The sequence below is a fragment of the Galleria mellonella genome, unplaced genomic scaffold, assembly GCF_026898425.1.
Source record: "Galleria mellonella isolate WM207_F2 unplaced genomic scaffold, CSIRO_AGI_GalMel_v1 utg54, whole genome shotgun sequence".
Classification (NCBI taxonomy): Eukaryota; Metazoa; Arthropoda; class Insecta; order Lepidoptera; family Pyralidae; genus Galleria; species Galleria mellonella.
The window spans coordinates 514499-802856 of NW_026442114.1; the positions used below are offsets into that span (position 1 = coordinate 514499).

The 288358-nt window shown below is 32.5% G+C and overlaps 5 protein-coding genes across 7 annotated transcripts; 3 read left to right on the plus strand and 2 right to left on the minus strand.

The window, feature by feature from the left end:
• Window positions 1-5884: 5884 nt before the first annotated feature.
• LOC113516602 (serine proteinase stubble) lies at window positions 5885-168775 on the plus strand. Of its 2 annotated transcripts, none has more exons than XM_052898881.1 (10): window positions 5885-6051; window positions 28183-28265; window positions 89267-89365; window positions 159919-160083; window positions 161446-161859; window positions 162927-163184; window positions 164381-164573; window positions 164719-165016; window positions 166105-166254; window positions 167681-168775. In XM_052898881.1, exons 2-10 carry the CDS (start codon window positions 28244-28246, stop codon window positions 167816-167818), a joined length of 1737 nt encoding a protein of 578 aa, XP_052754841.1. In that variant the 5' UTR covers window positions 5885-6051; window positions 28183-28243; the 3' UTR covers window positions 167819-168775. The 2 variants fall into 2 exon arrangements, with proteins under 2 accessions (XP_052754841.1, XP_052754842.1); XM_052898882.1 differs by having other exon boundaries at window positions 89267-89350.
• Window positions 168776-170449: 1674 nt separating this feature from the next.
• LOC113523135 (uncharacterized) lies at window positions 170450-172125 on the minus strand. Of its 2 annotated transcripts, none has more exons than XM_031910815.2 (2): window positions 172004-172125; window positions 170450-171731 (listed from the first exon to the last, which is right to left on the minus strand). In XM_031910815.2, the coding sequence occupies exon 2, from the start codon at window positions 171492-171494 to the stop codon at window positions 170700-170702; it is 795 nt and encodes a 264-aa protein (XP_031766675.2). In that variant the 5' UTR covers window positions 171495-171731; window positions 172004-172125; the 3' UTR covers window positions 170450-170699. The 2 variants fall into 2 exon arrangements, with proteins under 2 accessions (XP_031766675.2, XP_026764802.3); XM_026909001.3 differs by having other exon boundaries at window positions 172000-172125.
• Window positions 172126-191669: 19544 nt separating this feature from the next.
• On the minus strand, window positions 191670-192733 carry LOC113516534 (uncharacterized). Its single transcript, XM_026900952.2, has one exon. It carries the CDS (start codon window positions 192731-192733, stop codon window positions 191867-191869), a length of 867 nt encoding a protein of 288 aa, XP_026756753.2. The 3' UTR covers window positions 191670-191866.
• Window positions 192734-235769: 43036 nt separating this feature from the next.
• LOC113513146 (organic cation transporter protein-like) lies at window positions 235770-242160 on the plus strand. The gene is made up of 6 exons (XM_026897129.3): window positions 235770-236019; window positions 236290-236521; window positions 237699-237954; window positions 238758-239381; window positions 240638-240819; window positions 241764-242160. Exons 1-6 carry the CDS (start codon window positions 235814-235816, stop codon window positions 241920-241922), a joined length of 1659 nt encoding a protein of 552 aa, XP_026752930.2. The 5' UTR covers window positions 235770-235813; the 3' UTR covers window positions 241923-242160.
• Window positions 242161-249170: 7010 nt separating this feature from the next.
• Window positions 249171-255059, plus strand: LOC113513148 (organic cation transporter protein-like). Its single transcript, XM_026897130.3, has 6 exons — window positions 249171-249406; window positions 250361-250592; window positions 251058-251313; window positions 251747-252370; window positions 253843-254024; window positions 254421-255059. The coding sequence occupies exons 1-6, from the start codon at window positions 249207-249209 to the stop codon at window positions 254577-254579; spliced, it is 1653 nt and encodes a 550-aa protein (XP_026752931.2). The 5' UTR covers window positions 249171-249206; the 3' UTR covers window positions 254580-255059.
• The last annotated feature ends 33299 nt before the right edge of the window (window positions 255060-288358 follow it).

A 288358-nucleotide genomic window follows, 5' to 3' on the forward strand; every position in this document is an offset into this window, starting at 1 on the left:
ACAGCAGTGTAACACTCATGCGGGTTGGTAAACATGTTTGTGGTCACTATGTTCTTTTTTTGAAATATTAATTATAGTTATTATAAAAAATATAATTTTTACTTAATAATAAATTTTTAAATAATATAAAAATAATAATTGAATTGCAATGTAGCTAATTATTATATTAAATATTTAATAATAATAAAAAACAAATATATTTAATATTTTTGATAATATAAGTTATAGGTAGGCGATGCTCATTATAATATACAATTTTAAAGTGATCTTGCTTCTTAAAAAAGGTGCAAATATTTGATATATTCCAAATATGTCTACACATAATTGGAAGTTTCCCTGCTATCCTGAGATGGCTACCAGACAATTATCAATGTTCTCTTAAATACGCCTATGTTGACAATGTTTAAAAATAGATGGCGTTTAACAAAAAATATGTAAAAGCTCTGTATAAAATTAATAAACGTAATATTATACCTTTATGAGTACACGCGAAAAAAGTCACACAGCTTGTTATGAAATGTAATATAATGGAAATACGAACAACTGAGTTTCATAAAATATACTTTTGCTCTCACGTGCTCGGTAAAAATGGTACAAGGCGTGTCATTTCGGTGTGACACGGTGACAATGTGACAGGCAAATTTGACAGGCGGCTTTCCCGAACACCAAGCCTGCGGGTTAACGATCGAACGAGAGATGCACCAGCTAATCACTCGCCATCACTTTCACTCACCTGATCCCACTCGCACTTCACCAACTCGAAAGTTGTTATTAGATTATAATAAAATCGTTCGTCATTCGTAATTCGGCAAAAAATCGATTTTACGACAGGTTGTAAAATCGAAATGTCTGCTAGATTTATTATTCCTGTGCCGACGGTGTCGTATAAAAAAACGTAAAAAATACTACTGTAAAAGATGAAATTTTTCTTCCTTGTTCACTAGTTTTTACCCGCGATTTTGTTCGTGTGACCGAGATATATTATTTGACCGCGATAAAAAATAGTCTACGTCGTTCTTTGTTCATGCGAAATACTACATGTATATAAAATTTCATAATAACTAGTCAAACTGTTAAGTCGTTAAAAGGATAATATTTTGAGCGTATTTAGATTGGGGCTAGATGGGTTGCGCCTAACCCAAAATTGTCTGGTACCTATCCTAGGTTACGGATGAAGTTTTGCAGAGCCAGGGAGGCGCCTCTCGCCCTGGAGAATAACCATAAATATGTATATATAATATAGTATGTTAGTATATATAACGATTGGAAGTCACCTAGTGTGTTATTGTAATTGTTGTAAATAGCTTATAAAAACACTACAGTACTCTAACTTGAAGGACATGTAATCGACATATAGGTCTCTCTTTAAAAAAATTTCATTGGAGTAAAAAGGAATTTTTATTATTGATCTTACGGAAAAATTCTTTACAATGTGAACGTGATCCTAGGCTATCTAAGGATCCTACACCGTGCGGGTTTCTTTCTGCACATTGTAGAATTATGTAGAAAACAAAAATAAACTTATATTTAGATATAAGTTTATTTTTATTATAAAATAAATTTATACCTAATTAGTTAGGTATAAATTTATTTTTGTACTTCTTTTTTCTTTAAGTTTATAATTGTTTAAGTTATAATTGTTATTGACATGCGCCAAACAAATATTTTCTTTTTTTTATTATTAATTTATTAAGTTCGTCATTTATACAAATTTTATTGTGCAACAATAAATAAATATGACTTTTACGTGTTAGGACTAAAGTTCGATATAAATATATCTTATGCTATAAATGTACAGATAACTTTTCTTATTTGACTCAGGATCTCTGATTGCTTTACGACATTCATAAAAATATATGATCCGGTGCTATTTTTTCCATCAATTACCATTTAATCACTCTCAATCACTTTCACCCTCTGATTCTACTTGCACAACGATTTGAACTTGAAAGTTGATTGCACATAGAATATTTCTTAGAACGCCCATTTATATGGCGGTGACATTTTCTTGAAATTGATTTCAAATACCTATTATGGTTGTACTCAGATTAATTCAAATCTTCAGACATAACTTTAGTGTTTTGTTTATAAAAATAAAATTGTCTTAAATTATTACTTATTTACTAGCTGTATCCTGTAGCTCCGCATGAATCAGTATATAAAGTATTCTTTGTACTAAGTTAGGATATAGCCTACCCGTGTAGTCAATTTTATTCAAATCCGTTTAGTAGATTTTGTGTGAAAGTGTTACAAACATATATCAATCCATCCATCCATTGTTAGAAACTTTTGCATTTATTATTTTAATAGAATAGTATTTATTTATTTATTTGTTCATTAGTACGTGTATGTGTATAAAGCGAACCTAATACTAAAAGCATTCTCTCCCAGTCCACCTTAGGGAAGTGTCAGAATACTCAAATGTGGTACTAGTAAGTATTGATATACATACATATTAAAATTACATTATATATATATATATATATATATATATATATATATATATATATATATATATATATATAATATATAGTATATTATGAAATATATATATATATATATATATATATATATATATATATAAAAGATATATTGTACTATACATGAAAATGAGAATAATATATAGTATTTATAAAATAGAAATAAAATAGAACAGTATGCTTTGTCACTTTATAAAAATTAATATTTTAATCTTAACGTAAGTAACCTTTTTTTAATTCTAATAAGTTAAATTTTAATTCGACTCGTTTTTATTATTATGCGCCATCTAGATGTGGTCTGTTTTATTTTTATTGATCTTCCTTAATTACAACGACCCATAAATTTAAGGAATAATTTATATAATAGCATCTACAGAGATAAATACGATAATTTCCTTAATTTTATTACGTTAGGTAGTAAATAATCTAGTAGTAAATTTAATGATTATTTTAAATGCAAAAATTATTAGCATGTTTATTAGGTATTTTTAGATAACTGAATTCTTTAAGTGTTCAACAAAAAATTTGTATTTATCGGCAGTAAAAGTAAGATAGATATTTTAGCTAAAATATTAAAAACTATAATTATAGATTTAATTATTTAAGTGCATTGTAGAAGATTTTTGACTATTTTTCAACCATTACTAAAAAGAGAAAGGTCTAAATTCCTATTTTTTTTATTATAGGTTTCGCTATTACACATTCAATTTCGACCTGATTTTATTCACTTTTGCATTTATTTCGCGTATTTTTCTATATTAATTTTGTTACAATCGAAATAGCAACGTTGTTGGAGACAAATTGTTAAATTATTTCATAGAATAAACACTCACGTAACATCTCTAGTGTTGCAGGTATCCATAGACTTTACAATTAAACGGACTGTATGCTTGTTTGTTACCTTCGTGGTATAAAAAAAAAAATATATTTTAATACTTTATTAAAATCAAACATTATATTCTTCCAAAAAGAATGTTTTAATAAAACCAAATAAAAAGGTAATAAATAAATAAATAATTGAATTTAGTAACATAATGTTTTTTTTTTGTATCCAGTTAGCAATTAAATTTAATGTATTAAATGATTTTCTATTCATTTTGCTATTAGATTTAATAAAATTGTGTTTTTTGGATCTATTATTTGTTTGTTTACGTTTTCGTTAAATTCAATTAAATGAGACTATAAATAAATCATTCGTTTTATCTTGCGCACGCGCATGCGCATTCGTTGATGTCTTTGATATGCGCCGACAGTCTCAGCTTTGTATTTACATATACAGATACGTACGTACGTAATAAGTATGATAACTTATGGGATACAATTTGTTTACAATAATATCTTTAAGTTTATTTTATCATTATTATGTTATAACATAAATAAAGGTAGCAAACAATCTTACGGCGAGCCTGATGTTAACAACCAACGTAGTATTTAAGTGACTTGTAAATGGAAAGATTCTCAATTGTTATTCACAACTATGTTATCTATAAAATGAGTTTTTTTTTATCTGAAAAGATATACTTTCAGATTGATACAATAGAAATTTTATTAAAATCGGCTCAGTAGTCCACTGATGTTTTTCTTTGTATTGCTTTGCATTAGTTAGATTTTATTATTAAAACTAGCGGCCCGTCCCGGCGTCGCACGGGTAGACATTTTTACATTTTAAAAAGTGGCCATTAAGGCTGCACACGCGACGGAAGTTTAAAAATGGAGTAACTTCTCCCGTTTTCCCAACATTTCCCTTCACTGCTCTGCTCCTGTTGATCGTAGCGTGATGAAAAGTATAATATAACCTGTCCAGGAGTATGAAGAATTGTACTAAGTTAAGTTAAAATCCGTCTAGTAGTTTTTGTTTTTATAACGAAATTACAGACAGACAGACAAAAAATTTACTGATTGCATTTTTGGCATCAGTATCGATCGCCCCCTGATAGTTATTTTGGAAATATATTTCATGTACAGAATTGACGTCTCTAAAGATTTATTATAAGTATAGATTTAATATGTCTACAAGTCTTCTCGTCGTTTGGTAAGGTTCGAAATATATTTTGACATAGATTTTGTAATGATTGAATTGGTTGATTATTTTGCGGAACAAAATCCATTTGTGATTTACGTAAAAAAAAATTATTAAAATTTTTATAACTAGAAATTTTCTACAAGTATATACATAGTTATTATACAAGTTGAATGTTTGTTAGAAATACGGCGTTAAGAAGCACGATGCGGTTTTTACTCAAAGTACCGATGTATATTTGAATAGACATTATAAATATTTGTTCAGGAGCCGGCAGAGGGCGCAGTGTCTAGAAAGTGAACATTTGATTGCTCGTCAAAATGGTGCTAATGTTTTTAAGCGACTACGAATAGAAGATTATTGACTCCAGTCTGGAAATTTCAGTTTGTAATTTTTTTTGTATTTAGTCTTTTTCTCACAAAAAAAAAAAATTCAATTGTGGCAAAGGCAGATTTTGTTTTAAAAACTAAATATTCTATATGACCACTTTGTATGCATTTCTTTTCAGATAAAAAAATAATATTTCCAGATCGGTTTAAAACCGATGAGGTAACAAATAAAAAAAAATGGATTGAGGATCCGTTTCTTTTTGAAGTCTGTTGAAAATACTTGTAATTAAAGTTTGCTTATTCTTATTCTTAGCTGATCGTTTTTTAATAAGCTGATTGTTACTACTCTGGTAAGGTGGTTCGGTGAAGGGCTTTATTCGAAGTTTATCCCTCGTAGAGTAATATAATTTTTTTAAATCACTGTGGTGACAAACATGCATATGGCCTACCTGATGAGAAGCAATGATCGTAGCCTATGAATGCCTGTAATACCAGTGGTATTATGCGCGCGTTGAAAATTCTGAAGAAATCTTTAATCCCTTTTTTTTAAGACCCCCACGCTGTAGTCTCTTTGATAAACCTCGACAGGGAACTCATTTACACATTGATTCTTTCACATCTGAGGTGGTGATGAAAAAAGGAGTGGTGATGAAAATGGACCTAAGCAATAATAAAATTAATATGTATGAAGTGAAATAAGCACCCACTAACGTATATATATTATTATACGTATGTAGTCCGACTTATGTATGCATCATTATGTATGTATTTACATACCACCACGCAGAAACGTGGATATGCAAATATACTTAGTTCATTATCATGAAAATTCTAAGCGCAATTACGCCTCGTGGCGGGATTGTAATTTTAAATAATTTAAAATCTATTAACTTAGCGACTAATGTATTTTAAATTTCTTCCAACAACTCAGTTATGATTGCTTGCTTGCATATAGTCGGATCCACTTTTCCGTATTACAACTAGTATCGCAAAAGTGCAACAAAACTTACGCGATTTCGTTCCACTCCCGCGCCGGTGTAACTTTTCACCTGAGCCGGCTCAGAGGCTCAGTTGAGTCCGCGCATTTGTAACGCAAGCACGCGCCTCCCACGCAGTCGCGTACAGCTGATCAACACGCGTCGTGCAAGTGCTAGCAAACGCATCTGTGATAGTGACATGGTTCTGTGTATACATTGGATTCACTAATCGTATCATTAGAAAAGTAAGTGTTAACAATGTTCACAGTGTTAATAATTCAACAAACAAATATTTAAATTTAAAATTTGAAAATACATGTGCGTTCAATAATCATTTCACAATTACACACCGACCCAATAACGTCAACATAATTAAAAGATAAAACTCAATTAAAACAAGCGAGCGACATACACGCAAATCGATACACAGAAACCCAATTCTGTGCTGCAATTAATTCGCTATCTGCGTTAATGCGTTGCCAACATCGTGCACGTATTTAAATTATTTAGAAATCCAACTCGTCACTTGCAAAAAATGCACGAAATCGCCGGAGCGGCGCGACGCCGCCGGCGCCGGGGGATACGATGATATTTACACGCCATATGGGATGCGACTAGAAGCGGCGTAAGGTTGAATTAGATAAATTTCACGTGATACACAAGTATTTTGTAACTTCTGTAACTCTTACTACTTTGAAAATATAAGAAAACAAATAAAATCGACTATTCTTTTTTGTTTAAACCTTATGCGAAGTGGCATCAAAAGCACGGTGTTTCTAATTCGATTTTAATCATAATAAATTCTATACTGATAATAATGATTTTATTTCATGATCGATAGGGTTAAAAATCTCGTTGGTATCATATTAATTATGTCCCAAATGAAATAAAAAAAAATCGATGTAAGATTAACAAACATATCTGGAAGCGTGCACATACAAAAATTGACTTGATTTGACAAGCAATTTTTTTTTTAATAATTTGAAAACAATAAACGAGAAGTATTTTAATTGCTCGACTTACGGCTTATCTAGATAAGAGATATCTCCGCGAGTACGAGCCGCCGAGTATGTCAGTGGCTCGCATGTGTAGTGAGAGTTAGAATAGGTAGCAACGACCTGATACCCACCATCTCAAATTAGCACCCGTAAAAGAATTTATATTTATTATATATTTTTTTTTTACGTTTAAAATCATAAGCGTGAGACGTACATCTTGTGTGCTCGAATTATTTTATTTTATTGGGATAGGCCGCTTTACGAGTGAGGCAAACTTTTACTACGAGAAAAATGGTTTTCCATAAATTTGAATATTGGTGATTAGGTTATTTCACGTAGATTGTTTAAAAGATAAGGAACTTGTTATGACAGAAAGATGAGCGTGATATGAAATTTTATGGCATTCGTCGTCTTAATATATTTGTATAAATAAGTTTTTATAATTAATTCAAAATTTTTATAATTATAAATTAACTTCTTTGCGTAAGTGAATTTATTGCTATCAATAGACGAAACTGTAATATTATACAATATAAACTATTTATGTAAATTACGAATTGTAACTTATTTCATATTGATAATTTTTTATAATTTTTACCATGTGGTCCCGGCATAGAATGGACCACCCCTTTCGTTCCCATAGGTGTCGTAAGAGGCGACTAAGGGAACTTAAAGGTTGAGGGATGGATAGCAGTGTATCTTTTATAATATCACAAAAGAATGACTACGGTTGCCAACCCGCCTGCCAAGCATGGCAACTACTGGCAAAACCCCACTTTTGTGGGGTAGGCCTATGTTTAGCAGTGGATAGCTGATATGATGATGATTTTCCCTAAGCGTCAATTCACAATAGATAATCGTCGATAAACAGAAAGAGAATATTTAAAAATTAAAAAAAAAGCTTCACGTGATGAAGGTATATGTAGTACCTAAATACATACAGCAGCATCCCTTATTACTATACACAGCCATACGCACACAAGTAGACACCTCATTATTTCATCCACAATAAGATTTGACATCAATTACCTACACAACAGATCCTATAATGAATTAACGTAGACATGTTATTAATTAGAGGGAATTACCGTTAATATATTGCCGTGCAATTTTCTTATATTGGTCCTTCGAGCCGGACATTTGCTTCGGGGAGTGTTAACTTTCCTCCCTTTACGGTCTCTGATTACTGGTATAACCACATCAGCACTGGTTTCATTATTGATAGACATGCGAGCTATCGATTATACTATGAATCCTATGGCGTATAGTAATAAAGTGCAAATTTTAATAATATCACGCATACACTACTTAAGATTATTGTTAATTTGATTACGGTGATAAATCTTCGCTTAATGATTTGAGTAGGATGTCGATATTTGGTACCAATTAGTTTAGAAGAGTGATAATGACAAATGTTATGTATAAAAATTACTGAGTACAAAACAACTACAAGTAGATGATTTATAATCGTTAATTATTAAATAAATTGAAAGAAGGCGACGCTGTTAAATAATATTTATTGATTTTAATAATTATACCGATTTCAGCTTTAGTTTTTATTCATGTGACCTTAAAAAGTTTTGTATATATGTATATATAAAGACGTATATATAAAGTATGAAATCGTCGATTTTCGAACTCGTCTTTATCCAAGAAAAATGTTTAATCTCTATGTGAAGTTACAAATAATTTCAATTTCAATCTGTAATAGACAGAAAATTTAATTGTTGAAAAAAATGGACAACGTTTGTTTATTATCTACATAAATATGATTTACTCGTGTACCAAGTTACATTCAAATTCGTTCAATCGTTCGAGAGTAATTGAGAAACAGACATCTAGATATTCAAATTGCACATAACAGAGCCATGTGGTCCAGGTATAGAATAGGTCAGCCCTTCCTTTCCCGTGGGTTTCGTAAAAGGCGACTAAGGGAACTTATAGTGGAGGGATGGGCAGCAGCGTCCTTCTTAAAATATCATCAAAAGTCAAACTTTGGTTGCCAACCCTTCTACCAAGCGTGGCAATTACTGGCAAACCTTCTTTTATGAGAGAGGCTGTGTTCAGCACTAGACAGTTTTTTTTTATGGGTGTAAATGGTATGGTAACCCCGCCTGCGCTAACGGGATACGCTGGCGGAGCACCAGTGATGGGTGATCGATGAGAATGAAAACAGGCCAGTTAGCCCATCATGATAAATTCATCAGGAATTGACCATGATAGTTTCCAGGAAGAACCGCGGGGAGGTCGACCTGGTTAGGTATATTGCTAGCAATGGGATTCTCAGTCTCCATTACTAACAATCCCTTTCCCCCCAACAGTAGACAGTTAATGGCTGAATCAACAACAACAATATAACATAATTTTTCAATAATACAAAAATGAGTTTTCCAAATTGGAGTAAAAACTACCATTGATATTAGATTTTCTCTGTCTGTCCCGTAAAGGAAATGGGGTGATACATATGTTATATTATTATATTCACAATGTAATTGTAAATTAATAAAATTAGAAATATCTCACATGAAATGTAATTGTATTACAAGAATATTATTATTAGAGATTAATAAAAAGTGATTACTTTATATCATTAGGCTATTTTTTGCCTCCAAAAGTAGGTTTCCAGAGTTGGATGAGACAAGTAGCGAGTCTATTGATAAATGTTCTTTTTTGTTATCAAACAAGACGACAGTGAAGAATGTACGACAGAAATCCGAGTTCAATTAAACGCCCGAAGTGTTCATAGCGAGCTATTATACGTTAAGTGAAAGAAGTGCTCATTATTTTTTGAAAACTACCAGATGGTCGCGATGTAGTCTGCGTGGATGTTTTTTTAATGAACGACAAAGTATATTATTTAAAGAGGGGTGCTATAAGTTGACTTGTCTATGGTATCATGACTCCTAAACGAACAGACCGATTATGATGCGTTATTTCGTTTGAAAGCTGACATGATCAAAATGATTCTTTGGTAGAATTTATGAACATCTGTTCAGGTGTTTCGGGTGTTTCTTTCATTTTTTTTATTTGTTTATATGATACTTTGATAAACAGTCGATTTGATTGAAAGTGGTAACCGTCGTCTATAGACGTGAACAGCACTATGAGTTAAGGGTGGATATTGTATAGCAACATCTATATATATATATATATATATATATATATATATATATATATATAGATGTTGCTATATATATATATATATTGACTCAATAATAGATAAATTACCTATCGGTTATCAAATATATAATATTGAAAAGAAGAAGCCGCTCGCAATGAATATAGATATCGTACTGGTATGGGCGATATTGCAATGGGTGGTCCTCAGTATCCAGAAGAACTTAATATATAGATATCAGATATTATATCTATCTTTACCATAAAAATTACAGAATATACCGTGATACTCATGGTACTCGCCATGTGTTTCTATTTCTGAACACTTCGAAGTTAAGCCTTCGTGCCCCACAATTTTATTGTCTACACTTTAAATTAAAACACAGCTATGGAAACATAGCTGTTTAATAGAAATACGCACGGGACAAAGGTACCCAAGCACATGACGTTTGTACAAAGTCTCCCTCTGATAAAAATAATGGCAACCTCACCTGTGCTATCAATATATACTGGCGGAGAACCAATGAGGTGCGTTAGGCAATGATGAAAGCAGGTTAGTTGGATCATCATGATAAATTTACCAGGAATTAATTACTTAAATGGAATTAAGCCATCGTGTAGTCTCGGCATAGAATGGAACATCCCTTCCTTGTCCACGGGTATCGCTAGAGGCGACTAAGAGAACTTAATGATTGAGGGATGGGCAGAACCTCCTTAAACATCACCAAAGCCTAACTGCAGTTGTCAACCCGGTTATCAAGCGTGGTAGCTACTGGTAAAATCTCCCAATAGGGGAAAGCCTATATTCATCTGTGGACAGGTAATAGCTGACACGATGACGATGACGATGATAAAATGGAATTATTCACGATATCTTTCCGTGGGGATCGCGTGGAGATCAACCTGATATACATATATTGTTAGTAATACGGCCACCAGTCCTCGTTACCAACAGTCCCTCTTCAATTCAAGTCCAGTTTCATCATTCCATTATCATCTGTAAAAAAACCTTGTAGATACATATTCGTCATGTAGTGTTGTGTAACACGCAACGATTGCGCCATCCACGTCATTTCGCGTTACTCTTTTGTTTCCCGCAGATTTCATCAAAATCTCAACGAGTTTAACTAAGCAAAACAATAGGCGGACGAGGATGTAATTTTATTCAAACCGTAACAAATTATAATACAGTTAGAGATGGGTCTAAATAAAATGTAAGTCATAGGAATTGCTTCAATTACCAACAATTCGATGATGCAGTGCTCGAAGAGGCGCGCTCTTGTGGTACGGGCGATAACCATGTGGTTCTCTTTGGACATTATCATCCTTTTTATTATACAACTTAGAATGGTAATTAAGCTGACGGTCCACCTGATGGAAAGTGGTAACCGTCGCCTATAGACATGAGCAGTACCATGGACATAACAGAGTATACTGTTTCCCCCATGCGTTGTCATTCTTGAGGACTCGGGTGTTATTCCTCTGTATCCTGTAAATTCACGCTATATCCCACCCTTTAAATCGAAACACAGCCATGCAAACACAACTGCTTCACGGTAGAAACACGAATGGAACAGAGGTACCCAAGCAATCGACTTTTGTACAAAGTCTCCCCCTGGTACTATATAGCATTCTCTCCCAGTCAACCTTTGGCAAAACACAAATGTAATTAATTATGCGGTGAATTCGCCACTGAATTTCCGTCATTCGATTGAATGGAGAACTTCCTATTTTATTGGATTGGAAACAATTCAATGTTGCCGAAATATAGTAAATACCAGAGCTACAATAAATAAGGAATATAGTGAAAAATTTTGAATAAATATTTATTTTTAATCCAAACCAATAAATTAAACTGGATTAAAATTAAAAATGTATCATTAAAATTTTTGTAAATCATTATAAATAAAGTCGTGGATTATCGGCAATACCTTTAATTAGGTGAAAATAATAACGAGTCATGTATATTGGGAACAAAGGACAAATTAATTATTTAATATTTAAGTAATTTTTAAACATTATTGACATTAATTTATATATGTGTGTGTGTGTTTGTGTGTATGTGTAAAGATTTGTTTTAATTAAAACAATGGTATTCGTTTCAATGATATTCTAATTATTATGTGTAAGCTTGATTTATTAACATTTTTCTCATATCTAGTTTCTTATCCGCCCTTTATGTTTAAATGATCAGGTAAACATTTTTTTTACTGTGCGGTATATATTCGGTTATCTCATCAAGTGGCTACACGTTTAATTGTATTTTAATTATGCAGTTCAACGACCCCGTCTAGACCACGACCGCAGAGGTCACTGCGCAGTCCGTTGCGACGAAAAAAAATATCATTAGCGTTCTTTTTTTTTTGGTGTGCGAATAATGACATGAGTGTGCTACTATGTTCGGAATCGAGCTCCATTGCGAGATTGTCCAATGTGAGGTGCGTATCTTTTTTTTTGTCGATAATCATCGATGGATTGAATCATCGATTTTAATTGCAAAAAATGTGGTAATTTGTAACATGCATGTTTTACTAATTGATTAATTACAATATTTGACGAAGTGTAACGGTTTAATATGGTGTTTTAAATTCTCCCGTACCAATGGGTAGAGGTTCGGTTCTCAGGAAACATCCAAATATCTAATAATCTCTAAAAATATAACAATTTTCTTTTGTAACAAAATGTATTTAACGATTAATTATATTTTTTTTTTTCATTTTATTTACTTTAATTAGCATGCAAATACGTTCAAGAAACTATGGACTTTTAATACGACTTAAACCTCTTGAGATTATATTTGGTATTTTAATATTTATAGTTTAAATATAGAATTAAATCGATCATGGTCTTCAAACCCTTTTGGGGGCACGGTTGGTGGGGACTCGGGGAACTCGTCTTTACCCCAGCTTTAACTTCGGGCGCAATTATTTCCGGGTCGCTGGGTCTAAGCACACTCTAGTTCTCTTTGTGTGGTGTGGTCTTCTCGTTGCTTCATGGTGATAGTGGGTCGGGGTACTTCTATTTTTTCTTGTGTATATACGCTATAAGTATGGTTTCTTCTTCTTCTCTCGCGTCTCTTTTCGTTAGGCGGGGTCGGCTTTCGTAATGAAGTGAGATGAGTCCAGGTATATTAAAAAAAAAATGATTTATTTTTCTTTCTCTTCTAATAAATTTACCACAAAAAGACATTCAATTGTAGTTCAAATAAATTATGCAACAATAAACGAAGTCCCTGTTTATTTATCTTGTATAAATAATAGCAGTAACTTTATGTTAAATGTATAAAATAACAGGTAGTAAAATTTTGATAATACTGTTTTGTTTTTAAGTGAGTTATTACTCGTAATTTCGAAAATAAGTAAAAAAAAATTTACAATCTGATTGATTGATTACAAATTGATTTGATTGATGAGAATATTATTGATTTTGCAATTAGCTGGCCAGGAGCCTGAGATTATATGTGTATTTTGTGTAATTCATTTTATTTATTTATTTATTTATTCTTTATTGTATACAGAAAAAATTACATTCATTTTATTTAAATGAATTTATTTAAATATAATATAAATTAAATTCATTAATAATTTCTATTTATTTATTTATTCTTTATTGCACCAAAAAACATAAAATATATACAATAACAATTAGAAATTTCAAATGAAATACAATAGCATAAAGTACAGATTAAAATATATACATAAAGGTACAAAAGGCGGTCTTATCGTTAGGGCAATTTATTACTGACAATCTTTGATTAAAGGAGAACAGATAAAAGTGGGTACGTGGTGGTTTATAGAAATCATGTTTCGGGAAAAAAAATATATTCTCTTTCTGATGAAGTTTTTAATGACGTCACATTTTATGTATTTATATTCTTTACTCGATGCGTAATTTCGTCCCAATCTAAATTAATTCTATAGCTCAGGTATAACACGTAAACAAATGAAGGTTTATTTATCATTTAAAGATAGGTACTAAATATAGAAAGTATAATGATAAATCCATAATCTAATGACAGCCAGAGGGAAACTTTGTACAAAAGTCGATTGCTTCGGTACCTCTGTCCCATTCGTGTTTCTACCGTGAAGCAGTTGTGTTTGCATGGCTGTGTTTCAGTTTGAAGGGTGGAATATGGCGTGAATTTACAGGGTACAAAGGAATAACACCTGAGTGCTCAGGAATGACAACGCATGGGAGGTATCATGGGTGAAACAGTATACTCTGTTATGTCCATGGTACTGCTCGTGTCTATAGGCGACGGTTACCACTTTCCATCAGGTGGGCCGTCAGCTTGTTTGCCATTCTAAGTTGTATAAAAAAAAGCTATTATTAGACTTTAGAATAATTTGCTGCAAATTATCTATGTATTAATAATAATGTTTGTTGACTTTCATTTGTTTTTCTTGTTTTTCATTAATGATAAACTTAAATGAATTATACGATATCTCAAAATAATCTGACCCTTGAGAAAAAAACCTGATTTTATTATTTGCTTAAAAAAAGGTGTAACATCAGGTAGATAATATTATTTCGTTAAAGTTGTTTTTATTGTATGTGCCTTTATTTTTGTACATGTTTTGAATCCTGATCCGAAGTTTTATATTCCTACTAATTTCATAAGGTCAACAGTCGACAAATGCCTGTGGCTACTACTTCAGTATTTTTGTATTATGAGGCAAAAATTTACATGTAAATACATGATTACGTGTTCTAATTTCAAATATAACGTAATACGTTCACGAAACATCCCGTCTTTCATCTTTATGGTAATTTATTAATTGTCATTCGCCCAGAGTAAGCAGTAAGAGTGAAAGAGAGAGAGTGAAAGAGAGAAAGAGAAAGAGACATGCGAGCAGTATATTTTATGTAAGAAAAATCGCGAGGAATACGAGGTTGAGTTACAAGATTGCATTATGCCTTAATGAATTTTTAACCAACAACCTCAAGGCAGGAAACCAGTAGGTGCATGCGATTTAATAAAATCTAAATATAATATTTACAGAGTACAAGATTTATGTCGTTATGTATTTTTTCCATATCAAGATTATATTTATTTTTTTATTAGGATAATAACAATCTTTATTTCGCTCTTTTAAATTTAATTTGATTAAGATTTCTAAAATAAATATTAATAACGTCGAATATTACTTAAACAAAAAGTAAATTAACAATTAGTGAAAATAATCTTCATGTTTTGTATCCGATCCAAAGGTCTCCATAATGTTTGCAGCATTTCCACGTTGGATTACCAAAGAAATTAACAAAAATTTTACATAATAAACTCATCATTTATCATCGTGAAATATTTGTTGGACAGATAAAAAAATATTGTATAAGTGCCTAAGATTTAAAGGCTCTTTTTTTGGATATTTCATAGTATTTTTTTTAAAACTTTATTGTGTGAGTTTTACTAAATATTACGACAATGAATATTTTATAATCTTTATAATATTTTAGCTTTATTAAGTCTTTATACAAGTACTATTAGTAATATTTATTTTTAAGAAAATATTCTAATTTATAAATTAAAGCAGCCGTGTGGTCCCGCCACAAAATGTGCCAACCCTTTCTTTCCAGTGGGTGTCGTATGAGGCGACTAAGAGAACTCAATGGTCATGGATGGACAGCAGCGTCCCTCTTAATACATTATTAAAGCTTAACTGCGTTTACTAACCCATCTACCAAGCATGGCAACTACTAGCAAACGCCCACCCCCTGTTCCCCCCTATTCCCGTTGACAGTTTACGGCTGACATGATGATATGATGATTATAATTAATTACAGATTCATCATAATCATTTAACAATTTAGCATTTATCATCTCGATTTCGCGATGACAAGTAGTAAAAAGTAGGTTAAAAGCCGACCGACCACTTAGAAACCTGTGAATACATCCAATCACATATCTGTCATTTTATGCGAAAAACCACATCATTTGCAAGCTTTTTAAAGTATTAATTGGTTTTATCTAAATACAAAATCGATGTTTATTAATGATTTAATTATCTGATAAAGTGGGCAACGCTATTAAATCTTTTATTAATCGAATTTCGTGAACGCTGCATCCATGAATCCGATGGCGTTTATTAATAGAAGTTTAGAACATGGTAAGAAGGTGGTACAGTTAAATAACAATGTGAACTCGACTTGCTTCCGGTCATTTAGATTGTTACCAAATGTTAACACGCTGTTGTTCAAACGGTCGCGTCTAAAATTGAAGATGAGTGTAATTGTTTGATATTGGATTGGTGGTTTTAAGAGGAAACGAAGTTTTTTTTTTATTAACTGTAATGTTTATGAAGAAAATATTGATGTCACGATTTGAATTAATTCATTTGTTTATAGCTACACCAACTGTTTATTGTATTTAGATTATTAAATTATTAATTTTTAATATTAATTTAAATTTACATCTTAGTAACATTGCGGTGAAGAAATATATAGACGGTGATGGTCAAGTTTCAAGCAATGAAAACAAAAACTTTTTTTTACAACACACGGGGCAAACGAGCATGCGGCTAACCTGATGGTAAGTGACTACCGCCGCCCATGATCACACACACAGCGGCATTGCAGGTGTGCTGTCGGCCTTGTAAAAAGGAATATACTCTTTTCTTGAAGATTATGTTGTCGTATCCGTTCGAAAATACTGCTGCTGGAAGTTGATTCCAAAGAATGGTTGTGCGTGGAAGAAAGTGCCTTGAAAAAACGCACGGTAGGAGACCGCAGATATTGGATTACATTTGCACTTTCTATATTTGATTTAGTTCAACTTATATTTGACCGAATTTTATCTATAATAATACCCGTATAATAATAGATCGGAAGGGTTTATGTGTCGAAACACGTTTATCTTTGGAATTGCCAGTTGAATTTGCAATTTTTTTTTTATATTTAATAGTTCATTTCTTGAGGAAGTGTATTCACCATTACAATACCATCATGAGCTGCAGAATATAGGTACTCCTATCATAATTAGTTTTATATGAACTAACTAGGACTAACTATGACAGAAGTACAATTCTATTTATTACATATTTGGCAACACCTACACCTTTGTCGCACCATGAAGAACTATGTTTTCTGTCAAGTGTAACTTGAATTACTTTAAGAGAGGAAAAGTGTTTATAAGGTAGCATAGCGTGGGTTGCAGGTTAGTTGCAATCTTGCGTTGGACCTGCGGTCCAAATAGATTTAATAATCACCTTTAGATAGCTATATATATATATATATATATATATATATATATATATATATATATATATATATATATATATATATTCTATTCTGGCACGATACATAGTCTATGTATCGTGCCAGAATAGAAAAAAAATAGAAATAAGAGTTAATCCGAGAATTAATTCTTCCACTGTATAAAAAGTGGCACGAAATCAATTGTTGAATAAAATGTCTTTCTATATCTGTGCCATTGTTTGTAATCTTATGTCATTTGTCAACGAGAGCTTGTAGGTCAGTCAAGTTAAAAGTTAACCTCGTAGCCGATATAATAATGTAATCGTGCATCCGACCGTCCGTTGTCATAAAGACGTCTCCAGACGAGTCGTGATAACGAACCGGGTCGTCTGATTCACAATATTTTTGTATGAATGCAGTTCTTAAGGTCATGAACAAGGAAAATATTTTAAGGAAAAACTGTTTGACATTATTATTCTATCTTGGATTTGTATATTTTTTACTTCTTTTTTTTTATGAAAATTAGAATGGTAAAGAAGTTGGCTAATGGTGGTGGAGAGCGGTAATAGTCTTCGAAGAGGAAGGAATTTTTAGTAATGAAGACTAAATACTACATTTTATAATGATTAGTAGCTACGGTAACCGCTTATCATCAGGTGGGCCGTATGCTTGTTTGCCACCTGAGTGGTATAAAAAAAAAGTCAAGGGGTATAAAATAATTGAATAAATAAGGTCTCGTACATGTTTGTTTGAAAGGTAGGATATGGCTGTGAATTTACAGGGTACAGCCTAACACCTAAGTCCTCAGGAATAGCAACGCATGGGGGGTATCATGGGCAAAACAGTATACTCTGTTATGTCCATGGTACTGCTCATGTTTATAGGCGACGGTTACCACTTTCCATCAGATGGGCCGTCAGCTTGTTTGCCATTCTACGTTGCATAAAAAACATTAAAAACGACAGACGTACTGAACTATTATAATGCGATGTATTTTTAATGTCACATTTTTGGATTTTAATTATGTTATTCATGTAGTTTCTTTTTATATATTAACTAGTAATCCGCCTCGGTTTATAAACTTATCAATCTTTTATAACAATATCAATGCTGCGAAGATACATACAATAGAAATTGGCATATGGCATTAAGCTCGCCACTTATACAAAGTTTTATTTTGCAATAAAGAATAAATAAAATAAATAAATAAATAGAAATATATTTAATATGCGTATCTCACTTTATAATCACTTATCTAAAAATATGAAATTAGTAAGTGGAAATTATTTCAAATCGATTTTGTTGATATGTTTTTTAGAACATTATGTTGATAGTGTCAAACAATAAATGGAGTTTAAAAAACAGTCTTGATATATTTTTAATTTTTTAATTATATATTGACATTCCAATTAGATTTTTTTTTATTAAAATTATTGATTAATTATTATATAAAAAATATTGTTATTATTATGTATTTTTATTGACTTAATTTTATCAATAATTTAATCATATTTGACAAATAAAATTATATATACTGAATAAATGCAATGTTAAGAACTATGTAATATTATATTTAGTAAATATATTATTTGAGTTGTAAAAAATATTTAAATGACATTGAAACCAGTTTTAAAATCCGTTGCGTAGTTAAGAAGAAATAAGCGGAAAAATAGATTGGTGAGCGACTTTCATTTTATACTCTTTAGAGATGTGCTATCCAAATAAATCAAATAGAAAGATACACAAAAGAGTTATAAATAACTTAATTATTGTACACGTTTAAGTCGATCAATCAACACACGTTCCTGAGCGAGCATAATGGATATTTAACGAGATCTCCTTAACAAATAAGCCTGCACGAAGGCACGAGTGACGACTGGTTATCAACAAAGTAAGCAAGAAGGTAGTTTTTCTTCATGTAGCTGCTAACACCAGTTTCAATTAATATATGAATGCGATGCTTCAGGATGGGGTATTAGAGATTTAGCTAGGAATTAATTTTCGTTTATATACATATACTAGCTGACTCGGCAAACGTTGTTTTATCATATACATTATTTCTAGAACTATACATAAACATTTATCGTACTACAATTATTATATTCGATTGTCATCTTGCAACCCTTTTTCGGAATATAAAAATCGCGATTAAAAAACAGGAGTTGATTGCAAAAGCGTGAAAATTTGAAGCTGTATGTATTTTTCAATGCTTATTTATTTTTTTATTTTTATAATAAAATAAAAATAAAAAAAAAATACAAAATTATAAAAAAAAATATTTTAGGGGTGGGTCACCCTTTTCATTGAGGAGTATGAAAAATAGATGTTGGCCGATTCTCAGACCTACCCGATATGCACATAAAATTTCATAAAAATCTGTAAAGCCGTTTTGGAGGAGTTTGGTAACAAACACCGTTACACGAGAATTTTATATATTAGATGTATATATATACTATTAATTTTAAAGACTTAAAAATTACCAATTCTTACACGTGACTTTGTCTGTTACTTTTCATCACGGTTAATTAACGTATCCATAGATGGAATATATTAATTAACTACGTTAAAGATTCTCATCCATTCCGTATATTATGTAGTACTTGTATACTGAATTTCATAATAATTGAATAAGTAGTTCCGGTGCTAAGAGATAACAAACAAACAAACACATTTTTACACTTACAATATTAGTGAGAATTATATTCACTACACCAACACTGAGAAATAAAGCACATCATCATCATCTTCATCTCTCTGCTCTGCTTCCATTATTTGGAGTCACAGTAATATGTTTTTGTCCATATTACTCAAGGTTACAAGGCTTTTGGTTTTACGATCAGCTGCCTGCCTGATATCAACCCTCCTTGGGAATTCATTTGTTGATGGTATATACCACCTACGGCATAGAGAAAAGCTAGGGGGAGATTGGATTGAATAAAGGAAGTTATATAAAAAGGAAATTAAGGATTTATAGAGATAAGGGAAAGGGATTCCCCCTTTACTGCAGTAAAAATACAAATAAAATAAGTTAAATAAAAACAAAGTGTAAAATGTGGTCTTATCTCTAATGTAATCTCTTTAATTTTGTATGTGTATTTTACGCTATATCTTCATCAATTAAGAACCGATTTTAATGATCCTTTTTTAATTTAAAATGTTTATTTTCGTGATGACCCCTTAACAATGCATGAATATTTCACTGATCATGGGTCTCTTCCCCTGAAAAGGAAGATTCTATAATTACCAATAAATTACCTACGGTACGGTTGCATTTTTTTTTATTTGTTACCACGTAACACCGTCAGTTTTAAATTGATTTACATTCTTAACTTACAGATTGGTCAAAAAAAAATTCATCAATGTCGGTTTAGTAGTTTAGAATTTAAATCGAATTAACTGGTTTGGACAATTTTTATAATTATAAAATAAAAACCCATATACTAAAAAATTAACCCATATACTAAATTATTAAAATTGACTTCTAAATACATATGAACTATAAATTACATGAATAATCATACAATAAAAATTGTCTTTCAAAAAAACCGATTTCAGTTGTTGCAAAACTAGTTATTTTTTTTTGTTTTAAAACTAAAGCACTGAACCGATTTTAATAAAATGTCAATGAAACCGATATGTAAGTTATGTCCTTTCGGATAGACATAGAATTTACCAAATTAGTTTATAATTTATGGAATTATGAGATAACGATTGAATTGAAAATCTCCTTCTCTTTGAAGTCACTATTTGTATTTGCATAAGCTAAGACAGAAGAATTTTATTTAACTGCATTTTTTTTTTATAAATTTTGTATTTATTTATTTATACTTTTGCACTCATTAGAATATGTCTACAGGGCGGACTTAATGCCTGATGGCATTCTCTACCAGTCAACTGTTACACTAAACAGGGAGAGTAAATGGCGGTGCATAGATTTAAAAAAAATATATATATATATAAATGAAATAAATATTTTGAAAGATAACAAACATATAGAATAATATATTTACAAAAAATATACACACATAAATCACATACGATACATATATAAATAATCTCCAGAGCAATCGACTTTGTACAAAAGTCGATTGCTTGGGTACCTCTGTCCCATTCGCGTTTCTACCGTGAAGCAGTTGTGTTTGTATGGCTGTGTTTCGGTTTGAAGGGTGGGATATGGCGTGAATTTACAGGGTACAGAGGCATAACATCTGAGTCCACAGGAATGGCAACGCATGGGGGGTATCATGGGCGAAACAGTATACTCTGTTATGTTCATGGCACTGCTCATGTTTATAGGCGACGGTTACCACTTTCCATCAGCTGACGGCCCAGCTTGTTTGCCATTCTAAGTTGTATAAAAACTATACATAGTATATATTAAATTAATAATGATATATAAATTATATTGTATGTATTAGTTATAGAATATATTTTCCTATTAGGAGTCAAGTTCGATGAGTATTTAAGGATTTTACACACCTTGCTCGCATTCAGTGTTTACCAATTACCTCATTTAATTAATCTTACCAATAATTAACCATTAACGCTATTACAAATATATATTACTACATTAATTCCCTATAAAATGAATTAATAGTCGCGTACCAGCGTAATCTACAACTAAGTATCTACCATCAACTCCGCGTATAAATCAAGAACCAATATCAACGGTTAGGCACCATAGCAATGCAACGCAAAATAAACGTAACCACTCTCCGGATATACTCGTATTACCGTACGCAAACTGCGTCTGGAGATATTACCGTCGTAATATGTGTGCTTATTCCGAAACGAAATCGAATTGTTTTTGTGAATTGGATCAATTTAAACTCGATCAACTGTACTGTTAGGTTATGCATTTTATTCGCCATGTTAACAGATTTACAAGTATAAATTCTCAGAGATTATAGTCACAAGCCTATTAATATTTATTTATTTAGCTATTATTATGAGAAAGTTACCTGATATTTTTAATATATTATTATTAATAAATCAAAAACAAATAATATCTAATATTAATGAAGGTGATTGCTTTTAATATGTATTATTAGTGTTTTTTCTGTACTTCGTCCAAAACGCATTTATAATACGACTAGCTATTACTATCCTGTGGCTTTCTTCATGTAAACTAATATATCGATTTTTGCCGCAAATTTCATTAAAATAATTCGACCTCTTTATTTGTGATAGAGTAACAAACATCTAAATATCTTATTCTTCATATTTATAATTTATTAATATTACAAATATTTGTTAATATTATAAATAGGAAAAATTGGTTTGTTTGTTTGTTTTTAATGGATGAACTCAAAAACAACTCAACTGATTTTGAAAATTCTATATGAAAGGCTATATTAACAGCGAGTAATATAAGCTATATATTAATTTTGAAAATTATATGTATCCGTGCGAAGTCGGGTCCAATCACTAGGTTATATATCAGAATAGTGTTATGGACAAGACACAGGAGCGAGAACCCAGCTTAATGGTTGCGCTGATGCGTTATTGATACACGTTCGATAAAGCAACGGTAACCAGTGCATGTGGTTCGTATCGAAACGTATTATTGAATTAATATACGTATTATTATATTCGTAACTACCATTTGCATCACTTTATTTCGCGTATACCGTTCAGCCGTTGATTTTGCCGATACGGTATTTTGATTTATGGCAGTTACCATGTTATTTGTTTTGCTCGTGTGAGTCACGTTAGAAACTTTCGTTTCGTTTTTAAGCCATTTTCAAAAGGTTGTTCACAATTCGATTGTACGATCCTTTTTGTGTGTTACGAGATTACGTTGGAAATTCTGAATAAATTATATTTTTTTTTTTACAATTTCTTAGATTTAATATGGTGTTGATTCTGAACTATGTAAAGTTTGAGATTATCGGTTTATCTTTGTGGGGTAATCCTGTCATAAATTTTAATATATGCGTAATATTATATTTAGCGTGCCATCCCTATATAGAATGGACCACATTTTCCTTTCTAGTAAGTGTCGTAAAAGGCGACTAAGGAAATTCAATGGTCAAGGAATGGGCAGCAGTGTTTCTCTTAAAACATCACCAAAGCCTAACTGCATTTGCCAACTCCTCTGCCAAGCATGGCAACTACTAGCAAAACTCACTACTAAGGGAGACCTATGTTTAGTAGCGAACAGTTAACGTATAAAAGAAGTAGGTCAGTTAGCTCATCGTGACGAATTCAACAAGAATTAGCCACAATAGTTTCCAAGGAGAACTGCGTGGAGGTCAGTTTGATAGAGTATATTGCTAGCAATGGGGCTGTCAAAATCCATTACTAATAATCCCTTTCCCCCATGTATGCTAAGTTAGGATATATCCTACCTATGTACCAATTTTAATTAAGATCTGTTCAGTAGTTTTTGCGTGAAAGAAAGAAAGAAATAATTTATTGAAAGAATCATATCGTGAAAGAGTAACCATCAACCATCCATTCATCGATATGTTGCAGTCAAAACTCTTAACTAGTCAAAAGTACTATTGACTAGTAAAATCAGTTTAAAGTATTTCTGACTGAACAGGTTGGACAAAAGTGGTTTTGACTGAAAATGATTGGTTATTAGTATTTTTTACTGCAAATTTGCGGTTAGGTTAGGTTAGGTACTTTTAACTGATTTTGCTAGTCAATAGTACTTTTGACTGGTTAAGAGTTTCGACTATAACAGATATATTGTCATTGACATACATGTGTGTATGAGACGAGTCCATACATTCTTCTTTCAGAGTATTCGGTAGTTAATTATAAATCACACTGATTATAAATAAATAACATATTTTATTTAATAAATTAATTATCATCAGGAAATTCTTTTACGAACATTTCTAGCCACGGTTTTATTTCAATGTCTTATGAAAGTAAAAAAAAAAAAATGAAATATTAAAATATTGTGTTAGTGTGTCTGTCAGTTGATGCACCGGCAAAATTGCAAGTTGCGCGCCCCACATCTAAGCTAAGAGCTTCTGGCCACTTGACCGGACTATTATTATTTTACGGACACACGGTCGTACCAAATGGCGAACAAAGACAACGAACGTAAATAAGAAAAACAGAGTATTCTTTCTGCCTAACCTAAGGTATACTTTTTTGAGCATCAATATGTATTTTAGCTTAGTGCTTAATATGGGGTATAATTTTTTTCTAGATTTATCTTTCTGTTTGAATGAGATAATATTATAATTATGAAGATTGTGTTTCACAATAAAAACGACTCCAATTGTGATAAAATTAGTTATTTTTATATAAAAATTAAATTACTGAACCGATTTTGATAACTTTTCTATGTGATCAATCGGTAAATATTTCCTTTCAAATAGTGGATGAGATAACAATAAAAAAAATTTACTGCATTAATAACATTATCTTTTTGAAATTTGTATAAAGTAATCTTAGTAGAAAGGTAAATAGTATAAATATTTATGTTAGATTGTCATATTCTAATATTATAAAGTGGAAACGAAAAATTTTTTGGATGTCTGTTTATTTGTTTGTAATGAATATATTCAAAAATTACTCAACCGATTCTAAATTTTTTCACCTACAAAGCTTTTTCATCTACAGAAATCTAATATAGTGACATAGGCTATTATATAATTTTTCAAAATTCTATCTATGCGTGAGAAGCCGGAGCGGGCCACTAGTATTAAATAAAAACAAGTATTACATGCTTATAACACGTAACAGTTGTACTATTTGATACAAATTATATTCCTTATCTTATTGTTAAATATGCCTTCGTGTTACTGACCTATATTGTTTTATCATAAAGCTAGTACTGTATTGTATATTATTTAATTATTAATAATTTCTAATTATTTATAGTTTGCAAATATAACCATTATAATTACAATTATTGAATTTGCATAAAACAATAAGAGCTGTAATGAAATTTGTTGATAATAACATACAAACTCAATGGTTTCCAAAATTGGTAAGAATTATCCATAATTAATTCAAGAGATTACATTAAAGGAACGAGTAAACTCTTTGGAAAACGGAATAGTCACACGAGATCGTTCCCAGGGCAATATGAAAGTGAAAACTGCAATTTAATATTGCTGCGCGCTCTTTACGACCGTGTGTACGCGTTTATGCGAAAACGAGCATAATTTGCACACCGCAAATAGCACTTATTATTTTAAAGTGGCCACGTATTGTCTCTAAAGTTCTTTCTCTTCGCGCGGCGACAATTTGAACGGAATTGTCGACAAATCGACGGGCATATTTTGCAATTTCATTGATTAGAGTCGATTTTGGCAGCCATTTGTGGGAATTTGTACTTTCTATTGTCAGTTGTGTGAGTAATGAACTTTTTGCGACGAAAATTTGACATTGTCAAGAAGATGTACTTTAAAAGATTTTGTATGGAGAAATGTTTGTTTTAAAGTTTCAATTTCTTGTTTGAATTAAAGCACTTTTTTAAAATTGTTTTGAGGACTTAAATTATACATTAATAAATATGATCATTTATTGTTTAAATAATATTGTAGTTTTATACGAAAGTAAGTTTGTTTGTTTATTACATTTTGTCTTTTTTTTTTTATTTATTTGGTTCAAATCATTATCATCATATCAGCCTTTAATTGTCTACTACTGAACATAACTCTCCCTCTTGGGAGGTTTTGCCAGTAATTGCCAAGCTTGGCAGGCAGATTGGCAACCGCAGTTAGACTTTGGAGATGTTTTAAGAGGAATACTGCTGTCCATCCTTCGCTCTCACTTAGTCGCCTCTTACAACACCCACGGGACAGGTAGAGGTAACCCATTCTATGTCGGGACTGATATGGTGATATGGTTTAAATAATTGCCATAAACATTGTAATTGTGGCGGAGAAGGAAGGAAAAGGAAGGCTACTTTCTATTATAGATAATATATCTCAATTACACAGACGAAGTTGCGGGTATAAACTAGTCATAAATAATATTAATTTTATTAAGTAAAGAACTGTCTATACAATGTCTATGCGAAGTGACGCGGGCGCAGCATTAATGAACGTCACGTACAGTTATCTAAGCGCACGCGCCACTGTTTGTGTGTACGTACGCTGTACCGAATTGAGGATAAAAAACTTATTTACTGTTTATTCGCTTGACTCACCGATGCTTTTATTTTCTCATGGAATGAAATTATTTTCTGAATGCGAGCGTCAATCTTTATTTTGTTAATATTTGGTATAACGGTTGAAACTATATTTTAAAATAAGAACGTAAGTGTTCCACTGACAACAGTGAGGCTATTAAGTAATGAATGAATGAAGAACGTAAGTGACAAATAGAGTACAATGTACTTACTACTCCAATTCTACTCTAACAGGGTATAAAATATGATATACCAGTGCAAGAAAAGGTAATGTGGAAATAAAATAAACAATCTGTCAGGTCTGGTCAGCGTGGTAATAGTTTATTTAGGAATTTCCGCACTAAGTGTCGCAATTGGACCATTGTGCCTAAGAGTATGGTTAATCCAGCAATTCTAACCTGTTCCTAAAGGTTAAAAGGTGGCTTGGATTGTCATTAAAATTTTGGAAGTAACTTTGATGTAGATTTGGAAGTATATTTGATGAAGGTATTGATGGCCTTGCTGCTAACAATATGCCCTGTCAGGTGGTCATCTGCGCAGTTTCCCTTCCCTGGAAATCATCGTAATTGGTTTTTGGTGCATTTGTCATAACGGGCCAATAGGCCTGTTTTAATATTCACCTATCATCCTTCACTTGAGGTTAGAAGTATTGTTAGTAAAAGGGAATGTTAAGTTCCATTGCTAGCAATTTACGCTATCAAGTCGACTTCCACACGGTATCCCCTAGAAACCATAATAATTGATTCTTGTTGAATTCGCCCCAGTGGGTTAACTGACATGCATTCATCCTCACCTATCATCACTCACCGGTGCCCCACCAGCGTATACCGATAGTGAGGATGAAGAAACAATTCCATTATCATCCATTAAGATTATCCTTCACTGGTGCCCAGCTTATATTGACAGCACAGACGGGGATACCATTCTATTATCATTCAAAGAAAGATTATGCTTTAAGATTATTGGTACAAGAGTAGGTGTTTCTGTTGTAAATAGCAGGATGCAGTAATAAAACATATATGTATTAGAGATAAAAAATAATAAGTTTAGTGAAAAAATACGAGATATGACTTATAAAAATCTGACACGGAACAAACTTAAAAATTATAAATTGTTCTAAAAAACCTCAGTGTCAACAGCCAGTATTAAAACTCCAACAGTTTCTTGTGTTCCTTGGAGTATATGGCGAGTTATCCATTTTATCTAGATAAAATAAACGTTTGTTTAGGAAATAGTAGCCCGTTAAAAATATAATAGGATTATTATATTATTTTGTTATAATACTCATGTTTAGCATACTACAATAGTTTTACTAAAAATATTAAAAAAAAATTTAATGAGTAGTTTTGCTTAGATTTTTTTTATAGGTGGCGATTTGTTTATGGCTTTATGCATTGAATATTTTTCGTCAAACTTATATAGTGATTTTTTAAATTTCTAATTGTTAATAGCTAAAGATTCTATGCAAGTTTATGTGAATTAAAAAAAACATTTAGTCCTAATTTCTGTAATTGTGTAGGAGTACTTGTTAGTATAACAAGTAAAATTAATAAATAAATGATGATGCTGATAATTAAAATGCAAAAAAAAAACAAAAGAAACAGCTAAGTTTCTTGCCCGTTCTTTTTAGCTGAAATTATATAATGAACTAATAAGCGGTAGATTCATAAAAAATGAATTTATCTTTTATCATATTATTTGTGACTTATATCAATTATTATTCAAAATGCTTAAAAGTTTATATAATTTTTTTTATACAACTTTTAATGGCAAACAAGCTGACGGCCCACCTGATGGAAAGTGGTAACCGTCGCATATAGACGTGAGCAGTACCATGGACATAACAGAATATACTGTTTCGCCCATGGTATCTCTCCATATATTGCCATTTCTGAGGACTCAGGTTTTTATAATGAAAAATATTTTTATTTATTTATTTATTGTTGAATGTTGTCCGTTTGCAGGTTGTGTGTGTAGCGCATGCTGCACGTGCGGTGATGCGCCGCGAGCGCACGGGATCGACACATGCATGCCGCCCGCGCACCCGGTATGTATTTTATTTATTTATTTATATCTTTTATTTATTTATTTCAACAATTAAGTTTAACTATTTAACTGTGTAGTGTACATACATTTTTAAACTATCAATTACTTGCAATATAGTGTAATTTTGTGTTACTTTGCGTAATTTAATACGAAATGAGGATATCCGCAGAAGAACTAAAGTGACTGACCTATCGCGAAGGATAGGTAAGCTGAAGTGGCAATAGGCTGGTCACATAGCTTGACGAACCGATAACCGATGGGGAAGAAAGATTCTTGAGTGGCGACTCGTTGAGTGTAACTACTATTTAGACATTAGGAGACTTTTCCACACAGTTCCAGTGAAATTGACTAGAATTAGTGTCCTATTTGGACCATTTAACGGTTTTAGTGTTCTAACTACTTAAGGCTTTTGTATTAAATTATATAGATAGACCATCTCTATACAAATGTTTCGAGATAAGCGGGACAACTTTATCATACAATTTTGCGTAATAAACAATTAAGAGCGTTACTTTTAGAACTTCGATATTTATTTTGTTTAATAATTTTAACGCGTATAAACTCATTTAAATAAATAATTGTGTAAACATGGATATGTCTACATATACTATGTGCGTAAGTACGTATAACACTAATGAAAAAACGAGTCAGCTAATTTGACAATTAGCTGACAAAAAGTTGATCTTCTGAGTCTCGATGCTCTATCTATATAATCTAAGGCTTTTGTGCTAATTGATTATTTATTATTATATTTATATTATTATATATATTAGCGAACTAGCCTAATAATATGTAGCTAATCATTGCATCTTTATGAGAAACGTACAAATGCAAATACATACAATATGCTATTACTTTGAATACTCCATCGATGCTGCGGAATGATAAACAGTATTACATGGCTATGTGATCTCGGCTTAGAATAGGTCACCTCTTTCCTTCCCGTAGATATCGTAAGAGGTGACTAAAGGAACTTAATGGTAGAGGGATGGGCAGCAGCGTCCCTATTAAAGCATCTCTAAAAGCCAATCTGCTAACCCGCCTGTCAAGCGTGACAACTACTGGCAAAACCCCCCTTATTGGGGAGGCTATATTCAGCAGTGGACAGTCAAGAGATGATACAACATATAGCTTATGTTACTCGCTGGTAATGCGGCTTTATATAGATAAAACTAATTTTTAAAATCGATTAAATAGTTCTTTAGTTTGTCCATTACAAATAAATAATCAAATATTTTAAAAACAGTACTTAGTGCCCTTTTAATTTGGTCTCACTGTAATTCGATTTTTAAATAATCCGTTTGTTTTTTTATTAATGCTGTGTAATAGGTATATAAATTTATTATTGTTATTCTATTTTTAAAAATAAAAGGAAGCAACAGTAGCGAAGATAAAATACAAGTGCTTCAGTTTGTATTTGTGTTGTTAAATCTTCTTTTTCACGGTATAACGCTTCGAGTGTTTTCCTTATAAGATTTTAAAAGTATGCAGCTAATTTTTCTGTTTTTTTCTTTTGTTTTTATTTGTTTCATGGTTCGAAAGAATCTTAAGCTTTTAAGGATAAGAAATATTTGAGTTGTTTTAAAATGTAATGAGAATCCGCTATTGTTTTCTTTTTACCCGACTGCGGTGAAGTAAAAAAGAGAACCATGATTTTCACCGGTATGTTATGTATGTGGGTATGTATGCATGTACGTTAATCTATTCTCTTGTATCTTCTAAACTAATTAACTAACGCATTTTGATCGTCCGCTAGTAGTAGGATTTATACTATGTGCATTTTTATGTGCATATTGTGTTTATTTTACGATTATAAATAATAAGTTACATCATGTAATGTAAGTTTTTATGTTGTGTACAATTATAGATACTTGTATCTCTATTTTGAATATTTGAAGGAGTGTATATTACTCGTCAAACGATTTGTGGCTGATTGTAAATTCTTTTTTTTTTTTTTAACTTCTGGGAAATGCTTAATGCAGACCCATACACCTTGTGGGAGGTGAATGGGTACTGTGGGAATACCCCCGTAAGGTGGGGGTGTACCCACCAAAAACCAGACGATATACACTCGAGGTGCCATATGTCGGAGACATGGGTTCGCTTTCGCACTCACCACATCTAGATTGTAAATTCTAGGCTTACGTGTACGTAGAGTTAAAAAAGGAAAGTTCTTTATTTATCATACATACATACACTTATGATAAATAAAGGACTTTTCAAAACAAAACAAACTTATGACGTTTATTGAATACATTAATTATTATTAAGTGTAAATTTTTGATATAATCATCATCATCATCATTAACTGCTTAACTGCTGAACATAGGCCTTCTCCCATGAGGGGCGTTTTACCAGTAGTTGCTATATTTGGCAGTCGAGTTGGCAATCACAGTTAGGCTTTGGTGATGTTTTAAGAGGGACACTGCTGCACGTCTTCGACTAATAAGTTCTTTTAGTCGCCATTTACGATACCTACGGAAAACAAAGGGGTGGCCTATTCTAAGCCGAATACATAGCAATGTTTATCTTTTCGCAGCGTCGCTGGATTATTCAAAATAATGGCATATTGCACATATTTGCATATGTGCATTTCTCATATAGATGCAATGGTTATCATTAGATTAACAAAAACATAAAGTACCCTTAAGTTCTTTAGCTGATAAAAACGTCTCAAATTAACAGTATGGAGGGGGGAAAGGGATTGTTAGTAATGGAGACTGAGAATCTCATTGCTAGCAATATACCCAACCAAGTCGACCTCCTCGCGGTTCTCCCTGGAAACTATCATGGTTAATTCCTGATGAATTCATCATGATGGGCTAACTAGTCTGTTTTCTTTCTCATGTATCACCCTTCACTGGTGCTCTGCCAGTGTATCCCGTTAACGCAGGCGGGGTTACCATACCATTTTCACCCATAAAAAAAATTAACAGTATGGCAGTACATTGGAATAACTTAAGATTTTTTTTTAAAACAGATGCCCATCCTGTAGATGCAAGTAGATACTTGTATATTTTTTTTAATGGGTGATAATGGAATGGTTACTCTGTCTGCGGTAGTGGTATATACTAGCGGGGTACCAGTGAGAGATGATAGGCGAAGATGAAACAGGTTAGTTAGTTTGTCGTAATAAATTTTTCAAGAATGAACTAAAATAGTTCTAGGGCCAATCGCGTGTAGGTCGACCTGATAGGATATATTGCTAGCAACGGGGATGTTAGATCCCCATTACTAACAAACCACGACATGATGGTAGATAAACATACACAAAAAAAGAAAAAATATATATATATTTATAAATATATATATGTATAAAAAATATATAAAAGAACGGTAACGGATTATAGTCGTGAGATATATATATATATATATATATATATATATATATATATATATATATATATATATATATATGATCACTTCGAAAGATCTGAACAGTGTAGCTGTCAGTTTACTTTATGAGTTGAAGCCGCCGATGCAATATGCATGCACCCGCCGGCGGTTGTGGTCATGTTGGTAATATTTTTTACATAAATCTATCATTAATCAAGGAAGATAAAGTCAAATACTTTTTAAGTATTTTTTTATATTATTCTTACTATTTTAGGATTAATTGTTTTTTTTTACATAGTATATATATAACATTATGAGTCACGTATTAAAAACTAGTTTTTTTTATATGTGTCTTTCGAGATGGCATATCAAGATTTTAAATTACATTTTTAGGAACGCAACGAAAACCGAGTCTAATTCGGTCCAGTAGTTTTTACGTGACATTAGAACAAACATACATTTAGACAAAATTTCTATTAATGATTTGTTTTAGCTAATAAATAAATTAAATATTTCTTATGTACTACTTTTCCATGTACAAATATTCTGTACTTAAAATTTTAATAAATTACTAATATTTTTTAACGTTATCTTAAGGCAAAAATGAAAGAAAATTTGTTAGTTTGTTACCTCTTGGTGTTTTAACGGTGTTTTAAAATCGCAATGGAGAAAAAAAAGAGGCTGTTTTTTTATTTTACATATTCGATATATGCCGGTTAGATGGACAAAGTTGCAGTTAAAAATTAATACATTATAAAATATGGTAGTTACAGTAATTTCCTTTTCATGTGTCCCAATATTGGACGTTGTTGCAAGCACAATTACTGTTTCTAATTCTTCTAATCCATATGTTTTATTAATAGATGGTATACATCTTAGATTACATAAGAAACAATTATGGTAGGGTCGTAATTTATATGAGGGCTACATCAATACGCTAAGACGTAGCATTTGGAAAAAACATATTTAGTATCAGTTTGTTTAATTTTATATATTAACAGGAATTATTTTCATCTTTCATATTTTTTTATTCACAATATAAATATTTTTTTTAATGGTTGACAATTAAATGGTAACTCTGTTTACGCTAACGGTATAAGCTGGCGGGGCACCAGTGATGATAGGTGACATGAAAAGGCAGGTCAGTTAACCGACCGTGATGAATACGTCAGGAATTCAGCACGATGGTTTCCAGAGGGGACCACGTGGAGGTCGACCTGACCCTATATTGTTAGCAATGGAGTTGGCAGTTTACTAATAATCTCTTTTCCCCTATCTTTATTTATTAGGATTGGTAACTCGCATGTCACGACCCTTATATTATAGGTATTAAGGCACTTCTGTCTACCATCAATTGGGATGTTTGTTTTGCCACTTTAGTGGTATAAAAGAAAAACATTTCACTTTCACTTCATAATCGGGCAATTAACAGGTGACTACCAACAGACGTTGAGCAAATAAAAGAAATCAGTATTTATCCAAACAGCAATTAGCCAGTGCTCAATGGCGACATACTTAGCGAGATGCATTCAAAATGGCTTATTAATATTAATTAAGTGTTAATTAGCGCGCGCGAACGTGCCACTTGACTTTAAGCTGTATACTCACAAAATGTGTGTGAGTCTTTATTTGTTTACATTGTAAAAATTAATTAATTTTAATTTATTTATATGGAAATTATCAGCTTTCAATTATAACCGACTTAAAGAAAATATTTTTATATTAAATGTGATTTTTTCACATTATTACGTGTTTGATAAATACATTATTAATAGTTTTTTTTATACAACTTAGAATGGCAAACAAGCTGACGGCCCACCTGATGGAAAGTGGTAACCGTCGCCTATAGACATGAGCAGTACCATGGACATAACAGAGTATACTGTTTTACAAAACACAGCCATGCAAACACAACTGCTTCACAGTAGAAATACGAATGGGACAGAGGTACCCAAGCAATTGACTTTTGTACAAAGTCTCCCTCTGAAAATATCTAATGTAAAATGTATCTAATAATTGAGCGTTAATTAGCACGCGCGAATGTGCTATTTGACTTCAAGCTATATTTATGCTATTCTTATTTTATTTGAAAGGATATACATGCAAGTTAGTTTCATAGAAATTTTATGAAAATCGATTTAGTAGTTTGGTTTTTAAATCAAATAACTAGTTTTATTTTAATTGTAATCTTTATTATATTATTAAATTCTTTGTTGCATCCTAAGTATAAAAATATAAGCATAATATGAGATATTGTATTTTGTTGAATGTTCAGTCCTGTTTGAAAATATATTTATTAATTTACATCCTTTCTATATCAACATACATAATACTATTTTTGAAAATAATGATTCAATTTATTCTGTTATAATTTATGATTGTGATCCACAAATAAAAATTGACTTCGACTGTGGCAAAATCAGTTTTTTTTTTTTTATTTAAAACCATGTAAACTACAGAACCGATGTTGACAATATATCTATGGGACCAATATGTAAGTATGTACTTTCAGAATAAAAAAGAATTTTCATAAAACAAAAAAAGAAAAACAATACTAAAAAAAATCATAGAACATAAAAATCAAGACATAAAAGCTTTTTAAAGTCGATTGAAAAAATAGCCAATACAAACTAATATGGAATCGACATAGAAATAAACGTTATTGAAAGCAAATAGATTGATCATAATCGATTTAAAATTAGCGAAGCATTATAGTGTAATATACACACAAATTGCCGTGTAATCCTGGCATAGAATAGGCCACCCCTTCCTTTCCCTTGGATGTCGCATGAGGCGACTAAGAGAAGGCGAGAAATGGGCAGCAGCGTCCCTCTTGAAGCGTCTCCGAAGCTTAAGTGCGGTTGCTAATCCATCTGCTAAGCGTGGTAACTATTGACAAAACTAGAGGCTGATATGATGATGATGATGATGTACACACAAAACTATTTGTGAACCTTTTCCTTTTTAAAGTGATATAAAATTGGCAAAGTCACTGTGAATGAGTACCATTAATTCGCTTTACACAATTGTGTCAATGTGTCACAAAATATAAATATTTACACTAAAATGCAAACAGTGAAAGTGTGTTTCATTAATAATAGTGACGTATAAAGACATAAAAGCTTTTTAAATTAGTACCATTGTAATGGTATGATTCATTGTTTGTTTTTGCCTTTCGATGCCTTAACAGCTTTACTAATTATCATGAAAGTATACTGACAGTATTTGGAATTAAGAAGAACATAGGTTACTTTGATCCCGGACAATAAACATGATGCCGGTTTCGCGAACAAAGTCGCAGTTAAAAGTTAGTATAATCATTATATCAGCCGTTAACTGTCCACTGCTAAACAGAGAACCTCCCCCTATTGGGAAGTTTTTGTCAATAGTTGCTACGTTTGGCAACCGCACTTAGGCTTTCTGCTGACTATTCCACTACCATAAAGATCCCTTAGTCGCCTCTTACGACACATATGTGAAAGGAAGGGCGGCTTATTTTATGCCGGTTAAAACTAGTCTAATATATAAAATTCTCGTGTCACAGTGTTTGTTACCAAATTCCTCCGAAACGGATTTACCGATTTCCATGAAATTTTGTGTGCATATTGGGTAGGTCTGAGAATCGGCCAACACATATTTTTTATACCCCTCAATGAAAAGGGTGACCCACCCCATATATTAAAAAAAAAAAAACTATTTTCTAGAAATAATGTATACGGCAAAACAACGTTTGCAGGGTCAGCTAGTATAATATGAAAGAGTAATATGTGCGAGTGTTAAAAAAACATATCACTTTTCGCATGTTAGTAATTATTCAACTATGTCGTAATTATCGTAAAAAATAATAACGGAACGCACTAACATGATACGTGTCGTGATACTTATTGGGGCAGTATTAACGCGACTGGCTCAGATGGACAGTTCGAGAATGTCATGTAATATGTAGGTACTTACGGTTACCACGTGAATGAATTCGGTAACAGATATGTATATAGTGAAGTGACAGCATTGAATATCACGTTCCAATATTTAATGCTGTTACTTCACTATATTAGCTGTTCTTTTTATAATATTTGATATAATTTGCAATGTATGTTTGTTAATTTCGTTTGTTTAGATCTAATCTTGTAGGCTCAATTTGAACTACTTTTTGAGTCTAAATTATCTGAAATTTTGCATACACTTTTAATATTAGTGACTATACGACATATGTAATTATTATTTAAAATTATTTATTATTATTATTATGCAATTCTTAAAAATGGCCGCCACGAATATGTAATGTATATTCTGTCAGTCCTGTTAATATGGTTACCAAATGAATACAAATGCTTGTTTAAAAAAAATGTTTTAAACAGACTTGTTATTAGTTGTCATAATGTTACGCGTCGTACTTATTAAGGTAGAATAAACGTGACAGGTTCAGATAGACAGTTTGAGAATGTCATGTAATATGTAGGTACTTACGGTTACCATGAGAATGAATTCGGTAACAGATATGTATATAGTGACGTGACAGCATTAAATATTATGTTTCGATATTTTGTTGTTATTTTTGTAGTGATATAGACATTTTTACAAAAATAATTTTATAATTGTTATTTTTATTTGTAATAATTATATGTAGATACATATAATTATTACAAATTGTACATATATATCAATGTATAGATATAAATTAGTTAGATCTAAATAGTCGGTAAGCAGTGATATAGTTTACAGTAATAGTAATAAAGTTATGGGATTTCATAATTAATATATTAGTACAAAACAAGCAAGTTGTCTCTCTTCATGAGAGCAAGCAAGTGTAAAATCAGATAAACTATAATTTATTTGACTAAATAATAAGTATTATTGCTAATCGACTGATCTTCAACTTAGGCTACCCTCCTGTATTATGATAAAATATATAACTTAAAATTTACTATCTGTGGTTGCGACTTTGAATGCTCGGAACCTGTTCAATTTATTTCTACGATTTTGGAATCTAATTTAAAATTACTGAGAGAATAAATATGTGCTACAGCACAAAAATCGTTGAAAATATTAATATAATAAATACAAAAGTTGGTAATGATTCGTGTTTGTTACTTACTAACGGATTTATATAAGATTTGGTACATGGGTAAGTTATATTCCAACTTAACACATAGGATACTTTGTGTACTGATTAACGCGGGCGAAGTCACGAGATATAGCTAGTAATTAATATTTTTAAAATATTTAACGTCATCTACTCTAAATCTGCAAGATATTTATTTACCTTTAATATAATGATATTATCAATGGATAAGGGGGCGGAATAAATAATTAGAAAATTATTCAATATCTATAAAGTTGGTATTGCGTTCCGTTTCACAAACGATATCTGCCGACGATCTCGATTTAATTACGTTTCGTGCCAAGTTCAGTGTCTTCACTATCATTAATGTCACAGTCGGTTAAATCATTTCGACGGTGATTAACCGTCTATTGATAAGTCGGTGGTTTAATCAAAGCTAATTAATATTGAAAAGGTGAGAGATATTAAAGCCAGAGCTCACTGATAGTTTATACTTACACGTGCTTATGCTACATGTAATAGATATAAGACGCGGGATTTTTTCCGTCAAAGATATTAAGGTAACATTTTGTGGGTTTATTCCAAGTACTTTTAGTGTGTATATGTTTTTTTTAATGGGTGATGATACAATGGTAACTCTGCTTAAGCTAACTATACGAGGTTTGTCCGGAAAGTACGTATAAAAGTTTTTTAAAAATTTTATTTTATAATTATTCAGGTAAATCAATTTTATCCCCTTCAAAGTACTCCCCCTGTGACATAATGCACTTGTGCCAAAGCCGTTTCCACTGTGAGAAGGCTCCTTGATCTCATTTATGTCCCCCAAATGCCGCCCCCGAAGTACCAATTTGGTTTTTGGGAACAAGAAGAAGTCACACGGGGCCAAATCCGGCGAATAGGGGGTGTTCGGTCACCGTAATGGAATTTTTACTCAAAAACTCACGGACAACAAGAGAGGTGTGGGCAGGGGCATTGTCGTGGTGAAGAATCCAACGCCCCTCTCGCGCCAATTCTGGACGAACTCGTGCCACACGAGCTTTGAGGCGTCTGAGCACATCGACGTAGAATTTTCCATCAACTGTCTGGCCTGGAGGGACGAATTCTTGATGGACAATCCCCCGAACATCGAAAAAAACAATCAACATTGTCTTGACATTTGAGCGGGATTTTCTTGATTTTTTTGTTCGTGGTTCCCCGGATGTCTTCCACTCTTTGCTTTCACGGCCATTCTTGCCGAGTTTCGAGAGAAACTTGATTACGACGCGCTGCTCTTCAACGGAAGCGGGCTCCATGCCGACGGGGTTTCGTTAAGAGGTAACTTCACAGATGGCGTGACAAGCCAGTTCGCACCGCACGGCGGTCAGACCAGAACTGAAGCATTGTTAGGGACATAAGGAAGGGGTCCTGCGCTTACCTGGCCTCCCCACTCCTCTTTCTCGCATTCCAGAACACTTTTATACGAACTTTCCGGACAGACCTCGTACACTGGCGGGGCTCCAGTGAGGGATGACAGGTGAAGATGAAAAGATAGGTCAGTTAGCCCATCATGATGAATACACTTGAAATTCAGCACAATGGTTTTCAGGGGAACCACGTGGAGGTCGACCTGGTTGTGAAATACTGCTGCTGGGATTTGGTCCTATACTTTGATTGTACGTGGAAAAAAATGCCTAGAGAAACGCATGGTGGACAATCGCCAATCATTTATGATGAAAGCTCGTGGCAGATTGTATTATGATGACATTTAGCAGCTATTATTAATCCGAAACAATTCCTCTGAACACTCCTCATGATATATTATCATCATCATTATTTTAGCCACTAACTGTTCACTGCTGAACGTAAGCCTCCCAATATTGGGGGGTTTTACCAGTAGTTGTCTCGCTTGGTAAACAGGTTGGCAGCCACAGTTAGGTTTTTGGTGATGTTTTAAGGGGGACACTGCTGCCCATCCTTCGACCGTTAAATCCCCTTACTCGCCACTTATAACACCCGTGGGAAAGGAAGAGGTGACCCATTCTATGCCGGGACCACACGCCATGATATATGCTTGTACTTGTTTATAATTATTTGTAGATAAATTAAGAACTTTCGCTTTTTAGAAGTCCAAACATTATGTCCATACAACTTCGTTCCTGCTGTGATGCAAAAGATATATTTACTAAAATTATTACCTGTCTCTATTATAGGTATGTCAATAAAACTATTAATGTGTTATAAATTATGATGTTTATATTCATTTCATTATTTAAGATACAGCCATAAAATAAAATTACCTTTTATGAGTACTAAATTAAATAACTATAAACATTTCTTCAATACTTTATGTTTAGTTATTTCTTTTTTAATAATGAATGAATGAATGAATGAATGGTTTATTTTCTCTTCACAAAAGGTAGAATAAAGTGACAACTTGAGGTACAATTTGATATGAAGACCAATTTTGTGAGAGACTGGTGCTTGCGGTAGGTTTTGAAGAACCTGTGTTACAAGTCACCAGTGCCCCATCTCCATGGACTACACAATTACAAGGCAACCAATTAGTGTTATAATACACAGATAACAATAATAAGATATAAAGTGCAAGAATAAACTTAACATTAAAACTTATTTCTAGTATATAACTTAGGCAAAGTTAATTACAAAATTAATTCGTAATGTTATTAAAAATAAACTAAAGTAGTTACATTATTTTTAATAACATGATTAATATAAATAAATTAGTTATTTTGAAACAGTCTGGAGGAATTTTTAGACACGTGGAACTGTTCATTATGATTTTATGGGAATTTTTTAGTTCTCATTTATCTGTACTTATATTATAAATTCTGTCTATATGGTCCTGGAAAAGAACAGGCCACTTCTTCCTTTCCTGTGATTGTCGTAACAGACGACTAAAAAAATTTTATGATCTCTCTTTTAAAACATCTCTAAAAGCCTAACTGAGGTTGCCAACCCGTCTGCCAAGCGTGGCAACTACTGACAAACCTTTCCTTATGGGGAAGACATGTTCAGCAGTAGATAGTTAAGAGCTGAAAGAAAAAAACGATAAATGAATAAAATATTATAAATGTGAAAGTGAGTTTTTTTGCCTGTTACATTATAGCGTCTTAACAGCCTAACCAGTCACTATGAAATTTGGTATATATACACTATACAGGATAAAGAAAGATATACGCTACTTTTATCTGGATCAGTAAATATATCCCGATCACATAGAAGCTCGTGCAAAGCTTCATATTTCCACGTTTAGCAATTTTGTCTGTATATTCTTCATTCCAATAAATTTCCTCGAGATGTCGGTAAGTTAGTCTCCTGTCATGTTGGATTCAAGTGTTATTCATCACAACAACAACTACAAGTAATTAATGCTCCTTTCCACTCAGGATTTGGTGGAAGAGAACTCTTACAGTATTAAGCTCGCCCGTTGTACATCTTTATTCAAAATAAATTATAACAACTTATTTTTTGTGTACAATAAAGTATAAATAAATAAATATTTCTTTACTTTTATATAGATTTAATCTCAAAAATAGAAAGGAGGTCTGAGAGTTAAATAAAACTAGCATAAGCACATGTTACTAGCTTCACAAGAAATTTTCCTGAATATCTCGTTTGACGGAACATGGATCAGCAACCTGATATGCCAGCTCTTCTCGTCAGGCCGTCCGTTGGCTTGTTGGCCTTTCTGTATTAAAAAAAGAAAGAGATGGAACTGAATCAACTGATTTTAGATTGGAACGCGTTGGCCGTTTTGATTCGTCGGCGAATCAGCGAAAAACCCAATTTGTGTTTTTTAACGCTTTAACGAATTTGGGATTATCGCTGATGCTCGCTTGGTTTACATAACTCAATTATTATAAGTATAGTGGTATTTTTTTCGAGAAAAAAAATCATTTTCTTTATTGAATTAATTAGTAAATATTCTATTAAAAAAGTTAATAAAATCACAAATTAAAAAAATATAAAATATATATCTAAAAAATAAAAAAAAAAATAATCAAAATAATACCATTATCTTTCGAAGACGGTTTAAACGAGCGATCTCAAAAGACAAACTGTTATTCTCTCAAATGCGGTACTGTTAAAACTTAAGCTTAGTTCACCGATGAAAGTTATTACTTCATAATAGCAAGCAATTATTTTCAACTGGTTCCCTTAATGACGCTGTTACATTAATAGCTACGCTAAAATAGCCCTAATAAAAAGTGAAAACGAGCTTTGAACGTGTGGGGTTTATGCATGTAAAACAAAATACGCCTGATTGTGCCAGGTCTGTGCAGACGGGCGACTAGTCGTATGAATAGATTTCTTTATCTAAGTATTAGTGTCCTATGTCCTATTATTATTATTAATAGAAATGTTTGTAAAATATTTGGACATTTATTTTCATCCACTACTATATATTCCCGCGTCACTTCTTGCCAAGTATTGTAAAAATATGGATCAAATTACCAACAGCGGTATTTCCTAATAAATACAACACGGGGACCTTTAAGAAGAGAATTTAGATATTTTTTTTAAGGGCGGCAAAGGATACCAATGGTATCCTTTCTGGTGTCTTCAGTGTAACTGTATGGACTGCGGTAATCGCTTGCCATCAGAATCGCATGCTTGTTTGTCACCCTTTGTCATAAAAATATTTATTACTTAAATTGCACGGATTTATGCAAAATTAAAAAATAGTGATTCTCAATCACTATTCACTCAAGAACTATGTGTAAATACTTCTTGAGTGATCCCAATTTTTATGACGATTAGTTGAGCCGTTGAGGTGCTAGGAGTTACCAATTAACAAACACACTTAGTGTGACTATAAAGAGACTTGACCTAATATATTGACAGATCTGTTAATATATCACAGCTTATATTTTTGGGACTAGAAAAGGCTTTTTCAGGCAATTTTTTCATTTTTTCTCTTTATTATTTTCAAGAATCTTCTTGGCATTTCAACTTATATTTGGGGTCGGCAACGCGTACGTGACACTCCTAGTATTGCAGGCGTCTATAGGCTACAGTGATTGTTTACCATCAGACGGGCTGTAAGCATGTTTGCCATCTTTGTGGTATAAGAAAAAAATAATAGTCGAATTGGTCTAGCCATTTCCGAATTTTGTGCTTAGCACCACATTAATTTTTATTCACGTAGATAAAATGTTAATCTATCGTGTTTATTGCAGATTTTATGTTGTGATACTATTTACTTTCAAAAGTATAATTGGATATTTTTTAATTTTATAACCTTATATGTCTTATAAGTCTACGAGAATAGCAGTGAAAGTGAGGCTTTTTTCCAGAAAAAGCATTTCTCTTACAACCAGTTACGTATAGAATTAACAATGAGCCTATTAATTGTCGATGGTAGAACAGCTGCGATTGTGGCGTCACAACGGAATGTTTAATTAGGTACTTAAAATTAAAATAAAAATGTTTATAAATATTATATAAAATTCTATGTCGTGTAGGCCCGGCATAGAATAGACCACACATTCCGTTTCTGCGAGTGTCATAAGAGGTGACTAAGGGAAATTAGCGGTCGAGAGTTAGGTAACAGCGTCCTTTTAAAATATCACTAATTTTTAACTGCGGTTGCCACCCCTCCTGTCGTGAGTTGGTAAGACTCAAAATAGATGGAAACCTGTGTTCAATAGTGGACAGTTTATACTATAAAAAGTTTTTGAGTTTGATTCCTGTTTAGTTTAATATGAAATAATATTGTTAATATAATAAATGCGAAAATTCATAACCATGGATGTTTGTTACTTTTTCATTTAAAAAGTACTGTATGGATTTGAATGAAATTTTAAACACTGCTGGGTTATATCCTAACTTAGTACATAGGATACTTTAAGAATTTATTCACGCGGGCAAAGTCGTGGGATACAGCTAGTGTAAATAAAATAATTATAATTTGATGGGTATCTGATAATAGATAAATACGATAGATAATATTTGATAATTAATAATATTTATAATTGTCAAGATACAGTCAAACATTGTTAGTATTTTGTTAAAAAATTTTGAGAAAATAATTTCTAAAATCGATTTTCGAGTTAATTATGATAATTTAACTCGTTATCATAATAATTTTAGCTATTATCCGCTCACTGCTGAACAAGGGCCTCTCCTATAGACTGCCATAAAGAATAGGTCTGAATAACCTACATCTTTTATAGGATAGGATCAACTCCGACCAAATCAGTGCATAGGATATCCTATCCTATGTACTGATTTGGTCGGAGTTGGATTATTCCTAGCTTAATTTAAAATAGTCGCCCGTTTGCAAAATACCGTAATTACAAAAAGCAATTATTTTCTACTACGACTAAAATACGAGTGAAAGTGAAAAAAAAGTGAATTCTTTTTTGGAAAAAGCATTTGTGTAACAGTCACCCGTTATGCAATTAAGTAACTAGCAATAAATCGATAAATTTCGTGCAACAGTTGAGATCACGAATTTACAACTGAATATGTATTTATATATTTTTTTATTATTTCAGCCGTTAACTGTCCACTGATGTACATAAGCTTTCCCCATAAGAGGAGTTTTGCCAGTAGTTGCCACGCTTGGCAGGTGGGTTAGCAACTGCAGTTAGGCTTTTAGAGATGTTTTGTCGCTGCTGCCCATTTCTCGTTCTTCCTTAGTCGCCTCTTACGACTCCCACGGGAATGGAAGGGGTGGCCCATTCTATGCCGGGGTACAGACGGCGAATTTATATATATATATATATATATATATATATATATTATTTTAAATTAAAACAAAACACGTAAATTATCGTAGTTCATCTCTGATTTATTTTAAAATATAATTAAAATTATATATAAATAAATTAAATAAATAAAAAAAATTCTAACATAATTATTGCATAACTAGTAACACGTCCCGGCTTTGCATTTTTTTTTATAAAATACAGCTTACGTTACTCGGTGATAATGTACTTTTTATAAGCGAAAGAATTTTAAAAATCGAATCGTTTTTCTATAGTTCAGATTTATGGGTAGGCAATAGATATTGTAGATAACAATTGACATTTAAGTTAAAACCAAGACAAAACTGACATGTGGAGTATAATACCTACCTAAAGATCATTGACTAGTTTATTTATGAAATTGATTGCAAAGATGTTTACAAAAACTGTATTGTTTAAAGTTTCGTAAGTACACATTATATTAAAATGTAAGCATATTCCGATAAACTTTGGTTTATTTTCGATCGACTTAAAAAGAAGGTTGTATTTTTTTATATATTTGTTCCATCATAATTCCATCAGTTGTAAACCGATTTCAATTTTTTTTTAATATAGTTTAGTTCTTAAATCAAAATAACAGGATTTACCACAATTGAAGTCAGTTTTTTTTGTGTAACACAATCTTTAATTATAGACTAGAATATTCGACTAGTATCGAGACCATCCGGGACCTTAACCCTCGCACTTGCGTCACGTCTGCTTATGACTAAGGGTCTCAAATAATTCCAAAACTAGTCGAGCATATTCGACTAACTTACGCGTAAATAAATCCGTATATTATTACATTAAAATAAATAGAAACATATATATTGTAAACATGTTTAGCATACTTTGTTTATTTCTAAATTGATTCATCCTAAAAAGTCGCCCGTTTGTAAAATTCCGTAATTACAAAAACCAATTATTTTCTATTAGAACACGAGTGAAAGTGAAAAGAGTTTTTTTCGGAAAAAGCATTTCTGTAACAGTCACCCGTTACGCAATTAAGCAACGCTTAGAATTAGCAATGAGTCGATTAATTTAGTGGAACATTCGAGATCGTGACTTCACTCCAAAATGGCGGTCATAAGTTTTTGCGGACAATTACGTGACTTGCCATTGCAGTGAAATTAAAAGTGTTAATTTGACGTAATGAATAAATTAGGGCTGCTTATCAATTTGTCGCGCCATGTCGCTCGGGCTGTCGATGGTAAAACTTGTTTACGGGACTTATGAAGGTGTCAACTTGAGCGCGTATTGTTGTAGTTACTTATATCTTTGTTATTTTATTTTTATTAAATACGCACGGGTAGATAGAATTTTCGCAAATAATATTTAGCCTAAATTATTTGTAGATTATGTAGTAGTGTAATCTTTTCTACTATTTTTTTTTTTGTATTTGTAATAAGTTTACTAATGTATTTTTTTAAGGAAACAATATAGAGGATCTATCTATCTTCCTGCAGGTAAAAGAATTTTTAAAATTGGTTGAGTAATTTTTTAATTTATCAATTACAAATAATAAGTCAAATTTTTTCACTTTCTTCTTTCAACATTGTTCGTGTGATAGTTATATTGATTGAACCGAATTAAAAGTAGCCTATGTCATTCTCCATATAATTTATTTATTTATTTATATAATCCAAATATTTTATTGATTTATTTATATAATTTATATGTTAAATTTAATAATGATTGAATAGGCCGTTGAAATGTTAAGAGGTGTCTTTTTCATAATGGCTTAGAAATAAATAGTAATTTCTCGTGAGCTATCGGTATGCGCTTGTGGGATTCTCCTAAATGATTATAAGTTAGGATGAGAGCAGGTCAGTTAGCCCATCGTGAAGAATTCCATAAGAACCACTTGAGTTTCCAGGGGGAAAGTGTGGAGGTCTGTCCCTTTCAAATTTCTACCGTACTGTGCTTGCATCGCTGTGTTTCGATTTGAAGTGTGGGATATGGCAGTGACTCGCAGTGACAGCGTGGCACCTACTGGCGTAGTTCTGATATTTTACTGTACTTAAAGGTCTTTTTTATTTACCATAGTATGGCAAACAAGCTGATAGACCTGATGGAAAGTGCTAACCTTGGCCTATAGACATGAGCAGTACCATGGACATAATAGAGTATGCTGTTTTGTCCATGATACCCCGTTACAGGAATTACACCTGAGGACTCAGGTGTAATTCCTGTGTACCCTGTAAATTTACTGCCATATTCCACTCTTGAAACCGAAACAGCCACGCAGACACAATTACTTCACGGTTGAAATATAAATGAGACAGACGATATATGAGTTATAGGCTCCTTTTCATACTGGCCAATTCAATTAACACTAAAATACAATAAAAGATGTATATTTGTTACTCTTTTACACAAAAACTACTGAAACATGTGGTACAGGAATAGATTATAGATAGATAGATACGAGTAGATACTCTTTATTATTTCCTCCAAAAGATTACAATAGTAAACTTATTATAAATATAAACAATTATAAGAAATAATTACAATGAGAAAACAATGGGCGACCTTATCACTTAAAGCGATCTCTTCCAGGCAATCTTTGAATGGAGAGTAGTTATATCCTAACTTAGTACATAGACACTTCATATACTAACTAGCTTTTATTCGCGATTTCATCCGCGTGACCGGGATATATTTACTGACCCGGATAAAAGTAGAATATACCTTCTCTATCCCATATAGTACCAAATTTTATAGTGATTTGTTAAGCAGTTAAGACGCTATAAGGTAACAAACAAACTCATTTCCACATTTATATGCAAATGTTAATGTATCTAAATTTATTAGGGGATCCAATAAACCCGAGTGAATTGTACGGTTAAACAAATTTATCGATTCGCATCACTAAATGTATCGATATTTTTCCCACAGTTTCGTTTTATAGCACGATTCCGAAGATAAAATATAAAGTTTCGTTCTGTTACTTATCGGGTGTTCACTATAAAACACGAAGTTACGTACTCTTATATCGAGCGTGTACTCGTATATGGTAGACACCGTGGAACCGGTCCGTCTGCTCTTCACACCGATACTAACTCGCAATATCTTAATCGATAAAAACTTCACGGTATCGATTTATTTTTTAGTATATTATAAAATCTATTTTATTTATTTATAAGCTTTTGTACATTCATTTTTAATATAGATTATAAAGAAAATGTACACAGGCGAACTTATTCCTTAAAGAGATTTCTTCCAGTCAACTTTGAGATACAAAATAATATGCTAAATAATAAATTACATTATTTTATTACATTATTAGCTATATAATCATATATATATATATATATATATATATATATATATATATATATATATATATATATATATATATATATATATATATATATATATATATATATATATATATATATATATATATATATATATATATATATATATATATATATATATATATATATATATATATATATATATATATATATATATATATATATATATATATATATATATATATATATGATTATATAGCTAATAATGTAATAAAATAATGTAATTTATTATTTACCATATTATTTTGTATCTCAAAGTTGACTGAAGTATATGAGCTTGAACATAACTGAATGGAGTGTCCAGTACTAAAAAACGTAAATATAACTACAAAAGTCTGAACTTTTAGATCAATAGCGTATAGGTATATAGTATTTTTCTATGAATGCTTCACCAAAGGTAGACCAATTTTTTTACATTAGTGTACAGTATTTCTACATTTGCATCATAAATCATACGTAAATTTATACGTTTTGTCATTATTATAATTAAGTATTACTTGTAATACTGAAACGTAGATCGTTTTTATTTTCTTAAAAAAAAGAAACGCATTAGTTACCAGTTGAAATTTTTTATATTAGACGCTCTATTTATAATAAATAAATGATCTAGATCTAAATTGAGGAAGCCTTAATCCATTCTATACCTACTTATAGAAAGCAGGCCCATTGTCTAATGGTATTTTCATTGCATTCTCTCCGGTGTCGGCTATTATCACCCAATTTCCTGGGTGGCAGGCATAATGGAAATTGCTAAAGAAAGAATTATAAGAAAAAAAAAAACGGTCACGTCCGAGCTCAGTTTCTCGTAATAAGTTCCGTAGTGCGAGCAAAAAAAGTCGAGCGCGCGCGGTTATCTTTTTATAAAATAAAGGGACATAAAATATTCTCTGCGCTTACAAAATATTTTAGTACTTTTAGATATACAATTTCGAATATAATAATTTGAGTATAATTTTTAAAGGTTTAAATTGTTATATATATATTTTTAAAAATATGTATAAAACATCAATGAGAATGTCACTGTAATTTCAGTTTTAAATGTATTTAATAATTACAGTTTTAATTGTATTTAATAACTTCCGGGAAAGATGCAGAAAGCGGTGCTCTTAGATTCTGCCCGCATTGTACGCCGGTTTCTCTCCCTGGGGCCGTGAACACCGGCCAACTGTGCCGGGGGTTAGTTGCCATCTCCTCTCCTTAAGAGGGGAGATGAGAATTTTGTAAAATTTAAAAAATAATAATATAATCAATTATGTTTTGTGGTCCCTGCATAGAATGAACCAACTTTTTCTTTCCTGTGGGCGTAGTAATAGGCGATTAAGGAACATAATGATCGAAAGATGGGCAGTATTGTTCCTCTTACAAGCCTAACTGCAGCTGCTAATCGTGGAAACTACTGGCAGCACCCTCCTTAATGGGGGAGGCCTATGTTCAACAGTGAACAGTTAACGGCTGATATGATTACGATAAATAAGTTATAGAGTAGTGACCGCGTATAGAGAGGTACAGTGCGGTCGACTCCGTACAAGATGAAGGGATGACCTTAAAAGTGTTACAGGGATTCGATAGTAGCCGATGACGCGGGATTGTACTTTATGGTGAAAAATAAGCAAGACCTATGTTTCTTAATGGACTATGAATAAATAAATATAATACATGATGATAATGACCGAGTTGAATGTATCAAATCCTATGTGCGACAAAATAAAATAATTATTAAATATATACTTAAAAAAAGGTAAAATAAATTAATTTTATTTTATCTTTTACATCTGTCAAATATAATCAAATTACAAAACTAAGAATAAACATAATGAGTTGCAAAAAGAATTTTATCGAAATCAGTTTAGAATTGCCAATCCTATCGCTTAACATACAAATATAAATAGCTTTATTTTGTTTGAAAAATGGTATAAAGGATGGTATATAATATTTAAATATTGTTCACATTTTTCACCAGAATCTGGCGTACAAAATTTATTTAATTGTGCTATTATACTATGCTAATACTATTTTACTTAAATCGTCATATTATATAAATGTCAATATATTTACGTATTAATAATAAATTATAGAGGTTACAAATTACAATCATTTTACAAATTATAATAGACAAGGTATACAAAAAAAGAAAATTAATTTGAATTCGGAATTTAAAATCTTTTACTTTATAAACGCCAGCATAGGCTATATACCTTATCTTATTGATATTATATATATATTATTGTTATGTTATTGTTATATGGCTATACAATAACCAACTCTTTTTTATTATTATAATTATAAAAGAATATAGCAATATCTATGTATTTTAGTTACTATATATATACTGATCCAATAACGAATGTGTTAAAAGTTTTATTGTCCAAAAAATAAAATTGGACAACAGACTTACCAGAGGGAGACTTTGTACAAAAGTCGATTGCTTGGGTACCTCTGTCCCATTCGTGTTTCAACCGTGAAGCAGTTGTATTTGCATGGCTGTGTTTCGGTTTGAGGGGTGGGATATGGCGTGAATTTACTGGGCACAGAGGAATAACACATGAGTCCTCAGGAATGGCAACGCATGGGGGGTATCATGGGTGAAACAGTATACTCTGTTATGTCCATAGTACTGCTCATATCTATAGGCGACGGTTGCAACTTTCCATCAGGTGGGCCGTCAGCTTGTTTGCCATTCTAAATTGTATAAAAAAAAACAGCGAGTAATCATTATCATCTTTATTATCATCTTAGCCATTCTTTGTCCACTGCTGAATATAGACTTCCACCATAGACTACCCAAAGGAACGGTCCTGAATCACCTGCATCCACTAATTCCATGCAATGCATTTGAGGTCGTGTGTTTCGTGTAGTTTCACAGCCATGCAAACACAACTGCTTCACGGTTGAAACACGAATGGGACAGAGGTACCCAAGCAATCGACTTTTGTACAAAGTCTCCCTCTGGTAATAATGTAGGTTTCAAAAGAATAAAAGAAATCGGTTGAGTAGTTTTCGAATTTGTTCATTACAAACAAATAATCAAATCTTTTCTCTGTATAATATCAATATATAAGTGAAAATGAATTTGTTTGTTTGTTATCTTTCGGCGCCTTTATAGTTCAACCAATTATCATTCAATTGGGTATACATGTAGCATTGTGTATAAGGTTATAGGCAACTTTTTAACTCTGTCAATCAACAAATTCCGATCACGCTTCAGAAGCCGCGGTTAAAAACTATCAATAAATATAAATTAATGGTGTTTTAAAGTGTAATTTAAAGTGGTTTAACTAACAATGCGGTACCCTAAAAAGCGTATCGTTTCGGCCACTTTCTATGGCGCACTCATCTTATTGTGCCGGGACGTGCGTTTATTATTTGTTTTTGTCAACTAAAACCAGATGTTCTACTGTTTGTACACGTTTTAAGGTCATTTTCACTTTCGTCCATATTGTGGACGGGTTGGTACAGTCGCGGGCGACTGGCTATGCTGCTATCGAAAATAAAAAAAAAATAGAGTGTATAAAAAAAGAGACTATAGACGTATTGATTTATTGAATTAATATATAAGAAATATATACTTTTACTGCTATAATAAACTTATAATTGAACCGGTTTTAATCCCCGACATCGTTCACGCGTATAATATTGAGAGTGGTCGAGAAACTCGATTATAAATTTTTAAATTTTTTTTTGAGAATATTGGTGATTTATTTTAGTATTAAATTTAAATGAAATGAAATGAAATGAAATGAATTTATTTTGCTAGAATGTAGGTAGTTTTCGATAAAAGAGGTTTACATTTCCCATATACATTCTGCCTCTATGTCGGCGTGCAAAATATTAATAATATGAAAAAATTACATAATTATACATTATATTTCCCCTTATTAGTCATACTATTTAACACACACATAATTTATTACAGTAAACAGAAAAGAAAACAAGAGCCAAAGCGTCAATCACATCTCCATTATAGACTGTCAAGTACATTTGTTTTTTTTAGTTAAATATTCATTGATGGTATAAAAATTTAAACATAATACATAACATATCGTATTATATATGGTAACCATGTTTATTAATCGATTGCCATTTATTCACATTTCAAATTAAATGAAGAATTGATGTGAGTAACTAAGTAATCAGCGAAAATAAAAAATGTCGTGAGTAATACTGTATTATAGTTATTTAAATATACAATATCAAAAAGAAGCCTTTAATTAAGTTAACAAAGTATCTTTAATAGGTTTTACATCAGTTTCAAGTTTAGAGCTTATTAAAATATTATCATGTAACTTTGTATCTAAATAAAGGTATTTTGTATATTAAATTCAAATATAATATTGTTTTTTGTATTTTAGAATATTTAATTAGTTTTTTCTTAGATAAATATTAAAATAAACAAATGAATTTCATAAGGATAATTAAAATAAGATAATTAAATAGGATATTAAGATTTTTATTACATTAATAATAAACAACAGATAACTGGAGGCTAAATCTAAGCGTGGTCAAATTAAAAAAATAATTACGTGGTCTTAAAAGTATTTTTTTTTTATTAAAATATCTTTTTCAGACGACCTTTAAGTAGTACATATTATTTTCTGTGTAAAATTTTTAATACTTTTATTTAAATTGGTTTTATGTTCATTTTTTTTTAAATAAATACTTAATAATTTTAGTATTATTTCTATCGGTATTATAGATACAGTTTGTATCTAATATTTGTACGTAATGTATAGGTGTTTGTTACGTAGTCAAGCTTAAACAGATGCACATATTTTAATGAAATTTTTTACATAGAAGTTGGACTAACAGTTAGGCCACTATTTTATCATAAATAACTTGGAAAAAGCGGCAAGGTGTAACTGGTATTACATAAATTGAATGCTATATTTTATTGGCAGCAAAACTTTTTTTACGCAAGTGTACCTATTCAAAGAAACCGGGACGAGTGTACGATTATTACATTTTTAATATTTGATTTGCCTTTATTTATTTATAAGCTTTATAAATACGTATTTAAAGAAACAAGAGAAAATATTATTCAGAAACTAATTTGATATTTTTTTTGTTTCGAATATTAAATCATAGGAGTAAATATCTAGATAGAAATGATGCTCCTGAATTCTATAACTATATTGACGAATTGACTGCTCGCGTCCAATTCGCGTCCTATAGAATCAGGGTTCGCAAACAATAGACATGAGAGAATAAGGAATGTGTTTCGTGCACTCATACGTGTGTTGCATGAAGTATATGATGTCATAAAATTATTTATTAAATGAGAATAAATTTGTGACAGCCCTCTCAACCTATGTTTAAGGGTTGTCACAATCACTGAAGAGATAAAGGGTACATTTTTGAGGAATTGACGCATTTAAGAAAGAATATACAAGTATATATCATTTCTCTATAGTATAAGTATATTCTTACGATTTAATTACAATTTAATTAAATGTAATATAACAATGGATTGTAGATAAAGGGATCGATTTAATTCGTATAACAATACTATCGATACATCGTTTCTCAGTAGCGGCTTCGATGAATCGACGATTTAGAGAATCGATAGTGATCGTGGGACGACGTGGTCGTTTGTCAAGATTTTATGCTACGCCATAACCACAACACATGCTTTTGTGTTCCCAGTTTGTTGTGCGTAATTAAAGAATTTACTAGGTACAAAGGAATAACACCTGAGTCCTCAGGAATGGCAACGCATGGCCCCCCATGGCAAACAAGCTGACGGCCAACCTAATGGAAAGTGGTAACCGTCGCTTATAGACATGAGCAGTACCATGGACATAACAGAGCATACTGTTTCGCCCATGATACCCCCCATGCGTTGCCATTCCTGAGGACTCAGGTGTTATTCCTCTGTACCCTGTAAATTCACGTTATATGCCACCCTTTAAACAGAAACACAGCCGTGCAAACACAACTGCTTCACGGTTGAAACACGAATGGGACAGAGGTACCCAAGCAATCGACTTTTGTACAAAGACTCCCTCTGGTGAATTTCAATCGCTTCTATAACAAATACTAATAGTTTCTCTTACGAAACTTCTATAATTTGTTGATATACATTTTATAAGCACAATTAAGCGTGAACACATTACCCTCTTTTCGGCTCCATTGTAGAGTAATATCTAAGTATCTAATGCGACACAAGTTCGCCTAATAACTTAGCTTAAACATGGGTCCGCTATCTCTCTAATGAACTATTGAATTCTGTACGTTCCGCTTTGCGCAAATCTCTGATACTGTTAAATTGCTATTTGCAGTAGGTCGACTAAATTGTATTAGATTTTGGATCTGTGCCCATTAATAGATTATGCTGTGTCATTAGTTTAATATTTAACTGTAAACAAAAATTAATTGATATTTATCGTATTAATTTTATTTATTTACTTTGATTCAGTGATCATTATTAAATTAAACGTAATGTAAGTAAATAATTAACACGACTATTTTAATTGGAAATGTTGGTTTGTTATTATTTGCTATTCGTTTTATTTATTGTTTAATAAAAACATAATAAATAAAAAAAAAATTGACAAATGAAAATGGTGTTTTGTTAATGAAATATCACCCCAACGGTACTGTCGACAAATGTTTTTGACAACCCTTTCACAAATTATGGTCGTAAGTGTATTTTTTTTAATTTTAAGTTTTGATAGTTAGTGTTACATTTTAATAAAGTTTATTTAACTTTATAAGTATTATACTTCTAATATTTATTTATTCTACATTAGTTTTGATATATCTCAGTTATATGTAGATAGTCATGACCCTTCCATTGTTATCTAGAAATACATCCTATTAATATTATATATGCGAAAATTTGTAACGATGAATGGATGTATGTTTGTTACTTTTTCAAGCTAAAACTTCTGAACGAATTTAAATGAAATTTAATACACGGCTAGGTTATATCCTAATTTAACACAAAGCATATTTTATATACTGAATCACGCGGGTGAAGCCGAAGGACATAGCTAGTACAAAATATAAAAGAGATGGAAGTAGCTTAAGTATTACAAGAGACCGTTAATTTTTCACCGCGTTCCATATTCAAATAATTTGTACCTCTATTTATTTATTTATTGTTATATTTTAAAATTAGACTACTGTTTATTTATAGTGTATGATGCTGGCTGTAAGGGCTATAGAATGGCCTACTACCCTCCTCATATTCAGGTAAAGGCCCGCATACCATAAATTTTTCAATGTGAAACCTCAGGAATATTTGACCTTAGTTAATTATAGGAATTCTATACATGGCGCAAATAATTGCCATAATGTAGGTATCTTGATATATCTTGTCTAATATTAGAGAAAGTGCATAGTTGAATTGAGCTATACTTAGAAATTGTCCAATTGATCTTAATTAGATAAGCGTGGAATTTGGTAAAGGTATGTACACGGGGCGGCATGTTACAGACAAGGCAAGTGATGTCTAATAAAGGTTTGAATTTAATGATTAATTATATAATTATAATAATAAGAAAAAATAATATAAATTCACTATCTATATATCTACAAGTATCACCAGAGGGAGACTCTGTACAAAAGTCGATTGCTTGGGTACCTCTGTCCCATTCGTGTTTCAACCGTGAAGCAGTTGTGTTTGCATGGCTGTGTTTCGGTTTGAAGTGTGGAATATGGCGTGAATTTACAGGTTACAGAGGAATAACATCTGAGTCCTCAGGAATGGCAACGCATGGGGGGTTTCATGGGCGAAACAGTACACTCTGTTAAGTCCATAGTACTGCTCATGTCTATAGGCGACTGTTACCATTTTCCATCAGCTTGTTAATTATTAACAATTGTTTATGGTTATTATAAACGCATTTGAAAATAAACCAAAACGTTAAAAAAATATTAAAAATCCTAAGAATTTTACTTATATTTTTAAGTGTTTTAATAAATAAAAATACAACATGGTTTCATTTTATTGATTTTTCTATAAATTTATGAATAATTATAACAATAAAATATAAAACTGTCAACGTCCGAATTCGAAATTTTAATTAATAATCATAAAATATGTTATGATTAAACACTGGCAGGTCACAGACCGTGGAATACGAATATTAAAAATAATATGTTTATAATTTATTCACGCGTCTTCATCTCGAAATTATAAAGGAAAGTTGCTAAATAAATTTGTATCCAATTAGATGATATTAAAACTAATGATGTCAAAGGTGAACTTTCGTTATAAAAATTAATATTGACTGTAATATTGTTAGTTGCATCAATTTAATTATTATAGTGAATTTCACTGCTGATTTTAATTTATATTTTATACTAAATATATAGTTATAATATCAAAACCAAAAAAACACATAGTTGAAGATTTTCTTACAAAAGAATTTTATTTTTTTTAAACTTTTAAACATTTCATTGTGAATTCGCCTTTAGAGTATTAGTCTTCGACAAATAAAAGGGATGCAACCTCTTACTCCGCAGAAATAGCAAAGTGGGGCGCATGGGTGTCACAGTATATCACATGCGCTTATGACTGTGTGTGATGTAGTCGCTCATGTTGAGGTGGGTCGTCAGTTTTCCATTCCCTTTTTAATGTAAATAGGCACTTCGCCTAATGAAAAACTGTTGTACTTTCAGTTGAACTTTCATTCTTATTGTTGTATAACTTAACTGAATAGTTTTTGTATCCCACAAGCATTCATGTCCACACCGTATGTTTATAAGGCAAGCCTATTCTAACACGTTGTTATGGTAAGTCAATCATTGTATGTCTTTTACAAGTGCAATATATATATATATATATATATATATATAGAAACTATCTACTATTCTTGTAAACGATTAATAGGTATATTTTTTTAATACTTGTGATAATTTTTTTTTCAAATAATTGTTAGCAGTGCATAGAATTCCCGTCCAACACATGTACAACGGGAATTTTATAAACTTACCTATATATAACTTAGAATGGCAAACAAGCTGACGGCCCACCTGATGGAAAGTGGTAACCATCGCCTATAAACATGAGCAGTGCCATGGACATAACAACTGTCTACATTTCTTGTAAACAACTAATAGATATTTACAAGAAATGTAGACATATATTTAAAACTTATGTGCATTTTTTTTAAACGATTCTTAGAAACGACAAAAAGAAATCTAAACAATATCATCATTATCACCTCTTTCAATCAATCTTTGTGTTCTCAATTGTACATCGTAGATAAATTTATATTAAAATATTTTACAAAATGCCATTTAAATTGTGATTTATAGTTGTTGTTTTGTAACAATTATGTAAAATGTACATAAATTGTAAGAAACTCCGATAAATTCATCGTTTATTTTGTAATATTTATGTACAATAGTATACACTGTTACGCACAAGGTACTGCTTAATATTTTATTAATTTTATGGATTCAAATATTTTACATAATTATAAATTATAGAAACACGAAATATGTAATCTGTGGATTTATAGAAAAGGCAGACACTCGAAGCGTTCAAATTCTATTAATCTCAACACTCGTCATAAACATTTCAATTCTTTTTTCAAATTATTTCACCGCGTAAAATTATGACGTGATTAGTCAGAATAAACGTTGTTTTTTCGACAGCAAGTGACCGGCGCGAAGTGGTCGCGTTATAGTGAAGCGTAACCCCATTGTGACCGTGTCTAATATAATAGCTTTCGATATGTTAGGTTTACATTCGTTCGGCCCCATAGCTCTTTATGATTACGGCCGCTTTAAATTACTCTGTAACTGTTACGTACTTATTCCGGTGGGCTTGGATTTGCTATGAAATTGTAAATCTACGTACGTATGATAATTTTGCAATTAATGCTTTGATTTTATGGTGTTCTGACGGCATTAGTTTATTCGAGCCGTCAATTCATTTTAGGGCTATTTACCTACGTGGTAGTCTTACCATATTTATTTTATACCTACCAGAGGGAGAATTTGTACAAAAGTCGTTTGCTTGGGCATCTTTGTGCCAATAGTGTTTCTACCGTGAACTATGTTTTTTTACATTGTTGTTTACATGGCTGTGTTTCGGTTAGAGGAATAACACCGGAGTCCTCAGGAATGACAACGTATGGGGGTATCATGGACAAAACAGTATACTCTATTATGTCCATGGTACTGTACATGTTTATAGGCGACATTTACCACTTTCCATCAAGTGGGCCGTCAGCTTGTTTACCATTCTATGCTGTATTTAAAAAAATCATTAAAACAACCAAGTGCAGTCGGTAAGCAATAGAAAAACGAGCGAGACAGATATAAAAACGTAAACGATTCTGTAGTCTAAACAAATTATGCTGCAAACAAGATATATCCATCACTTTCACTGCTATTGGTTAATGTAACTGTTATATAGTTAAGTTTAGTGAGTGCGCACACTAATACTGGTTGACATTTAATACCTTAACGGCACAATAGTTTCAAATTAAGGTCTTAGCGAATGGGACTAATCTATCTGTTGATGTAGGCAACGTGGGTGTCTGCGATAATTAACTCCGGGATACCTTGTTATTGAGAGCTCGTTTTATTGTAAACAGCTTTAGGTGGATTGGTTATTGATTTTTTTTTATACAACTTAGAATGGCAAACAAGCTGACGGCCCACCTGATGGAAAGTGGTAACCGTCGCCTATAGACATGAGCAGTACCATGGACATAACAGAGTATACTGTTTCACCAATGATACCCCCCATGCGTTGCCATTCCTGAGGACTCAGGTGTTATTCCTCTGTACCCTGTAAATTCACGCCATATCACATCCTTTAAACCGAAACACAGCCATGCAAACACAGCTGCTTCACGGTTGAAACACGAATAGGACAGAGGTACCCAAGCAATCGACTTTTGTACAAAGTCTTCCTCTGGTGCTTATTGCCCCTATGGCTGCTTATTTGTATCATTTGTATATGTCGATAGTTTTTTTTTTTAAATGGTATGGTAATCCCGCCTGCGCTAACGGGATACGCTGGCAGGGCACCAGTGAAGGGTGATAGATGAGAATGAAAACAGGTCAGTTAGCCTATCATGATGGATTCATCAGGAATTAACCATGATAGTTTCCAGGGAGAAACGCGAGGAGGTCGACCTGATTGGGTATACTGCTAGCAATGGAATTTTCAGTCTCCATTACTAACAATCCCTTTCTCCCCCTAGTCGACAGTTATCATCATCTTTCTACCGTTATCCTGACTATTATTTGAGGTCGGCGTAATATGTTTTTTATCCATACCATAAAATGGTTTGGTTTATAGTTTGACAAACCGCCTGCTTGACATCAATCCTTTTTGGCAATATATTTGTAAGTGGTTTCCGCAACCTACGGTATGGAGGAAAGGAGTGAGGAAAAATAGAAGGGAACGTTAGAAATGGGTAAAGGAAATTGGGTAAATAAGAGGAATAAAGGACTTATGTGGAGAAGAAAGGGGGGCACTGTAGTTGCGAAAAGGACTGGGTCATTGAAGCAGCTCGGGAGACCGAGGTCGCATACCCGTATGTACTTATTCTAGAATCGAACAGACTTTTAGAGAACGACACCCCTGACGCATTGTATATGTCGATAGTATTTAATTTTAATTATGGCAACACTAAATTACGATGGCGGTTATTGTTTTCTATCAGGTGGGCTGTCATCTTGTCTACCACTCTAAGTAAAAAACCGGCCAAGTGCGAGTCGAACCCGCACACCGAGGGTTCTCTATTTGTAATAAATGCTTGTTACGCTTTCACATTTAAATCACTGAATGGATTATAATGAATTTTGGTGTATAGATAGATAATACCCTGGAGACAGTTATAGGATATATTTTCTCTCGGTCAGTGAACATATTTCGGTCACGCGAACAAAGTCACAGATAAAAGTTAGTAAAAATGACAAGAACACAAGATTGTTATTTTGGTCCGTATGTCACGGGAATATTGAAGATGTATCTCATTCACTAGTCATCCGATAAGATCAAATCTATGAAGTTAGATTGCTATCACGGTGTTTCATTGCTGTGGCTGTCATATCAATAACTCACTTATGTACTCGTATGTACTTTGATATGCTCTTATATATATATATATATATATATATATATATATATATATATATATATATATATAAATAATTAATATAATAATTATTATTTATTATTATATGTACCACATCTCCCATATTTAGAACTAACAGAATTTTTCATCGTGCCTCCCACCAAATTGTTTATAATTACTCCTCCTGTTTATAATTACTGCCTGGAAGAGATCGCTCTTAGCGATAAGGTCGCCCATTGTTTTCCCATTGTGATTATTTCTTGTAATTGTTTATATTTATAATATGTTTACTATTGTAATCTTTTGGAGGAAACAATAAAGAGTATCTATCTATCTATCTATTATTAATGCGAAAATTTGTAAGGATAGATGGATGTCTGTTACTCTTTCGCGTAAAAACTACTGAACGTATTTCAATGATATTTGGTAAACGGGTAGATTATATCTTAACTTAGCATATAGAATACTTTATGTACTGATTCATGTAAGTACAGTTGAGGCATACAGCTAGTAAGTTATATGATCTTGTAATATTGTCTTTATTTTATATCGATTTTAATGTTTAATTTTTTTTAGCTAAATTTGTTTCTGTACTAGATTTTTGGAAAAAAACTTATTTTATTTCGCCCCCTTTTTGAGACTTGTTAATATTTGAACTATTTACTACGTCTACGTCTATGAATATTTTTACCCTTATTCTTTCTACCTTCACTAAAATAATTTTATTTCTTAAACTGCCATCGAGTATCTCTTGCTATTTAGGATACTCTAAAGGTTGACTGGTAGGAAATGCCTCCAGCATTAAGTCCGCCTTTTATACCACATTTTATTGGTCAATAATGTTAAAAAAATAAATAAAATAAATAAATATTTATCAGTGATTGACGACGACGACGATTGAGAGATGACGGAGGACTGAAGTTAATGTTCGGAATCGGTACACATACCTGATACCTGAGACAGTTTATGAAATATGTTTAATTAATAATGTAATATGTTTAATTAATAATGTTATATGTTTAATTAATAATGAAATATGTGTAATTAATAATTAATTAATTTTATGAGCGAATGAATGAATTCTTTATTGTGCATAATGTGCTAATTAATGATTGATAGATAGGTAATATACTGTACAGCACAGTCTAATCGCTACGGTACAATATTACTGAACTACGTGTAATTTTTCGGAAGTCCATATCAATTCTTAGTTGATTAGAATTAAACAAAATAATTTTAATCAACTAACAAGTTATGAATGAGTTTTATGCAAGAGATGTGTGTATGTATAGAGGCTTTCGGTACTTAGTTTTCTCTGTCTAACCCATAAAAGACCAGACGTGAAGATATACAGATTATTACAATAATCCACTGATACATTTTTTGACAGTTCCACACCGGGAGAAAGCCAACCGCGTCACGAATTATTGATGACCGTTGCGAATTTGAATCGATTCAGCCGAATATCGTGTTTGATCAATGAACAATGGTGGATAGTATTCGTACTTGAGGTGAAAATAGATAAATTGTTGTCTATCGTGGCTCGATAGCATCGAGTGGTATTCGAGTTATTCTATCGGTTTCGATAGATAAATTGCGCGCGGCGGTTGCGTGCTGGTCGTCCCGTCCCGACGTAGACATTGTGGGTGGGAATGAAAACAATATTGGACGTGAATAGACCGTATTGTTCCGACTTTGACGCGTGATAACAATACGTATTATCTATTAGTTATTATTAAAAATAGTTATGTTTTATGTAGTAACAACTACTTATAGTTTTATTATATAAATTCAAATACGCTCGGCGAAATGTGGACACGTCAAGTTATAAATTCTTCAAAACTGTCGCAGTCAATAAACGCCTGTGGCTACTTAATCTATTAATTTTTTTTTAATTAAGATATCGACTATAGAAACTTAATCCTTGTGACAGTATTGTCTTTTATAATGTCCAAATAATTTAGCTAATTAAAAATTAGGCTACTTACTAAAGACGTAAAATTGTTGGAAACTATAAACATGATAGGTTGGTTATATTAATGAATAACAGCTACTGAAATGTAATTAATATGTAATAATATTCTCTTTTACAGGTATGGATTATCCACAATTTATTACATATATTGAAACATCCCGATGTGATATTTTATACAATGCACGTATGTATGTAGATATTATATTTATGTATTTAATCACATTATATTTTTATGTAATAAATTTAGTAATAAAACTACCGGTTTAATTTACATGTAATTAGATCGAGAATATTCGACTAGTTTCGGGATCAATTTGTGATCCTTAATAATGAGCGGCTGGGACGCAAGCGCGAGACTGAATGCGCGCCTCTAATTTCTTGATCTAATTACAATTAAGTTAAACCAGTAGTTATTACATTAAAATATTTAATCACACTTAAATGGTATAATGGAATTTAATGAAATTTGGTGAATTTATTAGGTTAGCATATAGAAGACTTTACCATAATTTACGGTAGCAAAACCGTTTGTGATATTTAAACTTGTCATTTATTTAACTCTTTATTGCACCATAAATAAAAATATACAATGACAAGTGAATAATTCAAGTGAAATACAGTAACATAAATACAGATTGAAATATACACATAAAGGTACAAAAGGCGGTCTTATCGCTAGGGCAATCTCTTACAGACAACCTTTGGTTAAAGGAGAACAGATAGAATTATCAGAATTATGTTTAAATTTTCAATTCTACACATCAACTAGTCACATGTAGTGGTGATATTACTAAAATTAATCATAAACTGTTAAATATTCATAACATATTTAAGTTAATGAATATATTTGAAAGGACAATTTGATTTAGCAATTTTTAAACAGAAAAATATTAAGGTTCTATATCATTCGTGACTATAATAAAATGTCCGAATTTTTCTGCGTAATTTAGATAAATACGATTATTAAATTAAATGTATTCTATATGATATAGTTAGTACGTCTTAAGCCGTTAACTGGCCAATGCTGAACATAGGCTTTCTCATAGACTGTCATAAGGTATGTGGCCATTCCTTATGGCAGTTTACCATTGGAGATGTTTTAGTAGTTGCCATGCTTGGCAAACAGATTGGCAACTGCAGTTAGCCTTTGGTGATGCTTTAAAAGGGTACTGCTGCTCATCCTTTGACCGTTAAGTTTTCTTAGTCGCTTCTTACGACATCCACGGAAATGGTACAGATGGCCCATTCTATGTTGAGGCCACGCAACAAATTAAAGATATAGGTGGATAATATTCTTCGTTTTTAAATTAATTATTAAGACATATATTTACAGCTCCACGATAAGGAAATGGACAGATGTGTCGAATTGTTAAAGGATATTTATGTGGCAAAACTCAGCTGAATTATGGTTATGGATCTTTTGTTATTGGCCCACAACCTCAAAACCGATGCTAAAATATTAAACTTGTTCAGTAACAGTACATTTTTACAACACATAAAATGTTGTCGGCCGAAAGGAAGACTTTAAATGAAAACTGATTCGTAAGCCTTTTCGATTTTACTTTATTGCTCCTGTGAGCCAGTTAAATTTAACAATGTTAAAAACCACTACTACTACGAGTACGAGTGTCGAGTAATAATTTTTATTTAATTTAAAACAATTTTTACGATATTTTCGGTATTAAATAAGCGTTTTATGCAATAATTTTGTCAATTGCGAATCGATTAAGACAAATATTTTTTTTAATCTTATGGATTTAGGAGTTTGCCAACTCATCTGTTAAGGGTTACCTTTGAAACATTCTCTAATTAATATCAAATTATTTTTAATATTTGGTTGAATAAGACTAACACATATATATATATATATATATATATATATATATATATATATATATATATATATATATATCTCAGGTTTTTAGTGCCTACATATACATATGTCGTAGACATACTATTTATACGCACAATGCGCTTTGCGTCTTCTTTCATCCTGCGTAAGGCCAAGGAGTGGAACTCGTGGGCCCACAAACTCTATTTTAGACTATATCATCGCTTTCCATCAGATTAGATCGTGATTGATCGTGGGGCAATATTAAAAAAAATATATATTTAAATTTGTAAAATAAAAATTCATAAATTAAAAAATAAAGTTAGTTAATCTTTAGTTCGGTTTGAATGGAGGGAAATAGCAATAGATATCAGATGAATAATGAAAGTAAAATATTTTTAAAATGATTTATAAAATAAAAAAAAACAGACTCAATTGATAATTATCTTAGACGTCATTGGATTAATGAAAAAATTGCACTTTAAATAGTAGGGGTGCTCTTGTAACTTGTAAGAGATTACGATTTACGACGGGAAGCCACGGTTTTCAGAATTTCGTCGTGCAATAATAAACTAAGTGGAATGGTTCGCGGAATCTCATCAATCCGAGATTACAACGTCCCAGCGGTTGTCCCATAAAATTTCGCCTCGAGAACTGGGACACCAATAAAATTGAAGCCCGCTAAAGTGTTATCTGTCCCTACTTATGTGAGAGACGGCAGTAAATTAAACGTTAATATCAGAACTTATATCTTTATCGCAATTATTTATTTATTTTATTTGCAGTTCGAACGTTAAACAAAGTTGGTAGGCAGAGGTTTTCATACATACATATCTGTCACGCCTGTCTCCAATTAGGGTTGGCAGAAACAATAGAACGTCAAATGTTTGGATTCAAACAAGCCTCTTTCTCTTCTTCTTCTTCTCCTCAGGTTTTTAATCAGTTGCTATATTTTGCTGTCCGATTACGTTGTCAATCCTAAACGGATTTTGAACTTCAAGATTCACTTACTCACAACTCAAGATTTACTTCAAGATTTCATACATACATTACATACATCACATACATTTATTTCATACATATTAGTTTCATATTAGTGTTTTGATGGAGGACTGAAAATGATGCTGCTGGTTTTTTACAAAGTAAAAACTACCAATTCCAAAACAAGCCCTACATGTAGACATTAGATTTTATATCTATCTGCGAATATTTTTATACTAATGTGTCTAACAAAATATCCCGTTATATATCGGAATTATTCATCGTTATTATTCGGTCTGCTTTAGAACAGACAAAGTTATCATCTTCTCTATCATTAAATCATGTAACATTAAGAAGTGTTACAGTTTAATGACCATTATAATGGTGTTCTGTTCCGTAAGCAGTCTCTTACCATCATCTAGGACCGAAAAAGATTGGTGATACATTAATACCTTTATTACCACACCATTTATTTACCAGAGGGAGACTTTATACAAAAGTCGTTTGCTAGGGCACCTCTGTCCCATTAGTGTTTCTACTGTGAAGCATTGCATGGCTGTGTTTCGGTTGGGATATGGCAGTGAAATCACAGGGTACAGAGGAATAAGACCTGAGTCCTCTGGAAAGGCAACGCATGGGGGGGTATCATGGGCGAAACAGTATATTCTGTTATGTCCATGGTACTACTTATGTCTATAGGTGATTGTTACCATTTTCCATCAGGTGGGCCATCAGCTTGTTTGCCATTCTAAGTTGCATAAAAAACACGAATTGGGTAAATACTTATTAAACTAATCCACAAATAAAAAACCTATATATTAGGGATCCAAACTATTTCAAACAAATCATTAAATTCAAATAATATAAGTTATTTATATAATATAATAATAGTCTTTTATATAATAATATCTCACTTTAAATGTAAATTCGATCGTAATAACGTATGCTATCATATACATTTATTCAGGAAGTTAACATGATATATTTATATATTTAATGGCACGTTTATTTTAATATGGTCATAAAAGTTATTACAATAGTTCCAATAAATAATAATATAAAACTAATAAGGGAGCAAATCATATTGGCAGCGAAAATAGTTCTCAAAATAAATCCAGTATTTTTGATGTAAGAGCCATTACTGTAGGCACAGAAAAATAAATGACGTATCGAAAAAATATATTTTCTTTTCTATGGATATTTTGGTTTCCACGTCATCTTAAGTCTCATCTGTAAAGTAATAAATATTGTTATGAATAGTATTAACTTAGATTAATAATAAGTTAGATTAAGAATATAGCTAATAACTTCCAAGTAAATTCGTGTTCAAAAAACAAGTCTATACTCACTTTATGAACTTATTACAACAATAGCTAATCATTATCTTTTATATTTTATTTATTTATATATTATTTATATTTTATATATCTATTTAGTTGTTACATTCCATGTAGTACCAAATTTTATAGCGATTGGTTAAGACGTTAAGTTGCTGTAAGGTAATAAACAAACAAACACTTTCAAGTTTATAATATTAGTAATGATTATAAAGAATAAAATTTTTAATAAGGTCACTAGTTTAAGCAATTTATACTTTGTTGAAAATTAACGGTATAGAATATACATTTATAAATTAATTAATGGCGGCGCCGACACGGAATGTCCTCAAATTATAGTTATTAATAAGAATATTCAGAAAATAATAATATAAGCATATTTCAATTATTAGCTATTTAAATATATATAAAATATATAATTTGCATATATTTTAAATAAATTTAAATTCTTTATTTAAAGTTAAGTTATTTGATTTATGAACATTTTTGTAATTTGTAGGTACCTGTTGAAACTTAACTTTTAGTTTTTCTAGACTTAAATACGAGTAATGAATAAACACTATAATTTCAGTTGAGAAAATTTTACTAAAGTAGAACTAAATTAATTTTTAATTACGATACATAGATAATATTAAAGACTATATATGTAGTCTTTAATATTATCTATGTATCGATCGATTGATCGTATAAAGACTACATAATAGATATTTTTATATGTAAATAAATTGTTTATATGTAAATAAAAAAATGCAATTGGGATTGCATCAACTGATTAATTTTTTTTACTAATAAATAAATTTGTTCTAAAAAAAGCTCATTATAAGTGACTTCGAAGGAGCAAATTCTAAACTTTATGATGTGTGTGTGTGTGTGTGTGTGTGTGTGTGTGTGTGCGCTCGTGCGTGTATGTATATTTGAGATGGATAATATCTGATATCTATGTATTGAGTTCTTCTAGATATTGGACTTGGACTCATTATGATATCGCCCATAGTAGTCGGATATCTATATTTGTTACGAGAGGATTTTTCTTTTCTATATTATATATTTGATAACCGATATCTAATATATATGTTATTGGGTCAATATATGTATAGATATTATAACTACAATATACAAATATCACTAGATATTAGTGTATATGTATGCGTGCACGTGCGCTTATGCCAGTGCTAAATAAATTTTTAGCTATGTAAAGTCTTTAATTTATTATCGAATCGTTTAAATTTTTTAATGAATCATTATATATTATACTTAATCATAATATTATTACCAATAATAATGTAATTGAGGAAAAGAAAGTGTCAATATCGGACGAGATTATAGAAATTATTTCACTTTCATCGGAGTATTTTTGGTACATAATTTTATTGCCCATATCCGGTAATATGAGGATATTATTATGTTTATGTAATTAATTTGTTGTATCCGCTTTATCAATATTACATTATATAATTTTAATACACAATTTAATTATATATTTTTCTTTTTAAGAAAGTTACAGTTATATTAACTATTATTCTTTTCCGGTGATTTCGGATACATAACCAGTATAATGTTGATATGCCAATTAGGATATGAGTAGCCTATATCACTGTCCATCATAAATGCTACGTGTTTATTAAATCCCATGATAATAGGTTCAGCTATTAAGGCGTTAAGTGGTATCGAAAAACTCATTTAAAATATTGTATATATTTAAATAGTTGTTTTATTCGACTTTGTTCGCGAGTATTAGTATATAAAGTATCCTATCTGTTAAGTTAGTATATAAACTACCTATGTACTCAATTTTGATCAATTTCATTAAGCGTGATTGAGTTACAAAACCAAAAATCATTTACAACTTACAAATTTTGAATATTGTTAGGATTTAAAATTACAATTAAGCTACATGTTAAAATATTAACTAACAGTATTTATTTATTATTTATTGACCACATTACAAAAAAAATATTAGGTATAAAAGGCGTCTCTCCCAGTCAACGTTTGGCAAAACAGAAATGTAATTATGCAGTAAAAAAAAAAAAATATTGAAAATCCTATTCATCTAAAATTTAGATAAACAGAGTACCTTCTCTAAAGGACTATCAGGTCGAGCATACAAATACAAAAATATTGAGCCTGCCATCACATTTTTGTTTAAAACCATGAATTGGATGATCTATCAATCAATTGAGTCTATTAAACCTGTTTATACATATAAAAAACACCATCCTCTATATTCCGTGAATTTTTGCACGACTCGATCTACGAGTAATTTCTATAATTATCTTCTATCGATTAATCAGTTTATGGTGCTGTCCAGTTTTATTACAAGATAGTTATATGTAACCTGTTTTTCTCGACCAATGCGGTCGTTTGAAAATGGTAGCGATGTAATTCAATAGACGACTGATATTTCTCCGACCACAGTGTACTGAATGGCGATACACTTACAAGACAATTTTTTTTATTTATACATTATTATTAAGTTTATAATAGTTTAACTAGTAAGCAAGGAGATTTAGCTCCGAAAAAATTTCAATCCGAAAGCGATTTTTTTATAGTTTTGTATTTTGATATTTTTTTTTATACATATATTTTATTCGAAAGGTATATTGAGCATTTCGGTTCGGGCAGTTTTCCTTTTGATGAAAACATATTCGTTCTTTGAATAAGTTTTAGTAGTTTTCTTTGAAATGGGACCCTTAGAGCCGTCTAAGAAATTTATTGATAAAATTAATACTATATATATATATATATCCAAAAGGCTTTTTCAGGGTGAGTACGGTGTTTTGTTGGAAGCAACAATTTGGATACGACAAATAGTAATTTCATAAGATTTTCGCTAAAATATCGTTAAACCATTTATCTCATATTTATTATCGTTGACCATTTATCTCTTTATTTTTGTTTTATTTTGAAAAATTAAAACGCATCAATGAATGCCGAGATGTATAGTATTCTTAATTTTTTTATTTTATCATTCCTTCTATACTAAGAATTAACATCTACGTGCTATAAATATCAATTGTGTGTATTTTTAATTTGAATTCTTCTAAATTATAAACGCAATATCTTTTTATAGACATATGATTTTATTTTCAAAGACTCGTGTATTTTGTTCACAAACAGGATATTTCTTCAAAAAAGCTGAATTTATTAGACGAAAATTTATTACAGGCATAAAACGGAAGTTAATCCTATCGGTTGAGTAACAATGAATGGAGATGTTGGTAGGGACCGCCTTAGACGAACGTATGTCGACCAAATAGGCGAAGCGCTGAAGAAGGGCCGAATAAAAAATATTCGTAACCGGCGAGCGTGTATGGAAAGATTGATGAATGTGGAGGAAGCGAAAGAGGCTTGTTTGAATCGAAGCATTTGGTGGGCCATTGTTTCTGTCTACCCTAATGAGAGACAGGCATGACAAATATGCGTGTATGTATGTATATCAATGGATTCCGGTTTGATATACCCGTTTCATTACATCTAGTTTAATCTCACGCCACAGTATATATATATGTCAGTATTAAAACTCTTTTAAGATTCAATAACTCTTCGCTAGATTTCCACAAGCGTTCGAGAGTATCGCATACTTGTTATGTTTTCACTTAATAAGACGACCAGTTGTGAGTGGTAACGCACCCTGGTTCCAATCTAGAAATGTGTATCACTTATATCAATTGACCTGTTTATATTCTGCCCCAGTTTTTCCATTACTCACATAAATTAGACAAAGTATTAAAGGTAAAAACGTTTAGGATTCTTCGGAATACGTAGGAATGAGTGCTATCGTCGAAAAAATCTATAATAAATTTTTGATCGTCAAATGCTAAATGAATTGAAACGAACAAGTTTCATAATGCTATGACTCGACATGATTTAAATGAAACGGCTTTCTGTCATCGGATGATTGAAGATTATGCCCCACAAAAACCGACTTCAATTCTGATAAATCAGTTATTTTGGTCTAAAAATTAAAGTACTCTACCAATTTTGATGAAATTTCTATGATACACATCTGTAAGTATATCCTTTCAGATAAAAAAGAAATTTTTCAAATAAACTTAGAACTCATGAAGTTACAAGTGAGGTAACAAACATAAAAAATACACCTGAATTAAGAACCCCTCTTTTTTAAAGTCGGTTGCTATGGGTAGCGTATAAAGTTAGTTTTATTAGGAAATTGTAAGGCAGTTGACAGGTATTTTGTGAAAGAAGACATACTGCGACGACTCCAAATAAATGGAAAAAGGCAAGGCAATGACGATGAAGTTTGTAGGAATCATTATTCTTTATGTCCACAAACGTAATGATAAGAATAATTAATTTTAAATGTAACGCACAAAGAACGAAGTTTGCAAGATTTATTGCTAAAATTGTTTTTCAACAAATATGAACAACTAACTTTCACCCGTGACTTCTTCCGCGTGATCAACATAATGTTTACGGACCAGGATAACAAGCAGTTTATGACATTTTCCATCCCATAAAATACATGTATATTAAACTTCATGACGATTGAACAAGTCATTAAAACGGTAAGAGGTAATGAATAAATAAACTTATTTTTATATTTATAATATTAGTAACTATAACTATTTAGTAACAATAACTATAAGGGCCACCCCTTCTCTACTCGTGGGTGTCGTAAGAGGCGACTATGGTAACTTAATGGACGAAGGATGGGCAGCAACGTCCTTCTTAAAACGTCGCTAAAGCTTTACTGCAGTTGCTAACCCGCTTGCCAAGCATAGCAACTACTGGCCAAAATCTTCCTTTATCAGAGAGACCTATGTGGGCAGTTAAGGGCTGATATGATAATGACCATGATTATTATTATTCATATTATATTTTTGATATTTACTAAAGATCTTAAAAATACATACATACATAATATATATACAAATATTTTATATCTAAGTACGTACCTGGTACCAGATATAGTACTTCATCTGATCCTATGAGAGCCAAACGTCATTCACTACCGGGAAGTTTCCGGAACCTTCCTTACTAATATTACAGACGTGTCAGTTTCCTTAATAGTTTTCCTCGGTTATTTTTTTTTTCTTAATATACGTACCTACAACATACATATAACATTCCATAACGGCTATAGCACTTATAAGAAGTTAAAATCCAGTAATATACATGAATTTCTTACGAATTATAGTCGTATTATACCAAAGGGAGACTATTGGCGACCGGCCGATGCAAACTCTTTAGACAATATTATACTTTTTTATATACATTTACTTTTAGAATGTTCTTATTATTTGTAATTTCAATTTTATATTTTTTGACACAGATTGTCTGTTCGTTGCTCGCTGTTAATACATTTGTATCGCTACTAAATTCCGTGTCTACATCAATTTATCATCTCATCACAGTCCACCGCTCCGTATTAGAGACTTTGTACAATAGTCGTCTGCTTGGGCATTTCTGTCCTATTCGTGTTTCTATCGGAAAGTATTTGTATTTGCATGATTGTGTTTCGGTTTTAACCTCTGCAGAGAGCTCATTTTACAGCCTGAGTATTCGTGAGGGAAAATTCCTATGTAACCGCTTTGTTCGCGATCATTTAGGTTCAAGCGAATGAAGATGAATTCCCAAATAAATGAGGTATTAACTGAATTCCATGGTGCAGTTCAAGTTTATAGACAGTAATTATCACTTTCCATCAGGCGAGCTTCCAGCTTCTGTGTCGTTGTAAGTTGATAGATAATACAAAAGATTGAAGAAAGTTGGAATCAATTTCAATCGTAATATCTCTTTAAGTACGTTCTTTTTCAATCGACTTCAAAGAGAATGGGATTCTCAATTCGATTGTATTTTTATATGTTTGTTACCTCATAACTCCGTCAGTTTTAAACCGATTTGTAAAGTAAGAACTTACAGATTAGTTCATTACAAGTTTTATCAAATGTAGTTTATTTTTTAAATCAAAATGTCTTGCTACAGTTGACTTCGTTTTTTTCCTGTAAAACATAATTTTATTATAAATAAGCTATTACTTTATATAAATGATTGGAAAGTACAAAACTACCATAAAAACAACATAAAAGCATATCCATTCAAAATGGCAGTCGTTCGCAGAAGCTCGTTAATTGATCGACTGTGTTCGCTACAAGTCAATAAGACAAACAAGCACGGTACACACACAATAGCAATTGTCACTTGATATATAGTGAAAGTGCTTGCAAGCCAGCTGTCTGATACGCGGTGGGAAACGATTTGACTAGTCAATTATGAATAGATCTGATTACAATCGACTGTTGTAATGATTTAGTAGTGGTTGAATTTGCATTTAATTAATGTAATTATTTATTTATTTTGTTCTTACTAGCTATATCATGCGTCTTCACTTGCGTGAAACAGTACATTAAGAATGTACTGCTATGTTAGGATATATTAACCTACCCCTGTATCAACTTTTATAGAAATCTGTTTAGTTAAGAGTAACAAATATCAATCCGTCAATGCTTATAAACTTTCGAATTTACAGTAACAAACAAACAAACTTACTTTTAAATTTATGTCGTAGTTGAGTAGAGAGATAAAGTAGTATATATTAACTTTAACTGGCAAATTCATGATACTTGGATTATATTATTATAATTTTGGTAAGAATGTCTAATTTTCAGAATTTTTTGTAGTATATATATATATATATATATATATATATATATATATATATATATATATATATATATATATATATATATATAGCATTTGTTTTTATTTCCTAATGTAGATTTCTACAGGTCAAAAATATTTTAAGTCAGTCGAGTAATTTTTAAGTTTATTCATCAAATATAAACAAATATACAATAACATAAAATATTTCCTCTTTGTAATATTAGTAAAAGTAGGAAATTTTCTACAATATATAACGTTCTATATAAATTGAACTGGCAATCTCTCCGCGTTCACGAGACAGTTAGCTGAATATGACAACACTGATATATGGCTGTCAATCACCGAATAGAAAGTCTAGTGTCGCGAATTTACATGTCAAATCATATGATGACTCCCAAGAAAGTATCTGCCGTCTCAAGCGTGAACTTGACCTGATAAGATAATATGGTAATTTGAATCACATACAAATTGCACGGATATTTTTTGAAGTGACAGTTCGTGGGGCGTTATTAGTGAAAATAGTCATCAAATGCTATTATTAAGGCGGCCTCTAAAAGAAGATAGTTTTATTTATTTATTTGGCGTGAATTTACTGGGTACAGAGGAATAACACCTGAGTCCTCAGGAATGGCAACGCATGGGGGGGTATCATGGGCGAAACAGTATAGTCTGTTATGTCCATGGTACTGCTTATGTCTATAGGCCACGGTTACCACTTTCCATCAGGTGGGCCTTCAGCTTGTTTGCCATTCTAAGTTGTATAAATAAAAATTTAACTTGAATGCACAGTAAAATTGTGTTACATTTGGCGGACTTAACATCGGACGGTGTTTCCTACCAGTCGAATGGTAATATAGAAATAAGTAGGCGGTGCATTATTGAATAGAGGAATTATAAATAATACTTAATAATATACGTATATTATAATAATAGATTTACACTAATATAAATATATACATAATATGTTCATTAATCAATACATATAATAAATAAATAAAATTAACTGTTTTAGAACAGCAACTATTTTTTTTATACTTCTTAGAATGGCAAACAAGCTGACGGCCTACCTGATGGAAAGTGGTAACCGTCGCCTATAGACATGAGCAGTACCATGGACATAACAGAGTATACTGTTTCGCCCATGATACCCCCCATGCGTTCCCATTTCTGAGGACTCAGGTGTTATTCCTCTGTATTCAGTAAATTCACGCCATATCCCACCATTCAAACCGAAACACAGCCATGCAGACACAACTGCTTTACGGTTGAAACACGAATGGGACAGAGGTACCCAAGCAATCGACTTTTGTATAAAGTCTCCCTCTGGTAAAATAACAATCTATGACTATGTTTGCTTCTGTGTATTTTCTGTCTTTCTTTTTGGAGTCGGTTGTGAAATAAAATGTTTGCTACCTTCATTCAAATTATGTATCATCTAAGGTCCGGCTCCCATTTACGAAACTGTATGAGCAATGAGCTTAACCACATGTCTTATGCAACTCTTTGTATGGTTGTATACTTGGTATATCAGGGTTTTTCCATCTTTCATTAATATTAGTTCAATGTAATGATTGGAATGGAAAATCTATCTAAAAAGAGGTCGTTGACTTTTTTCTTGGTGTGATAGAGAGATAAATAAATATTTGGTAGTAAATAATAGGTACGGAAGTTGTTTTATTTTTGGATCAAAATCTATCGTTTGTAATAAAAACATCTCGAATGTTCTGAGAAGTATTCTTCGTGAAAATTAATTTAAATAAGTATCTAATACCATTCTGCTGGGGGAATTGTTAGTAATGGGAGGTTAGTCCCCGTTGCTATCAATATGGGTATGGGTATATATCAGGTCGACCTCCATGCGGTTCCCCCTGGAAACCATCGTGACAAATTTTTCGTTAAATTTGTCATGATGGGCAACTGACCTGTGTTTTCATCCTCACCAATCATCCCTCACTAGTGCCCAGCCAGTGTATAGCGATAGTGCAGGCAAGGTAACCATTCTATAATCATCCATTAAAAAAAAATACCATTCTGTTTCGCAAAAAGCGACTCAGTTGTAAACAAACATATACATGCTAATAAATGACTAACAGAGAGTAAACGAGCATACGGCTCACCTGATGATATGCGACTAAGGTGTTGCCAGCCTTTTAAAAAGGAATATGCTCTTTCCTTGAAAGTTATAATGTCGTATCGGTTCGTAAATACTGCTGCTGGAAGTTGATTCCAAAGAGGGGCTGTCGGTGTTTCTTAATCATTAAAAAAAAAACAGAAAAGAATGATATTTATGTTAAAAATATTTGAATTTAAAGTGCGGATCGTGTTACTACAATTCGAATTTGCTTCGCAACAAGCAGTTCTTTTACTCTGCTAACTCCAGCATCAAATATCATAAAATTATAATGGGGATATATAGGAATAACTAAGCAAACAACGTTGCCGTGTGGTTTCGGCATAGAACGGGCAACCTCTTCCTTTCCCATGGGTGTTGTAAGAGGCGACTAAGGGGATTTAACGGTTGAGGGATGGGCAGCAGCGTCCCTTTTAAAACATCACCAAAACCTAACTGCGGTTATTAACCTGCCTGCCAAGCAACTACTATCAAAACCCTTAATAGAGGGAGACCTATTCAGCAGTATGAGAGTAGTAGAAAGGTAACGGCTGATATAATGATGAAGGAAACAACATGGGAGTAAATCCAATCGATTGTAGAAATAAATCATAAAGTTGAATTCAGAATTAACGCCTTCGCCTTATTATAGTGAAAAAAAAAAATTAGTCAATTTACGGATTTTCTTATTTTACATGTTTTTGTTTTTATAACACAAGTTAAGTAAAAGGCTTTTTTTTAATGGATGGTAATGTAATCGTAACACCGTCTGCACTATCGGTATACGCTGGCGGGGTCACCAGTGAGGGATGACAGGTGAGAATAAAAAGCCAGGCCAGTTAGCCTATTGTGATGAATACACTTGGAATTCAACAAGAAAGTTTCCAGAGGGGAGCACGTGGAGATCGACCTGATAGTAATTCGACTGTTACTCTGCATTACTAATAATCCCTTTCCCCCAGATATAAGGGTTGACGAGGCCTTTCTTGGTCACAAACTCGTATATGAAAACAATTCCACAGCTCATTCCCTTGATTACACCATTCAATTTAAACGCAGTACGATAACTCATATTATTTCAAAGAACATTTTGAGTTTCTAACTAATCGTAATAGTAGTAAGTCCTACTTTCGCGTGCTGTGTTATTATAATAAAGAAAATTAGCACTACTTTCGTTTTTGAATCATTTAAACATGCATTGAACTGAGTCTAGTGATGGGCGATACTATGTTATATACTGTGACAATATCTATATATTGGCTCCATACTGAATAACTATATAATAAATAAATAATATCTATAGTTGTGTTTGCATGGCTGTGTTTCAGTTTGAAGGGTGGGATATGACGTGAATTTACAGGGTATAGAGGAATAACACCTGAGTCCTCAGGAATGGCAACGCATGGGGGGTATCATGGGCGAAACAGTATACTCTTTATGTCCATGGTACTGCTCATGTCTATAGGCGACGATTACCACTTTCAATTAGGTGGACCGTCAGCTTGTTTGCCATTCTAAGTTGTATAAAAAATATATAAATTGAATACGTATTAAAGAAATAAATACATAGATATCGGATTATATGGAAATGTGCAGGGAATCAATACATGCCCGGCAACATTATGTAAAGAATATAATAAAGAAAATAAGAAATATAACTAAAAATTTGTGATGATGACCTTTTTTTTTTAAGTTAAATATATGTTTTGGATCTGATGGACTACTTGAAACCTGGTATGGGTCGTGTGGATGGGCATCAAAGGTATCATAGATTCCATTCAAATATATAATTATTATGATATCTATATATAGGATTTTAACATCGATATCGTACATATTACCCAAGCCTAACTGAATTAGTGGAACTAAACATTGTATGGAGAGGATAAGTGACGGCCATAGTCTAACAATTTCGCCAACGGTTAATCGCTAATGGCACGCTTAATTTGCCGTCGTACGTCGCTGACGCTGTTTCCGATTTTCCACTTTGTTTTCACGAATGAAAGTATATTTTCACTTGATGAATGAGTAGCAATTAAGTGTAGAAAGATTTATGTAACGCTCGAGATGCTGCATTCCGTTACGTTATGGATATTTGTATTTATGTGCGATGCGATGGACTTTTGGAATTTTTTCTATTACGGTTTGATAACCTTATTTTTTCTTTTGTTTTCTATTCGAAGTTGTTCATGATATAAATTTACATAGATGTAGTAAATATATTATTTTAGCTGAAAAGAGATTATTTGGACTTTAGTTGAATTGTTTCTATAATATAAAATTCCACGAAATTAACTGGATGATATCAAAATTAATAATACGGTATTTATAAAGGTAAGTCTGAAAAGTTCTAAAAGGTTAACAATATGTTAAATTTATTTTTGGTCTATAGGGTTTAGAACTGTGTTAGCCTCATTTCATTTTATGACGAATGTAGCCACCAGTTTTTTTTTTGTGGGCCAAAAAATAACTCTTTTCCGAGTAAAATCTATATGTATATAATTTAGAACAGCCTTTTTGTTCTGCGATCTATAGGTTCTAAATTCAAATATTTTCAATTTAATGTATTTGTGAAACTTATAATACATACGTGAGTGGTATGAGTGTGTGTGTTGTGTGATTATGCGTACGCGTGTGTATGCGAGTGTGTGTGTGTTTTATAGTGCATGTGTTCACGATTGAAATTGCAGTGTGTGTAAAAAATAGGATATACAGTAAAAATAGCCGTTTAATCAAAAAATACTTACAAACTTATATACAGCTATATATAAACGTAAGTAATACGATTTCGTCTCGACATCTCATCATCATCGACTGTAGATTATCGTTAAAACTTTATGATCAATTCGCACGCTTGTCAAACCTGTCACTCGTGTAGCTCTGCCTAGTTGAAATTACCTAGAATGATGGAAACTAGATGAGTTTTTAATTAGCGTTGATTATGTTTACTCGGTGTTTAACATTTATAGAATTACTAGCTGTTTCTTGTTACTTTTCCCGCATGAAATAGAATAATAAATATCAGTTTTGGTCTGTGTATTGAATACAGTGAGTAACAAACATCCAAACTTCCTCATCTATGATATTAGTAAGTTTTTGTATATTATACATATACAGAATTCATGGTAACTTAATATAATTAAAAAAAATAGAATATACATTTTAGATTATATAAAACTTACTTTTAAATATTAATTGATATGTTAATGAGTCGTTCTCTTTTGTTTAAACTAATATTATAAAGATTAGAGTTTTTATTTATAAATAAAAAAAACAAAATTTAAAAACAACTGATTTTAAAAATTCTTTCACAGTTTTCTGGGGTTCCTTTTTACTTAATTTATATTGCTACACATGCAAAATAGGTAGAAATATAAGTCGAAGCAGGTCACTGTGAACGATAAATCTTATTTATATCTTCATTATTTCATTCCATTTCGATCTGTCCTTATAAATATTTCGTTCTCTTTGTATACCTCGTAGAATAGATATATAAGTAGTTGCCAAACATCCAATCATAATAAAAAAGTCACTTTGTCAGTTATAGAATCTAATATTTCTACGAACCACTCAGCCGTCAACTTTTTACTTAGCCACACCCTTAGAAGCGTCTAGCTTTATTAACTCAGGTGTACCGTATTTAATAAGGGTGTTAAACAAGTTTCTCTTCTATATTAAATTTTCACGATAATGTTAGAGAATATAATCATTATCGGTCTTTATCGTTAACAATGTGTATTATTAGTCTATGAAATTTTTTTTTTATATTATAAATTAGTGCTCACAACGACACTGTCACTTTTGATTATGACAAGGTATTTGTAATTCGCTCTTTGAATTTTGTATTTGGAATATGTTCAATTTTAATTTTAAATTTCAGTTTTTTTTTTTTATTTTTATTCAAAATATTAAGTCTCATATCCGAAATGTAAGTATTGACAATCAGCGTGTATGCTCAAATTAAGGGGTTGCCTAAAAACCAGCGCTGTATAGTAGAGGTAAGCAATATATAGCAATACCTGTATATTGTAGTTATAATAAATATATATTTGTCAGTAACGGATATATTAAATATCGATTATCTAATATATATTATATTGAAATGTAGAAACCTGTTTGAAATAAATGTGGATATTTGATTAACATGGGCGCTATTAAAATGGGTGATAGCCTTTTTCTACGCCGTATATATTCAGAAGAACTGAATATATAGATAACGAGGTGTTACCGATACTGCTCATTTCTACTATATATATGGCAACAGCTGAGACATCTCCAATAATAAGCAAAAAATACTGTTGTTGTTTCTGTGAATGTAATAATTATTATTGTTGGTAATAAAGAGGTATCTACCTAAATATAAAACTACTAGCTTTTACCCGCGAATTCGTCTGTGCGATATGTTTACTGACCCAGATAAAAAGTAGCCTATATTCTTCTCTATACACGTAGTATGCATATACCAAATTTCATTGTGATCGGCTAAGCCGTTAAGACGTTAAAAAGTAATAAACAAACTTACTTTTCAACCAACTTAAAAAGAAGGAGCTTCTCAATTCGGTTGTATTTTTTTATGTTTTTTATCCTCATAACTCCGTCAGGACAATTGCTTTACAATTTAAAAAAGTCTTTTCTTAAATTGCTTTAGAACTTTAGGTCTTTAACTAAAAATAGGCATTCTTACAGTTTGGTCCTATAGAAATTTTATCAAAATTGGTTTAGTGGAATTATTTTTAGATATAAATAACTGATTTTGTCATAATTGAAGTTGGTATTTTGTGGGACACGCTTCTTCACAATATTTAATTATACAATTATTATTAGTAAGGATTCTCACAGTAATATGAGACCATAATAACTATTGATCTTTACAATATTGCTTTGTTAACAAGAAGTAATTAATATATTGTTATGTTACTAAGTGTTACTACATCAATTCATTAACGTCATAATACTGCATATGTTGTTCTCTCTTATTACCCCCAATTACTATGCTCGCTAAGCGACTATAGATTTAAATTTCGAACTTTCCTTATTTTGTATCAGTGCTTTGTGGTTTAATTTCTTAGTGAATTACAACATACTGGTGTAAATGATTGTTACTAATGAAGATCTTGACATAATTATAATGAACTTTAAATGAAGAACAGTCCCATTGCCAGCAATATACCATTTCAGTTTATTCCAATCGCCTTCTTTTAAAAGCCTTTTATCAATTCTTGTGGAATTCATCATTATGAGTTAACTAACCTGCTTTCATCCCCATGTATCAATACTCACTCGTGATCCTGCAGTGCATACCGATATTGAAGGGGGGGGGGGGGGTAAAATGATACATACATACTAGTGATAAAATGGCTTTAGATTTCCATTCTGTACATATTATTGTATATGTACGCAATCATCGTATAGAAAATTTTTCAATTTTCTTACCAAATTAACTCGAACTAATCTTTCTTTTTCACCGGTTATCGGTTCTTCGAGTTATGTGACCAGCCCATTGCCACTTCAGCTTGCTTATTATGCCAGTTCTTTTATGGTATAATAATATTATTAATATCTAAATAAGTCACCATATAATGGTATAAAGTAGATATAAAATTTACTTTCCATTTTTGAATGATAAGTAATCGCTTTACAAAAAGCGTTTTTAATAAAAATTCCTGTGAGAGACGAAAATTTATCTACGACGGTGACACGACGGCGGGAGGGCATGATGGGAGGGACACGGTCCGACTCTCTCCCAATAAAAGTTCTATTGACAGATAGATCAGTTTACGATGTAAGTACATACGTATGAGTGAAGGCCCTTAAAATGGCGATAAGGACCACCATAAAGTGTTTTACTCGTTTGATACATTTACAGAGAGATCACGATAGTTATATAAAAATATCAAATCTGATTCACTGAGGGGAAGGGTTGTTAATAACGAGGATTGGTAGCCCATTGCTAGCAATATACACTGTCAGGTCGACCTCCTCGTCGTTACCCCTAGAAATCATTGTGATTGATTTATTGTTAGATTCGTCACGATGGACTAACTGACCTGCTTCATCCTCACTTATCATCCCACACTGGTGCCCCGCCAGTGTATACCGATAGCGCAGGCAGGATTACCATTCCATTATCATGCATGAAAAAACCTGATTGACTGTTCTCTCAAGACTATATAAGAAATATAAAATTTTGATAACGCCTACAGCACTATATGAATGCGTTGCCAATTCTAAAGAAACCTTATAATATTTAGGTAAACCCTCGAAAGAAAGAAAGTTTAAATTTACCAATAGATGCTTTGGACAACATTTTTAAAGCTCTATTCCTATAGTGGTTCAGAAATTTATCTATGAAAGATGCCTCATTGCCTTCAAAAGTGTAATTTTAATATTAATTTACTTGCTAGTATAACATATAGTATAATAATAAATTACGAATAGTAAATCTTTTACCAGCAACTTCTTTCGGATGATCGGGATATATATATATATATATATATATATATATATATATATATATATATATATATATATATATATATATATATATATATATATCCCGATCATATATATATATATATATATATTTAATGGATAATAATGAAATGGTAACCCCACCCGTGCTATCGGTATATACCGGCGGGGCACCAGTGAAGGATGATAGGTGAGGATGAAGTAGGTCAGTTAGCCCATCGTGACGAATTCAACAAGAATTGTTCACGATGGTTTCCAGGGGGAACCACGTGGAGGTCAATCTAATAAGGCATATTGCTAGCAATGGGGCTGTCAAACTCCATTGCTAACAATCCCTTTCCCCCCCCAAATCGGGATATATTCGCTAACAATTCGGGGTACAAAGTAGCCTGTAACTTTCACCATCTCATATAGTTTGTGTACACCAGATTTCTTAGTAATTGGTTAAGCCATTGAGGTGCTAAGAGGCTACAAACACACAAACTCACTTTCACATTTGTAATACTAGTAAGGATTGTCATTTCCAAAAATGTATGATTCAAAAAACGGAATTAATGTATTTAACATTATCTTCCAGTTAACCTTTGACAAAATACATCAGAGGGAGACTTTGTACAAAACCGTGTTTCAACCGTAAAGTAGCTGTGTTTGTATGGCTGAGTTTCGGTTTGAAGGGTGGGATATGGCGTGAATTTACAGGGTACAGGGGAATAACACCTGAGTCCTCAGGAATGGCAACGCATGGGGGGTACCATGGGCGAAACAGTATACTCTGTTATGTCCATAGTACTGTTCATGTCTATAGGCAACGGTTACCACTTTCCATTAGGTTGGCCGTCAGCTTGTTTGTCATTCTAAGTTGTATATAAAAAAAAAATATATAAAATAATTCTGCGTAAAATATTGAAAATAAATATGGGTAAATAGTTAAAAATGTATCTATCTGTATAATCATCATCATCATCACCATCATCATATCAATCATTAAATGCTTATACACACATAATTATATTTGTGTACATTTAGTAGATTTAAATATAAGTAGATACCTTTGTCAAATGTATCTGTTTACATTTATATATAATTATATTTATATATATTAAATATATATAAACAATAAGTATAAATACATATTACAGTCATAAATAATAGCAGGAATTGTCGTTCTGGAGCGTTTAAGACGGGCGTTTTACCACCTCACTATCTTAAAAACCGTCCGCTCTCACGACAAACCACTTTTATGGGCCAACGTTAAGTAGTCATGAATCTTGTTACAAAACAGGGAAATGGATTAAGTGATGTTTTGTTACTCGTAAAAGCAATATCTTTCACTTGGTAACTGATGATATGTCCCCTAACTTTCACCTAACGTCCCATGCGAAGTACGATTTGACTACACTTTAGATTTAACGTATCAATGGTCTGGTTCATGCTCATCATTACCGCATTCCAGGTGGTTTTCTTTTTTTATTGTATATTAAATATTCACTTATGTAGAATAACGTTCTTGATATCTCGGTTACAATTATAATTAAATTAGAAGAAAAAAAAAAGAAATATTTTTATTCAAGCAAACTTGGATTTAAGCGTTTTTGAATAGTCAGATTAGCAGAGGGAGACTTTGTACAAAAGTCGATTGCTTGGGTACCTCTGTCCCATTCGTGTTTCAACCGTGAAGCAGTTGTGTTTGCATAACTGTGTTTCGGTTTGAAGGGTGGGATATGGCGTGAATTTATTGGATACAGAGGAATAACACCTGAGTCCTCAGGAATGGCAACACATAGGGGGTATTATGGGCGAAACAGTATACTCTGTTATGTCCTTGGTACTGCTCATGTCTATAGGCGACGGTTATCACTTTCCATCAGGTGGGCCGTCAGCTTGTTTGCCATTTTAAGTTGTATAAAAAAAAGTCATTTTTTCATTACAACCCATTCGGAACGCAATTTCAGCCAAGAAAAACAGGCAAGAAACTATTATATAACGGCTATTATATGTAATTAAAAGAAATCACTAAAATAAATAGAAAAAAAATAAATCGAGTTTCTTAAGGGTTCTTCTCAACCGATACCAGCATTCCAAACCCAGCGCTCGTAAATGTTGACGTAGAACTGTAAAAATTAACAATTTAGAACCGACTTCGAAAAGAACCCGGATCTGGATCCAGTGTTTTTTTTTTTTATGTTTATATGTACTCTAAATATTAATAGTTGTAGCACTTCAGCTACCCGCTAACAACATGCTTTCCAACTGCATTGGGTTGACTGGAAGAGATCTCTGTCAGAGATACTCATAAGTCCACCCTTGCTCACAATATTTATAAATGCATTAACAATGTAATTTTCAAGTGCAGTAAAGAATATATATAAATAAATATATAAATCAAAAAGAATCCACTCATAATGAATATGAATATTCGACTGGTTTTTTTTTATACAGCTTAGAATGGCAAACAAGCTGACGGCCCACCTGATGGAAAGTGGTAACCGTCGCCTATAGACATGAGCAGAGACATAACAGAGTATACTGTTTTAACCCATGATACCCCCTATGCGTTGCCATTCCTGAGGACTCAGGTGTTATTCCTCTGTACCCTGTAAATTTACGCCATATTCCACCCATACATACATATCCCACATATAACAAATGAGTGGTTATCAATGTCCAGAAGAAATATATAAATATTAGATATTACACATCTCCAGTGGGTTTACTTTCAGAAATACTCGTATCAGATACGGTCAGGGAAATGTGGACATATCGTGTGCTATGTTCAATACAAGGAAAATAGGTAAATACCTCTGACTAACCTATTAGGAATTATATAGTCAGCATGTTTTATCTTTTTTTTCATATATATATTTGATAATTTTATAATGGACTAACAACTCGGCCCTGTATCACACAGGTTACGGGGTACGGGTAGAATTTTTGAAAATAATATATGGTCTGTATTGCTCGTTGGTATAGCTTTCTATAAGTGAAAGAATTATTCAAATCGGTTGTTTTGATTTTAGTTTATAATGATAAACAAACAAAAAATCCTGTTTATAATATTCGAATATATAATTTAAGATTTATCTCGGAAAAATTATTTCAAAATTTTACAAGTAATCAACCGCGCCGGTTTTAATGAATTTTCTATGAAAGTCTATCTTTTCAGATAAGAAAGGAATTTTCCAAATCGGTTTCAAAATGACAGAGTTATGGGGTATTTAAAAAAATACATAAATAAAAATACAAACGAATTGAGAGCCTTCTCGTTTTTTTGAAGTCGGTTGAAAATATACTTGCAAGTGTATTGGTTCGGTTCGGAAAATGTATTGGAAAATATACTAAGCCTCCTTGGAATACGTGCCTATGAATTTTGACGCATATTGAAGCTTTGGGTAAAATCTTTTGATAGATGTTTGATCCACTTTTATTTGATATGAAAAGATATATTGAAACTTTATGTGAAATATTGTTATCCTTCCTAATATTATTAAAGTGAAAGTGTATTTATTTTATTTATTTATATGAGGATTTCCGTAAAAGAACCAAAAGCTCGAAGGATAAACAATGAAAGTTTCAATGAAGTGGCAATAGGCTAGTCACATAGCTTTAAGAACTGACAATTGATGGAAAGGAAATTTTCTTGAGTGGTGATTCCGTATGGGCAAACGCAGTGTAGGACGACCCTCCACCCACTAGATGGAATGACGACCTTAAATGCATTGTAGAGAATCAGTGGATGCAGCTCGTTCACGACTGTTCCTTAAGACAATGTATGGGGGAAGCCTAATTTTAGCAATAGACGTTATACATAGACGAATTTTTAGGTATTTTCTTCTTTTATTATAATAACACTAGCCTTTACCTGTAACTTCACCCGAATATCCAGGTCACTCGGTTCAGTAACCGGGAAAAGAGTAGCCTATATCGTTCTCTATTTTACATAACACCTGCTGTATACCAAATTTCATAGTGATCGTTTAAACCATTATAATACTGAGAGGTAATAAACAAACAAACTCACTAATACATTTACAATATACGTCATAACAATCTATCTATTGTGGAGGGAAAGGGATTGTTAGCAATAGAGTTTGACAGCCCTATTGCTAGCAATATGCCCTATTAGGTCGACCGTGGTTCCCTTTCTTCAAAAATTCGTGAACAATTCTTGTTGAATTCGTCACGAGGCTAACTGGCCTCCTTCATCCTCACCTATCATCCCTCAATGGTGCCCCACCGGTGTATACCGATAGCGCGGGTAAGGTTACCATTCCATTATCATCCAAAAAAAAATACTATCTATTGTCTAATTATATTTATAATGTTAGCACAGTATAAATAACTCTTCTTGTTAGTAAGAATTAATCGTTCATAAAAATTCTGCTACGATTATGCAAAATCGACAAAGTTACTAAAGTTGCAACTAAATCAAAACGATTTTCAAATATAACCGATTATTCGTGCTTTCATGCGCTAGCATTTCCTAGACAAAGTTCGTAGTAATGACGTTTTGATAGTTGTTTCGTGTTTGCAAACTTTATCCATTTCGAAATGAGATTTTATTCCGTCACAGCTAAAATACAATTTCGAGGCAAAGACGTTCGGAAGCAATTTTCAACTTTTATTTCCACTGAAATGTCATTTTATACTGCATGTAAATTGTGATGGCAGATTTTCGCGTTGTAAATAGCGTCACGAAACATTTTTATTGTTTAAGACTGCTCGCTACTGTACGTTATGTATAATGAGAAATCGCTCCGGATATTGAGTTTAGATATCTTTATTTATATGCTTTCACATTCACACACACACACACACACACACACACACACACACACGCACGCACGCACGCACGCACGCACGCACGCACGCACGCACGCACGCACGCACGCACGCACGCACGCACACGCACACACAGGCGCGCGCGCACGCACACACACACACATACGCGCAGACGCGCACACACACACACACATACGCGCAGACGCGCACACACACGCACACGCACACGCACACGCACACGCACACGCACACGCACAAGCATAATATCTTCTTATACATATCCTCTTAGATTATGTAGATAGAGCATTGAGCCTCAAACGATCGGGTCAACTTTTATCAGCTAATTAATAAATAAAATGACTACAGATTAGCTGACTCGTTTTTTTTATTAATGTATTATATACTTACGCACACAATGTATCTTGACGTATCTATATTTTATTACTTAATAAATAAAATTAGTTTATGCGCAATAAAAAGGTGTAGAATTTATAAGACAAAATAATGATAAAAAGGAATCTTGAATGAAAAAATTGTATGGAAAAGTTGACCCGCTTTTCTCGAAACATTTTTATGGGGACGCTCTATCTATATAATCTAATGGGTTATCTTTTGTGGTATTTTATTTAGCAATAGTTTTCTATTTCAATAATATCAAATGCTTTTAATTTTAAGATGTTTGTCGCTTCTTACCATATCAGCTGTTAATGGTCCGTTGCTGAACATAGGCATTCCCCATAAGGGTTACCTCCTTCGAACTTCCAAATTTACAAGTCTTACCTCATTATATTATTAGTGTAGATTAAAATACACCATCATATTATCAGCTATTTACGAGTACTATCTACAGTTGAGTATAGGCTTTTTCAGGGGTTTGGCGATAGCTTCAATACTTGACAGGCAGATTGGCAACCGCAGTTAGTCTTTGGTGATGTTTTAAGAGGGACGCTACTGTCCATCCCTCAACTATTAAGCTCCCTAAGTCGCCTTTTACAACATCCACAGGAAAGGAAGGGGTGCCTCATTCTATGTTGCAACCAGACGGTAATCGCTTATTATATTCTATCTATATTATACAGTTTTGAATACATTTTTAATGTATTAGTTTTGGCTGTAATTTGATAGTCAGAACAAACGATTTTACAAGTATAGATAAGAAATATAAACACGTACAAAAAAATGCCAATTCTTCTATACATTTCTAAAAAAAATTAATTAATATATGTATAAATGATATAATTTATTACGGTCAGTGTACTACAGACATTACGTGAGAGCTTTCTCGCTTATCGGCCACTTAATAGCCTCACGACCTAATACACATCGGAATTGGGCCAGCAAAAGTGTATGCATGGGAATAAATCTTCACCGAACATTTATTGCGATCATATTTAATTTATTTTGCATAAAATAATATTTAGAGGCCTGTAAATTAGTTTAACGATACTTTGGTGCAATTTATCATTTATTTGATACATTTTTAAAATATTGTTTACCATAGAATATTGTAAATGACATGGCCAGAAAGGGAGTGACTAGTCAAGTGACTATAAATAAAGATGAATAGAAGAAAACATTTTACGCTGATTCTAAATAGATATGGGAAAAGGGCAGAAATATATATGTATATATATTTAATCTGTTAGTAAATTAGAAATTTATAATAATTTTATAGATATAAGTAATATATGAAACTTACTATTTTGTGACTTCTTTCTTTGTCAAAGCAAATTATTTAGTCACATTTTACTCTGCAAAATATAACATCGTCAGACGTGACAAAACAATTAGATATGAATTAATATTGATACTGTTGTAAATCATTGAATATATAAAATGCTTATTAAAAAAAAATATGATTAAGAAAAATAATGGTAACATCGAACAGTAACTTTAAAATATATTTATCAAAACATTTCCGGCCATTATTAACATATACTATGAATTTTGACCGCCATGTATTTAGAAGTAGATTTTATTTCGAAACAGTAAATGATTTTGCTTGGCATAAAATGGGTGTGTCAACCGTTACAAAATTACGAGTAATATAAATTACGAGTAGCAGATACTACCTGTTATAAATATATTTATTTACTATATTTACCAATTAAGAGAGAATGACAGTTTCCCAATTCGCTCCCTTAGCGATCACAATATATAAAACATAATAAAATTTAATTACTGGACACTTTCCAAATGATTTATTGTCATTTTACGAAACTCGACAAGTTGACAAGTTAATATATCCAAGTCCGGATACTGGTTCATGACAATGTTGATCAGAGTCAATGCCAGTGGAAGAGGAGCCTGTTTTGTTAGCTGAATTATTCTCAACGTGACATAGAAAAAGTCCCTTCGACGTGCTCGAACTTATATTAAAATCGGTTCGGAATTGATGATGTAATTGAGAAACATAACTAGAGGGAGACTTTGTACAAAAGTCGATTGCTTGGGTATGGCAGGGATGGCAACGCATAGGGGGTATCATGGGCGAAACCGTATACTCTGTTATGTCCATGGTACTGCTCATGTCTATAGGCGACGGTAACCACTTTCCATCAGGTCAGCTTGTTTGTAGTAAGTCGTATAAAAAAATATTTTGCTTCATAATTTTTCAAATACATTTTTGACATCAATGTTCAAGTTTTCAGTGATAGCTTAATAAAAATATTGTCGTATGAATAACGTTTTAAAAATATTGAAAATTTTTCAATTTTGTTTTATACCACCAAAGCGGCAAACAAGTTACTGTAGCTTATGAACACCTGAATAATGAACGCGTTGTCGACCCTGAAAGAACTTTAATATGCCCTTTTTTTAAAAAAAAAACATACTGTCATCTATAGGGGAAATCTGAGTTCATTCAGCCTGTCGCATGCATTCGCATGAGAAAATTTCTATAAAAACCCACTGTTTTTAAAAATTGGCCGATAATTGTCACACTTAGTTATGAACGCACTTTAAACTCCAAATATGCGATAATAAGAATAAGTCATCTGATTAGAATAAAAATGACGATGCCTATAAGAATATGTAGAGATTGCAATATAGGATCCTTCAAAAAGAGTGTAAGGTTTCTTTAAGGTGGGCAATATGCACATGATACCCTTGGTGTATTAGGCACTATAGGCTAGGGTAACTGTTTATCAACAGATAGGCAGCATCTTCATTTACCACCTTAGTAGTATAAAAAATATATGCCAGTTAAATGAATCTAATACAGAGAGTATTTCTAATATTCATACAAAATATTAGCTCTGTACAGTTGTCGCTTAGTCACGTATTACTAAGAGAGAAGTGGTATGAAATTTTAAGATTTTTACTCCGCTAAGTGCGACGTTCTCTAGAGAAAACTATTTGAGACGGTAGATCTGGATATTATTTCTTTATTATTATTTCTAAAGTTGTCAGAAATAATAAGTATTGCATTTCGTATGGTACATGAAATGATCAATTGTAATTCAGTGTTATATATTATATATTTTTTTATACAACTTAGAATGGCAAACAAGCTGACGGCCCACCTGATGGAAAGTGGTAACCGTCGCCTATAGACATGAGCAGTACCATGGACATAACAGAGTACACTGTTTCGCCTATGATTCCCCTCATGCGTTGCCATTCCTGAGGACTCAGGTGTTATTCCTCTGTACCCTGTAAATTCATGTATATATGTTATAAATACAATTATTTATTATATAATTTGTAATTCGTTGTTTTTATTTATTTTTTAAGCGATGGTTATCTGTTTTCATCAAATAGGTCATTAGCTTGCTTGTAATTACTCTTTCTATCTCTCTTTATAATTAATTACTTGTTACAAGTTACATAAAAAAGTCAGTCATCGACTATGTATAAAGTTTTTCATTAGAATTTAAGAGTGAGTAACCAAGTTTTGTTAAAATTATCAGTCAAACATTTTCTTTTTCCATATCTATTTGGGATTGTCGTTATATTCATCTCTATTTGCGGTCATCTCACTAATTACTCCCTTTCTGGCCATGCTATCTTTCACACAGTCCATCCATCTCTTTTTGGGTCATCCTCTGCATTAACAATCATTCATATTTGTATGTAACCTCTTTCTTACTACATGACCTTCTTCCCTACGCATCATATAATGACTATTTTTCATCTCTTCCATCTCTTTTTCTCCTATTTCTTTCATCTATTTCTTTGAAACTTCTTCTTATATACTTATTCTTGATCTTACATATTCTAGTCACACAGATAAAAAATTTAAACACCAATTAATCGTTATTCTGTGTATACTAATACAGGACATCATCAAACTGTCTTTTTAATCAGTCGTGTAAAATTTGATTGTTTACATTTTCATTAAGTTCTATTGAATTAGAATAGAGAAACCTTGTAATAAAAGATGTGTAATTTTGTCCACAGGTGTGGTTGTGATGACATGGTGGTGGGCGATCGCGCTGCTAGCGCTAGCGACGCCCGCCCTCCCCGCGCCCAGGGCGGGCAACGGTGAGCTATTTTACAGTAAGCATCACTTGCGCACTATTTCCCCGCTCGAATCCGCTAAAAACGCAGCGGATACGTAGCAAAAACGCAGTAGGCACGCAGCTAAAACGCAGCGGGCACGCAGCTAAAACGCAGCGGGCACGCAGCTAAAACGCAGTCGACTCTCAGCTAAAACGCAGCGAGCACACAGCGTTTTTGTTACGATTGAGCAGCGATTTTAACGGTTTCGCATCTATTCACTAGCACATTACAATTGGTGAGTAATGTACCTACTGCAGTAATAGAATTACTATATTAAAAATTTCGTATGCGTTAACGTTAACGTATCAGTTATAAATATCTCTCAAATCGAAGTACTGCTAATATATTGTAGAACTATTTCTATGATAATATTAAAGTTAAATTATGAAATAAAAATACACTTCATTTCTGTCTGTTGGCACTTTATGGTGAAGGAATTATTATAAAGCACTGGTTACGCTTATTTAATATTTATAGATAAGTATTTTAATTTGTGAGTAAAAATATAACAAAAATATCGTTTTTTTTTTTAGTAAGCGACTATGAATAAAGAATTTCACGTATTTAATACACTCTAAATTGTATACATGTGTTTTTACATATTTTGCTTCAAAATTTTTAATTATTATAAAGCTAAAGCTAGGGAGATTTATCTCTTTAATCCAACCTGATTGACAGATAAATACACGTTTACGTCTATAATATACGTTTTCAAAATTCTTACCACTTCTTTTTTATCTATAATACACGTTTTCAATATTCTTACCACTTAATTAATGATTTACATAATTAAAAGAAAAAAAAACATAAAATAAAGTACTAAAAAATATACTTTCGCCATGTGTCTCGTAGTGACATAAATAAGTCGCATCTCAATGATAGTTTAACTTAAAATTAGGATACACGGACGCGAACAACTAAACTAGAGTATCAGTATATGTAAAACCGAAGCGAACTTTAAATAAATAATGCCATATATTTGCGATATGACGTATGTTTGTGACATTGTCAACACCGAATGTGACAATACAACAAAGACGGCAGTTTAGAAACCATTCGTTCGCGCCTTCTTATCTTAGATTGAGTCATAAAGCTAGGATAATACCATTTCGGTTTATGACCCTTAGACAGTGTCGAAGTCACTCTATTTACGTAACAAATGCTAATTATTTAATTGGTTAATATTTTTAATTAAACCCAAACTTTAGTAAACGTTTTTTGAAGTATGTTTTCACGTAGAAAATTCAAAATTAAATGAAACTACTAATGAGTGTCATCCTAGATAAATTGTTTAAGAGAGGTTTGATAAACTTTGCTATAGTTGTAAACATAATTTCATCCCAACCATCTGGACGAGTGGCGGTCTTCCACCGTGCGTTTGTTAAGGCACCTTCTTCCACGCACAACCACTCTTTAGCAGCAGTAATTCCAAACCGATATGACATTAGAGCCTTCAAGAAAAGAGCATATTCCTTTTTAAAAGGCCGGCAGTACACCTGCAATGCCGCTGGTGTTGTGGGTGAACATGGGCGGCTGTAGTCACTTACCATCAGGTGAGCCGTATACTCGTTTGCTCCTGTATTGTAAAAAAAAAATCTGTTACATTATTAGTATTAAAATTCAACTAAATATGTAGAAATTTGGTAATTTGGATTCTCCTATTTGTTATTTACTCGTTCGATATATAATGGCTTGATATAAGCTACATATTATAGCTTATTTTAAAAGGATACATTTGGCTATACATTTAACAGCATCAGTTACCGTTTCCTTGAAATATATTTTTTTTTGTAAAATTTATTCGTTCGTATTCACTATTTGGCCGTGTGGTCCCGGAATAGAATACGCCACCTCCTCCTTTCTCGTGGGTATCGCAAGCGCCAACTAAGAGAGGGCGAGGGATGAGCAGATGCGTTCCTTTTAAAGTATTTCTAAAGCCTGACCGTAGTTGCCAATCCGCCTGCTAAGCGTGACAACTATCGGCAAAACCCAACTATTGGCTCCCCAAGGGGGAGGCTTATGTTCAGCAGCGGACAGTTAAAGGCTGATATGATGATGATGATGATTCAATATTTTTTATTGACTATATTCGTCCACTGCTGAACGTAGACCTTCACCCTGGACTGCTATAAAGGACGGTCCAGAGCCACTTGAATTACCCCCCTAATGTTAAAACAATTACTATATATATATATATATATATATATAAAGTTATTAATCTGTAAAACAAACATTAGTAACCACACAACCCATGTTTAATGCTCGGATTGACAGAGTTAACGATATAACTCATAAAACTTTAGGTCGCTCCGCGGTATGTATGTAGACGCTTCAATTTTAAATTAGATGTGTTTGCGACGGCCTTTATTTTATAGCCGATATAAAATATTCACATATGAAAGTTTTATGAACGTTACGATTCAGTAAAATGAAACGGCGAAAGCTTTGTTTAATGAGACTCGGGCAGCGCGTGCGTTTTATGGGCGTATGTATGAGAAATTATTGTAAACGTTCTGTATAATTAATTATTGTAATGTTTACTTTAATGTATTGTAGTATAGATTTTTATCTTGTTTCATGTAATTATGTTTTTTTTTTAAGTACATTATAATTATCGTTATCTTTATCATGTATAAGGAATGTGACGATTCCTTATGGTAGTTCACTATTGGGGGATTTCACCAGTAGTTGCCACGCTTGGCAGGCGGATTGGCATCTGCAGTTTGGCTTTTGGTGATGTTGACGCTGCTGCCCGTCTCTGTACCATTAAAAATACTTAGTCGTCTATTACAATACCCACGGGGAAGGATGGAGTGGCCCATTCTATTCTGGGACCATACGGTAACTTTTGTATATTGTAATGTAATCTGTATATTTTTTTTAAAAGGAACAATAAAGAATTTTCATTAATTATAAAAGAAAAACGATAATTAGCTTTAGTTAATAAAAAATGCATTAAAATTTTAGAAAACTTATATGATAAAGAACAGAAAAGGTACTTTTTTTTTGATGGGTGAAAATGGTGTGGTAACCCCGCCTGCGCTAACGGGATACGCTGACGGAGCACCAGTGAAGGGTGATAGATGAGAATAAAAACAGGCCAGTTAGCCCATCATGACGAAGTCATCAGGAATTAACCATGATAGTTTCCAGGGGGAACCGCGAGGAGGTCGACCTGGTTGGGTATATTGCTAGCAATGGGATTCTCAGTCTTCATTACTAACAATCCCTTTTCCCCCTCCTCGAGAAAAGGTACTTAGGTAATAAAATTTAGTAGGCACTTGACTATTGTAATAATATATTACAACAACGACTGTCTGACTAGTTTCAATCTCAATAGGAGCCCTTATTCATGAGCGCGATTCATGACTGCGTCGCGAGCAGCACTGCGCGATCAGCATGCTGTTTGTCGCACGCGTGTGGTTGGCGGCGGTGGTAAAGGTGGCGTGGTATTGTCGTGTATTTAATACAGAAATTAAATACGTGAATAAATCCAATATCATTATCATCATCATCACCATATCAGCTGTTGACTGGCTTCTCTTATAAAGAGGGTTTTGCCAGTAGTTGCTACGTTTTCCGGATAGGTTAACAACTGCAGTTAGGCTTTGGTGATGTTTTAAAAAGATCGCTGCTATTCATCCTTAGACTATTAAGTTCCCTTAGTCGCCTCTTTCGACACAAACGGGAAGGGAAGGGGTGACCCATTCTATGCCGGAACTACACGGCAAAATCTAATATAAATAATAATAAATCCGTAGATATTTCATTTGGTAAACTTCGTCATACAAAGTGCCCAAATATCAACAAAAGAGAAAACAAATGGTAAACAACAGGGGGAAATCTGAAAGACTTGAAAAGGTCAAATTTCCTATATGGATACAGTGAAAGCCACTTGTTTTTCGTTGCTTTTACTTGTGTAAATATAAGGTGGAATTGAAGTGTTTTCATTTCTTGCTCAGAAAAGATTGTTGGACGCTATACTGGGATCTTAATGGGAAATCCGGCATCTATGTTAGGTAATACTTTATTTAGTTAATTTGTATTGTATTGTATTTTAACAAAAGCTACTAATATTCTTTTTTATCCCATTTATCTGGATAATGTTGATCATTTCGGCGATAGGTTCGAGTAAAGTAGGTCTTTCATAAAAGTTTTTTTTTTATGCAGCTAAGAATTGCAAACGAGCTGATGGCCCACCTGATGGAAGGTGGTAACCGTCGCCTGTAAACATGAATAGTACTATGGGCATAATAAAGTACATTTTTTTAAAGGGTTTAATTTACTATGTTTACTATAAACTTACTATGTTTGTAGTTTCCGACAATTGTTTCAACTTTATTCAATTAATCCATTTAAGAATAAATATCTATTTTGATAGTTAGATTTCATTAATAAAATATTACGTGCATTAGTTATGTATGTAAGATAAAAAAAAATACATTTTTTTTTACATACTTTTACCCGCGACTTTGTTCGTGTAACCAGGATATGGTTACTGGTCAGGATAAAAAGTAGCCTATATCATTCTCCATCCCATAAAGTGTATACCAAATTTTATAGTGATTGGTTAAGTCTTTATGGCGATAAGACAACAAAGTAATGTAAGTACGATTGGTAAGGTATTTAAGTAACGAACTCGCTTTTACATTTGTAATATAAGTAAGTATTCATAAAATTAGATTAGAAACAAAGTGTATGACACAATAAAAATACTAAATTAATGTAAATTTTGTTCATTACAAAAACAATCGTCCATAACTATTCAGATTTGGATATCGCGTAAGAAATTTTTTTAAAAAAATATGCCATTTTCAATTATGACAAAACTAGGAACTATCATACACTCTGACGTTTGCATAAAAATGTTTATAAAATTCAGTTTAAAATTTCTTTTCTACTTTTTTCTAGTTTATAATTGGCAACGTTATCGTATAATATAAAAACAAAAAATACCGTTACGTAAATAAACTCCACCCTTTTGAAATTGCAAATAAATGAATCATAATTTCATATAAAACAATAAACATTATCCTTGTAATATAAAATACAAAATGGCACGATGAAATAATATTTATTGCAAGTACAACTAATCATGGCGCATATTATTCCCTAGGGTAGGGTTCCGTGACGTATTTATTCAACATTACATAACTTTGCATACATTTGTTTGTGTCGTTGAAGCCGTTACAACCTTTCCCGGAGGAATGTATACAGATAAAGCAGAAGCAATCTATCTTCAAGTTACCTTTATTTATTTTTGGGACAACAAATTTATCCCTAAGACTTATGAGGGTCCCGGAATATTTGAATAATAGTGTAATATTTTTGCCTGAGCTACGTTACGTAATTCGGAAACAATATTTTTTAATAAAATACAACTTTTTGAATACAGAATCGACGGGAAATTAAGTAAGAAAATACAAAAATAAAAAATAATTACCATCGAAACGCGATTAGTGAATAAAATAAATTTTCATCATATCAGCCGTTTATTATCTACTGTTCATCATAGGCAAAATTGAGCTTTGCCAGTAGTGGCAACTAGGGTTAGTTAGTAGTTGTCTAGGCTTTGGTGATGAAAGCTAAGAGGAACGTTGTTACCCATCCCTCGACCGTTATGATCCCTTAGTCGCCTCTTACGACACCTACGTGAAAGGAAGAAATGGCCTATTCTATGCTGAAACCCCACAATGTGTTTAAAATACAGCTTATTTTCATTTCTGATACACCTTAAGATTATTACCTATATGGTTACCCATCTGAAACAACCATTGTCAACGTTGCTTACCCTCGATAATTGGTTTCCGGTTGGTCAATTTAGAAAATGTATTTTTCTAAATTGGGTCAGGTCTCGGTGATTTATGTTCGTTGTTTGATTTGCCATAACACATGTTTGAGGGGACATGTTTTTATTAATGGATGATATAATGGAATGGTAACCCCTTCTTCGCTGTTGATACACTCTGGCAGGTACTAATTAACGATGATAGTTGAGGATAAAGTCAAGTCGGTTGGCTCATCATGATGAATTCATCAGGAATTAATTACAGCGGATTCTAGGGCGTACCGCGTGGAGGCCAACCTTGCTTGTCCTGTTTTTTTTTTATATTACTTTGGTGGGAAACAAGCAACTACTATAGTAGTAGTATAAAAACAATATTAATAACAATCAGACACACTTATTTACAATATACCAAAATCAATCAACACAGATAGAAGCAGTAAAAAAACGACCTGCAAACTTCCATTCCAGTCTGTTAAATGATTCAATCAAAGTCACAAACCTCGTAAATGTGACCGCTTATCTAATCCGCGTGTCAGGTCATAAAAGATAAGGTGGGAGCGAGACGGGCGATAGTGAAAAGCGAAGTGGTTTCACTTTCATACAAATTACCACCTGGGCCGACTGACAAAACGTTTAAGTGACGGGTGGCCCTTCGAACCAGGGTCACTATGTTAATAATATTCGGTGGACAGATTTTTTTTAGGATTTTCCATTTTGCGGTTTCATAATAAATGATTATAATAACTCATAACAATATTACGCTTATTTTTAAGTTATTTTTGTATGGTAATATTTAATGGTTATTATTAATTGTTGTTTTTATTTATTTTCATAATTCTTTAAATAAGAAATAAATTATTAATAAAAATTAAAACAAAAAAAATCTTAATTTGATTATATTTTTGTACTATGATTAAGCAATATGTAAAATAACTGAATATTCATCGTGCCTCCGACCAAACTATTTACGACTATGAGAACTCTTCTCCATTCAAAGGTTGCCTGGAAGAGATCGCTTTTAGCGATAAGGCCGCCCATTATTTTCGCATTGTGTACATTTCTTGAAATTGTTTGTATCTATTTATAATAAGTTTACTATTATAATTTTTTGGAGAAAACAAGAAAGAGTATTTATCTATCTATTTTTGTTAATAAAATTGTCAATACATTCATACGATCTTTTTTTATTCAATGAGTTTGCTTCTCGATTAACCTCTGACACATTTTGTCATTATTGATCATGTTTTGTTATTACACAATCTTAAGTAAATTACCATTAATAAATCTACTAGAATAAAACATAAATATAGTACAGTCAGTTAAATTAATAGTCGTATTAATAATGATAAATATACAACAACAGTAATTAATTTAAATATATTCACACAGTGTAAAGTTTAAACGATAAAATTATGATAGTCTCATAATGTATGCAACATTATGCAGACCCTACAAGTACACGTGGAGTCGCCCAACCACTTAGAGGCGTCACTTTCGATATATCTTGTTATCTCTAATTTGTACTTCACTCATAAAACTAATATGATAATAAATTGCAAAACAGTTCGTTATACGGATCTACGAGTACATACAGAGGTTGTATTATTATGTGGGTACTTATTATTCAGTTTGTTATCGAGATAATTATACTAATTAGTGTAAGAGACCATTATCTTATCAGTTCAGGTGTTATGCAATGATCCTTAGAAGATTAAGTTATCAGATCTTTGCCTATACCTGATTTGGAAGAACATGCAGATACCTCGTGTTCAACATTAACTACTAGTTAATATTGCTTTAGTAATTTATTTGAATAGTGAGTAATTTTATTACAATTTTTTCGTCGAGTACTGACTTTTTAACCGACTTCAAAAAGAAAGAGGTTTTCAATTAAGTATTATGTATTGGCCCAATAATGGATATATTAAATATAATTTATTCAATATATAACATCGAAATAAAAAACCCGATTGAGATTAATATAAATATGTAATTAGTATGGGTGACATCGATATGATATGGGATGTTTTTTTCCCGCCATTAGTGATCAGAAAAAGCTGTGTGGTCCCGGCATAGAATAGGCCACCCCTTCCATTTCCGTGGGTGTCGTAAGAGGTGACTAAGGGAAAGCGAGGGATCAGCGTCCCTTTTAAAACATTTCCAAAACCTAAGTGCTATTGCCAATCCGCTTGCTATTGACAAAACCTCAGGGATGGGGCTGGGGGGGGGGGGCTCATGTCCAACAGTGGAGAATGGATGATGATGATGATGATGATGATGAATGTTTAGAAAAATCAATTATATAGATATCGGAGCGGTACCGATATTACTCATGCCTAATATGACTATTAATTATCGGTAAAAAAAAAACAGTTGTAATATTCTTAGGTGTCTTTTGCAATGACCTTTAGTAGAATAAAATATAAATATAAAATAGTAGACTAATATATAGAAACTATATCGTCATAGTCGTAGAATACTGACGGATCTATATATGTAATATTTGTCAGATCCGTCAGTATTCTACGACTATGACGATATGTATATTTCATTTCGAAGCGCAGGCATGGCTACCATGAATCCAGAAATAAACTAGTTCACACGGCTTTAGTAATTAAAATGCAATTAATTTGATAAGTAATTGAGTGTGAACAATAATTGTCTTACCATAGAAATTTTAAACTTGCAATAGACAAGTGTTCAATATACATTTACACATCTTACCACAAAAGCATGTTTAACAACTGTTTATGTCTAAACAAAAGAAAGTATATGTTATTAAAAATAAAATATGTTTAAAAATAATAACAATAATGCATAAACTCTGGCATATAAAATTAGAAATTAGAATTCTTACCTATATCCATTTAATAACTTAGACAGAGTTTTGTTAAAATCTGTTCAGATGGCCTTTTGTACTAAAAATTTTTTGTAATGTAATCAATAAATAAATAAAGTGTTCTACATATCTTTTGTAGTAAAACCGCAAAACTAGTGATCACTTTCTTTAATAAATTACTTACCTTTCGGCTAAATTAATATAACAGTTCCAAATGGATTTTTGAGTGAGATAAATATGCGACGCGATCTTCCATTGATCATCACTTTTTAATCGACTTCAAAAAGAAGGAAATTTCCAATTTGATTGCAATTTATCTCTTAACTTAGAAAATGATAATGACCCTCTTTAAAACATGTCCAAAGCCCAACTATGGTTGCCAGCCCTCTTGCCAAGCGTGGCAACTATTAGCAAAACTCCCTAAGTGAAAGTCTATGTACAGAAATGGGCAGTTAACGGGTGATATGATGTGATGAATGCTTTAATGTAATACTTATTAACGGATAATGTTATATATCCCTAAAGTAATTGAAACTCGAAGGGCTTTCATCAATTTTTTTGCGTAATATGAAAATTCGTGTAACAAGAAAAGTGTAATAAATGGGAACCGGAATTTTCGCATCAGCAATATATTGGAGAAGGGATCGGGATCTCGCAAGCTATTTTGGGAGATTTACTTTTTTTAATAAGTAACGTTGCAGCCAAAATTTGCGTGGAAAATCAAAATTTACTTACTGTATAATCATGTTTTAGTGATCGATGGAGGAAATCTACTTTTACTATATTAGTATTAAATTGTTAGACGACGTACTCCAAAATGATACCACTTTTATAGTTCCACTAGTGTTTTTTTATATTTATTTACATAACAAAATTATAGTTATAAAACATTACACGAAGAGATACAAGAATGGTATGCAAAAATTCAAATCATTCTTTTTCTTTTTTTAAATATACTATATGGCTTTTTTCCAGCCATGACCATTGTATTTCTAAATTTTAAACATGAGACTTATGTACATCTTTATTTAGAATATTAGAAGTGTTATACATAAGTATATAATCTTTTTAGATGGGATTAGGTATTATTTAGATATATTATATTCTCTAGTATATTTAACTTTTTTTTTTTAAATTAGTGATTTTTGTCTTCACTTTGTTCGACTGGAAGAAATCTCTTTTATGGGATAAGTCCGTCATTATACTCACTTTTTTCTTGAGATTCTGTATTTTATTTTAGATATTATTGTACAATAAAGTCTTACAGTTTTTTTTATACAACTTAGAATAGCAAACAAGTTGACGGCCCACCTGATGGAAAGTGTTTAATTAAAAATAACCGTTGCTTATAGACATGAGCAGTACCATGGACATAACAGAGTATACTGTCTCACCCATGATACCCCCCATGCGTTGCCATTCCTGAGGACTCAGGTGTTATTCCTCTGTGCCCAGTAAATTCACGCTAATTCTTACAATACAAACAAACAATATTAGAAATGGGAAAGTTTATAAAAGATGTTTGTTATACAATTACGCTTGTATAGCTGAACATACAAATTACGAATCTATTCTTTCTATTATCATTACTTATTACCAGAAGGAGACTGTGTAAAAGTCATCGGTTTAGATACCTTTATCCCATTCGTGTTTCTGCCGTAAAGTAGTTGTGTTTGCATGACTGTGTTTCGGTTTGAAGAGTGGGATATATGTAGAAGTAAAACTATAAGATACATTGGCATAATACTTTAGTCTTCAGGAATGATAACGCATGAAGGGTATCATAGGCGAAACAGTATACTCTGTTATGTTCATGGCATTATTCATCTCTATTAGTGACGGTTACCACTTTTCACCGAGTAGCCCGTCAGTTTGTCATTCTAATTAGTATAAAAAAAACATTAAATAGTATTATGAGTGTATAAAATACGCGACAATTATATTTTATATGACACTATAAAAGTAATTATAATCCATATTTTCATCATAAAATCTAAAAAACTATTATGTAGTGCAAATTACTGATTCTATTTCCATTTGAGACCACTTCATTTCCTTCAAAACACATCAAATACTATTGCGTTTTCTTATAGCACATTAAAAAGTTTTATACTTGTATAAATGCTATTTACTAAGTTGTAATATGCAGTATCTATGTCAACAGCTATGACGCGTTAAAAAGCCATTAAGATAGTCTCGGTTACTAGTGAAATCTTAGCCAGTGTCGTGAGACTATAGGGCTGCGGCTGTAAGGATATATAATCGCTAGAAGTGACCTTGAAGATAAATTGGAATTATGTTTAGGATATATATATATATATATATATATATATATATATATATATATATATATATATATATATATATATATATGGTATATTAGTCTTAGTTAACTTATAATTCAAAATATTTACAGTGAAATAATGCTGTCAGCATTATGGGGATTTTTTTTAAAATAAGATCTTTCTAAAAAATTTCATAATTTTAATCTATTCAATTTAATATTTTTCTTTATTAAGTCATCATCATCATTATGCCAGTTGTTATCTGAGCTCCTAATAGAGTATTAAGTAATTACTTAAATAATCTATGCAAAAGGGGAATAATGGAGAACAAACAAAATATGACAAATCAAAAGAAAAACTTATTTTTAATATACCTATTTAAAAAAATTAAAAGGGGTGTCGTGCACGGATATTGTAACATATATATAGATAGTGGTACCTATATATTTCTTACTCCTAATTTATAGCAGTTTATACTATAGTTATCTATACCTATAGGTGAGACTGAAATTATAAGCATTCTTTTGCTTCTAATAGTAAAATTGAACATTTTTTTCCAACAAACAATAGTAAAAATACGAAAAAAGACAGTTGAATCTTTATAATTAAATTACAATAATTTGATAGTTAGAAGCGTCACTGTCTTGTATTATAAAATCTTTATAATACATAATTTACATTGGGTACATTAAACGATTTAATATACAATGGCGGACTTATCCCATAGAAGTATCTTTTATAGTCAAATTTTGGGAAGCCGAATGAAAACTATAGAATATTCAAAGGTAAAAACCATACAAGTAAAGATAAAACTCAATAATACCTAGTTAAAATTAATAATACAATATCTAGTTAAAACATGTAATACAATAAAAAAATCGTTTTGGATGTTCAAATTCGTGTGTCAACTGTAAAGCAGTTGTGTTTACATGGCTGTGTTTCGGTTTGAAGGGTGAGATATGGCGTGAATTTACTGGGTACGAAGGAATAACACCTGAGTCCTCAGGAATGGCAACGCAATGGGGGTATCATGGGCGAAACAGTATACTCTGTTATGTCCATGGTACTGGTTATGCCTATAGGCGGCGGTTACTACTTTCCATCAGGTAGGCGGTCGGCTTGTTTGCCATTCTAAGTTGTATAAAAAAAATATTTTGTTGGTTTTCGTCTCATTTCTTTATGGAGAAAAAATTCAATATCACTAATAGAATATTCTCTTAAAAGCATTCCGATTATAGTTATTTAACACTGTATACATATACCTCATTTAAACAACTAGTATATACTATAATGCACTATATAAAACCTTTAATTAACCGCCATATTTAACTTTACGATTAACGTTAAAGAAACGACTGGAAACTTCCATTTATTCTACATCATTACTGCATTGATGGTCAGTGTTGGGCGTAATTGTAGGATTTCCGCGATGTGCAAACAATTTCACCGACCTGTGGAAAGTTGGGGACAAATGGTACACAAGAAAAGCGTATGACGGACACGTAACGAGTTTGAGGTAAATATACTCGTGCTGTCATTATTTACGTATAGGACAGTATTTGCGCTATAAGAATATGCACTTTATTAACTTGTGTTTTCTGTACCTTGGTGATGTAGCGGTTTAATACTGTTTGAATATAACTTCACGCGTTTGATTCCCGTATTCATGAATGTGCTTTATTATGTTTGTAATAATCATCATCATACCAGCTATTGTCTGTCCACTGCTGAACATAGATCTCCCCTTATTGGGGAGTTTTGTTAGTAGTTGCCAAGCTTGGCAGGCGGGTTGGCAACTACAGTTAAGCTTTTGGTGGTGATCCGTAGACCATTAAGTTCCCTTAGTCAGTCTTAGACACCCATGGAAAAGGATGGGGTGGTCCATTCTATGCCGGAATCACACGGCGTTGTGTCCGATCTGATGTGTCCGGATATTTTTTACGTTTAATATATGTATATACTTATAAAAAAATATTTAAATATTTTTTGTTAAAAATATACTACCCATATTACAAGTATTCCTTAGTTTGGGACTAGATTTTGTTTATTTATATATATTCTAATGATCGCAATAATTGGCATCTTGATTGGTCTAAATAAAGTTTTAGGTTTGATTCCTTGTCGGACCAATTTGGCAATAAACAAAAAAAAAAAAGAAATTGCCAACAGATTTTTTGAACTTAAGTGCGTATTATTAATTTAAGACAATCATATTTATCAATCATAGATTTTATAACACATAATAAAAAAAAAATAGGTGAAAAGAAATAATATTATTGAAAATTAAAGCAAACATTATGAGAATATATTTTGAGGAAACTCAACCGTCACTAAAGTCAGAAGATGCCTAAAATAGTATTTGATCGAACGTTATATAAAAATAAGTTATTGAATTTCTACAAAGTATCTTCTTTAAATTATGTGTAAAAATAATTATGGCAAAGCAAAAATTGTCAACTTGACGTGATTCTTAAATTCATTTCTTTTTTGCGTATATTAATGTTTTTATCAGTACAATAATAACATTTATTATTTTCATAAATTATGTAACTATATAATGATTATTAAAACAATTGACATGATGATATTAAAGAGAATATGAAGGAAAGATAGAGACGAGAAGGATCTTTATAATATTTATTTGTATTATCAACAAACGAAGCATTTGATTGATTGAATATTTGGAAGCATAACAAATAACACTCAGTCTCGAGTCAATTTAGACAAGTAATTTCATATTAGAAGAAACAATTTTAATAATTTTATCCTTCTGTTGTAAGGGTCGTCTAATTTATGTGTTTTTAATGTTGTAGATGTTACACGAAAAATTGGATATGACATTCAGTACAGTTTACAAAAATTAAGTATTAAACAAGTAATAATGTAATTGTTCAGTTTATTTGTTATATAAAACAACAACTTGATTGCAATAAACAAAATAATGAATGACGAGAGATTTTGAAACATTACATTGAATATAATGAGAGTTTAGATAACAGATAGTGCTTTTATAAGTAGGCTTTTGATTATTATTTTTAAAATATCTTCATTTTTTAACGAAGACAACGAGAATTTTATGAATTTACTGCGTTTATCGTTTTCGACAATTATTTTAATTTCGGAAGTCTTCATAAGGGGTCGTATGGCACTTTACGTCACAGTGTCTCGCCTCGCACTGCGGGCTGTGTAGCTTGTTGAGAAAAAATCTCGTTCTGAATACATATTGATTTTGATTAGTAATAAACAGACTTTTCCATCGCAAAAAAATGTTTCAATAAATTTCAAATAGAACTAATGCTAGGTACTAATTAAGAATATGAAATAAATCACACGCATTCTAATAATTGTAAAGATCGGTTCTGAAATGGTGACAAATTCGAAACATCGCAAAAAAGAATTTAGATAAATCGTAAACATGTTTATTTTGAAAATTTTTAAAAAAAGATACTTAAATGTTATGAAAAAAGGGTTAGAAGTCCGCATTTTCACTTTAACACGTCTTTGTTTAAATCATAAGCAGGTGTCAAAGGGCCTCGCCCAGCGCACGTGTATGGGAGTCAACGAAAGCAACATTTGACACGCTTTTCAACTAACACGGCAATATTTTGCGGCTATTATCTTAAATAATGTTTATAATTTTCTATGTGCACACTCTGTTGTATGCATATGTTTGTTTTTATGTCTGTTCGTATTTTACTGTGTAATAATTTCTGCAACGTAGGCTTGATATTTAACTTTTTAACAGGAAGACATATTCTTATAAAATTAAAAAATACACAAGTATATATAGATTGTGATTAGGAAACAAAGAAAGAACGTATGTTACCTGAAACTATACATTTTAACTAACAAAAAAAGTGTCAAAAAACAAATATCAAAAAATACATAGTTTGTAAGGTAAAACACCGTAGTGGAAGCGTTTATTAAGGGAAAGATTCTGTCTGTCGAGGAGGTCTAACCTGGCATCGGCTTCGTGAGTTTTTCTGCTGTAGGTGATCGGCAGTTTTTCCTCAAATCCTATATGCACGCACACACAAATTCTTACAGGTTCTTCAAGGCACATATAGTTTAAACCACACAAATACCGTTTATTTTACAGGAGCAAGCGTCCGTGGACACGCCTCCATTCTGTCAGTGCTTTTTTATTCGTTAAACTAAGGTGGGAGAAAAATAATAATGACGGACTCCAATATTGTAAACAATCTGTGTTTTATTACAAAGGGATTAAGGCTTTATTTTGAACATACATGAAAAAGAATAATATAAAAATACAAATCCTTACTAATGTTATAAATGTGAAAGTGAGTTTGTTCGTTTGTTTTCACCTTACAGCGCCTTAACTGCTTGACCAATTACTATGAAATTTGGTATATACGTATTATATTTTTTCCAATCAGTAAATATATCCCGATCACGGGTATGAAGTCGCAGAAATAAGCTAGTACCTATAGAAAATACTAGTACATACAGACTGGTCAAATTGTCAGCAACATAGTTATACCCATGCAGTTAACAGACGTCTTTATACTGCCAAGTATTTGGGCTTGCATAGTTTTGGTTTACATAATTTGTTTGGCTTGTGTTTTAGTAAAGGGAGATTTTGTGCAAATTTTCTGCATGGATACGTCTATCTCATTTATGTTTCTGTCGTGCAGTTTAGCTTGTATCACTGTATTTCCGTTTAAAGCATGGGATCTGGTAGTAAAATTGTAGGATATGGAGGTAAAACATAGGGCGCACTCAAAGTCGGGCGGCTTGAATTATTGATGATCAGCGCCTTACTATCCGACTCGACCCACTGAAAGTGCGTAGAGATGTTGCATCTTTGTGTATCTTTTATCATATATATCTTTTATCATATATATCATGGGGAGTGCTCTGAAGAATTGTTCGGATTGATACTTGCTGCTGATTTTCACCACCTTACAACCTGCTACAAACTAAAGTTTCATTTTAACCGTCTGGACGAGCGGCGGTCCTCCTCCGTGCATTTTTCAATGCACTTTCTACCACGCACAACCATTCTTTGGAATTAACTTCTAGTAGCAGTATTTCCTAATCTATACGATACCTTCAAGAAAAGAAAATATTCCTTTTTAAAAGACCGGCGGTACATTTACAATGCCTTTGGTGTTGCGGGGGAATATGGGCGGCGGTAGTCACTTACCATCAGGTGTGCCACATGCTCGTTTGCCTCCTGTGTTATTACAGAAAAGTCATAAATGTGGTGTACACAAAACATAAGTATACTCGTTCACCGTTTATATTTAGTCGCTTGATAAAGTATGTTTTTTAATGAAATAAAATATACTTGTTATTGTATTTTAATAATCATAATCATTCGATTCTTGCAAATGGCATAACATTATAATAGAATCGATTTAAAAGCTCTTACGAGTATTGCGCAATCCGCCATTATCTCACATTCTGATCACTAATAGATTTCCGATGCTGCAAAATGGCGGAACAAAATTATTAATTACTTTACTTAATGGGTCTGCTAATTCCGTTAGAGATAGGACTTCGGTTATTAGACACGGATTATACCGTGCTTGTGCTTCGGTAATGAAAATTTCAATTACATTCGCTTCAATTTAATCCATAATTGTCTATAATCATAATCTTTATTGTGTTGCCATTAGTAAATAATTTGAGTTAATTTATTAATTTTGTAACGTATATTAATTATAATATTTTTAATTATTTACTATATTATATAAACGATGTATTTTTACATGTGTACGTGTGTTTATATCAGATTAAAGCCTGCTTTATTTTCTGTATGAAATGGTTTCAACTAATGTTTTGGCAAGAGAATAAGTAATAGCTGGAAGATTATTTACCGGCTATTATCAGAAATAAAAGATATTTTTAATCTTGAATACGAATGTTTAATGTGTTCTCTCGGCAAAAATTAAAGCAGGAATGATTGACAGCCAGTCTATTCATTACTGCCCTCTCCAAAAATTATAAAATACAAAAAAATATGTAACGGATACATGATCGAATCAATTACAATACTTAAAATCAAAATTAAAACAATTGACATTCCAATAATCTAATTAACATTTACGTGACAATATTTTATTAACATTGTACTATAAAATATTGTATTGTATTTATTAAAATAATATACTAACATTTAATAATTGAATTATAACAACGTCAACAACAATCAATTGACTATCTATTTATAGTGTTAGTTAATAACAATATGTATTTGAATAAAATATAATCATATAGTCTAACATAAGTAAACACGAATATTTGGAGCTAGCTATGCAGAAAAAAGTTATTTTCTTACTGATATCCAAGGTAAATCGAACATTTACTGCATAACTAGATCCTTTATTCCTATGGGTTTGATTAAATACGTAAAATTTTTAAGAGGTTTTTTAATTTCTCGATATAACTATAAACAGGTAATTTTGGAAACTAGTTCTTTTAAATACTTTTGACAATCTAATAAATATATACCACTAACCATAGCCGTCGTTCTTTAGGCAACATTGCAAGTTTAGCTGAATAATTTTGAATGAAGTGTGAGTCGAGTTTAGCATATTATCATCATAGTCATCACATATCAGCCGTTAACTGTCCATTGCTGAAATTAGGCCTCCCCTTGGAGAATTTTGGCAGTAGTTGCTGCGCTTGGCAGGTGCATTGACAACTGCAGTTAGGCTTTGGTGATGTTTTAAAAAGGATGTTGCTGCCTATTCCTCGGCCATTAGAACATAGTTCCCTTAATTGGCTCTTGCTCTTCCTTTACAGGGGAAAAGAGGGTTGTCCATTCTATGCCAGAACCACGTGACGTTTAGCATATATAGAAGAACAAATGAGAATAAAATGTTTTCAATTTGGAATTCATTTTGTTATATAATAAATATTTATAATAATATAAATTGTTATCAAAGAAAACCCGTTCACTAAACTTTCCAGATTTATTTGGCTTTACCCAATTTAATAAGTCGAATAGCCTATGTTGACGTAAGGAAAATTTAATTTCGTTTGCTCTGAGTTTATCCAATTTAGTTTATATCTAATTAGTTTGTAATTTTCTATGGCTCTCTACGCTCTGTTAAAGATTAAACACCTCATAAATTTTAATAAAGCTGGCTTCAAATATTTAATGTTTTACCGAAAATAACAAATTCAGAAAACGAGGAAATCTTTGACGTTGATCTGTTTAATATTTGTAATTCCTCTGAGTGGTTTCAGAAAATCTGTTAGAGTATTAAATACAAGTCATACTCGTGACTTTGTTCGCATGAATATTATACATAAAAAAAGCTATGTCTTTTTCTATAGCATAAACAATGTGTACATTTATTTATTTTATGCTTTTATTGTAGCATTTATAAAATACTACAGGTAATTTTAATGAGAAGTGATACAAAAAATGGTTTTATCGCTAAGCAATCTCTTTCAGACAAACTTTGAGTAGAGGACATTGAGAAAAATGATAAATATGGCCCACTGTTATATATATACTAATATATACAAACACATATACATACATACATATAAACAGAAATATACATAAACATATAAATACTTAATAAGGCACATACAACGGGAGTGAATGAAAGTGGAAGATGAAGAGACGTGTATATTAAATTTTTATGACATGTGGTTGAGCTGTCAAGCCGCTAGGAGTTGTTACCTCTTAGCGCAACAAATATACAAATTTACTTTTACATTTATAATATTAGTAAGGGTATTTTGAATTAATAAAAAAAAATCTATTTTATAATACTACATGTTTCTTAGTGTTTTGCATAATTTTCCGTGTAGTCCCTGCTCTCTATGCCATCCTTCTATCTTTTCTCGTGAGTATCGTAAGAGGCGGCTAGGGGAACTTAATTGGTCAAAGCTTGGGTAGCAGCCTTTTTCTTTAAATACCACTAAATGATAACTATATCATAATAACATGGGTTTGCAAGTAGCAAACCCACGAATAAAGGGAAGCCTATGTTCAACAGTGGACATTTAACGGCAGATGATTATGTCAAGCGACTAGGATATTAATTCTGTACTGATTTTGATGTTTTTTTTTGCAATTGAAAGATCTTACTTCCATGTAAGTTTCATATTAATATTGTGACGTATGTAGACCGCTTCGATCGTTAGACATGTTTAAATTTGCGTAGCAAAAAAAATATGATGCGTAGGAAAATCTACTTCTCCGTATATAAATATATATCATATATTTACAATTTAATATATCTACAAAATATCGCTCGGCGATGTGATTTTTTATTACTAAAGTTGCTGTTCGTATTTTGCAGAATATAAATAAAAATTGTGTCAGAAAAAACTGACTTCAATTGTGACGAAACTTATTTTAATCTAAAAATAAAACTATTAAACCGAAACAGATAAAATTTCTACGAAATAAATCTGTAAGTATATCCTTTCAGATAAAAAAAAAGAATATCTCAATTAATTTTACAAATGATGGCGTTATGAGATAGCAAAAGTAAAAAAATCTAAAACCGAATCGAGAACCTTTCTTTTTGAAGTTACTTAAAAATATACTTAATTCCTCGCCCGATGTGGCAGCTAATTGTTATGTTTGCTTTAATGAAATAGAGAAAATGAACGATTCGAATAGTGTTTCTCATTTGTAATGGTTTAAACATAGCGTGCTCTGTTCGTCGGGTGGAAGCTTATGAATTAATTATTTATTATAATAGCAAAACTTGGAGATGCTTTATATGCACACATTTATATCTGAATGGTGTGTTGCAAGCATGCTAATTTTCACTGCTATATATATATATATATATATATATATATATATATATATATATATATATATATATATATATATAAAGGAGAGAAAGAGGTATTAATATTTGTATTCTGTAGTTTTACATTTTTTAACTGCAACTTACAACGGCAACTTACAGTAATAAACAAGCATCGTAGAAGAAACAAAGAAATAGTTTAATCAAAGGATATTACGACTCACACAGTGGCACACAAAATAAGAACAAAACAACATGAAAGAAAAAAATAATAATATACAAAATAAAAAGAGTCTACCGTTTTCTATTCAATTGAGGAATTTGGTTAGAATTAGGATCGTTATGCAATAGTTTGTATTAGCTAATTACTCTAATAATCGTATAATCATAGGATACCACACATACTCTGTAACAACTATGAACTGCTAGTCCTGAAAACTGTGTATGTGTATAGTGCCTCTGTACTCTGTAATGTAATTGCGATATTTCACACTGGAAACCAATTACGGCCATGTAAGTACAGCTGCTTCATACACACGAGTGGCACTTAAGCTTGTAAGCAAATTGTATTAATTGGTTTTTAAATGACTATAAAAAGAAAGAGCATCTAGTATTTATTCTCTTTCTGTTTGTTACCTCACAATATCATTAGTTATACTAACGACTAACTAGTTTTGAAAATTATGTATAAAAATAATAAACTCTATTGCGAACAGTAGAGATGTCTACAAGAAGTATTTATACAGAATGTGCATATACAAAAGGCGGCCTTATCGCTAAAAGCAATCTCTTACAGACAACCTGCATAAATAATGGATTAAATTATTTTTTATCTGAAATTTTATCAAAATTAGTTTAGTAGTTTAGTTTTTCATCATCACCATCCATCATCCCTTGGTGGGATTTGTCAGTAGTTGCCACACTTGGCAGGCGGATTGACAGCTACAGTTAGGCTTTGAAGATGTTTTAAGTGAGACTATGCTGCCCATCCCTTGCCCTCCCTTAGTCGTCTTTTACGACACTCAATGACGATTGTTCTCTTTAATTTATAGTTCATTACCTAATATTATTGAAGAATTACGAAATATATCATCGTCATTTCAGCCATCATCTGTCCACTACTGGACATAAGTTTCCTCCATAGACTGTTATAAAGATTGGTTCTGAGTCGCCTAAATCCACTAACTTACTGTAATACATTTGAGATCGTCACTCCATCTAGTGGAGGGGTCGTTCTATACTGCATTTGCCTAAACGAGGTCGCTACTCAAAAACCTTTCTTCCTCATCGGTTGTCAGTTCTTCGAGCAATGTAACATGTATGTGATCAAATATGATTACGACATCTATATAATAATTTCAATTTTAATGCGTTCCGAGTTCTATCAAATTTACGAACGTGAAAGTGATCATAAAGGTCATTAAACTTATTTTTTATGTGTGAAAACTAAACGGCCCTTTTGACTGATGATGGCAGTTTTAAATGTTCTATTGGTTTTATTGCCGTTCCAGCGGCTTTTATGGCGTTTTGTCTTGGCAGGTGTGTACCAGGGACTTTAAACGTTATTGAAACGTGAACTCCATGGTTTTATTGTCTGATATTTTAATTGATTTCTGTAATAAGTGAAATTTTAGTTTTAAAATGTAGTGGAAAAATGGAACAACGCCGCGGTATTTATCTATAGTATATCTATAGTTAGGCATTTCGTTTAGATGCTGATCTAGTCGGCTGGGTCACAACTGAGTGAATTGCTTTAGTTAAGTGCTTACTTTAATTACTTTTTTTACTAATATAGTAAGGAAATTGTTACTAATAAAATGGACCAAATTGTAGTCTGTATAATAAAGTATTATTATTATTATAGTATGATAAAAAAAATTATGGATTATATAATGTTATTTAAAATACTATTATTTACCAGCTCTATCCCATGGCATTACTCGTGTGAATCAGTATCTAAAGTATTCTATATTTTTTTTATACAACTTAGAATGGCAAACAAGCTGACGGCCCACCTGATGGAAAGTGGTAACCGTCGCCTATAGACATGAGCAGTACCATGGGCATAACAGACTATACTGTTTCGCCCATGATACCCCCCATGCGTTGCCATTCCTGAGGACTCAGATGTTATTCCTCTGTATCCAGTAAATTCACGTCATATCCCACCCTTCTAACCGAAACACAGTCATGCAAACACAACTGCTTCACGGTAGAAACACGAATGGGACAGAGGTACCCAAGCAATCGACTTTTGTACAAAGTCTCCCTCTGGTAAATTCTATGTGCTAAACTATTCATGAAACAAAATTAAATAAAATCCGTCCAGTAGTTTTTGTATGAAATAGTAACAAACATCCATAATTACAAATTTTATCATTTATTATATTACCAGGATACATGCGACGATCATGCGGGCGAAGCAGCATGTAAACGCTAGTGTTATATAATGAATAAATTAGGACTGCATTAACTATTAATAAACGAGTCCAGATTATAAATTACTTTTTATAGACTATAATATATCAGATTTGTGAATTTGCATGACGGGAAAGTTAATCAATTAGTTCATTCATGGAAGGCATTAAATTTCTACACCATCTATCTGTCTGTGTGTATCATAAAAAAATAATAAATAAGACATAATATTAATCACTTTCTCCTAAAATGTTGTATAAAATGAAAATTATTAATTGCCTTCACGTCTAATGCTAGATCTATAATATTTGCGTTTTCTAAATACTAATTTGTTAAAGGTCACTCAAAAAAGTAGCTAATTTGTAATGAAAACTTTTGCTGCAATTATCATATCATCTTTTTTTTTTATACAACTTAGAATGGCCAACAAGCTGACGGCCCACCTGATGGAAAGTAGTAACCGTCGTCTATAGACACGAGCAGTACCATGGACATAACAGAGTATACACTACATACTTTTTCGCCCATGGTACTCCCCATGCGTTGCCATTCCTGAGGACTCAGGTATTATTCCTCTGTACCCTGTAAATTCACGCCATATTCCACCCTTCAAACCAAAACACAGCCATGCAAACACAACTGCTTCACTGTAGAAACACGAATGGGACAGAGGGGTACCTCTGCGTTACGCGGTAGACAATGGGCTGGGGCCGACCATTTATCCGTTTTCTTTATGTCAAGGAAATCGGTAGAATATTACGCGATTGGAGGTTATTATGATATTTATAGGAATGTGACTTTCTTAAACACTAAGCATAAGAAGCACAACTTAATAAGTATTATGCACTATACGTTGCCATTCCTGAGGACTCAGGTATTATTCCTCTGTACCCAGTAAATTCACGCCATATCCCACTCTTCAAACCGAAACACAGCCATGCAAACACAATGTCCATAGTACTGCTCATGTCTATAGGCGACGGTTACCACTTTCCATCAGATGGGCCGTCAGTTTGTTTGCCATTCTAAGTTATATAAAAAAAAAATGTATTATAATTTGTTTTATGGCTTGTTAGTAATTAGTTGAAAGTAAGCTTAAAAAATAAAATTGTAAGAATATTCGAGTTTGATGAAATATTTGAAAAAGTACGAGTGGGTACTCGAATACTTGTCCAAGTCCTCAGATCCGAGTTGGGATTCGATACTTTTTGAACGAGTACCAAATTACTCGACTACTCAAAAAGACCGACTCGTTAATGAGATTTTATCCCTGAAGGGCGAGTCAGAAATATGCTCTGAATTTGATTAATTAAATTTGAGGTTATGTGTAATTTCACTCTTGAGCGAATAGGTCAGGGCGTCATTGTGAAGGGAAGATAAGCTTGGTAAAAGGGCTCTTGGGTATACCAGAAGCAATTAATCAATGTCTTAAAGTTAGTATATAAAAAACGTGTTAGATGATAAATACGTAAATAATATTTTTCTAAGTGGACTTAGTGACAAAATTAATATAGGAATAATACTAGAGAGTAAACCTTATTAATTGGAAAAAGAATAATTGAAATAGGCATAGAAGTGATATAGATATCGTCTTATTAATACACAAACAAGTAAGTTTTGCTCCACAAAATACAGCGACTGATTATTTATAACCAACTACTCGACAATTTAGAAATTTTACTTAAAATTGTCTTTAATTACAAAATAATCAATAAAAATCACAAGTCTCGATACCAGCGCCATCTAGTATTTCTTGGCTTTAGTGACCTTAATATATCTACAAAAAGCGGATAAATTGAGAACCTCAACCTTTTGAAAATTAGTTAAATATAAGCTTACATGCGTAAATGTATTTAACATTAGTCACGGTGTGCGCGCATTACTTTCATGAAAGATCTGAAGATTTGCCAAGGGCCCATTTGTTTTGTTACCTTTCATCTGTTTGACAGCCCTTATGTAGATACACGCCCGTACCCTTTTTTGCGGCAACCCTTCCTCGTCCTTTGAAAAAATAGCCTTTGAGTTCGTTAATATAATTCAATGTTACGCCGACATAAGGGTTGCGCATTTTGTACGTAATTTTTGTTAATAAAGTATTCTCTGATGATATTATAATAAAGAAAAGGTGTTCTCCCTGTTTTACTAGTACATTTCAATTTTGCGTTTAAAAAAATCTAAGTTCAGCTTAAAGTTACTACAACTTAATATGTTGTATTATGACAATAAACGGAATGAACTAAATGCCCAAATGTCAATAACTGACCTAGTAATGACGGCAGTGAAGTTACTGAAAATAGTAAAAATTAAATATGTAAATTAAATATAAATATAACCCAAATATGAAAAAATTAATCATTATTATTATAAAAAAAGTTATTTTTTTTACATGGTTTTAAACACACTTATTTTTCATTTGTTTCTCTAATAGGCTCGTAATATATCCTAAAATGATTAAAGACTGTGTTCCACAAAAAAGATATGTTGGAATTACCCTTACATAAATTCAAAACATCTGTTAAATCATATTTACTGAGCAAAGCCTATTACTCACTAAACGATTACTTGAATGACGAGTGTGCATGGCAATAGTTGTTCATGCACTGAATTTTCATTTAATGTTAGACATAGACACCTATATAAATATACATTGTAAATAAACTGGCTTTAAAAAAAAAAGTAATTCAATTGAGTTTCTTGCCAGTTCTTCTCAATTGGATCTATATACCGAACTGGACGGTAGGGTAAATATAAAATTATAATGTAAAAATTTGACGTTCATAAGCGGCTAAAATGTCCTACATGAATAAATGATTTTTGAATTTTGAATTTTGAATTTTTGAAAAGAACCGACTGCAATCGTGATATAAAAAGTTATTTTGAAAACTAACCCACTGACCTGATTTTGACACAATTTCTCTGGGATCAATCTGTAAGTATCCTTTCAGATAAGAATTTTCTAAATCGATTTAGAACATGAAGTTATAAACTAACAAACATTAAAAAAAATGCAGTGGAATTGAATCTTCTTTCTTTCAAGTCGGTTGAAAAATTATCAAATACATTGTATTTCTTAAAAATTTTAAATCTAATTTAGAAGATACAGTTTCTTTTTTGTGTAAGTACACAATTTTAGAATAAATTAGCACGGAAATAACACAATGAGTAAAATTTTCTATAAAAAAATCAAATTGAGTGCCTACTTCTTTTTGACAATGGTAGGCATATTGCTCCATGTAAATAAGGTCCTGAGTTCGATTCCCGATCTAGTTAATTTAGGAAATAACCCATTCTGAATTGACTCGAGTCTGGGTAGCCTGAATTGTGCTCCCAGATGTATACATTGTCTGGTTCCTCGTAATACAGGATATCTAGCTCGAGGGCCCGGCGTTACGTGATATTGTATACTGGAGATATTCTTTAGATATTTGAAATTTATTATTTATAAGATAATAATATGGATTTTTTTATTACATTTATAACATAATAATTACCGTACCGTCCCGGCATAGAATGGGCCACCCTTTTTTCCCGTAGGTGTCGTAAGAGGCAACTAAGGAAACTTAATGATTGAGGAATGAACAGAATTGAATAAAACATGACCAAAATTTAAACTGCGATTTCCAATCTGCCTGCTAAGTATGGCAACTAATGAAAAAACTTCCCAATAGTAAACTGCCATATGGGACGTTTCCGTTCTTTATGGCAGTTTATAAGGGAGACCTATATGAAATGATGATGACGATGACATAAAAGACATAGGAATGAATTATTTTTATTTTAAGTAGCAGCCGTTTAATATGAAGTCCTAAGAAAGTAAACCGCTTTCCTGTTTACGATGGACAATCGTTCCATCTCGCGATCCCACCTGTATTTCGCGCACGCAATGCGTTTAGAAATTTCGATGTAACTCCACTGATTACACTTATCTCGGTAAATGTTCAACACGGCACAGAATTTCTCTTAATAGTTTGGGATCTATAAAATTACAATATGAAATATGTAGAAAGTTATAACAAAGTTGCTTAATAATATTATATGCATACTCGTTTGCACACGATGCACGCGGTACGCTTATCGATTTATATATTAAAAATGTACATTAAAAGGATCGATTTTGAATTAGAAATTAAAATGAATAAAGACAGAGCGATAAAAATTTACTTTTGGGTCTGCATCATGTGCGAGCAACATGGGACAAGATAAAAAAAAAACCAGTAGCTAAAATAATAATTATTATTATTTATTATTATTTCTCACCACAAACAATTTAGGACTTATCAATGACCCGATTTTTAAACGGTCCTGCACTGATTTTTTAGTGTTCTGGTACATAGAAATAATATCTAAGTCCTTAGGAATAGCAACGCATGGGGGGTATTATGGGCGAGACAGTATACTATGTTGTATCCATGATACTGCTCATGTCTATAGGCGACGGTTACCACTTTCCATCAGGTGGGCCGTCAGCTTGTTTGTTATTCTAAGTAGTATAAAAAAAAAGAATTCTGTCAGTTTGTATTTCCATACGAACAAGATTGTCAATACTTTTAATTCCAAAAGAAGACTTTGATACAGATTTTACAGTGATTAATATATTTTTTTCACAGTAGGTTTTTATTTTGTATGCTCTTGTATCAGCCGTTAACTGACCACTGCTGAATATAGCCTCCCCCATAAGTGGCGTTTTGCTAGTAGTTGCCACGCTTGGCAGACAGGTTGGCAACCGCAGTTTAGCTTTTGGTGATGTTTAAAGAAGGATGTTGTTGCCCATCTCTCGCCCTTCCTTAGTCGCCTCTTACAACACTTACGAAAAAGGAAGGGGTGGCCTATACAAGGACTTAGACGGATAGATAGGTTTGTATGTTTAATTTTATTTAAATTTATTTACAAATATATAACTATATCTGTGCGAAGTCGGGGCGATTGCTAGTTTATAATATTTGTAGAATTATAATAATATTATACCTGTAAAGTTATGAACCATGCTATAATTATCGACTATAATGAAGTCATGTGTGAACGGCCTTTGATGTTCTTTTTTTATAGACGCCATCAAAGTTTTCAGTCGTATAAGTCCTCTTTGACTATTCGCTGGTGAATATCCCTCTTTGATTATTTTTTTTTCTAACGAAAATAATAAACTTAGTTGTATTATTTTTTTAGTAAGTTATTTCTTTTATTTATTTAAACTTCAATGCACAATTATATAATATAAGTAAATATATAATAATACATATGGCAGTCTTAACACCTAATAATGTTCTCTATCAATCAACCATGAGGCAAGGAGAAAATTAAGTAGGCGGTGCATTTACTATTAAAATAAGTACATTTATTGTAAAAGTTACATATAGAGGCTATTTTATTTCATAGCACGAAGGTGGCAAACAAGCATACATCCTTTTTTATGGTAAACGGTTACTGTAGCCTATAAACGCCTGCAATACTAATATAATAAGAATGTTACACGCGCGTTGCCAACTCTGAAGAAACCTTAATATATTCGTTTTGAAAAACCAACACATATTGTTAGAGAAAACTTCGAAAGGGAGCTCATTTCACAGCCTGAGTGTTCGCGGGGGAAAATTCCTTTAAAACAGTATTTATTATGTAGTTATTAAGAAAATGGAAAAAGAAGTTAAAAGTAGTATTCTTTGAATAATGGTAAATCATTACTATCTTTACTAAAATGATAAACTTGAAAAAGAGTTAATTTGTTACCTCATAGCGTCTGAACGGCTTAAAGTCATTATGTAATTTAGTATATACGTACTATATGAAATAGAAAAGGATTTACTTTTTATCCCAGTAAATAACATAGTCACGAAAACGAAGTCGCGGATAGAAGCTAGTACTTTATAAGTATTTAAATCTGCTAAAGATTTTTTAGTTTTGAATGAGATTAATTCAGTGATTTAGTAGTGCAGTTTAGCAGATTTATTTTTGCTTTTTACCATTACAAAAGGGTAAAATTTTAGATTTTAAAGATAGAGTGTTTCTATAGACATTTTTCGAGAAAAACGGTTTAACGTTTAAATAGTTATGAGTGATTCCTTTATAACTTCTATATTTATTTTGTCTTATGAATTCTGCATCTTTTTAATTCGTAAACATTCATTTTATTTATTAAATAACACGTAAAGATACAATTTATGCGTAATTATATAGAATACTTATAAAAAATTGAGTCAGCAAATTTGATAATAAGCTGACAAAAGTTGACCCGTCTTTGAGGTTCAATGCTCTATCTATATAACCTAAGAGTAAAATGAATATTACCTTTATAACAACTACTATTATTAGATTACGGTAAACATTTTGATCCAAAACAAAATTTCCCTTATATTTTCCTCATATTTTTCTTGTTTGTTTAGACTTATGTAACAAAAGACAATCTGCGGGATACATTACAGTCTAGTGATAATAAACCCCCTAAAATACAATGTAATTACACTATTTACATGGGATTTTCCGTTTGAATTCAAAATTACCTTTAAATTAAATTGCCTTCACGTGAGTATCGTAAGAGGAAACTAAGGGAACTTAATGGTCGAGAGATTCAGTAAGGCAGCTGCGTCCCTCTTAAACATCACCAAAGCGAAACTGCAGTTCCCAACTTATCTGTCAAGCGTGGCAACATATATATATATATATATATATATATATATATATATATATTAAAACTACAAGCAAATGAAAATACGAAAATATATATGTAAAAGAAACGTAGGCCATTCAGTGGTTAGGAAAAAGATAAGACGAATGTAGCGTAATCTTGATTCGACATTGAAAATAAATATTCACGATTTGTACCCGACCATAGAGCTGAATTTAAATAGATGTCGCAGATGGTCATAAAGTTTAATAATTAAATAAAATAATTATTGTTCCTGGATGAGAATTATGTTAAAAAACCTAGACGATTAAGAAAAAAAAACATTATATGATGATGATGATGGAGTGGATTTGCAATAAAAATTAGCTTAAAAACATGGGTAGAAGTTTTGCGTTTTCTATAATAATATAGAGTGTTTAACTGTCAAATTAATGTTTTTTTTCTTGCAACTTAAAATGACAAATAAGCCGAAAGCTCACTTGATGCAAAATAGTAATCGTCGTCTATAAATTTATTCAGTACCATGGACTTAACATAGAGTACTGTGTCGCCCATAATACCCTCAATGCGTTGCTATTCCTGAGGACTAAGGCTGTTAAGCCCCTGTATCCTTCAATTTCATTGTTATATCCCAGTATTCACGGCAGAAACATAAACGGAATAGAGAAACCCAAGTCGAGGACTTTATTTATTTACTTTATAGGAAGTTAAACCAAAAAATTTTTTTCTGTTTTTCAACTTCTTTGGGGAAAAATACAGTTCCACTGGCAGAAATATTTCTAAAAACTATACTAGTTTTATTATTTAATATATTATGTAATTTTTATTTTTAATTTCACTTCGTATAAAAGAAAATTACATTTTTAGTGTCGGTATAAATTGATAGGTGCATGCGTTGTCTATCTCCACACAGGTCTATGTTCCTAAGCATGATTTATTCCAGTTACGTGACAAGCTCCAGGTATGTGGGGCATGAATTATTTATCCTTCTACCAATACGTAATACGCTCTAAATATATGATAATATTATCTTGTATTCGTTCATATTCTGAATAGAAAATCCAAACGTCAAATACAAAGTGAATATTTTCCATCTTCTTGTCACTTGTTGTTCACACGATGCAGGAATAAAGTGAATAATAATCAGCAAAGAACAGAGATATTTTAAAGAGCGTTCAGATCAAGGGATTTCCAGTATAAGTTAATAGTGTGACCACTATAAAATTACATATATTGTACTACTTTGATTTTTTTTTAATGGGTGACAATGGAATGGTAACTCCGCCTACGCTATGAGTATACGCTGGCGGGGTACCAGTGAAGGATGATAGGTGACGATGAAAGCAGGTCAGTTAGCCTATCAAATTAAACTGAAGTGTTTCCAGTATTAAACGGTGGTTTCCAGTGGGAACCACGTAGAGGTTGACCTGATAGGACGTATTGCTAGCTATGGGCCAGATAGATCCCATTACTAACAACTCCTTTTCCCCCTGCTATTTTGGCTAGAACTGAAGCGCGGATTCGTTGCCGCGAATCAGTACATAAAGTGCTATGTGCTAAGTTAGGATTTAACCTTCCCGTGTAACAAATTTTATTCATATTTGTTCAGTAACAAATATCCGTCTATCCTTTATAACTTAAAAAACAACAAAACCAACTTAAACCAACAAATACTCATAACGATTTTGTTTCTTTTTCTACCCCATATTTACCTCACTGACGAAGAAAAGAGAGGTAAGGTTTCGTAAAATTAACTTAATTTAATGTTCGGATCGTTTTAAAAATTAGCATCATTTGCTTCCTATTTTGGAGGAAACTTCCCTTTAGCTGTTGTCCGCTAAGCTACGTCAAAGCCCGTAGTGAACAACGAAGGTGGCCTAGAAACTTTTGACCAGAGGGCGCCACCCTCGTACGATTAGTAGTTGTATTAGTAAAAATACATTAATTGGCTACAAAGGAAATACAACTGATTGTGGTATAAAATAAGGTGTAAAATTGAGTATCGACAGTGTACTCCGGACACTCGGCTAACTGTAGCCGAACGAAAGTGAAAATCCGCTAGTTTGCACAGTTTGCGCTGGCTTGCTCACCGTCTGTAGTATTTCCATTGTTATTTTAAACGAGTAGGGATATATTATATATTTATGGACAGAATTTTAATACAATATTTTAAATTACCAGCTTTTACCTACGATTTCGTCCGTCTGTCCGGGATATGTTTACTGATCGGGATTAAAAGTAACCTATATCTTTTTCCATCTCACTTGTATACCAAATTTCATAGTGACTGGTTAAACCGTTAAGACACTATAAGCTAATAAAGAAACAAACACACATTCACATTTATTATATTAGTAAGGATGTATTAAAAATAAAATAAAATAAAAAAAACAACGTGTTTTTCGGTACTGCATACACATACATGGTATTAAATATTTTCCGAACATTTATTGTCTTAACTTAGTTTACTATTTATCTTTCTATTTGTCTCAGTAAAGATAGTGTTACCATAATAAATTTAATGTTAATAAAAACCTGTGAAATAATTAAAAACTTAATATAAAAAAAACAAGTTGATTTACTTAACCTACGAGTAGAGCCTATTTGTGACTTTATAAAGTCACAAATGGCCTATCTTACTTTTTCTTCTAAAGATAATATTTTTATATAAATTAAAATATCTAAATTATTGAATGGAACAGTGGAGACAGTCTTGTCTCAGCGTACGGCATACGGCGTGAAATTAAACGATGCTATCCACAGATATCCGCCGATACGCAAACTGGACTGAGCATGGCTGTGTGCCACTTAATATTATTATAATGATCACTCATTTATGAGCTAGGAATTTATACAATTTATATATTTATATCTGTATAATAAAATTAGCTGTGTGGTCCCGGCATAGAATAGGCCACCCCTTCCTTTCCCGTGGGTATTGTAAGAGGCGGTTAAAGGAACTTAATGGTCGAGACAGACAGCAGCGTTCTTCTTAAATTATCCCCATAGCTAAACTGCAGTTGCCAACTTCGCCTGTCAAGTTTGGCAACTACTAACACACTCCCAAGGGGGAAGCCTATATTTAGCAATGGACAAGTAACTGCAGCCATGATGGTGATGATCAATAAAATTGGGACTAGAGGATGTCTGTATTTAAGGGATCATCTTCTCTCTCTTTTCGTATTTACCTCACTGAGTCCGACCCCAAGTTGGTGTAATATTAACAATTATAAATCTTTTTATTTCAGGCATATATCCGTAGTTTACAGTCATTGCTATTGTAATATATACCTATTATTTTCATTCATTCGTCTCTATTTGCATTCATCCCATTATTACTCCCATTCCAGCCATTTTAACTTACACACAGTTTCTTCCATCTCTTTCTGGGCCTTCTTTTACATTTACAACCATCCGCATTCATAGATAATACCTTTCTTACCACATTCTCTTTTTCCCTGCGCTTCATATCTCCGAACTAAAGTAAACGATTACTTCTCAACTTATCTCTTACTAGCGCTACTTTCAATCTTCTTCTTACTATTTTATATCATACCACAAATCTATCTCAACATTCGCATTTCAGTTGTATGAATTTGTCTTTCATTCCTTCACGGTTTCAATCCTTTACGGGCCAAAAATTCAGGTCTATACGAGACATTCTGTACTTAGTATATATTTAAGATGTAAAAATGTATGATCTAACAGCAATAGAACCCAAAATCTTGAGATCAATACATGGCTCGTACTTGCTATTTTTTTCGTTGTTGTTTAGGTAATACTTAATATATTACTAAATAAATAAATGCTTATTGTACCTCTCGTGTTGCAAATGTTCATGCCTAATTGTTAAAGCCAATATATCCGAAACCCGAACACTAATCCAAGTTTAGTCAGAAAAGCAAATGTTCTATCTGGCCATAAAAATCCTATTTAATGAAAGTCTATTTTTAATTTGCTAAATTACCAGCAACTGGATAAAAGTTGCAATTAAAAAATAAGCAATTCTTTATCCTATTGGACCTAACGAGTATTTTAAAATAACAACAGGTACCTTTTACCAGAAAGGTCAAATAAAACAAAGATACGCTACCATAAATAGCTTTAATGCGTTTAATTACTGTGCACACGAGCGTGAGGCGAAAGAAAAAAGGATTTTTAAATGTATAACAATTGGAGCGTGTTCGATTCGATCCCAAAGCGGTCGGGAACGTGGTTATTTCGATCTGCAAAAATTGTACGTTCAAGTCGACCTTATTACAACATGTTTTGTTCTCGACAACAATGAATTGCAAAATCAAATACTGAACAAGTATATTTTGCAAATAAAACAAACGAGTTTAATCGTGAACCGATCAATAACCAAAGGGATGTTTCGTAGTACCGTACTTAGGTACCTTGTGTGCTTTGCAACAAATAGTTTTTCCTCTATAAAAAAAAAACGGTAGTTTCAGTTGCCATAAAATTAATATGAAACCAAAAGAATTATGAAAATTGGTTCAGAAATGGCAATGTAATCGTAAAACAAAAAAGAAATCACATGAACTGAGAACCTTCCATGTTTGTAAGTCGCTTAAAACTTTGTAGGTATTCATGCATGCAATAGTGGTATATGAATATAAAATTGTAGCTATTACACTAATAATTCTAATATATGTATTATTAGTATTTTTTTTCCATTGTCTTTTACTAAAAGTACAAATTATTATATAATAACTTTTGAATAAAAATACATACAATGTTCTTTTGAAATGTGGTTTGTTTTATCGCTGTTTTTCTATGAAAAACTCAACTGCCTTAATTTACCCGAAGCAGGTACAGAAGGACTATAAAAAGGTTGCTACCGTGCTATAAAGGGCCACTCGATAAAACGAATAGGCGCTAAAATGAAAAGGGAGGAAAACAGGGGAGAATAACTAATGGGGGACAAAGTTTTTTAAGCATCTAAGAATCAAATTTGTAAAAGGACACCTGCTTATTTACATTTGCTATTAGACTATTAGAAATCTCATCGTGCTCTGTGTACTTCTTGTGGTTTATTAATTATATTTATTTATTGTTTGGATTTTATCATATTATTATCATTATATATCAGCCATTAACTGACCACTGCTGGACACTGCTGGACACTGCCATGCTTCTACTATGGTTGGGCAACCGCAATTTATTTATTTATTTTAATGAGTCACATATAACAAATTACAACCGTGTTACGAATAGGTTAAGTTAGGCGTTGGCGATGTTTTAAAAAGGCCATTGCTGCCTATCCCTTGATCATGAATATATCATTAATGATTCTCTTATCCGTCTCTTACGACATCCATGAGAAAAGAAGGGATGGACCAACATTCTATGTCGGGATTACACGGCATATTTTACTACTATATACTCACATAATGTTTATAAACTGAATTGCAAATTTAACCTAAATAATGAAATAAATTATACATAGATTTACTCGGGTCTCCTTTATAGATTGCTACTATGAACAATCTCAAATCATTTACGTCCATTAATTTCTATCAATACTTTACTTTGAGGGGTCGTCTTATACTGCATTTGTTTGTACGAGATCGTCACTTGAGAACTCTTCCTCATCAGTTATCGTTTGTTTGAACTATGTATATGGCTGGTTCATTGGTATTTTAATCGTTTGGGTTATATTTGTCACATTAGTTCTTCTGTGGAAATTCTAGATTATTACTAGATATCAGTAAACAACATTAACATTTTATGTACCAAGCAGCATTACATCACCGAAAACAAGACTACGTTCTGAATAAAAGAGTAATGAACCTTTCATTTAACAAAAAAAAAAATAAGTACATTTTAAGAGCTTCCATAAATGTATCCTACAATTTACTTGCCTTCTAAATATAATTGTAATGGTAGAACGTAATTTATCCCGAAGAAACGCGATATTTTTTGTACAATTGTTTTCTTTTACATCTATGTTACATTGCGGATTTTTGTTTTAAATATTACTGTTGTTTTTAATTGTTTTTGTGTAATATTTTATTCTAACTTGTTCTCTAGTTAGAAACAGACTTTAATTTTAACATTTCATTTAAGTAAAGTCTTCAATGCTTTACCTTGTTATGATTATCATCGTATCAGTCATTAACTGTCCACTGCCGAACATAGGCTTCCCACATTTTTTTATACAACTTAGAATAGCAAACAAGCTGACGGACCACCTGATGGCCAGTAGTAACCGTCGCCTATAGACATGAGCAGTACCATGGACATAACAGAGTATACTGTTTCACCCATAATACCCCCCATGTGTTGCCATTCCTAAGGACTCAGATGTTATTCCTCTGTTCCCAGTAAATCACTCAAATCGAAACACAGCCACGCAGATACAACTGCTTTACGGTTAAAACACGAAAGGGACAGAGGTACCCAAGCAATCGACTTTTGTACAAAGTCTCCCTCTGGTAAAGGGGAAACCTTTACCGGTACGTTTTACCGGTAGTTGCTACGCACGCAAGAAGTGCCTTTATTTTAAGTTACTAATTAACCAAAAACAACCTGTATGCCAAGCGTTAATATACAATACACAAATACTTCAATATGGGTTTCCGCTAAATATGGTATTCTCTCAAACAGTAAATTGATAGGAACTTCATAATTAAGCCTTATCCGTACGGCGTCGTAGTCGTAATCCGGATGCCATACATTTGATGGTGGAAAGCCAACCGCTATTAAGGGAAGCTTTGGATTTACCTTAAATGATCATGGTAAAATTTCTAGTGACGATAATAGAACTAAATAGTTTGTCTGGTTAGCATACTTATTTCTTCAGATATCTAAAAATTTTATAACTTTGTGTTTTACGTATACATGTGAGTAGTATTTATATATTTTTATGTATTTGTGTAGGTGTTTGTATGCATGTGTGTGTATGTATGTGTGTATACATAATAGTATATAAGTATATATAATAAGTAGGGATATATATTTACATTATTACATGTATCACATCTCTATACTTTAGAAATAATATAATTTCATCGTGTCTCCGATCAAACTGTTTATAATTACTCCTCTCCATCCAAAGGTTGCATGGAAAAGATCGCTTTTAGCGATAAGGACGCCCATTGTTTTCTCATTGTGATTATTTCTTGTAAATAGAACAATATTAATTTAGTAGCCGATAATTTGAATTCTTTAAATACGTACGAGAATGCAGATGTATGTATTTGTTCGTGTCCTTTTTATAATATAAATATCCATTGAAATAATGTTTAATGTTCTGACAAATTTGCTTGTTCCACAACTTTAACGTATAGAAGAGAAGATTGAAAATCGAATGAACGACCATAAAACAGGGGAACCAACGGTTGTTTGCAGTGAAACTTCATAATTGTTTTGCCGAAGCAATGATTTTAAATGACACCCGTCCTTTTTGAAAGCCTATTTACCGATAAAATTTCGAGGGTTTTGAATTAATGTACTGAAACGATGCGAATGCCGGCAAAGGGCACACACGCTCGACTGGTAGATTGAATTTATAAATTCGTTTTCGTTGCCCGTGAAATCGAATGGCAATGTTTATGTTTTTTATTTTCCTTTCTTTTCACACACACACTTTAAAAAGAAGAAGGCAATAAATTTGACAGCATTTTTTATTTGTACATGTTGCAATGCTTTCTTTATTTCTTCACTATTTGTAAAAATTTAAGACATTGTTTTCGGAGAACAAAATTATAATGAAATCTTAACATTTGTAGTAAAAATATATTATTTTAATAAATAACTTTGATTTTATTTGGTTGCATTAAAATCTACTTGCCAACTTCATTATAAATAAATACTCTTTATTGTTTCCTCCATAAGATTACAATTGTATCTAAAAATAAAAAATAAAATATTTATTTTTCCTCATATCATATAGTAAATATAGCATCTGCCATCTATCGGATATTACGCGAACTATAATAAAATATCTGTAAATTATATGGCCAATCGTACCGTGAATGTTCAGTTTAAACTATTGCAGTGTCGATAAAGTTTTATATTATCCGTGCATTGCTCATATTACTCGCTTTTTATTGGGACAAATTAAACCTGTTGAAATTAAATAGCCTCGGAACCGGTTTCCCACCTTCCTCTTTCTTGCAGCCGTTTCCATACATTACTTAGGTAATGATATTGTAAAAATTACTTTTTGCGTCCGCCCCGGAGGTCGGTGCCGTTAACAAAATTGAAACGTAACCCAGCAGCGTTACGTTACGTTTCGTCCCACTATCCTGACAAATTTAATGATTAGGGACCGAAGAGGCAATGAGATGGAATTGGGGCATGGCGACTTTTATTACAGTCCGACTTTATTGGTTGGCCTAGAAACAAAAGACTTTCCTGAATGGTAATAGATTCAAATTGTTTTAAACTTCATGTAGTTTATGTTAATTAGTTTAGCTTCAAAATATTTATATAATAAGCTCGAATTTCATTAAACTTTCAATTAACATTTTGCTCTGAAAATGTTTTGGATTGTTTAATAAATTTTGCTTTAATTTTTATATACATTTAATTATAAAGGTTTGTTTGCTGAAGAGTTTATAGTTCTACAATTCTCCTTATTGGAGGATCTCGATTAAAGATAAAAGTTATGTATATTATTTTGGTTGGTTTATTATATACATTATTCAAAATACTTCCAGTTCACGCATCTTTATATCTTTTTTCTAACACACATATATATATATATATATATATATATATATATATATATATATATATTATCAAACAGAACATTTGAAATAAAATAAAAATACATTTATTGATTGGTTCATTCTATTCTTATAAACGTAACATAGGACGGCTATTATATATTAGCTATAATAAACGTGTTCCTTAAAAAAACCGACTTCAATTGTAGCAGTTATATTGATTTAAAAACTTAACTATATAACAGATTTTGATAAAATTTCTATGAGATCAATCTGTAATCATATCGTTTAAGATAAAAAAAAAAAGAATTTTCGAATTTGTTTACAACTGATGTTGATACATGATGGGTTATGAGGTAACTAACATTAAAAAAAAATATAACCGAATTGTTACCTTTTTTTTTTTGAATCTTAAAAAGGTGAAAAGACTCAAACTCAGTTTTAGTTGTAGTTAATATATCACAATAGTTGGCTTTCAGCCTGCACTTGTATCTTTTCAAGAATTAGAAGCTTATAAGAGTGTTGGATAGGTTTTTAAAATACAGTTTTCAACATGGTTATTTCACATCATTTCGCGATCAAAAATTGTTGTATATATTTTCTTAATATATAAAAAAAAGTTACGACAAAAAATATTTAGAAGCTCATTTATCAGGATGGCCTTCGCTCAGCATTTTGTTGTAGCAGTTTATCATTTTAATGCTACGCTAGTCTCCTGCGTAAGCAACGTAAGTAGAATTAGGGGGACGCTTACAATTTATTATAAAATAAAAAAAAAAAGAAACCAAAAGAAAACTCATTTTCCTTAAACTATTTTGATTGAAATAATTAGCTGTTTATGTTAATAAGCACAAATTCGTGTAATGGAAGGTAGGTTGAAGGTAAATCAGACCGGACGGTAAAGATAAGACTAATTTAGAATTTATGTAATTCTGTAAGAACCAAGACTTTGTACAAAAGTCATTTAGTTTGGCACCTCTGTCCTATTTGTGTTTCTACCGTGAAGTAGTTGTGTTTGCATGGCTGTGTTACGGTTTGAAGGGTGGAATATGGCACTGAATTTAAAGAGAAATAACACCTGAGTCCTCAGGAATGGCAAAGCATGGGGGTATCATAGGCGAAACAGTATATACTCTGTTATGTCCATGGTACTGCTCATGTTTATAGGTGACGGTTACCACTTTTCATCAGGTAGGCCGTTAGCTTGTTTGTTATAGCTAAGTTGTATAAAAAAAACTTAATTTGACTACAAAATATATATGACTAGCGGCAGTACGTGCTTCGCTACGTATAAAGTGAAATAATAAAAAATAAAAATTAAATGACCGCATGAGTGACATAACAACATGCTTGTACTGTCAACACTGAAAAAAATCTCAAGTTGACCACACAATCCCTATCTTAAAAAAAGTGTGAATTTGACACAAAAATCCCTATTAACAAAATGATCCGCCATTTATTGAATTCATTTGTTACAAAAAATGTGATAAATGAAGAACCGCTCGACCGATTTTGTACAAACTTCACATAAACTATCTACTAAATAGTCCAAAAAAAGCTTAAACATTTGGTTTGGATAGATGAGCCCGTTATTAAGTTATATAATTACAACGAAAAGTGGCATTAATTTTATATACATAGACATGAGGTTGTATGTGATAATGACAGTCGCAATAGAGCTGTCATCTGAACAAAACTAAACAGTTACATGATGTTTTTACACGTCTACATGATAAATTACGTTAACAAGCCAATCAAGATTGCCATATAAGCAAATTTAATTTACATTATAAAAAATACATCCTTTTTATTTCATTATGTGCTGTTATTTTCTGTTTTTCAATATTGTAATATTTGCAAGTCATCGCAATTAATTTAATTGAACGTAAAATCGTAACAAAATATTATTTTTTCATTACTCGATATTTTAAAAATCACTTTTAATACAGTATATTATAAGGTTCATTATACAATGTTTTTTAAGTTTTGCAAATTATTACAATAAAAAGTCTAAGCGCGTGTAACGGATTTAAAATGTTTTTCGTGTTTAACGTAAATTATCTTTTTTGTATCTGTTAATTATTATAATTTAACTCAGCATCTAGAGAGGTTTGTTATAATTATAGTAAATTATTCATCATTTCAGCCATTACTCGTCCACTACTGGATATAAGCCTTCCCTATAGACGGCCATAAAGAACGGTCCTGAGCCACCTGCATCCACTGACTCCCTGCAATGCATTTCAGATCGTCAGTCCATCTAGTGGGGGCTTGTCCTATACAGCATTTGCCCGTACGGGGTCGCCACTTAAGAACCTTTCTTCCCCATCTGTATTTATATGATAATTATATAATTATCATTAGTCTCGATTAATTTCAGTTACTTGTAGAAGAAAATTTCAATGTGTATTAGTATATAAAGTATCTTGTATGTTAAGTTCGAATATAACCTGTCCATGTACCAAATTTCATTCAAATCTGTCCAATTGTTAATAACAATATTAATTTATTCGCCAGAAACATAATTACATAATGAGATGTTACAATTTGTTTTTCTAATGTTCAGTATATTTCGCCATATTCAATAGTATGCAAATCTTTGTACATAGTATTTATTAGTTGACAAAATACATAGTTTATATAAATTGTTACATTAAAATATAATTAGTGTTTTTTTATGCAACTTAGAATGATAAACAAGCTAAAGGCCCACCTGATGGAAAGTGATAACCGTCGCCTATAGACATGAGTAGTACTATGGATATAAGATAGTACAATGTTACGCGCGTGATACCCGCCATGTGTTACCATTCCTGAGGACTCCGGTGTTATTCCTCTGTACCCTGTCAATTTACTGTCATATCCCACCCTTTAAATCGAAACACAACCATGCAAACACAACTACTTCACAGAGGAAGCCCGAATGGGACAGAGGTACCCAAGCAAACGACTTTTGTACAAAATCTCTCTCTGGTGTGTCATACTTCTTATATTAAATTATTTAAATTAATTTTATATAAATATTCGTATCAATATGATAATCTTATGTAAGTACAAATTAAAGTACTAAATATAATAAATTATATATATATATATATATATATATATATATATATATATATATATATATATATATATATATATATATATATATATAAAGTCTGAAAGAGTAACAAATATCCATCCATATACTCGAATCCTCGCAAACTTTCGCGTTAATAATAGTAGCAGGAAGATATACTTGTAGTAGGGGTGCCACCACCTAAATTGCCGATACCAGATAAACATTGCAAAAGTCCCGGACATTTGGGCGAAATATGATTTTTCCCCGGACACTTATGAAAAAATATTTTTTGTAACAAAAATAAAAACATTGTTATATAAAAATAAGGTTATTGTGAATGAATTTGTAACTAAGATTTATTTCAATTAATCATCTACCTATAAAAAACTTGGGTTTCCCCTGACAACAAAAGTGTTCGGGTTACACTCGGACACTTTTCAAAAACCCCTGCCGGACGGCCTCCGGACGCCCTTCAAACTAGGACAAATCCGAGGAATTCCGGATGGATGGCAGCCCTAACTTGGAGTTTCGCTACGTGATAGAATCAAATATGAGGGTATTCGAAAAGAGCCAATATTACCGATACAGCCCAAAGGATCAACAGCCTAAAATTACAAAGGCCCGGTCACATATCTCGAACAACCGCCAACCGATGGGAATGAAAAGTTTTTTATGACGGCTTCGTACAAATAAAATACAATATAGAGTAACTTCCTTTTGCATGAAATGAAATATTATTATAAAATATAACAAAATATCCCTTTCCTTTGCCATGGGTGTCGTAAGAGGCGACTAAGGGAAAGCGATGGATAGCCAGCAGCGTCCCTCTTAAAACATCTACAAAGCCTAACTACGGTTGCCAATCCATCTGCCAAGCATGGCAGCTATTGGCAAAACCTGCCAAGGGGGAGGCTTATATTTAGCAATGGACAGTTAAAGGCTGATATGATATTAACAAAATATATTTTTAATTAAGTCAAAGACTGCTGCAGAATCTATATTCAGCAATGTACAACAAAATCTTGAAATGATAAGAGTATTTTTACAAATATTATTCTGACCTACAAAACATGGCTGTGTAGTTCCGGCATACAATAGGCCACTCCTTCTTATCCGGGGGAAGGGATTGTTAGAAATGGAGTTTGACAGCCCCATTGCTAGCAATATGCCCTATCAGGTCAACCTCCGCATGCTTCCCCCTGGAAACCATCGTGAACAATTCTCGTTGAATTCGTTACGATGGGCTAACTGACCTGTTTCATCCTCGTCTATCATCCTTCACTGGTGTCCTATCAGCATTGGTATATAGCGCGGGTGGGGTTACTATTTCATTATCACCTATAAGAGACGTCGTAAGAGCCGACTAAGGAAGAGCGAGGGATAGGTAGCAGCGTCTCTCGTAACATCTTTAAAGCTTGACTGCCAAGCATGGCATCTACTGGTAAAAGCTGCCTATCCATTGCTTATGTTCAGCAACGGATAGTTAAAGGCTGAAAGGTGAAATCTTCAGAGGGAGACTTTGTACAAAAGTCATTTGCTTGGGTACCTCTTTCCCATTCGTATTTCTACCGTGAAGCAGTTTTATTTGCATGGCTGTGTTTCGGTTTGAAGGGTGGGATATGGCGTGAATTTACAGGGTACAGAGAAATAACACCTGAATCCTCAGGAATGGCAACGCATGGGGGGTACATGGGCGAAACAGTATGTGACTGTACTGTTATGTCCATGGTACTGCTCATATCTATAGGCGACGGTTACCACTTTCCATCAGGTGGGTCGTCAGCTTGCTTGCCATTCTAAGTCGTATAAAAAAAATCTTGAAATGATTGGAGTAATTTTACAAATATGTATTATTCTGACATACCAAACACATATGCTATATACATGTACGAGTGAGTTTAATTCACCTAAAGTTTCGGTAGAAAATGAGGTGTAATTAAGTTGATAATAAGCTGGGACAAAACATAGCAGTTACGGATGTATTTTGGGATGAAAATGCGAGTTAGAGTTGTGTGAATTTGCTGAAGCTTTTACGTCGACACAGCTTTTTTATGTAACGTGCAATGGAAAATTACTTGTTGACTCATTTGATGGAAAGTAATGACCTTTTATAGACATGAACAACACCATGAATATTGCAAAATACCAAACAGTATAAAAAATATCAAGTCCTCGACTGAATACTTCTAGTGGTCCATAGAGTATTTTATAAAATCACGTTAATATTTTGAAAAGTAAGTTTTTTTTTTTATATTATTGTAATAATTAATTTAATAATTTTTATATTGTCAGGATAAGAATACTTTATAAAGTAACATAAATACACTGTGAAGTAACTGTATGTTATAAATTATTGTTGAATAAATAATTAATTAAGTCAGATCAAGAATACCTTATAAGTAACATAAATACACTGTGGTCGATTCTGAAGTGACATTTATCTAAACCTACCCTTAATATAAGCATTACAATTTGCTATCACAGAGAAATCTTTATTGTAAGGACTAATATGAACTAATTTTCTAATAGATATAAGGCATAATTATTATAATTTTAGTTTATGATGGTCTATAAAATAGTAATTTCCCAAAATTATCAAAAAAAAATATTTTAAGACAATTTTAGAGAAAATATATCTCGAAATGGACTCCATTTTAAAGTAAGTTTGATTTATAAATTCTCTATATAACTATATCGCTACAAGACCCTACATGATAATATATATATATATATATATATATATATATATATATATATATATATATATATATATATATATAAGTATATATGTATATATATCTTAATGCTCTCTATATTATAATTATGCATGTACATTATATGTTGTGAAAATGGCATAAACGTATTGAATACAAAATAAGACATTAAAGTCATACATTTTATTGTACTAGTTTCTTTTGTCTTGAGTGCGACTTACAATTAGTTTGATCACTTATACTTAGTTAACCAGGATTGTATATACCAGGGTTGGAAGGTCGTCCACCGCGTGACATAGCGGCTTTCGCCACACTCATTACCTCTCTTATAACTGTCTTTAGTTGGCTAACTTAGAAGGGAAAAAGCTTCTGTATTAAAAAAAGTTGCTTTCTCTAGTTTTTTGGTTTTACAACTTTTGCTATTTTAATATTTTAACCATTTCTGTTAGAATTTGATATATATGTAGTATTTCTAATGGAAAAAGACACCGGCATCTGTGTTCTCCGTTTAATCAATATATCATTTCACAAAGTTGAAAAAGTCGCGAATAAAACTACCACAAGAATGTCTTAGTTTTAAATTTCATGTGGATTAAGTCGACGACTATTTTACCTACTTATAAAATAAACAATAATATAAAGCAATCATTAAAGATTGTGCCCCACTAAAAAACCGACTTCAAATGTGATAAAACCGGTTATTTTGGTCTAAAAACTAAACTACTGAACTGATTTTGATAAAATTTCTATAAAACCGATATATAAATACATCTTTTTGGTTAAAAAAAGAATTTTCCAAATCGGCTTAAAACTAACAGTTACTGGGTAACAAACATAAAAAAGGAGGAGGAGGCTTATTTCCAGCAGTGGACAGATAATGGCTGAAATTATGATGATGATGATGACTTCTATATTTGGAACTAACGGAATTTTTCATCGTGTCTGTTGTTTGTAATTGTTTATAACTACTCCTCTCCAGCCAAAGGTTGCCTGGAAGAGATCGCTCTTAGCGATAAGGTCGCCCATTGTTTTCTCATTGTGATTATTTCTTGTAATTATTTATATTTATAATAAGTTTACTATTGTAATCTTTTGGAGGAAACAATAAAGAGTATCTATCTATCTATTTATGATGATGCAAACATAAAAAAATACAACTGAATTGAAATGTTTCCTCCTTTTGAAGTCGATTGAAAACAAGAGTCCATCTCCATAACACGCGACTGTCGGTTACGTTAATGTCGGGTATATCAAACAAATCCTCTTTTATGTAGTTACGCGGCGGCGGCTCCGGTTAATGTAATAATGATGTCATCATTCAACAATCACAAAAGGTTTCGATGGAAATTACACCTCTGCATTTTTGTGCGGTGAGTCGAGTACGGAGTGTGAATTCGTAACTTTTTTTGCGGTTTGCATTACACACTTTATATAAGTACAGCAATTTGGTTAACTCATGTAACAGTATCATCGTCACAGATTCCAATTGATTCATTACCGTTCAAATATAAAATTTTTTGCTAATATCTGTTTTCATACTGGTGTAGTGTACGTATATAAAAAAAAAAAATTGTTTCATTCACCTTTATAAAGCTCATTTTAAGCATACACACCGATTTTGCAGGCTCTTAATTTCTCACTTAAGATACGATTCACTGGCCTTTTTTTGCGGCTTTACATGCGAGACAGATTGTGTTTTTTTTTATACAACTTAGAATGCCAAACAAGCTGACGGCCCACCTGATGGAAAGTGGTAACCGTCGCCTATAGACATGAGCAGTACCATGGAAATAACAGAGTATACTGTTTCGCCCATGATACCCCCACTGAAACATTGAATCACGAATGGGACAGAGGTACCCAAGCAATCGACTTTTGTACAAAGTCTCCCTCTGGTAAAGTTTATTCTACGTGTAAATTTAGGATATAAGCTACTCATGTATCAAATTTCATTCGAATTCATTCAGTCGTTTTAACAAGATTAAGTAATTCTTTACCAACTTTAAAAATTTATAATACCAGCTCCATCTCTTGGTTTTGCCCGCGTAAATCCAATATATAAAAAATGTTATATTTTAAATAACTTATTCTTGTATCAAATTTAATTTAAATCCGTTCAGTAGCTTTTACGTAACTAACATCCATTTATACATCCTCACAAACTTTTGCGTTTATTATTAGTAGTAAAATTAGTAGGATAGGATTAGGACAACAAGTAGGACTTATTAGGTCAACGTTGATTCCGCCTCTTTGTCCTAATTATCTGCTATTTTCCGTAATTTTTCATCTTTTTCTCGGAGATTCTTTGCACAACCCTAAACCAACGTTTTATGCACCATATTAGAAAAAAAAACAGACTACATTTCGATAAGAGATACCTATCATATAGATTTCGAGCAGTTCTTTTTTGCTTGACCGAGAGAAGGTTGTTTTATATAATCATTATTGTGGTAACCAAAAAATAATTGAATACCCGCACTTGATATTTACCAAAATTAATTACCATCCATTCAAGAAAGACAATGTTATCAATCAATTCAGTGGAATACAATAGGGATGTACCGGTATTTATTTTATTTTAGTCGAGAACGTGTTCTTAGTGTCTGCTCATCGTTCACAGTACAGTCGAGTACATAAATTGTTGAATTGATTTTTTTTTATGATATTTACAGTGACAAAAAAACTGACGCCACACGTGATGGACAGTGTTTTTTTTTTTAATGGATTATAATGGTATAGTAACCCCACCCGCGCTATCGGTATACACCAGCGGGCACCAGTGAAGGATGATAGGTGAGGATGAAGTAGGTCAGTTAGCCCATCGTGACGAATTCAACAGGAATTGTTCACGATGGTTTCCAGGGAGAACCACGTGGAGGTCGACCTAATAAGACATATTGCTAGCAATGGGGCTGTCAAACTCCATTGCTAACAATCCTTTTCCCCTCGATGGACAGTGGTTACTGAGTGGTTTATAGATATGAACAGTAACATGGATATCGCAGAATATACTCTGACGTTTATGGTACCCCTCTTGTTTTACCATTACTGGAGCCCTTCAAATCGAAACATAGTCATGCAAGCACAGTTTTTTTTTTAATGAATGATAATGGAATGGTAACCCCGCCTGCGCTAATGGTATACGCTGACGGGGCACCAGTGAGGGATGATAGATGAGAACGAAAAAGCAGGTCAGTTAGCCCATCGTGATGAATACATTTGGAATTCAGCACGATGGTTTGACCGACACCGACCACGGGGAGGTTGACCTGTTAGGGTATATTGTTAGCAATGGGACTGACAATCCGCATTACTAACAATCCCTGCCCCCCTATGCAAGCACAGTTAGTTCGTGGTAAAATTCTCATATAATCTTTCAAGCAATTTTTCTATATAACCTTTTGGTAAAAAAGAAATAAGGCATTATATTAAAACGATATACGTAATACTTGCGTTCCTGATTGTACCAGATAGCTTTTATTTGATACACCCATGTTCAGTTTTTTGCTGTAGGTAAGTACATTGAAATGATCTCTCTTTTTTTCGTACACAAAAATTAATTGATGCTCAAATATAAATGAAATAGATTTCGCCGTTACCTATTATGTTTCGATTTGCGATACGGATGTTCCTGTTTTTTATTCACATTATTTTGATCTGAGCCTTGGTTTTGTTTTTTAATTTGCAGTCTTGATTTGTTGCATAAAATTTAATATAGTTTTTTGCTGTGTAAAAAAACTACCGACCTTCGCATTTTTTTTTAATCTGTTTTACTGTAGGTGAAAGAAGAAAGGTGTTTTACAGAGGTGCTCAAGCAATCGACTTTTGCACAAAGTCTCCCTCTGGTAATAGAACAGTGTTTACTTATTTGTTTATTTATTATTTGGCACTTTAATGGCTTAAACAATCGTCACAAATGTTTGGTATACATATATCATATAATTTATAAGTTGGATATAGGATATTTTTTTTAATGGATGATAATAGAATGGTAACCCCGCCCGCGCTATCGGTATACACCGGCGGGACACCAGTGAGGGGTTATAAGTGAAAATGAAGAGCAGGTCAGTTAGCCCATCGTGATCAATATACCTGAAATTGAGCACGATGGTTTCCAGGGGGGACCACGTGGAGGACAACCTGACGGGTATATTGCTAGCGATGGGACTGGTGGTTTCCATTACTAACAATCCCATCCCCCGGATATAGGACATAAGCTAGTATTAGTCCCGGTCAATCGACATATTCCGGTCATACAGACAAAGTCAGTGGAGTCAATGGATGCAGATGGCTCAGGATCGTTTGTTATGATAGTCTATGGCGTGGCTTATGTCCAGTAGTGGACGGATAATGGCTCAAATGATAAATTGATAATAAAAACAAAGTCGCGGGTAAATTCTAGTTAATAGATATAGTACGTTGCCTTGTGGACCCCATTATGAATCTTTCTGTAAAATTATATGATGATACTGTGATATACGGATACCCTTCAAGGAATATGAGAAGGAATGAATATATTTTCTAACGGCAAATAGAATAGTTTTTTTCCGACCGATTTAATCTATGTTAGCTGAACTTAAACCAGAAATTTTTGAACATCTCTGTAAATTATTGATGCCCGTTAATTCTTCTCTTTCCGCGTCTAGGAAAAGTAAATAAAGTTTTATTTGAGAAATCAGTTCAAGGTATACCTGAAAAAGGTAAAAGCCCTTAAAATAATAATAATAAAAAAAAGTATATTGAACTATTTTTGTTCGTTCAACGTGAAATATTCGAAGTATATTCGAGATTTATTGTTGATGGGATTTTTCACAACAAACTGTTCTCCTTTGTCATTCAAAGTTTGAGATCCGACCTAAATATTATATTTATGTCATTCCATGAATTTATACTATTTGAGATTTGTTTTATGGTTATAAATCCAGAGTTATAACTCAGAATTTCTATAAATGTTTTATTTTTAGGGCTCGGTTTTTTTTTTTCTATACATTTTACATTATATACTTATATATCTATCGACTTCAAAAAGAAGGAAGTTTTTAGTTTGTTACCACATAACTAAGTTTTTGTAAGCACTGATTTGGATTTTTTTTTATCTAAAAGGATATATTTTATTTATTTTAATTTATTATTGATATGTTAAAGTTATACTTACAGATTAGTCCTAAAGAGTTTTTATCGAAATCGGTTGAGTAATAAAAAAAAAATAAGTTATTAAACATACAGAGCAATATATGAAATGTTACTTCACCAGAGGGAGACTTTGTACAAAAATCGATTGCTTGGGTACCTCTGTCCCATTCGTGTTTCAACCGTGAAGCAGCTATGTTTGCATGGCTGTGTTTCGGTTTGAAGGGTGGGATATGGCGTGAATTTACTGGGTACAGAGGAATAACACCTGAGTCCTCAGGAATGGCAACGCATGGGGGTATCATGAGCGAAACAGTATACTCTGTTATGTCCATGGTACTGCTCATGTCTATAGGCGACGGTTACCACTTTCCATCAGGTGGGCCGTCAGCTTGTTTGCCATTCTATGTTGTATAAAAAAAAACTTTTTTTTATTATCTGGTTGTCTATATAATAAATTGTTAAATATTGATCCTAACCATATGGCTTTTAGAAATTAATATCAAAAATAAAAAATAGTTGGTCAAAAGTGGTTTTCACTGAAAATTATTGGTTATTAGTACTTTTGACTGCAAATTTGCGATAAGGTTAGGTTAGATTAGGTACTTTTAACTGTTATTTTAGTCATAAGTATTATTGACTAAAGCATACGGTCAAAAGTACTTTGACTGATTTTGCTAGTCAAGTACTTTTGATTGGTTAAGAGTTTTGACTGTGACATATACAAGATTTATCTGTCATTACTTGTTGCATAATGAAGTGGCAATAAAAGAAAAATTATAAGATTTTTAATTCTACGCTTACGTAAAAATGCAACAATGTACTTGATTTGTTGGCGATCCTACGAGTGTAAACTTCTATTTTATGAGAACCATTCGCTTTTATGAACTCTCCTTCCTGGTTTTGGCGAAAGTGGGATTTAACACGACATCTGAAGATGGTCTAAAGAAAATCATAAAAAAAATGTGAATCCTAACTCAATACAATGTATAATATAAAACAAAGTCGCTTGCCATCTGTCTGTCCATATGTATGATTAGATCTTCAAAACTACGCAATGGATTTTGATGCGGTTTTTTCTAATAGATATAGTGCTTCAAGAGCAAGATTTTTATGTATAATACATGCATAATATAGTAGTGAAACACTAATAGTTTTGGAGGTTTCTAATGTGATGTAATGTGCACCCGTGCGAAGCAGGGGCGGGTCGCTAGTAGTATTATAAATGTAAAAGTGAGTTTGTCTCTCTGTTTGTTACCTTATAACGCCTAAACTGCTTAAGCAATCACTATCAAATTTGGTGTATGTGTATATGTGTACACGTACTATATGGGGTGAACAAGGACATAGGCCACTTTTTATCCTAGTCAGTAAACATATCCCGTTCACGCGAACGAAGTCGCGGGTAAAGTCGATCGCTTGGGTACCTCTGTCCCATTCGTGTTTCAACCGTAAAGCAGTTGTGTTTGCATGGCTGTGTTTCGGTTTGAAGGGTGGGATATGGCGTGAATTTACTGGGTACAGAGGAATAACATTTGAGTCCTTAGGAATGGCAACGCATGGGGGGTATCATGGGCGAAACAGTATACTCTGTTATGTCCATGGTACTGCTCATGTCTATAGGCGACGGTTACCATTTTCCATCAGGTGGACCGTCAGCTTGTTTGCCATTCTAAGTTGTATAAAAAAAAAATAATAGCTAGGTTATATTCATTTTAATTATCCTGTGAGAGTGAGTTTATTTGTTTGTTACTTTATAGCATGTAAATAGCTTAAACAATCGCTGTGAAATTTGGTATACACATATGGGATTATATGGGGCGCTATATGGGATTGAGAAAGATATGGGTTACTTTTTATTCCAGTCAGTGAACAAATCCCGTTTACGTGGACAAAGCCGCGTGTAAAAGTTACATATAAATATCAATGTTTGTTTTTTGCACAAAAATATAAAATGTAAGTCTTTTTTATAAGTTATTTTTGTACAAAGATATAAAAAGTCTTTTTACAAGTTATTGTACTTTAAAAGGCAAATCAAATCTCATAACAGCGTTTACTTGAAAAATCCCACGGAAAAATACATTGATTTTTATCGCTTTGGAAATAGCACAGTATATAATATCGTTGGGGATACATTCAAATTTCCTTTCAATGTGTATTGATAAGGGTTTACAAGTATTGTGCCGTTAAGAATCCGTATATATCGGTAAGGAATCTTTTAGAAGCAAGAAAGGTTTGACGTATTTTACCTGTGAATAGCTATACATTATTATAGATATATAATTTGTTTATTTATTTTCACTTCATCGCATTAATTTTAAAAGAACAAATACAGTTAATGAGAAGTGATACAAAAGGCGGCCTTATTGTTAAGCAATCTCTTCCAGACAACATTTGGGTAGAGAACATTGAGAAAAAGACAAAGGGTAGGTGGTGCACTATTATATATATATATATATATGTAAGTCTTTAACCTTACATAAGATTAAAAATATGTTCGTGCTATATAGAAAATAGCAGAAATGAAATTAAGCGAATCAAAAATTCAAAAAAGGAACAATAAATTTGAATCTCCCATACTAACTCATATTCTCTCATATCACTATAAATTGGACACATATATGTCATATTTTGACCCTTATTTCTTTTGTGAAAATAATAAGTTTCACTGTCACGTATGGGCACCACAGAATATCAGCGCTGTAGCAATTAAATTGCTGCAGCACATGCTGAGTGGTGACCACGTTGGCAATAATAAATGTGAAGTTTTTTTTTTTTTAATTCATAATGTATGTAACTTTTTGTTGTTGTCAATAAATGTTTTCTTTCTTTCTTTCTTCTTTCTTTCTGATAAAACACGTTTTCAAAATGATGCTAACGATTCGGATTTTACCCCGTTTAAAATATAGCTAAAAGAGTCTATGATTATATTAAGAATTTGAAATACAGAGATAATGTTTTGAAATCAGATTTTATGTGTCTTTTTCATTAACTATCCCATCTTATATCTTGTTGTATAATTAAATTATTTTTAACATAAAAGTAACAGTTTTGAAAGTTTTCATTCGTTTAACTGTTTTATTGATTAAAATAACAGACTGTCATAAATAATAAATTCATTGTATGTTAAGGTTATCGCCAACGTAAAAGTTTCTGAAATTTTCGAATCGAGCCATCGTTTAATTTAACAAAAATAATTGACTGTCATAAATTATTTGTTGTATGTTTAAAACATCATCGATATAAAATGTAGATACGAGATAATTGAACATAATTCGTCCACTTGGGAGCTGGTATTTAAACAAGATTACTCAATAAGTTACACCCTCAGCAGCCAAGCAGACGTCAGGATAACGGGTGTATTATTTATGTATTTGACTGTCCGTCCCCACGCCTCCGAGGTGGGTGAGTAATTGTTGTCCCCAGGGCGCATCCGATGGTAAATGTCCTGCGAGAGGAATTACAATGATTGTGAATGCAAATGTTGCATGGATTTATTAAGTCTTGAATCCCGTAATCTCATGGAATGTGCACTGACAGTTTATGAGAAATCTTAAGAGCATCTATTTCAGATCAATTATATTATACTGTCGTGACCAGGATATGTTTACGAGATTAAAAGTAGCCTATATTTTATCCATTTTATGAGACAGAGAAAGTTTAGACTATTTTTAGACACATATTATATGTATGTAAAAAATCATATTGATAGGTGAAGCCAATAAGGCGTTATAAGGTAACAAATAAATAAACTCACTTTCACATTTATTATATTGGTAAGGATGGACAACTATATGGAAATGTTTTTTTTTCTAAAACAATTTTCTGTATATTTGAATTATAATTATGAAAGTACTTTATAGCGAAATCAAACGTTAAACTAGGAAATAGATTTTTATTTTTATTAAATTGTGGATTCTGGTGATACAAGTAAATTAATAAATTATAAAAGCAAAATATGTAATATTAGAACAATATTTAGTTTTAAAAAATAAGTTCTTTTTATTACTAAAAATATTTAAATACAATAAAATAATAAATAAATGTTATATAATTAACGTTTAGCTTACTATTAAAGCATTTTTTAAATTATTATTTTTTATTACATTACGTAAAAATGTTTTAATGACATGTAATGTAGACGCTGCCGCTATTCGATATAAACACTTTTTATATAGGTTTTTTTTTTTACAAAATCTATTTTAAGGCTAGAAATAAAACAATACTTTATTCTAACTGTTGTTCTTTTTTTAAAAATCATCTTTAATCTTTACTATCTACTGTAACTTCATTACACCATTCCTCGTTACTCATCGTACGAACTTTATTTGTTTGACACAAGATGGCGTTTTTAATACTTCCAAGTAATTACTATTAAAAAAAAATATTATTGCCATTACTAAATTATGGACTTCGCTCGCAATTTATATAATGTGCGCTACCGTTAATAAATTCGTCAGTCAGGAAATATTATTGATTGTTAAAAGATCAGAGGAAGTTTTAATATAAAGAATTTCACACTGATTTGGTAGACAGGAAAAATAACTTTGGCTCAAAAATGTTTTTCCTAAAACTTTTTATTTTGACGAGCAACAGAACAAATAGAGGGTACTGGCTACCGAAATAGGGCTTTTGAAAGTTTGATGAGGTAACATTTAGATCGTAAATTGTTGTCATTTGGGAGTTATTATGTTATCAACGCCTAAAGCGAACTGTATAGATGAAGTTAATGGCAGTTTATTCTATAGCTTCTATAACCTAATTTTGATGTTCTCTGACGATAATATTAATATAAGCTGCTGTTATTTATCTTTAGAAGCTTCTATTTATTTTAAATGTAAATTAGTTGTTAAGAAAAATTTATTAATTATTGCAAGTATTTTTAAGCAAATTTTGTTATCAGTTATAATTTAAATTTGGTACATTATATCTGTACATAATATTACCTATCATTTATACTTTTGTCATTTAACCTAAAATATCTAACTGAACAACATATAATTAAAGATTGTATCCCATAAACAACCGACTTCAATTATGACAAAATCATTTATTTTGCTCTGAAATTAAACTGAATTTTATTTTTAATAAAATTTCTACGAGACTAATCTATAAGTATTTCCTTTAAAATAATGAAAAGAATTTTCTAAATTGGGTTTTAACTGACGGAGTTATGAGGTAACAAACATAAAACATGCAACCAAATTAAGAATCTGCTTCTTTTTGAAGTCGGTGGAAAAGAGTAATAATCAAGCCTTTAAAGCAAGTTCCATTAAAATAGTACTTGTTAATTATATCCGTAACATAGATATAAAGGCATTCTAGATTCACATTCGCATATAAAAGTTACACGCATGAGTGTCCCAAATTAAAACTAAGTTATTTTTAAATGAAACATAAAAAGAGTTGATTATCTACCGTAAGGATAAAATTTTGTATCTTGACATCATATTTTATACAAAATTCCTAACAATATTTCGGTACGTTGATCTATAAATATCACTTATGGTTGGTTAGAAATGAATGCATAATTTGAATAAACATATTCTATTTACAGCATCGTTCTTTAGTTTTCTATTGTACATATTGTTTTTTTTTATATCAATGACCTATTTAAGAAAAGGAAATGATTTAAGTTAATTGCTAGTTAATACCTAAAAGCTATAAAACCAAATCTAAGCATTCTCAGAAAGATCAAAGTGATACGCAGATGTTCTAGAATTTTAGGTCAACCTAACGAGGGTTCATAGCTTCAAGTATACGCGTCCTTGGTATTTAACGGTATCAGGATCTTAATGGCTACTGGTTTTGAAGCATTAAAATTGTGGTCACTAGTTGTACAAGAAATAGCTTGCATGAAAATTACGATGCTCTTTGCATTAATGCTTATAATATTGTAAATTGCTGTTAAAACTATTAACGGGTATTTAATAGTTGATAACAGATTGTGAATGAAGACATAAGATATCTTTAATGTTCACCATTTATATGAATTTCATTTATAGTAGTTTCAGTTCTTTTCTAGAATATAATTTGTAATAATAATAATCATATATATATATATATATATATATATATATATATATATATATATATATATATATATCTGTGTTTTAAATACATTATCGGGACTTAACGCGACGCGTTTGCAGCTAAATAGTACCTACATACTTATTTTTTATTGCCGAAGTTCTATTTAAAATATGTGTCAACAATGCATTTGTTTAAAATTAACTATATACTTATTTGTGACTATTATTATTGTATTTTTAATATTTTTATTACTGTGATTGGTTAGATGGCGCTGTGGGTTATCTCACAGCGCCATCTAGTTCCAGAACTAAAGTGGTTGTACTATGGACATTAAATGAGTAACAGATACACATAATGTATTTATTTAATAAATACATACTATCCTAACAAAATATTCAGCTAAGAAGCGAAAGAGGTTTGTTTGAATCGAAGCATTTGGCGTTCCATTGTATCTGCCTATCTAATGGGACACAAGCGTGACAGATATGTATGTATGTATATCCAGCTAATACAAATTTTAATAAATTTATGATTGTGCCAAGATCGTATTAGCAATCATTTAAAGATGAACCAGATGTTAATATAAAAGAATCGTATATATGTAACTTTAATTTATCTCCGCTTTCATATGAGCCTTGAACTTCGACGTTTTGAAATAGTAATGTTTTTGGTGTGAGTAATTTAAATTTCCACATATAAGCATTCTTCAATTATTAAATCTATTTTGAAGTTATAATGTCATACACATTAAAATACATATGTACATAAACATATATATATATATATATATATATATATATATATATATACATATATATATATATATATATACATACATAGAGCACTTTCTATAAGACAAAAGCTTCAACTTTTTTTCTTTTCACACTGTGTCTCACAGTGATGAAACATCGTCTGTCATCAAGTATTTTGCAAAACAAATAGTACAGTACGTATATAGAATTGGTAAAATAAAAACCTTACCGATTGTTCAGAATCTTTGTAACACAATTACGTAAATATATGGATGGTAGTCATTAGTGGAGACAATAGAAGTACTCGTATATACACTTCCTATCATGCAACAATGTGTGGAAGTTCTAGAACTATGAATCATATAAACGTTTTCCTTGCATCTGTTATGTCATATTATAATTTCACAAAATGTTTGAGGAAATAGCTTGATTATTCTATTTAGTAACATTAATTTTTTTTTTTTATACAACTTAAAATGGCAAACAAGCTGACGGCCCACCTGATGGAAAGTGGTAACCGTCGCCTATAGCCATAACAGAGTATACTGTTTCGCCCATGATACCCCCCATGCTTTGCCATTCCTGAGGACTCAGATGTTATTCCTCTGTACCCAGTAAATTCACGCCATATCCCACCCTTCGAACCGAAACACAGTCATGCAAACACAACTGCTACAGTTACTGTTACTGTTAGAATATATAGATAGTGTGTCTCCATAGAAATGCTTCGAGAAAAACGGGTCAATTTTTTCATATAATTTTGCATGATAAATAGTTATGAGTAGGGGAGAAACGGATTTTTAGTAATGGAGACTGAGAATCCCATTGCTAGCAATATAACCAACCAGGTCGACCTCCACGCGGTTCCCCCTGGAAACTATCATAATTAATTCCTGATGAATTCATCATGATAGCCTAACTGGCCTGTTTTCATTCTCATCGATCACCCTTCACTGGTGCTCCGCCAGCGTATCCCGTTAGCGCGGGCGGGGTTACCAATCCATTTTCATCCAAAAAAAAACTGTCATAACTAAAGTCTTTTTTTTGTGGGAATTCAATATTTATTTATACATTGATCAGTCAATATGTTCTCTATCTATGTAGCCAGTTTGTAATAAATATGAGCCACTTGTTACAAAACAGTAGTTTAAACGTATTACACATTTTTTTATTGTTGTAAAATTTTTAGGCCGTAAACCGATTTACTTTGGCCTTAAAATGGCGAGAATCGTTGACAATTCATTGTTTTTTTTTTTCGCTCGCATCTTCCAATTGGGATGGTGAAACCTGCTTTTGTATGTTCGGATGTCCCAATGGATTTACGTCATATATTAAAGGTCATAACAGTGGAATTAGGTTTTTATTTCTCCGTGGACCATATTTGTGTGTTGTTTTTTGAGTTTTTTCTTTTTGTTCTTTTATTACACCTACGAACCTTTGGGACATGGTTCGTATTAAATTTAATGGAAGTTGTTTGGTTGTTTCCGCACTGGTTTCATTTTGTTTGGATTTAATCTTTCAAACTCGAATTGTCTCTTAATCTTGTATTTTCATTATATAATTTATATTATCATATCAAACTTTAATTGTTGTAAATAGCTGAACATAAGCCTCCACTTTGCAGGGTTTTGTCAGTAGTTGCCACGCTTGGCATGCTGATTGGCAACCGCAGTAAGGTTTTAGTAATAATTTAAGAGAAGCGCTGCTGCCCGTCCCTTGACCATTAAATTTTCTTAGAGGCCTGTTAGACATCCACAGGAAAGGTGGCCCATTCTATATCGGGGCCACATGGCAAATAATTATAATATATATATATATATATATATATATATATATATATATATATATATATATATATATATATATATATATATACTCATATAATCCATTCTCATTACAACACAGTATGTTATTATTGTAATCTAATTTTTTTTAGTAAATAATAACAGTATTAAGTAAAATCCTATGATCTTTTTAACCGACTATAAAAAAGAAGGAGGTTGTCAATTTGGTTGCATTGTTTTATTTATTTGTTACATTATATCTACTGGATGAGCTGTACAGTCTTTCAATACGCTCACCCAGGAAATCATCAGTACAATAACGTATATAAATGTCTCTTAAAATCTTTATATTTGTTACGTCATAACTTCCTAAGTTATAAACCGATTTGGAAAAATATTTTTTTATCTGTAACGATGTACTTACAGATAGACTCCTTAAAAATTTATCAAAATCAATTATGTGGTTTAGTTTATAAATGAAAATAATTGATTTTGCCATAAATGAAGTCGGTTTATTTATGGAACTCAATCTTAATCCATTTCCAATACCATGCATGCATGCATACAGCAAATTTCATGACGAAACAAACAAACAAGCTTATATTTGATTTTTACAATATGTTTTTTTTTCTATTTTTTTTGTACATATGCTTAATATACAAGTATTTATTACAACTATAATACATGATGTATGATTGGTGGAGATACGGTGAAAGGTATAAAAAAGGAACCGATTTTAATGATTCTTATATTAATCAAAATGGTTTCTCTGTGTTGATTATACATTAATTTCGAACCATTTTCTCTAAATTAATAACCTAAAATCCTTACTAATATTGTAAATGTATAGTGAGTTTATTTATTTGTTTTTTTTTGATGGGTATAAATGGTATGGTAACCCCGCCTGCGCTAACTGGATACGCTGGCGGATCACCAGTGAAGGGTGATAGATGAGAATGAAAACAGGCCCGTTAGTCCATCATGATGAATTCATCAGGAATTAACCATGATAGTTTCCAGGGAGAACCGCGAGGAAGTCGACCTGTTTGGGTATATTACTAGCAATGGGATTCTCAGTCTCCATTACTAACAATCCCTTTCCCCTCAACCTATTTATTTGTTACCTTAATACGCTTTAACGGCTTAACCAATCACTGTGAAATAACGTACTACATAAGTTGGTATAGATTACTTTTATCCGGGTCAGTAAACATATCCCGGTCACGCGTGCGAAGTCGCGGGTAAAAGATAGTATACAATAAATTTTATGATTCTCATTTCCCAGCGAAACGGTGTCCCTCATGCGTTAGTCCTATACTAATCACGTATCAATTTCGTAGGAATAGTGATCCAAAAATGTAATAAGAAATAAATAATTTCTTTTCTAATAGCCCTTTGTAATTTCCTATTACAATTAACTCAATTCCCGTCCTTATCCCATTTGATTTATGAATGAACGGAACACGAATAGAATATCGTGCGAAGTCCCTATGGACAAGAAGTTTCCCTTTCACGCAGATCGCTTACAAATGCTACGTGATTCACATGACAATATATTTCCTTACGCGTGATACATTGACTCGTATCAGTATTAAGATGGATGACGGTAAAAAATCCGACCCGCAGTGTATCGCGATCACGTGAGTTTATCAACAAATTAAGCCACTTTTGTCTCACAGGGGAACGGTGTTCATTGAATAATCATGAGATTTCAACATGAATGAAGCGAGCCGTGTGTTTTCATTTTGTGGTTTGAATAATTAGAGCGGCCATATGCAATGAATGTGCTGTGTAGGCATCTGATGTGTATAATATTAATGTTATTGCGGTGGATGAAAGATTAATTGAACCATAAATAAAGCCTATTCATATTGTTTCTAACACGGATTTTAATACGTTTTTTAAAAGAGTGAAAATGGAATGGTACTGTGGCTAGACATGAGGAAGGAATGAAATGTGAAAATGAAAGTAGGTCAGTTGGCTCGTCGTGGTGAATTTACTAAGAATTAACCAGGATAGTTTCCAGTGAGGACCTAGGGGTCGACCTGATAGGGTATTTTTTTATACTGCTTTGCTGGCATACATGCATTTGGCCCGTCTGATGGTAAACGGGGTTACCATAGCCTATGGACGCTTGTAACACCAGGGTAGTCACGCGCTTGTTACCGACCCTTAAGAAACCTTAATACGATCTTTTATAAGAACCCCGTGCTGTAGTTTCTAGAGAAAGCCTGGGCAGGAAGATTATTCCAGAACCTGAGGGTTCGCGGGAAGATTCTCTGAAACCGTACTGTGCGTGATCATTCTGGTTCTAAGGAGTGAAGACGGATCCCCTGCCGATAACGAGTGGTGCGATGGTAAAATCCCTTCCCCCCTTCCATAACTATGATATTGTTAATGCTGATGATTACCGTTTTCCATTTGATCCTCATCTCATCAGCAATTGGATGTTTAAAAACCATTATGGTTAATTACTGTTGTATTTGACATGATAATTCAACTGATCTGAGTCCATCCTCACCTATCATTCCTCACTGGTAACCCGCCAATGTAAATTAATAAGAAAGAAAGAAATATTTACTTTGTGCTTATTTTTACGCAAGAAAAGATCTTATTTCATTTGCATTATTCAAAAATACCTCTGATTCGTATTGAATTCGAAGCGAATTATTATTAACTTTTCTTATTTCATTCCTCAGAAAGCGAAAGGGTAAACACAGGTGTTTCTTATCGTATTACTTATCAAACGAGGGAACTGGGGCAGTTGCCCTTTCTTCACTTCAATTAAGAAGTACGGAAAATTGTGTGCGCTTCGAAGCGTTTATAATTGAAAAATTATTGTTGTAATCAGGAGAATAGACGAAAAGTGTTCGAGCAAGGAAATTGTTAAATTGATATTCAAAATTATCTTATAATCCTATCCTAACAATATTATAGATGTGAAAATTTGTTTAATTATTTGCTTGTTTGGATACTCAAACACGAATGAAATTAAGAGTACAGATAGACTGAATTTTAAATTATACCTGCACGTTGATCTAGGAATTGGCAGAAGCAAATTTGGCAAAGAAAACCCGTTTATTGTGAAGATATGGGGTATTATAATAAAAAATACATTCTAATATGAACTTTGTGATTTTGAAATAGAGTTAAATATTACACTTGACACGTATAAAACTTTACAGAAGACAAAAAATATATTAATTCTGAATTTAATCCAAAAACGATAAAACAAAAAGTAAAGTCATTAGTATTAATATTGTTTCTCAAAATATAGAAGTAAAAGCTATAATTATTTCTTTATATAACACAGAAAAGGCGACGGGTAAGTTAAAATCTCCTTTCTTTTCCGTGAGTGTAAGGTGAAAGAGGCGAATAAGGGCACTTAATGGTACAGGAATAGGCAACAGAGTTCCTTGTAAAACTTAGGCTTTTAACAGCAGTTGTCAATCAGCCTTAAAGCGTGGTTACTATCGGCAAAATCCTCCTTATGGAAAGACCTATGTTTAGCAGTGGACAGTCATATGATGATAACGAAGAAGTTAAAAGAAAAAGCTACAATTAAAAAACATAATAAATGTGATTTAAGAGCTATTGATGGCGAACCGTTGATAATTTCTGCATAATATTGTACGTAAATAATATTTGAAATTAATTTCTAATGTCTCATTAATAATCTTTACGACTCAATAAACCTAATTACCTTTTTGATGGCATTCTAAATATTGAAGAGGAAGTCTGCATCTTAGGCTCGTCGTAAGACACACATTTCAGAGTAGCAGTAATCTCACCTGAAAATGAAGCTTTTCCTCCATCAAAGGGTGTTACATCCTCTACAGATACAGTGCGCGGTCGGAAACCCATCCGCCTTACAGATTGTTTTACAGGAAATGTTTATATTGGTTGAATAGACAATCTTTGTACTCATTTTTGCTTCGTTATTTATTATCTTTAATATTTAAAGAAATTATTTTGGCTCACTGTCGAATTTTGCATAAAAGAATTTAACTATTACTATTAGAATTATACTAACTATTATTTAGAATAGAAATCATTTATTGCCAGTAAACACACAATAACAATATAAAATATAGAAGATACATATAAAAAAGTGTACCATACTAGGCAAAAGGAACCGGCTCAGCTGATGCCGTGAATATCCCAGCGCAATGAGAATCCCACTCTTAACTACATTTACTACTATATTAACTACTAATATATTTGCTATATTAACTATTAATTACTAGAACTTAAAAATTATACTCGAATTCAAATAAGAAGTAAATTACAAAAAAAGAAAAACTTACACATTATCTAGTAACATCTTTGTTCTTATTTTAAAATTAATAAACGACAAAATATTTAGTAAAGAAATTTGATTATAAATATTTGTAATTAGAACGTGCATCAAATATATACAAAAAGGTTTTGCCTCGCAACGAGAAGGTTATTGTTCTAAAAAGGAAAAGGTAGATTCAATCGTCACCAAACTAATATGCATGTAAACCGTATCTATCTAAACACATCACTTTAGATTGGATTTAATTCTTACTTTGTAGTGCTTGTAATTGTCAGGACGAAGTGTGTAGGAAAGAAAATCTTAGTAAACTCGTATGGGAAAATAAACAATTTTGGATTACAAAATCTTCATATAGAAAAGTGAGTGAAAGGGAAGATTTTGAGTCACTGCCTTCGTTACTTCACCCGTACGAAGCCTGAGCCGGTAACTAGGAGTATATAATTATAGTTTGAGATGTTCGACGATAAATTCCTATCTCAGAAACCGGCTGTTAGACCGTTCCTTGTGGTAGACAATAGTAGAGGCTTATGTTCAGCTGTAGACAATGAGTGGTAGACAGAATGACGTTAAAAGCATTTTTGTGTAGTATTAATTAAAGACACAATTCTATATGTACTATATTTACTTGGGTTTGGATTTATCCATGATAATTTTTTTCATAAAATTGCACAAAACTTCGTATCTTGGATATGTACTTAAACATAAGAGATATCACATTCTACGTGTGATAATAATGGGCAAAGAAGGCAAAAGATGGATCGGTCACAGAAAAAAGTCTTGGCATCGCAATGTTTGGGAGTGATCGAGCATCGTGCGTGCAGCCGAATTATTTTATCTTGCAAAGGACAAGAACAGATTCCGCGAGCCAACCTTCACTAGTTGTAAAGATAATAAGAAGAAAATAAAAAGAAAATTTACAATGAAATAATTTGTCTTAAATTGCCAAGCTTTTATCCTGTATTAGGATCAAATACGTTTGTATGTGGGTTGGAATAGGAGGTTTTTTTAGAATTTGGTTAGAATAATACTATAAATTTGATATCAACGAGAGATTTCGAAAAACAACGATTATATTTACTCAATTTTACATTACAACCGTCTTTTTGATTTTACAACCAAGCTACCCAATATGGTATAGTAAACTAATTTTGTCCCTTTTGATTTTTTTTGCAAAACCTTAAATTATGTCATTGACGTTTATAGACAGACAAATATTTTTTTTATATAGATACTTTTGTATTAACCACCATAAAGATGAATGTGTCTATACACTTTCTCGAGGCTTTTGCGTGCATAGATGGCATCAAAGCCTAGAGAGCTCAACAGCAGCCCAAGTCATAAACTCAGCGCGTGACGACCATATCTATACGACGGGATCTCGTATATAATTTGCGCAACATAATAGCGGTTACGCAAGCGTGGAAATTTGGAAAATTGTCGTGAGAGCAGTTACGCGGTGTTGGAAGTTTGCTAATTGTCTTTGTACGTCATTATTATGGCACATTATGAAACTTTCTTGTGCTCTTTAAACATTAATTTAGTGGGTAATGTTTCTATTAAATACTTAAGATCTTTCAAATAAAAACGAATCAAATTGTATTTGATAAAAAATAATTGAGTATAATTTAACAGAGGGAGACTTTGTATAAAAGTCGTTTGCTTACCAGACAGAGGTACCCTGTCCCATTCGTATTTCAACCGTGAAACAGCTGTGTTTGCATGGCTATGGTTCGGTTTGAAGGGTGGGTATGGCGTGAATTTACAGGGTACAGACGAATAACAGTTGAGTCCTTAGAAATAGCATGGCATTTTTTTACAAGACAGGGGGCAAACGAGCGTACTTGATGGTTACCTGATGGTAAGTGACTACCGCCGCTCATGATCACTCAAAACACCAAAGGCATTGCAGGTATGCTGCCGGCCTTTTAAAAAGGAATATGCTCTTTTCTTGAAGGTTATGATGTCGTATTAGTTCGGAAATACTGTTGCTGGAAGTTGATTCCAAAGAGTAGTTATGCGTGAAAAAAATTTCCTAAAACGCACGGTGAAAGACCGCCACTCGTCCAGATGGTTGGGATGAAACTTAAAACATGAAATAATAGAGTATAATTTACCAGAGGGAGATTTTGTACAAAAGTCGTTTGCTTGGGTACCTCTGTCTCATTCGTGTTTCTACTGTGAAGCATAAGCGTGTTTGCATAGCTGTGTTTCGGTTTGAAAGATGGAATACGACAGTGAATAAAGAAATAACACTTGAGTCCTTAGGAATGGCAATGAATGTGGGGTATCATGAGCGATACAGTATACTCTGTTATGTTCATGGGTACTGCTCATGTATGTCTGTAGGCAATGGTTACTTTTTTCCATCAAATGGGCCATCGACTTACTTGCCATTCTAGGTTGCGTAAAAAAATCTATTATATATTTCCTAATGGGTACTAAAAGTATAAATAGAATTTTTATAAAATTTTTTGGGTCTATCTAAACTAATTAAGCTTAAATGGCTGAAGGAATTTGAATAAAAATTCGTACATATAGAGATTGAACGTCTATATAAATACACAAAATAAAATAAAATCCTTAAAATATAAAAAGTGACAATGAAAAAATATGTCAATTTTGTTAAAAATACACCATTCTTTATTTGTTCAGACTCTAGACAAATGATATTACGCTTATAACTTACACCCTATATGAAATAAACCGGTAGCCAGTCTGAGCAGCTCACAATATATTCTGAACAATTTATCGTCATTGGAAATTATGGTTCGATGAAACTCCAAACTATGAAGTGTTGGAGAATTTCTGCGGGCTTATAGGAAACTGGTATGGTATCAGTTCAGAACAGTGCTGGATTAAGTTCTCATTGAATAATGTATGTATTATTAATAAATCGATTTTATTTTTAAGTCTATCCAAAAAAGAAGAGGTTCTTTTTCTTCTATTTTTGTTTATATATCTCTTATATCAGACATTAACTGTCCACCGCTGGATATAGGTCTCCCCCATAAGAAGAGATTTCGTCAGTAGTGGCCGCGCTTGATAAGCGAGTTAGTAACTGCAGTTAGGCCCTGGTGGTGTTTTAAGAGAGACGATGCTGCGCATTTCTTAATATTAAGTTCCCTTAATCACCTTTTACGACACCTATGGGAAAGGAAGGATCGCCTACTCTATGCCGGGACTACACAGCTACTCTTCAATCCGTTACCTTATTTTGTATATCCACAAACATTACCCACAGTTTCAGTCGTAGAGTACGCAGTTTCACTTGTTTGCATTTATTTTTTTTCTTTTGTAAAAACCAGTGACGGTAGACGGATTCACTGGGACTACTTGCAAAACGTATCGTGGCAATACAATCGTCTCGTGACAAACGCATTTGAAATCAATGGAAAATTTGAACTTTAAATCCGAACACATAATTTTGTGTCGTGCTTTATGGAAGCGTGAACTTAGTGCAATCAGCGCCAACTTGGATGGACATGAGCGTATTGCAAGACGAGTGGGCTTTGCTTTTCTCCATTCTTTCTTCACCGATTGTAGTTAATATTATGTTTTGTTTTAGAATCGTCTTTATAAACCTTCTAATTTGCAAGGGACTGTATGTACTCGTATGTACATGTAACAGAATTTTGAAATATGTTCTGTTATGATTTTAATCTAGAAGGTATAAGGCAGGTGACGTCAGGCAGGCTCCCGGTCGTAAAACTTAAAGCCAAATCTTTTTGTAATATATAAAAACATTACGTCGATCCCATATAATAATTGGGATAAGGGTAGGAAGACGATGATGATGATTACATTATTGCTATGTTTTTATCTCATTACTTGGGATATATTCACATTATATTTGAATAGCTTTACCCGTCATTTCGTCCGCTTGACCAAGATATATTTACTAAAGCCTTTAAGGCGCTTACAGATAACAAGTGAACAAACAAACCCATTTTCACATTTATAATATTATAATAAGGATAATTCTGTAACTTATTTAAGTGAAAATATTGTCCCATTCCCATTTGGTGCTGGCAGTAAGTCATATTTATAGATTTAGTATTTTGTTAAACGCCTCTAATTATTCTATCAGTATTTAGTTTAATTATTTTATCATCATCTTTATTTAGCCTATCATTGTACACTGTTAAAATCGTCATAGTCGTAGAATACTGACGGATCTTTATATGTAATCTTTGTCAGATCCGTCAGTATTCTACGACTATGACGAAATGAGACTCTGCTATTAATGTTTCCGAACGATCTTTTTGAATTTATTTTCTATATTGTCAGCCATTAACTGACCATTGCTGAACATAGCCTCCCCCATAAGAGGGGGAGTGGGTTTGCCAGTATATGAGAAGCTTGACAGACGGGGTGGCAATTTGTGAAGCAGTTTGGTTTTAGTGTTGTTTTAATAGAGACGCCGCTGCCCATCCCTCCACCATAAGCTATATTTAAATACATAAAACTCCAAATAGTGAGAAGCTACCCTACCTACATCACAAACTAAATGTATTTTTAATGAGACCCTAAAAGTTTGAAGTCCATAACTGTGTCCTTTCAGTGGTTACTACCTGAGGCACTGCTTCGTTGTTATTCGATAATGCCATGTCGCTTCGAAATCTGATGTGGATTTTGAATATTTATTATGGTACTCATTTTATTTGTGACTTTATCATGAATTAGTGCTATTGTTTATTGTGACACTAGCTTTATTCCGTGGCTCTGTGCGCGTGAAATATTGCATTGGGATTGCTAGTTGCCATTAGTAATAATCCCTCCCTCTTATTAGTAATAAATTAGAGACCGATTTTGATAATTATTTCTTTTATAATCTATAGCCAGGTTTTGGTTTAATATTAATTTTGTCACGTACTCGCTTTTTTATATTTGTTGTAAGCCCATTTTCAATCGACTTGAAAAAAAGGAGGAATTGTATTTTGTTGTATTTTTTTTATGTTTCTTATCTTCTAACTCCGTCAGTTCGAAACCGATTTGAACACTTCAAAAAGGACGAGTTCTCAATTCGTATGTTTTTGTTTTTTGTTGTCCTCCTTTAACCAAAGGTTGTCTATAAGAGGTTGCCCTAGCGATGAGATTGCCTTTTGTATCTTTATGTATATATTTTGATCTTTACTTAATGCTACTGTATTTCACTTCAATTTTCTAATCGTTATTTTATATTTGTTAAGTAAATAAATAAATGTTTTGCAAACACAAATCTGAACCAGCCAAACTATTTATATTACAAACTGCCACTTATATAAATAACAATATAAGTATATATACAAGTTTAAATAATTCATAAACTTCATCTATTCAGAAATTATCATTCAAAAGGTTTTACGTTCAATGTTATGATTGTGTTGAGGTTAATAAAATGCATGTGTGATTATAGTAATAATATTCATATATATATTTATGTATGTATTTAGTTCCTTTGCATTCCAAAGGCTGAAAGGTATAGTTGATGGCATAGTAAATAACAGTTTTGTATTGAAACAGAAAATAGACATTATGTATGTAGATAGAGTCAGGAATGCGCATTATTTGTAAGGTATAAGGGTAAACGATTATTGCACTGTTTCTGGTATGTTAAGAGAATTCATACGTAGCGAAGACTAGCTTTTTGCTCGTTACTTCGTAAGCTTGGATTTCAAAATAGGAAATCTATTTAAATAGATTACTTCTAGATAGAATATCAAGATGCAACATACACCAATTCTTAAGTTAGATCTTTAGATACATAAATGTAGAACTTATAATTAATTTGGTGCAGTAGTTTCTGCGTGATACCGAAAGAAACAGACAGACAGACAGATAGACACAATTTCTAAAAATATTATTTTGTCTCCTATTATTCCTATTAAAACATGTCATATTATTTTTTTTTAAATATCTCCCAAGTACAAATATTGTCGAGGAACAATTTTATTGTATTATTTTATAATAAAATATGTATTACGTTATAAAGTAATCTGTCAGTATTTAATAAAGCTTAATTAGAATGTATTATTATGTATGTAGGTCCCGGCATAGAATAGGCAATCTCTTCCTTTCCCGTGGGTGTCGTAAGAGGCGACTAAGGGAGCTTATGGTGGAGTATTGGGCATTAGCACTCTTCTTAAAACATCACCCAAAGCAGAAATGCAGTTGCCAATTCGCTTGTCAAGCGTGGCAACTACTGGCAAAACAGTGGCAGCAGTGGACAGTGCCTGATACAACAACAACAGCATTATGTATGTGCAAATACATCTTAATTAAAATATTGTATAAACTGATATCACGACGAAGAAATATTTTTTTTTGTTTATAATAAACTCATGAAATAATTTATTTTAAAAATCCTTTCACACATAGAAAGTTACATTATCTGTGTGTGTGTGTCATAGGCTGTATTTTATTTATAAAAAAAAAACCGTGTGAAGTCGGGACCGGTCGTAAGTACATTAATAAATAGTTTTTTTTTTTTTTTTTAATAAATTGCAGGCGTTAATAAAATACTTAATTTATTCATACTAATATTATTAATGTCAAAATTAGTTTTTTTATTGTCTTTTGAGGTCTTTATAGCTTAATCAATCACTATGAAATTTGGTATACACGTGTTATATAGGATGGAGAAGAATATAGGTTGTTTTTTATCCCGGTCACACGAACGAAGTCTCTGGAAAAAAATATTACATTTTTTTTATACGACTTAGAATGGCAAACAAGCTGACGGCCCACTTCATGGAAAGTGGTAACCGTCGCCTATAGACTTGAGCAGTACCATAGACATAACAGAGTATACTGTTTCGCCCATGATAACCCCCATGCGTTGCCATTCCTGAGGACTCAGATGTTATTCCTCTGTACCCAGTAAATTCACGGCATATCCCACCCTTCAAACCGAAACACAGCCATGCAAACACAGCTGCTTCACGGTTGAAACACGAATGGGACAGAGGTACCCAAGCAATCGACTTTTGTACAGTCTCCCTCTGGTATATTGTTTAAAATCTATATGTTCCATACTCTTTCATATAATGATCCATCATATCTCACAGAATGTCTGAAGTAATGAGCATCGTCAACAGAATATATGCCAATGAAATACGTATGAATAATCAATCTTATCATTATTCTCATAAGTCTATCCGTCTGTGCGGAAACGTGTGCATGTTATTGGAGGAATTTGTTCAATTTCGCGGTTGAATAGATCACTGAGACGAGTAATGTAACTTGTTTCCTATCATATATAATATATTATTTGTTGTATCGATGGATTAGTAATAGATGATTTAAGTTCTTGGCACATATTGGCTCTATCGGTCAAGATGGCGCGGTCATATGTCGTGCAATAAAAAAAAAATGCTGCATATTTACAAATAGATTCTGCACCATAGTTTGTATATGTTGCAATCAAAACTCTTAATCAGTCAAAAGTACTATTGATTAGCAAAATCAGTCACAAGTACTTTTTTTTTATGGGTGAAAATGGTATGGTAACCCCGCCTGCGCTAACGGGATACGCTGGCGGAGCACCAGTGAAGGGTGATAGATGAGAATGAAAACAGGCCAGTTAGCCCATCATGATGAATTCATCAGGAATTAACCATGATAGTTTCTAGGGAGAACCGCGAGGAGGTCGACCTAGTTGGGTATATTGCTAGCGATGGGATTGACTCCCTGCAATGTATTTGACGTCATCATTCCGTCTAATGGCGGGTCATCCTATACAGCGTCCAATGCAGTGAAAACAAAATTAAATGTTATGCCTATATACTATATTAAGAACGAGTATATGAATGAATGAATGAGTATACTTTATTTGCATTATACAATATAGGAAATAAGCAAGACAACAAATATAACGATACAATTGTATAAGTACAGTAATGCGATCTTATTGCTGAGAGCAATCTTTTCACTTTATATGTATATCATGTAAATTATGTATGTATATATATTCTTTTTTAGTAAAAATCCGTCAAAACTACTTTATATATAATTATTGATGGTTTTTTTTTATACAGGACTATAGGAGGACTCAGGTGTTATTCCTCTGTACCCAGTAAATTCACGCCATATCCCACCCTTCAAACCGAAAACAAAAATGCAAACACAACTGCTTCACGGTTGAAACACGAATGGGACAGAGGTACCCAAGCAATCGACTTTTGTACAAAGTCTCCCTCTGGTTTATACCATAAAAGTCTTGCTAACCTATCAAATTTTAATTTTAAGTTTAGTGTATAGTATTTGCTCAAAATCAACTTCAATATATTAAAACATTAGCAGTTTCTTTTGTATAAAAGTTGTATTTTATATTTCCATGATAGAATTAAAATTTATACATATATATACATATATATATATATATATATATATATATATATATATATATATATATATATATATATACATACATACATACATATCTGTCACGTCTGTCTCCCATTAGGGTAGGCAGAAACAATAGAACACCAAATGCTTGGATTCAAACAAACCTCTTTTGCTTCTTCTACATTCATCGATGTTTTCATACACGCTCGCCGATTACTGGTACTTTTAATTCTTTTACTTCTTTAGTACGTCGCCTATTTGGTCGACATATGCCCGTCATAAATCTCTTTCGTTCAAATGACCAAACCAACTAAAATTTATAATTAATAAATATTTATTATCAAGCTTTATAATCTTCAATTAATTCAGTCAACGATTCCATATTAATTAATTTAACACGGCATTAATTATAAAATTATGTAGGTACTTATTCAATGATATTTCGCGCTCTCAAATTAGTCGAAACTCGATATTATTGATAAGAACATTCTATAAAATGTTTAAAGTCGTAGCTTTTACAGATTTTAATTAATCCTTGTTGAAGTACGCGCGTATCAGCATTAATTAGCAGTCTAAATATATATTGTAATTTTTTGTATTTATAATTAGATTACTATTGTAATCTTTTGAAGGAAATAATGAAGAGTATGTTTCTATCTATGGAAGTTCTTGAAATTGAATTTAGTTTATTACGTCGTCCTTTGCTCGATTACCGCCTTCTTAAAAAGAAGTTGAAATGGTAACCTTAAAGTCATATAATAGATTCAGTTATAGGAAGTGATTTCATCTTATCCTACTTCTTACTCATGTAATAATAGCAATATAACCTTTTAAGTCTACTTTCACATGGGTTCCCTTTACAAAAATTCGCTACGATGTGATAATTAACTTGATTTTAAAATCACCCATCATCCTTCACTGGTACTCCGCCAGCGTATACTGATACTGCATTAAATTTTTGTCTATTAAAAATAAATTCATTTTAACCTACTTTTTTGTAATACTCGCACTACTGTCACTTCATCTTATAGAATCTTTTAAATATCGAGAATTATAAATAGTCGTTTTTTGCAGGTTATCAAATGTCCCGCAAGTCGTGCGTGGCGGGCGGTGCGCGCGGCGCTTGCATGTGGGTGCAGGAGTGCAACCGTGTGGGAGGCACGCACGCCGGCGTGTGTGTGGACGGCTTTATGTTCGGCTCGTGTTGTCGACTACCGGACACGCCGGTCAGTGTCGGAGGTTGGTATATGATTTTTAAATTTAGAACAAATAATAAAAATACACGTGTCATTGCCAGAGGTCGGTCCATAACTTTTCAGATTTAGAATAAGGAATCAAAAATAAGAAAGTTTATTGCCGTAATTATTTTTTTTTCTAATGAAACTGCGACTGCAAGTAATAAATGACCTGTAGCACAACTGACAAAATGGAGACTTATTTGTAGATATGAACAGTACAATAGACATAACAAAACAAATTTTAACCTCGGGAATGGCAACCCACGTCATGTGTTGCCATTCCTGAGGAGTAAATACAAGTACTATGCCGCTGTAAAACCCATCAATAATAGGTATTATTCCGTCGGTTGGAACTGTCGAAAGGTAAATTTTTCAAACTAGTAAATCTAATATACCTACATCAAAACTTGACGGCAAAAAGTCCGGTTTAGCATATGCCGACAAGATTATTCTGTACAGCGTTTTTCAATCGGACCCTTCTCACTAAAACGTACGTCTGTGTCCGTACAGTATTTAGATAGTAAGTATTTATATATTTTTATTTTAAAAAATAAACTTCAGTATCAACTTAGTTATTGCTAATTTAAAAAAAAAGAAAAAAGGTTTTAAATTTAATTGTATTCTTTTTATATTTGTTAACTTTTAACTTCATTTGTTATAAATCGATTTGGAAAAATTATTTTATATCTTAAAGGATATGCTTACACATTAGTTCCATATAAATTTTATCATCATCATCAGTTAGTTTTTAAATCAAAATATTTTTTGAAGTCGGTTTTTTGTAGAACACAATCTTATGAATTACTCATTCAAAATTAAAATGTTATTGTTCACTAATGTATGTACTATATGAAAATATGTCTTTGTTTGATACTTTTTGACTTTTTTTTATACAACTTAGAATGGCAAACAAGCTAACGGCCCACCTGATGGAAAGTGGTAACCGTCGCCTATAGACATGAGCAGTACCATGGACATAACAGAGTATTCTGTTTTGCCCATGATATGCCCCCCATGCGTTGCCATTCCTGAGGACACAGGTGTTATTCCTCTGTACCCTGTAAATTCACGGCATATCCCACCCTTCAAACCGAAACACAGCCATGCAAACACAACTGCTTCACGGTTGAAATACGAATGGGACAGAGGTACCCAAGCAATCGACTTTAACAATTAATCTTTAACAGCTTTACCAATTTTCATTAAATTTAATATACATTTTTTATATATTCAAATATTTTTTCGATTCGATATATCCCAATTTCGTGGGCAAAGTTACGTGTAAAAGCCAGTCAAATATAAAAATTGTCAATAGATTATTGTTTACAACAATTATTTTAAAGTACATTACTCTTCATTTCAGAAACATCCAGCTCAGTTACAGTCACGGACAAACCATATACGCCATCTAGTAGTACGCAAAGTACATCATCTCAGCCATCCGAAATATCAACACAAAGCACAGCGCGGCCAAATTGGCAAACACAGCGGCCGTCGTTCATGACTAAGCCGATAGATGGCGCGCCGGCCTCCTACAGCTATCGGCCGCCAGAAATCAATTTACCTTCATTAGGCAATTTAGATACAAGTAACGAACAAAATAGTGATATAGTTAATAAAATATCTTATAACAGTGTAAATAAGTACCAAAATGTAAATAGGCCGAGCGAAGTGGAAACTAGTCCCCACAACAAGATTTCGTCTAGTCTTAGCTTAATGCCTGGCGCGCGACCTATGGCCGTCTCTGAACAGCATGCCGAAAATAGTATATCGTCAGGTCAGTATACGGATTTTGTATTATTACTTCTTCTATAGATTAAAAGATGGCACTATTAAGAAATAGTAGTAATCATTGTTATTTTGCTTCTTAACGTGTGCTGAATATTTTCATTAGTACAACAATAATCTAAGAGATGTCGCTATTATTGATTTTTCCATAATATTGTGCGAGTTCCGTAAAAATTATAACTGAAATATTAATATTATACATAATTTTTTTGTGAGGTAATTATAAATTTACGCTTTTCGAATTTCTTCACTTTATTAGTGATCTACGAAATCGCTTCTTGCCTAATTTCATGATTCTAGGCAATGAAAAACGGGGCCCCTTGCAAATACGTTAACTTGGAAGTTTGATTTTTTTTACAACTTCAAGGGTTGAAGACTAAAAGCGTTGATATTAATTTCAGCTTTATACCTCCCCATGTTCATAAAAAAAAAGAATCTTGATAGACGGACAGACAGACGGACAACAAAGTGAGCCTATATATGCTCTTTTAGTTCTTTTAAGTATAATTGTAATTAAGGGGAATCGAATGAGCTTTCTTTTTTATTTAATGAGTGATAATGGAATGGATACCCCACCCGCGCTATCGGTTTACACCGGCGGGGCACCAGTGAAGGATGATAGGTGAGGATGAAGCAGGTCAGTTAGCCCATCGTGACGAATTCAACAAGAATTGTTCACGATGGTTTCCAAGGGGAACCAACTGGAGGTCGACCTAATAGGGCATATTGCTGGCAATGGGGCTGTCAAACTCCATTGCCAACAATCCCTTTACCAATTCAATTCCTTTTAATTCTTAATATCCGACCAATTCTGGGGTGGGCACAGCCCACTCGATCGGCTGTACCCACCCCAGAATTCGTCGGATATTAGTAAAGTTTCACAAAGATATGTCTGAAAGTACTTATTCACCTTTTTTATAAGGCCAGGCCTCTCCTGGATAATAACCTTAAATACGCCAATGCTTTTGATGTATGGAACCTTAAAAATATCTAAAAAGTTCCGAAATATAATGAAGAAAAGACGATATCCAACATTATAAATTTTCTATTTTCTAGCACAATTCATGTCGAGACCAAGTAACCTGAACACGATTCACTGGCAAGCAACAACTGAGCCGTCATTCATAACCAAACCTCGACCGTCCTGGGAGAAGCCAGCCGGGAAGCCGAAACCGACCAAGAAGTTCACCACAACCACTAGTAAACCCCACAAGAACTATGTGAAACCAAAGGACCCAGCTATCAACATGATAAACAAGACAGACGACTCCACATCACCCCCCATACAGACAACAGCAGCGACGAGCAGTGTGGGTTAGTGTATATATTGATTTTCTATTTAATTACTTATATTGTGGCCGTGTGGTTCCGGCATCGAATAGGTCACTTTTTCCCTTTCCCGTGGGTGTCGTAAGAGGCGACTAAGGGAGAGCGAAGGACGGGCAAAGAACGGAAAGCTTCTTAAAACATCTCCAAAGCCTAATGCAATCTGCAATGTGGTAATTTTTGGCAAAATCTCTCAATGGGGAGGCTTATGTTCAAGCTGTGGACAGTTAAAGGCTGATATGATGATGCCGATGATTGTGTGCTGGTCACATAGTTTGATAAACTGAAAACCAATGGGGAAGGAAGGTTCTCGAGTGGCAACCCTATACATGCAATCCTGGTATCGTAGGACACTTTGCTAGATGGAGCGGCGACTTCAAAACAATTACAAGGAGTAAGTGGATGCAGGTGGCTCGGGACCTTTTCTTATGGCACTCTATAGGGGAGGCCTATATTCAGCAGTTGACAGCTAACGTCTGATATGACAATGACTTATATATCTTCAGCTATTATATAGGTAGTTGGAGGATGCGTGACTACAGCCCGGGTATTCCAAAACCCAATTCCAACGTGAAACTTATGAATTTTAAATTTTTTGCTTTGTGCTTCGTAAATCACATAAAATCATCATCCAGTAAGCGACGTACAAAGAAGGTGGCCTGGGAGAAAGATATTGTTAGTTATGGGAATTAATAGACTTATTGCTAGTAACATACCGTATTATATCGACGTCCACTTGTTTCCCCCTGGAAACCTTCGTGATTAATTCTTGTTGAATTCACGATTGGTCAACTGATCTGCTTTTATCCTCATTTATCTTCTCTTTGATGCCCCGCTAGCATATACCGATAGTGCAAGCGGAGTTACTATTTAATTTTCATTAAAAAAAAAAATAGGGTGACTGAATATTTCTAACATTCAGCGATATCTCGAACTGCTGTAATATGCAATTTCCCATTTTTAGTCCATTCAAACTAATTTACTCTCGCACAACTCATTAAATAAGTGATAAAGTTAAATAAATTTATTTTGTCATTTCCCTTTTTAAAACAGTTTTCAATATGCCCCATATCATCATTATTTAAATTCCAATATGGACTAAACTACTATGATATTAGTATATGCCATAATTTTGCACTGCCCATAAATTAAATTAAATTTAAAGTTTAATTTCCAATTTACAGAATGTGGTGTAACCGCCATGTGGCCTCGACCTGAGCAGCGCATCATGGGCGGCAAAGACTCCAGCTTCGGCCGCTGGCCATGGCAAGTCTCAGTGCGGCGGACCTCCTTCTTCGGTTTCTCATCCACCCACCGGTGTGGTGGTGCCATCATCAATGAAGGCTGGATAGCTACAGCCGGTCACTGTGTTGATGAGTAAGTGAACATTCCTGGAAGTCATTTTATCAAATGAACGGCTGAAATAATAATAATAAAAAAAAAATTAAGTTTAAGTGTAATTAATTCATTATGTTTGATTGTCAATCTTTATAATTCATTCATTCATTCAATTTCATTCCAGTCTCCTGACATCACAAATCAGAATACGTGTCGGGGAATATGATTTCTCATCGGTGTCCGAGCAGTATCCGTTCGTAGAGCGCGGAGTGGCTCGCAAAGCGGTCCATCCGAAGTACAATTTCTTCACTTATGAATACGACTTAGCTCTTGTGAAGTTGGAGGCGCCCGTACAATTTGCTCCTCATATCTCGCCGATATGTCTGCCGGCGTCTGATGACCTGTTGGTAGGAGAGAACGCTACTGTTACCGGTTGGGGGAGGCTTTCTGAAGGTGGCATATTGCCGTCGATTTTACAAGAGGTAAGTGAAAGTAATAACAGTAGTCAACCGATTTCAAAAAAGGAACAGAGGTCCTGCCATGAAATGTTTGCCGAAATTTCGGAGCCAAACGAAACAGAAATTTGATGTTAAAATTACATAATACATGCCGTTTGGAAATATTAAAATATTGTTCCTTTTGGCTTTTATGATAGGATGTTTGACGAACGAAATGTTAAACTCCATTTATTGGTCCGGTTTTAGTATAAACAAAAACACGAAATTGAGTCCGAAATTTCGGAATTTCATTTCATGGTAGATCCGCTGGTTCTCAATTCGATTCTATTTTTGTATGCTTGTTATCTCAGAAGACCGATACTTGTACCTAAGTGGATTTAGAAAATTCTTAATTTATAGGGATACACTTTCAGAGAGGTCCATTTTTATAGCTTAGGGCATATAACTGAGTGACATCATTTTAGTGCTTTTATTTTTGTTTATTGTTAAATATTTTTGTAATTAAGCGTGAAATTAAGTACTAAATAAATATTTCTTTCTTTAATTCCATAGAATTTTCAACAAAATCGGTTCAGTAATGAGGTTTTTAAATGAAAATGAAAAGTGTCTTGCCACAATTGAAGTCGGTGTTCTTTTAAATGACTCACATAAAAAGAAGTAAAAAACAAAAGTACTCAGCACAATAACATAAAATCGAAAACGGCAAAAAGGTTGTTGTATAAAAATAAACGATAGAAGACAAAGATACTTCTAAATAAATATTACGTTAATTCACCAAACTACTCGTACATGACAGTTTCTTGGCAATAAGAAAGATACAGTCTTTGAAAGATAGTTAAAAAGTTACAAATTATTACAGTAGGTTAAAATTATGTACCAATATACATATAAATCCTTATACGTATTTATACATATACCAGGTATTCTATTAGCTTGTTTACCATTCCAAATTATATCATTTTTTTTTCACTTTATAATCTTTTTTTACACCACGAATATAGTAAACTAGCATACAGTCCGTCTGATGGTAAACGGTCACTGCAGCCTATGGACAACTGCAGCACAAAGTCATGGTGCATGTTGCCAACCCTAAAAAAACCTTGATATTCCAGGTACAAGTTCCGATTGTGTCCAATGAACGTTGCAAGTCAATGTTCCTCCGAGCTGGTCGACACGAGTTTATTCCGGATATATTTTTGTGCGCGGGACATGAACGGGGTGGACATGACTCTTGCCAGGGAGATTCTGGAGGTCCCTTGCAGGTACGTATGGATATACACGTATACTGTATGAAACATCATATAGGTGGCAGAAAACAAACAGAGATTGTCAATCCAGAACCCATCATGGTGTACTTTTTTAAAAAACAAGACTGAACCTTCTATGTCACTTATTTGTAACAACATGCAAATAAAAAGACCCGAAGACATATGTCGAGTCTTCGTCTGGTAAATACTTTATCATCATTATAAAAAATAAGGACCAGGGCAAAGAGAAAATATGTAACAGTGCAACCCTGTGTTTGTTAACAAAGTTTTTAACTTATTACTATTTATTATATCAACCGTTTATTGTCCACTGCTGAATCTAGGCCTCTCCCAAAAGGGGGTTTTGCTAGTAGTTACTACGCTTGGCAGGCATATTGGCAACCGTAATTAGGCTTTGTTGATGTTTTAAGAGAGACGTTGATGCTCTTCCTTCGAATATTAAATTCTTTTAGTCGCCTCTTACAACATCCACTGGAAAGGAAGGGGTGGCTTCGTCATGGTAGGAGTCATCATCATTCTATCCGCCTTTAACTGTCTACTGCTGACCATAAGCCTCCGCCTTGGGGGGTTTTGCCAGTAGTTGCTACGCTTGGCAGGTGGATTGACAACGGCAATTATGTTTTGGAGATGTTTTACGATGGACGTTGCTGCTCATGCCCAGGCCTCCATTAGTCGCCTCATGTGACACCCACGGGAAAGAAAGGGGTGCCTATACTATGTAGAGTATTTTAATATTAATACGTATGATAACGAAACACCTATCACTGGTTAGTTGAGTAGGTTTATTTTGTTTAATTTCTCTATCATTGAGTATGCGTGCAGCTACCAACATTTGAAGACAATAAATAATGTAGCACATGTTATTGCTTGGCTCTCAATCAGGCAACATCTATTTCAGAACACAACATAGAACAGTCCCTAGATAATTTAGGTTTCTTCCCCTTTAATGGCTTAACTTTAATTATAAATTAAGGAACCTGGTCCTTTAATTCATCTGTTTTATGAACCATGCGTTTTACATTATTTCGAATCCAAATTAATGTAACTTTATTATATTTATTTTTACACAAGCTATTACCCGCAATTCTGTACACGTGAGTTTTGGAAGTACCCACATCTAGATTATCAAGATAAAATATACACCAGGATTTTAAATTGGATCTTCAACAACACAACAGTTAAAACTAGATACAATGTGGTAAAGCAGTTTTCGCGTAATGCGGGAACAAATATACATAAAGCCATACAAAAATTCTAATAAATATTATTTTAGTTTCTCTCGCTCCTGTTAAGACCTTAATATTAATTTTCCTTAACTATATGTATTGTATTGTAAAATCATTCCCACTACCATCTAGTTATATATACCTAAGACTATCATTGAAATCGATTCTTGAATCAATATTTTATACATTTCCAGGTAAAAGGAAAAGATCAAAGGTACTTTTTGGCTGGCATCATCAGTTGGGGAATTGGTTGCGGTGAGGCGAACTTACCAGGGGTCTGTACAAGGATCTCCAAGTTTGTGCCTTGGATATTACAAACAGTGAACTCGTAATTCCTGGACATTATACCAAACGTGATTGTGTTTGTCTACGAAGCGAAAGTGCCTAAACTGTGGACGAGTGATATTCAAAAGCGGTAACGGAAGAGTTATGCGAATAAACGAACTAAAAGGATTTTAAGTGCAAGTTACCTTCAAAAATGTTGATTTAATTCAACGTTTTCTGAGGCGTTTTTATAAAATTGTCCAACCGAGAGCTAAACAGAACTCGCTATTACGCGGAATTCTGTATTCCCAATGTAGCTTCACAACGGTAAATTCACACGGCTTGAACAATAATAAACGCCTTCACAATGACTGCTTATTACCAAGGTTTTATGATTTAATGCAGCGTTATATATTTCTGCCTTAATCGCTTTAAAGTACGTCCAAGACATTTTATGTAAATAAACAGAATTGTCTATAAGATAAGGTCTTTAATAATATTGTTTGTAAACTAAGTTGTTACTATATAGAAATAATTATTTAAGTAGTGCGTTAATTTTTTTTTTTTTCTGTAAATACTATATACGTATTTTCTTGTCTTGCCTTATTTAATTAAGATTTGTATCTTATTTTACAGTATTATTAATATGTTATATAGCTGTTTGATTCATATGTTGTTTTGTATTGTAAATACTTGAGACATTTGTAATTAGGTATTGTAAGTTCCTTTCTTGCAACGCGGTACTTTTGTTATTCGAATTTTTGTAAGCTTTACTTTGCCAACCTCTATGACATTATTGTAAAATTGTAATTTATCGACCGGTGCTGTGACAGTATGTGACAGTAATTACCAAATCATACATCTATATCGTGAATTTAGTAATGATAAAAACAATCTCACTGAAGTGATGTTTGACTGTTGTATATTCTATAGCGATTTTGTTTGAATGAATAGTTTATGATGATGTTGACTTCATATTGTTCGTTTGCACAGAAGTTTGTTAATGATTAAATATTGAAATAACTGACTTGTTTTTATTATTATTTCCTCTTCAAAATTTAATGTTACTATTTCATAAGTTCTAATTTCATGTGAACGAGATTTGATTATACATGCTCTTAAATAAATAAAATAATAATTTTAGCTCATCCAGATGAAATAATTATTAGGAATAATCATTTATATCGGCTTTATTAACGTCGTGTGTCACGACATAGTCGTGAACAAACATATTCATGAATAGGGGCTCCTATCGGGTTCGATACACAGGCATCTTCGAATTTTAAAAAGCGAGGAAAGCCAATACAATTAAATATGTATACATATGAGTCACAATAGTTTTATTTAACAATAACGTATTTATAAGTCTTATTCTTCCACTAAATCCTTTGCAGTAGAATCTACTAGACTTTGGAATTCACTCTTAAATGATACCAGAATGGCGTAGATGGTTCATGTCTCCAAAGCTCAAACCAAAAGATTTTACAATAAAATTGACGGTTGAGTTACTTATATGTATAATAGTTAATTTAATTTTAATTAAAATTTAAATTGAACTTTATTTATCTATACACTGTTACTAAATTACTACTAATTTATTATTTATCATATTATTTTTGCACAATATATGTTATGCTTTATATACAAACCCTGTAGATACTTTCTTCTTTCGGGTACTCAAGTTTGCTGTCTGTGCACATTTTTGTTATAACCTAATATCTATATTAAAAGTGTATATACAAAAGTATAAATTAAAGAAATATTTATAAAAGATGTCAAAACAAAATACTTTTAAATTAAACGTTTTGATTACACCGATTTACGGACTCATTAAATACTATCTATCTCATGAATAATTGCGGTCAATGAATTAGGTCTATAGCCATGAATTAAAGGCCCAACGGGTAGCCAGACCACAAATTCCGGCCAACCCATTAGGGACCCTAAATTTAGGTCAGTAGTGAGGTCTGGGAAAATGAGGTAAATTACCACTAACTGCACCAGATAGATATAATTTAATGGAAATCTATTTCCTAAATGAATGACAAAGATAAAAGAGGTTTTAATGAATAAAATAAAAGTAACAGGTAAAATAAATGTCGGAATTGACTTTGTATGCTTAATAAGAATAAAAAAAAATCTATAACAACGAAAAATAAATCAATTGACCGCAAATGGTAACCATAACCACTAAACGTAAACAGTATAATGGATATCATAGAATATATTATTATTATTATACAACATAGAATGGCAAACAATCTGACAGCCTACCTGATGGAAAGTGGTAACTGTCACCTATAAATAAGAATAGTACCGTAGACATAACAGAGTATAATGTTTCGCCCATAATATCACCCTTGCATTACCATTCTTGAGGACAAAGGTATTATACCGCTGTATCCTGTAAATTCACTGCCATATCCCACTCTTCAAACCAAAACACAGCCATGCAAACACAATATATTGAGACACCATATTACAAAATCTGAAGATACACCTGAAAATTAAGGAATTATTAAGGTACCTTGTAATTTCCAGTGGAGCAGAATTACTCATACAAACAAAGGGTAATATGTAAGTATTTTAAAATACTTTTATTATTTAACTTGTTAAAATAAAATTAAACCTATTATAAAACAATATAATTTATTTATATTAATCATGCAAATTTAATAACAATAAAATATAATCTAGGTATTTACATTATTTCATATATATGTACATAACACTTAAGCAAAAACTATTGTAACTTAATTTGATAAATAACTAACTAAATAATATTATGACTGGTGTATGGCCTATTTATTTTGTATACAAATGCTTGTATTGATTTGGAAAATTTAAATATTATATGTATGTACGAGTATTCACAAAAAATGCTCTCCAGTACTTGTTCAAGCTCTGCTTACTTTGAGACCAGAGAGCGTTATGAGCTATTTTTAAAACTTACGGCCAACACATTCCGAGCACTTGCATCGGCAATAATAACCACGATTGAAAGTTTTCAACAGACTTATCATGTTTCAATTCAACGTATCCTCTATACCAGGCGGATATGACACAATCGTAACAAAATTGTATTATTTTTTTTAATTCTGGACAACACATTTCGAATCCTGGATGTATCGCATCGGGAGTATTCTTACAGTTAATGCTACTAAATTTAACGTTATATAATGGTAATGGACGGGTAATTGGCGCTTTGGGTATACCGAATTCCAAATCTAGCAACCACGGAGCGTGATTGATAATATTTTTCACTTTACAAAAAACATCAATAACAGGATTTGGATCAATCATAATCGTTCTTGCTGGCGGAAATAATTCTCTCGGTAGTGACAAATAGTCCTCCAAGGTATCGGTGACAACATAATTTTTCTTTGTGTTCCTATTAAATATCGATTTATCTATATTAGTATTTTCTTCTGGTCTTATATAATTAATATCATCTTGTAAATAATTCAATATAGTTGTAGGAACAACTTGTTCTTCAGAATGCTCCCTTATCGATTCATTGTAACTGTGAGAGGATAAGTTTAAAACATCTGTGGTTGGATACGGTCTGATCGCATTAGTGTAAGTATATACAGGCATAGCTATAACTTGAGGATCTACAATAACAGGTACAGGAGCTAAACGTAATCCGTAATATGGTGCTGGCATATGACCAGCAGCTATTAATGGATTCCATGGATTCATTTTGTGAGGACAATTAATATTTTGTACATAATACGCTGCCATAGTATTTGAAGGTGTAAATGCAGCAATTTAAATAATAGAATTAAAGAAATACCAATAGACGTGACAGCAGTTTGCTCTTTAATTTTGCTCTTTGTTGCTTTTTCTTTTTCTAATTTTGATTTAATTAGATGATTAAAATAATTGGATATATCTTTATCATTAATCTCATTCGTGTTTGGATTATTTTCATATTTTCCTCTTGAGATACTTCGTAATGACTTTATAGCCATGGTATCCCTGAAAACATATTTGTTATTATATCTATGGCTATGGTATTAATAAAAAATATTAATTTTAGTTATTGTGTAGTCAAATATTGACAACAATATTACTACTAGAGATTTATTCATTTATTTATTTTTGTTTATTTAAACTTTAATGCTCAGTACAATTCTATGTACATTTGGCGGACTTAACACCGTATGATGTTCTTAACCAGTCAACCATTGGGTAAATCGAGAAATAAATAGGCGGTACATTATTGAATAGAGGATTATGTACTTACTTACGGTTTGAGAAACTTCTTATTGCATTATTGTGCTACTTATTATGAAATTACAAATATATTAAACAAAGAAATAAAAGATTAATCAAACATTTGTAACTTTTGTCGTGACATTACAATGATATATTTTAATGTAGGTAGTTTTTCTTTTTAAATATGTGACGGTATCTGTCAATTTACACAGATGAGCATAAATGCGTTACGATGATCTGTATTGATTGATAATTTGAAATTTTTTTTTTAATGTCGCTTAGTCCAGAGTCATATATTTTTATTTACATGAATTATCAACATTTCGAAACATTCATTACAATTATTACGTGTAAATTTTTTTTCTTTGTTTTTATTTAATAAATTTTATAAGTTCAGTGATTAAAGTATTTATTACGTACTTTTATAATAGCGTCTGTAATTATCACAAGTGTTATGGAGTAGGTGCAAATATACGTACTTTTTAGGTTCAGCAAGTAAAAGTAATGTAAAAGGAATTGGAACGCAACCAATTACAGTATGTATGTTCGATAAAGGCAGGTACTATTTGGTTACCGGTGTACCTACTATAAATCCAAGATATATGCCTGATCGGAAAAGACAGACAATCTTTTTTTATGGTTGTTAATGGAATGGTAACCCTACCCGCGCTGTCGGTATACACCGGCGGGGCACCAGTGAAGGATGATAGGTGAGTATGAAGTAGGTCAGTTAGCCCATCGTGACGAATTCAACAAGAATTGTTCACGATGGTTTCCAGAGGAACCACGTGGAGGTCGACCTGATAGGGCATATTGCTAGCAATGAGGCTGTCACATTCCATTGCTAACAACCCCTTTCCCCCCTAAGACAGACAAATTAGACTGATGTATTATGTTAGAGAGGGAATAGTAAATATTCTCTATATGTATAGTTATCTGTAATTTATATTTATCAATATGCTTAGTATAAATCCAAAATATATTATAAGAGGCAGGCAAATCTTTATAAATGAGTAAGAATGGCATGGTAACCTACGTTGTCGGTATACTCTGGCGGGGCAGTAAGAATTGATCGGTAAGCAAGTCACTTGGCCCATCGTGACGAATTCTTATGGAGATCAACCTGATGAGATATTTTGTTAGTTATGAGGCTGTTAAACACCATTGCTAACAACCCCTCTCTCCTCAATTCACAGGACTAGGATACAATTCATACGGTTATACGGTTTCGAGTAGGCCACTCACAAGACTGTTCCACGCCAAATACTAATTCCGTGTTAGAATCAAATAGAACCGATATTCACGAGATCGGCCGATACAAAATGGAATAAGGCTTAGTTCACCCATTGCTCTGGTCGACTGACCGTTAACTATAGACATACTATCATTGACCCGTAGTTCATTTCATTAGTATCGTTACTAATACCAGTGATAACTTCACGAAATAGAGATTGGGGAATTCAATTAAATGTAATTAAATCGTATTAAAAACTAGAGCCTCGCCCGGCTTCGAATGTGTGCGTTAGAAGTAGAAAAACTAATTAAATTGATCACTTCAGAGTCGGCAATGCGTAAGTGACACCCCTAGTTGCAAGCGTCAATAGACTGCATTGATCGTTTACCATCAGATGGGTTGTGTGCTTTTTTTTACTATTGTAAGGGGTATTGTAAGGGGGCGAACGAGCATGCGGTTCACCTGATGGCAAGTGACTACCGCTGCTCATGATCACCCACAACACCAGCGGCATTGCCGGTGTGCTGTGTGTGTGTCACCTTTGTGGTATACGAGTATATAAAAATATACCACAAAGGTGCTTGTTTACCACTTTACCACAAAGTTGGCAAACAAGCATTATCATCATCATATCAGCCTTTAACTGTCCACTGCTGAACGTAAGTATTCAGCTTCAGCAGAACTGAACATATTGGAGACCGCAGTTGGGCTTTAGAGATGTTTTAAGAGGGACGCTATTGCTCATCTCTTGTCCTCTCTTAGTAGAATCTCTTACAATACCCACGTGAATGTAAGGGGTGGCTTATTTTATGGCGGTACCACACGGCCACACACACACATACACACACACATACACACACACACACACACACATATATATATATATATATATATATATATATATATAAACCACTTTTTGATGGCGTATCGAGATAAAACAAGTACCAGATTTCGAGTTCGACCTTTAGGAACACAATTATAAAAACCGTATCCAAGTTGGTGTTGTAATAGTAGTAGTAGATGCGGCGTCATATCAGAACAAAGATACAGACGTACAGACAGACAAAGAAAGAACATCTTCCAGTATAGAATTGTCTAATCACAATTTTATTATACAAGTAAAATTCATAATTATATATAAATTCAGCGCCACTTATCAGTTCCAAATCTACCTTATCTTTTAAGATAAAACCATATTATTTACAAATATGCTGGTTCTTTTCTTTGTGGTGTTATTAATTAATTATATTAATTTTTAATAGAAATTATCCCCTGTTGATGTGATATATTACTAATTGTTTTTTTTTTGTAAAAAACTATCACATTTAATTAAGGTCCATTTTTGAACACCAATTTTATTGTAGAGATATATGCATAAAATTTTGTTGAATTTGATTTTTTTTTTGATGGATAAAAATGTTAGGTAACTCGGCCCGCGCTAACGAGATACGCTGGCGGAGCACCAGTGAAGGGTAACAGATGAGAATGAAAACAGGTCCGTTAGCCCAGCATGATGAATTCATCAGGAATTAACCATGATAGTTTCCAGGGAGAACCGCGAGGAGGTCGACCTAGTTGGGTATATTGCTAGCAATGGGATTCTCAGTCTCCATTACTAACAATCCCTTTCCCCTCATGTTGAAATTGGTTAGACGGTTGGATCGCATCAATTGCTTAATATATTTCTGTTTCTTCTTTAATTTGCTACCTTTGCCATAGTATTTACGTATTGTAACACTCAATAATATTTAATATTATTTAACCAAAAATAAATAAAATTAAGGATACTCCCAAAATACAACAATATAATCTATTAAAGGCAATATAAAATACGAATAATTTATATCAGAGGGAAACTTTGTACAAAAGTCGATTGAAACACGAATGGGACAGAGGAAGCCAAGCGGCTTCCTCTGTCCCATTCGTGTTTCAACCGTGAAGCAGTTGTGTTTGCATGGCTGTGTTTCAGTTTGAAGGGTGGGATATGGCGTGAATTTACTGGGTACAGAGGAATAACACCCGATTCCTCAGGAATGGCAACGCATGGGGGGTATCATGGGCAAAACAGTATACTCTGTTATGTCCATGGTACTGCTCATGTCTATAGGCGACGGTTACCATTTTCCATGAGGTGGACCGTCAGCTTGTTTGCCATTCTAAGTTGTATAAAAATATAAATAAAATAAAAAATATAGATCAATAAAATTATAAATATAAATAAATAATAAGTAACTCACTTATCAATTGTATTGTAAAATCTATTTTTATGTTCACATTTCGCAAAATCCCCATAAATTCTTAACAGATTATGGTGATTATTTTTGTAAACGATACCGTTTCCTCCCGTAGTCGCATATTAATTGACGGATAGTGTCAAATTAATATTAATTTTGTCAAGATAGCTGTTTTATGTTGACCAAATTTCTACTCATATTTCTTACTTGATATTTCCACTTATTTGAATTAGTGTATAAAATATCCTACGTGTTTTAATGGATGATATAATTGTGTGGGGAAAGGGATTGTTAGTAATGGATACTGAGAATCCCATAACTAGTAATATACCCAACCAGGTTGACCTCCTCGCGGTTCTCCCTGGAAACTATCATGCTTAATTCCTGATGAATTCATCATGATGGGCTAACTGACCTGTTTTCATTCTAATCTATCACCCTTCACTGGTGCTCCCGTTAGTGCAGGCGGGGTTACCATACCATTTTCACCCATAAAAAAAAAAAGATAATGGAATTGTATCATCGCCTGCACTAACAGTGTACGCTGGCGGGGCACCAGCGAGGCGTGATAGATAAGAAAGAAAAGGCAGGTCAGTTAGCCTATTTTGATGAAGTCTAATAGAATAGAACATGTTTTTGCGTTATGCCGAAATAAATATCCGTACAAATAGACAGACAAAATTCCTTAAAACTATTGCTTTCTTTAAAACTATTATTTTTAATCAATAAGATTATTATTAAGGAATCTTTTATAATTTTTTCTTAAAAATAAAGCATGTACATACATATTTTAGTTAAAATTTTATTTTATTAGTGAGATAATACAAAATGTGACATCAATCTGATAAAATACTACTAGCCTAGCTGTTGTATACACAATATGCTCCAAATTGCTATTAAAGCTGAGTCAGGCGTTCTGATTCACTGTCACAAGTTTGCCAAAAACGAATGTAATGTTTTAAGGCTCATATATCTCTGTGTAAGTTTCTTTATTTTACCACTAGCGCCACCACTTACCACCTTGGCTTTCTACGGGTAGATAGAAAGATAAATTAATATTTTATGTTAGCTTTACTAGGCAAAATTTTGACACTACGGTGTTATTTTTGCAGAGATATTTATTTTTTCGAAAATGACCGCTTATATTACTCACTGATATTTCAGCACTCTGTAGATGAAAGATATAGATAATAGAAGAGGCAAAATGCTGGGTCTCCTTATACGACATGACGATTTTAAAGAGCATATGACAGTATATGACACTGAAACTATGTTTTTACAGAAGTGAAGGTATGGACAGTAACTTGACCGGGACTTATCTAATATACAAAATTCTCGTGTCGCGGTGTTTGTTACCAAACGCCTCCGAAACGACTTTATCGATTTTTATGAAATTTTGTGTACATATTGAGTAGGTCTGAGAATCGGCCAACATCTATTTTTCATACCCCTCATAAGAGTGACCCACCCCCTAAATTTTTTTTGACAAAATTTTTTATTTTTATTTTATTATGATTTAGTATAGAAAAATACATACAAATTCAAATTATCACGCTTTTACGATCAACCCCTGTTTTTATATGCCGCGATAGGCTTGCAAGATGGCAAGCGAATATAATAATTGTAGTACGAGAAATTATCATGCATACTTCTCGAAATAATGTATATGGTTAAACAACGTTTGCCGAGTCAGCTAGTTTTATTATAAATCATTCAAATATCATTAGAGACTATTGCAAATTGTCATTTCCATTGATATTTCAGTATTCATGTCTATCATACTTTAGGTTGGTCTGATAACGTAGGGCAATTGGGAAGTTGTGACGCTGAAATAAATAATTTACAAAGTAGAAAGAAAGATAAAGAAAGAAAATAATATTTATTTATTGCTGCATTTCACACATAATAATAAAAAACATTTAACAATAAACAAAAATAAACAAAAAAGAAAAATCCCTAAAATAAAACACTTTTTTCCAGTGGCATTAATTAAATAATTTCTGAAATATGTTTATTTCATAGTAGATGTACATCTAAATGTTTGGAATTTTCTTTGATAACATCACCTGTTTCTAGTATAAGTATTTAGTAAATAATACATTTTTTTATTAATACATATATGTATATTATCGATGTGAGACACCCATACCAATACAAACAGTCATACTTATGAATACAAATATTTGTATTTTCGGAGAATTGAACCCGCAATCTTCGGAAGACAAAGTGATATGTTACATACATGACCACAAAGTCGTCATGTATAGTATATACACAATACAGTGGCCACAAACTCTCTATGTCCGATATTATTATTGTATTCATTCAAATATATTTTTAAAGGCCTATTGAGAATTTTAATTAAAATTTCCCAGTATTCCATGATTGTTTTATCGTAAATATTGAAATTTTCATAAATCAGAGGCGACCTTAGAATTGCATAGAATTAATATACAAGTAGAACCGACACTCCAGTGAAGAAAATAATAACTACGGTGGTACGCTAACAGTCCGCGTCCTATTAAGGACTGAATCGATTAGGACTTACAAGTGTGTGTAATAGATACCACAATGAAATCGTGCGATTCGAATCACTTGCGCTGAGTTGCGTCGTGTCGTAAAATTATATGTTATATGCGTTTAAATTGAAAAGCCTCCCAGCATATGCGGGGTCTGAAGTGATAAAGAGTGTCTTTTAGTGGAATTGGCGCATTCACAGAGTAAAATATACCTATGAGGACTGGTGTCCTATCTGCGCAGTTTATCGATTCTTACGACAGTACTTCAATCAATCAAGCCTTTATACTTCAAATCAATTACATCGATGGAATGTCTCTTTACAAACACTTAGACAGAAATAGCGTCACTCATTTTAAAGTGACGCACTTTTAAAGTTATATTAATCTTGTAATTGGTAAGTTTTATAACATGTAAAATATTTTATTTATGTACTAAACACTTAACATAATTCTAAATTTGAACATGAATTAATTCTATATAACTTACATATTTATATAACTGTACATATTGTAATAATACGTATATACGTATTTATATTTTCAAAAGATGTTAACAGAACAGCAATCCCGCCTGTGCTATCGATATACTGACAGAGGGAGACTTTGCACAAAAGTCGATTGCTTGGGTACCTCTGTCCCATTCATGTTTCAACCGTGAAGCAGCTGTGTTTCGGTTTGAAAGGTGGGATATGGCGTGAATTTACTGGATACAGAGGAATAACACCTGAGTCCTTAGGAATGGCAACACATGGGGGGTATCATGGGCGAAACAGTATACTCTGTTATGTCCATGGTACTGCTCATGTCTATAGGCGACGGTTACCACTTTCCATCAGGTGGGCCGTCAGCTTGTTTGCCATTCTAAGTTGTATAAAAAAAAACCCCGTAAGCATACAGTAATGAATTCAGATCAAGTTTTTTATAATAATATAGGAGGCAAACGAACATACGGCTCACCTAATGGTATATTACTACTGCCGCGTATAAGCACCCGTAACACTAGAAGCATTGCCTGCAAGGAAAGGAATATGTTGTTTTTAGGGTTACGATGTGGAATGTCGAATGTGTCGATGCCGAACCAATACGACATTGTAACCTCCAAGAAAAAAATACTGCTACTGGAAGTAGATTCCAAAGCGTGATTTGGCATAGAATAAAGTGCTTTGAAAAACCCACAGTGGAGGACCGCAAATTATCCAGATGGGTTGGTCCATTGTGATAAATTCAACAGGAATTAACTGTAAAAATTGCGTAGAGGACAACTCGTTAGAGACATCTTATGCTTGAAGATCCTGTGCAAATAAAGCCACGATGGAGGAAAACTCTAGTATGTGTTATATAAGTTTAAATTTGAATTTCTCGCAGCTGTTTCTGGAAACAAAGAATATGCTTGCGCGTAGATAGCAAAACACTAGACAATTCATAGCGGTTCGTGTCACTTCCAACACAGAACTCTCGCCTCCACAACTCCAACACGAATCATACAAAAGTTTTACTAACGACGCCATATTATTTGTTATTCATGCAACTACCAGCGCAGTGGACTAATATCGATGTCGAGATATTAATACCTTAGTATAATAACTTATTGCCGTGTGGTCACGGCATAGGATGGGCCACCCCTTCCTTTCCCGTGGGTGTCGTTAGAGGCGACAAAAGGAACTTAATGGTGAAGTGATGGGCAGCAAAATCCCTTTAAAATATCACCAAAAAACTTACTGCTGTTGCCAATCCTGTTTCCAGGCGTCGCAAGTACTTCACTTATGGAATGGCCTATACTCAGGTGTAGACAGTTGATAGCTGATATGATTATAATGATAATCATCTGTGGGTATTAAGACACCATAATGATGTACTATAAAGCACCTGTCTGATAGAAAATGGTAACCTTTGTGGCGGTTACAATTTTCCATCAGGTGGATCACAAATTTCTTTACCACTCCAAGTTATATAAAAAAACTGGTATATTTTTTTAGTCCATAAACGTAGGTTTAGCTAATATAATATAATGTGTCTTTTATATAATGAAGGGAACTAAGGAATAAGATAATATGCTTCTAAACCCTGTAATCTTAATGCTAAACCTATCAAACTTAAGCACAGCCTTCCAAGTACAGGTGCTTGTTAACAGAAAAACCAGAAGTCCATTTATTTCCAAGGAAATGAAGTTTTACAAAGTATTTCTTTTGATACTTGATATGTTCTTGTTTGAAAATTATCATAATATTGCACATTGATTCCACTTTGGAAAGGAGCATCAATGTCAGCGAACAGCGATTTGGAACTCTTTTAGAGTTAAGCTAGCCTTTATACATATACTTATCTTATCTTATTTTTCGCATATGGGGTCACCTAAGCCGATACACGTCGACCCATACGGATCTTTTGTGCTTCCCTCTGCCTTATACCATCATTTCATAGATCATATTATACATATACTTACTTCTGTCATATTTTTTACCTATTATTAGTATGTACAATAAAGTATAAATAAACAACAAAATATCCAATGTAAATAGCAGATTGTGCTAAGCTCTAAGCGCAAATTAATGCTTTTCGAACTGCATACTAAACAGTTACGCTTGTTAATTCAACAACCGTAGATATTTACTTTCCATAACAATATATTTGATTGTCGTTCCCTTCCCCTTTCCTCATTTGATTGCGTTTACATTGAAGTGGTTAGTTGTATGCCCTTATGTACATAGTGTTACCATTCAGTACATTGCCACTTGGTAATGTAAATGATTATACGTACACTAAAATCAATAGTTTCTATACATGCTATGTATTCACCGAGTCTTGTATTAATTACGTCATCAGTTATCAAAGCTCAGTTTAAATTATGTATTGTAATGATGATTATCTCATTAAAATTATTACTAGTGGAATTAAGATGGTTTCATTTACGTTCAAATGTTTTTCAGCCTTCAAAAACTTTCGATTTTTGTGTTGGATGGCTTTACGAGACTTACTTCACCAGAGGGAGACTTTGTATAAAGTCGATTGGATGGGTACCTCTGTCCTTTTCGTGTTTCTACCATGAAGCAGTTGTGTTTGCATGGCTTTGTTTTGGTTTGATATGGCCTGAATTTACTGGGTACAGAGGAATAACACCTGAGTCCTCAGGAGTGGCAACGCATGCGGGTATCATGGGAGAAACATTATACTTTGTTATGTCCATGGTACTGCTCATGTCTATAGGCGACAGTTACCACTTTCCATCAGATGGGCCGTCAGCTTGTTTGCCATTTTAACTTGTATAAAAAAATACTACTAAGCAAGTAATTTTTTTTATTAATTGATAAAATTGAAATTCATATGAATTTGTAAATTTCATAACTTTCGAAGAATCCATTATAGGATTCAGAATCCCATTACCTATTCTCAGTGAAGCAACTAATTTAATTTGCAACGTTAAATCAACAATTAATTATTTGATTTAACAAAATGCTACAAAATTATTAATTTAATCATCGAGTTAATTTGTATTAGAATAATACGGAAATAATCACCAGTATAGTGAACAACATGGTTACCTATTTCCTATCAACACTGATCTTGTTTCAATTTGAACAAATAAAAATAATCTTAAAGTGTAAGGCTTTAAAACTCATAATGGAGTGCAAATATATATAGTCACGTCGAAAAGTGTAAGTCTCGAATACATATAATACATGTTCGGAACATTTAAGGGAAACGAGCAGTTTCCTGGAACAAGAAAAGGGTATGATCAAAATCTCAGCTAAGGTCTTCGAAATTATTCTCACTGTCAAGTTTTAAAATTGTAAATTCTTCAAAGAAACGATCCAAGCAAACTGTTTGGATAGATACGGAGCTGATCACATGTGGAGATTTTCACCCCCTAAACCTCAACATTGGGGAGACAAACGAGAAAAGAACAATCGCTCTTGTATATCAGCTGGTGTAAACGACAAGTTAATAGAGAAAACTTTACATTTAAAATTTATTTCTATAACTAGTTGTAACCCATGGTTACGCTTTTATAAGAATAAAAGTATTGAATTATATTTTAATATAATAATAATATATACTTGGATAAAGTTGTGGGCATAAACTTGCAGCATCTGAATAATTTTTGTAGACAGAAAAAGATGGTAGATAAATAAATAGATTATAGTTTGTATCATGTGTTTTATGTAGTTGATACTTGGCAATTCCGAATAATTATTATAGAAATATCATTAAAATATGGAAATCTTATTACAATATTTATCAAACAAGGTTTTGAGCCCATATCTTTTACGAAATACTTGGGCCAATACTCTTTTCTATACTAACATATATTAACTTCTATACTAGCTATATCTCGCAACTTCAGCCAGATGAAATAGTAAATTGTTTTATACAACTTAGAATGGCAAACAAGCTGACGGCTCACCTGATGGAAAGTGGTATCCGTTGCTTATAGACATGAGCAGTACCATGGACATAACAGAATATTCTCTTTCGCCCATGATACCCCCATGCGTTGCCAATTCTGAGGACTCAGGTGTTATTCCTCTGTACCTAGTAAATTCACGCTATATCCCACCCTTCAAACCGAAACACAGCCATGCAAACACAACTGCTTCACGGTTGAAATACGAATGGGACAGAGGTACCCAAGCAATCGACTTTAACAATTAATCTTTAACAGCTTTACCAATTTTCGTTAAATTTGATATTCATTTTTTATATATTTAAATATTTTTTCGATTCGATATATCCCAATTTCGTGGGCAAAGTTACGTGTAAAAGCCAGTCAGTGTACCTAGTAAATTCACGCCATATCCCACCCTTCAAACCGAAACACAGCCATGCAAACACAACTGCTTCACGGTTGAAACACGAATGGGACAGAGGAACCCAAGCAATCGACTTTTGTACAAAGTCTCCCTCTGGTAATATTTTCATAATTGTAATACAAGTATGAAAAGTTTATAACTTAAACCACACTACATCGACTTCTCCTCGCACGTTCATAGCGGTCAAAGGCGAAGTTCATGCGGGAACAATTTGAACAGGAAATAAAGATTATTCCCTGTTTCTGTTACGAAGAATTTTTTTCTTATGTTCGAACAAAATTCTTGATTGAAGCAGGTTATTAATTTATTTCAGATATATTATTATTTGATACAAATCAAATCGCAAACATGTGCCACAGTAATCTGGATTTTTTATTTAAATGGATGATAATGGAATAATAACCCCGCCTGTGCTAACGGTATATGCCGGGGCACCAGTAAGGGATGATAGGTGAAAAATTTACCAGAGGGAGACTTTATACAAAAGTCGATTGCTTGGGTACCTCTGTCCCATTCGTGTTTCAACCGTGAAGAAGTTGTGTTTGCATGGCTGTGTTTCGGTATGAAGGGTGGGATATGACGTGAATTTACTGGGTACAGAGGAATAACACCTGAGTCCTCAGGAATGGCAACGTATGGGGAGTATCATGGGCGAAACAGTATACTCTGTTATATCCATGGTACTGCTCATGTCTATAGGCGACGGTTATCACTTTCCATCAGGTAGACCATCAGCTTGTTTGCCATTCTAAGTTATATAAAAAAAAAATTAAAATGCAGGTCAGTTAGCCCATCGTGATGAATAAATACACTTGCTAGCAAAGGGACTGGTAGTCTGCATTACTAACAATCCCACTCCTCCCAGTGATCTAAATTAAAACGTTAAAAATTTGAACATTGTACTATAAATTGTAGTCCAACATAGAATAGGCCACTTCTTTCTTTCTCTTGGGTGTCGTAAGAAGCAATTAAGGGAACTTAATAGTCGAGGGATGGGCAGCAGCGCCCCTCTTTAAACATCACCAAAGCCCTGTGGTTACCAATCCGCCTGCCAAGCGTGGCAACTACTGGTAAAGCCTCCCTTATGGGGAAGACCTACGTTCAGCAGTGGACAGATTAAAGTACATGATTTAGTCTCAATTATCTAAATTTATTGAAGGAATGAAATACATTATGTTATATATATTAAAAATGATCAAGAGAATTGAAAAGAAAATTTCATTGGGCAAAGGTTTATTTCTCATAATATAAATGTTACGTGTGAAGGAAATGGGGAGAGGGTTCCGTCAAAGGAACATTATTTCCCCATAATGTTTCTTGATAATTGAATATACTCGTAAGCTGTCAAAATAAAAATAAATAAATGCAAATAAATAGATACTTCTTTATGTAAAACGAAAATATACGACGAAATTTGTAACTGTGTTATGAGAGTTTGTGTTAAGTTTACATTATATGTCGCAATATATTTTTTGAATTATAAAGTTAATAATACATATAGAAGGATAAGTAAGCTGAAGTGGTAATGGGTCACATAGCTTAAAGAACGGACAACCAGTGGGGAGGAAAGGTTCTTGAGTGGAGACCCCATAATAGAAGTATTAGACCCCAGAGTAGAATTACCCCCCGCCCCCTAATTAGATACAGTGACAGCCACATATGCATTGCAAGGAGTCAGTGGATGCAGATGGCTCAGAACTATTATTTATGAGAGTCTATGGGGGAGACCTATAATAATAATAATCTTTATTATTACAGGCTACAATGGTCTAATTTGTTAGTAACATAATCTTAGTCTAATGTTAGTACATCTTACAATGAAATAAATAAAAAAGGAAAAGAGGAAAAAAAAAATTATACAATTTAGAATGGCAAACAAGCTGACAACCCACCTGGTGGAACGTGGTAACCATCGACTATAGACATGAGCAATACCATGGACATAACAGAGTATACTGTTATACGCCCATAATACCCCCCATGCGTTGCCATTCTTGAGGACTCAGGTGTTATTCCTGTGTACCCTGTAAATTCACGCCATATACCACCCTTTAAATCGAAACACAGCCATGCAAACACAACTGCTTTACGGTTGAAACACGAATGGGACAGAAGTACCGAAGCAAACGACTTTCGTACAAAGTCTCCCTCTGGTAACAATAAATAAATTTGGTCACCGATGAAGCATCTCATTTGAGATACCACAGATACTATATTCAGCAATGGACGTATAATGGCCGAGATGTTAATGATGAAAGTAATGCATAAAATAAACATTTCTAAATTTCACAAAAATAATTTCTAATTTGTATTGAGTTTTTTTGTCTATTTCATTTAATTATTTATTTATTACATGACTTAAGGTGTACCTTCCGCAGAGGCTCTAAAAGGATTGTTAATTTCGAGAACGGCGAGTGAGCTGTTGCTTCAAACGAGCTAAAATGAGCATTGGCCCCAGCATGGTATAGGTACGTGAATTTAAACCCTTACCTCTTCTAAATTTTTTCAAACGTACATTAATTCTTTCCCCTCTCACCGTACTGGTTACGCTTCAAACTCCTTTCTCCTACATTCTTCACGACTCTGGAACGTGCTTCCTGATGCCATTAAGAAACTACCGACTAAACCGTCTTTCAAAAAAAGCGTTGACGATCCTTTTTATTTTTATCCGAGCAGTATGTGCTTTATATTATTCCCAAATTCGTGTATAATATAGTATATATCATATATGTGTAAGTATATTTGTTATTCATATATTTATTCGTTTATATATGTAATTTTAGTATATATGTATATCAATAATTAGTAGTACCGCATTCGAGTATTCTGACACTTCCCTATGGTTGACTGGGAGAGAATGCTTTTAGCATTAAGTCGGCCATGTACACATATTTGTACTAATGAATAAATAAATAAATAATTGTTAGATTGATTTTCATATTTCAATACTTTTTTTTTAATCAATTCTTTCCAAAATATACAATATCATTGATGCGCTAATACGGACAAATATTCGGCGTCATCTCATTTGATAGCAGCTATTTGTTCATGCAAACAGCATTTTAGGAATTTTTCGTGCCGGTGGAAAAAGTAATTCGGTTGAAAAATTCTCACATTTATTGTGTTAGAATGACATATTTTATGTAAACATAAACATTTACAACGAAAAATAAAACGCGTTATGGTGATACATGGCTCAATTTCCATAATATCGGATAATTCCATAATACCATTTTATAGAATGTGTTTAAAATGGCCAATAATATGTTCCTATTTTATGAGTCATCATTCATTTTAGTCGTTAACTGTCCACTGCCGAACATAACTCCTGTCCGTAAGAGGAGTTTTGCCACTAGTTGCTATGCTTGGCAGGCGGGTTGGCAACCACAGTTAAGTTTTACAAATGTTTTAAGAGGGAAGCTGTTGCCCAACCTTCCACTATAAGTTTCCTTAAACGTCTCTTACGACACCTACGGCAAAGGAAGGGGTGGCCTATTCCATGCCGAGAAACACATGACTACGTGAATTAGGATGTACAGAATTCCATTTAAATCTCTTCAGCTGTTTAATTTTGATCGAGTAACAAATGTCCAAACATATTATAATTTTTTTTTATACCACTGAAGTGGCAAACAAGCATACGGCCCACCTGATGGTAAGCGGTTACCGTAGCCTATGAATGCCTGCAATACCGGAGGTATTACGCGCGCGTTGCCGACCCTGAAGAAATCTCTTTACCCCCCTTTTGAAGAACCCCATACTGTAGTCTCTTGGGAAAACCTCGGCAGGGAGCTCATTCCATAACCTGAGTATATTTAAATTTACAATATTAAGAATGTTCAAAATATTTCACTGCAATATCGTATACAGTCCATAAGTGAATTGAAGTGTGTGTTCTACATAGAAAATCAGCGTACAGTGAAAAGTTTGATCTTTACGCCAGCCAGGCTAGAAACTTCGCCGTCTTGTAGCCTTCTGCATTACACGGTCCATTGGCGTCCGGGATCTACTAAGCATTTTCATGGATGCAGCAAGTTGTTCTCATAAAATTATACTGTCATAGCTAACAACGAATTGTAAACTCTGTTACATTGCTGTAAGAATCAGTATGGAGTGTATAGTTGCAATATTTTTATTTTATACTATGTAATTTTTCATAATGTAGGTAATCGATTGTTAATAGATATATCTGTTATTTATCCAATATATATATATATATATATATATATATATATATATATATATATATATATATAGATAGATATTGCAATTACAATATATAGATATTATTATATAATACTTACCCTTATTAACTAGACTATGAAATTTGTTGTTTTTATGACAAGTTTTTATTTCACTGGTTTTGCTATATAATTCCGTTCAAAATTTGTGATTTATTTATTTTAGTTTTTTATTTAGTTATTCAGTTAGATAACTACTTGGTAGCGTTCGATAGTACAGAAAATCGGCATATTTATGTTAGTTCAAGAAGATACGGAAGATGAGCATAAGAACTCTTGAACTACGTCTGTTAAACCTGTCATGTTTGGATTTGTTTAATTTGTCTTGACAAAAATTAAACTCTTTGTAGTGACCAGAGCCTGATGATCGTCATATCAGTCGTTAACTGTTAACTGCAGTATATAAGCCTCTGCTATAAGAGAAGATTTGCTGTCTTTGCTGTTTGTTCTGATGATGAAATTATAAAAGTATTTTTTTTAAATAGACATTTAAGTTTACTTTTTTTGAGTCTCTCACTCGTTTTGAGTTACTTTGCTATTTATATGATCTGAGTATGGCAGTACACCTGCAATACCGTTGGTATTGTGGGTGATCATGGGCGGCGGTAATCACTTACCATTAGGTGAGCCGCATGCTCGTTTGACCCCTGTATTGTAAAAAAAATAATACCTATATTTCAGACTTTTGGTCCATTAATATTTATTAGTAACAATGTTCTTATATCTGTATGTTAGTAAGTTAATAATAAATGTGAAACATTTTTAAGAATAACCTCTTACAATAGTAACAGTTACTCGGTACTTTTATATGAACCCAGAATTAAATCACTACCGCAGTAAATTTTATTAAAATCCATCCAAAGTTTTGTGTTATTGTAGATTCAAGAGATGGTCTAGTTATAGTTTTGTACATATAAACAATAATAGTAATATTTAGTCTGACAGTAATTCTACAGACAAGAATAAATGAGAATGTAAAAGAATATTTAGTTAGAAATATTTACTTTACGAATTCTATTTATGAATTGATATTTTCAATCAAAAAAATAAGTAGAAAGGCATTAATTTTTATCTATGATTCGATTGTTCCGGTCTGTTGAATTATGAACACAGAAATATTTCGAGTCTAATAAAAAAAAAATTGTATTGAAATAAATCATGTAAATAATCCATGTAATAAAAAGTAGTAATTGTCACCAAAAGAAATGAAAAACTTCATAGATATTATTAAATATACTGTATCATTTCTGAGGATTAAGGCGGTTCGTTCTTTAACACGTTGAGCGCCATGTCAGCCATCGGTGGCTGACACTAGACTTTCCGTTTAGGCCGCGTCAGCCATCGGTGTCTGACAGTGTGTAACATGAGAACTATAAAATTTTACACTATTTTACGGAATTACAGAAAACAAAACAGACTTGGTGCGTAACGTGTTCAATGAATGCCTATAAGAATCACGTTCCAAACGTAAACTACCTTCTACTACGATAGGAAACACCAGCTCCTGCAGTACCAGCGCTTCGAAGCGGCGCGCGTGGCCTGAACGGGATTGCTGTAGAAATACGCGTGGCGCTCAACGTGTTAAACTAAAACTCAGCCACGTAAACATTTTTATTTTGCCATACAGAAACGAGTAAGATAGTAGTATAGTCTGCATAGCTTATACAAACGACTTTTGTACAAAATTTTACTCTGGTAATAATTTAACGATTCTAAGGACGAAGAAGAATTTTGGTAAAAAAAAGAATCAATTATACCATATCGCAGAAATATAAAAGTTTATACTTCATTGTACGTTCTTATCGGTCTACTTCGCATCCAATTGTCTCTATTCAGATATACAATTCTGAGCAAGTTTCGACTTTCAACAATGCCATTGTTATAAACATTATACATATATTTTTTAAGACAATATATTTTTTTTATATTTGAAATAGACATATCAGCAGTACCTATACATTATCATCACCATATTATCTGTTAACTGTCCACTGCTGAACATGGGTTTTGCTGGTTGCATAGATTTTACTCGTAGTTGCTACACTTGGTAGGCACACCAAAAACTAATTGCGGTTGTCAAATCACAGTTAGGCTCTTATTTATTTTATTTATTTAACACTTTATTGCACCAACATAACATGATTTGTTAAACAATTTTCAATACGTTAAGTGTAGTACAAAAGGCGGTCTTATTGCTAAGCAATCTCTTCCAGACAACCTTTGGGTAGAAGGAAATAAAGCATAAATAGGTAGGTGGCGCATTAAAAAAAATTGATTTGTAAAAAATAATATCTGTGACAGCATAGTCATATACACATACATAAATAAACACATACATCCAAACATATACATATATATACATACACATATAAATATATATACATACATATACATATATACGCATAAATACATACAAATATACCATACTGTTTTAATATTATATATTAATGTGTTATATATTTTTTGAAACTTACTATAAAATACTCTGTGGCACCTAAGGCTTAACGTCTCAGTGCCATGTTTATTCGAGGTATCGTACTGAATTAAAATGATTGTACATACATGTTTATAAAGAAAGAAAATAAATATTTTTTCACGAAGGTCTTGAAGCTTCACTATTATTTATTCGGCTGCTCCCAAATCGAGCATGATTTATTTTTACAGCCACCCTCCGACCTCTTGATCTGGGGCTTAATGTTTACATTCTGTTCGAGGATACGACCTTGCATACATTTCCTTCGATGAAGACTATTTTTTTTTTCAGAAAATAAGAAAATACGTGTTCATATTATGGTACTAATTGTAAATATTAGTATATCTATGTATTGATTAGATAAACAATACACAGATTAGAGTTAAACAATACACAGAGTACTTATACACATAGGTATATCCATAATGTACGTGTACAAATCATCACCACCGTCATCTTCCTACCCTTATCCCAATTATTTGGGTTCGGCGTAATATGTTTTTATCCATATTACAAAAAGATTTGGTTTTTAGTTTTACGACCGGCTACTTGTCTGACGTCAACCCTCTTTGGGAATGCATTTGTTGGTGGTTTCCGCCACCTACGGTATGGAGGAAAGGATTGAGGAAAAAAGGAAGGGAACGTTGGAAATGCGTAAAGGAAATTGGTGAATGGAAGAAATAAGGGACTTATGTGGGAAAGGAAAGTATTATAAATAGGAAAAAAAATATTGTTTATTTATAATAGAAAAATCCAAAAACTACTACCGATTATAAAAATTATTTCGCATATGGGAAACTCGATTATTAACGAATAACGTAGGTTATATATTATTTTCGAAAATTATATCTATTTGTACGAAGCTGGGCTGGTCGTTAGTTACTTAATATAAGCCATATAGAGACTGCTATAAAGAATTTTCTCTAGTATTCTACTAAAAATCCACTAATTATGATAATTGTAACATTAAGGTCTGTTTCAAAAAGTTATGAGTTCGATAATATGCAACACCAAAAAATAAACACACTTCATAATACTTTCTATTGATACATAATGAAATGATTGATACCTACTGCTGATTTATACCAATGTACAACTCACCATAAAGTTTCACCCAACCATCTGGACAAGTGGCGGTCTTCTACCGTGCGTTTTTCAAAGCACTCTCTTTCACGTACGACTACTCTTTGTAACCAACTTCCAACAGCAGTATTTCTGAACCGATACAACATCATTACTCTTAAAAAAAGAGTATATTCCTTTTTAAAAGACACACCTGCAATGCCTTTGGTGTAGTGGGTGATCATGAGCTGCGGTAGTCACTTACCATCAGGTGAATCGCATGCTCGTCTACCCCAGTGTTGTAAAAAAAAAGTTTTATATTAAAGCAGTCGAGTTTGTTTGTTTATTTGAACGTGCTAATCTCTAAAATTATCAGTCGGAATTTTAAAGAATATTTTTGTATTTGATTTCAAGGAAGATATTATAGATTATTTAACATCACGATACGATCACGGGCGGAGACGCGGGAATCGTCCACTACAATAATTACTAAACTTATTAAAAAAAAACCAATATATTGCTACTGGGGGAAAAGGGATTATTAGTAATGGAGACTGAGTCGACCTCCTCGCGGTTCCCTCTGGAAACTATCATGATTAATTCCTGATGAATTCATCATGATGGGCTAACTGGCCTGTTTTCATTATCATCAATAACCCTTCACTGGTGCCCCGCCAGCGTATCCCGTTAGCGCAGGCGGGGTTACCATTCCATTTTCATCCAATAAAAAAAATATATCGTATATATATATATATATATATATATATATATATTGCTGTTATTAATATAGCATATAAAAATTGCTAATCGATTAACGCAAAATAAGTGTATTTGGAATTAATTTAAACAGAAAAGTATTGCAATTTTACTCTCAAATGAGATAGAGGTATTTTGTTAGCGGTTGTCGGTGTGGTAAATGTGAATTCAACATGCCAACATTTCACCGAACGTAATTATTTGAATCCAATGTGGTAACCAACGAGCCTTCCATTGTCTCTCAGATTAATTAGATTACTTAAACTATAATTAAATACTTAATTGAACGTTAGGTTAGGTTAATTAAAATACATTTCCAATTTGAGAATTATGTATATGTATTTTTTTTTATACTCAATTGTTACAAAAAATAAAAAAAAGTTTTTATTTTTTAAATGTTTTGTGTGAAATTTTATTTATCTACGTCTTAAATCAGATACTTTTCAGAAGTTTAAGTTGGTATCTTGGTATTTATCCTTTATATAATCTACCTTCTATAAGTTCTTTCGTACATGCATACCGAATCCGAAAACTATTTTGTTTCCAGGAACATACTATATATGTGTATTTAATCTACCATATTAATTTTCACCTGTTCTAGACCTTTCGATTTATTTCTATTGATCTTTTTGTATTTCGGATTTGTTTTAACTGATCTTCTTATACTGTTTCTAGTCATTACTCTATCGAACACTTCTTCGCTATCATCACTTGCATCGTCGGAAAAATGGTTGTTTACGTTTAATTTCTTTGGCCTAACAACTGTGGGCTCTAGAGTACTATCAGAAAGTAGCGAATCATCATGAACAACTTTTTCATCATCGCTCGGTCTATCGTTGCTTATTTGTCGTGAAAAAAATCTTCGATTCACAACGGGTACTTCTAGGTTATTTTTCTTTTCTTCTTTCTTTTTCTCATCTCGATTACAAGACTTATATTTCATTTGAGAAAAATCAACTCTACGTAAAAAGCCAATAGGATCACCGAATCGTCTGCTGCATTTTCTTGTTGATTTTGTTTCAATTTTACTTTCTTCGATTTTAGGGCTATTTTCATTTACACCTGAATCAGAATTTGAATCTATGATTATTTCGGGCATGGAAAATTCATTTTGAACTTTCAGTCTACTATTGAGCTCTTCGATAGTTTTTAATTGTTGTTGGATAATATCATCCTTTTCGGCCAGTTGCTGATTTATAATTTTTGTTTTTATACCCAAGTTAATTTCATATTTTGATAGTTCCTTAGAGAGAAAATCTAATTCCTTTTTCCTGTTTTCTTCCAATTTTCTTATAATTGCAGCTTGTTTTGCATGCGATTCCTTCAAGTTATCGATTTCTTTCTTGTGCGTTGTAGTTAAAAATTTTATTAAATTTAAAGCCTCTTGAAGTGTGGTCGGTTGAAGAAAATCTTCTTTTAATATATTTGTTGACATTATAATATTAATAGAACTGCAACAAATAAAGGCAACCAATTACTAATGCACTAAACTAAATTCGCACTATAACAAATGAAAAATTAATTATGGCCATTAACGATTGAAAAGTCCGTTATTATTTTTATATATTTAATTTATCTTTTATAGCTACTAATTAGGTTTAAGTACTTAAATTGAATAAAAATGACTTTTTAAGCATTTAGAATGTGGTCTTTGGACAAGGCAGGAAGTAGCAAAAACAATTATGCAACTATAATTTAACACGTAATATTTAGTATTAGACACATTCCTTGAATACCAAACTATGTTTATATACTCAACTATACTCCGGCAGAAGTATAATAACATTGACTTATTGTTCTTGAAAGTATATACGACCTTTTAGAAACAAAACGTGTACTACTTCTGTTGTTATGCTTGTCGGTTCTTTTCAATATTTTGATTGTCTATTGAGATGTTGCCTTGTTATAGGAATCATAATGTGGTGAAACATATCAAAGTTATTCTGACTTCGATATTATCTACGTAAACGTAAATTTCCATGTTGATGTAACAGAAAAGCATTTATTTCAATAATAGGCGATACAGAAAGATAGACAGACTTTATTGTTCTCTCTGAAATATTACATTCTAAAACAATAGGCTATTATATTGCTAAAAATAATCACTTTCAGGCAATCTTTGGATGAAGAGGAGTAAACAAAACATAAACAATTACTAAACCAGTCTATGTTACATTGAAATTGTATTCGTTTTAAGTAGGTACTATTGTATTTATTTATAGCATCTTTAACTAATACTCAATCTTAAAATTTCATTGTCAAAAGTTTTTGGATCTGTCCAATTATATTTATAAGAGCATATTCTTTTTGCAAACGACAGAATGTACTCCCATGTTTTTTTTTTAATGGATGATAATGGAATGGTAACCCCACCCATGCTATCGGTATACACCGGCGGGGCACTAGTGAAGGATGATAGGTGAAGAGATGAAGTAGGTCAGTTAGCCCATCGTGACAAATTCAACAAGAACTGTTCACGATGGTTTCCAGGGGGAACCACGTGGAGGTCGACCTAATAAGGCATATTGCTAGCAATGAGGCTGTCAAACTCCATTACTAACAATCCCTTTCCCCCCCGTACTCCCACGTTAGTTTTATAGGTGCTAATTTAATAATTGTAGTAGGTTTTCTTATGAAACAAAATCTTAACCTATATAAAGGAACTGAATAGGAAAAAAGGTTAGAAGCCTTACTTATAAACAAAGTAGTAAAATTCTGAGAATCCTTGCCGATACCTATTTCAATAAAAGAACAAGTAAATAATATAGTTAAACAAATTTCATTTATAAGAAAGCAACCTAGTAAAGACCTGGTATTATATTTTATATACGTATATTACAAGAAGTATTATCAAATAACAATTCATTTCAATTTTAGATGTACTATTTATTATATTAATATTCTGAGAAACGCTGTTGCTATTAACGATTGTTGGCACTTGATAGAATTTCTAGTTTATATTTATTATAAAAAAAAACATTCCTACATTTAGCTACACAATTTTGGTTTCCACGTTTCTAAAAACTCTACAATACACGAGTGAAATGATTGCTTATTCAAGTAACCACATTGTTGAGCGAAGTCTTACAAGTTATGATAGATGCCTGCGTCGTTTCGGATACGAATTTTTCTTAGAATATTCAAGAAAGGCGAAAAGATAAAGAATTATTCCATTATCTTTTCGGTCCAATGATTTTATTTATGAACTAACTGTAACCCGTGATGTGTCTACACATGAATTTCTTTTGAGTAGTTCGGCAAGTTGGTATATAGGTGTTATATGTATATCTTTATAGCCGACTTTTATTTAACTACTAAATTTAAATGATTAATAATAAGATGGACTCACGTATGTGTGCCTCGGCTACACCTCGGCCCACATTTGCACGTTCGTCCATCAATGCAATCAGTTGTATAACTGTATTTGGCTAAATTAGAATTATTATTTTATATAATTATTATATATATAAACGAATGCAATACTATTGCATTGCATGCGTTTATATATGTAGATAACCCTTTTATTTTTCATGGATGTCGTAAAAGGCGACTAAGTGAATCTAATGGTCAAGGGATGAGCAGTAACTTCCCCCTTAATATGTCACCAAAATCTAATTGAGCTTGTCAACCCATCTGCCAAGCATGACGCCTACTGGCAAAACCTCCCAATAGGGAAAAGCCTATATTTAGCAGTGGACATTTAAAAGCTAGTAAATATTCCAGATAATATCAGAGAAAGACTTTGTACAAAAGTCCTTTATTTGGGCACCTCTATCCCATTCGTGTCTCTATTGTGAAGCAGTTGTGTTTGCATGGCTGTGTTTCGGTTTGAAAAGTGGGATATGGCAGTGAATTTATAGGGTACAGAGGAATAACACCTGAGTCCTTAGGAATGGCAACGCATGGAGAGTATCATGGGCGAAACAGTATACACTGTTATGTCCATGGTACGGCTCATGTCTATAGGCAACGGTTAGCAGTTTCCATCAGGTGGGCCGTCAGCTTGTTTGCTATTCTAAGTTGAATATAAAAATAAAAAAATAAAAATTAAACAAATACCTGATGTTTAATAAATCCAAATATAATGCATTTGACACTTCACAGGACTTAATTTACAGTACAATAGAACAATTGGTCATTGTTAATTAATATTTTCATTACTCTAGTCTCGACCACTGACAGTCTTAAACTAATACAAATGAAGCGAGCTAACACACGGTAAGTATTGAATAGTATAAATGACAGGCGAAGACAGGTGTTGAAATGCTGCTAATGACTCGTACTTGGACTTATAATAAAGTAATTATTATTGCATTTTGAACTCTAAGTTAGTTGTAATAAGTACAGAAATATGTTTATATTCATGTTTACTTTATTTTGACGATTTGGCAAAAAGGTTCCGCTTGCTAGCATTTTGTTTGCAATGAGGGTTTTTGGACAGTAAAAATATTAATGCGTAATAAAAGTGGGGTGTAGGTATACTTATTATCGGAGGAGATAAGTTTTTACGAGCGTGTTCTTTTTTAATGACCATGGTTTTACCATGGTATCTAACAAGTCCAAAAGTGTTTTGGAAGGTTTTTTATCAGCACTTCAAAATGTTATTCGAATTATAAATTATTAAATTTATTTAAATATTCTTTTGTAAATGAAAAAAATAGAGTAAAAGATTTTTTTTATACAACTGAGAATGGCAAACAAGCTGACGGCCCACCTGATAGAAAGTGATAACCGTCGTTTATATACATGAGCCGTACCATGGACATAACAGAGTATACCTACTGTTTCGCCCATGATACCCCCCATACGTTGCCATTCCTGAGAACTCAGGTGTTATTCTTCCGTACCCAGTAAATTCACGCCATATCCCACCCTTCCAACCGAAACACAGCCATGCAAACACAACTGCTTTACGGTTGAAACACGAATGGGACAGAGGTACTCAAGCAATCGACTTTTGTACAAAGTCTCCCTCTGGTGTTAATGTTGTTTGTATAGATTTCTATTAATTTAAATAAATAATAAACATCAAAGATAATTTTGAAGAAGTTATGAATAGATAGATATGTTATTTGCATTACTTACGCCACATAAATAGTAACAGATATAGATACATACGCAAAAACGAAATAAAATAATACACATACAAAAAAAAAACAAGATAAATACAATAAAATAAAAAAAGTTACATAATTTTTTGAGTGTGCCACAATAACACATGGTCAGCAACTCAGTTTATTAGTTTGCCCTTAAGAGCAAAACACTTATATTCTGTTGTGGCCAAAAGAATGCAAAGTGTATTAATTTTAAACCGATTTTGATATTTTTTTAACTCTTGTATCAGTTCCATCATATTTTTTTTTATAAATTGAAGTTTTTTTTGTGAAAGAAAATCTTAATTATTAATCAACATTATCATATCAGCCTTAACTGTCCATTGCTGAAAATAAGCCTCCACTGAGGGAGTTTTGCCAGAAGTTGCCACGCTTGGCTGGCTGATTGGCAAACGCAGTTAGGCTTTGATGACGTTTTAAGAAGGACACTGCTGCCCAACTCTCACCAGAGGAAGACTTTGTACAAAAGTCGATTGCTTGGGTATCTCTGTTCAATTCGTGTTTCAACGGTAAAGCATTTGTGTTTGCATGGCTGTGTTTCGGTTTGAAGGGTGGGATATGGCGTGAATTTACAGGGTACAGAAGAATAACACCTGAGTCCTCAGGAATGGCAACGCATGTGGGGTATCATGGGCAAAACAGTATACTCTGTTATGTCCATGGTACCACTCATGTCTATAGGCGACAGTTACCACTTACCATGAGGTGGGCCAGCTTGTTTGCCATTGTAAGTTGTATAAAAAAAAAGAAAATCATGATTATAATTTAAACAATTGTTTAAAATTAATTAATTCTCCTATTAACCTACTCGTATTGTAAAAATTCATTAGTTATTCTAGTTAATGCTCATAATACTTAATTAAATACTAGAACAACGACGTAGCGTTAAATTGAGTCGATGTAATTAACAAAAGTTTGTCATGTTAAATGGTAAAATTAATAAATCTCTCTCTTATTGTTACTTACTTAAATACCACAGAATCTACTTCTGAACTTACCCAATTATAACTTGACTTTTCAGTTCTGTATATAAATTTTTCATTACAGTAATATAATATAGTAATTATTTAATGACTTAAGCCTACACGAATATAAAGCAAAAACAATACTTTTAGATTTAAAATACTTAAAAACAGAGGTATATTTTATATTAGATATGTAGTTTTTTTACATGTAAAAGGTATGGCTTTTTAGCTGACATCAAAAAGAAGGTGTTTTTAATTTGGTTGTTATTTTTTTTAAGTTTTTTACCTTAAAACACAATCAGTTTTAAACCGATTTGGAAAATTCTTTTTTTATCTGAAAATATATTCTTACTAATTGGTCCCATAGAAATTTAACCAAAGTTGGTTTAGTAGTTTAGTTTTGCAATCAAAATATATAACCGGTTTTTTATAATTGATCTTAGTTTATTTTTGTGAAACACAATCTCTCTCTCTATATTTGATTCTAATATGCTCGATGAAATGTAGCATTTCGAGTATTTTGTTCACCACAATAGCAATAGTCGACAAACGACCAGAGGGAGACTTTCTACAAAAGTCGTTTGTTTGGGCACCTCTATTCCATTCGTGTTTCTACCGTGAAGTAGTTGTGTTTGCATGGCTGTGCTTCGGTTTGAAGGGTGGGATATGGCAGTGAATTTACAGGGTACAGAGGAATAACATCTGAGTCCTCAGAATTGGCAACGCATGAGTAAATAGCGCAGTGTATCATGGGTGAATAAGTATGCTCTGTTATGTCCGTGGTACTACTAAAGTCTATAAGCGACGGTTACCACTTTCCATCAGGTGGGCCGTCAGCTTGTTTGCCATTCTAAATTGCATAAAGAAAATGCCTCTGATGCTTAATGGGGTAGCCATTAGTAATTATAACTATCATCATATTTTTTGAAGATACGTAATATCTACGATGATTTTGAAGTGTTTACACTTGAATGAATATGTTTAAATAATGATTATATAATATATAAAGATTAAAAATATTATTTATAAGAACAACGTTTAACAAAGCTAAGTAAGTTAATACTGTTTAGTAGACATGTTTATTTGCAGTTTTATATGCCAAAATCTATAGATTATTTTAATAAAATTTATTATTTTAAACGCATTTTATTTTTAATAATATACACGTTCTTCTTATAGACTTAAATCGAGGTTACATACGCTTTTGTAATACGTTCTTTAAACATGTATTGTATGCTTGCCTATTGCAAGTTTGTTATTAATAATATTGATAAATCTATCATCATCATTATCATTACAATCATCATATCAGCCTTTAACTGTCCACTGCTGGATATAAACTTCCACTTTGGGGCGTTCTGCCAGTAGTTGCCACGCTTGGCAGACGGATTGGTAACTGCAGTTAGGCTTTTGTTTTTAAGAGGGACGCTGCTGCCCATTCCTCGCCCTTCCTTAGTCGCCTCTTACGACACCCACGGGAAAGGAAGGGGTGGCTTATTCTATGCCGAGTACACAAGGCCACGATAATTCTATGAAAGTTTTTAAATATGTTTGGTTGTTCATTACTCAATCAAGCTTAAATTTAAGTTGATTGAACTTGAATATAATTAATATAGAGCATATTCTGGATTAGTGCGTAAAATACTTTTAATTCTGATTACGCACAATAATTGATTAATTGTCAGTGTAAATTAATTAATAAAGTTACATTAACATCATAAATTACAGTTCCGGTACATATCTCATTTTTATACACCACCTTTTACACCAAAGTTTTTCGAGTATCGCGCCGTTCGTGGCAGTAACTTCCAACAAAAGAGTTGGCCAAGTTTCTGAACTCAGGAAGGAGGCAGTGGCGGCTAGTAGGAAACTTTTAATATTAACCTTTCGACGCTTGTTATTAATGAAGTTCAGCGAATGCTAATAACGGAATCGTAATAAACCTAGCGGATTATAACTATACATTGGACAACTGAACTGGACTATGTTGAATGAAATGAGCCAGATTCAGAACTTTATACAAAAGTTATATAATGTAAGATGTAGGAGCACTTGTATTCCTGCTGTAAAGCAGTTATGTTTGCATGGCTTTATTACGGTTTTAAGGGAATGTAGCTGTGATATTACACAGTACATAGATGTAACACTATAGTCCTCAAGAATAGTAAGATATGAGGGCAACAATGGGTGTTAAAAAATTCTACGTATTTTATTTATTTATTTATATATTCATTAGTATAAATATGTGTACATGACGGACTTAATGCTAAAAGCATTCTCTCCCAGTCAACCATAGGAAAGTGTCAGAATACTCGAATGCTGTACTACTAATTATTGATATACATATATACTAAAATTACATATATAAACGAATAAATATATATGAATAACAAATATATATACACATATATGACATATACTATATTATACACGAAATTGAGAATAATATAAAGCACTTTATTTTTATTTTGTGACGTTCATAGTGTTTTTAGTGTCTAAAAGCGAAGGTGACCATTTTTCAACAAGTGAGCTGTAAGGGGAAAGGGATTGTTAGTAATGGACTCTAACTGACCCATTGCCAGCAATACACCCTATCAGGTCGACCTCCACGTGGTTCCTCCTGGAAACCATCGTGGTTAATTCTATTGGAATTCGTCACGTCGGGCTAACTGGCCTGCTTTTATCGTCATCCATCATTCCACATATGATGCCTCGCTAGCGTATACCGATAGCGCAGGCGGGGTTTACTATTCCATTATCACCTATTAAAAAAAAAAACAAGTAGGCCGTCAGTTTGGTTGTCATACTAAATTGCATAAAAAGTGTGAGCGAAGTCGCGTGCATAATTAGTTCATCAACAAAACAAGAACGCACGAACCGTGCGAGTTTATTTTTAGCTAATTTGGGATTTGGGAAATCTTCTCAGTTTCAAACGCCGCAATCTCGAATAAATTATTTTCCGGTACGCGTACATGCATGAGTTTGTTCAGATTAACAAAGTTTTGAACCTCACGGGGCTCCGTAGCTGGTAATATAGTTAGGAAAATATTTCCCCATTGAACTTTGATAGAACTCACATAAAAAACTTATTTTAGAATTGTAAAATGTATTTTAAATTGTTAATTATTGGATAAACTTTCGTTTAATACGATAATTTACTTTGATTTACCTGTATTGCCTCATCATCCAATGGTTTTGAGTTCGAGTTTTGTCCGTTTTAATTTTTTCAATTTCATAATAAAAAATTGGAAAAATTATTTTTACATTAAAATATTTATTTTACAATTAATAAAAATCCAAGTGTGTCTGTAAATATCCAAAATAAATAAAAATATACATATTTTACCACTATAAAGGTAAACTTTTGATAGATATGTCTTCAAAACATGTTGAAACATTTTAATACAAAAGCACTTTTAACAGTAAAAGAGTCTGTTCTATTAAAGAAAAAGGAATAATTTTATTACAACAGAAGGCACATACTACTACAAAAAGAACATTATTACACCATCACCATCACCAGACATGAGCAGTACCATGGACATAACAGAGTATACTGTTTCGCCCATGATACCCCCCATGCGTTGCCATTCCTGAGGACTCAGATGTTATTCCTCTGTACCCATTAAATTCACGCCATATCCCACCCTTCAAACCGAAACACGGCCATGCAAACACAATTGCTTCACGGTTGAAACACGAATGGGACAGAGGTACCCAAGGAATTGACTTTTGTACTAAGTCTCCCTCTGATTAAGATTATTTGTATTTAATATGTATTTACTATTAGTAATTATTTTGTAAGGTTTTTTCTGCTCACTTTGTACCACTATCTCTTTGCAATATTTTCTATTCTGTACAACACATGGTTGAGAGGTAGTAAAAGTCTATGCGGTACTGTGTCTTTTATACGTACAATTTGTCAAATAAGTACATAAAGATAAATAGATAAATAAGTTGTTTGTTTATTACACAGCATAGGCACCTGTGTGATCGTAATCAACCCCGCCTCTCTCAATATTCATGGCGGCCGCCGTTATGTAAAACAAAGCGTAAATCCAAAATATACGGGCACTCTTTCACGTACAAAACAAATATTTGGCCATGCTCGCGGTACCGCATAAAAATGACGCATGACTCACCGCAGCCGAGTGCTGAATCTGTACCAAATTGGGTAATTTTTCCCAAAGTTTAATCCTGTTCAAATATTAAGGGACGTAAGAATTATATTTATTGATGTTTACCAACTGCGTTCAAATATAAACATATGAATTTAAAAATTCGAACAATTTAATTATATTTTTAATATTATTGCATCTTTTTTTATTTTTTTTTTGAAGATTCTTAGAAACAATTTACGATTTATTACATTACAATTTATTACATTTAAAGAGAGTAAAAAAAAAGAATCCAATCAAATCGGTTGTATTTTTTTATGTTTGTTACCCCATAACTCCATAAGTTATAAAACAATATAGAAAATTATTTTTTATCTGATAGAATATACTCTACAAATTGGTTATATAGGAATTTTATTAAAATCGGTGTAATAATTCAGTTTTTAAACCAAATACGCAATAATCTTTCACAATTCAAGTCGATTTTTTTGTAAAACAAAATCTAAATTATTATGTAATAATAATAAATAATAAATAGGATATTTAAATGCCGTATCAGTCACATATCAAATTTACTTAAAGATAATTTTTTCCATAAAATAATTTCAATCGTAAACAAGTTATTAGATAATGATGGAATGAAATGATTTTTCTATCCTATCTTCTACTTTTACCAGAGGGAGACTGTATACAAAAGTCACTTGCTTGGGTACTTCTATCCCATTCGTGTTTCTACAGTGAAGCAGTTATGTTTGTATGACTGTATTTCGGTTTGAAGGGTGGAATATGGTAGTCAATTTATAGGGTACAGAGAAATAACACCTGAGATTTCAGGAATGGCAACGCATAGGGGAGTATCATGGGCGAAATAGTATACTCTGTTATGTCCACGGTACTGCTCATGTGTACGAGTATAAGCGACGGTTAACACTTATTATTATTAGTAGAGAATGCCATCAGGCATTGTGTAGACATATTTTAATGTGAGCAAAAGTATAAATTAATAAATAATTGATTATTTTGTACTACTTATAAATAAGGCAACTTATTAAAAAAGTTTTTAAATTTTTTAATGCCTACAGGAGATAAGGGATCGGAGCAAGCGAAGCTGAGAGAAACGGTTAGTCTATAATAAATAGGTGAGGATTTAAAAAAAAATATACATTTGAAAAGCAGGAACAAAAATATAGCTGATACAGTTTTATAAGAGACCCAAAAAACCATCTATAGCACTGTTATGCCAAATTGAAATTCCGTAACAATATTTTCAACAATTCGTAGTGATTGAACGCTTACCTACTCCGGCCGAATGCGAACCTTTTCTGATTGAAAACATTTAGTAATTTATTTTCTTCCAAATCGGATTTGTCTCTAATGTTTTCTCATTTTCCTAAAAGATTTTTTTTCTCGACAAGTATGTGTTTTTTTTTATACAACTTAGAATGGCAAACAAGCTGACGGCCCACCTGCCGGAAAGTGGTAACTGTCGCCTATAGACATGAGTAGTACCATGGACATAACAGAGTATACTGTTTCGCCCATGATACCCCCCATGCGTTGCCATTCCTGAGGACTCAGATGTTATTCCTCTGTACCCAGTAAATTCACGCCATATCCCACCTTTCAAACCGAGACACAGCCATGCAAACACAACTGCTTCACGGTTGAAACACGAATGAGACGGAGATAGCCAAGCAATCGACTTTTGTACAAAGTCTCCCACTGGGATTATAGTATGTTATTTTGTATTTTAGATATATAGAATTTTATTTGTATGCCGTAAAGAAGACGTTTCTATCATCAAGCACGTAACATGCTCTGTGCAATGTGCTGTGAAATTTACGAAAGAAAGTTTTATTGGGTCCCAGTTAAACGGAGCGAGACCAGATATTTTTATCCGGTGCCTACGGTTTTTATCCTGACAAAGAGTTCATTTAATGTTAGTTTGAAAGTGTGTTTATTTCTTTAAGTAGCTATGGGGTAAAGCTATTTGAAATCTAGCGAGATTACGCGTAAAACTAAACAATTTCCCCTTAAGAACAGGCGTCGAAATAAATCTGAAACTCTCTTTTGAATTTTTTATTTAAATAGTTACGGAATATTTTATTTTCAACTATTTTCATATTGAAGGTAGGCCTTAAATCGTTTGTATTGTTTTATGTATATGTTTATATTATATTCTTATTAAATTGTGTGTTTTGGTATAGAATGGGCCTTCCTTTCCGTGGGTGTCGTATTTCGTAGGAGGCGAATAAGGGAACTTGATGGTCGAAGGACGATCAGCAGCGTTCCTTTTAAAATATCACCAAAGCCTAACTACGGTTGCCAACTCACTTGCCAACTAGCGTAGCAACTACTGGCAAAATCCCCGTTATGGGAGAAGTCAGCAGTGAACAGTTAGCGGTAGGTATGATAATGAGTATCCTTATTAAGCTATCATCGAAAATTTATAATTGAAAATGTTGTTGGCAAAAATATAATACTAATGAAAAATTTCAAAGCAAATATGAAGAAGGTGCAAGATTTTTAATGGTAAATTTATATATAATATATGTATTTCACTTAACACTAACACTACTACTAGCAAAGCACCTTTTAAATAATCAATCACTAACAGAAAAATAAAAAATTGTTTTTGAAATTGCATTTCGATAATAAAAAGTTACAAACGCCCTTAAGTTGTCTGGAGAAATAGAAATACTGCTTCAATTAGCACTTTTGTTGTACACTTGTGTTATATTTCAATGTAAATGTTGCAGAATGAATGGATTATGGGGATATATATATATATATATATATATATATATATATATATATATATATATATAGACGGACAGAGATCTCTCCCTGTTAACCCAATACAGTTGGAAAACACGTTCTTAGCGGGTAGCTAAAGTGCTCGAGTTCTGTACGAATACCTAAACAAATATACAAATAAACAGTTAAATGAAATATTAATATATATTAGAATATTACATAAACATACCTAATTTGCCCTATATTTTTAAATTATAGGGCAACAGCAGTTCGACAAAGTGACTGCACCAAAGTTATCTGTATAGATAGCGGTACCTCTATTACTATTAGATTATATAGATAGAGCATAGAGCCTCGAAAATGGGTCAACTTTTTGTCAGCTAACTGTCAAATTAGCTGACCTCGTTTTTTATCTGTATTCTATATACTTACGCATAATATATATTTAATATATAAATTGAGTGTTTACGCATTAAAAAGATACAAAAAATATAAGACAAAATAAATATAGAAGTTACAAAGGAATCACTCATAACTATTTATTATACAAAATTGTATGAAAATGTTGACCGGTTTCTCTCGAAGCTTTTCTATATAGACACTTTATGTGTATAATCTAAGCTATTACTATATATTATTGTTACTATTCTACTCGTGTGTTTACCATGATATAGTTGTGCTTACATGGATGGATTTAAACGGTGGGGTCGAAGGTACTCGTGTAATACCTTAGTCCGGGGGAAAGGGATTGTTAGTAATGGGATGTAATAGCCTTATTGCTGGCAATACACTCTGTTAAGTCGATCTCCATGCGGTTCTCCTTGGAAACCATCGTAGTTAATTCTTGATGAATTCTTCATAATGTACTGACTGACCTACTTTTATTCTCACAGGTCATCTGATTACACTGGTGTCTTACATACAAATAAACCTAAATTCTCAGGGCTTACACTGCATAGGAAGTACTAAAGGCTTAAATGTGTGTTCTATGTCCAGGATGCTGTTTTTTTTTATACTGACCACTGAGGTAGCAAACAAGCTTACGGTCCATCGGTAAGCGTTTATCGTAGCTGTTCATGTCTTCAGACAAAGGTTACCATTTTCCATATTCTATTAACTTATTTGCCATTCTAAGTAGGATAAAAATACTCTATTGATTAGAACCTTAAATAAATACTTTTATTTTTTCACATCAAATTATTTAGAAATGACTAGCTATATCAGAGGGAGACTTTGTACAAAAGTCGATTGCTTGGGTACCTCTGTCCTATTAGTGTTTCAACCGTAAAGCAGTTGTGTTTGCATAGCTGTGTTTTGGTTTGAAGGGTGGGATATGGCGTGAATTTACTGGGTACGGAGGAATAACACCTGAGTCCTCAGGAATGGCAACGCATGGGGGATATCATGGGCGAAACAGTATACTCTGTTATGTCCATGGTACTGCTCATGTCTATAAGCGATGGTTACCACTTTCCATCAGGTGGGCCGTCAGCTTGTTTGCCATTCTAAGTTGTATAAAAAAAATATATCCCGCAATTACACCCACTTGAATTAATACAAAAAGTATTACATGTACTAAAATAGGATATAACCTACTTGTGTATGAAATTACATTCAAATCTGTTTAGTAGTTTCCGTGTAAAACGGTAACAAATACCCATCCACCCATAACTTCAAACTTGCACATTTATGATATTAATAGGATAATGCAAGAGGGTTACCATGGGTTGCACAGTGTATTTTGTTATGGTTATAATGCAGTTTATTTCTTTAGACGACTGTAACCTTTCTCCGTCAGGTGGGCCGTCAGCTTGTTGGCCGTTTCATTTTGCATTAGAAAGGTCCTAACGTAGACGTATTTAGAAAAGATTATGTTTCAATGACCTTACGATACCGTCAAGATCAAAGCCACACGAATTATACAGTATTACATATAAAAATATACCTAATATCTAATCCATTCATAATATTATATGATGGAGCGGGGAACTTTTCACAAAAACTTAGCAAGAACTTGACGGATCGACTTAGAAAATGGCAGGAAAGTTATTCGAACTCGTACGAAGTTATAGATGTGCCGGAAAATATAATATATTATTACAGTACGACGTATAAAGTCCAAAATGTTGCGCGTAAATGTTTTACGAGCGAAAATATTACGATGCCATTTGCAAAATGCGTTATTTACATACGACTTGCCGGCAAAGCTTATGATTATTGCGTAGTGGCATAATAGATATGTATATATGGGTACGTTGTTTAAGTAATTTATTCATGTGTTAATTGATTATATAGTTCTAACATAAATACAACATAAATTACTATTGTTTAGTTACTCCGTGTCCCTAAAGATTTGGTAGATTTTTATTACTTATTATTTTTTATATACTCACTAGATTCTAAGTTACTACCATCGCCCACGAACACCCGCAACATTGGTGGATTTGAAGATATGTCGCAGGTCTTTTAAAAAGGAATATGCTCTTTTCTTGAAAGCTACGATATCGTATCGCTTAGGATCTTTTACTGTATCTTTCGCTATCATACTTGTTCATTCCAAAGTGTGGTTGTGCATAAATGATACGTCACGGAAGATCGTTACTGAGATTTCTTCACTTCACTTCAGATCAGATAGTCGGGGTGAAAGTTTAGTTTGCGGCGGGTTGTACGATGGTGAAATTCAGTAACAGGTATCAAAACGAACAATTACATATGAGTAGAGATCCAACGTATTTATGCAATTATACTGAGTCGAATACTAACGCGTTGATCAACAATAAAGCCAAGCCGCCCGACGATGTTTGCAATCCAATGGAAAAAGCTATTACTGTAGTACTCTAGTCCGGAGGTGAAAACTGTATTTCATGTGTCGGTATAGGGGCTTTATACAATTGTAAGCGATGAGTTGGCGTGAAATACCGTCTCATTCTACTAAGCACACCTAACTTTCTGTAGTGGGGGGAGGAAGGGGTTGTTAGTAATGAAGACTAAGGACCCAATTGCTAGCAACATATCCAACCAGGTCGATGTCCCCGTGGTCCCCTCTGGAAACCATCGTGCTGAATTTCAAGCGTATTCATCACGATGGGCTAACTGACCTGCCTAGTATTCGTTTAAATTTTTATTTGTACCCATATATGTTATAAGTACTTTCCAATGTACAGTTTGCGACTTGTTATGGTAAAGAATACCCTTATAACATAATAAGAAAACACCATATGAAATATATCTAACAAGAAATTCTATTTCTGTTTAAGTGATTTTTCTGACAACACATTTAATGCATCCAAGTGTTATAATCATGTCTTATTAATTCTTGATTCTATTTCCCCTACTTCGAGCTGACCCGTCGTCCGTGTCTAATAGCGAGGACAGGTCGCTTCGCTACTAACGCGTCCCATAACTAGAAAAAAGATAGCACAATATTAGGAACAATTAACAATTAAACATCAGCTAATACTAATAATAATTTGTTATTTATATATATTTATTCGTGTATATATGTAATTTTAGTATGTATGTATATCAATAATTAATAGTACCGCATTCGAGTATTCTGACACTTGCCTATGGTTGACTGGGAGAGAATGCTTTTAGCATTAAGTCCGCCATGTACACATATTTGTACTGGTGAATAAATAAATAAATAAATAATACTTATACAAATTCTTATGTATGTACTTCATATGCATTGTATTGATTTTTTTATACACTTTTGAGGATGATAGCGACCTAAATTAATCTAAGAAGAAGTGATACAAAAAGACGATTAAAAAATTCGTAAAAATTAAAAAAAAAGTAGAATTTGCGGATTTGCCTCGGTCCGCGAGGCTGTGGATGTCTCATATTGCCCATGCCTTACACCATCTCTGGAGAGTTCAATTTATATTATTATTATTTACTTATTTATTACCTTTAAACGAGGTATTTTTAGGTAAATTTGAAGGTAAATCACTGCTCGGAGTTTAATGTTAACTGAACGATAAAATACCTATCGCTGTATGTGCAGGAACAAAACGGTATTCGGAGATTGATGGCTAATATAGAAGGTCTTGGAACTTCTGATAGTAATAATTGTGGTCAATCTTCGAACATTGGCAGTCACACACATACTTATGGTAGCGGAATTAAACGAAATACATCTAAACTAATAACCACTGATACGATTTTCACAAGATAACACCTCATTTAGTAAAATATTTACAGCAATTTACCTAAGTAAAACGCTTATCTTGATAGATAGATAGATACTCTTTATTGTTTCCTCCAAAAGATTACAATAGTAAACTTATTATAAATATAAATAATTACAAGAAATTGACGACTTTATCAAGCTGTAATATGCTAATGATTTTGTCTTCAGCCTGTATAAATTCGTATAAGAAAATTTGATTTATAAAATTTCATTCTACAAAAATATGAAACTAATGACGAAGTATTTAATTTTCATTTAAAAATATTAATTAAAATTGTTAAAAATAATTTATATATGATGCAAAGTGGTTTGTTATATATATTTTTATCGAGTATCGTAAAGAAAGAGTGGAAATATTAACACATTTTATATTAACACGCGTACGGGCAAACGCAGTGTAGGACGAGCCCCCACTAGATGGAGTGATGACCTGGAATGTGTTGCAGGGAGTCAGTGGATGCAGGTGGTGGACCATTCTTAAAACATATATATACATATATACTATATATATGTATAAAAGGGTGCGTTCTGCACAACACTCAACAATTGCATTAAGAAAATCCGCTTTTGTGAAGTCGGTTGTAATATTGCCGGCTGTCCTTTTTCCCGTTGCTGTATCACCATCAATCTTATCAAATAATCAATGGAATAACAGTCAATAGCAACTTCATACATCATGTCCAATCCACTCTCATACACAATGGACGGGGAAACTTAGCGGAAAATTACCAATCAACTTGAATCTGTAAGAGGAAACAATAAATGAAGTGGACAAAATTGGAAATAGAATGATTCAATAAACAGTTATGTGTGTATGTGTAATTATTTATATATTTATTTTGCGCTTTATATTTTTTCTATTAAAGCTAGAAATTACTTTGTCATCAGGGAGAACCATAACTTTGCCATTCGAAGCCACGTCAAAATTCTTCGGTTATTTGTATTCTTGATCCATTTTACTACTGTACTAAATTTTGCAGTTGGGGACATTCTGCTTGTATCATGTCATATAAAAAAAACAATACTGTAAATTCTACAATATTATAAACAAGCCAGGTTCAGCAACAATTGTTCGAGCAGCAAATTTTTCATGAAACGATTCGTTTTACTTTAATAAAAGGTATTTACGTGTATGTATTATGTTTAACTAAGAACTAAATTGTCATAAAATTACAATTAAAATTCGTTTTACAGTAATTGTATAATGTATGCACAAATATGATTTAATTACAGTTTGTTTATGTGTATACCTATATATTATATATATTCGCAAATATAATATACGTGTATGTCAAAATATTTGAATGTTGACTTTTTAAGAAACTGAATGAATGAATTACATTTGGAGTAGGTTATAATAATAATAAATTTATTTATTTAGCTCAAAACATGACATTTCCACAATTCCACACAAACTATTCTACTTAGTGTGGGTTGGATCTCCACCATTAATGAACTAAAATATAATTCTATATGTTAACCAGTAAAATATATCATTTAATATATAAAATACATCTTTTTTTGAATTAATTCAAGTAAATAAAGTCAAAAGATATAGTTCGTTATTCATAAATTGTTCCTAAGTAATTTTGCATATGCAGAAAATGTAAAACTTAATGAACTGGAAAGCCACCAGTAAAACGCTGAGCAAAATGTTATCATTTTATACTTAAGCGCCTTTTGTATGAAAAAATAAAGAATAATTTGGAAAAACAAAATGCGTGAACAAAGCTGCGTCGCTCAGGGCACCAATAAAGGTTTATCACAATTTTGTTTTGGAATATTCAGGTAGAATAAAAGCGGTTACCTATCACACCGTCACGTATCAGAATTCAATTTGATAAATTAGTATTATTTTTTTTTTTATTTTTATAATTGCATTAGATTGGATTTTTAGTACTATTTAAACCTCTCTGGCTTGTGTGTGATACTTTACATTTTATTCTCAAATGTCAATATTTACATTAATATTCTGCTGTTTTAACAAGGTTGGACAAATAAGTTTTTAGTTTATACTTTATATTTTTAACAACAATATTGCTTTGCAAGTCGATAGGTAAAAAAATATTTAACGAACGATATGTTTTACAAATAAAAAAAGAAGAAAAAATCTAGTCCATTTCAGAGGTCAAATATAATAGCGAGCATGAATAATGCCAGAAACACTAGCTGTGTGCTAAAAAGTATTTTAGTTTCACTTAATTTGCATTGTCCACTACTAAACATACGTTTCCCCCTAGGGGAGTTTTGCCAGTAGTTGCCACGCATGGCAGGCAAATTAGCTACTGCGGTTAGACTTTGGAGATGTTTTAAGAGGGACGCTGCAGCCCATCTCTTGCTCTTTCTTGGTCGCCTCTTACGACACCCACGAGAAAGAAGGGGTGACCTATTCTATGCCAGGACCACACGGGAATTTAACTGACTACAAATTAATTAGAATCTGGAACAATATTCATTTTCGCCAAACACATTTATATTGTACTGGTTGGTGTGATAGTCTCCCCATTGAATGCGTGAGATCCTTCCATTGTTCTTTGGGCACAATTCACAAACAGGGCCTGACAAAAAGGGCACCGATTTGATGGAAAAACTCTCTGCAATAAGAAGATGAGAGCGCCCTCCTGAGACTTCACCTAATGCTGTGGTTAAAGTGTAAGCGATGAGCGGAATTTAATATAAACAGTTGATGTATGACATAAGTATATAACTTAGATCGCTTTTTGGATAACCTCCTTATATTATATCCGACGGCTTTTTTGCATAAATTAGTATTAAGAGTAACCTGCACGTTAAGACATGGTTTATCTGTGGATCAAATTTACCATTCAAATCTATTAAAGGGTAATTGAGTTACAGATATCTAAATATTTCTAAAAACCTTTTTTAATCTTAATTTTTTAATACTTATGTTCATTTTTTTTCGATGTCTATATACATAAGTGACAGGAAATTAATGACCTCGCTGTGTTTTTGTCTTTTCCGACTATTGTTTCGACTTTAACCGAAAATAATCTTCAGGGTGCGTATGGCGTTCATTAATTTCCCGTCATTTATGTATATAGACACTTTCATAATTTACTTGCAGTTTATGTGATAAACGTGGAGATTTGTTAGTTTGATTTGTCTGAAATTTTGTACATTATTTATTTATTTAAAGGAACACCAACAGCATATTGCATTAAAACATATATAACAAACATTAAATACAATACAATATTAATGCACATGCCTATTAAAGGTATTCACAGCATTTACTTTAACATAATTATACAGTATGAAATGAAGTAAACAATTTTAAGAAATTAAATAATACTAGATTACAAATATTTTAAAAGTTGAATTATTAGTTATGAAAATATACATTATAATTTATCTACTATCATCATCATCACTCATATCAGCCGTCAACCGTCCACTGCTGAATATAGGCTATTATTACATTATCTACTAGATAATATACAAAATAACTATGTGTATTTTTATATAAATTAAAATGACAAACAAACCAATCTAATTGAAAATAGTAAAACTCGGTTATAAATCTGACTACGGCTGTTACCGAATATGAATACACTGCAAGGCACATTGCAAAGTTCATGATTGGAGTCGATTGTTAAGCCGCATTTCTCTGAATTTAAAATTAACATCACAGCGAAATTTTTATTCTGTGAATTAATATAAACTAAATTTCTAATAGTTTAAGTTGAAAATATTATAAATTAAATTTATGATGGTCCATAAAATAGTAATTTCTCGAAACTATCAAAATAAAATATTAGATTAAGTGATATAAGTTCAGAGAAATGGCATCTCAGAATCGACCTCATTGATATTCATAAAGAATAGAATTTTACCTCGGTACTCTGTAATTTTATTGTCATGTAAGCTCATGCCAAATTTATTTATTCAAAAAAAGAACAAGAAAAAGTTTATTTCGGGACAACAGTCAGCGAAATGCAAGTAACTCGGAACCGTTCCTTATGTCAGTCTATGGGGAAGGCCTATGTTCAGCAGTGGACACTTAACGGTTGATATGACGATGATGAGTCAGCGAAATTTATTACAAATGTGAATTTTAGACTAAAACACAATCTAAGGACATACCTTTATTTCAGTTGGTCCCCTGTGACCTTTTCGGGGCACTCCCAAATCAGAATGGGACAAAAACAAAATAACTTTGTAACATTATTGTTGGCTTTAACATCGTGGTTCATGTAACATTTGGGATATTCCACCATTGCTGAATTTGATGTGTTTAAATTATTAGTAATATTAAGATTCATGCGATTTGCAAAAGAAAAATGCTTGAGTTCGCCTATATTATTTATTTTAAGACATATTATTCATTTTACATTTGTAAAATTTCTTGAATATTTATGTAGACGATAGAATTCATTCGGCTTGATTTAATTTTGTCACAATTGAACTGTTCTTCATTGCTTTGCAAAGCAATTTGATTTTGCTTGTTTGCAATACACAATGCTTTTTCGTAAACTCAGTTTGTGACACAATATTACATTCTACATTTAAATACGTTAAACTAGCTTTTGCTGTAAATTCGGATGCGTGAATTTTGGAAGTATGTAACCACTTCTAGATGGCGATAAAGATAAAACATTGACCAGATTTTTAAGTTACACTTTCAGAAATACAATTCTGAACTATTATATCGATTTTGATGCAGTAGTTCCTGTGTGGTGCAGGAACAAACATAAAGACAAACAGTTATTGTTTTGGTTCCTATTATTCTTTTTTCCTCCAGTCAATTGTTCTTAATATCTTCTATGTACATATTTTTACCATATCATTGTATATATTTGTTAGTTTATATTTATACCATACCATTATCATTAGGCACAAAAGTAGATACTGGGACATTAAAACTCAACCGAAGTCCGCCAAGTACCAAATCTATAAACGAGATATCGGACGCACCTAAATCAAAGTCGGCGATATAGGCACAATTTAAACTGCCAAAGTCCATTTACACAAGACGACTCTTTATGGACAAAAAGACGGAGGAAAAAAGAAACAATCGACGATTCTATCTATGACGATCCCAAATCCTGATTTTGATTATAAAGTTGGCGTTTTATTATTAATATTAATTTACCAGCCGTTAACTGTTCACTGCTGGACATGGGCCTCTTCTATAAGGGGATTTTGCCAGTAGTTGCTACGATTAGTAGGCTTTGATGATGTTTTAAGAGACGCTGTTTTTCATTACTTAGCTACTAAATTTCCTTATTTGCCTTTTACGACACCTAAGGGAAAGAAACGGTTCGTACATTCTATGCCGAGAGCACACAGCTAATAAATCGGTATAATAAGTACATATTATATATTATTTAATGCTAATTGATGTTCACTTACAACCGACGGAGAAATTGAAATTTTGTTATAATATATTTGAGATCTGACATCGTAAACTTCAAGAAAAAAGCATATTAATTTCTAAATAACTGACAGCGTACCTGATATTCCTCCAGTGTTGCCGGTGCTCATAGGCGACGGTAATCACTTACCACCAGGTGAGCCAAACGCTCATTTGTTCCCTGTTATATTTAAAACGAGTGTTGAAACCATTTCCTAGGTACTTTTCTTCTTTTTAATTATGAGTTTCCTCTTGTCGGTGCAACTAATGGTTGATGGGATAAGTAGCTTTGGGAAGCCTTATATTCAAGAGTGGACTGTAGATGCTAATAGCAATGATAATAGGTACTTTATTTTTATTCCGAATTTGAATTCCTTACAAGACTCTAAAATCGCTGCAGGGTCTCAATGGATATATGTATCTCAGGACCTGTTTTGGGGCGAAATGTAAAAGAGATTTACGTTCAGCAGTAAACAATGGATATTGAGTCATAAAAAATCTGATCTTAGTTGAAAATCTTGTTTTATTATGACTAGGAGATTAGTTATTTTTTATGTAATTTAGAATGGCGTACAAGTTTGACCTTATGGAAAGTGGTAACCATCGCCTATAGACATAAACAGTGTTTATAGACTTTATTAGAATTTTGAACAATAAACTGTATTAGTTATATCAAGCTCATACATCAATATTTTAGATAAGATTTGATATGAAAAGATGAAGTGTTTATTACGCAATTACAATTAAAGCGATGTTTATTCTCTTAAATTTTCATAAGCTTTGATTTCATATTTTATTTAAAAGTGACATCCGAAAGAAAAAGTTTCTCATTTCGTAAGTATATTTTGTAGTTATGTCATGCGATCACAACGCCAATTCTGAACCGATTATGATATTTTTTTTATTTATATAGACAAATAGTAATACGGCTTCGTGTAGATAGAATTTTCAAATGTAGTAAATGCTATTTTGCTGATAATGTAGCTTTCTATATGAGTACGTAAATGAATTTCTGAAATTGGTTTAGACATTTTTAAATTTATCCATTACAAAAAAAACAATCAAATCTTTATTCTTTATATTATCTGTGAGAGCTGTATACACCTTTAATTGATGTGTTCATATGGCCTTAAGCTTGATAGTGAAGAGTAAGATTTTTTTGTTCAAACTTAGATTTAAGCATTTTTTAATAGTAGTTTTTCTCTTTTACCTACTAATAACATTGTATATTGTCTACTTAATTATTGTGAGCATATTGTTGGTGTGTCTTTTATAAATAAATAAATATTAATAGTACAGATGTATAAGTAAGATATTATTATATATATACTCCATATGAAATGGAAACGATAAGATGGACAAAAAAGTAACGCACGAGGAAGTCTTGAAAAGAGTGAATGAGAAAAGAACATTAATAAAAATATAGAAGAGGCAGAATGTTGGACCATTATATACGACATGACTTTTTTAAAGAAAATACAAAAGTGAAAAATAGAGGGCAAAAGAGGAAGGGGAAGAGCTAGAAATAACTACATGGGACAGATAAAGGAAACGTATGAAAATGGATGATATGACTGGAACAGAATACATGAATTAGTAGCCTCGACAAGGGAAACTCTTAAATTAAAAAAAAGTAAATTTTATTCTATTTATTTTTAAGAAAAAAGTAAGCATATTTTATTAATATTATGAAGAGGAATGATGTGATTCTTTGTTTGTAATGGATAAACAATAATACACTATTAAAAAATTATTTCGCCTGTGGAGTTTTTAATCAACATCAGCAAGCACCGTTGACTGTAATTTTTATTAAGAAAAAGAAACATGCGACACTGGGGCAAGTCACTAGTTTTAATCTATAATTATATTGATAGCAATCGTTGAGTATAAATATACCAACATTAATATAGGCACTTTAAGTTTGAACATTAAACTTCGGAAAAGATTATGTGGCGAATCAGAAATTGATTCCACCAACTTCTGGAAACTTACGCGTATTCCAAATTACTTGATATTTCTGTTCAAACAACTATTAGAAAGATTTTGGTTTTAAGTTAATAAGTATCTTGTTATGTGGTCCAGGCGTAGACTGGGCTTCCCAACCTTTTTCCATGAGTGCCATAAGACGAGACTATAGGAACTTAATTCGAGGGATAGGCAGCAACGTTTTTCTTAAATCGAGGAATAGGCAGCAGCGTCTCTCTTAAAATATCACCAGAACCTAATTGCCGTTGCCAGCCAGCCTGCTAACTTCCCCAAAAAGGGCAAATCCCCTTTATAGGGAAGGCCTATGTTCCGCAGTAGGCAGTTAATATATGAAAGTATCTTAAGTACAATTTATATGCAAGTTAGAGAAAAATTGTAATACATTCTCTTTAAATTTTAAATTGAAAATGATAAAAATATGAATTATTTGTTTTAAAGGAATACCACCATATTTATTTATAAACTAACGGTCTGGCCCGACCTCGCACTAGTAGTTAGAACACTTAATTAATATACAGTTTATGTTACTCGTCGATTATTCTATAAGTGAAAGTATTTTTAAATTCAGTAAATAGGTTTGAGTTTATTCAATAAAAATAAATAACCAAATCTCTTTATAATATTACTAGTTTTTACTTGCGACTTCGTTCACGTGAGCAGGATATATTTACTGACTGACATAAAAAAGTATAACCTTCTTCATCCCATATAGTATCTGTATACCAGATTTTATACCAATTGGTTAAGCCGTAAAGGTGCTATAACGTAACAAACAAACAAACTAATTTTTTATATTTATAACATAAGTAATAATTATCGATATCTGCGTGGATTGGAATAAAAATACCTAAGTGGTTAAGTAAAACTTTACCACTTGACGACTCTAGAATGCACTGCCTAAAAGTATCTAAAAACTTCCAAATAAATTAATGTTCTAAAGAAGAGTCCATGCTCACCTTATAAACTCTTTACAACTATAGTAGCTAATCATTATCTTTTATATTTTATATTGTTTATATTTTATATATTTATTTAGTTACGTATATATATATATGTATTATTTGTTGTACATAGGTAAATATTAGTTGTTATTTTCTTTATCTATTCCAATAATGAAGTACTGCGTTCGTGATTTACTGTTCATTCCAATGGTTGACTGGTAGAGAATGCTACTAGCATTAAATTCACCTTTTTATCTTATTTTATTTTGTTTAATAAATTTATTTAAATAAATAAATAAAACAAAACTTTTAATAAATATCCGATCGTTTTTATAAAGTTTCAAATTTACTGGATAATAATTCATTTTACCTACATAAATTAGTATGTAAAGTTTCCTTGATTTATGTACAAACTTTTATTAAATTTTGTATAGCTAATTTATCGTAAAGCGTAATTTATCAATATTTTTAGTAAGTTTAACTTTTTTATAATTACAGATAAGAATAATGGGATTATTAAGACATTGTATATTAAATCATTTACCAGTATTTAATCTGAGTTATGTAGAATAAAGATTTTACAATACAATACAATACTTTATTTTAAGAAAAAGTCTACGAATATTTTGAAAAATTGTGAAAGCAGTTTATCATCTTCATCATCATCACCTTTGATCTCTATCGTTGTTTATTGGAATTATAGTACATAATCTATAAGTATGTATGTACATATATATATAATTGTATGGTTTTATGATATATATTTGTACATGTAAGTAATATTTGTTTAATGTATTCATGTATGTATATTTATATAATCATAATATGTAGTAGTTCTCCATTCTATGTGTAGGGATTTCTAAGTCAATATGGATACGTACGCGTAATTGTTTATCTGCAACAATTCTTATTTTTTTTTCCGAATAATTACATCTCTATTGTGCGAAAGGTTGACTAGTAGAGAATGCCTATAGCAGTAAGTCTACATTTTGTATCGCATTTTAGGGTTTAATAAAGTTTCAATAAGTAAATAAATACTTATCTATAAACATGATGCACGATTAGTTCAACATTACTAAAATCTATCTAATCATTTGGATGATGAAGGAATAAAAGAACCGACATAAATATAACATGAATACCGAATACATCACCATTCTATTTCAAAGATGTGTATGAAAAGGTGAAACCCAACGAAATTCGTATAATGCTTTTTTAAAACTAAAGTAAAGGAATTGCTTTTAAGCTGCCATACCTGAGAGCGTACTGTTCTATTGAAAAACGTTTGTACAGAACTACACGAATTTCTGACTAACCAATTAGTGTTGGACGATGCTCAGTTTTGGAGCTTTCATCCCGTTTTTAATAGCCTTCCGTGGAATTTGTAAATTAGTGCAATAAGAAAAAACAGAATGAGCAGAAGAGATATTTTGGAGAGTATGCTTAAGAACTTTTTTTTTCACCTGATGGTGAGTGACAACCACCGCCCATTATCACCCGCAACACCAGAGGCATTGCAGGAATGCTGCTGAGGTTTTAAAAGGAGTATGCTCTTTTCTTGAAGGTTATGATGTTGTATCGGTTCGGAAATATTGTTGCTATATGTTGATTCCAAAGAGTGGTTGTGCGTGGAAGAAAGTGCCTTGAAAAATTACTTAGTTCCTCCATCACTCTTTCGGCATCAGACCAGGCAGGGGAAAGTCTTCAGTCTTATGTTGTAGACATACCATTTATATGCACGAAATGATTTGCATGTTCTTTCATCATGCAAATGGTTATAGAGTGGAACTATCTCTTTCTACTTATGGTTTTCCTACCACATATAATTATGTGGTGAAAGCTATTTATATTTATAGAGTAATTGAAGGCAAATTTGAATAGGCTATTCGTGAGCCTACAAGCTTTATCTTAGATCACATTATCACTTTCGATCAGCTGAGATCGTGATCAATCCTAAGACCCTTGATCAGTAAAAAAAACACACATGTATAATACTTTTCTGCAAAAAAGGGCCAGTGCTATAAAAATGTTCTTTAAATTTTACGTAGGTTGGAAGGGTTGTCACGAATCATTTTACGATATGACGCGATACAGTGATAAAAGTTCTCGGTGGGGGTGTCTACTATTTGCAAGTTCTCATTGATTTATCACTTAATAAAATATAAGCTGTCTGCTCGCTAATGTAATTATTGTTATTTAAGTCACGAGAGTCGATTCTATCTGGTTATTTTATATTTAAATATTTTATATGCTGGTTAATTCAGTACCGTTTTTATTTTTTTCCCAGAGGAAGTCTTTATAAAAAAGTCGTCTGCTTAGAACTATTGTTTCTAGTTAATTTTAAACTTTCGCGTTGTTTATACGTATTTTAAATACACTATCGGGATTTGTATTTTTTTTTTAATGACGATAATGGAATGGTAACCCCATCCGTACTATCGGGCTAGTATATATCGGCGGGGCACCAGTAAAGGATAATAGGTGAGGATAAAGCAGATCAGTTAGCCCATCAAGACGAATTTAACAAAAATTGTTCACGATGGTTTCCAGGGGAAAAAACGTGGAGGTCGACCTAATAAGGCATATTGCTAGCAATGGGGCTGTCAAACTCCATTACTAACAATCCCTTTCTCCCCAACGGGACTTGCATTGGATTCAATGGACAATAGTGGTATGGTAACTCCGTCTACGCTAACGGTATACCTTGGTGGAGAACCAGTAAGGGATGATAGGCGAGAATGAAAAGGCAGGTCAGTTAGCCTATCGTGATGAACACACCTGGTATACAGCACGATGGTTTCCAGAGGGAACCACGTGAAGGTCGACTTAATAGCGTATATTGCTAGAAATAGGGCTGATAGTCCGCATTACTAATAATCCCTTTCCCCATTTGCATTGGATTGCACCACGTCATGGTCTTATCGTGACCACTTCACGTCTAAACGTCAACAATAAAGAAATAGGTATGTAGGTACTAATTAACCCTAAAACTCTTGTTTCTGCTATAAAGCAGCTTTGGTTGCATGGCTATGATTCGATTCGAAGGGTGGAATACAACAATGAAATAACAGGGCACGAACTACGAAGGTATATCACCATGGTTGTCAAAAATCGTAACTTGTAAGGGGTAAGCATGGGTATTACTGAGTGTTCTCTGACGTAAATAGTGCTGTTCATATTTGTAAGCGACGGTTACCGCTGACCATCAGGTTGGCCGTCAGCTTATTTGTCATTACAATGTATATTGTTTGCCTAATAAATGTCTCTGTCTATCCCATCTAGTAAATTCTTGTGCGATTATGAAGTTGCGAGCATATGTATTTATTTTTACGGGTACATAAAATATGTAAACGTTGTCCAGGCTGACAGTCAAATATTTGTACTGTCAAGAAATTGAATTTGAAAATCGAAGACGATGTAACATATTTTTTTAAAAGATCATATTATTTTTAATGTACCTACCTACTAACTAAACTGATATTTTCTTATCCTCGGTTTAATAAGGGAATATTTTTAAAGCTTGCATTTTATTATTCTCATTTTACGCTTAAGAGGTTTACGAAAATTGTCTTTTTTTTTACTTCGTAACACTAAAATACACCTCAGACATGACGTCGTAAAAAGTGCGTAAATTTTTACATAAATCCAAGGTTTAGTGATAAATAATTTAACGGACAAAATAGCTTCTTGTATTGAAGTTTATCCGTGTTTTCTTTATAAGTTCTTGTTTTCCAGACGTTTATAATTTATTTATATGAATACCAGACTTGATTGAAGATTTTTCAAATAGTTTAAAGTCTCTATCAATCTTCTTTTTTCTGCTTACTTTTTTTAAACTACACAACAGATTCAGATAGGGGTTTTATTGTCATTTAGATACTTTGTATGGACGGTTTTTTTAATACAATCTTAATGTGCGAAAATACTGAATTAAATACTGAAAATGTCCAGAAACTCTTAATGTTTGAGGGTGATACCTTTACATGAATAGCAAAAGTAGTAATAATTAGCGTTCCAGCCTATATTCGCTCAAATAGTTAGAATTCTTGAAAATTAGTTATTTATTAGTTATGTTATTCGCTGATAATATAGGAGTAGCTTTCTACATATATATGAAATAATTTTTAAAATCGGTTGAGTAGGCACCAGAGGGAGACTTTGTACAAAAGTCGTTTGCCTGGGCACCTCTGTCTTATTCGTGTTTCTACTGTGAAGTAGTTGTTTGCATGGCTGTATTTCAGTTTAAAGGGTGGGATATGGCAGTGAATTTACAGGGTACAGAGGAATAACACCTGAGTCCTCAGGAATGGCAACGCATGGGGGGGATCATGGGCAAAACAGTATACTCTGTTATGTCCATGGTACTGCTCATGTCTATAGACGACGGTTGCCAGATTCCATCAGGTGTTTAAGTTACCTAAAAAAGGTACTTTTTGAGTATATCCATTACAAACAAAGAAACATATAAATAAACCTTTCCTTTTTATATATTACTGTAAATAAAGTTTAAAAAACGTAGTTATGATTACTTAAGAGTAAACCAATGTTTTTGACTGAAAACAGAGCTCAAATGAGCGGAGAAAAATAGAGAATAGTACGTTGTTTATTTCCTACAAATATGTTTATAGCTGTTTGGAATAGGCATAATGTAGCATAGAATAGGCTATCCCTTCCTATCCCGTGGGTATTGTAAGAGCTGACTAAGGAGGTCGAAGGATGGGCAGCAGCGTCCCTCTTAAAACATCTCTAAAGCCTGACTGCGGTTGCTGATCCGCCTGCTAAGCATGGCAACTACTGGCAAAATCTCCCAAGGGGGAGGCTTATGTTCAGCAGTGGACAGTTAAAGGCTGATATGATGATGATATTTAATGTACTGAATTAATTGTATGTATGATATATTTTTGTATTATTACTGTATTCCATAATGATAAAATAGTATCAGTCAAAAATATACTTTTGTACACCACATTCACGCAACACTACACACACAAATAATATACACTTTTACACTAATTATTACTAAATTTCCAGTGATGCGACGTTTCAAATAAGTATCTCCATAGATTTTGTTTTAGTATTTTTATTTGTTTTTTTTTTTCTATTTAATTTAACCTACTCTCCAAAAATAAGCATAATATTGTTTGGTATACAAATTGGGAATCTGTAATTGCCTAATTTATGGTGTAAATATAATATTTTTAATTATTTTAGACATAGGCTGTTGATTCCATATGTAATAATAAAATAAAAATAAAAAGAAAAAATATTAAAATTTTGTCTACATTTCTGGCGCCAATTGAATTTATTTAAGGCGGCAGTGAATTTATTATTTTCAATTATCATACAATATGTATTTATTAAAATTACAAAGGCGTGCAAAAGCAAGGTAATTAATTACCTATAATGAATTTATATGGGTTTATTGTAATTATTTATTTTACATTTAAACAAATACAAAATAAATAATTAACATGGATGAAAATAAGGCATATTAATAATGCCTGCACTTTTAGGCTTCCAGTAGATTAGAATAAAAATTGTAAAGGTCGAAGTGGATATAGCCTGAAATGAAATGAATTTATTTTGCTAGAACGTAGGTAGTTTTAGATGATAGAGGTTTACATTTCCCGTGTATATTCTGCCTCTATGTCGACGAGCGAAATTTTAACAATATAAGAAGTTTATATATATTCTACATTATATTTACTTTCATTAGTCATATATTAGTCAAGTGCATTTGTTTTTCTTAGTTAAATATTCATTATTGGTATAAAAATCATTACACAACACTCAATTCTTATGTTTCCGTTAAAACACTGTATGAGCTATTACTTCTCTAATGTAATTTGGTAGATGGTTGTCAACTTTAATAGCATGCATAGTAGTGTGCATTCATGCATTCTTTAATATGCATTTTTTAATGTAAATCTAACCTGTAATTTGGTACTATATGTACCAAATTTGTCATTTGGTATAATTATACGCATTCTCAAATTCAATATCTTTTGAAATAGCTAACATGTTCCCTTACAAATATACATATGTCTCTAATGTACATACATGGCAGTGGGAGAATGTTTAATATCTTAAAAAGAGGGCGACAACTTTCTCTCTCTAATGTTTGTACCACATATAGCTTTAACATATTTCTTTTATACAATAAATGCTCTGGAAATTTCTGTGGAGTGTCCCCATATTAGTAATCCATATAAAAGTATGGAGGAGACATATCCATGATAAGTCTATATAAGTTTACTTTCTTTTCCTTCTATTTAACAACAAAGAATTAAAAAAAATCCTAATAGTATAATTAGGGAGGAAGGGATTGTTAGTAACAGGGTGGTTGGTCCCTATTGCTATCAATATATCCTATCGGGTTGACCTCCATGCGGTTTTCCCCTGGAAAACTATCGTGACTAATTTATCGTTGAATTAGTCACGATGGGCTAACTGACCTGCCTTTTCATCGTCACCAATCATCCCTCACTGGTGCCACGCCAGTGTATACCGATAGCGTAGACGGGGTAACCATTTCATTATCATCCATTAAAAAAAAGTAGTATAATTAATTAATTATTGTATATATGTTTGTATATGATAATATTTATATAATAGTGCGCCATCTACCCTTTGTCTTTTTCTCAATGTCCTCTACCCAAAGGTTGTCTGGAAGTGATTGCTTAGCGATAAGGCCGCCTTTTGTATCACTTCTCATTAATATTTAATATATTTGTTATTTCTCTTTTTACTTGGTGCAATAAAGTGTAAAATAAATAAATAAATAAAATAATTATTAAGTCTTAATTTTTTATGGTATTTGTTGCACTAACCAAAATCAATTTAAATTTTCGTTCCTGTAATGAGAAATATGAATAACAAGCCAAATTAATTCAAGTAATGGTGGCCTGTCATACTGAAATCGAATATGCTCGGCGAAATGTGGACATATTTATTTTTACTTATTTATATTTACCAAATTGAAAACGGTTGACATTTCTCTAATTACTATTAAAGACAGTTTTGAGTGAGTTTTATATTTTGTGATTCATTTTATGTTTTTATACTGGAATGTATTATATTTCAGTCAAAACGACGTAAATTAAAAAAGAGAGGTATCGACTATTGCATATGTGGTGAGTTTAATACTAGATACATATATCCACATTTCGCTGAGCATATTAGACTTCAATATGACATTAGGCAAAATCACCACTGTCATTTATGTTTTTTTATTACAGCACGACATGTGACCACATCATCTAATAACACCTGAGTCCTCAGGAATGGCAACGCATGAGGGGTATCATGGGCGAAACAGTATACTCTGTTATGTCCATGGTACTGCTCATGTCTATAGGCGACGGTTACCACTTTCACTAAGTGCTTTTTCACGCTACGTTTCAAGAAGCCGAGGTTATAGAATGAAAGAGATACGTCTTGGGATAGGTCATTCCGCATTGTTATGGTAAGGTTTAGGTAAAAGTTGGCCAACTTATTTGCATACGAGGGAAAGGATTGTTAGTAATGCGGACTAACAGTCCTATTGCTAACAATATAACCTGTCAGGTCGACCTCCACGTGGAAACCCCTTGAAATCATTGTGCTGAATTCCAGATTTATTCATCACGATGAGCTGAGTGACCTGTCTTTTCATTCTTATCTATTATCCCTTACTGGTGCCTCGCCAGTGTATGCCGTTAGCGCAGGCGGGGTGTTATCATTCCATTGTCATCTATTAAAAATTATTTGTATAGGCGAAAGCAGGTGGTCTACCGTATCTGGATGTAGTCGCTGGCTTACCCTCGTGGTACGATACCGTGAAGGGGAAGGTGGAATAATAGAATGAAGTTTCTCTGAGCACTCACACAGAAGGAGGCTACATCTCTACGTAATTGTATAGATTTTTTTATACAACTTAGAATGGCAAACAATCTGACGGCCCACCTGATGGAAAGGACATGGACATGAGCAGTACCATGGACATAACAGAGTATACTGTTTCGCCCATGATACCTAGATTCTAGAGTTTTGCTCACCTTATCATCTCGTATGATATGGAGAGCTCGTCTCTACAGAACATCGAGAGCCTGTAAATGAACCATCATCATAGTGTAGATGAACCATCCCAGAGATATGAGCAGTACTTCACACACGACCTTATATGTGCTTATTTAATCCTGTCTCATTTTACTGCATGATCTCATTTTAGCTATCTACGTCCTGAATATAGAATATATGCGTAGTTTTAGATGTATATTTTTGCACCAAAACCACTAACATGTAAACAACATAAAAATCAAGAAATAAACAGGTGTTGGTAAAAATTACAATAAAAAAATGATATCAATAACAAAGGGAATTAATTTTAATCGTAAGAAGTTGTATATAATCATTTTATGTGATTATGAAAGGCTTGTTTGATTTTATGTTTAAAAAAGTTAGTTATTAATATTTCGACTTATTTCAACTCTCGTATGTAAAATAAAGAATTTTCAAATATAAAATTCACTTAGTAATCTCATATAAGAATTAAGCTTGCACCTGCATAGGTTTTATGGTAATGAATATTGCTGCCCATTCTTTCACAGTACGCAATTACATATTGTAGAGAAATGGTGTTCTAGCATTTTTGTAGGGTTGCCAAATGTCTACAAAATTACGGAAAATACTTTTTCCTTTTTAGATAAACATTCTGATATTTTTGCTTTCTTTTTATCTATAATATAAAAGAGCATGCAATTATATCACAGTTGATTTCCTCGAATTTCACAAATGTTTCTTTGAAGGTCTCTTTTAATTAAGTCCGGATTTTACAAACAATATTAAATTTATCCTTTTCTATGATTCTCTGGAACTGACAATTCCGTTCTTTTTTTTGTATTTGGTAATAAATGTTGTACAATTTTCATGAAAAAATATCTATATTTTATTTAAAAGACTTAAAGGCCTCAGATAAATGTAATGTTATTCTTAAATCAAACAATTTCAGAGAATATATTTTTTTTAAATATTTGGTCTTTTTGGTTAATTTTTACTCAAACAAAACTACATAAATGGAGATGTAAAATCTTCTCTCTCAAAAACAAGATTATATTTATTTAAATAAAATTACATATAAGTCAACGTAATTTGTATATATATATATATATATATATATATATATATATATATATATGTTTACGGCAATATTACTTTAAATATTAATTAATGTCATGGTTTGAAAGTGTTGTAAATAGCAGGATACAGTAATAAAACATATATGTATTTGTTATATAAAATAATAAGTTTAGTGAAAAAATACGAGACATGTCTTATAAAAATCTGACATAGAACAAAATTAAAAATAATGCATTGTTCTAAAAAACCTCAGTGTCAACAGTCAGTATTAAAACTCCAACAGAAAATATCTTACTAGCAAATTTTTTTCTACAATTTATGATTATATTTTTTATTGTTTTGCATTATTCTGTTACTGAAAATTTGGACTTGGAATAATTCTACTATACGCCCCTACATTTTTCTATCTTCAGTCAGTCGTAATTGGGCGGTCAAGGATTATTTTTATCTGATCGGGCCAGCGACGCGGTGTCCTTTCCCGTGACCTATTTATCTTTTATCTATTTTTTACATTTTTTTAAGGTTTTCTGCATCTTATCCAACAATGAATTTAAATATTGTTGAATTTGAAATGTAAATATTTTTTTTATTTTACATAAGTTTTTCTTATGGAGTAATCAAAATGAATAAGTTAATTCGTACAAAATAAAATTGGTATGCAATAAAAAAAAATAGACACCGTTTCTAATACTACAATTATATGTACGAGTATATAATATATATTCCTGGTATATACTATATACCGGGAGTATATACTTTAATCGCGAAGGGTTTGAATATTAGAACGAATTTGGGTGAATTTATAGACATTAAATTTACGTTTAATTTAATTGTTAAATTAAATTATATGATCATAAAAACTCATACGTTAACTTGCCACTGTTGAACATAGGCTTCCACTTTGAAGGGTTATGCCAGTAGTTGTCACATTTGGCAGGCAGATTGGCAACCGTAGTTAGAATTTGTGATGTTGATGATGAGGGACGTTGCTGCCCATCCCTTGAGCTGCTTCCCTTAGTGGCCTCTTACCACACCCAAGAGAAAGGAAGGGATAGCCTGTCTATACCGGAACTATATGGCCAGATCGGTCAATATTTCTATCTAAGACCTATTAGAAACATATACGTGTAACCTATCTATGGACCTATATAATTTTGATAAAATCCTTATATAAACATTCATTTTAAAAGTAATGTTTTTTTTTTTGCATAAAAATAATAGCTACCCTAACGGGGCCTTTATTAGTGTAAACATCATTTTTAAGCAAAGAATATTACAGAACCATAGGATTTTATGTAAAAGACAGCGACTAACATAATTTCTTATTAAAAACATGGTCGATTAGACGGAAAGTCCTCGATTATATCTTAAACGAATAACTACTTCGAGCTAGCACCTGAGTTTCTTATCAATATCGCTAACAACATGGCTGTATTAGGGCTCGTGCACACGTGACCTCCTTCCAATGCCGTATTCAAGACTTTAATACCGGGTTATGTACAAAACGAAGGGGAGACCCCCACCCTCCGTACAGGTGGCCCCGTATACACATTAATGAGGCGCTGTATAGAACTAAGCTTTGTAATTGAATTGTTTTAAAGCTTCCGAACGAGTGCATTTCAAAAGCAATTTGCTTTTAACGAAGATAGTAATTGTAAGAACAGAAGGTATTGTATGAGTAGGAAAGGTGTGAAAGAGTAAAAGAGAAAGTAAGATCAGAATGAGACATGAAGTGGAAGAACTTAACTTGAAGTAAAATAAATAAACAAACAATTAGCCATCTAGTCCCAAACTAACTACATTAAAACCATTAAAAGAAGAGTATATCATTTCCTAAAGGATAGGTAACATACTTGCAACTACTCTGATGTTATAGGTGCCTATGGGGTTGGTAATCATTTACCATCAAGTTTTAATTAATTTTTAATTAATATATTTAATAAATATACAATAAATTTTATAAGAATGATTTTGTGTTTTTTTTATACAACTTAGAATAACAATCAAGCTGACGCCCCACGTGATGGAAAGTGGTAACCGTCACCTATAGACATGAGCAGTGCCATCGACATAACAGAGTATACTGTTTCGCCCATGATACTCCACATGCGTTGCCATTCCTGAAGGATTAGGTACCTTGTAAATTCACTGCCATATCCCACCCTTGAAACTGAAACACAGCTATGCAAACACAATTGCTTTATAGTAGAAACACATTTGGGACAGAGGTACCCAGGCAAACAACTTTTGTACAAAATCTCCCTGTGGTGATATTTGTTATTTTTTTTAATCCTACGGTTCCGGTACACGTAATTAGATAGTGGAACAGCTTACATGGATTTTCAATATTTTATCAAAAAGTTTTGTTTTGTATAAATAAATACAAAATGTTACATGCAATATATATAGACAGGCACATAAATACAAATACTCGTATTGTTTTAGGACCTGTAACTATCAGAAGGTAAAACAGTGCACCAAATCACTACAATATTTAGATTGTCAAATATGTTTTGTTTCTGTCTACTATTTATTCGAGATTCTAAGATTACACATTTAATATTTTTTTTTTATTATGTTAACCGTTAACTCTCAACTGCTGAACATAGGTCTCTCCCTATTAGGGGGTTTTGCCAGTAATTGCTACGCTTGGCAGGCAGGTTAGCAACAGCAGTATGGGCCTCGGTGGTGGTTTAAAAGGGACGCTGGTGGCCAACTCTCGTCCATTAAATTCCTTTAGTCGCCTCTTACGACATCCACGGGAAAGGGAGGGGTGGCCCATTCCATGACGAGACCACACGGCAATACCTACACACCTAATATACGATAATATAATTAGTAATATACTAAGCATTAAGAATTACTTGTCTGGAAGAAATCGCTCTTAGCGATAAGGCCGCCCACTGTTTTCTCAGTGTAATATATTCATGTAATTGTTTGTATTTATAATAAGTTTACTATTGTAATCTTATGGAGGTAACAATAAAAGGTATTTATCTATCTAAGCACAATTTCGATTTCAATATAACATTCATTAAAAGCTTTTAATTTCTACATTACTCACATTTCGCGTAATTATTTAAGTAAATTCATAAAATGAAAGTGCATAGTGCCATGCCAAAAGTACTAAACCCAATTAGAGCGTTTAAAATAATTCATTTTAAGAAGCGGAGCATCATGTTTCACATTTAGTTTTGGTTTTGCGCCGAGTTTCGTTTAGTGTAAAAGGAATTAATTTAACTAAAATACTAAGTCGATGCCGAGTTAACTGGTGTGTTTATTTATACAGCTCCGTTTACAGAGACGGTCCAGTGAAGATAATGCCTTTTTGAATAAAACTTTAAGTTACACAGAAAGGAATGTTTTCAGCGGTCTTTTTACATTTGGGTATATATGCAAATGTGAGCTGGCAACACTGGTATGTTTTTAACTACCCACACTTGTAATTTTTATACAACTGGGAATGGACAAAACTTAATGGAAAGTGATAATAAAAAAAAATAGCTATTTACATAAACAATACTTAAATTATTCTCTCTTATACGTAATACTTATATTATTACTCTTAATTATACAATACTATCATACCAACTTGTGTAACAATTCGTCCATTACCTTAAGGTTGTCTTGAAAAGATTGCTCTCAGCAATAAGACCGCCTTGCTGTACTTATACAATTGTATCGTTGTATTTGTTAATTGTCTTACTTATTTCCTATATTGTATAATGCAAATAAACTATATAGTCATTCATTCAGTAATACCGTGGGCATCTTAAGACGGTATATGTTAGCGGGGCATCAGTGATGAATACATCTGGAATTCAGCACAATGGTTTCCAGGGGGCTACATGGAGGTCGACCTGACAGGCTATATTGCAATGGCACTGCTAGTCCACATTACTAATAATCCCTTCGCCCCAGGACTACAATGTTATGCACGCCTTTATACCTTTATGCCCAGTAATAAAATTTGCGAACATATTTTTAAACATGTACATAAGAGTCAAATAATTAAGTCATATTCGAATTTCAATTATAAATAGGCACAATGTTTTTTAATATTTTTTTGTTTCAATAGAGATACGTGGTATTTTTAGATGGTTTGATCATGTGATATTATTAGAGATTCATATATTAAGTGCATGGTGTAAGCAAATATTTACATTTATTAGAATAGGTAAACAGCTGCTTATAAACGTTAGAATCCATTAATGATGAAACAAGTCAACTTCAAAGATAGGAAATTGGGTAAATGTAAAATAAATGACGTCACAAATTTACAACTAGCTGTATCACATGGTTTTTCTCGCGTGAACGATGATATATCCTATTTTAATTGTAGGTTATAAATAATAATAAGTAATTATAAAGTAGGATAATAGATAGAGACATAAAATAGAAATTAGTACCGAAGTTTATAATTATTCAAAGTTACACCACAGATAATATAATACTATATTGTTACAAGTTAAAAAAAAATCCTCAGTATTATAATTCCTAATGGAATAGACAAACGCCATTCGGCGACTATTGACGTTATAGTGAACGCGACACTTGATTTACCCACAATTCGTCGAGCATATTAGAAACCAATGCTGTAGACGGCGAGCCTGTCCAATGCTGAACATAAGCCTCCCCATCGGGAGGTTTTGCCAGTAATTGTCATACTTGCCAGGCAGATTGGTAACCGCAGTCAGGCTTTAGACATGTTTCAGGAGAGACGCTGCTGTCCATTTCTCGTTCTCCCTTATTCGGCTCTTACGACACCCACGAGATAGAAAGCGGTAGGTTATTCTATGCCGGGACCACCTTCTCGAATCGATATACATCATTAAAACATTTATTTATTCCAATAAATTTAATTGTTAAGTATTGATAAAATATTTTGCGCAAATATTCCATAGCTAGATAATATAGAATACTCGCCAGGAATTTAATTAAAAAGAAGTAGAGGCGCCCTCTGAGGCCGTGATTAAAAAGGCAAGAAGCAGTCCTTTGTTTGGACGCCTAGGAGTGAGACCGGTGCCGGCTTTTAATCTCGCCACAAAACCGCCACGAATTCTTTGCGAGACGACTATGAGATGCGACATAATTATTAAAAGTTTGCCTCGAAATGGATTATGTCCTGCCAACGCCTATTGTGGTTGGAAACATTAGAAATTTTTTAATCCGTTTGTTATTCTTTACTTTGCAACTAACTTTCGTGACATTAATGCTTTTTCTATTTATAAAAAAAATAATAATAATAACAATGCCACTGGCTATTAATATCCAAATTTAAAAGGTATTGTATGACAGATTTGTTAGAAATAATTCGTAATAATGAGTACGTAATTATTGTTAAATTACAGAGAAAAAAAACTATTTAAATTATAACGAAATACGCTAATATTAGATGTGTTTCTATAGATGTATGGAATATATTTAAATTTAGAACATAATGTCTAAAACAGATATTGGTCCTCAACCACAAGAATCAAGAGTTTGTTTCGTAAGAAAAAAAAAAACAGTTTTCTAAGTAAGTCTTCGTAAGAAAAAAATCGTCAAAAAATTGATTATGTTCTTGATATGTATGTTGGTTTATCAACATATCAGCCAATTACTATCCAACTTTGAATGTAGGTGTAACCCTTGGGGGGTTTTTCCAGTAATTGCTACGCTTAACAGGTAGATTGGTAACCGTACTTAGGCATTGGTGATGTTTTAAAACGGACGCTGCTGATTATCCTTCAGCCATTAAGCTCCTTCAGCCATTAGTCTTATGACACCCACAAGAAAGAAACGTTTACCCATTCTATGCTAGGACCGCACGACAGAAAGAATTATAATCATGTAAAATAGACGCAAGGAATACATGTATGAATTGAGAACCTCCACCCTTTAGATGTTATTCTATTTATATTTATATTCAAATTATATCGTCCTACACAATATTGGGAAATTCATGTCCTGGTCCGAATGGCATGTAATAGGTAACGCCCACGGAAGTATCTCTGTTATTTACACTCACAATCTGATATAGATATGTTTTGTTTTGACGTCTGTTTATGATAAGATTAAAACATAGACTTGAGATTAATATCTAAGATGAATGCTAACCTCTACAAAGTGTAATGTAACCCATCATTTATCTATCGTATCGCTTAGACAGTGATAATACTCATACCTAAAATATGTGACATACAGGCTGTGACGAAAAGAGTATAAACAATTCAAAACACATCAGGAATTTGTATTCACAAAATCCAACAACTTTCTCCAAGATATTGTTAAATAATTTTTTTTTCTATTTATTTAAATAACTTAAGTGATCATAACAAAAGGCGGACTTAATAATAGTAACATTCTCTACCAGCCAACCTTTGGGATGAACAATATATCACGAACGCCATACTTCGTTATTGGAATAGGTAAAGACAATAACTGTGAATAATGTATACCTATACACAATAAATGATATATACATAAATAAATATAAAGGAATATATATATATATATATATAATCGGTGAACATCTATTTTTCATACCCCTCAATGATAAGGGTGACCCACCTCTAAATATTTTATTTTTATTTTTTTGACAATTTTTTTATTTTTATTTTATCATGACTTAGCATTGAAAAATACATACATATTAAAATTTTCACGCTTTTACAATCAACCCCTGTTTTTTAATCGCGATTTTTATATGCCGCAATAGGGTTACAAGATAGCAATCGAATATAATAATTGTAGTACGATAAATTTTCATGTATAGTTCTCGAAATAATATATATGGTAAAACAACGTTTGCCGAGTCAGCTAGTTTTTATATAAAAAAAAAATCAAAAATTTTTGTACGTTTCAGTCCCTATTATTTGATGGAAGTTACTCACTTTCATCATTATGTTTAAAAAAATTCAAATCCAGTGGTTTTCAATTAGTGCTTATTAATATAATGTAATTAAATTAATTATTAATTAATAAGTTGTAATAAAATTGGTACAAAAGAAATACATAGATGGTATTTTTACAATTGAACAACTTGTCCAAGAAATAATAATAATAGTTCAGTTGTTCAGTTTCATGAATATTATCACTACCTTCGGTTGTCACATATTGATATTATAAAGTACCTAAAAAAATTTTAAAAAACATTAAAATCCATTTTGTACAGGATTTACGAAATACAATTTTCATATTTTTGCCCATATACGTTTTTTATTTCATATTATTCAGTTACATAAATTCTATTGTTGGGTTTCGAATAGATGCTGGTTTATACAAAGTAAAGTGAAATGAAAGAGTTCAGTAGTGTGAAATTTAAAGCCAGTTATTTATGTAATTAAGTAGTAACTTTCCAAAGTAATTAATTCGACTTAATATGCATATGGCGGCACATGTAATGTTTATATGTTTTGACCCACGTTCCTTGGAGAAAATTGTTTAGTTTACTCTAAAAATAATACTTGTTTTAGTAAAATTGAACAATTTGTCCAAGATATTGGATTTACAATTGCTTCATAGCAGAGTCTAAAGAGTTTAGATTATGTCATCAAATAGTGTTTGCAAGTGTGTGCTTCTGTTTAAAAGGTGACATATGGCAATGAAAAACAGAATACAAAGGTGTGACATCTTAGTCCTCAGGAATGGTAATGCATGAAGGGTATCATGGGCGTAGGACATAGTATACACTGTTATGTCCATGGTACTGTTCATTTCTCTAAGTGATGGTTACCACTTTCCATTTAGTGGACCGTCAGTTTGTTTGCCATTCTAAGTAGAATAAACAAAGATAGTATTTTTCGTCACAACCTGTATATTTGATATATAATAAATATAATAAAGATAATAAAATTATACTTACTTTAATAATAATAATAATAATAATTCTTTATTTGGAACAAAAACATTGGTTACAATATTATTGAAAAACGATGATATCCGCAGAAGTATAAAACTGTGTCGCGAATATCAACGCCCTCCTCCTCATTGCAGGATTCCAAAACAGACATTTAAAACGTATAGTAGTTAGTTACATCAACGAAGACATTTTTGTTATATCTAGCAACTAACTACAATACTAATAAACTACAATAATTTAAAAAATGTAAATACAGTAGCCTACATGTTAAATTAAAAAAAAAAAAAAATAAACAACAAAAAAAGTGTGTGTGCGTAAATGTGTGTGTGTGTGTGTTAATGCACTTACCATAATAATACGTAACACATGAGAGCGTAATAACCTTTACTTGTTTACATGAGTATCTATTAAATTATCATGTCGAGATTTTATCGGATTCGAAACAATATATATCTTTAGATAGCAAGAATTTGACAGTTAATCAATTCAAATCAATCTGAGGCTTCTTTATCGGAATTTATATTTCCTACTTGTTTGACTTTAATCTTTTCCTCACTGGTGTATGTCCTGGAAAAAATTCCTTTCGGGATTGGTATTAGATTGTAAACTTAAGTCATATTTTAATTCTCATAATAACATTTCTTGATAATTCCTTTTATTAGAGTATATTTATCTAGAACTAACCCATTCAATAATCTAATCGATGTATTTATTATTTACATTTGTAATATTTGTACATGTTCCTTTGTTATGGGTAGTTAAATAATACTACATCAATTATTGAAACTAATAGACTTTGTGATACTCGTAGTGTCTTTTTCATCTCTTATATTGGAAAGTCATGGAAATCCCGATTGAATATATATAACGTTTTAAGATCTTTATGCAAGATAGATAATTTAATTTTTAATTTAACAAAAATAAAATCATTTAGATTAAAAAAAAAGTAATATCAAAATTTATTCAGAATTAGCAAAAACATCGCATGACATCACTTTTAAATGTCCACATTTAAAACAGTCAGGGTTTTTATGACATTTTCACATCCAAAACCCTGACTGTTAAATTCCATATATAATTTCATTATTCAATTATCTGTTTTCCTTTTTTTTTTTTAATTATGTCCAATATATTTATTTTAGACTAATAGTACTAATGTACAATATATTATAATGTATCAAGAATTTTTTTACACCACCCTGTTTCTAACATCTGGATATACAAGATTGTTTCATAAAAAAATTACTTTAATTGTGGCAAAATCAGATATTTTGATTTAGAAACTAAACTATTTGAACCAAATTTGATAAAATTTCTATGACAATCAGTAAGTATACCTTCGCGATAAAAAAGAATTTTCTAAAACGGTTTATAACTGGTGGAGTTATGAGGTAACAAATTTAAAAAAATTTAACGGAATTGAAAGCCTCCTGTTTTTTGAAGTTTGAAACGTCATGTCATTATTTCTTCACAGCCTCGACTTAATGATGTCGAGCCTATTCTGACGCCGAAGTTGCTCACGTGATACTACAATGTGTAGCTGTGGCCTCTCAGCGTTCAGAAATCCTTGGAACAGTGACATCGCTCCGTGAGGCTTGTGAAGATCCCGGAAAGTTTCTGTGACTCTGGACGTAGCTTGGCTAGCTGTACTAGCCACGTCTTATATGGCCCAAATGAGAGACTTAGTGCGGAAAAAGAGCTCAATTTATATTACATTTCTTTAGGTAATAATAGTAACAGATACATGCATTCATCATTACCATCATCATATGAGCCTTTAACTGTCCAACTGCGGGTTGGCAACCGCAGTCAGGCTTTAGAGATGTTTTAAGAGGGACGCTACTGCCCATTCCTCGCCCTCCTTAGCCGGCTTGTACGACACCCACGGGAATAAAAGGGGTGGTTTATTCTAAGCCGGGACTACACGGCCAGCACATGCATTTAATACATTCATTTATTTATTCCATACGTAAGGTAAATATTGACGTATTTATTATAAGTACGTATATTATCGCGAGAACTACTCGAGATGTCTAAACGATTATACGCTTCAGATTTTCACATTATAAATCCACAAACGCATACGCGAGGTTGTTGTGTACAGTATGGTGTCTGGTAATATCAAAATCGATGATCCGTCACCTAATGAGGATCGAAATGAAGGTGTCGATCTAGATCAGATATTGACTGACGAAATTGGTCAGTTTGGCCGCTATCAAGTGCTCACACTGTTACTAATGGTTGCACCTGTAGTATTTACGGCCTTTTCTAGCGGCGAATACATTTTCACGACAGCGAGGATTCCTACAAGGTATTGGTATTTTTTTCAATTATTTATGTATGTAATTATGTGTCTTTACGAACAATCTAGGAAATTAGACTAGCAGTTCGTTATTAGTAATAATGGAAGAGGCTTAAAATGTAGATATAAAAAGTAAGCAAAACATTGTAGGATAGTTTGCGCATATATTAAATGGAAAAAGAACAAAAATGGAAGAAGCTCATGAAACAGAATTTATAAAAATTAAGCAAAAGAATCTTAATAATAGAATATAGAATAATCCAATTTTATATGCCCCAGGTGTCGAATTCCTCAATGCGATGGCGAGGTCCCAAATCCTGAATTCCGTCCTGAATGGGTATTGAATGCTATTCCTGGCAGCAGTAAGAGTTCCTTCGAAGGTTGTTCGAGATATGAAGACAGCAATAATCTCGCACCCTCTAATGAGACTTGCCCTCCATGGTGGTTCAACACCACCACAGTGGATTGTGATGAATATGTATATGAAAATTCTCTCACCATTGTTTACGATGTACGTAATTTACAGTAATTATATAAACATATAATAATAACTCTAAACTCAGATTCACGCATAGAGGTCAATGAAATATTTTTTTTATTTTTAAATGGAATAAATTCGATGTTTTCGGAATCGGATGTAAACAAAATAACTAAATGAAATTATTTTTAACGTATACTTGAATAACCATTTCTTTTTATCACTTCATACATACGACTGTTTTAGAAATGATATTTTGCTACTTGTTGCCAATTACGAAATATCATAAACTTTCGCTGTACTTGAATTTATAGTTTCTTTTTTTTGTTTTTTATTTATTTTACTTAAAGCTAATTATTATATTGCGAGAAAAGTATACAAGTATAAACAAAATTGCTATAAAAAGGAAATACTACTATATGTTAAATATAAAAATTATATTCTAATAATTATTGAGTGATTGAAAATTTCAAATATCTTATTTTTAGAATACTAGGCTAATAAAAGGTTCTTGTCAATAAATTAATAAAGAGCTAATATCTACGCAAAAGGTATTGTACTTAAATATGTAATTACAATCCATTTTTGAAATATTCCACCATACCTAAAAAATAACAAACAAAAGTCGGATACTTAAATAATAAAATAATAATTATTATTCTAATATTTTTTATATTATTATTATCCATTTAAATTTCATCATAGCTTTTAAAGAAATTTAAATACCTATTTGTACATATTTATATTCAATTTATACTCAACTATAAATAATATCTGATTTATTCAAAAATTATTACAGTGAAAAGTTAGCTTTATTTATTTATTTAATACTTTATTGCATCAATATTATATAAATTGTTAAAGGATTTTCAATAAGCATTAGTATAGTACAAGAATGAGTCTTATTGTTAAGCAATCTCATCGAGAGAACCTTTGGGTAGAAAGAATTACAGATTGAAAGAGCGTTAAAAAAATAAATGCAAAAATGGTTAATCTTTTACTTCCATACTTACTAACATACTTCTATGTTAAAATTGCTATCTCTATCTCTCTTCAGTCATACATTCTGGATAGAGTGGTCGTGATTTTAATGACTATAGTGGATCGTCCATGAGGTCCTTTTTCGCAATTGATGTCTCTCTATTCTCTCTTTCTATATATCTCTAAGAACCTACAATAAATTTGTTATAATTCTTCCAAATTTTTTCAGTTTGACTTGGGATGCAACGAATGGCGTCGCTCGCTGGTTGGATCCATCAGTTCATTCGGCAAACTAATCGGAATACCTCTTGCTGGATTTATCTCTGACGGATGGGGTCGACGCATGTCACTAGTTATTAGTATCATTAATATCGCGTGGATTGGTGTCTCGCGCTCATTTGTCAATAAATATGAGTGGTTTGTTGCTTTAGAAGTATTGGAAGCTGCTACTGGCGCCGGCGCATATTCAGCATGCTATATTTTAGGTACTGAGATTTTAACTTAAAATACAGTGTTGTGCAACATGTACATGTATGTATGTGGTTGCATTATTTGTATTGAAATATTCAGAAATTAATAATTAATTTATTTTACCTAAAGGATGGAGAAAGTCAGCTAGGGATAGGGGAAAGTGGAAACAGTTGGGGGAGGCCTATGACGACAGACAACCTGACCAACATAATGGTTGCTAGAAAGCTAGCTTAGTAATAAGTAGTATGTAAGTTAAAGTAAAAATGTGGTCAGAAAATAAAGGCTTTATTATATTATTATTATATAATTAAATTAAATTATAAATTAATAATATAATCGAATTAAATAATAATATTAGCTTTGTTATTTTGTAATAACTAACTTCAAAATGAAGTAGATTCTCAATTCGGTCGTATTTTTTTTTATATTAGTTAGCTTATAACTCCGTTAGTTGTAAACTGATTCGGAAATATCTTTTTTTTTCTGTCTGAAAGGGTATACTTACAGATTGATTATATAGAAATTTTATCAAAATCGGTTTTGTATTTTAGTTTTTAGATCAAAATAATTGAAGTCAGTGTTTTTATGGATGTTTAATTATTTATATAACTAGTCAACGGTGATTTACTATACTTTTTTTTTACTATATTTGTCATTTTTGTAAGTTATTTTGACGTAATGTGTAAGTTCTAATAATTAAAATATACATAATTGGTTAAAAAATTAACATAAGTTATTTATATAATATTTTTGTAATAATCTTATTGTTTTTATATTACACTTGTTCAGTGATAACAACATTTTTCTTTATTTGCAGTAATGGAATTAGTTGGACCTAAATACAGAGTAGTAACCGGTGCTACGATGTCGTCACTGTTTGCCTTAGGACAAGTGACTTTAGGTTTGACAGCGTGGGCTGTACAACAATGGCGATCCCTATTATTAGTACTATATCTACCCCAGTTCCTAATAATAAGTTACTATTGGATACTGCCAGAATCTATTCGATGGTTGATAAACAAGGGCCGTCACGATGAAGCTGAAATAATTCTTGAAAAGGCATCCACAATAAATAAGAGACAATTATCAGAAAAGTCTATAAAAATATTACGAGCAACTGCAGGAACACAAAATGATAAATACGAAACAAAAGAGCCTTGGCTACCGATTCTGGTTATAAGATCTCGCGCAATACTATTGCGTTGTATTGTGTTGCCGATATTGTGGATCATAATGACATTGATATACTACGGTCTATCTATTAATTCCTTAAACCTGACGGGCAACCAGTACTTGAACTATGTGTTTGTGACGGCAATAGAAATACCAGGGTATTGGACAGCCATCTTGCTGTTGGATCGTATAGGAAGAAAATCAATGTTGATCTGTGGTTATTGGTTATGCTCTGCATGCCAATTCGCTGTTGTATTCATGCCTGATGGTAAATAAAATTTTAATCTTAAATTATTTTATAAATATTTTAATTATAAGAAAGTTAGTTACTTTGTATGCACAAAGGGCGCTGTTGCACAATAACAAATAATAACAAAGCAATAATAAATTGTTGAAATTTGTACAAATTTATCACTATGATGCTCTATTTTTACTTTAAATTCAATTTAAAGTAAATAACATTACGTAATTTAAAATAATCTTATTTATTATTAGTTTTTAAACTTGTGCCATTTATAGAAACAGTACATTTAAATGAGAAATCGTACAAAAGGCAGCTTCATTGTTAGGCAATATCGTCCAGACAATGGGTAGTCTTATTTTTTGGAATATCTAGACAGCGGTCAATTCATTCGATATTTATTTCAATCTGTTACAAAATAAATGAAATTTATTCCAATTATGGCCTTCTTACGTTCATATATTCACATTAAAAAGTTTTTTAATACTTAAGACTTTATACATAGCATAATATTAGTGCTAAATTTCTTATCGCTGTTGAACGATAACAGTCTTGCAGTTTATCACCAAGATTGACAGCCCGGAGATAAAACCTATGCAAATTAATAATACCACATGCTGGAGCTTAGTACAAAATCATATTATAACTTCATTGATATCAATAAAATTAATTAATATTGGGCCAAAAGTTTTTTGGTTTACGTTCGTTTTACATCGTGATAAAAGCACTGTTTTGTCATATAAAAAAAATAGTCACTCGTTAATTGTGAGTATAATGATCATGTATCAACCATAAATTGTCCACTGCCGAACATTCCGATTGAACAGACGACCCTCTTTTAGATGGAGTAACGAGACGACATTGCAAGGAATCGGTGGATGCAGGTGGCTCAGGACCATTCTTTATGGCGGTCTATGAGGGAGGCTTATGCCTACCAGTGAATGAATAATGGCTGAAATGATGATGATGCTGAATATAGCCTCCTTTATAAGGGACAGCTTGGTAGTAGTTGCCACGCTTGGCATGCACAGTTAGGCTTTTGTTGATGCTTTAATAACGATGCTGCTGTCAAACCCTCGACCATTAAGTTTCTCTACCCCATTTCTATTCTATGCCAGGACTACAATTATACTAATATTAATGACTAAAAATAATAGTTATAATGTTAAAAATCTTTAACCATTATATTATTTTGTAGATTGTATGTATTATCATTATATTTTCGCTATTCAATAAATCACTACCATTGAAATTGATTTAATCAAAATATATACATTTTCTAGGTATGGAAAATCTCTCATTGGTTGTTTACCTAATTGGAAAGTACAGCATTGCAATAGTGATGAGTTCAATTTATGTGTACACCGCAGAATTGTTTCCCACAAAGTACAGACATAGATTGTTTGCCTTCCCAGCTACCGTTGGAAGATTGGGTACTATAATTGCACCCCTTACGCCCTCTCTTGTAAGTAATTTTTTTCCTCTCTAATAATTATTATTTATTTTGTTACATGAGCATTATTTCAGCCGTTTAATTGTAACAATTTAACTGTCCACTGCTGGACATAAGCCTTCCCCATCAGGGGCGTTTTGCCAATAGTTGCAACGCTTGGCATGCGGGTTGGCAACCGCAGTTAGGCTTATTTTAGATAATATTTTATATATATATATATATATATATATATATATATATATATATATATATATATATATATATATATATATATATATATATATATATATATATATATATATATATATATATATATAGACATTCATAAAAAATTACGATTTAAAAGTGCTTGTAAACTAGTACATGTATGTATGAATGAGGTGATTAGAATTTGAAATTTAATGATTTAAAAACAATACAATGTTATTACAGTTTTTCTGATATAATTTAAAAAAATGTGTTTAATAACTACATCTAATATGAGTATGCACATAAATTATGTACAATACAGATTTTACAATACAATAGAATACAATACAATACAATGAGTACCGTTATAATTATTACGTGGAAAGTCATAAGTCCTATTAATTTAATGCACAAACACAATAATTGATGTTTAGAACATCAAAACTTATATCTAAAGCATGTATTACTACTTTTCCATACGTTGTAAATTTTCTATCATGCTTATTTATGTCATTACTTATTATAAATGTGAAAGTGAGCTTGTTTGCTTTATAACGCCTTAGCGGCTTTACCAATCACTATGAGATTTGGTATGCACGTACTTTATGGGTCGAGGAAGGATATGGACTACTTTTTATCCCGGTCACCCGATTGAAGTCGCGGGTAAAAGCTAGTAATTATTAATAAAACTATTGCGTTATGTTATTGTCACGTTTTTTTATGATAAACAAAGTGCTTTATTTTTTTTTTTGTTACTTTTTTCCCAGGCTTCGGAAATATGGGAATCGTTGCCGTCTGTGATGTTTGGAAGCTTTGCTTTATTGGCGGGTATCCTAGTATTTACTACACCAGAGACGCTGGGCACTAAACTACCTGATACTATGGAAGAAGCAGAACAAATCGAATCCAGGAAAATACAAGCCTGATTTTAAAATTATTTCCTTTCTAGATAGGATACTGTGATATACAATTTCTTTTTTATATTGTATGTTTACTTACTGATTTTTTTGTCAACGTCAGAGACGCTTAAATTACTAGTAATTTAAACATACTTAGAATGTATTTTTTAATATTGTTAATTATGTGAGATGGAAAAATAAAAGAACCCAAGAATAATGTACTTTTCAATAGTTGTGTCAATGGTTATTTTTATATGACTGAATAAAATATTTTTTAAAAATATGTCATAAGCATTTACTTTTTTACAATTGTAGACTACTTAAAGACCTTGTTTAATCTGTACTAATATTACAAAAAGGAAAGATTGTTTGTCTTTTTTTTTATATTACTTTAGTAAAACAAGTATACGACCCATCTGATGGTAAACGGAGTAACCATAACCTATGGACGCCTGTAACACCAAGGATGTCACGCGCGTGTTGATTGCCCTTAAGAAACTATAATATGTCCTTTTTGAAGATCCCACGCTGTAGTCTCTAGGGAAAGTCTTGGCAGGAAGATCATTCCACAACCTGAGTGTTTACGGGAAGAAGTTTCTCTAAAACCGCACTGTGTGTGACCATTCTGATTTTAGGATATGAGGATGTATTCCCTGGCAATGGCGAGCGAAATCATGACGAACGAAAAGTGGCTGTAGGCTTATAATTAATAAATTAAAATATTGCTCAACAGATTTTAAAAATCTTTTACCTATAGAAAGTTACATTATCAGCGAGTAAAATAGATTATATATTACTTTGGACATTCTATCCAGTTGTGCGAAACCGGACCTATTTACTAATTAATATTATAAATGTGTACGTATAATACCCAAGATAACTGAAAGCAGGAGTAGTATTTTTTTTAAGTCTTTTGATATAGTATAAGATATACATATAGTAGCAGAGATTGAAACAAAAAGTTATAGTGCTAAAAATAATCACTAATATTAACAACGTATATTAAGAATAGCAAGGGACCTATTATTGAGCCCTGCGGAACACCAAATGTCAGTAAATAGCTACTCTAATCTAAACTGCTTACAGACATTTTTTGTATTTTGTTATGAATATAAGATACGATTTATTATTTATATATCTATTTATATATGTAATTCAAATAAGTTTATGACAATATTCAAAGATACACCTTATTTAAAGCTTTACAAGGGTCGGTATGTACTGAAAATGTTTTATTGTATGCAATTATTTATATTTTGAAGTAGAATGTTGATGTAATTCAATAAGTTACTTACAGAATTATATTATATTATCAATATTCAATATTCTTTTAGAATTTTGACATACACCTTTGTTTGCATTACTAAATGTCAAATCGTCATGTCGAGATTTTATTCTCATAGATATGACTAGACAGTTTTTCTCTAGATAAATACTCAGAAAAGATAAATTGCCGGTCAATTTTTAAAATCAATGCAATAGTAAATTTTCTATAGAAATTTTGACACTATTTTCATTCAAAATCTAATTTATAATTGATATTATATTCAAGCACTTTCCTGTTAGGTGTGGTGGGATATATTTTTTTAGAAATTAGGCGACTTATTTCTCTGGTAGAGTAATTTTATAGTATAATGTTAGATGAATAAAGTACAATGCGTCTATCTTGGATTTTATAAGAATGTCTGCTTCAGAACTTAGTAAGCGTGACCATATACACGGAATATTTGCCCTAGCATGCAACAAATGAACTGAATTTTGAAATAATCTCAAATTATTCAATAGTATATATACAGCCCCAAAAAGTGATTATTTTTAATTCACATAAGTATTTTTTGAAAAAAGATAGCAAATAAAAAAGTCCAATTTAAATAAGCCGTTGAAACGCAACTTTGGGTAATATGGCATCAATGCCGTCGCATGAAAGTAAACAATTATTGAGTGTTATATTCAAGTTTGATCAGTATTAATTTTTGTTAATTTTTCCTGTTTCCCAAGAAACAAAAATTAATTATTAGTGTGTCGAAAAATAAACACCGTAACATGCAGAAATCTTAATGCTGTATAGTGAACGATTCAATTGTTTTCTTTTGTGAAAATCATTTTGATATTAGTACATTTATTTAAACATCATTACTTACGTATACATAGTTTTAAAATTATATTTTAAGTTAACATTTCGATTATATAATCTTAATTACCAATCTGACGTTAGAATACGTTTCCAAGTTTTCGGTTATTTAACAGTCGAGTAATAATATTAGTAATTACGTATTAATTATTCAAATAAGGAAATTGCGCGAATTCAAATAATTCGTACACCGCTACCAAAAAAGCAATGAAACATTAATGACATACATGTTGTTTACTTTCATGTTACATCATCACATGTTCCAGATCGTTTTCGATCACGTGGTGCCAGATAAAAATATGATAAGTATTTTTGGGGGTTTTATGCATTATTAATAATATTTCTTTTTGTTAGATTAATGCACACCGCTTTTAAAATTCCTAGTCTGTGGCATTAAATGTTCAATATAAATTCAGAAATGTTTATATTATATAATGTATATATATTATATAATATAATAGATATATATCATGATATCAACTATCTATAAAACTGTATTGAAAATTACTTTTTTTTAAAAAAAAAAAAAAGAAATACTCTCTAGCAGAAAGAAGATCATCCCGTTCTCGTAATTCCAAAAAAAAAAAATTTCATTTGCCATATTGCAGAATGTTTTTAGTATTTTAATAACACTAAGTAATGTCGGTACACGAAAGACAAAAAAAGGAGAAGAGGAAGACCACATAGAAGATGGGTAGATGACATTAGGGCTGAAGCAGGGGGTATTTGGACAAGAATTGCTAGCAATACTCGTAGAGACCATTGGAGACAGTTGGAGGAGGCCTTTGCTAATAAGCAAACAGACAACAGCAATTAAATAAATAATAAGTTGTTTTAAAAAAAAATGTCTGAATAAAGGCTTATATTATTATTATTATTATAAGTAATGTATATATAATATACGTAACTTTCAAGTGATCACATTAGTATTATTGGTAATTCATAGATTTGTTAGATTATTAGATTTTGTATCTGTATTTGTATCATATAAAATTAGGTTTATTTGTTTGGGGTATTATGTTTTAGGTTATTTTTAAAATATAAGTTTATTTCAATTGTTTTCTTTTATTGAGTAATAATTGAATGGTAACCTCGCTTTAAGTGAGGGATGATGGTCCTCACCTATCATATTTACATACCATACCCCTCATCCTTATGAGGAGTTAGGTCGGTTAGCCCATCGTGATGAATTCATACGGAATTTAGTACAGTGGTTACCAGAGGGAGACCGCGAGGAAGTTGACCTGACAGAGAATATTGCTAGCAATAGGGCTACTAATTCTCGTTACTAACAATTTCTTCCCCCTATTCTGGCATAATGTTAGCGGTAATAATCTTCTTATATTTTCATATATTTAGGTTAATATATTAATTAAGTAATTTTTTTTTTTTTTTTTTTTACAACACAGGGGGCAAACGAGCATGCGGCTCACCTGATGGTAAGTGACTACCGCCGCCCATGATCACCCACAACACCAGCGGCATTGCAGGTGTGCTGCCGGCCTTTTAAAAAGGAATATACTCTTTTCTTGAAGGTTATGTTGTCGTATCGGTTCGGAAATACTGCTGCTGGAAGTTGATTCCAAAGAATGGTTGTGCGTGGAAGAAAGTGCCTTGAAAAACGCACGGTGGAAGACCGCCACTCGTCCAGATGATTGGGATGAAACTTTAGTTTGTGGCGGGTTGTACGGTGGTGAAAATCAGCAGCAGGTATCAATCCGAACAATTCCTCAGAACACTCCCCATGATAAATTCGGTAGAAGATGCACAGAGACGCAACATCTCTGCGCAGTTTCAATGGGTCAAGTCGGACAGTAAGGCGTTGACTATCGATAATTCGAGCCGCCCGACTTTGAATGCGGTCTAACGGAAGGAGTTGGTACTGTGGCGCTCCTGCCCACAGGTGAGAACAGTATTCCATATGCGGCCTGACTTGGGCTTTATATAATTTCAGGCGGTGTTCTGGCATGAAATATCGTCTCACCCTATTGAGCACTCCTAACTTTTTGGAAGCTATCTTAGCCTTCTCCTCCAGATGACCGCAAAACTGGACGTCGCAAGATATATCAACGCCCAGAATTCCTAGACTTGACTTTTTATCAAGGGAAGTGCCCTGAAAGTGAGGAGATACGACAAACGGCGTCTTTTTTGCGGTAAACGCGCAGACTTGTGTCTTTTTGGGGTTAAATTGGACAAGATTTTGTTCACCCCAGATCGAAACTTGATGGAGTGAAGTTTCGATTTCAGACACAAGTCTATTCCGGCACTCATCGGTATGTGCCCGCGAGATCTTTGCATGACCGGTATATAATGTATCTCCTGTACTGTCGTCCGCATAGCAATGAATATTACTTATCTGTAACATATCATTGATATGCAGAAGAAACAGAGTCGGAGATAGTACACAGCCTTGCGGGACACCAGCATTCAAAGGTTTTAAATCAGAGCATGCACCGTCGACTACGACCTTAATGCTACGTTCCTTGAGAAAACTGGCGACCCAAATGCACAGTCTCGCAGGCAACCCAAATGAAGGTAGCTTTGAAAGCAGCGCTCTATGCCACACCCGATCAAAGGCCTTCGCAATATCCAGACTAACTGCTAAGGCCTCTCCCTTACTCTCGATTGCCACTGCCCATCGGTGTGTTAAGTAAGCTAAAAGATCACCGGCCGAACGTCCCTGTCGAAAGCCATACTGGCGATCACAGATCAGCCGGTGCTCTTCTAGGTACCGGAGCAGTTGACGGTTAATGATGGATTCCATAACCTTCGAGAATAAGGAAGTGATAGCTATGGGCCTATAGTTAGCTGGATCTGAGCGATCTCCCTTTTTAGGGATCGGATGCACCAGAGCAGTCTTCCAAAACTTTGGGACTATGCCCGATGAGTAGCTAAGCCGAAAAAGACGCGTAAGAACCGGAGCCAACTCTGGTGCGCACGTCCTAAGCACAATTGGAGGAATACCATCAGGCCCACTCGACTTATGGATTTCGAGAGAGAAAAGTGCTCTACGCACTGAGCTATGCGTGAATTTAATGTCAGGCATAGAGCTCCTACAACACGTGATGGTCGGTGGTGGTTTCTCCCCGTCATCCAATGTCGAGTTTGACGCAAAGATGGATCCAAGAAGATCGGCCTTTTCTTTAGCGTTCTGGGCCAACGAGTCATCCTCCCTGCGCAAAGGTGGAAAAGATGACTTACAGAAATTCCCTTGTGCAGCTTTGGCAAGAGACCAGAAAGCTCGAGTCCCAGAGGGCAAACTAGCCAGTCTCTTGCCAATTCTACTAATATGCTCTGACTTCGCTGTGGCTATAACTCTTTTGAAAGACCTAGAGGCAGAGTTATACTTCTTTTTAAGAGCACTGGTGTTAGGATCTCGCGACGCCACACCTTTAGCCCAAGTTAGGAAGCACTCCTGTTTCAGACGAGATGCTGTTCTACAGGAGGCTCCATACCAGGGCTGGGATTTCCCGCCGACGGGCACCACAGAGTTAGGAATAAATAATTCCATTCCCTGAAGCACCACATCAGCAATGGAATCGGCAATGGCGTCGGGATCATCCAGTGTGAAGCAAACCTGCCTCCATGGGTAAGATGCGAAAAAAATCCGCATCTCATCCCAATCTGCCGACCTGTAGTGCCAAATGCGACGTCTACCCGTAGAACGAGGTGGAGTCGGACTCGTAAGAGGCACTTCGCTCCGCACCAAACAGTGATCCGACGATCCAAGCGGGGCTTCGACGGAGATCACATAGTTGTCTGGGTGGGTGGTCAGCAGAAGGTCCAGCAGTGAAGGTGAATGGTCCAACACATCAGGGATTCGCGTAGGCGAGGAAACAAGCTGTGTCAGACCATAAGCCAAAGCAAAGTCATGAACAGATCTTCCCGCATAGTCGGTTGTACGCGAACCAAGCCATTCGGCATGGTGGGCATTAAAGTCGCCAACAATCACGACTTCAGCGGAAGGAATCTGCCCAAGCAGGGAATCTGTAGCCATTTGGACGTGTTCAATTAGTTGGTCGGTTTCAGTGTTACCGCTGTGGGACCTGTATAGGCACGCATAGATGCGGGGATGGTCATTGCAATCTACGCGCAGCCATAGAATGGACAGGTCCGTACCTTCAAGAGTCCCAAGGCGTCGACAGCAGATATCCTCTCTGACATACGCACATACACCGGCACGCGAAACAAAACAATGTTCAAGCTTATACCCCGGGTAGGTCAGGTATGATGTTTCGTTAGGAGGGGATATCTGTGTCTCCGTGAGGAAGAGCAATGCCGGCCGCGCCGTTTCTAGGTGGTGGTGGACAGCGTTCAGGTTTGAATGAATTCCCCTAATATTACAGAGGCTCACATTGAGCAAAGGGGATGCCGCAGAAGTCTTGCTCTGTTTGCCCTTGGTCCCATAGAGCGGAATTTTGCCCCCCCCCCCCCCCAGAATACGCAGGGCAGCCCGAGCGTGGTTGCTCGAGGGAGGATTCTCCAGCAACATGGCTGCTGGTACCTCCCTGGGGTACGTTATTTTTTTTAAATTCCACTGCCATGGTATTGAAAGATAGGGGGACGGAGTTGGGGGAGGATTTTAGGATAAGGAAGGGGATGGGTATAGGATGGGCCTCCGGAAAATTTAATGGCCAAGAGATGGTTTACAACGTCCCTTTTGAAACATCATCCAAAACCAATTTTGATGTTAAACCTGTTATCAATGAACCAGTTAGCACTTGCCAACCCGCCTACCTAGCGTGGCAAGTACTGACAAAACCTCCTTATAGGCGATGCCTACGTTCAGTTCTGGACAGTTAACAGCAGATATGAATATGGTTATATAAATAATTAAGAAGATAGATAGATACTCTTTATTGTTTCCTCCAAAAGATTACAATAGTAAACTTATTATAAATTAAAAAAATTACAAGAAATAATCAGAATGAGAAAACAATGGGCGACCTTATCGCTAAGACCGATCTCTTCCAGGCAACATTTGGATGGAGAGGAATAATTATAAACAATATTAAGATCTCAGGTCAGCATACTGATGATTAGGACGAGTATGACTTATGAGAAGTGGGTGTCTCATCGATATCTGTACTCGAGATATACGTAACATTATCTTCAAATCGTTTGAAATCTTATTTGTGTGTTAAATCCACAAACGTATATGCGAAGTCGTTGTGTACAGTATGGTGTCTATTGATAATAAAATCAACGATAAAAATGAGGATCGAAAAGAAGGTGTCGATCTAGATCAGATTCTAATCGATGAAATTGGTCAATTTGGCCGCTTTCAAGTGATCACATTAGTATTATTGATATTTCCAATAATATTTGCGGCTTTTTCTATTGGCGGATACGTTTTCACGACAGCCAGGATCCCAACCAGGTAATTAACTTGCCTATTTTGCTTCACATGTAAACCATATTTACAGACAGTTATTACACAATTAGGTGTTATTGATAAAACAAAAAAAAAGTTAAAAATAAAGTAAAAATGTTGAAAGTAAAAGTTAAGAAAATTTTCAACATTTTTACTTTTAAACTTATTTTTAATTTTTAATTTTTTTTTTATTTTAAAAGTAAAAAAATAATTATTATTAATATATATGCAGACAAAAGTTCGTCTTTTTGATACTTACTATTGTGGCATGATATTTTAAAGATTTATTTGAGTATATAAACTGGAATAAATGTAACTAAAATATGAGCATGTTAAAAAGTATAACGAGTTACGTTATCAGACTCTGTTTGTTTTAATGTGAGAGTTAATTGTACAAATTTAACTTGGACATCTTATACACAACAGTTTGTGTAAAAAAGAAAGTAGAAATCCAAATAGAAGTTGGAAATATCAGAATATATACAGGAGTTATTTAAAAATTAAGATTTATCTATCGACACGTATACTAATTTAATTATTGGTTATTTGATTAGAATTATTTTGTTTAATTCCGCTATCATTAGTGCTTGTTAACACTCGAAGATTGACCAACACTGTTACTACTAGAAGGCCCATAATCTTCCATATTAGCTATTCTATTATTCCATATTATGACTAAGTTTTGTTTACGCACGTTTTGCAATATTTTGTTTTAGCCGACATAATCCTAATGAAATAACCAGTGATATGGATTTCCGTAAGATAACACCTAGTTCGGTAAAATGTTTAATTATTTGTTTGAATGCACTGATCTCTGTAACAATAAGTCCGATTTGAAAATATCTTTTTGAATTGGATAACTTGAGTAAGGTATTCAATATTATGATACAAGTATGGCCGAAGTCGCGGGATAAAGATAGTAAATTATGAAATTAAATTATACACAGAAATATATTACAGATGTCGAATTCCTCAATGTGATGGCCAGCAGCTAAACCCCGAGTTTCGCCCTCAGTGGGTACTGAATGCTATTCCCGGTAGCAGCATAGATTCGTTCGACGGTTGCTCGAGATATGCTGATAGCAATAATAATACATCCACTGATGAAGTCTGTCCTGCTTGGTGGTTCAATACAACAATAATCAATTGCGACGAGTATGTCTATGAAAATTCACACACCATTGTTTATGAAGTAAGTAATTTAATTTAATAACATAGACATAAAGCGGGTTTTCCCTTTTTACATGATGTTATTGACTATTCACGTTACTAACTCACAGATTACGTGTATGGCTGCCAAGCGTTAATAGCAGCGTTATAAATACACTACCTGTTCTTAATTAATGGCTTTGCTCGTTCAAATAAAAAAATATACTGAACAACATGTATTGTAAGTTTGGACAACACCATCTGTTAAGTTTGAATAACCTAACTTACCCATATATCAAATTTAAATCAAATCCATTCAGCTGTTTATGCTTATTTCTTTAATATACAAATATTTTAATAAAACTCCCCTTTTTTATTATTAGTAAGATAATAAATAATATTTAGTACGTTCCGTTATTGTATTCTTCATCTACAATAAATTCAAAAGGAATCATGCACTTATTATGTAGATTTTAAGTTTTAGTAATATTTTTTTGAATTATTTCAGTTTGATTTGGGATGCAATGAGTGGCGTCGCTCGCAAATTGGTTCTATTAGTTCTGTTGGTAAACTGATAGCAATACCCCTTACTGGATATGTGTCAGACAGATGGGGTCGACGTGTGGCACTTATCATTAGTATTACCAATGCCGCTTTGGTAGGCATTATACGTTCCTTTGTTAATACTTATGAGTGGTTTGTTGCTTTAGAAGTATTGGAAGCTGCTACTGGCGCCGGCGCATATTCTGCATGCTACATTTTAGGTATTGAATATTTTTTTACTATTTTACATGAATTAGTAAAAAACAAATGTATCTGATTTTTTTTATTACAGAAAAACCAACAGCTAGAAAATTTCATAATAAAATAGACATTAAAGATAAAAAGCTAACTATAGGTATACACAAATAAAAATAGGATTTAACTAATGCACATGACATTGCTAATACTTACAATCAGCTAATTTAAACTTAGAGTGAGTGAGAATAAACATTATAGTAGTACAAACATTATAAGTAAGCAGTTATGCAAAATAAAAACTTGAAATCACACGTTCAAAGATACCAAACTATAAAGTTTTTTTTTTTTTTTGAGTAATACTAATAATATTCTAAGCATGTCATTAGATTTTAAAATATTAATATTAAACTAATTAATCATTCAATATTATAATTATAAATATCTTTTTACTTGCAGCAATGGAGTTAGTTGGTCCAAAATACAGAGTTATATCCGGCGTCACAATGTCATCATTGTTTGCAACAGGAGAGGTGATTCTCGGATTCATTGCTTGGGGTGTGAAATCATGGCGGCCCCTCTTATTAGTACTATATATACCCCAGTTTCTTATAGTTGGTTACTTTTGGATTATGTCAGAGTCAATCCGGTGGTTGTTAAGCAAGGGCCGCTACGATGAAGCCGAAATAATTCTCAAAAAAGCGTCTAAACTAAATAATAAACAGCTATCGGAAAAGTCTATGAAAATATTAAAAATAACTCTGGAAGCACAAAGGAATACAGAGGAAACAAAAGAGCCATGGCTACCGATTCTAGTAATAAAATCTCGTACAATGTTAATACGTTGCATCGTATTGCCAATAATCTGGATTGTAACAAATTTGATATATTACGGATTGTCTATAAATTCTCTTAACATGACGGGCAATCAGTACTTGAATTATATATTAGTGACAGCTATAGAAATACCAGGATGCTGGACAGCAATAATGCTTTTGGATCGCGTTGGAAGAAAACCGATGTTGATGTTTGGATTTTGGTTATGCGCTACTTGCCAATTAACTATTGCATTTTTGCCAGAAGGTAAATTTAAAGAATTGCTCTTTTTAAAGTAGCTTAGTATGTAAATCTTTGTGTAAACGAAGATAATATAAACATTTTAAGTAAGGACCCACACAAAATTCACGTTTTTCATCGTTTCTGTCGATTAATAAATCGTAAAATTTTAGTATTAGTATAATGATGATTTTTACTTCAGAATACTTCAACATCACTTTGACTCTATCTCTGTAAAATTTAATATATTACCGTATATATTATATAGTATCTCGTATGATGTACATATCTTTGCTTTCTTATTATTTACTTCGGTTTATTTGCAAATTTCCAAAATACATTCTAATAATTATTTGAATCAATCATCAGATGGAGACTTTGTACAAAAGTCATTTGCTTGGGTACCTCTGTTCCGTTCGTGTTTCAACCGTGAAGCAGTTATGTTTGCATGGCTGTATTTCGATTTGAAAGGTAGGATAAAGCAGTGAACTTACAGAGTATAGAGGAATAATATCTGAGTCCTTAAGAATGGCAACGCATGGGGGGTATCATGGCATCAACAATATACTCTGTTACGTCAATGGTATTGCTCATGTCTATAAGTGACGGTTACCACTTTCCATCAGGTGGGCTGTCAGCTTCTTTGCCATTCTAAGTTGCATAAACAAAAATCTGCTGGCAGACCGCTCATTATTATTACTATTTAGTATTGGATAATATTAAATAGTAATGATAATGAGAGTGAGAGATAAGGATTTATCTTTACGTATTTCAGTTGAATGACATATCTAATACAGATTATCTCTGAGATTGATGCAATCAACGTCAAGTTCAATGATGTAGTTATCAACAGTAGCACACGATGCGGTTTTGTTATGTTATAATATTTTATCTTTATGTTGTGTCATATAAGATAGCGCAAAACATCATAAAATAAGACAAGTGATATTTTTTTTGCGTAACAATGCAAGAAGTATCTTGCACAAATTATACCGTTGCATGTACTTTTCAAATTGTCAACAATTAGTAAATTTGTCTGTTGTAAATTTGTAAACAAACGATAAGTTATTTATGATATTATTTTTATCGTCACTAACAATATAACCACTGTTAAAAACTTTTACAATTTCTGATCAAGCTAGAGTTTATTATGAGCACGAAAAACTACTCGTAGACAATTTTATAGATTAAATTTAGCTGTTCTACGAACTAGTACTAAAATTACAAATCAGATCAGTTTAAAGCTATGTAACTTAAATCTATTAAGATCTTAAAAATTTGAAATAAGGTTCCTGAATTATTAAAATTATATCGATTGATAATGTTTATGAGAGAGGATAATAATTTCCCAAAGAGGGTTGACGTCAGGCAGGCGGCCGGTCGTAAAACTAAAAAAACCAAATCTTTTTGTGATATGGATAAAACCATATTACGCCGACCCCAAATAATAATTGGGATAAGGGTAGGAAGATGATGATGATAATGTTTATGTTTTCAAGGTCAGGAGAAGCTCTCATTGGTTCTTTACCTACTTAGCAAGTACAGCATCGTAATAGCAACGACGTCAACTTATGTGCACACCGCAGAGCTCTTTCCCACAAAGTACAGACACAGATTATTCGCCTTTCCTTCCACGGTCGGAAGAATTGGTACTATCGCAGCACCCCTAACGCCTGCTCTTGTAAGTAAAATGTTAGACTATACCTTGATAGTACAATTATCTCCTTTCCATTTTTTTTAAAAAAAGAATTATGTTTATAAACTTTTTAATGTCTTTTAATATTATTTAGTTTTTTGGTGTGTTTTTTTTTTAATAAAATTGTTTTTAAATAGTTTAAAACATAGTGAAACTGCTCTTTTTTTTATAAAACTGTTTTATTTATTATAAAATGCTTAGCTTCAGATATATTTATTAGAAATTATAAACTTTTGTTATGTATTAAAGCAAACATTGCGCTCTTTTAGAAAAAAATGGAATATAAATATACTGCAGTGTAATCTCAGTATAATATTATGATGATGAATAAATTATGACTTTCTTGAAGTCAGGTAAATATAATGTTTTCCTTGTTCTCAGGCGTCAGAGATATGGGAGTCGTTTCCGTCAGTGCTGTTTGCCAGTTTTGCTTTGTTAGCAGGATTTCTTGTGTTTACTACACCAGAAACGTTAGGCACCAAACTACCAGATACTATGGAAGAAGCAGAACGAATTGAATCCCGAAAGATATATGACTGATTTCAAAGTTATTTTAGTATCATTCACCGAGCTATTGGTGTAAAGACAATTAATATATATTTCATGCCATCAGTCTCTTTCTTCTAGACAATATCCTTAGAGAAGATTAAAGACAAAACTATCGCTGTTGAAAGAGAAGATAAAAACAAAATTATATAAGCAGATCCACAGTTAGCAGTGGAACACTATGATTATGGTAATCATCACGACGATGAGAATTTGAATACAGTATTACACTATTAGATACTCAGCTAAAAACACTAAATACCTAATGTACCTATTAAAATAACGGACAATGTAAAAGACGACGTCATTGCTTAAAATTTAACATTCAAAGTGTAACAATCAGAAGCGCAATACCAGATTAATTCAGAAAGATTATTTTACTGGGAAATAACATGGTTATATTTTATTTAGGCTCCCCTTTCATTTAACGTCTTAGCAATAGATCTAAAATAAGAGAGAATTTACATACATATTACTATATTAGGTATTATATGTGTATATATATATATATATATATATATATATATATATATATATATATATATGTTAAGATTTGTAAGATTTATTAATAATATAAAAATAAGAATAATGTTTAAATATGTTCTTTTTAGGTGAAATAGCTTTTTTTAATGAAATGAATAAAATATTATTTTAAATGTTTTGTAGTAATATTCTATACTTTATAGTATTACGCAGATTATACTTTATAGATTACGCAACGCAAAGGGAGATAATTATTTATCTCCCTTTGCGTTGCGTAATCGGGTAAAACAGTTTTAAATTGTGGAATATTTTGAGATATTAAGCAGTGATCTCATTGAATTTAATATTCCAAATCTCATCTGTACGTGTCGTAAAACAAATATAAAGATAACTGAAAGTAGAATTCAAGGAAACAGTGATGAAATTCAAATCGTAAAATTAATAGACTCACCAGTTTATGGTATCGTAAAGCTGTAGGGCTTGTGGCTACCCTTACAGGGGGACTTACAATATTCTGCAAGACAAGTTAAAACCGGATACAAATAGTATAAATGAAAATAATCTTATTATGAAGTGTCATTTTTCATTCCGAATCTTCAAAATTTATTCTTCAATATCATGTTCAAAAAGACCTCAAGGATTATATAGTTGTATTTGACCACTGATTAATTGATGGTGGTGTAAATTGATAGTTTGCATGCGTGGGTGCATGCGTGTGTACTTACGTGTGTACTTGAGTGCGGACGTGCTTGTGTGCGTGCATGGGTGTAAACGTAATGTAAAATATAAGTGAAGTAACGTAATTATTTACTATAACGAAAATCTACATTACCTTCGATGGTTCCATCTGAGATTTGTGTTAATTATAGGCAGAGGGAGACTTTGTACAAAAGTCAATTGCTTGGGTACCTCTGTCCCATTCGTGTTTCAACCGTAAAGCAGTTGTGTTTGCATGGCTGTGTTTCGGTTTGAAGGGTGGGATATAGCGTGAATTTACTGGGTACAGAGGAATAACACCTGAGTTCTCAGGAATGACAACGCATGGGGGGTATCATGGGCGAAACAGTATACTCTGTTATGTCCATGGTACTGCTCATGTCTATAGGCAACGGTTACCACTTTCCATCAGGTGGGTCGTCAGCTTGTTTGCCATTATAAATTGTATAAAAAAAGGCACAGAATCCAAAGCTGAAGTGACATATGATTTGTCGTAGCAAATGAAGTTTTACCTGTGACGTATATTTAAAGCCTAGGCACAACGTTATACTAAAGTAAAAGAGAGAAAACTTGATAAATACAAAACGAACTACGCTCCATGGATACTGTGGTAATAGTAGACCATTGTTTTTTAGTAGACCGACTAGGAGAAACCAATCTTAGTGCTGGTAATCTAATGAGCTGCTGCAACTGATTATTTATTTATTTAAATTCACTAGGTGAACTTCACAGCTTACCAATATTCTCACCTGGAAAATACGGTTGGATAAAATGTTACTATTCTCACTCAACTCTACAGTTAATTTAAATATTAACAACAAAGTTATATTAAATTAACTGGGTTACTTTCATTATTCTTCCTCAGACGTCACGTCGCTTAAAAGCGACAAAGAAAACTCAATACCACCGAAACCGCTGTTACATTACAACCGTGACTTTATCAGGAGCTACCAGAAAGATGGCGCAAAATCCTCTAAAGTTATTTAAATGAGCCCAGTCACGGAGTTCCGAATAAATGCATATTGAATTTGTTTGCGTTCGCCCAAACCAGAATACAGATAGTCCATACTTCTCTATTTAAATTTCGTCCTACAATCTACATATTATTGCTCCGGGCTCCCGATATCTGTTTCTTTGTTTAAATAGCACGGAATAGTATTGCATGTTCGATATCACCTCCGCGTCTACCTTTGAATTGGATGTTTTTAAATCGAGATTTCTATTTGTGATTCGATTCGTTCAATGGCTAATCTGAATAGGAAAGGTGGTGTTAGAAAAAGAACTAACTACAAATGTAGTATTCAGGGTTGTACTATTAGCACAAATACTATAACTTATTTTTTTATAAAAATCGTACAAAATTTTCAGAAGTGAAATAAAAAACATGTAAATATGTATTTATTATCAAAGTATGTTTGTATAAGCACAAAGTTTAACATTGATTCTTATACTAGGGTTAAGTCTCTCCTGTAAGAAACATAAATAATATTGCCTAATACATACTTACAGAAATAAACATAGGCTTTTTAGTAGTACAGATAACTGTTTACCTATTAGTTTATACATATAAAACAGTTATTAAATAACAAGAATTATTGAATTAATTTTTAAAATTAGTGTAATGAAAACTATGTTTAGTACCGGCTAAGTATTTTGAGAAAAAACAATAATGAATGATAATATCCCTTCAGTTTGCTTGCAGACAAATCCCGTAGCTTAGTTTGCTGTTCGATAGCTTTAGTTTACATTTATAATCGATCAGACATAAGCACTTACTGGAGCTTATATATTCCTGTTGTGATGCCGTGTATGCATTAATAACTTTAAGCTCCTATTAAGCTAGCATTTCAATATAAGATATAATTTAATAAGTTATACCCAAACCTATTAATATTACTCTCTGTAATGGCTCATGTTTTAAACTTATAACTTGAAATATACGCTTATATAATTATGAAAGTGAAAAAAAAAAGAGATGTATATAAAAATAGAAGTCTTGGACACTCGGCCTCCTACAACCACCCCGCAAGGGATTTTACGTAAAGATAAATAGATATGTAATATAGTGTAACATTAATATTTTCCTGAAATTCTCATGGAAATGTAGAAGAAATATCCATGGTGACAGAACAGTAGACATAAGAAACTATTGGTGCAATAAAGCCATGAAACTGGCTTATATATCAGTAATACTGATGAGGCTATAAAATGTTAATTAATCGATATTTTCAAATGATTTCTAAAAGAAACTGTACTTTTTCCAAAAGATTATATATTTTATTCGCTAAGGAATTGCTTTTGTATAGAAAAAACTGTAATTTTCTAAATGTGCAGTATTTTTCTAAAAGGTGTACTGTCAAATAAGAGATTTATTTTTACAAAAGGAGCTGTAGTTTTCAAAATGAGGTGTACCATATATTCTGTGCCTATGTTACACGATATCGTCAATTGCGAATTGATTTTAATAATTATTTTTACAATGCTCTTAAAAATGGTTACGTTTGAAGCTACTTTACCTGGTTTTATTTATAGGGTAAAAACTGTTTACTATAAGGCAATGCTTACTTGTAGACACATAATGCCACATTTTCTTTTCATATTGTCTATGTAATATCTGTTTTTTTTTTTATATATTATGATACCACTGTAACCACTGTTTTTTTGCGGATAAAATGAGATAGTTAATCAAAAAATTATATAAAAATGGTTAATAAATATTATTAAAATATTCGTTTTCGTTTTTAAGCTGAGATAGGTTGGATATATCTTACTTGCTGGAAAATCTCGATTGCAATCGCTCGGAGTTATACCAGTATGTATAAATCACGTTAGAAATATTTCAAACTACAGACTTTAGGTTAGGATTCAGGCTTCGAGTGAGGTATTGGGATATGGATTAAATTATTTCACCTAAAGTATATTTGGGGTAGACATTTATAAATTACGTACATTTTGTATCAACAGATAAATGTAGTTACTCGTATGTACTAAAAAAAAGTGGATATTGAATCAAAATCAATTCAATGAAAGTAAATTTGAGGTGAACTTAAAAATTGACTATTTTATATACATATCTATACTAATATATAAGGCGGAAAAGTTTGTTTATTTGAATACGCTAATCTTTGAAATTACCAGTTTATAACCGACTTGTATTGTAGTTAAGCTTTGGTGATGTTTTAAGAGGTACGCTGTTGCATCTCTCGACCATAAATTCCTTTACTTGCTTCTTACGACACCAGCAAGAAAGGACGAAGGGCTTATCATATAAATCAATATTATTATAGATTGTCTACAAAGACACGATCTTTTAAAATCAATATTTATAGAAATATTTACAAAGTGGGTGGGTGTCGTAAGAGGCGACTAAAGGAGGGCGAGGGATGGGCAACAGCGTTCCTCTTAAAAAATTGCCAAAGCTTAACTGCGGTCACCAACCCGCTTGTTAAGCGTGGCAACTACTGGCAAAACTTTCCTTATGAGGAAGGCTATGTTCAACAGTGGACAGCTAACGGCTGATATGATGATGATGAATAAAATACTCCTCTGGCTGGACCGCTACTGAAGACGTTTCCTCACAAGCATAAACAGAACACTATGTCCATATATGGTTACAAATATTGAAGTAAAAAGTTTTTAATTTTTTATTATTTTTTTTTATTTTTATGTAACTTAGAATGGCAAATAAGCTGACGACCCACCTGATGGAAAGTGGTAACCGTCGCCTATAGACATGAGCAGTACCATGGACATAACAGAGTATACTGTTTCGCCCATGATACCCCCCATGCGTTGCCATTCCTGTGGACTCAGGTGTTATTCCTCTGTACCCAGTAAATATCTATACATGCCATGTCCTTCAGTGAATTCAGTCCACATTACCTATCTCCATTATGGTAGTAGTGTCAATCTATCCTATTTAAGAGCTGCGCTATTGTCAGTGGAGCTCTTGCCACTCACTACGATGTTCAGCGAGTCTCTTCACCTCTCGATACGACACGACACCAACTCCTTCTTTGATCTGCCTGACGTATCTATGCCTTCGTCTTCCTCTTCCCATCCTTCCTTCTATCTTACCTTCTATTATAATGTTCATAAGTTCGTCGTGTCGTATCAAGTGTCCCAATATTTTTTCCTTTCTATCCTCAATAGTTCTTATAATTTGTCTCTTTTCCATAATCCTAAGCAGGCCCTCTTCATTACTAATGCCTTTTTATTTTTATACAACTTAGAATAGCAAACAAGCTAACAGCCCACCTAATGGAAAGTGATAAACCGTCGCCTATAGACATGAGCAGTACCATGGACATAACAGAGTATACTGTTTCGCCTATGATACCCCCCATGCGTTGCTATTCCTGAGGACTCAGGTGTTATTCCTCTGTACCCAGTAAATTCACGCCATATCCCACCCTTCAAACCGAAACACAGCCATGCAAACACAACTGCTTCACGGTTGAAACACGAATGGGACAGAGGTATCCAAGCAATCGACTTTTGTACAAAGTCTCCCTCTGGTAGTAGTAGTAATAACGGTAAAAATAATCAGTAAACGTAAATTATTAGGGTACATTCTTCCACGCAGCTCAGCGGTCGTTCAGAGATCCGATCTTATTTATAGCCTGGTCTATTCATTGTACGTGATTAAGAAAGTAAATGTTAGCACAATTAGGCACGTTAGGGAATTCGTCTTGGACGCAACCTGAGATGGGTTGAGCCTCATTTGCAGCGAGTGAATATTAATCATCATATATTAGCCGTTAACTGTCCACTGCTGAATATAGGCCTCCGCTTTAGGGAGTCTCGCTAGTGGCTGCCATGCTTGGCAGACAGGTTGGTAGCCGTAGTTGGGTTTTAGTAATATTTTAAGAGGGACGCTGCTGCCCTATATGAATTATTCAGCAAATATTGGGTTCGATTTTGGAGCACAAGTCTATTCTAAAATTACATTTCAATTTGATATCATAGTGAAATTTTTATTATAAGGACCAAAATGAAATGAATTTTTAGTAATTTTAACATAAATCACGTACGATCCTGCAAATCTTTATTATATGGTACGAATATGAGTACCTTATAATAAAGATTTGCAGGTTTTGTAAAGATTCGCTATAATATCGAACTAAAAGTTTAATTTCAGAGATAGACTTGCTATATATAGCTAGGGCTCAGGAATATCAATCTGGCAGTCTATAGAGGCCTATGTTCGGCAGTGGACAGTTAATGGTTAATATCTATGGTATATAGAATTATATATAGGTATATATAATTTAAGTACTGTCCGCTAACACTGAGACCGTACAATGAAATCTTCGTAATGGCTGTTTACACGGCACGGAGCCATTGGACAAAATGGATTATGCTTCTTCGTTATATTATCTCTGTCTATTCACTCATTGCATCTCATTCGTACATCTTACATTAAGGCAAAAAAGGTATAAAAACTCCTTGCGTTCGGCCAATAACCTTAATAAAATTTCTCGAAATTCTCTCATAAATGGAAGTAAAGAAATGTTACCGTTTATAATAAAATAAATATTACCTTCATAAAAAGGACATCATCCAACTCCGTATAAGTATCATATTAGCTATTACTTGGCCATTGCTGACCATAGGCCTGCTCCATAAAGATATTTTTTATTTTTTATACAACTTAGAATGGCAAACAAGCTGACGGCCCACCTGATGGAAAGTGGTAACCGTCGCCTATAGACATGAGCAGTACCATGGACATAACAGAGTATACTGTTTCGCCCATGATACCCCCCATGCGTTGCCATTCCTGAGGACTCAGGTGTTATTCCTCTGTACCCAGTAAATTCACGCCATATCCCACCCTTCAAACCGAAACACAGCCATGCAAACACAACTGCTTCACGGTTGAAACACGAATGGGACAGAGGTACCCAAGCAATCGACTTTTTTACAAAGCCTCCCTCTGGTAATGATTTGCCAGTAGTTGCCACGCTCGGCAGAGGGTTTTTTTTTACAACACAGAGGGCAAACGAGCATGCGGCTCGCCTGATGGTAAGTGACTACCGCCGCCCATGATCACCCACAACACCAGCGGCATTGCAGGTGTGCTGCCGGCCTTTTAAAAAGGAATATACTCTTTTCTTGAAGGTTATGTTATCGTATCGGTTCGGAAATACTGCTGCTGGAAGTTGATTCCAAAGAATGGGTGGCAACTGCAGTTAGCATTTGGTAAATTTTTAATAGGGACGCTGCTACCTGTTTTTCAACCATTACACTCCATACTTCACAAGATCCGATCCCATACATTTAGATATTTACCCGAGGGATACTTTGTATAAAAGTCGTTTGCTTGAGTAACTCTGTCCCACTCGAATTTCGTCCGTGAAACATAAAACATTCATCACTACATGTGTATTTTGAAGAATATGACAGCAAAATTACAGACATAAATCTTTAGTCCTTAATAATGGTAAGGTATGAGTTGTATCATGGGTATTACAGTATACTCTATGTGTCCATGGTGTTGTTCATGTCTATAGGCGACAGTTCCATCAGTTGGGTAGTCGATTTGTTTGCCATTCTAAGCATTTTTAATATATGTACACATACACACACACACACACACACACACACACACGCACACGCACACGCACACGCGCACGCGCACGAACACGAACACGCACACACACACGCACACGCACACACACACACACACAAATATATATATAATTTATATTACAAGTAATGTTTTTTGGTTTGTCTGAAAAATCAAATATTAAAATGACTCTTAATAAAAAAAACATATACAAATAATCATATGCACATCTTATATTTAGATATGTATGTATACATATATGTTATTTTTTATGCGAGTGCTAATCGATTGTGTTTCTCTAGACAGGGGCTTGACCTGTACTCTAAGTAGATGCATCAACGAGGCGGTTTACACAAAACCACCAGTGATCTACCTACTTCCTCACATTGCTTTCCTATGCAAACTAGTCAAGCCTCAGGTGTTTGCTTGGCGCTGTGCGCAATCAACTGTACCATTGTTAGTAACTTTACAACAAAGTTGTTCAACACACATATTTATGTAGAGTGTGTCGGGAAAATTCCCGCTTCAATTTTACAAATTGTTCTCTTATAGTAATACAAAAATCAAGATATTTAAATTTTACAGTAATTTTACATCCTTACTAATATTATAAATGTGAAAGTGAGTTTGCTCGTGCGTTATTACTTAGCGCCTCAACGAGTCGCCAAATTTGGTAAACACATTATCAGATCAGCCGTTAACTATCCACTGCTGAACATATGCGGAAGCTTATAGAAGGAGCCTTATTCAGGAGTTTTGTCAGTAGTTGCCATGCTTGGCAGGCGGGTTGGCAACCTCAGTTAGACTTTCATGTTTAAAGAGGAATGTTGCTGCCAATTCATTTACCATTTACTTCTCTTAGTTGCCTCTTACAACACCCATGGGAAAGGAAGGAGTGGCCCATTTTATACAGGGACCATATGGCATAGAATGGTATACAAGGTATTCACATAGTATTTGGGATTAGTAATATAGAAATAAAATAGTGACATATTTTTTAAATAACCAAGTTTTTAATGGCGTACAAGCTCATGGTCCACTTTATGGAAAGTAGTAACATCACTAAATACACTTGGATCCCCATGGAACTTCTAATGTATTGCCATTTCTGAGTACAAGTGCAAAATACAAAAAATAAACTTGAAAATCCACTCAATTCCAATAACCAACACCATAGATACCATGCTATAATTCTCTCTTTAATTTGTCCAATATTTTTTAGGTTCGATACATTAGTTCTACAGCAATTAGTGGGTGCCGTTAGCTAGTAATTTACTGTCACAATCAGACAACGGAGTGCCGACTCTCTACTGCAATTGCGGACCTATTACGTAACATTCTTATTCGCGATTGTCCCCAGCTTGAAGGCAACTATACGAGTTATTTCCATTCTATAAAATATAAATACTGTCTAATTGTGACTACTGTATACTAGGTGGTACATGTATTACATCTCCATATTTAGAAATAATAGGATCTTCATCGTGCCTCCAATCAAACTGTTTATAATTACTCCTCTCCATCCAAAGGTTGCCTGGAAGAGATCGCTTTTAGCGATAAAGTCGTCCATTGTTTTCTCATTTTAATTATTTCTTGTAATTGTTTATATTTAGAATAAGTTTACTATTGTAATCTATTGGAGGAAACAATAAAAAGTATCTATGTATCTATCTACAAAATTATTTACATGTATAACATGGTTGGGTGCTTTGAGTAAGTCATGCTCACTAAAATGTCGAGACAGATGGCAGCGTGGTGAGCCGGGTTTTTGGATTCGCTAAAATGTGGTTGGGCACAATGAGAAGTTGACTCATTCGTAATATTCGTGAACCATTTCTGCCTGTTTTGGTACTGTAATTGATTATTTTCATTAATTTGTTCTAATTTTATGCTAATATCTTAAATTTTATGATGTCATACTGCTTAGCAGTTTGTATTCACATAAATTTATAATTTATATCGTATGACTTTTTGAGTAAAGCAACAGTTAAGTTTCTTGCCAGTTCTTCTTGATTGAAATTGCGTTTCAAATGGACAGTTGAAGAATAAAAAATACTATTAAATAATTCTTTAATTTTCTTGAGTAAAAATATTCCTTTCTTTTTTCAATATAATAAATTCATGACTGTAATTCTAAGTCAGGTTAGTCTTAGTGACATTTGTATAACATTGTAAATGATATATTCAAATATGTCCATATTTCATCCAATATTTTTGAATCTAACAAACAATAGGTTGCAGCCTGTTACTATCTTTCAGATTAAGCTTATTAATATCATTTTATAGTGTTATAGTTGGTAATACAATGATCTAGGTAGGATATTGATCCATTAATATTGATTTTTAAACGACCATAATTATAAGAAAAATTAAAATTCATCGAAGATTTATATTATATCAAATTAAAATTTTGATTTTGATAGGTTTAGAGAAAAGATACCATAGAATCTCAACCTCACTGTATATTGATTATTAGTATACCTATAATTTGAACAAAAGTAAAAATATGTAGATGGAAATTAAATGAAAAAATGTATAATAGCAAACAATTTCCTTTACACGCAATCTAACCGCTGATAGTGCTAAGAGTCGTGAGCTTGTGATTAAGGATTGTACTCCAGTTTCTTGTTACACTAGGTGCGGTTTCTTGTTTGTTTTTAGACCGCAAGTAAATTAAAAATACTTATAAAATTATATACGTCATATTATATATCGAAGTGAATGGATAATGTATAGAATTTATCGTCTGGCGCAAAAAGTTGTAGTGAAATAAATATGTCTTAATATAAAACTTTCTCCTATCTGATTCTCAAGGTTACCTTGACACTTTCGTTATAACATAGTATCTATATTAAAAGTGAATATACAAAAGAATAAATATATTTATTTCAAAAAGGTTCCCGCTGAAAATCAGCGCTGTAGCTCCTCGGTTGCAGCATAACGCTGCACGGGAAATATTTCAGCAAACATTGCGTAACACCTTCGTCTCATATACGTACTATTTGACTCTGTATGAACGTTTTGTTTTTAATGTAACAATATTTGATGAATAAACTATTATTTATTTATTTTATTATCGTAAAACAAGAAAAAATTATTTTACAAATTGGGAAAATTTTATATTTTTAAACAAATTGCAAACGCAATAATTAACTCAAAATTTATCTATTTTAACTTCTTCCACCCATAAGAAACTGTATTATCAGAGAATAATACGAATTGCATTTTATATAAAAAAAACCGAACGGTCCCAGGGCTGTCGCTATATATAAATTAGTAATTGAAAATGCATTGTTGTTTTACGCACTAATTTTTTTATTTCATTTTGAATATATGAGTTTCTTGTTACATTATTAACGACATTTCATTTCACATTTTACCAGAGGGAGATTTTGTACAAAAATCGTTTGCTTGGGCATCTCTGTCTCATTCGTATTTCTACCGTGAAGCAATTGTGTTTGCATGGCTGTGTTTCGGTTTGAAGGGTGGGACATGGCAGTGAACTTACAGGGTACAGAAGAATAACACCTGAGTCCTCAGGAATAGCAACGCATGGGAGGTATCATGGGCAAAATAGTATACTCTGTTATGTCCATGGCACTGCTCATATCTATAGACGACGATTACCACTTTCCATCAGGTGGGCCGTCAATTTCTAAGCCATTCTATGTAGCATAAAAAAAAATTATCCCACTAGTACTGAATATCATAATTTAATTACAAATAATCTCTACTAAGCAAAATAGTGAACATTAATCATGAACCGGTATTAGATTCAGAAATGCAGACATTTACGTGGTGTATTTCGCTTGTTACGAAGCACCGCCAGTCTGTTGCAGATGTTTTGTAACCAGATAATTCAAAATGAAACACCCACAAAACAACAGAATATGCTAATGTTCAGTATCTGTGCTCGTGTAGAGGTATGTTCACGTAGCTCGAATACAATACTAAATTAACTACCTCTCTACAAGTGGCATGAGGTTTGCTTATATTATATGTATCATTTAGTGCGAAAAATTATAGAGAAAAATTCCAATTTTAGAGAAGGATAGAAAAAAGTATCGTTTTATCCGGTGACGAGGACCAAGTTGAGGATAAAAACTAACCTTAGTTATTTTGTATTAATTTCTTTATTTTACAAGATAAAAAAAAATATATATTTACAAATTATATATTATAATCAGATATTATTATTATAATCAAAAGAATTTATAATCAAATTTCTTGCAACACTGAAGAATACATATATATATATATATATATATATATATATATATATATATATATATATATATATATATATATATATATATATATATTATATACCAATCCTTTTTAAAAGTCGGTAGCACAGCTGCAATTTCACTGGTGTTGTGACGATAGTCCCTTATTATCAGGTGAGCCACATTCTCGTTCGTCATATATTGTATAAAAAAAGATCACGCAATCACGTTTAAAAACTAGTAAAAGTAGAATAACAAGATTTAGGTTGCATAAGTAATTTTTTATACAACTTAGAATGACAAACAAGCTGACGGTCTACCTATTTGAAAGTAGTAATTGTCGCCTATAGACATGAGCAGTACCATGGACATAACAAAGTATACTGTGTCACCCATGATACCCTTCAAAATCTACCATTCCTGAGAACTAAAGTACCTTTGTACCATGTAATTAACATTATTAACACATTTTATACGTTTCAGTCAGCAGTTACAAGACAATGTCGTAATGTTGGCACACCGCAACTGACCGCGGGCTACGTACGTGTTAATGTACGGGTATTCATGTATTATCCCATAATTATGTTACGTTGTTAGTGTAAATTAGAACATTTAATTATAATATATAATAAATATGTCTATTACGGGAATACACCTGCAATGCCGTCGGTGTTGTGGGTGATCCTAGAGGGCGGTAGTCACTTACCATCAGGTGAGCTGCATGCTCGTTTGCCCCCTGCGTTGTAAAAAAAGTATCAGGTATGTTAATCGTCATCATCATCATATCAGCCTTTAATTGTTCACTGTTGAACAGAAATCTTTCCAATAAAGGGAGTTTTGCCAGTAATTGCCATGCTTGATAGGCTGATTGACAACCGCAGTTAGGCTTTTAGAGATGTTTTAGGAGAAATGCTGCTGTACATCCATTTACCATTAAGTTCCCTTAGTCACCTCTTATGGCACCCACAGGATATGATGGATAAGAAGGAATGGCCTGTTCTATGCCGGGAGCACACGGCTAGAAATAAATAAATATATAAGCGCCTAGTTCTACTATTATCTAATATATAAAATTTTCGTGTCGCGGTGTTTGTTACCAAACTCCTCCGAAACGGCTTTACTGATTTTTATGAAATTTTGTGTGCATATTGGATAGGTCTGAGAATCGGCCAACATCTATTTTTTATACCCCATAATGATAAGGGTGACCCACCCCTAAATATTTTTCTTTATTTTTTCAACAAACTTTTTTATTTTTATTTTACTATGATTTAGCATTGAAAAATACATACAACTTCAAATTTTCACGCTTTTACAATCAACTCCTGTTTTTTAATAGTGATTTTTATATTCCGCAATAGGGTTGCAAGATGGCGATCGAATATAATAATTGTAGTACGATAAATTTTCATGTATAGTTCTCGAAATAATGTATATGGTAAAACAACGTTTGCCGAGTCAGCTTGTAAATACATAAATATATGTTATAATAAAAGTAATATTTATTATTGTAACCTTTAAAAGCCAATCAATAGGCGAGTAAGATTAATTATTGTAATGTAATTGTAAATCTCTCAAAATCCGTTCCTTGATATTTTTTCCTTAAAAAAATAGCCGAAGTGACTAGAAATAAAAAATAAATGTTGATTACTCTAACTGCATATTTATTGCATCATGTATAGTGAAAAAAATAACTTACTACTGGATAAAAATATTTATTATATACTATTAAAGAATAGATTACATTACATAGCTTCGATATACGAGTAGTTCGATGTGACCTTAGCTGTAAGCATTTTCTTCTCAAACTTTGAATGATATAACGCCCTCTGGTTGTAGGAAAAATGCGTGCCAATTGGGTGGGTGTGACGAGGGGACGAGTTTTAGAGTGCTGTGTCATTTGCACAGCTCGTTTCTTCTTATATATTCTTGTACAGTGGTCCCGTTATGATGTTTCTTTTCACGTCAGTTAGACGTTTGTTTTACGTGCCAGGCATATGTTACTTATGAGCTGGCCTACTTCAGAACTTTTTGTAAGCTTCTGAGTGTAATATGATATTCAGTATATACTTACTTCATTATATTTTGTCACGACAATATTTATTTGTGGAAGTGAAATTTGGTAGTGTAGAAGTTTAACGCATTGCATTACCAGAGGGAGACTTTGTACAAAAGTCGATTGCTTGGGTACCTCTGTCCCATTCGTGTTTCAACCGTGAAGCAGTTGTGTTTGCATGGCTGTGTTTCGGTTTGAAGGGTGGGATATGGCGTGAATTTACTAGGTACAGAGGAATAACACCTGAGTCCTAAGGAATGACAACGCATGGGGGGTACCATGGGCGAAACAGTACACTCTGTTATGTCTATGGTACTGCTCATGTCTATAGGCGACGGTTACCACTTTCCATCAGGTGGGCCGTCAGCTTGTTTACCATTCTAAGTTGTATAAAAAAAAACTTTGAATGGTTATATGAATGATGATGAAATGATCACCCCGTCTGCGTTAACGGTATACGAGTACGCTAGCGGGGCACCAGTGAGGGATCATAGGTGAGAATAAAAACGCAGGTTTTAATTAGGTAGGCCGTCAGCTTGTTTGTATTTCTAAGTTACATAAAAAAAATCTTTTAGTGAATAAAGACCACTAAAAGAAACCATCCAATTTTTTATACCAAACGAATTAATCGGTTCTATGCCACAAAAAGTAAACGAAAATACCGTCTTAAAATTTATATCGCCCCACCTGAACTCGAAGAAAACAGAGTAACTGCGAGCAAAAGAAGCAACGTGGACAAAGTTTATTACACTATCTCGATGCAAAAACTCTTTTGGACCATTTATCTTTGTCGCGGCGAACTTAACACAAACTCCCGGAAAGTATTTAGTGAGGAAATTAAAGACAAATTTGGGACTTGTCTTAATATTAAGTAATTATAGTACCTGTTAATTGATACCGTGGGCGGCAAAAGTTGTTCTTTGTATATTATATTAGTAGTATATTTTTGAAGTGAAAACTTTTTTAAGCACGTTGGGCATTTTTTGAGACGGAAAAGAACCATTGAACTCGCGACACATTTACCGTTACTATAATTAACTCCTCTCTATATAATTTATCTACATATATTGTGTATGTACGTACATAGATATACATGCATGTTAATATTTTTTAAGATGAGAAAAAATAAACATTAAACTCCCGACATTGTTACCGTTACCGAGACCTACACCTCAGAGCTCTCGGTAACGGTAATTCAGGTGGCTCAGGATTCCTGGGGGATGTGCTAATATACCGGCGCATCCCCCGAGTAGTAGGGTGAGCACTCCATCCACCCTATCTTGAGAGAGGAAACCTGCTCTTACCATCAGAGGGCGAGTCATTGCCGTCGGAGATGTGGTGAGTGCGAAAGCGAACTCATGTCACCGACATATGGCACCTCGAGGGTATATCGACTGGTTTTTGTTGGGTTTTGTGTAGGATATTTGCCATTGTATGGGTCATCAGCTTGTTTGCTATTACAAAATGCGTCGTTTGCTCGTTTGTCTCCTGTATTATAAAGAAAAAAAAATTAAAAAATACAATTACTGCACTACTTACTGACTACATGACACTATTTTTCCATATATCCGTATTTAGGTAATTAGGTTAAATAATTTATAATATGGACCTGCGTATTTTAATAAGCAACTGCTTGAGATAAAGAATTTTTTTCTATAGTAATGTTGAAATATTATGAAATCCTTTCCCATATTTATCACTGTCGAGCTTGTATGAATAGATTGATGAAAGGAAACAAGCGAAATAGTTATTTTATACTTTTATACTGGGAATAGTGAGCAGCGGAGGGCTCGCCCAAATGGAATGAAATAACGGTCGTATATAAAGAACTTTATGGATGACACAGCATATACTGTGCTGCCCATGGCACCCTTCATACATATTACGGATCTTTCTTTACCATATCTGTGTCAGTTGTTCCTTGTATAGAAGTTCCTCTCTATTTAAATAGTAACAAAAATTAATTATGAAATAATTAATTATTAAATTTAATAAATGAAAATTAATTAAATTAATCATAGGGAGATTTTGTACAAAAGTCATTTATATAGATATATATTAAGTATGACTTTTAAAATTTCCTTAATTCAATAATGCACCGCCTACTTATTTCTCGGTTTACCCGATGATTGACTGGTAGTGAACACCGTCCGATGTTAAGTCTGCCATTTGCACATAGAGTTTCACTGTGCATTAAAGTTTAAATAAATTATATATTCTTTATTGCATTTGAACAATAGATACAGTGGTTAGTTTAACAATTCGTTAGCAAGGGAGGTCTTATCTCTGAAAGAGATCTTTTCCAGCCAACCCAGTGTATGGTAGTTAGAGAGAAAAAAAATTAATTATTAAAATTATAAATAAATAACTTAAAGAAAAATATTCGGTTGATATTTGACGCTCAAAATAAAGATACATACAGCTCTTAATCACCCTTGATTATTCTAATCAAGTCATCACTACGTTTATCACGTTTACAAAACAGCTTCGAACCGTGATACATAGATAACCCCTAGTAATTGCAGGGAAAACACTTTAACAACTTGTAAACTGTCACAATACCTAAAGATCCCATTAAACTTTAGCAATTTCTAACTTTTCCTATTAGACCTTCTACACACATTTCGTATTACACTTGTAAACGCTTAGAAGGTTTTTACCTATAGGATATATTGAAAACAATATGAAACTTAGTATAAGTAATTAATCACATCACAATAAAAGCAATTATCAAGGTCGTCCTAGTGTTGAAATCATTATTAGGGCTGGGTAATATTAAGCAATATATATATATATATATATATATATATATATATATATATATATATATATATATATATATATATATATATATATTAGTTACAATATCAATATATAAGTCTAATAACGAATATTGTTAAAAGTCTGTTATCCAAAAAAATATGTCGGATAACAGACTTTTAACATATTTACAAATAGATATAGGCGATATCGAAATGTGTGAACTTTTTTTTTATATACCGCTGTGGTGGCAAACGAACATATGGCCCCCCTTATCTTCGAGGTGGCCACGGAATTGTACATCAATAGAGATGTCGACACCAAGGATCCCAATGCTTTTAGAGATGTTAAGAGATGTGCCTTGGAACTGTGGAGCCACAGCAAATGGGGTTTTCTTAGTGGTTTTATCTACCATCAATGTCCACAAACCCAATATATAGATATCGGATCGGTATCAATATTACCCATGCTTAATCACTGTATGTATATTCCCTATATAATTGTCATTACTTAAATCATTTACATGTAGATGTCTCCCAAGAAAAAACTTCGATTGCAATAAATTGTTAATAATGAGAAAATTAAAATAAGGTAGGTCTACTATTGAACTTATGATAGAAGTTTACAGTTAATATGATGATGATGATGATGATGATGTAATAATAATCTATACTTATAATAAATCTGTAGAGAGGTCAATTCTGTACATGAAATATATTTCCAAAATAACTATCAGGGGGTGATTAGTGATCGATACTGATGCCAAAAATGCAATCAGTAAAGTTTTTGTCTGTCTGTCTGTATGTTTGTTATAGAAACAAAAACTAACGGACGCATTTCAACGAAACTTGGTACAATTATTCTTCATACTCCTGGGCAGGTTATAGTATACTTTTCATCACGCTACGATCAGTAGGAGCAGAGCAGTGAAGGGAAATGTTGGGAAAACGGGAGAAGTTACTCCATTTTTAAGCTTCCGTCGCGTGTGGCTTAATAGCCACTTTTTAAAATGTAAAAATGTCCACCCGTGCGACGCCGGGCGGGTCGCTAGTATATAATAATAATCATAAAATTGGATGGAGCTAAATTAATGCAGATGTGTCTCAAATAACATTATTATATTATAATTTGCTTCTTTAAATAAATTTAATTTGTGCACCAATATATTGCTTAATTGTTCAGTCGCTAATGTTTACTTTTTGTATGTTTACTTTTTATGTATATATTGTGTAAATAGTTTTCCGTAAATCGTACAATATATTAGATTAGACCCATTTCACAATAAATTGTTTTGTCAACTTAAATCTCTAGGGTTAGTTGAACAGTGAAAAGATAAAGTTAAAAACTTTCAAACAATTGTTATGGACAATAAATATCACTTTATTGTAGACTAGCAGTTAATCTGGGAGGTTAAAATAGTTGTTTTAATATCCTATCCTAGAAAAAGAATGGATCGAATTCATGATTGATTTTTTTGATGGGTGAAAATGATATGGTAACCCCGCCTGCGCTAACGCTGGCGGAGCACCAGTGAAGGGTGATAGATGAGAATGAAAACAGGCCTAAATAGGTATCTAAACACTTTTATGCTAAGTCTCTTTTGGGTAAAATTTTCTGTTCATTGTATAATCTGAATGAATATTACAATTTTTAGTTTATTTTGTTTGATAAAAGAAAAAAAAAACAAACACAATATTTAATTAAAAAATTTATGTTATATAACAGATAGCATTAAAACAATAATATGACCTATTCTATTCTAATTTTTGGTAGAGACCTCAGCAAAATTCCGAACAACTGCCATTTATGGTTGGAAGGACATAATTCCTTTGCCTTTCCATAAGGAATGCATATAATAAAAATGTAGAAAATATTATTGGAATGTATATTATTGAATACCACATAATACTTTAAGGAGTATTCATATTACATTCTGTTACATAATTTCTACCATTAATAGACCAAAATAGTATATTATTTTAGAAAAGATTCAAAATTGGAATTTAACATATTTTAATTAAATTCTTTAAGAAAAAGGTGTTACCAGAATTAATATTCAAATTGCTTAAAAAATAATAAATATTAATTAAATTAATACATTGTAATTATATTTTTATTTCATCACTTCATTATGAACTTTACGGCGTTGAAAAATATTATCTTACATAATTTAATTAAAATATTCTGAGCCAACTTTATGGCAGTTTATTTACTCCGTTTATCAAAATATTCGTAAACTCACGTATAATTAGTTTAAAAAAAATATACCTACGTATTCTTATTATGAACTAGTTATAATTTCTTTTTTAATTGATTTGAGGCCACCGATTATCCGATTAGAAATTATCTTAAAGTTATTCTAATATAATAAATACTTAAAACGAGGATTGCCAGTAATAGAGTTTAGCGGTAGGGTTGTCAACCGTACTATATATTTATATACTATATAGTACATTACTATATTTTGGTTGATCATACGATATATTGTTAAATTAATATATAATACGCAAAAATATTTCAATAGCTAATAGGCATAGGCATAGGCATTTACATAATCGATATTTTCAACTAAGAATTCGAAAATGACTATTTCGTCGAGTATAGTATTTTTTTTTAATAAATAGATAATACGCACGCATTCCTTTTTTTTTTTAATCTTTCCTTGAAGAACTATAATTTTTATAGGTTATCTAAAAAAAAAATATTATTAGCAGCCGGAAAAATGTTAGCAACCCTAATTAGCAACACTATTGCTAGTAATATACTCTGTCAGGTCGACCTCCACGTGGTCCTCCCTGGAAATCATCGTGTTTAGGTACTGGAGAATTTGTTATAATATGCCAATTGACTTGACTTCATTCCATCAGTGTATACTCATAACACAGAGGGATGACCTTTCCATTTTTTACTCTTAAAAATACATGTGATACTTTTTATTGTAATTCATGCAAGCAAAGCCGTGGGATTTATCTAGTTACCAATAAAGGCAAGACGATGGTAACACCAATACTTATGATATTGTGGATTTTATTATTTTCACTTGTTCTAGCGTATTATTGAATTCCTCTGCTAGAGATTCTTGTGTAAGCAATAAAGGCATTCTTCGACGCTATACCATTCCGCGGTAACCTGGAACACTAGGCCAAATATATTTTTATTTTTTTCTTTACTTCGCCTGCCAGTTCAGACAATTTAGGTTTGGATTAACAATTAGTGACATACATATAAATGTAATTTAATACTTTTTATAGATACAGTACCCATGCATAATGTAAAATTATCTTGTATATAATAATTTGAAAAGAGTAACTGTTGAGTTTCTTGCGGATTCTTCTTACCAGGTAACATTCTGAACCAAGCGGTACGATCATAAAAAATGACGATTTTAAGGAGCTTGTAAACAAATCTATTTAATATTAAATCTATATATATTCTTTATTGCACTTGTAAATTACATTGTTAATGCATTTATAAATATTGTGAGCAAGGGTGGACTTATCTCTGACAGAGATCTCTTTCAGTCAACCCAATGCAGTTAGAAAACATGTTGCTAGCGGGCAGCTGAAGTGCTACAACTATTAATATTTAGTGTACATAAACAAATATACAGTTAAATAAAATATTAAGATACATAATAAAATATTACATAAATACATATACTATAAATAAACATAATATCTACCTACTTATACAATGGATGTTAAAATAAATGAATATACTACCTAGAATAGAAATTTAGTTCAATGATTTTAAGGTTTGACAGTTCAATTATAAAAATAAATAAATTAAGATTATGACTAAAACGAAAAAAAATGTAACTTCAACCTTTTCTTGAAAGAGGTAATTGAAGGGCTCTCTTGTATGTGGGAAGGGAGTTTGTTCCATAATTGGGCAGCTCGATACGAGAAAGAGTTGCCCATAAAATGTGTTGCCCATAAAATCTATTTAAAATATAGTATAAATATAGCATAAAGTTATTTCTATTCTATATTTTTTTTGTGAAGAATTTATTATTTTAAAGCGTTTTCAATTCGTATGTTTTTAAGACTATGTTAAGCTATTAGATTTTCAATTATGAACTGATTCTATATTTTTTTTACAAATGACAATATTTAGTTTAGATTTTTTTCCTTATTTATTTATTCTTAACAAAAAATGACTGGTACAAAAAGCGGTCTTAATGCTATATATATAGCATTCTCTTCCAGTAAACCTTTGGCAAAACAGAAACGAAACTTAATACTTCAAAATTCAAAATATTGGAAACCACCTAAAATACAGAATAATTCACTATAAACTTAATACGTTAAAATACTACTTACATATACTCGTGAACGACGTTAAATTCGCAAACTAACTTAAACCTAGTACATTAAAATACACTGCAAAATTACGTTACAATTAACCATCACTCTTATATGAAGCTGCTGAAGTAATCAGCTTATTTTATCATTAGTAGGCACTATCAAAATCAATGAAGTGTACGAGAGTGGAGAACATACGCTTGTCAGTGTTAACATGTTCCCGTTCTCCTTACCACCCTATCTGCATAATTAAATTGAATTTCCATTATGCCTCAGTTCAGGGGCGAGTTTTCTGCCTAGACTGTAGTTACGAACCAATTAAGACCTCTTAAAGTATTTTGCATAATTGTTTCTGAGACAATCTTGGAATTTATTTCATTGTGTTGCCACAGAGTTTTATAGAAAACTAAGATGTTTTACAAATGATAATTATAAGCCAGTTTCTTTTTTGTTATTAAAGAATAAATATCTAATGCTTAACGAGTTGTTTTTTAATTTTAGTTTTAATTTATTTTTTGTAGAAATTTCGTTCATTAATTATTCAGGGTGTATAGTTAATTAGTTTTTTACTAAGTTTTCATTTAATAATTGTAGTAGTTATTGTTCACTGCTGAACATAAGCTGTCCTCATAAGGGTGTTTTTCCAGTAGTTACATGCTTGGCAAGCGGGTTGGCAACTCTAGTTAGGCTTTTAGAGATGTTTTAAGAGGGACGCTGCTGCTCATCTCGTGCCCTCCCTTAGTCGCTTCTTATGACAGCCATGGAAAAAAAATGGGTAACATACATACTGTATGCCGAGACCATTATTTAAAGTTAATTATCCAGTAGTTTAGAAAAAAAGAAATATAAAGTAATTTAATATTTTGGGCCGCTTTTTAATTGAAATTTTAAATAACAAATACGTCATTTGTAACAAAAAGTATATGGAAACTATTGATTGCAATAAGAATTATCAAAATCGGAATTTTATTACGTGAAAATAGTAACCTTCAGTAATAAATCCTTTTTAAAAAGAACGCCAGCATATATGTAATTCCTCCGGTGTTGCTTGTGTTAATGGGTGGTGATAGTCACTTACCAACAGTTGAGCCACATGATCGTTTGTCTCCTGTGTTATAATAAAAAAAAAGAAATTAGAATAACTCATTTTTGAAGCCGGGTAACGAGCTATTTATTTAATACAAGTACATGGAAACTTTTAATTAATATTTGCAATATTAGATTAGTTTGAATACTAAATATAAATTCAAATGTAAAGCTTTTTATTGAAAAATATCTTAAAATAAACAATATAGAAGTTTATTTACTACATATAATATATGTGCCTTGCTAAAAGAGTAAACTTTTTAGAAATTATATTTTTAGGTTGGTTCCGGTACCACATAAAAACTACTGCAGTAAATAGGGTGTGATTTCAGCCATTGTATTCCTGAAGGTCTAACTTAAAGACTGATATATGTTTCATCCTGATACCTGTGAGTGATCATCATTGCTTTCATATTTCTGAGGTTTTCCCAAGGGACTACAGCATGGGGTTCTTCAAAAGGGGGGGAAAGAGGTTTCATCAGGGTCGGCAACGCGCGCGTAATACCTCTAATATTACAGGCGTTCATAGGCTACGGTAACCGCTTACTATCAGGTGGGCCGTATGCCTGTTTGCCACACCAGTGGTGTAAAAAAAACCCACACAATTGAAGTAACAGACACAAAAAAACTAGTAATATTATAAATGTGAAAGTGAGTTTGTTTATCTACTACCTCTTAGCATCTTACTGGTTTTTTTTAATCTAAATACAAAATTTTATAGTAATTTGGTACACACGTTTTATATGGGATAGAAAAGGATACAGGCTAATATTTATCCTATTCAATCGACATATTCCAGTCACGCGAACAAAGTCGCGTGTAAAAGCCAGTTATCAATAATTTAGTTACAGCAGCTGACCCTAATAAATATTATCAATTTGACAGTTAATCCGTTAGTTCAATGCATAATGTCGAAGCACTCCCCTTGTTTTATCTTGATCCCAAGTCACATGTTTCGGGATAATAATTTATTCGTCTACCCTACATTTAGCACCCAATAAATATCTCCGTTGTCAAATAAAACCATTGAAATCTAGATTTATAAGGGACCGTAATATAACTATTTACTGAGCGCACCTCTAGTTCGTTGGAATTTATTTTAAACAATATAATGTATTTGGTAGGGATTTTGTAAATATTTTATCACCTATATCGTGTGCTATTACAGTATCAGATAAATATAAAAAAAAAAACAAAGGCACTCCGAGAGCGACGACAGAAGTGAAAATTTGAACAATTACGTGTGTATTTTTTGAATAGTCAGAGGTCTCGATCACGGTAACGGTGACGGTGTCGCGAGTTCAATGGTTTTTTCCTATCTCGAAAAAAGCCAACATGTATGTATATCTATGTACGTAAATACACAATATACATATATATATATATATATACTTATATACAGAGGTGTCGGTTATGATAACGGTAACAGTGTCGCGAGTTCAATGGTTTTTTCCCATCTTAAAAATGTGCAACGCGCCAATTGAACTTAAAAAAAAGTTTTTGTAATCAATATATTTATTTTACTCTACATCTCGGGTATTACTTAGTTTTTTTTTTGAGAAAAGGATACCCTTAAACTTCTTGAAAACGAAGAAGATTATTTTCAACCAGAATATCAAAGAAATAAATTCAAAGAATTTATTTCTTAATATTTAGTTTGTATAGAATTATTTTTAGATACTTACGCAAGGAGTAATTGAAAAGATTTGAAAAATTTTAATAAGTGTGTCATTGAAAATTGTGGGGGCGTGCAACACTTAATGCTGAACAGCGACAGCAAAATTTATCAGAAATATACAGTATTTCATTTTACAGCAGAAAGTGGATGGCTTTTTTAAATGAAATTGTAAATCGCCCTGCACTACAGGTATATATACGTACGAGTATATGTTAACTATGGCAGCAGCGTCCCTCTTAAAACATCTTTAAAGCCTAACTGCGGTTGTCAATCCGCCTGCCAATCGTGGCAACTACCGGCAAAACCCCTACGGGGGAGACTTATGTTCAGCAGTGGACAGTTAAAGGACTGATAGGATATACATGCTGATACATTCAACACAGGTCAATTAGCCCACCGTAACTGACTGTTCAGGAATAACCAGCACTTTCATCAGTCGACCTGAAATAGTATATTAATGAAGCTACTAGCAACGTCACTAGAACCCTAAAGTGGGTACAGTCTCGGCGTTTATTACTTAAGCAGTAGACACATCTGCAATAAAGAGTAAATAAATATATGCTTTTATTTATTTATTTTTATTGAACACTTTACAAAACAAATGTTTGGTACAAAAGGCGGACTTAATGCATATATATAATATAGTATTCTATTCTAGCAAACTTTTGGAAAAATTAAAGTATAGGTTAATGAAAAACTATTCTGTCGAAATAGTATTTCAGTTTTAAGTCTATGGCAGGAAAATTTTGCGATACGTAAATTTACTAATACGATTCACTAATTATTTAACTGAGCAAATCATTCGAAATATTCGGATCATTTAAAAATCATTCGAATACTAATTTCATTCACTATATGCTTTTATTAGTCAGTCATGTATGAGTGGTCACGAATGTAGCCGAGTTGACCCGATCGCTGGAATGTCCTTTTTCAGTTTATAATCGATAGTATTGGTACATTAGTATATTATATTTAGTAAAAATTTGCAATTTTTCATACTCGTCAGTCAATTAAGCAGTAAAGTATTTTTCTATTAATTACTTATTCACTATTTATATATTATATTATTAAATGAATAGTAAATAAGTAATTAATTTTTTCCATACCATTTATGTAGTCGATGGCTATACTTTCCCTCAAGTGATATTGTTTGACCATCCAAATCCATCCAATCCAAAAATGTAAAAAAAAAGTTTATCTGGCGTTTGACAATGCATTTATTTGGTCAACTTTAGGGTTCCATAATGGATTATGTAAAACAGAATTCTCGAAAGGGTTCCGTTTTATATATTCACGTTTCCAAATCCGCTGGTGACTGATGACCTTTTTTCGTTTTAGTGCAGCAACAAAATACAAGCAAGGTAAACCATGGCAACCGTCAGTAATAAACGTAGCCAATAAGATCGAAAAAACAACCTATAAAACTATTTACCTTTTTTATATTGAAATCATTTAATTTTTACATTCTCTGCCGTTCTCGACCAACGTAAAATGGACTGATGTAGTCTTAAGAATGAGTTTTTCTGACACCGCTACCTAATGGAGTCAACAAGGGAGATGGGCCTTTAAAAAATGGTTGATTGTAACTGAAATAGCAAAAACACACGCCGCCATTATTGAATTTTTTAAATATTTATTGAAAGAATTATTTGCTTAATATTTATATATAATATATATATATATATATATATATATATATATATATATATATATATATATATATATATATATATATATATATATATATATATATATATATATATATATATATATATATATATATATTATTCTTCGTTCCTTAATTCAAAAGACATTTAAAAATGGAAGTTGTTTTTGTTGTTACAATTGTTGTATCAGCTTTTAACTGACCACTCCTGAACGTAGCTTCTCCTATGAGGGGGGTTTTGCAAGTTGTCACGATTAGCAGGCGGGTTGGCAACCGAAGTTTAGCTTTTAGGTAATGTTTTAAGATTCACACTTCTGCCTATTCTTCCACTATAAGCACTTTTAATCGCCTCTTACGATACCCACGGAAGAGGAACGGGTGGCCTATTCTTTGCTGAAATCACACGGAGGTAGTTATAATTGTAAATAGCTTATTTATAAATACAATAAATTGTTATTTCTATAAAATAATTGTAAAATTGTACTCGTAAGTCACGTGTGTGTGCACGGCTTTGTGTGTTTATTTAAATTTAAAGGTTTTTTTGATAGAAAACAAGTTTAATAAATTAAATAGATCGAAAAACTCTTAGTAAACTCGCCCTATGTCATGTTGGATTCGATTAAACGTGGATGAGCATGTCTAGAGTTCTCCACTCTAATGTTAACCGTTGAGTAATTCTTTAGATCCATCAGTAATAACAGTCGGAAGCGTATTATATTTCTCCCTCCATTTTATTTCTCTATTTTTTTTTTATCATTATTTCGTAAAATCACATAATCGTGGTTACTTGATTTTCAAAGTTAGATATTGGAAAATTCCCCTTTTCTTTTCATTTCAAATACAAAAGATATATACAATCAGACAGGTTCTTATAAAAAAAAAATTGTAAGGAATGTTATAATTCGATCCTAATCTACACATAGCCAGTCAACTTCTGATGAAAATACTTTTTTTTATAATATAAATACCTTTGTGTGTGCAAACAAGCATACAGCTCAAGTAATGGTAAACGGTCAATATGCCTATGATCACCTGCAGCATAAAATGTAACGTGCGCGTTTCTGGCTCTGAAAGGACCTTAATACGCTCTTTTTAAAGAATCCCATACTGTAGTCTTTAGAGAAAACCTAGGCAGGGAGCTCATTTCACAGTCTGAGCATTGACAATATCTCAATTAAAGAGACTACAGGTGATAGTAATAAATACAATCTACAACAGTACCTATATGATTCTCTTAAATCCTCATTTTTACAATTTTTTGTCTGTAGTTTCAACTTGTAATTTCTAATTACCTCGTGAGGGTAAACTAAAAAGTATTTGTTTATCCAATTCCAATAATTGACTGGTAGAGAACACCATCTGGCGGTAATTTTGCCAAATGTACTTATATTTATAACGTGTTTTAAAGTTTAAATGAATAAGGCACATTGCGTGATGTGCGCGCGTGCGTATATAGTATAAGTCATACTTAAATACAATTTTCCATCAAATTATTTCCTATTCCCGATAGAAAAAAAGCAAATAATGCATTTAGAAGACACAAAATCGTCCCGTGTTTTCCACCAAACTGGCCGTGTTCAGGGCTCGGCTAATATTTTATGCAAAGACGGGACCCGTCTGCCGCCGTGACAGAGTCCTGTTGTTTGCACAGGAGAGATCAAAAAGGGAATTGGGTCTAAATCCTCGCTCCTACGTTCTGAATAACAAACTAATTTATCTACTGTTCAGTTGAAAATTTTTAATAGCGATTTTGTGTGGGCTTTCTTTTGTTGATGCTTATTTTATTTTTAACTAATTTTATAGTAAATTAAATGTTCTTATGATCAATATCTTAACTCTTGATCCATTTGCGTTGCAAACCTGCAATATATTAACTAAATAATAATTTATATAAAATTAATTTATTAACAATTTTAATACTAATCAACGAGTTAGAAAGTAAAAAGATATTTGTATTTTTACCGATCCATGTGTCGTGAATTAACCATAGTGATTTATAGGTAAATCACGTAGAGTTTAACCTGAAATGGACTAGCAAAAGACTGATCTTTTCTATCTATAATCTATCTATAATCTTAACTATCTGTTTCCCTAATATAATTTTTGGTTAAAGTTACTTTATATTTCTCACTCGATATACACATGCACATCTAAACTGTAAGTATAAATACAAACAAATGTAAAGATTAGGTTTTATCATCTAATAAATTCCATGCCTACTTTCCCTGCCGGCTTGATTTTATCTTTTAATTTTATGTGAACCAATTCTAAGGAAATAAGCTATAAAGTTAAAAATAAAAACGCGTATTGGACATTCGTGTAGTTTTATTAAGGCCAACATAGAAACATTATTGAGATTTCGTAAGACCTTTGTTTTTATTTTTGTTTTACAACTTGGAATGGCAAAAAACTGATGGTCCACCTAATAGCAAGTGCCAATCCTAGCCTATAACCCAGGACCATGAACGTCAGAAAAAATATTCAATTCCTCCTCTTATGCGTTGCCATTCTGGAAAGGTTACCTCTGTACTCTATACTTTTACTACCATATCTTACCCATAGTCGCAACGCGGCAAAAACACGAGTAAGACATAGGTACCTACTTATAAACAAGACTTCAGTACTATCTCTTCCTTTAGGAACTATAACATAGAAGCCGTAAGTCATCGCAAACATGTAGCAGCGATAGTGTATCTACAGATAGATATGTTTTCTTATTTTTTAAAAGCCAGGATCCGCTGCGTATAGTAGAGACTTCTTCAACACTTATCAACATCATTATAATATTAAACGCAATTATTAAATCATTCGGTGCTTATTAACTTAAGGACTAATTACCTACGTAATTAAAAATTAACTTAGCTTGTACTTCTGTGGAATCCCCGTTTTATAATTAATTAATTAAGTACTTTTGCATACAATGTACTTAATTAGATTTGTTTCTTAGAATCATTTTGCTGAATATATTAATAACATTTCTAGAAAATTCTAAATAACTATATATGTTTATTAGTATACATTATAATTATTAATATATTTTAATCAGAAATACGACCTAGAATTTCATATAAGAGACTAGGGCTCCCTAGAAAAAATAGTGTATTATTAAGTCTCTAGAATGGAAATGTAATTCAATCTTCAGATTTCGTGCAAATAACTACAGTTTTTTTTTACAACTTAGTATGGCTAACAAGCTGACTGCCCACCTGATAGAAAGTGGCAACCGTCGCCTATAGACAAGAGCAGTACCATGGACATAACAGAGTACACCGTTTCGCCCATGACACCCCCCATGCGTTGCCATTCCTGAAGACTCAGTTGTTATTCCTCTGTACCCTATAAATTCACGCCATATCCCACCCTTCAAACCGAAACACAGCCATGCGAACACAACTGCTTTACGGTCACGTGGGTCGGTTTACAGTACAGTCTGATTAGTTAACAAACATTTAAACATCTTTGCGAATTCCATGTTTTTATATTCATTATCATCATGTCACCTGTTAAATGTCCACTGCTGAATATAAACCTCCCCCTAGGGGGTTTTGCCAGTAGTCGTCATGCTTGAGAGGTGGATTGGCAACCGCAGTTAGGGTTTGGAGATGTTTTAAGAGAGATGCTGCTACCCATCCCTCGCCCTCTCTTAGTCGCCTCTTACGACACTCACGGGAAAGGAAAGGGTGGCCTATTCTATGCCGGAACCATAAGGGACTATATAATATTATGTATTTATAATATATAATATTAGTAGGTTATAAATATTAAATAATTTATTTGTTTTTATTTTATGCTACTTAGAATGGCAAACAAAAACTGACGGTCCACCTGATGGAAAGTAGTAACCTCTATTCATTGCAATTCCTGAGGACTAACGCGTTATGCATTTGTACCCTATAAATTCACTGTCGTATTCCATCTTTCAAACCGAAACACAGTCATGCAACTGCTTCATGGTAGAAAGACGAATGGGACAGAAATACATGAACGACTTTTGTACAAAGTTTTGTTATTTCTTGTCATCTTAACATCTTAACTAATCGTGATAAAATTTGATATATAAGTACTGCATCAAACAAAGGAGAGCAACATTTTTCAGGCCAATAAACATATAATCTCGATAAAGCAAACGAAGTCGCGGGTAGAAACTACCTAATTACTCTATCAAAAGTCCGATAGAAGATATTTAACAGTATACACGCTTAGACATTTCATTTGCACAAAGGGACAGTGACAGTTCATTTGTCTAAGAATACAATGTACCCCGTTGTAGTATCTTGAAGTAGATAGTTGAATCATGTTTTACAGTAAACGGTAAAGGCAGCAGCTTTGTAGCTTCATCCAGCCTAGTGTCGCGATAACAGGTATAAAGGGAATTACTGATGTAAAATAGATTATCACAGTTTAAAGGACTACAGATTCAATACTAACGATGTCACTAACCTGTTGAAAGTTGAATGGAACGGAGTTAATAAGACTGGTTAATTCTGTTAGACATTTAAACTATTTCATGTACGAACATAACGTGACGTTACGAAGTGAAAAAAAAAAACTACTGGCCCTTTAAATAAGTGGCAAGTGCAATCATCGATGGAATCTTTATCGCTAACGAATCCATGAGATAGAATGAGATAACAAGATCGGATATCTCATTCCAACTTATGAACTCACTTTCGGTAACGATTCCATCGATGTGCTAAGTGGCGACTTTTGTTTGTGATACTTAGAAAGCAAAAGAAGTTGACGGCACACCTGATGTTAGGACGTAATACGAATTACCAGTCCCATTACTAGCAATATACCCTGTCAAGCCGACCTCCACGTGGCACCTCCTGGAAATCTTTGTGCTGAATTCCAAGTGACTCCTCACGATGGACTAACTGACCCACCTTTTCGTTCTCACCTGCCATCCCTCACTGGTGCCCCGCCAGTATTAGATGGCAGTTAATAAAAAAAAACCATCGCCTATAGACATTTTAGAATACACTATTAAAAGATTAGGATTTACTTTTAAAACAAAAACGTCTGTTATACATTAAGTAATTAAAGCTTAGCCATATAGTCTGGCATAGAACGGTCCACCTCTTCTTTTCTCATAGGTGTCGTTAGAAATAACTAAGGGAATTTAATGATATAGGAATGACCAGCAGTGCTCCTCTTTAAACATCGCCAAAGCCTGACTGCGGTTGCCAACCCGTCTGGCAGGGGGGAAAGGGATAGTTAGTGATGGAGACAGAATCCCATTGCTTGCAATATACCCAACTAGGTCGACCTCCTCGCGGTTCCCCCCGGAAACTATCATGGTGAATTCCTAATGAATTCATCATGATAGGCTAACTGGCCTGTTTTCATTCTCATCTATCACCCTTCACTGGTGCTCCGCCAGCGTATCCCGTTAGCGCAGGCGGGGTTACCATACCATATTCATCTATCAAAAAAAAAACCCGTCTGGCAAGTGTAGCAAAGGACGTCTATGTTTATCAGAATAAAACTTCCATAAAATATATGTAAAAACATATTGCGTAGGATCGTCAAAAGGTCGTTCCAAAATAAATTTCCAATTATTCTAGAAATTTTGTTTGCATTTTTTTTAATAAAAATAACTTGAGGTTTAGTTGGTAAATACAATATTCTATTTTTTTTTTAATAAATATGCTGGTTACAGACCGAATTCACGAGGGAGAGGTTACGGTATCCGTTTGTTATTTTGTATTTATTAACTGCTTACAAACATTTGGTCCAAATTGCATATTCAATAATCAATCACATGCAAATGATTCGATTAGTATTTTGGTCTTAACACTACATGTAATTAAATTTAAATTGTACGGCTGAATAACTCGAAATACTGTTTCAATTACTTTATTTAAAAAATTAAATACGTAATATGTAAATTTAAATACTTAAAAGCTTCTGAACCTTTCTTGGTAAATTGTAAAAGAGGCATGTCGAGTAGCGATCTAAATATAATACTTATATAGTTAAATCAATTATTGAGGGTAGAGGCGAAACATTAAGTATTGAAAATATAAAATGCATAATATCTTAACCCTTTACCACCCACCACCCCACCCACATGAACTACCTACAAGAACATTTATTTATTTATTAGTAATAATTAGTCATAATTTAAGATTTTGTTCAAAAAATGAATTATCACAACAAATTGTATTCCCCAAAAATAAACCTTCTTCAGATTTCAATCATGAGAAAACCTGTTGTTTTTATTTAAAAACTTAATTACTAAACCGATTTTCATAAAATTTCAATGGAACTAATCTCTAAGTGTATATTATTCAGATATAAAAAGAATTTTTCAACTCGGTTTATAAATGACGGAGTTATGAGGTAACGTACAAAAAAGCATACAACCAAATTAAGAGACTACTTCTTTTTTAAAGTCGGTTACAAAACACTGACTCCAATCATAGCAAATCCTAATATTTTTATTTAAACACCAAACTACTGAATCGATTTTATAAAATTATTCTATTCTATGAAACTAATCTGAAAGTATTTCCTTTAAAAAAAAAAATACAAATCGGTTCATAAATGTTTGTCGAAAACAGATCGCTCCGTTTGTACTTGTACAACGTAATTAAAAGTAACAAATAAAAATATAAAACTGATTTGAGAATCTACTCGTTTTTTAAAATTGGTGGAAAATACGTAATGTTTTAACTTTTTACGACGCAAAATTTTTTTTGCAATGCCGGGGTTTGACGAAAAGCACTAAAAATAGATATCCTTGAAAAAATAATATCAATAAGTACCTAATAACTATTTATTTTTATAAGAAAAAATATATAGGTTACACATAATGGAACAATGTTCACGTATGACTATATATCTTATGACGTCTTTGTGTGGGCACTTCACATGACCGACCAACTAAACTGACGATGATGATGATGTGTCATCGTCATCATCACACTTTTACAAATCATTCAATAATTTAATTCTATTTTAATGTTTGTCAAACACAAGGCATGCTGTGGTTGCCTTTAAATGTAAGAACAGATTTAATCTACCAGTGTATTGTACTAAAATGTTTAGCTGTATCTTATGTTGGTAATCCTATAAATAAATAAATCATAGATGTTAGTAATAAATTTATTTCTAAATCAAATTTAAATCAAATATTACATCACAATAAATTTGAATTTTATCTTTAAAACTAATAAAGCATCACTACGCAAATAAATATTTATTATTATTATTATTTTAATGGGTGATAATGGAATGGTAAACCCACCCACCCACGCTATCGGTATATACCGGCGGGCCACCAGTGAAGGATGATAGGTGAGGATGAAACGACAGGTCAGCCCGTCGTGACGAATTCAACAAGAATTGTTCACGATGGTTTCCAGTGGAAACCACATGGAAGTCGACCTGATTGGGCGTACTGCTAGTAATAGTGCTGTAAAACTCCATTTTTAATAATCTCTTTCCCCCTTATTATTATTATTAATACCATATCAACTAAAGCACTTTATATCAACAAAACTTATCTATAAATTCGTCTAGTATTTAATCTCAAAGTCTTGGAGGTGAGTAATTATCTTCAGATTTTGATTACTTCATTGTTATGTGACCACTGGCAAAGTAAATATTTTAAATAATATCATGTTCATATTTCTTTCCCAATAGGATACATGCTTTGTATTGTATTTAAATGTTTATTTAATTTGTAAAAAAAGAAAGATTTAACTCTATTTCGGTTACCATGCGGTTAAAGCTGTGAGCGAAGCTAATCTAGCATAATGAAGTGATTACAATATTATACAACCAGCGTGTGCCCATTAAAGTAATAATGCAGTTATAACTCAAAAAGGAAGCACATAGAAGCAGGCTAATTGCTATAAAAACAGCTGCAATTAAGAACATGCTGTTTTTCAATTCAGACGTTGCAGCGAGCTTAATGTCTTTAGTAGTGTATTTATTTGAATTCTCTGTTTAGTTTGTTCGCAACAACTTTTATATAGAATAGAGCGATATAATTTATTAAAGCTTGTTACTGCAGTGGTATAAAATGCGATAAAAATTTTGTATGTAAATGTTTTTAGACAGATGTTTTAAAGGACTTATCTTAATTAGTATTTATAAGCGTTAAAATTCAAAATTATATTTAATCTTAACATACAATTAATTTATAAACAATATGTACAAATTGTACTTAACAATACAAACATTTATAAAATAAGCATACATAATCAAATGAAACTT

Bases quoted from the DNA above. Each gene is read 5' to 3' on its own strand.
- LOC113516602 (XM_052898881.1), top strand. From the start codon at position 28,244: ATGCATGCCGCCCGCGCACCCG. The intron at 163,185-164,380 runs GTTAGTGTATAT...TCCAATTTACAG, and splicing joins AGCAGCGACGAGCAGTGTGG to AATGTGGTGTAACCGCCATG. The intron at 166,255-167,680 runs GTACGTATGGAT...ATACATTTCCAG, and splicing joins ATTCTGGAGGTCCCTTGCAG to GTAAAAGGAAAAGATCAAAG.
- LOC113523135 (XM_031910815.2), bottom strand. From the start codon at position 171,494: ATGGCAGCGTATTATGTACAAAATATTAATTGTCCTCACAAAATGAAT.
- LOC113516534 (XM_026900952.2), bottom strand. From the start codon at position 192,733: ATGTCAACAAATATATTAAAAGAAGATTTTCTTCAACCGACCACACTT.
- LOC113513146 (XM_026897129.3), top strand. From the start codon at position 235,814: ATGGTGTCTGGTAATATCAAAATCGATGATCCGTCACCTAATGAGGAT. The intron at 236,522-237,698 runs GTACGTAATTTA...AAATTTTTTCAG, and splicing joins CTCTCACCATTGTTTACGAT to TTTGACTTGGGATGCAACGA. The intron at 239,382-240,637 runs GTAAATAAAATT...TACATTTTCTAG, and splicing joins TGTTGTATTCATGCCTGATG to GTATGGAAAATCTCTCATTG.
- LOC113513148 (XM_026897130.3), top strand. From the start codon at position 249,207: ATGGTGTCTATTGATAATAAAATCAACGATAAAAATGAGGATCGAAAA. The intron at 250,593-251,057 runs GTAAGTAATTTA...GAATTATTTCAG, and splicing joins CACACACCATTGTTTATGAA to TTTGATTTGGGATGCAATGA. The intron at 254,025-254,420 runs GTAAGTAAAATG...CCTTGTTCTCAG, and splicing joins CACCCCTAACGCCTGCTCTT to GCGTCAGAGATATGGGAGTC.